The following is a 288358-nucleotide window of genomic DNA, read 5'->3' as shown; positions in this document are numbered from 1 at the left end:
AAAAAAAAAAATCCCGAGGTTTTTTCCCCCCAGGTTTTCCCTAAGAAAAAATTTTTTCCCCAAAGAATTCCCCTCAAAACCCATTTCCCCAAAATTTCCCCAGAGAGCACCAGATTTCCCCAAAATGGAGAAATTTCCCCCTAATCTAGCAACACTGAATAGAGGATTAGCATCATTTAGAATGAGAGTAGAAAATAAGATCCGAGAGATAAAGATATTTAAGATTATGTCGAATATACGTGAAATACACCGCTAGCTCAGTCATTTCCAGCCGAAGTTAGTGCTGCCTGTTTTCAAATTCCTCAAATATTGGAAGTTCGTGGTCTGAATGACAGATGAACATTACGCCTAACAATTATGTTGAATTAAAACTTGTTCAAAGCAACAGAAAACAATTCTAACAATGTTTCCGAGCTTTTAAAGCGAGATTAATTAACTGTCATGTAACATCAGCGTAACACGGAAGCTCAATTGAACAACCCTAGTTTCTGACTTGTCAGTTCAAGGTAAGAGAAGTTATCTTGAAGAAACAGTTACAGATTTTTGATTTGGTTTTTGAATTTTTTTCAGTCATTAATTTCGCCAACCAGGTCTCTCAAGGTATTTTTTCTCGTAAAGGAATTGCAGCTAAAGAAAAACGTAGTTTATTAAACCGCATTTTTTAATCCTCTGGCTTTGTATTTTCATTGTGAGTTGGTTTTAAAGACTATTTCTTAGCTTACTTTCTCTGTCATAATTCCTGCGTTTTAATTCCGGTAGCCAAAAAAATAATAGTGATTACAAAGTTAACAGACTTTCGCTTTTTTATTGTTTCCAAAAACAATGAAAAATAACGGTAACAAAGTTTTGTTAATAAATTTAGCAGATAAATTTCAAGGCTGAAGTTTGATTTGTGGGTTTTGGGAATCTAAAACTTTTTTTGTTCAAGTCAAATTATCGGTTTGAAAGCGTTTTTAAAAGTCTTCTCTTCATAACAACGTAAGAAAGTCTGTTTTGAAAGTTCAAGTTGTTTACATGAATGATCCCCTTTCGTACCACACATATTGAGGCAAATAAATAAGTATTGGAAGAAGAAAAGAACATTTTTAGTAAGATAATTTGCTTTTTGCGCAACTATTATACATCTGGAGGTGCGACATTGATGGCAAAACATCGATGTTTCAAAACATCGATGTTAGAAATTAAAACATCGATGCTATTGATACATCGACCAAAAAACATCGATATTTCCAAACATCGATGTGTAAAACATCGATCTTTTTATCAATGTTTAACATACATTTTTGAATATACTACTCTAATTTAAGCAATACAAAAGAATACGTACCTGACGAATATATTGAAAATACTGAACTTCAAATCATGAATATAAAAATAATTTCTCAACATCTTGGTATTATAATAGGACAAAAATCGGTAGTAAGACAAGCACCGGTTAATACAAACTAGTTACAGTAATAAGGAAATATTTTCAAACTGAATAAAACTGAAAGTAAATTTACATCAAAAAAGAATCTAGGGAAAAATGTATCATAGCACTTACCGTCAGTTGAATGATGAGAAAAAGTTGTGCTAATTATTTTAAAAATACGAAGTTAATTTTCACAATTATTTGTCAGAGCAAGAAATATATATATTACTGTTAGTTAATAATTAAACACAAATTGTAAGTAATAGAGGGACGACTTGTTGGGGGAAATCGATAAGTAACCACGAATATTGGTGTTGACAGTTTGGAGAAAAAGAAGTTTGTTTACCTTGTTTCTTCATAAGCGCATTTCCCTTTTCGCAGTCTATCCCACCAGTCAGAGAAACATCTCTTTCCGATGGAACAGAAGTTTCCATCATTATCAAATACTTTAAAGCAACTTTTACGAGCTCTGAATATTTAAAGTTATAATTTTCACCGTAGTAACATATAGGATTTTTCTTTAGTTTTAGAATTGGAGCCTTGAAATAGAGACTGCAAGTTCTGGCACCAGACTACCAGTGTCAGGTTCTTCCAATAACTTTGAACTCTTTCTCACTTTCTAGTTAACCTTCTACTATCTTGTAGTTATCTTCCCAAAAATCATCCTCTACACAGAAAAATTGATCTTATAAAATGAATTCAAAAAATGTTTTTTTTTTTTTTTTTGGCAATTCCATAAGTAAACTTAATTACCTAGCGAGAGAACTAGAGCAAATTTTATGATAATTTTCCATTAAAATGCAAAACCATCAACATCGAAAAAACATCGAAACCAAAACATCGATGTTTTAACAAAAACATCGATGTTTCCAAAACATCGACGTCGCACCCCTACATGGTACTATACACCTATTGTTTGTATACAGAAATTTTTAATTTGGAAGCCCAGTTTACACTTAGTTCATTTGAGATTTCATATAGTTTGTGTTGAATAAATAAACAAATATTTAAATTTTTTCCTGTTTAGATTTATTTTCAACTATTTTCCGTTTAAAATTCACATGAATGAAACCAATAGCATAAATTATATCGACCATTTTTACATGAATACAAAATTTTGACTAAATTCGTTAAGCGTAATCCATTAGTTGCCTGAGTAAAAAAACTTTATGCAACATGCCAATGTTCCCAAATGGGAACATGCCCGAAAAATAAGATAATTTTTTTTTTTTTTTTTTTTTTTCAAAATTTCTCCTTTCATTGTTTGTAGGAATGTCTTTCAATCTTATTTTTATGAAGTAAGTCCTTTTTTTATGTTTGGGTCATAGAGCAGCGTTTAAAGGGTTAACTTTCTGTGACTTTCCCAAAAGACCAAAAGATCCTTTGCTTTCTAGATTATCTTTTGATTGCCTGAAGTTTGTTTATTTTTCTAAGTCATAAAAAAAGTAGAACGTTTCTCTTTTACATTTCCTTTTCAATTGATCTTTAGACAGATCCGGCTGCTCATGAAAAGAATACATTAATCGAAGGTCGTAGATAGAAAGGGTTCAATTAGAGTGAAAATGTTACTTTCTGATAAGATGACTCCTGGATCTCAAACCTACAGTAGAACGTTCAAAAACCAAACGCCAAAAATTCTAAACGTCAAAAATCCGAAGCGTCAAAAACCTGAAAGCATTCCATGAAGTTTCAACAAATTTTTCTTTAGGTTCAGTAAACAATAAGAATTCATTTTTGTGATTTTTTTTTTCTTTTGAAGAATGTAATTGCATATTGCATTGTTATGTAGTGTATTTTATGTAATGTACACACATATCAAGGGCGGATCCAGAAATGTTTCAAGGAGGAAGCGATTGATTTTTTAACTTAATTTTTATTATGCATCTGTTTACATATGCTTGCAGGGGAAGAGGCTGCCCCAAAAATTTTTATCTAAAACAATTAAAATATAGAGATTTAGCCAAGAAGGTCTCCAAACCTATTCCTTCACTTTTCCGTTGAAAGAGGTATTCTGAAATTACGTTTTAAAATTTCAATTCCGTAATAACTCCGAGAAAATGTTTTGAAACTCCTTCCCCTTAACATCATCGACTCTCGTCCAAAATTGAGCTTTTTGAAACTTCAGTTTCTGAAAATGATCGGAGGCAACTCACTGTACCCTATCTTTCCCCTAACACTACCTGAGATGTCTGCAATCGCGTCTTTGAAACTTAAATTTTGCGAAATGCACGGGAGTTAGCCTTCAAACGCCTCCGCCTAACATTGCCAAAGGTCGTGCCTTTTTGAAACTTCAATTCCTAAACATTTCCGGGGAGGGAGATTTGAACTCTATTCCTTTCCTTAACGTCATCAAAAACGGCCCACACTTGCGTTTTAGAAACTCAATTCGGAAAATTTCCGGTGCCATTCATCATACATTATTTGTACCCAGTATACAGGCGAACCAAAAGACCCTTTAATTTTCTACAACGGGCAAAGCCGTGTGGGTGCCACTAGTCATGTAATTAAAGTTTTTTAATTCGTAGCTCACATTAACATCAACCACAGAAAAGCTCAAAACTTTTCTTTAAATCTCAATTTAGACAACATAAAAATTATTCCCCACTAAAAGTAAGTAACATTTTACTTGGAGTCTTTAATAGGGAGTCTTAAATACGTGACAAAAAGGATCTCCAATAATCATTAAAATATTATTGATTCTGATTCGCCATTTTTCACGTCGCTTTAAAAAGAAAAAGCGTGATGATATCGTATTCTAAGATTTCTATCGATGTAGAAATGTGACATCGATGACAGGCCATTATTAAAAATAAATAAATAAATAAATAAAATATTTAGAGATCAATAAATATTTATAATGAAAGTCTGGGCTCAATGTGCGAGGGAGCTAACGGGAGCGCAGCCCCCTCACTTTTTTCCAATTGCAAATGCATTTTCTCATAATCGGCAGAATTCAGTTTATTTACATTTAAATAAGTTCTAAAAACTGTAAGGGTTCCACACTTCTTTGGTTAAAATTTCGCCTTGATCAAAGCAAGACTTTTTATTCAATCTGTATAACTTTTGAAAAGTAATTTTTCCGTGTGAGTAGAAAAGAAACGCCGGAAGTGTATGATTTTCACAAAGACTAATATTAAATTAAAAGTTAAAAAATAAAAGAAAAAAAAATAATTTGAATTTTGACATCTTGAATTCAAATTATGTTTTTCGCAATCACGAGTGTGTGTATGTAGGCGTGTGTGTTTGTGTGTGGGGGGGGGCTGTTTGTGTGTACGGGGTATGTGTGTTTGTGTCTGTGTGCTGGCATAAGTGTGGGGGGGGTATGTGTATGTGTGTGGGGGGTATGTGTATGTGTGTGTAGGCATATGTGTTTGTGTCTGTGTGCAGGCAGGAATGTGTGGGTAGTTGTGTGTATGTGTGTGTATGTATGCGTGTGTGTTTGTGTGTGTGTGTGTGTTTGTGTGTGTATGTGTTTATGTGTGTAGGTGTATGTGTGTAGGTGTATGTGGTTGTGTGTGTGTATGTGTTTGTGTGTGTGTGTGTATGTGCGCGCGTGTGTGTGTAGTTGTGTATGCGCGCGCGTGTGTGTGTAGTTGTGTATGTGCGCGCGTGTGTGTGTAGATGCGTATGTATGCGCGTGTGTGTAGGACATGGATGCAACCTGGAGACGGCTTTCGCTATAGGAGCAGCAGCGTGAGGAGCCCGTCGACGGTGACAGTGCGGAGGGTGGCGGTGGGAAAAATGAAAGGAACGTCAAAAACAGTCAAATGAAAGCAATAAGCAATCGTGATTGCTCAAAAATGACCGAGGGTCACACTTCAGATTAAAATGTATCTCAAGGCAATGGACACATATAAAATTTGAATACGAACCTTTAATTTTTTTGTTGCTAACACGGGAAACACGAGAAAGGAAAGATCATCACAACTGCTTTTTGCTATAATCAAGAAGGAAAATTGAAAATCCTCATAAAAACTTTGCTTACGTACTAAAATCATTTACAAGTATTTTATTTGTTAACTAGTGGTACCCGCACGGCTTTGCCCGTAGTATAAAATTAAAAGGTCATTTGGTTCGCCTGTATATTTACAAATAATGGATGATGAATTTCTCGCCAATTTGCTGTGTTCATTTGCTCGCCCATGTTACGGTTTCCATGTTATGATAATTCCGTAATTTATTCGTCCACGTTATGATAGTTTTCTCGGGAAAATTTTCTTAAAATTGGAATAGAAAAAGAACAAAATCGAATTTTGAAAAAATCACTTCGAGGTGTACACACCCATGCTACCAACTGATTTTGTGACAAATTTCACGAAAATCGACAGAACGGTGTAGGCGCTATGAGCGTCACAGACATCCTGACAGAGAGAGATCCAGACAGAGATCCAGACTTTCAGCTTTATAATTAGTAAAGATAAACAGAAAATGGCAACAGTTAAAAATTTTAAATCCTTCATGTTTCAGTCTACAAAGACATCGTTACCGATCACGTGAATAAAAGATAATATTGCATTGAAAATCTGCTAAAAAATTATAATTCCGGTTCTTTATCATTTGAAGTTCTAAACAAATTTTACCATACGCAAAAGAATCCGCACTTTCTATTAGTACCAATATTTTTTTTCTTTGTGCGAGTTTGTTTTCACTACCAATGTTGCAAAAAATGTTAATTTTCACGGTTTTTTAAATAATATCGTTAATTAAAATCCTACAAAGATGAGACCTAGCTAAAACACTCTCATTAAAGTCGAAAACGTTTTTTTAAAAATCAAAATCGGTTCATCCGTTTAGAAGCTACGATGCTACAACAAATACATACATACACAGACACCAGGGCTGAGGAGTCGGAGGAGAATTGAACGACTCCTAGTCCAGGAGTTTTAGAGTTTCAACTAAGACTCCGACTCGGACTTTAACGCCGCAAGCGCTGGAGTTGCGGGCTTTGAGGGAAAATAACCGACTCCGATTCCTTTACTACGACACAATATATAGGGCAGTTTCCATGGGCACTTTCGACCCCGGAAAAAACCTGGTTTTTTTGCGGGGTATATGTGGAATTTTTCTCCTCCTGCTCCCTTCTGGAGTGAAAGCGGAGCTTTTACCCAGAATGCATTACGCGAAACAAGTTCGTCTACTAGCCGCTAAGGATGCTGGGTAAAAACCGCTTTCTCTGGTACAATGGGAAACCTCTTTTTACATGGAAACGGGGAATTTTTCAATCGATTTTTTGCAGAGCCGTAGCGGGGATTACATACTTTTCGACCCCGTAAATCTCCGCTCTGGCTCCGCAAAAAAAAAAAAAAAGGGCAACAGATCTTTTTTTTTTTTTCAATGTTTTTCTTCATGCTACAAATTTAAAAGAAAAATTAATTTGAATTTTGACATCTTGAATTCAAATTATGTTTTTCGCAATCACGAGTGTGTGTATGTAGGCGTGTGTGTTTTTGTGTACGGATTATGTGTATGTGTGTTTGTGTCTGTGTGCTGGCATAACTGTGTGGGTAGTTGTGTGTATGAATGTGTGTGTGGGGGGAGGTATGTGTATGTGTGTGTAGGCATATGTGTTTGTGTCTGTGTGCAGCCATGAATGTGTGGGTAGTTGTGTGTATGTGTATGTATGTTTTTGTGTGTGTTTGTGTGGGTGTTTGTATGTATGCGTGTGTGTATGTGTTTGTATGTGTGTATGTGTAGGTGTATGTGTGTAGGTGTATGTGTGTGTAGGTGTATGTGTGTGTGTGCGTGCGTGTGTGTAGTTGTGTATGTATGCGCGTGTGTGTAGGAGATGGATGCAACCTGGAGACGGCTTTCGCTAGAGGAGCAGCATCGTGAGGAGCCCGTCGACGGTGATGGGGCGGAGGGTGGCGGTGGGAAAAATCAAAGGAACGTCAAAAACAGTCAAATGAGAACAATACGCAATCGAGATTGCTCAAAAAAGATTGACAAATTCCCCGTTTCTACGTAAAAAGAGGTTTTCCATTGTACCAGAGAAAACGGTTTTTACCCAGCATCCTTAGCGGCTAGTAGACGAACTTGTTTCGCGTAATGCATTCTGGGTAAAAACTCCGCTTTCACTCCAGAAGGGAGCAGGAGGAGAAAAATTCCACATATACCCCACAAATAACCGGATTGCTGTGAAAAGCAGTTTTTTTCCGGTGTCGAAAGTGACCATGGAAACGGCCCTAATGACAGACAAGCCAAACTCATAACCCTCTTTTTTTTTTTGCATACGGGTTAAAAACAATCATTTTCTTTTGTGACACGCATCTTCTGTCTGAAAAGTCGACACCATCGCAGAGGATTGCATCACGCTGCATCCATAAATTGTGGCCTAACCGCCCGAGGCACAGTTGCGAATCTATCTCCATGTTCTTGCGTCAACGAAGACACCTTCGTCTCGGGTGACTTCCGCTCCGAGCGTTCGTTTTGCCCGTCAATCAAACAGATAAGATGGGAAAAGAGAAAAAACCTTTTTCGCGACGAAAAGGCGGATTGACAGCCAGTTAATAAGAGACGATTTGTGACCGACTGCCACCCTGTTCCACTTTCTGGCGCGATCTTTTGTTTATCTTCTCCACCAATCAGAAACATTTTCCACAGCTCAGAAAAGATAAAGATCTGGCACTGCTGATCTTACAGCGAAACGTTTCTGCTAATTACTTTTTTAAAAGCATGTATATATGCAGTATATATGTTACTATTGCTTTCTTTTTTATGTTCGACTAGTGCTACCCGCACGGCTTTGCCCGTAATAGAAAATGAAAAGGTCGTTTGGTTCGCCTGTATATTTGCAAATTTTTGATGATGAATTTCTCGCCAATTGGCTATGTTCATTTGCTCGCCTATTTTACGGTTCCACGTTATGATAATTTTGTAATTTAATCTTCTGGGTGGTCTGGGGGTGACACCAAAAGTGGAATTGCAAGTTTTTGAAAAAATATGAATATGAAGCTAAAATGCATTTTTGAAAATAAATTTTTCGGGGGGGGGGAACCCAAGAACCCCCCTTCTTTCCACCCCACATCATAGAGGGAATACTGTACACAGGATTAGCTTCATATTGTTAATACTTAAACCTAGTAGTGACTTCCTGTTATACCAAAAGACTGAACCCCAGTACACTTTCCCTGTGTTTCAGATACGTTTGAAATAATTAAGAAGTCATCAATTTCATAACAGCTCTTAACTTTTTAGACTTCTCGACGGCCTGCACATTTGCATCTAGGGCAAGTTGTATGAAAAGCGTTCATGGTCTTTATTTTTGTTTTGTGCACATTTAAAATTTCGTTATAACACAAATGTAGTTGTTCCTGAAAATTGTATGAAGTTCATGTTTTATGTTTACATAGAATATCAATACCTTTTTTAGTTTCTTTTTTTTTTATTTGTAACGGGGGTGGGATTCTCACCACAAATTACCGCCCCGGGTGTTACCCATGCTAGGTACGCCACTGATAAATATATCTACACACAATACAAAAGAAACACACACACAGACAGAAAGGGATTTATCCCAAAACAACACGCATGAGACCGAATTATTTGAAAATAAAGGACTTCGAGGCAAAGGGGTTGTTTCCTTTAGTCAAAAGGAGTACTTTTTTGTCGCTGAAATTAATAGAATAAGCACAAAAAAAAAAAAAAAAGAACATGGACCCAGAAAATACTTTCATTTTCCCAACAGTTATTTTTTAATGATTTTTTTTAAGTCCGATTTGCGAAACAAGGCGTGGTCTTGATGACATCAGAAATGATGCACTTTGCCGCATCTTTCTACCGCGATTCCACGTTATGATAATCAAGAAGCGAATTAAAATTGCGCTCTACGCTTGCGATCAACCATATCGTTGCCAACACACGTGAGTAAAGATGCGAATTAAATATTTTGTTTTTTGAATGGCAACACAGAATGGCATTTCATCATTTGTGATGTCATCGGACAGAAGCATAAACATTGAAACCGCGCCGATTTAAATATTTTTTTAAAAATATTTAACTTAAACAAATTATTTACAAAATGGTCAGATCCTATGTTTTTAAGCATGCTCTTTCAGAAAAAAATACTTTTAAAATTTTGGAAACGACCCCATTAGAGGAGATGTATCGCGTATGGTTTGCAGTACCACCCACCATCATGAATACAGAAAGAGTATTTTCAACTGCAGGAAAGTTGAGCACTAAAACAAGTTTTGGCTAAAAGACAATTAATTCAACCGAAGCATTATGTTTCTTACTATTATTGATTTTTTATTTTGACATTTGTTCCTTCGTGTTACATTTGTCCCAAATACGTTTTCAGAAATAATAGTGTTTGCACAAAATTATGAAATGAGGAAACGAAACAATGCGTTTTGTATCATTTTTTCAGAAATTTCCAATACCGGTATTCCGGAATCACGTTTTAAAAAATACCGAAAACCGGTATTGAATTTTTGGTTCAGTATTGCATTTCCTAATTGCAATGGGGTGGTTTCCTTCAGTCAAAAGTACTACTTTTAGTCATTGAAATGGATAGAATAAGCAAATAATAATAATAATAATAATAATAATAATAATAATAATAATAATAATAATAATAATAATAATAACAACATGGGCCCAGAAAATACTTTCATTTTCCCAACAGTTTTTTTAAATTAGTTTTTATTAGTCCAGTTTTTCAAACAAGGCATGGTCTTGACGTCACAAATGATGCACTTTGCCGCATTTTTCTACTACGTTTCCACGTTATGATAATCAAGCAGCGAATTAAATATTGCTATTAACCCTATCGTTGCCAGTACACGTGAGTAAAGATGCGAATTAAATATCTTGCACTGTGAATGGCAACAGTGAATGGCATTTCATCATTTGTGATGTCATCGGCAGAAGCCGTAAACAATGAAAACGCTCCGATTTAAGTTTTTTTTTAAACATTAAACTTAAGCAAATTATTTAAAATATGGTCAGATCCTATATTTTTAAGCATGCTCTTTCCAGAAAAAAAATACTTTTAAAATTTTGAAGTGGGTCCACTGGTATGAGTTCAAGGATCCGCAGTGGCTCGCGGATCCCGCTGCAAGAAACTTTGTTCTACAGGAAAATTCATTCTGCATGTTCTGCAACTACAGGAAAATTTATTTTACATGTTCTGCAACTACAGGAAAATTTATTCTGCATGTTCTGCAACTACAAGAGAATTTATTCTACATGTTCTGCAACTACAGGAAAATTTATTCTGCATGTTCTGCAACTACAGGAAAATTTATTCTACATGTTCTGCAACTACAGGAAAATTTATTCTGCATGTTCTGCAACTACAGGAAAATTTATTCTGCATGTTCTGCAACTACAGGAAAATTTATTCTGCATAAAAACAAAAACTTACAACGAAAAGTAATAAGTAACACAACAAAAACCTGACGTATATGCTAACAATTAGTTTCCACTCTGTTATTTAAGAAAATAAACAGAAACTGGGTCGAGCATTATGCAAATTCTTTAACATAAAAGCCCTTGTAATATTTTAACCATGAATGAAGTACAATTGTGTTGAAATCTATATACCCGCCATAGCTATCGATTGGACAAACAAAAGTTCTTTGTAAGGAGTTAGAACGATAACGATCTACATTTCTATTATGCTATTGAGTCCTTTAAATGACATTGCATTTTTTTTTTTCGTTTGACTAATATCTTTTCGTAGGTGAGAAATACCCAAGGTTAGAAGGAGGCAATTTGTTATTGACACCCACTATATATTTAACAGGTAGAGATAGAAAAATTGGATTGAAATTGTAGCACAACTTCGCGTAGAAGCAAGGGATCCATATTTAAGAATGATGGTCATATTTTAATTCAAATATATACAAATAAAAAGTTTTGCAGTTACCAAATTTTGTCCACTTTTTACTTCCTTTTACAAAAAAGGAAGTATTGTATTCGAGAAAAAAAAATTCACTCAAAAATCGACCTTAATTTCCATTTTGCTCACCCCCGAATGAATGTTGAGGTTTTTTTTTTTTTTTTTTTTTTTTTTTGCGACCCGACCACACGTGCATATATACCTAAGAACGTATAGACGCCCGAAATATCCATTTTGACGATCCACGAGTTAATTATAACGAGTTTTCTCGTGACATCCATACGTATGTATGTGTGTACGTATGTGCGTATGTATATCGCCTAACTCAAGAACGGTATGTCCTAGAAAGTTTCAATTTGGTACGTAAACTCTTAGTGGGGTCTAGTTGCGCATCTCCCTTTTTGGTTGCATTCAGATGCCGCAAAAGGGGGTCTTTTGCACCTTTTTGGGGGGAAATCATTGTTGATTTCGACGCAAACTCAAGTGGTGTTATAATTTGGCGGACACTTGGCGATATATCGCCAGTCTTTTGGTCGCCAAGTTTTGTCGCCAGCTTGGCGACAAATTTGGCGATTTTTTTTCTTTTTAAATTTGGTTTCAATTTGTCCATTGTTGGTGATGTTTAGAGAGTTAACTATTGAATCACTTTAAAATTGCAATAATGGAGAAATAACATTAAATTGATGTAAAAGAAGTCATCAGCTCGTTTTTGTAAGAAGTTGTCTCGGGAGCAGGAAGAAATTGGGCAAAATGTTCAAATTTGGCAAAATGAAAATATTTTAATTTCCTTTAGGTTTGATATATCCAGGGGCGGATACAGACTACAATTTTAGGGGGGGGGTCATGCTGAAGAAGGACCCCCTCCCCCTCCCCATTGAACGAACCTACGGATTTGGGTTCGCAAATTTTTTGAAACTGCTTGGGTGTCGATAAAAAGCACCAAATTGGCCAGGAATAAGGCACGTAATAGAGCATAAACGCTTTAAATGAATTTCATAAGCAAAAAAAAAAAAAAAAAAGTAGAATTTCAAAGATTTATTTTCAAAAATAATTCATGAATTGAAAAGATAACTGAAACCTTTGACATTTTATTCATAAAGTGTTTGAACACAATGTGGACTGATACTATTGTCGACGGTTTGGGGGGGGGGGGGTCATGATCCATATCCTCCCCATCTATTCGCTAATGGATACATCAAATTATTACTATCGTATGTATAATATTTGAATAATTCTAGAGCATAATAATTCCATTTCATTTTCATAATCTTTACTAATAATAAAGCTCAAAGTCTCTCTGTCTGGAGGATGTCTGGATCTCTGTGACGCGCATAGCGCCTAGACCGTTCGACCGATTTTCATGAAATTTGGCACAAAGTTAGTTTGTAGCATGGGGGTGTGCACCTCGAAGCGATTTTTCCAAAATTCGATCTTGCTCTTTTTCTATTTCAATTTTGAGAACATTTTCCGGAGCAAAATTATCATAAGATGGACAAGTGAATTACGAAATTACCATGACGTGGAATGGGAGAGCAAATAAACACAGCCAATTGGCGAGAAATTCGTCATCCATTATTTGTAAATATACAGGCGAACCGAATAACCTTTTAATTTTCAACTACAGGCAAAGCCGTGCGGGTACCACTCGTTATTAAATATTTCTCAATCCGTCAATTAATTCAAATGAAATGATGAACTTTAATCTATTAAATGTTCAAAGAAATCATAAATTAGACTTGGTACAACTAATTTTAAGCAACTTTTTACATTGAAATTTATGAGATTTAACGGAATGAATTAGCTGCTATAATTGCACTTTTAAAAATTTCACTAGAATTTAAAAAATATCATGATATCCACCATTGTCATTGATTACTTTTCATGTCACTATAAAAAAAATTCGAAATGAAAAAAAAAAAATCATTTTCACCTTTAATATATTTTTAAACTAAACCAATGTATGTGCAAAATTAAAAAATATTTTTAATTTTTTTAATAATTCTTTTGAAGGAATCAATATACTTATCATTGTTAAATTTTGCATCGCAAAACTAGAAGGTTAAGAGACTAAACAATTGAAGCTCGTATTATAGAAAAACAATGCCTATTCAAGCTCAAACAAGCTGAAGGAACAACGAACAAACAAATGAGAAAATCGAGAAAAAGAAAAACCGTAGATTTCAACACATAATTTCTCTTCGCCCAATAAAACCCATGAGACCATAATGAATGAAAATTCCTTTGTACCGAATATCCTTTATTATTCCTCTAATATTGTGGGTAGCAACTTTGAGTTTTCGCTTTTTAGACATGAAACGGCTTTTGTCTGAGCAAAAGATAATTAAAGCTGGCTTATTATGTCACCGAAACTTATTTTAATAATTTATGCAATGTCAGAGCTGACGCATTGTGAAAATGCAATTCTCGGAATCCTGTTACAAAAAAGTTGTCGAGTGGCTTTTTATGAGAACATTTGATACACATTGACAATAAAACTGACCAATTTGGAACGTAATGAAGGAACGTATTATCCCCACACTACGTCTTTATGTATATTCACAGAATTCTTTCGTCAAGTAAATCAGAAAAACAACACACAAATGAATATTCAAATGTGTAGTAAAACATAATTCAGAAACTGATGTTAGAATATGAGTATGGAAAAAAGTGCGTTTCTACGCTGTATTCTAATACGGTTGGCTCAATGTCTTCTTGAGTAGACACCGAAATTCCAATTAATTTATGGACATTTCATCATCACTATAATATATTCCGTTGTGAAATTAGTCTAGTAGATATTTTCAATAAACAGCCTTTTCAACTAACAAAACATCTTCAAAATGAGAATATGAACAATGTACAACTGCATATAGAACAAAATATATATATATATATATATATATATATATATATATATATATATATATATTGTGGATGCATCAAATATTCGGTTGGTATTCGACAGACAAACCTATAGTATTTGGTTCAACCGAATACTTTAATGTTCGGCAATCGAAAAGTAAACAAATTAAGGGTACACAAGGGTACAAAACCAGGTGCTCCATGACACCATTGCACCAATCTGTCGCCAGAACCGCTACCCATTGACGATGGAAAATTGCCACATGGAAAACGTATAAACTTGTACCCGCTAACGTTTAAAGGATGTTTAACGGCCAAGTCACACAACATTAACTATAATAATAAAGAAATCGCAGTAAGGAACCCTAGACTTGTCATGACTTTGTCTAGATTTCATTACTTTTTAGAGATAAACGAGCAGCTCCATCAAGACTTGGCTAGTTTTTTACAGAATGTTTTTGGTGGAATATTATTTACCGCTTATATAACGTAATGTATTTTTATTTCTTATCAATCTTAAATGATGGGAATTAGTAATCTGGAAATAGTGTGCTAGATGAAGTTTTGCGGTTTTATTCATGTATAGGTGTTTTTCCCTGGGGGAAAAAAAACGAAATTTTATACAAAAAACCCTTTACTTTAATGTAAAGTCTGCTTGAGTTGAGCCCTGAAAAAAAATTGTGAATGAAATCGAACCGCAGACGATTTGTAACTATGACAGCTAAAATTTCGCTCTCTAAATAAATATTGAAAACAATCGGAGCAACATCAACTTTGATCAAGTGAGGATAAGACATAGTGTAAAGAAATTATGTAGAGAGGCCCCGCTATATACTAAGAAATTGAAGCCGGAAGTTGCACCGCTGTATCCCAAGATCCTTAGCTTTTTGCTACGTATCTTCAGATACATCGTCCATCGTGATTCACAACATTCCATTACTAAATCTCAATTGGTTGTTAATTGAAACTTAAATATTGTAGCAAGTTTATGAAGCACGTTTTTGAAATAGCATTAAAACATGAATTAAAATGCAAACCAATCTGCCAGCTACTTTATACGGCCCCTTTGCGAGATTGGTATAAACTATTCTCGGGAAGCGATCATGTTATCATAACCCCGCTCATCATTGCACCACTCTATCCCATAATTCCGGCTTCCATTTCATCTCCTTTTTACCTCTCTATGTTTATTTCTTTACTCTATGGATAAGAAGAAATTCGTGATTGCTCAAAGCAAAAAAGTGATATTTTGACACTTCTATTACCAACTTTCAGGTTTATTGTCAGTAATAAAGAAACGTACACAGATACTTTTCCCCAACTTCAAAATGAATGGAAATGCTAACAGAGTAATTAATAAAACGTTATATTTTGAAGCTTCTATTGCCTAATTCGCAGTGTATGAAAAGAAACAAAACGCTGTGAGAACGAAAACAAACAATTAGAAAATTCGGTAACGATGCGTAAACTTAACGATCTGTTCTCAGATTGACCTCAGCTACAACGTCTGATGCTCCGATGCGCGCACTTCAAGGTTAATCGCTTATTATTCTGTCGAATTTAGGAGAGCATCATCGAGGAACCGTTTCCGCTCGCATTCTATTCTATTCTACACTTTTCTCTTGCATGACCTATTGAAGTCCACAACAGAACGAGAAGAAATCGAATTGTGAAATTTAGCAGATAGGACGAGATCCATCGTTCTTTATTGATGAGAGGAATTGTTCTTGTATTCACGTGCGTTGGTGGGAAATGATTTTTTGCCTAGATAGATAGATGATAAACATTTAAAATATTGTCATCGTTCAAACAACGTCTATAAAACTGAGACAGTAAAAACTAGATCACTAAATATGCTGCCACTAATAAGTAATTCTACCCAAGTGTGAATCACCGATTGGAATGAAACTTTGCACATTGATAGAACACTTAAAAATATTGAAACTGTTTTTTGATCAATCACGATTGCTTATTGTTCTCATTTGACTGTTTTTGATGCTACGCTGATTTTATTTTCCCGCCAGCACCCTCTGCAGCATCACCGTCGACCGGCCGCGTCACGATGCTGCTCCTCTTGCGAAAACAGTGTCCAGGTTGTGTCCATATCCTACACACACACGCATACATACACACACCTACACACGCACACACACACACCTACACATACTCCTACACACACATACACACACTCATGCCTGCACACAGACACAAACACACATGCCTACATACACACACACGATCGCCTACACACACACACACACGAACGCCTACACGCACACGCGCGTACACAACACTCTCTCACACACACATGCATACATACACTCACACACACACATGCGCCTACACAAACACACACGCACATACACACGCTCGTGATTGCGAAAAACATAATTCGAATTCAAGATGCCAAAAATTCAAATTAATATAATTTTTTTTCTAACTAGTCTTACCTTTATGTGTATTTTTTTTTAAATCGGAAACAGGCACATTTAAATGTGAAATTTACCCATAAATACATTGGATAGTTGGGATATTAGGAGGTACAATATATTCTTTTATTTTAAATTTTAACCACAAAAATTGAAATAATGATTAAAAACTCGGAAAAACTAAACAAACAAAAGTTGACGTGTTTCAGGATTTTTCTGAACATACTATTCATAGGGGTAAACCATCCCTCGTAATCTTACCCCGTCGCGCGGCTAGTTGCCTATAAGAAATTCCAGGTCAGATAAATCCCCTTATTGACCTCACCATCTTCGATTTCAATAAAATTTGCCATGAAGAGCACATATGACAAGATGAGTAATCCTGCCAATTTTTAGATTTCTGTTTAGAAAACTGTTCGAAACATAATCCTGTAAGAAAACTCAAAATGTGCGGGGAAAATGAAAAGAGTGTGTTTTTACAAATGACAGTAAATTTTCTGCTAATCATAGTAGAATAAAAATTTAAAAAATATTGTAAAGCTAAAAAATAGAGCTTTCTATTGATGTATAACATGACGTCCTTACTATATATTTAAGTTTCAGGGTCATTCACCGTGACGGGGTAATATTGCGGAGGATGGTTTACCCCTATTAATAGTATTTTCAGAAAAGTCCTGAAACATGTCAACTTTCGTTTGTTCGATTTTTTTTTCTAATTTTAAATCATCATTTGAATTTTTGTGATTAAAATTTAAAATAAAAGAATATATCGTTCCCTCTAATGTCCCAATTATCCAATATTTAGGGGTAAATTTCACTCCGTTAAAAGTGCCTGTTGCCGATGATTAAAAAAAAGGTTCAATATTTTTAAGTGTTTTATCAGTGTGCAAAGTTTTTTCCAATCGTTGAATCACACTTGGGTAAGGTTACTTGTAAGTCACTACACGCTGTCATGAAGACACGACACGATGGCACTAAGTCACTAAACATAAGGCGAGCAGATTTTGAAGTTTGAAATTTGGAGCATATATGTATAAATTTTTAAATACAGAGCATATTTTTTAATACAAATTATTTTATATTTACTCTTATTATTGAGCAGGTGCTATATAGATCAATATATGTATGTGAATAATGTTTGGTTTTTTTAAAACAATGATACATAGTTTTTTCTAATGTAAATAAAGAACGAATCAAAACAAAGTATTCAAATAAAATTTTGTAATCCTCGTAAACTATTTTAATGAGGTAGCCTGATATTTTTGTAAAGCATGAACCTTTGTTTGAGAATGTAACCCCTTTTTGATCTTATCAGTAATTTCAGTCAACATTTGTGAGGTGATTAACATACTCAACAGTGTCCATTTTAAGCTATGTCTTAAATCTAGTCAAAGTTGGTAGTATAGCTAAATACTTGTTTTGTAGCAGCATTGTTATTACTAGTCCGAACAATTACTGTTTTTATGGACAGTTCGGGACAAATGATGAAAATTCGGGAGCAAAAATTGAATTGTGACATTGGGACAATGTCTGAAAATATAGAACTGTTCTGGAAAATTCGGGGTGCATGGTCACCTTCTAAACGCTAAGTCATTGAGACACTAAACGCAAAGTACACGAGCCATTTTTCGGACTACTCTACTGCCGTGCTCGGCACAAAAATGTTTCAGTCCCTATTAATTCGCCTTGAACCGGAAGTAATTTATAGCATGACGTATTAACGTACTATATTACTATAAGATTTACATTTAACCATCAATAATTATCATTAAAAAAGTCGTTTATTAATTTATTCTTCATCACCATAAGGGAAATCAACTGTAACATATTCCTTTTTACCACCTGACCCTTCTATAACACACCAATATATTTGAAATTAACCTGCTTTGCAATGGAAACACACAACTAAAGCATTGCATTAATTCGCAACTTCAGAGTTCGAATACGCTACCTTGCGGTGATTAACAATACTAAAGAAAAAGGTAAAACATTCCATTCCACGTGTTTTCTTTGGGGTAAATTACAGGTTTCAGACAGTTAGTGATGTAATGTAATTTCAGAAGAATAGAAAAGAAAGCTTCCTACAAGCACAATGAAAAATTACTATCATTCACTAAGCGTCAAAGCAAGTTATAAGTTACTGCATTTGTTTGTTTTACCTTTCTCATCCGCCATTAGACAGTGGCTACAGCGCCCCCTATAGTTTATTGAAGTTGCGAATTAACCTGTGCAAGAATTATACACAATTCTATATTTAAACACAAAGTCAGGCACATTGAAAAAAAAAAAAACTCGTCAACAATTTTGACGAGTTTTAAAATGACGTTTTTAACGAAAGATCGCGTCAAGTTATATTTAATAACCCATAATTATCATTGAGATGTTTAGTAATTTATTCTTATCATCACACGGGAATTCAACTCTGACGCATTCCCTTTAAAGTCTAATCCTTCTATTCGCAACTCCAATAAACTCTAGGGGGCGCAGCAGCCACAGTCTAATGGCGGACGAAAAAGGTAAAACAAACAAATGCCGTAACTTATAACTTGCTTTGACGCTTTGTGAATGACAGTAATTTTTCATCGTGTTGTAGGAAGCTTTCTTTTCTATTCTTCTGAAATTACATTACACCAAAAACTGTCCGAAGCCTGTAATTTACCCTAAAGAAAACACGTGGAATGGAATGTTCTACCCTTTTCGGCAGTACTGTTAATCACCGCAAGGTAGCGTATTCGAACTCTGGAGTTGCGAATAACACATTTCACTTTTTGTTGGAATTAACCTAATTTACGATGGCAACACACAAATAAAGCATTGCCTTAATTATCCTGTGTAAGAACTATGTAAAATTCCAAGTGTAATCACAAGACCAATAACGTACATAGATAAGAAACTCGACAACAACTTTGACAAGTGTTTTACTAACGTTTTTGACGACAGATCACATCAGTTTATATTTAATCATTAATTAAGTTGTTATAAATTTATTCTCATCATCACACGGGAAATCAACTCTAACGCATTCCTTTTAATACCTAATCCTTCTATTTAGACTTTTATTAGACTATTTGTTGGAATTAACCTAATTTGCGATGGCAACATACAAATGAAGCATTGCCTTAATTAACCTGCGCAAGAACGATGTAAAATTCTAAATTTAAACTTATCGCCAATTCGCTACTCCAATAAACTAAAGGAGACGCTGCAGTCACTGTCTAATGGCGGATGAAAAAGGTAAAACAAACAAATGCCGTAACTTATAACTTGCTTTGACGCTTTGTGAATGACAGTAATTTTTCATCGTGTTGTAGGAAGCTTTCTTTTCTATTCTTCTGAAATTACAATACACCACAAACTGCCCGAAGCCTGTAATTTATCCCAAAGAAAACACGTGGAATGGAATGTTTTACCTTTTTCGGAAGTATTGTTAATCACCGCAAGGTAGCGTATTCGAGCTCTGGAGTTGCGAATAACACATTTTACTTTTTGTTGGAATTAATCTACTTTACGATGCAAACTCACAAATGAAGCATTGCCTTAATTATCCTGTGCAAGAATTGTGTAAAATTCCAAGTGCCACACACACACAAGACCAATAAATGTAATCACAAGACCAATAAGGTACATAAAAAAGAAACTCGTCAACAACTTTGACGAGTGTTTTACTAACGTTTTTGACTACAGATCGCATCAGTTTATATTTAATCATTAATTAAAAAGTTGTTTATTAGTTTATTCTCATCATCACACGGGAAATCAACTCTAACGCATCAAATCTTCTATTTAGACTTTTATTAGACTATTTGCTAGAATTAACCTAATTTGCGATGGCAACGTACAAACCTGCCTTAATTAACCTGCGCAAGAACTGTGTAAAATTCTAAATTTAAACTTATCGCCAATAAGACACCAGAGAAAAAAAACTCGTCAACTTCTTCATTAAAGAGCTCAAGCGGCGTTCGGGGCTAATTGACTTAAAAAGTTTTTTTTAGGGACTCTACTTTGATCGCAGCAGGAAACGAAAAATGCAGACGATACGGCTGCTTTCGTTCGCTCCATCATTGTTTTCTTCTTTTCTCACGTCGGATAATGACACTTCAACAGTCCGATTGTCCGCTCGCCATTTTATATCTGTCAGGAATTAAGTAGGTTTATGGAAACGCGTTCACTACCGGGTTAGTGGTGTCAGTGGCGTCGATTGCGAAGGCGCTGAGGGGGAAAAGTAATTGACCACTAAATGGAACTTGTGATGCGAATGTTTCCGACTCGGATGAAATATTGGCATTGCTCACACGTCGAAACTCAGTGATGCTGCCATCACCAGTGTGACAAATGTTTAGTTTAAAGACCAAGCCAATCGTGCAGGCGAATGGATAACTTTGTTGTGATGGTACCAGAAGGTGGACTGTAGTATTCGAGAATGGGATAATGAAGTCTTTAATCTTATATAATAAACTAGTGGTACCCGCACGGCTTTGCCCGTAATAGAAAAATTAAAAGGTCTTTTGGTTCGCCTGTATATTTACAAATAATGTATAGTGAATTTTCTCGCCAATTGGTTTGTACCCATGTTACGGTTCCACGTTACGATAATTTCGTATCTCGCCAATTGGCTTGTGCCCATGTTACGGTTCCACGTTGTGATAATTTCGTAATTTACTCGTCCATCTTATGATAGTTTTGTTCTTAAAATTGGAATAGAAAAAGAACCACATCGAATTTTCGAAAAATCGCTTCGAGTTGCACACCCTTATGCTACAAACTAACTTTGAGTCAAATTTCATGAAAATCGGCTGAGCGGTCTAGGCGCTATGTGCGTTACAGACATCCAGACATCCTCCGGACAGAGAGACTTTCAGCTTTATTATTAGTAAAGAAAAACTGAGCGTATGTATCTATGTAGTCATCTATGTCCGAGTTTCTTCTCCTGAACGACAGTGAACAGACCATCGAACCAGATATCGATGGATTCGGACTCTTCCCGTCTTTATGTTTGGCTATTTAACATCATCCTCCGATAATAATTAGCGGAGATATCAATTAAAATCTATATTAATTATGACACTTAAATTTCGACACACAAAATCCTTACGTTTCGAAGGCTTTCCTCCATTCAAATTATTATTCAGTGCTTCATCTCAACTTTCCGCAACAATGCTTTTATTAAAAGTTATAGCGCGTGAAGAAAATCATATTGAGACGAAAGATCTGTTCCCATTTTTTGTCTCGAATATGAGCACATAAAATTCTTGGTTTTGCTTTAAAGGCGTCTCCTTTAATCGGAAAATTTAAAATGTTTACTTTTTGGTTATTTTTCCGAAATCTGTCGCAAAATTTTAATGATTTTTTTTTTTTTGTTCAAGCCTGATTGTTGAACACGCGTCACTTGACATAACTTTTATTTTCGAGGTGGATCGTGCAAAGCCGGGCGGCACGTAGCAAGTGCACTTATAAAATTTTTACCAAATTTTTTGAGAACATGTTCCCAAAATCATCACAATAATCATTATGCAAAGATACTCTTCGCTGCAGTTTCTAAGAAACCCAAATCGTTCGACTTCTAGTTTTAGAAGCAAAAAATTGCTCTTTCTATGCGAAGGAATTGCTCTATCGTTTCGAACTCGGTACCATTTGAAAACGTATTAAAAAAAGAAAAAAAAATACCCCAGACAAAGTTTGCTCTTTCTGTTGAAAATTTAAGTCATTTAGAATAAGAGTTATGAGGCTTTTTAAGTCAGAAGAACTTGATTTTAACATAGGCACAGCTCTTCTTTTTTTTTCATTGTGTGACTTAGCTTTAATTGACATGAAAAATTAACCGGCGTAAAAAAGACTTTATTTAAAACATTTTCCCTGCTGAAGATACATTAAAGCCTTTATGACAATTAGAAGACTTGGAATATTTGTTTCTAGCTGATTTGAAAAGGTTCAACTCAAACCACCTCAGATTATTAAGGAATTCATACAACAATACTAATAAGAAAAATGCATTTGACTATACTAAATCTATGCGTATGTTATTTAATCCAACTAAAGTGGCATTGCGAGTTTCCACTTAGCTGGTTTAGGGGATGGTGTTTTTTTTTTTTGAGCAATCACGATTGCTTATTGCTTTCACTTGACTGTTTTTGGCGTCCTATCATTTTATTTTCCCACCGCCACCCTCCGCACCATCACCGTCGACCGGCTCCTCACGATGCTGCTCCTCTAGCGAAAGCCGTCTCCAGGTTGCATCCATGTCCTACACACACGCGCATACATACACAACTACACACACACACGCACACATTCACACACACAAACACACACACAAAAATACACACACATACACACAACTACCCACACACTAATGCCTGCGCACAGACACACACGCATATGCCTACACACAGATACACATCCCCCCCACACACACATTCATACACACAACTACCCACACACTTATGCCAGCACACAGACACAAACACACATGCCTACACACATATACACATACCCCCACACACAAACACACATACCCCCACACACAAACACAAACGCCTGCATACACATACTCGTGATTGCGAAAAACATAATTTGAATTCAAGATGTCAAAATTCAAATTTTTTTTTTTTTTTTTTTTTTTTTTTGAGCAATCACGATTGCTAACTGTTTTCATTTGGCCGTCCGTGAAGTTGTGGTTCCTTTTTCAACCCCACCGTCCTTTGCAGGCGCGACTCCTCACGGTTGTCGCTTCTCCTGGTCGGTGCCGTCCATGTCCTACACACATGTACGCACACACACATTCAAACAAACACATACATACACACACGCGCCTCTACACACACACACACATGCACGCCAACGTGCATACACACAGGTCTACGCACACACACAAGCCTATATATACAACTATACACACGTAACCGCCCAAGAGGAGGAGCAGGCTTGGGGAGACAGGAACAGTTTCTAGAAACAAGTGAGTGGGGTAGTAGCCAATGAGTAGGGTCCTGTCGCAACTCGTGATTGCGAAAAACATAATTTGAATTCAAAATTTCAGAAATTCAAATTAATTTTGATTTAAATCCTTTTTTTTTTTTTTACGCCTATGTGGAAATAACTCGTTTACTGATTGTCAGCCAGTAAAAGATAATTTGCAGGGAAGTTACATCACATTAATGACATTTATAGCAAACGCTATGTCACATGATAGCCAATTTACAAACGTTTTCCGTGGAATACTACAAAAACTTTACACCAAATAAAAATTAATTAGAAACCATAACAAAATAAAACCGTAAAGGTTTCTCGGGAAAACGCTTGAAAATTTCGATAAAACTTTTGTTTTATAACGCAGAACAGAAGAACAATAAATAAATAAATTCTCTCGGAAATAAATAAATGAAACACAGTGAAATACCGTTAGAACCAGGACCCGTCTATAGGTTCTGAGACACTCGGCACGAACTGTATTTGGTGCCCCAGGGCCTGGTTACAACGAATACCAATACAACGAAATATCCGTTTCAGCGAAATAAATTTCCAGTCCCGTTTTAAATTCCATTACATGACTGGAATTTCATTAAAACGAAATTCCCGCTACAATGAATAAAATGTGCGATTTTCGAGGCTTTCCTTGATTTTAAATCGTTTTTTAAAAAAACATTTCCAGCATTGAAAAGTTCAGTAACGTTTTGAAGCTATAAGTTAGAGAAAACATCTTTATCAAAGTCATAAATCAGATGAAAAATATCAAATGAGATTGCGTCGGCATTATTTTTATGGGAAAGATCTCCGAAGTATTTACATAGATGTAAATCAAGCTTCCGGCATTCAAGCTGTATTTTATTTTCTAGTTAAAGCATCGTGAGGAAAAATAAATCTTAAAGAAAAGCCTTTCGACTCAGACGAATAAATGCATAGATTCGCTTATTATTATTTTCATCACATTTGCCTGTTCATAAAAGCAAAGATTTACCAAACTGATGATCCGCTTAAATACTTAGCATTTTAAATCAGGGATTAATTTTCGTTTCAAAACTTAACCATTTTTCACCTAATGAGACAGAGAGAGAGATGGAGAGAAGGTCACAAATAAAGAAACGAATGAATCTTCGGTAAGAGTGTTAAAAATAGAAATATAAATTAGTGGCTTTATTCACTTTTCACCTTTATGGAAACTGAAAAGGATCGAATTTCAGTCAAGAAAAACAGAATAAGAACATCTTTCTTGCAGTTGGACATTTTCTTGTCTCACTAATATTTATTTGGAGGATTATTTTACACTAGTGTGGTACCCGCACGGCTTTGCCCGTAGTAGAACATTAAGAGGTCATTTAGTTCGCCTGTATATTTACAAATAATGGATGATGAATTTCTCGCCAATTTGCTATGTTAAATGGCTCGCCCATGTTACGGTTCCACGTTATGATAATTTCGTAATTTACTATTCCACGCTGTGATAATTTACTCGGTAAAATGTTTTTAAAATTCGAATATAAAAAGAACAAAATTGAATTTTCGAAAAATCTCTTCGAGGTGCACACCCCCATGCTACAAATTAATTTTGTACCAAATTTTATGAAGATCGGCCGAACGGTTTAAGCGCTATGCTCGTCACAGACATCCAGACAGACAGAGAGACTTTCAGCTTTATTATTCGTAAAGATTTTTAATGGATAATCAATTTGATTTTAATGAAACTGTGTTATTTAATTTAGTTGATGGGTCACTTTACATTTTAATGGAGTATTTAATGACATCTAATAGTTTGTTTCATTTATCTGGAGGATTATTTTACATTTCATTGGAAATATTATTACTTTTTACTGGCTTGATTTATATATATTTAATGGATTATTTTATATTTTAATGGAACTTCAAATCCATTTAATTTGATCTCTCTCTCTCTCTCTCTCTCTCTCTCTCTCTCTCTATCTGTCTGTTTCTCTTGAAGCATTTTACTTTTTAATGAAAATTTTAATGTTGTTAGATTTAGTTGGTAGATCATTTGACATTTCAACGGAACTTTTTTATGATATTACGCAAGACCCCTCGCGTAAGTCGAAATTTCGCGTTGTGAAAAAGTATATGTATACGATTTTTTTTCTAAGCATACCCAATTATTGTAGACATTTGGAAACACCCCTCAAACTGTTTTAACCCATTTCTCTACTGTATATTACCGTTCTTACGCATAAAGAACCCAATTTTTACTGTCATTTAAAAAAACCACACACACATGTTCCTAACGAATTTTGGGCCTAATTTCTCTTACCAATTGATGGGAGAAAAGAAGCCAAACTGGCTAAAAATATATAGCATGAAATAAAATTTAAACTAGTTAAATGCATCACAAAGATATCAGAAAAAATGGATGGGGGAAGGGGTGAAAGTATGAAAGAAAAATCAAAATAAAAATAAAAATTTGCACTCTCAAAATGATCGCTAGAAAAAGAAAAACTAATGCAGATCCTAGTTTTTTTCTTATTCTTTATAAATTAATTATGAACGTTCTAATCAATAAGTTCGAACAATGTTCATCTTATGCAATTAGAAAAATAATGGATAAAAAATGGGGGTAAATGCAAATCTTTGGATTGGCATGACAATTAAAAGCGTGCATAAACTTATTGGACCCAAATTTATAAATTTTTCTGAACATTTCGCTTAGAATTAGAATTTAAAAAAAAAGAAAAGCCAATTTTAAAAAATATTATTTTTCTGCACATCTACGGCCCAAACATAGTAGGGGAATGTGGGGAAAAGTGAAATGGTTAAGATGACTGAGTTTTTTTCAAAGGGAACCAATCGGAAATTTGTTTTGAAAATTAAAGTAAATGAAAAAAGAACATTTTGTTTTATAGTGAAACGTGCGTTTAAAAAATACTCATTATTTCTGGCAATAAATTTGAGTCTTTTTTTAAAAAAAAAAAAAGAAAAAAAAAGTGGACATTTTTCAGTTTTTTTTTCATGGGGCAAAGCGAAAAATGAAACATTTTTCTAATGAAATATTTCTATTCGATTATGAAACATATTTCTGATCAAAAGAATGAGTAAATAAAAGGTTAAATGAATAAATGAAAAGATAATGAAACAATGAGCAAATAATTAAATGAATAAATCAATTTAAAAAAGGGAAAATAAATGAGCAAGTTAAAGAATGAATGAATACGAAAGTAAGTGAATAGATAAATTCATAAGTGAATTAATAAATAAAGAAATGTAAATGAATTTATTAATAAACGAAAACGTAAGTGATTTATAGTAAATGATTGAGTGAGCAAATGAAACAAACTACAGTGAAGCACCGCTTATACGTTTCCCTTTTATACGTTTTTATCAATTATACGTTTTTAAAATTGGTCCCTGCAGAGTCTAATACACATTAACCTATACCTATTATACGTTTTTTTCATTTGTACGCTTTTTCGTACAGTCCCTTCAAAAACGTATAAACGGTGCTTCACTTTCACTTTGCCCCGTATGTACTTGACTAATTGTATAGTAACAAAAATAATTTTTGACTTACGACAAAATATAACAATATGAGTATCAATTTTTGAAAATTGCCTGTATTATCATATGCTCTAATCTTCGGCGGTATTTTTTTCCTAACTAGAATAGACTAGAATGGTGCTACATACTTAAAATAATGATAGGTGAACTGAAAGCAGAGTAAATATTTCACCATTCCACTTTGCCCCACTTTTTCACTTTACCCCTTATTCCCTTACATTTCTAACGATACAGGGAGGATAAACCGGAATGAACACGGAGGAGCATTTCATAAAATCATATTATGGTTAAAAATTGTAAATAAATATTGCATTGAACATCTGCACGTCTCACTTAAGGTTTGAAATATTAAGATTAGGAATTTTATAATTTTATAATTAAAAAATGTTATTGACCACAAAATATTGCAATACGAGTATCGAGTTTTGAAAATGGCTTGCTTCATCATGTACTACCTTGATCTTCAGATACAACAATTTTCTGAATGGGATTAACTACATGTTTAATAACATAGTTCAAATATTGCGAGATATGTGATATTTTACATTTTCACTTTGATGTACACAGTCCCTACGTGTTTTAAATATTGAAAGTAGGTTAATGTGGGGGTAAAGTGGAAAAGCGGGGCAAGTGGTGAAATTTTGACTCTATCTTCAACGCCACATTTCTGGCAATGTTTAAACCATACATTACATAGTACCACATGTAGTCTATTTCAGCCACCGAAAAGTAATTTCTGAAAATCAAAGCATATGATAATACAAGCAATGTAAGTCAAAAACTATTTCTTTTACTTTAAAATGATAAAGTTCTTGTTAATAGTTTGTATAATTAATTCCGTGCATGCAGTTAAAAATGAAATAGTTCGTTTCGTTTACGTATTCAATCATTTATTAAATTATTTACGTGTTCATTTGTTTTGTTAACTCATTTATTTTGTCTCATATATCAAGTAATGTATTCATTTGTTGCTTAATTATCTGTGCATATCATTCGTTTATTTACTTATCCATTTGACCAAAAATATTTTTAGTCATCATATAGAAACTACTTTTTTAGAAAAATATTTTATTTTTCAATTTGCCCCATGAAAAGAAAGTGAAAAATTTCCACTCTTTTTTTAAAGATACAAATTTACTAACAAAAAATAAAAATGATACTTCGACGCAAGTTTTTTTTTTATATAAAATGCATTGTTCTGTTTTTGTACCGTAATTTTCAAAATACATTTCCGATTTGTTCGTTTGGAAAAAAGTAAGTTTTCTTAAGTATTTTACTTTGCCCTACATTCTCCAAAATTATTAAAATATACCCTGATGACCATTCATTTTTGTCACACCTGTAATAGTAATAATGCGTTTGTCAAAAATGCATTTGGGTTTTCCACGGTGGAGGTCAAAACCCACGAAAAAAAATTGAAAGTACTTCCAAAAGTATTTTTCAATTAAAACAGCTATACAGTGAAGAAATTATTCTATTTTAGAGGGACTTATCTTTTAACATCCACAGGGAAAACCAAACTACGTTTTGATAGTTCATGCTACATGTTCGAAATGCTCAAATCCATTGATGATTTTTCCTCACTTAGATTTAAAAAAAAAGCTGCTTATTATTTTTTTTGTGTTTATAAAAGTATTTATCAGAAACAATTTAAAAAACAGAAATTTGATGTTTATCGAACTGCAGAAAAACTATATATTTTTGCAGAAAATTATTAATCCAGAACTATTACTACTATCTTCAATGTCAAATTTTCAAGCATTGCCATTCGAACAAAGAAAAACTTAAATAAAATTGCAAAACGGCAACAACACTTTAGAATAAATGCTGGTACAATTTGTTATGAAACAAAAAAATATTTTGTTGTAACGGTTTCTCATCAATTTTTCTGAGGTTATACTCTAGTAATCCATTACGCACAATTTACGTATGTGATCATATACATAGTATGTCATAATATGAAAATTTATAAAGCTTGAGGGTACGCGCTATACTGTCGTGCTAAGCGCAAAAGTTGTATCTGCATATGAATTCAAAATGAGAAATTGCCGTTTAAAGCTGTGTACCTCGATGTATTTGATACGAATGCAACTTTTTCAGATTTAAAAAAAAAAATAATAATCTTATTGATAAATGACCATAAACTGTTGTATTTAGGTGAAATATGTGAGAAAGAACCCCCTGGTGACCGTAACTCAGTTTTGACAAAAAGTGTAGTTACGACTTTTGTGCTTAGGACGGCAGTATATGTCTAAATAACAGAATTTTTTTAAAAAATACCAAGCAGGTTTCATAATGCACTCAAAAGGACAAAATAACTTTTCTGGGTCAGAAAGGACCATTTAAGAATTCCTGTAGTTTTCGAAAATTCCAAGAAAATGACACCACAAACGAAGAAAAGTGCGGCTCAAGTCATGAAGAGAATTTCTCTCTTATCATTATATAGCTTTCAATCATAACTTTGAGTGTTGAAACATGCAAAAAAATTCTGTTATTTTATTCTTTTTAGTCTGAATGTAGTTCAGAAATAGAATAATTTTACCCTCACGAAACTTCACTTTATTTTTTCATATAAATGCTCGGTTTGAAAGGGAAAAAAACCTATTTACGTGTCTAAAACTTTAAGCAGTTGGCACTAAAATTTAATCCTTGTTCCTCTCTGGGATTTGTGCTTGCTAATTTCATGCTTGCTTCAGAGAAGCCTTGATTCAAAATTTTCATTACGATTGATTTTAACGTTACTGTTGCAAGGCAACAATATTTGTAACAATGGGTTTTATACTTAAACACTAACAAAAATACCCGGCGTTGCCTGGGTCAGTAATAATTATTAGAAAAAATCGTTACTTGCTTTTGTTTTCTGTTTTAAGTAAAAGAATTTAAAACACATCTTTTTGACGTGATTAAAAATCGAGTTTCTTCCTTACCCATAAAACTAAAATAGCAATCAGTATAAAAACAAATTAGTATTGATTAAGAAACGAAAGCACTATATTTAAGCATATACAAATTTAAAAAACATGAAATTAATCTTCTCATGTTTAAAAAGATTAATCTGTTGATACTTTTTTTTTTTAACATGGAGTCGAAAACCTTCTCTGTATGGCTAATGAAGTACGAAGTGATTAAAAAAAAGTAGCTGCGCTCGTAATCCCCTTATACTTGCTTTAGTTATTTCGGGAAATTTCAATCATTGTGGCTCTTGGTGCGATTTTACCGAATTTGCGAAAGTCGTTTCGAGGTACCTTCGATGATGCTCCCCCATTCTTTCCTTACTTTGTAAAACGATATGATATTAATTTTCGTTACAGAGATATCGTCGCCAGATGCTGAGATATTTTTGGTCACCATAAAATGGCGCTAAACAGTTTCATCCCAAATGTTACCAAAATAAGTAATAAAATTTGGTGATTGTTTGAAATTGTGCAAAAAAGAAAATTAATGAAAGTTTTTGTGCTGTTTATGGATTTGCCTAATTTAGTTGCTGGATTATTTAACACAGTAAAAAAAGTCTTTTGAAAATTCTTTGATTGGCGATATTTTCTTTACATGGTGAAAGCTGAGAAACATTATGACGTAGTCTTCGGCTTCAAAAACAGCAACGTTGAAAAAACTGCCAAATGCATCAGCTACGGAAATCTTTCTGCAAAAATTTTGGCGATCTGCTGGTTGTTTGGATAATGAGTAAGTGTTCAATTAGCATAAATAATAATAAAAACCATTAATTACTTTAAAGTTCCGTTTAAATGGAAAATCATCAGCCAAATCATGTATTATTTGCCAATCTTGTGCAAAAATCTTACTTCAAGATTTGACTTGAGAAAAGCCTTGAACAATCACGAAAAGCAAAGAAAGTCAACAATACAACAATTGTCGCTATCGACAGGGAGTTGAGATGATACACTAAATACTGTATTGAGTTGAGGAAAGCCTTCTAACATGGATCTAAAAAGCTCATAACTCGTTTTTTATTCTACTTAGAAATTTCGAACAGGTGTCATCTTCAGCAGAAAAATCAGAGCTTTCGATGGACATATAATGTAAATATGTGCAAGTATTTTTTCATCCCAATGTTAGAGAATTTATACAAAAATTGTGTTTTATTGCCCCCCTAAGGGGGTTTTGCCCCCCATAACGGGACGAAAACTACCCTATGTGTTATTCTGATGCATAAGCTATATTATTGTAAAGTTTCATCAAAATCCGTTCAGTAGTTTTTGCGTGAAAGAGTAACAAACATCCATACATCCATCCATACATCCATACATCCATCCATACAGACAAACTTTCGCATATATAATATTAGTGAGATTTAGTAGGGAAATTACATGAAATTTGCTGTTTTCCATCCTAACTGAAATAATAATTTTGTTCTAGAATTTTAATTTTTCAGCGCTAAGTTGTACCTTAGTACCCTGCTAAGTTGTAAGACTAAGCAAATCATTTAGTGAAATCCCAAAGTCTCTAAGTGTTCTAGTTGCAGAGATATAAGCAAAACCAAGCCTCAGATTTCTCCGTGACACTTAGGCCAAGTACAGTGAAACCCGTGAAAACGATACTGTCTACAACGATAACCTGTCTATAACAATGTTTTTTTTTTTTTTTTTTTGGCCCCAGCAAAATGTCAGCATGAATAATCAAACTGTCAATAACGATAACCTCTCTACTACGATATTTTTTTAGGTCCCAACAGTATCGTAGTAGACAGGTTTTACTGTACAACAAAAGTGCTTAAAAAATGTTTGAGAGTATACGGCGTATATGGAGTACCCTATGGGAACACCACTGGTTGTATCCTTTTTAGACAAAATTAATTGCCTTTTATGAAAAAAAAGGAGAAAAAGAAAAAGAAACAAAAAAAAAATCCTTTCAAAATGTGAAACGAATAACTGAACTAGTAATAAAATTTTCATTGATAGGAAAAAGACAAATCATTCTCAGTACTCACCCGTTATAAAGAGGTTAGCTAATAGTATCCACAAGAGCATTTTAAACCGGGTTGAGTCACAACACCGCTGGCTAGCAAACTGATCTGCAAGAGCCACAAGAGCACTGCATCTTACTGACGGGGATCCGCAGTTAGTTTCGGAGAAAAAGTTTTCCCATGCGCGCGTGACGTCACAGGAATGGGGACCAATGAAATCGCTGCGGTTAAAAGGTTTTTCTTTCTACCCCGAAAGAAACCGAGCTATCATTCGGAATTAAAAATAGAAACAATAACTGGCAATTCTAGGAATGTTTACATTTTTTGACACTCGTAATAGTTGGAAAGCAGTTTCTCATCGTAGTCGGCAAAAGACCATAAACCTAATTTCTCTGTAGAGAAACATTGATCTTGATGCGAGAGTTTTTTTTCTTTCTCGCTTTTGTTCTTAATCACATTTGAAGAGACTTTAATACTTTTTTTTTAATTTAAGTAAGCTTTTCGATTTTAAGAATTAAAACAGAAGAAATAATAAAAATTTTAGTCATTAGTAAAAAAACTCCTCTTTGTCCTTTTTTCCTTTTTACTTCCTTTTGCAAAAAAGGAAGTATTGAAGTATTGTATTCACGAAAAAAATTTCACTCAAAAATCAACCTTAATTTCCATTTTGCTCACCCCCGAATGAATGTTGAGTTTTTTTCTTCGACCCGACCACACGCGGATAAGTGCCTAAGAACGTATAGACACGCGAAATAGCCATTTTGACGATTCTCAAGTTAATTACTACGAGTTTCCTCGTGACGTCTGTATGTACGTATGTATATGAGTATGTATGTCGCATAACTCAGGAACGGTATGTCCCAGAAAGTTGAAATTTGGTACGTAGACTCCTAGTGGGGTCTAGTTGTGCACCTCCCCTTTTGGTTGCATTTGGGTGTTTCTAAAGAGGTCTTTTGCTCCTTTGGGGGATAATCATTGTTAATTTCGATGTAAACTCAAGTGGTGTTATAATTTGTCAGACACTTGGCGATGTATCGCCAGTCTTTTGGTCGCCAAGTTTTCTTGCCAACTTGGCAACAAATTTGACGATTTTTTAAAAATATGTTTTAATTTGGCCACTGTTGGTATATTTAGAGAGTAAACTATTGAATCACATTAAAATTGCCAATAATGGGAAAATGAAATTAAATTGGAGTCAAAGGAAGTCATGTGATGCACACATCAGCTCGTTTTTTTTTTTTTCTTTTTAGCTTAAAATATCCTGCAAATATGTATAAATTTGTTTTCTGAAAACAATGCTAGATTCTTCGGCTGAATCGCTTTTTACTTTCTACTATTGCCTAATATGTAGGAAAAAAATCATATTCTTGAAAAAAAAAAATTCTATTTCCGATATTTTAAAAAATAAAACATTATACAAAGATGTGTAGGCAATTCCACGGGTAACTGACTGACATTTTTAGATCAAGACTGTATTTTGCAACATTCAACGCAAAAAATACACTGTGCAAACGGCCTTTTCTCCTGAATTACTGTATTTTTTAAGCTGAATTTAATGGTGCAGTTGAATTTATGAAATACATTTTGGATTATTCAAAAAAAAAAAAAAAAAAATCAAAAGCACGATAACTGAATGACACGGTGCTTTTTAAAAAGTCAGTCAGTTACCGTGTTTTTAACAAATTTTTAAAAATCAACCAAAACGAACTTCAAGAATTCAATTCTACCATTCAATTCAGCTTAAAAAGTACAGTAATCCAGGAGAAAAGATCTTTTGCACAAGGAATATTTTGCGTTGGATGTTGCAAAATCCGTACTGTTTTGCTCTAAAAATGTCAGTTACCCGCGGAAATTGCCCATGCACATCTATTTTCCGAAAAAGATTTTATTAACCTGTCGGCAAGTTCAAAACAACCAACTTCTATTTTCTTCTAGATCAGTGGTTTTCAACCTAAAGGGACGCGTCCCCGTAGAAGAATTTTAGAGGAGTTATGAAGATTTGAAAATATAAAACATCGAAGCAAATTCAACACATTTGCATACGGAAAATCTCGGTACGAAAATCTGTATCAACATTCTGCGAGGCAGATCAAATATCAAAATTTAGTCTGCAACATAAACCGAGACTATATTAATCGTAAAACTTAAATGGGCCAAGAAATGTTAAAAAATAAAATGCTTACGCAATAACATGCTACTCCCAGAAAATGCGGTACAATTCTTCACAAGCTGAAATTTAAAATACTTTTTCTTTAAAAAATTTAGGTTTTTTTTCTCACCCCGAATAAGAAACAGCCTGCAGATTTTCTCAAAAATCTGCAACGTACATGTACTTGACGACCGTATTAAGTACTAGTGGTACCCGCACGGCTTTGTCCGTAGTAGGAAATGAAAAGGTCATTTGGTTCGCCTGTATATTTAAAAATAATGGATGATGAATTTCTCGCCAATTTGCTATGTTAAATGGCTCGCCCGTGTTACGGTTCCACGTTATGATAATTTGGTAGTTTACTTGTCCACGTTATGATAATTTGCTGGGTAAAATGTTCTTAAAATTGGAATAGAAAAAGAACAAAATCGAATTTTTGAAAATTCGTTGCCATTCACAGTACAAAATATTTAATATCGTTGCCAATATACTCACGTGTATTGGCAACGATATGGTTGATTGCAAGCGTAGAGCGCAGTCTTTAATTCGCTTGTTGATTATCATAACGTGGAAACGCGATAGAACGATGTGACAAAGTGCGTCATTTGTGACGTCATCAAAACCACACCTTGTTTGAAAAATCGGACATTCAAAAAAATTAATTAAAAATAACTGTTGGGAAAATAAAAGTATTTTCCTGGGTCCATGTTTTTTTTTTTTTCTTCTTCTTTTCTTATTCTATTGATTTTAGTGACTAAAAGTAGTTCTTTGGGAATTCCCATTGAATTTCGAAAATCGGTTCTATTATCAGGACTCTTAATTTTCAGAGGTAACTTCGGAAGTTTAGAGTTTCGATGCCTGCTTCTACACTTAATGACCGTGCTAAGCACAAAAGTGTATCTGCAGTTGAACTCAAAACGAGGAATCGCACTTTAAAGTCTTGCGCCTCAAGTAAAACTTCAATAACGATTCAAGAGTCATTTTTCTTATTTTTTTAAAGATCGTTTGCTTGCAAAATGGTTCATTTAAGTTCATCAGTCTGATTTTCATTTGGTGCATTTTGCTTGGGAAATGATGCACTTGAAATTTTCAAAATTTGTAAACCGGCTTTCCCAATAAATCAATGAACTTCATCTGTGTTAAATGTGCAAAAAAATTTTTTCGTTCTAACCCATTGAACAAAAGCTAAATTGTATGTTCAGAATTTTTGCATTGTCATTGATTTTTTGGTACACATATCTTATTGCCGTTGTTATTGGTTTAGAGGTAAAAATGTTTTGGTCACTTATTTTTTGTTTATGAAATTGATAGTAAGCAAAATAAATAAATAAATAACATGGAGCCAGAAAAAACTTTTATTTTCCCAATAGTTATTTTTCATTTAATTTTTATCATGTCCAATTTTGGAAATAAGGCGTGGTCTTCATGACGTCACAAGTGATATACTCCACTTGTTACTCCACTGGCGCACTGAATGTTTACACATTGTTTAAAAAATAAGTTGCCATTAAACAGTAATATTAATAGCAATCATTTTTGAACACAGGCTTTTCTGAAGCAAACATGAAATTCACCAGTATTATTGCACTATATATTTTTTTAATCTTCATCTAATGCCAAAATATAGCCCTCCGCGCTGATAGCATCAGTTAATGGCATTTCTTCACTTGTGATGTCATGAACAGAAGCTTAAAAAGTGAAATTGAATCTGCGCACCGATTAAAATATTTTTTTTTTTTCAAATTACTTAAAAAGTGGTTAAAACCTATGTTTCAAGCACGTTCTTTCAGAAAAACACTTTTAAAATTTCGGAAACAACCGAATTATGAGTCCCTTTTTGCGAATAAATGCGTTTCTTGAAACCTTAATCACATGTATTATTTTTAAAATTATCTTTAAAATATTTGCTGTTTGAAACTAAAAAAAAAAAAAAAAAAAAGAATAATGAGCATTCTGTACTTTGTGTTATGGTTTTGTTTAAAATATAAAATTTTTCTTTTATTTATACACGTTGTAGGTTTGGTTAAAATTAGGTGAAATATTTTTCCCTAAAAAATGTTACAGTTTAAAATAGTTCAACCGTTGACTACTTCGGAAGGCTTCGTGTCTCCCTCATTTTGAAAAGTTCAAAATAAGGGAATATTTAATTTTATTTTGAAACTAGAAAATCGCCCGTCAAGGTATGACGGGAGAAAATTGCTTCAACATCAAAACGAAGCCATTGAATGCTTGATGATATGTTGATAGTTGAAATTTTAACCCTAACTCCAGTGGACTAACCCTAAACTTCAATAGATTGTTTTCATTGTTGACTACTTTTTTGTTTTTTCATTCACCTAAAATTAGTATTACCATTAAAACAGTTAAATTACCGGATCCAGTTCAGCCTTGTGAAAATAAATTTTTTCCCTGCATGTACATTACGAAAGCATATTATCAAATTATTCGCAACTCCTTCACTATCACATAAAGTATGCATTGATGACAACATATTTGAATAACGATATAAATGTTTCGTTCGTAACTTTGGATGCTTTTCTGAAAAAAAATATGAACGAAGCATGGTTACACTGGATTTTACGTTTTGTTTTTGCGCCAACTTCAAAAATTATGTTTAAAAGTATTATCGATGGTGTTTAAAGAATAAAATTATTTTTCACTTTTTAGAGCAATTTTGAAGTCGGTTCTATTTTTTTTTTCAAAATTTTTTTATTTCATTCTTTTTAGTGTAAATGTAGATATCCGCAACTCCAAGAAACTATAGGGGCACTGCAGTCACTGTCTAATGGCCGACTTAAAAACTAAAACAAACGCATGTGGTAACGAAGAAAATGCTAAAAGTGTTGTGATTTTTGTTCGTATGTATGATTTTTTCGCTTTATTCATTTGAAAAGATTTTTCAAAGTCTTTTGGTTATTCTGACCCATATAGAAAGAGATTAGAAACCAAAAAGTATTACGAAAGTAAACAATTAATGCAGAACACACAGTAAGTTGTTCTGAAGCAGCCATTTTCACGATGTTGAATTCGGAATTCATGAATTTTTGGTTCGCTTCGAACGGCATTTTCATTTTGTACCGTTTTTTCTATACATTAGTACATATTAAGTTCAGTTTCGTGACATTTCCGGCATTTGTTGACATTTTTGTCACATAGTGCACATACGTGGCAGACTGTCAAGAGTAACGTTTAACACTAGATAATTTATTTCTATGACTATATGATTGGATATCCAAAGAAATCATGCATTTAATTCATTCGTCATGGAAATGATTTACCTGATATGCGAAATCTTGTCAAGATACATTATTCTTTCACACAATTTTAAAACCATAACCCTATAAACAGATTTTTGGCGAACTTTTATTTTTTGTTCAAATTCTTAACGTTCTTTCTGGATTTTTCAATCTGTTCTGCGATAAATATTTCCAAGAAAATTTATTTGCATGCTGTCTATTTCAGTAGGATACTGTAGTAACAAAGGTTATTTAAATCATTTATGTGGAATTAGGTTAAGGAAAAGTGTACAGTCAATGTTGTTAAGTTCGTTTTTTTTTTTTTTCATCGAATTGAAAAACTGATATTTATTCAAATTCACTCAGAACAAAATAAATAAAATGTGTACTCACAGTTTATATATGGTGGTAATTTTCTTTTCCGTTGATTGACCATTATTTCTTTTTACTTATCGAATTCTGTAATCTTACTACCATTTTATTCCACTCATGATAAAAATTAAAAATGGTTTAACTAAAAACGCGAAATCTCGCCAAGGCTACTTTGCTCACACAATACTAAAACTATAACCCTAAACAAATTTGGCGAAACCTTTCAGCTGAGAATAAAAGGAATAAAGTAAATTCTTTCTCGGTTAAACATTTTTCATTTTGTTCTACGATAATAATTTCAAGAAAACATTTTGCATACTGTCCATTCCAACTAAATGCTGCTGTAAAATATGATTAGTTAAATTAATTTAAGATTAAAAAAAACTCATATTCTTACAAATTCATACAAAACAATAAAAATTTTTACCTGCTATAACGTTATCCAATTTTGTTAATCCAGAGTTTTCTTGTTTACGCTTCCACCATTTAATACTTTTTTGAATAAAATAAGGAAAACTAACATTTTTTTGAGAAGCTCGAGAGTACTACTAAGGGACGAATTAATTTCCGTAGCTGAAAGCAAACTAAGACACATCGATTGCGTTAATAAATACTCAGAACAAACTGCCTGTGTTTACGTCAACAGACACACGTGGAACGCAACGTGGCAATGTTTTAGTTTCAGCGGCAGTTTTGTAAATCACCGCAAGGTAGCGTATTCGAGCGCTGGAGTTCCGAATAGTACTGCAGTCTTATTTGAAAAATCCCTATTACAATAATAAATCAAAAACTCTTGAGCAGGTTCAATCCAAGTTTGTTTATTACTTATGTTACAAAACTGATAATCAAGATTTTTTAACTTAGTCTTACTCTCATTCATATAATATTTATAATGTTTCCACTCTTAAATCACGCCGTGAACTTTTGTGTCTTTTTTTTTTTTTCTATAAGGTTCTACATAATTTAATTGACTGCTCAGATATCGTCAATTCGATACAACTTGCTGTCCCAAGTAGGACCCTTAGGAGTCATTCTTTTTTTTTTTTTTAATTTTTTACCAGACGGAACTATGTTGATAATTTTTGTCTTCTTAAATTTTACAAACTTTTTAACATTTATTGTCATGATTTAGTTATTTTTAACCTCTTCAGACGGAATTATGAAATATTGGACCAAAAATGTTGATATTTGGTACGCAGTGTACTATGGTAATGGGTATCGTATAGACAAAATTTTGAGTTTGTAAGAGAAAAATTAAAAGAGTTATGGCACGTCCAATATTCCGGACTTATATTTTTGAAACCAATATTTCATATACAAAAAACGATAAAATACCGAACAAACTTTATTATAAAACTAGCCTGCGTGCCCGGCGTTGCACGGGCTACTTAAAAAATGAAAGAGCTGTTCAATTGATGTTTTTGTATTATTCTGACATCAGTTTCTAAAGCGCTAAGGAGTAAATAATTACGCGTAATGCAAGGTTTACAAAACACCAGTAGAGCATATTTTTGGCAAAAGCCTCTTTAACGTTAATCATATTTATCAATAATACAAGTTATGAGTATTTTCAATTAGCACAAAAGATGAAAATGTATGCATTCTCAACTATACTATGTGCTCACTTTAAACTGAATTAAATCTGATAGAATATATCTGAAATATTCATGTACAATTACAATCAGCTTTTTACATAAAATGCCCCCCCCCCCCATTTTTTGTTGATTACGTGAAACTTAAGCACCAAGACTTATTAAATACCAATAAGTATTAATTTAATATCAAGCCATCAGATTCCAATTAAGCTTTAGTTAAAATCGTTAAAACAATCTTTTTTGTTCAACTTTGTTTCACTTAAAGAAATCCAAACAATGTTAATTTAACGTGTTCTTTTAACGATACAAACTGTATTGCAAAAATCGAAACAGGAAGGAAAAAGAGATTTATTACAATTCGAAAACTCACCCATGTGACGGAAAAAAGTCCAACAAAATAAACATAATTAGTCGCACATCCTAAATGTACCCAAATATGAGGCCGGTGAATGATAAACTTACACTACAATCAATAAATATAGCTAAAGAAAAATTTTTCATATGCTGAAAAGAGTTAAGAACGTTGAATGTGAAAAAATAAGAAAGGACAGACGATAAATGTCCGAATAGAGCAACCAATTTTAAACTAATTAAAAATGAAATTCTGGATGGAAACGTTGTTTTAAGATTTGGACAGCAGCCAAAAAAATCTCTTGACACAATTATTAGAATTTTATTTGCTCACCCATATGCAAAATGGCAACAGGAAAGAAATAAAAATTCCTGAATAGCGTTATGTTAATTAACGTTTTAATTAATATCTCCGTTAATTAAAGTCGTGTAATTATGAGAATGGTCCTATTGTTTTCTTTGGAAAATTTCGAATTGATCGGTATCTCGTTTGACTCCCGATTCGCCGTGGTTCTCGAGAAGATCGATCTTCAGACAGACAGACAGACGGACGCGAACAGATTTTAATATTATAGTGGATGTTCTACAAACAATTATAAAACATAATATAAGCGCTTGAAACGATTAATTAAAGATTATATATTTTTTTTAAAAAATCAAGAAAAAAACCTCGCTTTTCAGATGAAAATCCATGGTTGGAAAAATGAGCCACTCTCTATCTCTCAATCCTTATATATCAGTGTTGTCAATCCCAAAACGAAAAATTATTTCACAGATTATAATAAGTAGAATGTAAAGAGTCAACTACAATAAAATAATAGTTTAAAAAACTAAAAAAACACGCTTTCGTAGCAAAATGAACTAAAAAATGAAAAATAATCTTTGGATAGTAGTTGACCAATCACGTAATTTTAATGTAATACAAAAAAGGGTGGGGTGCTGTCTATTTATATTTTTGCTTAGACAACAAATGGAAGAAATTCAAAACAACTGATAAGAAGCCCCCACGCTTTTTTGTATTACATCAAAATTAAGTGATTGGTCAACTACTATCATCCAAAGATTATTTTTCATTTTTTAGTTCATTTTGCTACGAAAGCGTGTTTTTTTAGTTTTTTAAACTATTATTTTATTTTTCTGTTTTTTAGTCTTATGTTGGAGAATTATCAGGCGAGGAAACTATTTATAAAACGAGTGCGAGGAAATATCTTAAAGTTAAGATAAGGGCACCCCGATGGGAAGCTACTGTGAGTCATCGATGTATGTTTGCGGAAATCATATTTATATTTGAAAATTTGAGATGCATTTAAATAAAAGTTTTGTTCAACAATGATCTGATCAGCAATGAATTTTTTAATTGAAGGCTCACCTAAATTTCGGCATGAAATTAGTTAAAAACAATTATATTTCATGTTCTAATTACCTTGGAGCATTGGAACAAATTTTGTCTGATGTAGAAAAATTAAAGGTTTTTGTAGATATTTTTAAATATATAACTTTTGCGAGCATTTTTTAATGTATTTTTTTTAATTTTCCTTTTTTACATTGTTGGATTTATGCCAAAATATTGATTAAAATTGGAGGAAACTAACAATTAAAAGAATTAATTAATTAATTTAATTATAGAATATTCCATTGTCATCGGGTCTGAGGTCGCGTGCCACCTTTCAAAAGAATCCGATCGCAGGAAGTGGGCGAAATTTGAGCTGCAAGATTCCGTTACAAGATACATACATACATACATACATAGAGGTGAAGCTAATAAAAGCGTGTTTAAAAAAAATCAAGTAATTAAATCAATTATTAAATGATTAGCAGCTGTTTAAAGTGTATGTCCGGTATACCGGACACCAGGTCTGAAGGGGTTAACTTGTCATTTTACAATTTTAAGTCTTTATATTTTAATATTTTAAATATATAGTTTGTTTTAATTGCTTTTTTTATATTATTGTTGCCACTGTAACTGGATTCTTTCTGTAGTGTGCAATGCTTTTAATGAATAAATAAATTATCATGCTACGGCGCGATTTTCATTGTTGGCGACATTAGGAGGGTTACTCGAACAGTAAATTTACTATTATAGTATACATGTTTTGAAAAAAAAAATAATAATTAATTAATTTGAATTTTGACTTCTAGAATTCAAATTATGTTTTTCGCAATCACGAGTGTGTGTGTGTTTATGTGTGTGTGGGGGGTATGTGTGTTTGTGTATGTGTGTAGGGGGTATGTGTATGTATGTAGGCGCGTGTGTTTATGTGTGTGTGGGGGATGTGTATTTGTGTGTAGGGGTATGTGTATGTGTGTAGGGGGTATGTGTATGTGTGTAGGCATGTGTGTTTATATCTGTGTGCAGGTATGAGTGTGTGGGTAGTTGTGTGTATGAGTGTTTGTGTGTGGGGGGATGTATATTTGTGTGTAGGCATATGTGTTTGTGTCTGTGTGCAGGCATGCAGGCATGAGTGTGTGGGTAGCTGTGTGTAGGTGTGTGTGTATGTGTAAAATGTATGTGGGTATGTGTAGGTGTCTGTATTGATGCGTGTGTGTGTATGTGTTTGAGTGTGTGTAGGCGTATGTGTTTGTGTGTGTACGTGCTTGTATGTATGCGTGTAAGTGTAGGATATGGACGCAACCTGGAGACGGTTTTCGCTAGAGGAGCAGCATCGTGAGGAGCCGATCGACGGTGGTGCTGCAGAGGGTGCTGGCGGGAAAATAAAATGATAGCACATCAAAACAGCCAAGTGAAAGCAATAAGTAATCGTGATTGCTCAAAAAAGAAAAAAAAAACATTTTTACTTCTCATCGGAAGAAGATCTCTGACAAATTGCACATGTTGCAATGTTTTTTACCAGCAATAGACTCGCCTCATAAGTGAAAATCATCTACTAAATGATATTCCATGACAGAAAAAACTTCAGTTCACGCTCGTGTAGTTTCAGCTTTCTAAGAATAAAATTAATGATTCGTACAAAAAGGCGCATAAGGAAAAAGAAGAGCTCTGAATAATTTAAGGCGAATTATTCGTCATTTTCATTACACTTCGTGATCCATTCCCACAGTTAATCTCACGAAAGTATGAATCGGTATTTTTATGTGCGCTTAAACTCTGCGAACTTCATTACACACAGATTAGAAATCGCGCATTTTCGACTGATTCTCTTCTCTGCATCTTATGTTTTTAAGTGGCCATTTAATGCTTTCTCACATAACTTGTATCACTCGAAAGCTATTTATGAAAGCAAGAAATTGGTTTGGATGGAGATGATTAAATGGTTTACTACAGAATGTCATTGCTCTTGCAAATGATCGTATTTCATTTTTTGCACTTGCACTCAAAGCTAGTGGTTGTTTTCGTTAAATTGTTTTATAAAATTAACTAGTGGTACCCGCACGGCTTTGCCCGCAATAGAAAAATTAAAAGGTCCTTAGGTTCGCCTGTATATTTACAAATAATGTATGGTGAATTTTCTCGCCAATTGGCTTGTACCCATGTTGGGGTTCTACGTTATGATAATTTCGCATCTCGCCAATTGGCTTATGCCCATGTTACGGTTCCACGTTATGATAATTTCGTAATTTACTCGTCCATCGATAGTTTTGGTCTTAAAATTGGAATAGAAAAAGAACCACATCGAATTTCCGAAAAATCGCTTCGAGGTGCACACCCCCATGCTACAAACTAACTTTCTGCCAAATTTCATGAAAATCGGCCCAACGGTCTAGGCGCTATGCGCGTCACAGACATCCAGACATCCAGACATCCAGACAGAGAGACTTTCAGCTTTATTATTAGTAACTAGTGATACCCGCACGGCTTCGCCCGCAATAGAAAAATCAAAAGGTCTTTTGGTTCGTCTGTATATTTACAAATAATGTATAGTGAATTTTCTCGCCAGTTGGCTTGTACCGACATTACGGTTCCACGCTATGATAATTTCGTATCTCGCCAGTTGGCTTGTGCCCATGTTACGGTTCCACGTTATGATAATTTCGTAATTTACTCGTCCATCTTATGATTTTTTTTTCTTAAAATTGGAATAGAAAAAGAACCACATCGAATTTTCGAAAAATCGCTTCGAGGTGCACACCCCCATGCTACATACTAACTTTGTGCCAAATTTCAAGAAAATCGGCCGAACGGTTTAAGCGCTATGCGCGTCACAGACATCCTACGGGCATCCTACAGACATCCAGACATCCAGACATCCTCCGGACAGAGAGACTTTCTGCTTTATTATTAGTAAAGAAAAGAAGATAAAGAAGATAAAGATAAAGAAGAAAAGAAAAGAAGAAAGATAAAGAAGTAAAGAAAAGAAAGATAATTTTCAGAACAAATTCTTTCCCATTTTATTAGAATTTCTGTGAAAAATGGGCTTAAAATTGGAATAGAAAAAGAACAAAATCGAATTTTCAAAAAATCGCTTCGAGGTGCACACCCCCATGCTATAAACTAACTTTGTGCTAAATTTCGTTAAAATCGGCCGAACGGTCTAGGCGCAATGCGCGTCACAGACATCCTACAGACGTCCAGACATCCTCCGGACAGAGAGACTTTCAGTTTTATTATTAGTAAAGAAGATAAAGATAAAGAAGAAAAGAAAAGAAGAAAGATAAAGAAGTAAAGAAAAGAAAGATAATTTTCAGAACAAATTCTTTCCCATTTTATTAAATTTCTGTGAAAAATGGGCCTAAAATTGGAATAGAAAAAGAACCACATCGAATTTTCGAAAAATCGCTTCGAGGTGCACACCCCCATGCTACATACTAACTTCGTGCCAAATTTCATGAAAATCGGCCGAACGGTTTAAGCGCTATGCGCGTCACAGACATCCTACAGATATCCTACAGACATCCAGACATACAGACATCCTCCGGACAGAGAGACTTTCTGCTTTATTATTAGTAAAGAAGAAGATAAAGAAAGATAAAGATTGCTGCAAATTATTGAGGTTTTAAAGACAATCCCCAAAGTCTTGAAATATCCTATCGATATCAGGATTTTAAAGAGATACCAAACCAGTACAAAATGTTGTTGTTGTGGTAGATTGTAATTATGTGTTAGCATGAGAAAAGTTTTGCAGTGAAGAACTTTCGACTTGCAAAGCAGGTAAGGCTTTGAAAACCTACCGGCTTGAGTCGGCACTTTCTGATTCAGAGTGCGAATTTCACTACTGAGTTCCAAAAGGAACATATTGTTACGCGTTCGAAGCAACTTCAAGCTTTCTTGAAATGGCGACACAGTTCTTGAGAAAACACTGATTTATTTACAACTATGTACAAGAAATATCCTTAGGAACTGCTAAATTAACCATAGCAATTTGGCAAAAAACTAAAAATTTGTAAACATCCTTGCTAAGTATATTTGTAATCTAATATCTTTGTATATATAACTTCTTTTAAAGTTATATAGTAACTTTTATGGATATTTTTCAAGAACAAAATGCAAAAAATGGTTTTTAATTAATTTAAAAGTTATGGTTTTTTCAGTGTTTCGAAAAACGTTTGGAAAAGGTTTTAAATGACTACTAATTAGGAAGTTGAGCCCCCCCCTTTTCCCCCCCAAAATATAACATTTTTAAAAATTGATCCGACAAAAAACATGATCCAGAATATTGTCGCGACCGACTGAAAAATGGCTTAAGATCGACCGGTCGATTGCGATCGACGGGGACCCTGAAGACAGCTTTGATTTTTTGATCCAGACCAGAAGTCGAGCCATCCTTGGTCCAGCGCGCGCCCCCAGAGGTATTGTTTCAGTCGGAGGACTTCGTGACTACGAGCATATTTAACGTCTCCCAGTCACCATTAATGAAGGCGGTGGATCTTCGACCGGCTGGGATCGAACCCGAGACCCTGCGGTCGCAAGTCCAAAGCCTTACCGATCAGACCACCACGGCCCCAAGTTACTGGACTGAGAAATGGTATTGGTTATTATAAAAAGTTCGCTTGACACTTAACGCGTGTTACTTGCAGCAAGAACTAATAAATTTTTGGGCGATGTACAACAGGGGTGTCCGCCTGAGGGGGGGGGGGTCATGGCACAAACTGCGCCATTGAAATTTTTAGGGAGGACTCTTGCTTTGGGGGAGGGGGTCTTCGTGATATTTAGGGGTGGGTCCTTGCTCTTAGGGGGGGGGGGACACCCCTGTGCACAATGTTCTAATATGAATTTTAAATAAGAAGTTCCGTCTAGAACTATAGGAGCCTACTTTCCCGTATATCGATACAGTACCCGCCACTAATAAAATCACTGGATTATAAAATCAGCCGCTTTTTAAAATCAAATATGGAAGAACGGAATCATTGCAATACCAAAACATGTTAAAATCATCTTTTAATAAAATCACTCTCGCCGTTTTATAAAATCAAACTTTTGGACATCATACGTAAAAATTATTAAATACACACCTAAGAAGTGAAGGAATCTGTCTCAGAAAACGAGAAAATCTCAAGTGTCAAATTTGCCTCTTCAATAGATGTCAGAAAAGAGCTTGGTAATGTACGATGAGCTTTAGAACAAAGAGGAAAATATTATGTTGAACGTTACAAAACACTTTGTTAACTCTCAAATGATATTGAATCTTTGCTCTCCCCAATTCTGTTAAGCAAACAACAATACGCCTATATTTTAAGATCCTTATGCAAATAATTTTTAAAAAATGTATCTCATGTTTAGTTAAAATGATAACAGTATTCTGAAATACTTAAAGCAGAAGTAAATGAAGTAATCCAATTCATTTTTAGAGTATTTAAACCCATTTTTTTGAATGCCGGTTAATAAAATCAGCCGTTTTATAAAATCAAATGTCCACAGAACGAATGTGATTTTAATAAGCGGCGGGCACTGTACTACTTTCTAGTACCTGATCAATATTCTCAAAAACAGCTAAAATTGCAAATTGTTTCAAACCTATTTTTTTTAAATATTTTAAGCTTATTTCTAGGAATAAAATATTCCTCACTCATCTTTAAAAAAAAAAAAAAAAAAAAAAAAACCGAACAAGTAAAATAGCAGCACTTTTTAAACAAAACAGCTAATACACTTTTTTCCATTAAAAAAAAAATCTTTAACAGCTTTCAAAACGAATTAATAATAATTAAAAATAATAAGCGCATTAAAATAAATACATCATATCAAAAAAAAAAATTGTTTCTTTTTCCCCTGTTGCCAAAAATAATTTTTTTAATGAAGTAATTAATGCACTTACCGAAATAAATAAAAACAATAAAATGTTAACTTAAAGAAATACTTTTCATTGTCAAAAATATATAAAAAAAAGTCGTTTGCGTCTTAAAAGTCGTCTTTATATAGAAACATAAATGACTTCGAGTTTATTTGCCGAAAACTGAATACATAAATTAAAACTTTAGCGTGAAAATAAAAAGTCATATTAACAATAAGTATTTCTTAGTTAAAACTATAGCTGCGGAGTCGGAGTCAATCTCATTTTTGGATAAAGGAGTCGGAGACGAATATCCAAGAATCGGAGTCAGTCATTTGTCCTCCGTGTATAAATTTTTGCCAAAGCTACTAAGTCAGAGTCGAAGTCGGGGAGTCGGAGTCCGATTAATTGTCGGGCACAGGAGTCGGATTCGGAGTCAGGTGCCCCTAAATTCTCGGAGTCGGAGTCTGGAGTTTGGCGTCAAGAGCTATTTCCAACAAAATTTGTTTGAAAAAAAATCCGCCTTCAAGTACGGAATCTACATTGACTTTCAGTTTCACCGTAGGCGCTATTGTTAAGGGATTTGAACTGTTCAAAACTGAACGGAAAAATTGTTCAAATCAAAAAGATATTTTATATACAAGTTTCTCATCAAAAGCTTTTTCCTACAAAGTTTGTTTGAAGCAAATTCGCCTCACAGTTCGGAATTGCCTTGAATTTCCCCGTAGGCGCTAATGTTAAGTTTTTTTGAACTGTTCAAAATTGAACAAAAAATAGTTCAAATCAAAAAGTAAAATATGGGAATGAGGTGTCCTCGCCAAGATCTTTCGAACAAAAAAAAAGTTTGTTCGAATCGGACTTTTCATTCAAAAGTTATTAGGGGGGGGGGGGGGGACAGACAGATCGACCGACATTTTTTCCCATCTCAATACCCTACTTTCCAATTTTTAATTTTTCGATATTTATTTGATTATTTTATTTATTTTTGAGTTTTTTTTTTTTTGTTTTTTGCGATATTTTTAAGATGCATTAAGCCTTCTTTCATTGCATTAAGCTTTTTTCTTCTTTTTCTGACTTTTACTGGGAAAGTAGGCTAAAAAAGTGTGTTAATTTTTGAAGCGTGATTTGAACATTTGGTGTTATTTATTTAACTTGCGAATATGTTTTCTTCAAAAACATAAGACCAGAACGCAGAAGTGCGCTTATACCAAGCAAATGCGACAACATATAAATGACAGATAAACTGCTCTTCCCCCAGCTGGAAGAAGGCATTTATTTGATTGATTCGCCCGCTACGCTATTTCGGGCAAAAATTCCTCGCCAGAGCATTTTCATAAGAACAAAAGAATGCTATAAGCGGTGGAAAAGTTGCGCGAAAACAAGCGAGCCATGAAACTTGTGTGATTTTATTTCAGTGCAGCTTCTTTTCTAGAGAGAAGTACGGGGTGAATTGTGTGAGTGACGTGCATTCAAGCCGAATTTCAAATATTTATCTCCATTGGTTCATTTTGATAATTTCACTAAATTGAACATCACTTGAATTTTTTATACAGCTCATTCAGTTTTACTTCCTTTTACAAAGTACAAGAAGTAATACAAAAAATTCAGTTTGCCATTCGTACAAATGAATAAGAAGCGATTTCAGCGTTTGGATCTGCAGCATGACTATCATGGATCTTTCATAAAGTAGAATTAGGTTCTTCACGCTCAAAGAATCGAACTTGTGGATGGCAAATGATTCTACTTGGAATCACGTTCAGAAAAGGTTAAAATTATGCGATACTAGCTGCGTCGTACGCATGGTCCACCTCGAAAATAAAATTTGCGTCAAGTGACTCATGTTCAACAATCAGGCATAAATAACAGAAAAAAACTAGAAACAGCTAACTAGTATGTTGTGGCCATCACGAAACTTTCTTCTATATCTTTCTTGTGAATTCTGATCAATCCCTATGCTTGAAAAGAATGCAATATTCCCAGCAAAAAAAAAAAAAACTTGACGACCGTCCGAATTCCTGAATTCCCGCAAAAGCAAAGCAAAGAACGACTTGAAAGTTATTTTAAAAGCCTTGCTTGAATTAATTAGATGTTTTATTTGTTAACAAACATAAAATGGCAACAGTTATTAATTTTAAATCATTGCGATAACATTTCCGATTATCTCCCGAAAACTAAAATCACGTGAAATAAGCAGACGAGAATATTGTAATTTATCTTTCTTATTGTTGCATTTATAAAGCTATTTTTATTAACACAAAAAAACTAGTATGTTGTGGCCATCACGAAACTTTCTTCTATATTTTTCCTTTTTCTGATCCCTCCCCATGCTTGACGAGGAAGCAATATTCCTAACAAAAACAAAATTACACATGCAAAAACTTGACGACCATCCCAATGTCTGAATTATTGTAAAAACAAAGCAAAGAGCGAAAATTGAAAGTTACTTTAAAAGCCTTGCTTGAATTAATTACAAATATTTTATTTATTAACAAACATAAGGTGGCAACAATTAAAAATTTTAAATCATTGAGATAATATTTCCGATCATTTCCATACAATTAAAATCACGAGAAATACGCAGACGACAATCTATTACGATTTATCTTTCTTATTGTTGCATTAATAAAAATATTTTTATTCGCAAAAAAAAAAAAAAATCAACACCTCTTGGAGCGATCGGCGTCAAAATTAAACCAGAGCCTGTTTACATATGGATTCACATATATTCCAAATTTCAACCAGAACGTAGCATTACTTCTTGAGATAGGGCACTCAAAATGGAAAAAAAGAACGGGTGATTGCGCTACCCCCTTTTTAGCTGTTGACACAAAAATAAAATCAGTTCTTATACCCACTAAGGGCTACTTGCCGATAAATTTTTCTTTCATTCCGTTCATTATTTCTTGAGATACAGCAGTCACAATTGACGACAAAAAACGTTCTATAGCTCAACCCCCGTTTGAGTTATTGACACCAAAATTGAATCAGCACCTGTTCCTGTTAATACCAACATACGGACCAAATTTTGTTTGATTCCGCCAGTTACTTCCTGAGGAATAGCAAGCACGCGTAACTCGAAAAACGTCCCATTGCTCCACCCCCCTTGGAGGAATTCGCGCCAAAAACTAATGGGCACAAGTTCACATAGGGGCACATATGTGTACAAAATTTCGTTCGATTTCATGCGGTAGTTTTTGTTGTAGAGCGGCCACAAAAAACTGGTCACACACAGACGTGACACACATACATACACACACACATACATACATACACACACACATACACACACACACACAGACAGACAGACATTTTCCAAAAATGGTCGAAATGGACTCAGCACACCTCAAAACGTACGAATCCGTCAAAATTCGAAATTCGAAAATTTGCACGAATCCAATACTTTCTTCTATATATTAGATATAGAAGAAAGTAAAAATCAGACCTCCATGGAGCGATTGGCGCCAGAATTGAAACAACGCCTATTTACAAATAGATTCACATTTATTCCAAATTTCATCCAGAACGTAGCATTACTTCTTGAGAAATGGCACTCACAATGAAAAAAAAAAGAACATTCGATTGCGCCACCCCTTTTCAGTTTTTGACACCAAAATAAAATCAGCTCTTATACCCACTAAGGTCTACTTGCCGATAAATTTTTCTTTCATTCCGTTCATTATTTCTTGAGATACAGCAGTCACAATTGACGACAAAAAACGTTCTATAGCTCAACCCCCGTTTGAGTTATTGCCACCAAAATTGAATCAGCACCTGTTCCTGTTAATGGCAACATATGGTCCAAATTTTGTTTGATTCCGCCAGTTACTTCCTGAGGAATAGCAAGCACGCGTAACTCAAAAAACGTCCCATTGCTCCACCCCCCTTGGAGGAATTCGCGCCAAAAACCAATGGGCACAAGTTCACATAGGGGCACATATGTGTACCAAATTTCGTTCGATTTCGTGCGGTAGTTTTTGCTGTAGAGCGGCCACAAAAAACTGGTCACACACAGACGTGACACACACACATACATACACACACACAGACGGACAGACATTTTCCAAAAATAGTCGAAATGGACTCAGCACACCTCAAAACGTTCGAATCCGTCAAAATTCGAAATTCGAAAATTTGCACGAATCCAATACTTTCTTCTATATATTAGATATAGAAGAAAGTAATGAAATGAAAATTAACTTGAATTCTGAAATTTTGAATCCAAATTATGTTTTTCGCAATCACGAGTTGCAACAGGACCCTGCTCATTGGGGGCTATTGTTTCTAGAAACGGCTCCTGTCCCCTCAAGCCTGCCCCTCCTCCTGGGCGGTTACGTGTGTATAGTTGTGTGTGTGTGTGCAGGGGTGTGTGTTTGCAGGTGCGTGTGCGTGCATGTGTAGACTTGTGTGTGTATGTGTGTAAAGGCTTGTGTATGATCGTGTGTGTGTGTGTAGGACATGGACGCCCCCGACCATGAAAAATGGATTCAAGGAGGCAGTGCTCGGAGCCGCGCCTGCAGAGGACGGTGGTGCTGCAGAGGCCCCTGCTGGTCCAAGCTGAAAAAGGCACGGACATCAAAGACGGTCAAGTGAGAACAATAAGCAATCGTGATTGCTCAAAAAGGAAGATTTCTTGTCGACGTGTAGAAAAGAGCAATTTTATGACTCAAAATTCTAATTGATTATATTAAAGTTTCAATAAATAAACAACAACCCTATGTGAATTTCTGATCATCAAAGGACTTCTCGACCAAATTTGGCAAAGATCCGATGTAAACTGTGGGTTTGTGTTTGTATAAGGAACACACACACACACACAGCCACATTTATGTTTCTACAGATTAATATACAAAGATCTTTTTCACTAATCATATTTTATAACAAAATCTTTCCTCTAGGGAGCGTAAAAACGACTGAACAGGTGGAAATGCCACACAGTGACGGTCGTCACGAATTTCGTGGTTTGCGTGAGTGCCAATTACGGGGAGGAGGTCAGTTCCAAGCAGCCAATCACGTAACGTACCTGACACGTTACACCTGCCATATGATGTGATTTTTAAATAGCATTATGAAATGAAATGAAATTGAAAGGATCAAGGGCCTCACGCCTGTAATGGAATTTAGATGAACAATACCGAGGGCGGCATTACCTGGGGTTAAAATTCCCTCTTGTTTCGGCCAACAAATCCCTTTAAAAAATTTTGAGCAAGAACGTAAAAAAAAAAATAAAATAAAATAATTTGAATTTTGACATCTTGAATTCAAATTATGTTTTTCGCAATCACGAGTGTGTGTATGTAAGCGTGCGTGTTTGTGTGTGGGGGGTATGTGTTTGTGTGTAGGGGTTATCAGTATGTGCGTGTAGGCATGTGTGTTTGTGTCTGTGTGCTGGCATAAGTGTGTGGGTAGTTGTGTGTATGAATGTGTGTGTGGTGGGGTATGTGTATGTGGGCATATGTGTTTGTGTCTGTGTGGGTAGTTGTGTGTATGTGTGTGTATGTTTTTGGGTGTGTATGTGTGGGTGTCTGTATGTATGCGTGTGTGTATGTGTGTGTGTATGTGTGCGTGTGTGTGTAGTTGTGTATGTATGCGCGTGTGTGTAGGACATGGATGCAACCTGGAGACGGCTTTCGCTCTAGGAGCAGCATCGTGAGGAGCCGGTCGACGGTGATGGTGCGGAGGGTGGCGGTGGGAAAATAAAATGATAGGACGCCAAAAACAGTCAAATGAAAGCAATAAGCAATCGCGATTGCTCAAAAAAATTTGAATTTTGACCTCTTGAATTCAAATTATGTTTTTCGCAATCACGAGTGTGCGTGTGTGTATGTACGCATGTGTGTTTATGAGTGTGTGGGGGGTATGTGTGTTTGTGCGTAGGGGGGCATGTGTTTGTGTGTAGGGGGTATGTGTATGTGTGTGTAGGCATACGTGTTTGTGTCTGTGTGTAGGCATGAGTGTGATGAGTGAGTGGGTAGTTGTGTATTGGTGTGTGTGTATGTGTAGGTGTCTGTATGTATACGTGTGTGTGTATGTATGTGTTTGAGTGTGTGTATGTGTTTGTGTATATGTATGTGTATGTGTGTAGGTGTATGTATTTGTGTGTGCGCGTGTGTGTGTGTAGTTGTGTATGTATGCGCGTGTGTGTAGCATATGGATGCAACATGGAGACGGTTTTCGCTATAGGAGCAGCATCGTGAGGAGCCGGTCGACGTTGATGCTGCAGAGGGTGCTGGCGGGAAAATGAAATGATAGCACATCAAAACAGTCAAGTGAAAGCAATAAGCAATAGTGATTGCTAAAAAAAAAAAAAACTAAACTTAAAAAAACAATTGTAGAAATTTATTTCTCCGGGGTTCCCATTGACCAGTTTCCTAATGCTAAAGGAATACACATATCCAACAAAAGCGATAGATTTCAATGCAAAGTATGGATTGACTTTTAGGGGATGTCTTTAGCGGCACGTGTACAAAGGAAATAAAATGAACCGGTTTAAAGCCGGGAGTAGGGATTCCAGATAACAGCTGTTTATATAGCAACCTACAGAAATTAAATAATACCACTTTAAAATAACTCACTTTCCTCCTCATAAGGAATAGCTTTAAAACTCTCCCTGCAAATGATTTTTCCCCTAAGCAAAGGTAATTTTCTTATCGTGATTTGAAAGTAGAGTAAAACCCCTCCTAACGGACACCCCTCTTATGCGGACAATTTTCAATTCCCCTATTCCAATGCAAATAACATTATTAAACCCCTTACTGCGGACACCCCTCTATTGTGGACAAAAAAAATTTGTCCCGTTAGTGTCCGTATTTACCTGTAAAGAGCCGAATTTTTACTCAATGTAAACGGGCTCTAACTGCAAAGCGATGTGAGGTTATGAATTGCAAAGCCATCTACATCCACTAAAAATGTTTTTTTAAAAAAATTAATTTGAATTTTGACATCTTGAATTCAAATTATGTTTTTCGCAATCACGTGTGTGTGTGTGTGTGTGTATGTGGGCGTGTGTGTGGAGGGGGGGGTATGTATGTTTGTGTGTAGGCATATGTGTTTGTGTCTGTGTGCAAGTATGAGCGTGTGGGTAGTGGTGTGTAGGTGTGTGTGTGTATGTGTATGTGTGTAGGTGTATGTATGTATGTATATATATATATATATACGAGTATATATATATATATATATATATATATATATATGTGTGTGTGTGTAGTTGTGTATGTATGCGCGTATGTGTGTGTAGTATATGGACGTAACCTGGAGACGGTTTTCGCTAGAGGAGCAGCATCGTAAGGATCCGGTCGACGGTGATGCTGCAGAGGGTGGCGATGGCGGTGGGAAAATAAAATCATAGCACATCAAAACAGTCAAGTGAAAGCAATAAGCAATCGAGATTACTCAAAAAAAAAAAAAAAAACAGTAAAATCTTTAACAGTGCCGGGGAATAAGCCGGGGCCTTTGTTCCAGGCAGCAAATTCTGAGGAGGCTGCAAATTTACCCATTTCTGACATTTTTTTTTTCCTGTTTAAACTATAGACATAGAAACTTAAAGGAAGATGGGTAAGGGCGGCAGTTTTAAGTCTTTGTCCAGGTGCGAAAAAAAGTAGATCCGGCCCTAGCCATCCATATGAATGTAAAGTACCCAGCACACTTCCTTCGTAAACGTTTTAAAATGATTGTCACCCATTTCAAAACGTTTAAATGTTGCGGGTGCTACCGGGGTATAGATTGTTTTTGCGGTGTTTTTTACTTCCTTTTACAAAAAAGGAAGTATTGTATTCCCGAAAAAAATTTCACCCAAAAATCGACCTTCATTTCCATTTTTCTCACCCCCGAATGAATGTTGAGGTTTTTTTTTTCGACCCGACCACTCGTGGATATATGCCTAGGAACGTAGAGACGCCCGAAATATCCATTTTGACGACTCCCGAGTTAATTACAACGAATTTTCTCGTGACGTCCGATATACGTATGTATGTGCGTATGTATCTCGCATACCTCAAAAACGGTATGTCCTAGAAAGTTGAAATTTGGTACGTAGACTCTTAGTAGGGTCTAGTTGCGCACCTTTCCTTTTGGTTGCATTCGGATGTTCCTAAGGGGTCTTTTGGCCCTTTTTGGGGGGAAATCATTGTTAATTTCGATGTAAACTCAAGTGGCGTTATAATTTGTCGGACACTTGGCGATATATCGCCAGTCTTTTGGTCGCCAAGTTTCGTCGCCAACTTGGCAACAAATTTGGCGATTTTTTTTAAATCTGATTTTAATTTGGCAACTGTTGGGGATATTTAGAGAGTAAACAATTGAATCACATTAAAATTGCCAATAATGGGGGAAATGACATTAAATTGGAGTAAAAGGAAGTCATGTGATGCACACATCAGCTCGTTTCTTCTGCTTTTCAGTAAAATGAAACTCTAAGATGCGATTTGAAAAAAAAAAAAATGGTCCGATTCGTGTTCTTCGTGCATTATGTGACCGGAACATTTCTACTGCTCTTTCTCAACCGCTATCTTCCCTTTATTCATCTCGTTCGCCGGCAATTACGAGAAGTGCTCTGCTGCCACTTCTCACAGATAAAAGCGGCATTAGAAAAGAACAAAATCTCGGCAAGGCCGGTCAACCATGACAGCCGCTGAAGGCGTCACCTGCGGATAGCAAAATTGAGCAGAGTTGTCAAATAGTTGCTTTTACCGAGCATTAACAGAGCTATTGGAAGCATTCTTATTTCTCTCGAGATTGCATTCACTCAGAATGGCAACATCGGCAAGGTCAGCAGATGATGCGTTGTCGGAGCATCTCTATGAAAAGCAAAACGTTTGCGTTTGTCCCGCTTTTGTTCGCACGTGATTATTCTTAACGGTGTTCGATGTTGAGAAACATTGCTTCGATGTCAGTTTCGAATGTCTTTTGTCACAGATGTAGTAGCATGGAAAAGCTAATTGATTGCTAACATATTCGGTTATTCGGAGAAATCATTCTTTTTTTTTTTTTTTTTTGATTGAACGGAGAGAGTTAAATAATCAACTAGTTGAATGAACATAAGAAAAACTCTTTTCATAAGGGATTTATTTTCGGGGGGGGGAGAAGGGACGATTTTCTTCTTCATTGGTTTAAAATTCGGATTTGTCCCCCTTTTATTAAATAAATAAAATATAATTCTTCAAAGAACGAAAAATATTACCCGCCGAACCGACCAAATTAGACGCCTACAGTGGCTACATCGGCCTCGCCGCCTCGATTCCCAATCCGCACAAAGGCAGCTAGCTATATTATATTACTTTTCTCCTCGATATCTTGAGAATAATAATATTCACATTCCACCCAAACGTTCTAACTTTTTTATTCACTTTCTTTTTGCGTTGCCATACAAAAAAAAAAAAAAAGAAAAACGATAATTGATCTAAGCAACGTTATTCCACCTTAAAAAAAGGTAATAATAATAAGCTTTGTAGATGATAATTAAGATTACTTGTTGACATATTCGCTGAAATCATACATCTTTTGAGTGATCGGGGAAGCATTTGCAAAAATTGTTTTCATTAGCCATTTTTTGGGGGAGGGGGGGATGTTACATTTACATACATTTCATGCATGTTTCACAATTTTCGGTCGTTTGCTTTGTAAAATTTCCTGTTTTTTTTACATCCATATAGAGCAGTATGCCCAGCTTTCATTTTTATAAAAGACACAATGTTGGTCATCAGAACTTTGTGAGGGGTGGGAATGTAAAGGGCAAAAAAAAAAAAATCCACAGGGGGACTGAATTAAAAAAAGTGGTGTTTAAAAAGTCCCCTGTCAAAAGTTTAATGGCCTAAAAATGTATAAAAGGAACTAAGTAATTCGTAAAATCCAGTCTACCAAAATCAAGAGGCTGCCTTTATGAACTAATTCATCAAAAGTGCATTATTTGCTATCACCTAATGTATTCAGAATTGTTAACTTCAATGAATGAAAAAAAAAAATGCTTTTTTTTTCTGTACTTAAAGAAAAAAAAAAGTGGCTACGGTTTTCGAAAGGTGGCTTGGCTACTAAGGAAATTGTTATTACCGTCTATTGGCGACTAAAAGATTTTGCCAGTTTTGCCCTGCATGGAAATGGCGCCGTAAAATTTATCGTTTTTTGAAAATCGTGCACAAATCTCGGGAGTTGTCTCGATTTGAATCAAAGTTGGTTTAGAATAACTCAAATTAGAGCTATTGAGCTACAAAACAGCTATTAATAGCAATCCTGGTTTTCAATATTTCAACTAAAGAGGGGCCATTTCATTAATTACTAAAGTCCTTAAAAAGTAATTGTGGGAACTTTCATTTATTGCACAAAAATTAGCACACGACGAATATTTTTGAGTTTTTAAATTCAAAATGACCATCTCACTAATTACCGTTGATTAGTTTCCTTTCCCGGAAATCCTCCCTTTAATGATTCTAAACTTGCAACTTCTTCCAAACAATGTTGCAACTTTCACCTAGTTACCGAAATAAATTAAAAAAAAAAAAAAAAACTCTTGACATGACTCCACAGAAATCCTTATTCGTTCCTTAATCCAGTTCATTACCCATAAGTAAGTTCATGAACCCCTTGATTCAAAACAGCTTCCAAACATCAAGTCTTCAAAATTCAGATCACAGTGAGCGAAAGGAAGATGACATTTTTCAATTAAAACAAACCGCAGCATAGGTAAAATGAAATAATGTTTATGAGGTTGACCAATTATAAAATTTGATTCAAAAGTAGGCCGAGCAGAAGCTGTGACAATGAGAAGGAATAATAGAGCAGTGAGGACAATGCGGCATATAAAACAGGATCGGAGGCATTTGAGATATAAAGTAGTACGGCCCAGTTCTATCCATAATAATAAATAATTGAGCTGAAAACAAATGAGGAAATACATTATACTTGAATTAATAACGTTATTTTCTAGAGGGAAAACGCGTCTAACTTGAAAATAATAATAATGATGATAAAAACATTTTACTATGTAGGAGTTATATAGAGTAGTAAATAGAGAGCTCAGTTAAGAGTAGAAATGAATAACGATAGCCAGAGAAAGCGAAAACAATGGAGTTAGTTGTTCAGGTAACTTTGGTTCACAAATTTTCTATTTTTAGCGTATCCATTTATATTTCAATTTTGTTATTGCATCTATTGGGATAAAACTGAGAAAACAATCCTAAAGCAGTGCAGAGTTGTTGGCCATTAAGAAATCATAATTATGAAAGTCATTTTAAAGCATTAATTATTAATCCGGTTCAAAGGATTAATAATTAATGTTTTTCAAAGGGATGTTGTTATTCGGGGTTTCTTTGAACGGTGTCAGAAGTGGAACGTAAAACAAATTATTTTATCAAAATGAGATTGCTACTCTGTGTGAACTAAGAAGAAAAGTATTCAAATGTTTAAAAATGGGGTTGTTTCCCTCAGTCAAAAGTACTACTTTTAGTCACTAAAATTGATAGAATGGGTAAAAATAATAACATGGACACAGAAAATACTTTCATTTTCCCAACAGTTATTTTTTAATTATTTTTTTTAAATGTCCGATTTTAAAAACAAGGCGTGGTCTTGATGACGTCACAAATGATGCTATTTGACGCATTTTCTACAGCGTTTCCACGTTATGATAATCAAGAAGCGAATTAGAGACTGCGCTCTATGCTTGCTATCAACCCTATCGTTGCCAATACACGTGAGTAAAGATGCGAATTCAATATTTTGCTCTGTGAATGGCAACATTGAATGGCATTTCATCATTTGTGATGTCATCGGACAGAAGCATAAGCAATGAAAGCGCAACGATAAAAGTAACTTTTTAAAAATGTTAAACTTAAACAAATTATTTAAAAAATGGTCAGATCCTATGTTTTTAAGCGTGCTCTTTCAGAAAAAAAATACTTTAAAAATTTTGGAAACGACCCCATTCTCAGAACTACCATCTGTTTCGATGGTTCCACTTCATCGCCCGCAGCTTTTCTATTTTCCCAACTAATATTTGACTAAGGTTTTATATTTGCCACCATAAAAGCATGACCAATTAACAGCGCTGATCATCCACCAATCAGTGACCCGCGACCTGGAAATGAATTCTAATGAGGAAGATTCAACAGGAACATCTCACTCCCCGAACTTGTTGCACAACAGAGAAGGAATTTCACGACCGAACTAATTAGATCCAGCCCCATCTTTGTTCTCGGGAAGTGCAGTTTTATTGCTCGGGTGCTAATGTTTCCTTTCTGTTCGTTTCTTCACTCAATTAAAACGCAACTTTTTTTTTTTATCCTCTGACCAAAAAATGCAGCAAAAACGATGAAAATAGGAGGCTTAAAAGTTACCAAAATTAACCTTTAATAGCCAATAATACGCAATTAACATGAAATTTGGGCTTAAATTTGAATTTAAAAAAAAATTAATTATCGAATTTTTTTCGAATTATAGCCTATGTTACTCAGTAAGAAAGCACCTTTCATAAAGTGAAAGAATTTTTCAAATAGGTGCAGTGATTCCGGTGATTACCTCGAACATATAAACACACAAAAATCCACCCTCTCTCTTTATAATATTAGTAAAGATTCTTATCATCACACGGGAAATCAACTCTAACATATTCCTTTTAACTCCTAATCCTTGTATAACACGTTAGTATAATTGAAGTTAACCAATTTTGAAAGGGCAACATTCTACTGAAGCATTGCCTTAATTAACATGTGCAAGAATTATACACAATGGGGTCGTTTCCAAAATTTTAAAGGTATTTTTTTCTGAAAGAGCATGTTTAAAAACATAGGATCTGACCATTTTTTAAATAATTTGTTTAATATTTTAAAAAAATTACTTAAATCGCTGCGCTTTCATTGTTGACGCTTCTGCCGAAGACATCACAAATGACGAAATGCCATTTACTGTTGCCATTCACAGAGCAAAATATTTAATTCACATCTTTACTCACGGGTATTGGCAACGATAAGAATGATAGCAAGCGTAGAGCGCAATTTTAATTCGCTGCTTGATTTTCATAACGTGAAGCCGCGATAGAAAGATGCTCCAAAATGCATCATTTTTGACGTCATCAAGACCACGCCTTGTTTGAAAAATCGGACGTTTAAAAAAAATAATTAGAAAATAACTGTGGAGAAAACGAAAGTATTTTCTGGGTCCATGTTATTTATTTATTTTATTTATTCATTTATTTATTTTTTGCTTATTCTATCAATTTCAGTGACTAAAAGTAGTATTTTTGACTGAAGGAAACAACCCCATTATAGTGCGATTAATTAGTGGTTTCAAATTGTCAGCAATTGGAAAAAATGATGGTATATGCGGTTTTGAACCACCAGAACCAGAACCACCTTCTGGTGGTTTTTCTTTCTTTTGAAAATCAGAACGACCCTTACATGCCTTACATGCATATACTACAGTATTAGAATTGGCAATGATGTAAAAACCAAGGTTGTGGAGTCGGAGTTCGATTGATTTTGGGGAAGAGGAGTCGGAGTCGCTCGAAATTATGCCGACTCCGACTCCAGGAATCTTTTTTTCTTTAATTTTCACTGACTCTCCTTGCATTTTTTTAAAAAAACTGACTACCTATTAATTTGTTTGCATGTATAAAGGTCTGCTAATAAGAAAATAACTCAGTGTGGCAACCAGATAGCTTGATTGCTTATCGAACTTTCTGAAAGAGCTACCTACGGCGTCTCCTAGTTCGCTTATTTTTGAACTTTATTGAACAGATTGCGACTGCCAGCAAATAATTTTGTTGCCTAACATTTTCTAAGTAATCACTTCCAAATAAAAATAATAATGTATTTTTTACTTCGATCAGTTATAAAATATTAAAAGGAATGTATATTCATACATTCCTTTAGCAAGGAAATAGTAAAAGGAATGTATCGCTTGAGCAAGTCGAGAAACTTCTGAGGGTGCTTGGTAAATTCAACTCAGTGTTGGCACGAAAGCGCAAACCCAAAAGATCCACCAAAAATATAAATGTTTTTTTTTTTTTAATCTAAAGACTTCTAAGAAAGCTTGGTGATCACTAAAACGTACAAAATAAAATCAGTACATGATTTATTGGTTAAAACACTCAATAATTGTAGTTCATCCTAAAATCTTTATATTAAAGTTATTTCTGTCAATAAAATTGAAATTAAAAATTGAGCCAAAATGTGTACGTATAGTATAGTAAATAATAGGTGTAGCAAAAGCTATTCGTACAAAGCTGTATACTGCCGTATTTTGTGTAAAATTTGCTCCAGATGTACATGTACCCGACCTTTCCCCGCATTAGTGCAATGTTTTCGTTGAAATTTTTAAGACGAAATTTAAGATTTCTATTGGGAAAATTTTCAGAATTGAAGTATTTCAATTTTTATGAACTCTGAAATTAAGTTGAGATGTCACCCAACAAATGTATGGCACACAGGAACCGCTCCCTCTAAAGAAAAGCTTTTTGACTTTACAATTTTTTTTCTCTCAAGTTACAGCTTTCAAAAATTGAAAGCACAGGATTTGAGCAGCATCTATTTGTTAAACAATAAAGGGAAGCAAATTAACTATTTTCCACTTTTTACTTCCTTTTCCAAAAAAGGAAGTATTGTATTCGCGAAAAAATTTTCCCTCAAAATTCGGCCTTAATTTCCATTTTGCTCACCCCCGAATGAATGTTGAGTTTTTTTTCCACCCAACCACACGTGGATATATGCCTAGGAACGTACAGACACCCGAAATATCCATTTTGACGACCCCCGAGTTAATTACAACGAATTTTCTCGTGACGTCCGTATGTACGTATGTATGTGTGTATGTATCTCGCATAACTCAAAAACGGTATGTCCTAGAAAGTTGAAATTTGGCACGTAGACTCCTAGTGGGGTCTAGTTGTGCACCTTCTCTTTTGATTGCATTCGGATGTTCCTAAGGGGGTCTTTTCCCCCTTTTTGTGGGGAAATCATTGTTAATTTCCATGTAAACTCAAGTGGTGTTATAATTTGTCGGACACTTGGCGATATATCGCCAGTCTTTTGGTCGCCAAGTTTTGTCGCCAACTTGGCGACAAATTTGGCGATTTTTTTTTTAAATTTGGTTTCACTTTGTCCACTGTTGGTGATATTTAGAGAGTAAACAATTGAATCACATTAAAATTGCCAAAAATGTGGAAATGACATCAAATTGGAGTAAAAGGAAGTCATGTGATGCACACATCAGCTCGTTTTAAAATGGGATTTTAAAGTAATCTTACTTTAGAAATCGCAACTATTGGATAATTGGATTTTCAAATTGAATTTCTAACGTTGTATGCGTCTTTGGTTTACAATGAAATACAACGCGAAAATTTCATAAAAAGGAATTAATATTTCAATCTCTGTTTACGGTTTTATCCCCTTCCCATGAAAGAGGGATTTGAATAAATAAATAAATGAAAAAGCCAGAGTCGGAGTTGGAGTCGGACGTTTCAAAATCCAGGAGTCGGAATCGGGCCATTTTTCTTCGGACTCCGCAGTCCTGGTAAAAACCCAAGGCTCTGGAAAGTGTTTCATAAGATAACTCTCAATACTGTTTGACCACGGATTGTATGTAATGTGGCAATCTGCCAAGTAAAGACGATTCCATCTGAATGAATCTAGCAGGGGAGAAGGGAAAATAACGATGGGATTTTGAAGCACGCGTTTCATAATGTCACTAGTGCCTTCTTCTTTTATTGCATTCTCAAAAATAAAATAAGGGAAAGCAAAAATAGTTACCATGGAAACAACAAAAAGAAAATTAAATATTTTCATTTCGTTCAGGAACGTAAAAGCAAAATGGTAAGCTCAAAACTTTGTTGTGAACAAATAAATCAATTCATTTTTGTAGTGAGAATATAGATCGAATATACTTTAGTTTTAAAAAATGTTGCAGCGAGCAAATTTTCATTTCTACAAAACTAAGGTCAAATTATTGAGAGGCAAAAGTGCACATCTGTAACAAACCAACTAACACCCCTATAAACTAATAGATACGTCCATTTCCGCCTCTAAACCGGATATTAGCCTTTCCATGTAATCGATGGTCAGACAATATGTGTTGCATTTTAATTTCTAAAAATGCATTTCGTCTTAGTTTACGTTTAAATACGTATATAGTTCTTCAAAAGCTTTTCTTTATTTGCTCTGTCGTTTTAAGCTTTTTAATCGTTGCCAAAAAAAAACAATATGAATTGTATTAATTATAAAGTTAATTGCTAGTAAAGTTTTAAAAGATTGAGACTGAACTTGTCAACTTTCAAACAAAAAAAGAATCAAAATCGAACTTTTAGTTTGCCGTGTGAAACTTCAAGTTTTGCCGAATGATAAAATAAGAACATTCTCATGTAGATATATGCGACTAATAAGAATGGACTTAAAGTATCATTTATTTATTTTTTAATTATTTTTTCTCAAATTGCACCAACTTTCCAAATAAAGACATATTTGGTGAGGCCATAGAAATCTCTCGTGACCTTCCATCGGGGCGCCACCGACCACCTTCCTTTTTAACCCCCGACGCACTAAGGAAGGGGGTCATAAGTTTGAGGTGTCTGTGTATCTCTGCGCATCTGTGTGTCTGTCTGTGGCACTCTAGCGTCTAAACGGATGGACCGATTTTGGAAAAAAAATAAAAAATGTTCAAAAGGAGAGTTGATCGAGAGTGTTCTTAGCCAGGTTTCTTTTCTTTTCTTTTTTTTGAGCAATCACGATTGCTTATTGCTTTCATTTGACTGTTTTGATGTGCTATCATTTTATTTTCCCACCGCCACCCTCCGCACCATCACCGTGGACCGGCCGCCTCACGATGCTGCTCCTATAGCGAAAGCCGTCTCCAGGTTGCGTCCATGTCCTACACACACGCGCATACATACACGCACGTACATACACACTCATACATACATACACCTACACGCGCAAACACATACACACACGCATACATACAGACACCTACACACATACATACACCTACACACATGCACAAACACATACATACACCTACACACATACACACACACGCATACATACAGACACCTACACATACACAAACAAGTACACACAACTACCCACACACTCATGCCTACACACACATACACATTCCCCCCCCCCCCACCACAAACACTCATACATACAACTGCCCACACACTCATACCTGCACACAGGCACAAACACACACGCCTTCGTACACACACACTCGTGATTGCGAAAAACATAATTTGAATTTCAGATGTCAAAATTCAAATTAATTATTTTTCGATTTTTGCAGTAAAAACATAGTTGAAAGTTTTAAAATTTAATACCAAAATAAAGAGAATTTTTTTCCGCGTCTGATAGAATGTGTTTTGAATTTGTGTTTCACAGAATTCGAATTATAACGTTTTTTCAAAGCAGATTTTAATAACGGCTAAGCCTTTGTTCATGAGATTGATAACCAAATTCCTTGTTGGCAGACAAGGAAATAAAACGCAATGATTAAAAAATTTTATGTGTTGCCAGTTTCTGTTTAATAGCTAATAAAATACTTGACATTGATTTTTAATAGTATAAAGCTTTTAAAAGGATTTTCAATTTTCCCTCTTGATTCTACAGTTGCGACTCAGTCGGGGTTTTTAAAAATTTTTAATTTTATCGTTGCTTGTTACTTCGGGGGTTAAAAACTGACATGTATGAAAGATGTAGTGCATCACAGCTTGTAAACTGACACATATACTGCCGTAGGTAAACGGCAGTATCTGCAGAACTGAGTTTTCGAGATATTTGAAGAAACGTGTGTTGCATTCAATACTAACAATAGGGAAATATTGGAATAAGACTTTTTTTTCGCGCCTTCAGCGGAAACCGAATAAGCAAGCATCAGTGGAGGCTCGTGGGAGGGGCCGTAGGGGGTCCGGGACCCCTCACTTTTTTTCAGACAATAATTTATAACTTTTTATTTATTTTCCCTTTTTTTTTTTTTTTTTTTGTGCTTACGTGCTTCATATAAAAAATGAATTGTACCGTATTTCCCAAGTATAATCCGCGGTTTATCCGTTAGAAAACTAAAATTAATGAGGTGCGGTGAAAAGCCGGTGAAAGTGCCCCCCTTAACTGCAAGGAAAACGTACTGCAGCGCCGGAAAGCGTAATGGGTATAAACGTGAGATTAGTAATTTTTGTGATGCATTTTTTAGCTTTTCCCTATCTGATTAATTAAATTTTATTTTTGAAAGTCAGGGAGTTGGGGGGGGGGGGAGGGAGTGCACCAATCTGCCGGCAAATCAAGGACATAAACATGAGATTAATATCTTTCGTGATTTATTTAGTAGTTTAAGTATTTTGTAGTTTGTCCTATGTTTAAAATGAATTTAAATATAGTTATAAAACACAAATAATTATTTTAAGGAAATTCAAATAAATTTTAGAAAATGTAATTATATTTTTTATTTTTCATAACCCGGGGGGGGGGATGCGAGTGCACCCATGATCTGGCCCCCTCACTTTTTCAAGGCACGAGCCGCCACTGAGCAAGCATGTACAATTATGCTAACGTACAATAGATGACAAAAATGTAACAAAAAAAAAAAAAAAAAAATTTGAATTTTGACATCTTGAATTCAAATTATGTTTTTCGCAATCACGAGTGTGTGTATGTAGGCGTGTGTGTTTGTGTAGGGGGGGTATGTGTATGTGTGTGTAGGCATGTGTGTTTGTGTCTGTGTGCTGGCATAAGTGTGTGGGTAGTTGTGTATATGAATGTGTGGGGGGGGGGGGGTATGTGCATGTGTGTGTAGGCATATGGGTTTGTGTCTGTATGCAGGCATGAATGTGTTGGTGTATGTGTGTATGTGTTTGTGTATGTGTGTGTATGTGTTTGTGTGTGTGTTTGTGTGTGCGTGCGTGTGTGTAGTTGTGTATGAATGCGCGTGTGTGTAGGACATGGACGCAACCTGGAGACCGCTTTCGCTATAGGAGCAGCATCGTGAGGACCCGGTCGACGGTGATGCTGCAGAGGGTGGCGGTGGGAAAATAAAATTAAAGGACATCAAAACAGTCAACAAGCAATTGTGATTGCTCAAAAAATTTGCAGTTACTGCCCTTTACCTACCCACGGCAGTGTATACAAGATGTAATGTCAGATTGCAGAAATTTCAAATCAGTTCCTTCCATAATTCGGACGAAACTGCTAATAATTTCCTTCCATGAAATATTTTGAAATTTAAAGAAACGACGTTCCAAAAAACAGAAGAGAGAATTCACCCTGAAAATGTTTTGTTGCTGCTGATGACACCTTTTTGATCCAGTGAAAATTATAGGCGAAGACTCTGGGTTAGTGGGTAGCGGAAGCTTTGAATTCAAACTGTTGTATTTTCTTCACGCCACAGTTGTTCTTTTGTGTATCATTGCCTATTGTGGAGACGCCCACGAGAGTTTTTATTTAGCTTCTCCGGAGGACATCAACTCCTCCCTCCAAGTGATATTCAAAATGGGTCGGTGTCTTCTTTTTGAAGAGTATCCCTCGGATCAGAACTTGGATGTTTGGGTTTGCAGAAATCTTTATTTATGAAAAGCGCTGTTTGTTTGTCTCTGTGTTTGTGCATTTGTTTGTGTGTTTGCTCCATATAAATCCCCAATTTACTTCGGATTTCCGCCGAATTTGGCACGAAGGTATTGTTTTCCTCAAGAATTTGCATAGGAGAATAGCATATTTGCATTCTATATTAGCTACCAGTTCGTTTGGCATTCTTGGCTTCCTTAAGAGGTTTTCCACATCCAGCTCAGCCACTTCCTATGCCGGGCCGATGAGTGCTAATAAGCACGAAACTGCAGTCCTCGGCTGGAATGACTGAGCTGACGGTGTATTTCATGTACTGTCTGTCAATGTCTGTGAAGTCTGTCTGACAATTAGAACTTTCTAGTAATTGTTTTTAAATAAACGAAGTTGAAAAGCCCCGCGTCTGGCTATCCGTCGATGGTGGCGTCTCATAAAAGACAAGATAAGTCCTTGAAGAATGCACTAGGTCTGCAAATGGTGGGAAGCCAGGCATGCAGTGAGGAAGGATTTTGGAGTCATATCTCTCTCAGAGCTCTTGTTTCTAAACTACATAACTACATTACCAATGTCAGTATTAGTAGTTTATGTACTTTCACAGACTGTTAGGATCCCCCATTCGTTCTAGAAGGTAAATTCTGGCAGGGCTAGTATGAGGAGACACACTTGATTTTCGTTACCCTTCCATAAGCATATACAATTCATCAGACAATTTCGACCATTCAATAACATGCTATGTCCGAGCTACTGACAGTAGGAGAGTAGGGAAGGATGCAGAAATTTTTGTACGGGGGTCAGATTTTAATGGTCAGCGTTACACCTAATATGTAAAATGGTATCAGTTAAGAAGGGGTGCCCATTCCCCCCTCTCCCCAAATGAGATCGAAACCCTGTTAATCCTTTCCCCCTACATTTTTCAATGCCACAGCTTGCGCCATAGATTATATTCCCTTAAATTTTCATCAAAGCTAATATTTCTTTAGGTAGACAAGGCTAATCACGCTACCCTAAGCTCTGAATACATGAGATTACAGCTATTAAATAGTTAAAAAAAGCTCAGACAACGCACACAGGACATGTGGTTTGAGTTGGAAAAAAGTGCTTTGAAAAAAACTTTAAGCTCATTGGAAATGATTACAGTCGACTCCCGCTACAACGCGATTCAACTTACGCGAAATGGCTATAACGCGAATTTTTCAGGAGTAACGAATTTTTGAGCTAATGCAATTTTTTTGCCAACAACACGAATTATTTTGGAAAGAAGAATCAGCATCGTTATTGGCCACTAAATATTGATTTAGGTGAATGTTATTAAATCCCTTTTCGCATCACTGACAGCCAAAGTTCCCACACCAAACTAGTCTAGTGCATCAAATAGCCACTCTCAGCATCTTTCATTTATTTATTCTTTTTTCATTCTAAATATAAAAGTTGATGAAATATAATGGCACCTTAGAGTCACCTTGATCTAAAACGTTTGTGAAGATGGGAAGAAAAGGTTTCTGATAAAAAAAATTTAAAAAAGGCTAAGGTTCTCGGTGTGCTTGAACAACTACAAAACGTCGACAATTAGCGCGACAATAAGTATGAGTAAATCTTCCACACGTACAGTTAAAAGTCAAAACAAAAAGATATCCGTAAAAGTTCAGAACTTAGTTTCAATATTGAAGCTTGCAGAGCCGTCTAGCAAAGTAAATATTATAAAAATGGAAGCTGCTCTTGTATTGTGGATTAACCCATTCCTTGCCCCGGCCGATACAGGATCGGCCGCGCAGTTTGTGTTAATACTGCCCCGGCCGATTCAGGCTCGTCGCAAGAAAATGGTTCCTAACTGCCCTCGACGATCCTGTGTCGTCACGGCGATTCTAGCAGTTTTTGCTTCGGCCGAATATGTGTCGGCGATCCTTCCAGGGGCAGAACCCTGTTATTGCGCTTCTCTGTTGTGTTCTGGAGCTTTTAGAGGAGCGGTAATCAAGCTCTATTCTGAGACAAAAGGGATGTAACTTAGAGTATTTCACGGAACTTGTTGTAATTTATTTTATTTTACTAAGATATTAACTTTTCAAGTACTCTTGGATGGGACACGTACAATACTTCAAATAATCAGGCACTTTATTTTTATCTTTTCGTGGAAGCTTTGTTTCTTAGCATTCTGGCATTTGAACTCCTGATGAACAAGTGTGAAAATATTTCCTTACATATTTATCAATATTTCTATGCCTGAATAAAGCAAATAAACAAAAATATGTTTTTCTTGTTATCAAAAATCCACCTTCTTACGCAAGTATCCTTCACTAAATTGTTCATAATCCTCAAATTTTATAATTTATTTTTCGCAATATTATTTTTTTAAATTATCTTATATATCTTAATTTTGTACGAGTATGTTTTTTTTTTATTATAATGTGTTTACTACGCGTTTTATTTTTTTGTATACTATTATTATTATTTATTACTTATTTATTTTTAAACCATGATATTTTGAAACGCAAATTATATCTTTTTATATACGCGGCACCATTTGATGGATTTTTAGTGATACGGTTTTGAATATTTTTTATTTCACGAAAAAAAAATGACGACCGCATTGACTATACGTAAAAGTTGTCTATGTAAAACATAAAATAGATACGACAGTACGAATAAAATGATAATATCTTGAGTTCTTTTGTTATACGCTTTACTCATAATAAACGAAACATTCCTTATCTCCCATTCTTTTTCAGATTTTATTTATTGTCTTAAAATAGCTCCAATGTTTTAATTGTACCTTCTTTTATGAGATTTAAAAAATATAAATTAAATATTTGGTTTCTTTTCAATAATCAAATTGCCATAATTAGTAAATAATCATATGAAACTAACTAAAATTTATCCAAGTATGTTTAAAAAAAAGATTTAAAATCCGACTCGATTTCAAGCAAGATCTCCTTTTTTTTTCCTTCTGAAGACATGTTTCGTCATTTAAGCATAAAAGCTTGCTTTGAAATTCCTTTCTGAGCTAAACTGTTTTGTTGTAAGAAAATAATGTGGAAGGGTTGACCACAAAACACTAAAACCTTCTGACCATTCTTTGAATGGAACTAACTTGATCGGATGTTTGCAAAGAGGGTCCTTGGAGAATAAAGACCTCCCAGTCGGTCTAGTTATTCCTCTCTCAGCTGGGGGCTTTTAGTTGCATGCACAAAAGTATCCTTTAGGGAAATAGGGGATTAGCCGCAAGTTTTGATCTTTTGTAATCATTTATCTTTAAAATACTTCCCACGCTTGAGCAACTGATATCTAGGCATTCAGAAGGGATTTAAAAGTCACCTGAATTACGATAAAAGTCGACCATAGTCCTGCCATCAAAGGGATGTCTCTGTGTTTATTGGTCGTTTTGAAGTGTCACAATATATCAAAAGGCACCGAAGAATACTTTTTATCCTCTTAGAATATCATTCCCACACTTAAAGCGTTTTTGTTCGCTTGCTCACACAATTCGCTCACACAATTCGCTTGCTCACACGTTGGATCGATCAGTCAATTGTTTAAAGAATGTTTTGTTGAGGCCTTTTGAAAGATAGATCATCTTACATTTAACAGTAAAAGGGAAAAAAAGATATACTGAGATAAAAGCAAAAAGAAAAATAAATCAATAAAATAATTAGTGTTATGAAAATAATTGCTTTTCGTCCAATCCTCTATTGTTTCCTATTTTCCTGTTATGTACTGCGTAAATGTATGAATATTTCAGCACATATTAGCAACCTTGTATTTTATTGCACTATTTAATTCAGTGCTTAACAACAAGTAAAGCGAAGCGATTTTCGAATGCAAGCTGAACAGCAAAAACAACATTAAAATACCGATAGCAAAATGGGGAGAAAAGTGTTATTACAACGTAGCAAAAATCAACTCCGTTTCGTTATCTGCGGCATGCGCGTTAAGGGTTTTCGGGCTGGTCATTGAATGGGTTAATAAAGAGATCAAGAATAGGAGATGTTGCCACAGGTTGAAACGTCATAAAAGAAAAGGCGAAGCAACCGTATTTAAAAATGTATTAGATAAAAAAAAAAATCTGATCATGGAGCATAAATCATTACTATATTCATTCTTTAACTCTTAAATATTGTTACTGTATCTACTGTACAGTTCTATTACAGTGCATCATTTTAATTTAACTACATGCTGTACGCACCGTGTTGTTTTATTTTATGTCTTTCATTCCCATTGGTCATTCATTTTGTGCATCTAAAAGTATCTCATGTTGAATAACAGTTTATTTTTTAAATACAGTAAAAGTTCAGTTCTTTATTCAAGAAACTGCAGTGTATGGTTAAGGAATGCTTTAGAGCAGTTTGAGGGGTGTTTATAAGTGTCTAAAAGTATTTGGTACGCTTTAAAAAATTTGTATTCACATATTTTTCCACAACGCGAAATTTCGAATAACGAGGAGCCTTGGAACGCATCCCTCGCGTAAGTCTGGACTCGACTGTATTCTTTTGAAAATTAGCAAAAAATTAAAAATAGCAATGGCCCAGTAAACGAACCCAGTCAATCCTTTGAATTATGACGCGCTGAGAAGAAATACCAAACAGAACCAAGCAAAAAAAAAAAAAAGATTCACATTGATTCCAAGTGCTATATTTTCGGATCTAAAAATTTGAAGTTCAATAATAATCATAATATAAATCTTGTCACAGGGGGGCAGCTGACCCTTTGACCCTCCCCTGAATCCGCCCTTGGAGGAGAGTGCCATGTGTTCTAAATTTAAATAGTGTCCACAGTTCGCTGTTTGTTAGCCCAGGAAACACCATAAACAGTTACTGAGCATCAATATCTCAAAGCTCTTCAATGCATGGACGCCAATGCATGACAACATCCTCAGGAGATTCTCTTTGTGTCCGAGTTCCCGACGATACTCTAGCCCTTCGAGTAGAACAGCCCGTTTGAAGCATATTCTTCAACAAATCAGAAGACTTTCAATCGGCACGGCAGTTTGGGAGCTCGAATCGACAGGGAAATACGGGAATGAGCCCATAAAGCCACTTTGAGCAAAACGTAGAGCTAAGAGAAACAACGAAACATCTTGGTTACATGTCATTTTATTATTACCTTCCCAACAACATTTTACAATCCATCACAGAATTCCAACCACTAAATAACATGCTAATTCCGCTACTAATAGTGCGATCCATTCCTAGTGGAATTGATGTAAACAGCTCGCATTCTGTTCGGACAGGAACGCCAAGAACAGATCGAAGCTGTTGAGCATCAGCATCTGCAAGCTCTTCAGCTCATAGAACTTCACCTCTGCACCCCTATGTTGCAACAGCTCCGAGGGGGCCCAGGGGCGCGCACAGGGGGAGAGGAGAAGAAGGGACACCTATTGCCTGAAGGGGGCCCGAGATTTCTCAAGTGAGGGGTGAATTACACGTAGGGATGTAGGGGTAAAAAATATGGAGGGTGCCCGTAAAAGTCATTTGTGATGGGCCCCGAAATTTCTGTGCATGCTCCTGAGAGGGCCTCCTTATCCTCCAGTTTCTCGACTATACGTTTGCCGTTCGAGTTGAAGTGCACTTTGCAGTATTTTTCAACCCTTCAGAAGACTTCAATCAGCAGTTTGGTGTTCGAACCGATAGCGGGATATACGCCCATAAAGACATTTTTATCCATAACCCCATGAAATATTTTGTGCAAAGAGTATACAACTAAGAGAAACAACAAGACGAATCGATTGTATGTTCTTTTAATTCGGCCTCTTTCCAACATGCATACAACATCGATTACAATCATTTACATCAGTTTCATCGACTGCTTCAGTTACAATCCATCCATTTGAACAATCCGTCGGTCACTCCACACCACGCTGTCCACGATAACTGACCGTGTCATTCGGTGCCATCTGTTCCAGGTGGAAATGCTGTCCAACGCTCGCATTCTGTTTGCGCAGGAATTCCAGGAACAGGGCGGTCATTTTCCAAGCTCGTCAGCTTGCGAGATCGAGATTTTCGCTCACGTGATCGGTTGTGACGTAGAAATGTCGCAAAGTAGTATTCTAATCTACTCGAACTTAGTTTGCGGCTAGGTTCAAGTAGATTAGAATACTACTTTGCGACATTTCTACGTCACAACCGATCTCGCGAGCGAAAATCTCGATCTCGCAAGCTGATGAGCTTGGAATGACCGCCCAGGTCGAAGTGTTGAGCATCAGTACCTGCAAGCTCTTCAGCACATGGAACTTCACCTCCGCACTCCTGTGTTCTAGCAGTTCCACGAGGGTCTCCTCCCCCCCCCCCCCAGTTTTTCGACGATCCGCTTGCCGTTCGAGTTGAAGTGCACTTTGCAGCATTTTTCAACCATTCAGAAGACCTCAATCAGCAGTTTGGTGTTCAAACCGATAGCAGGACCCCATGCCCATAAAGGCATTTTTATCTATAACCACATGAAACATTTTGTGCAAAGAGTAGAACTAAGAAAACAACAAGACGTCTTGATTATATGCTTTTTAATTCGACCTCTTTCCAAAATGCATACAACATCAATTACAATCATTTACATCAGTTTCATCGACTGCTTCAGTTACAATCCATTCATTTGAACAATCCGTCGGTCACTCCACACCACGCTGTCCACGATAACTGACCGTGTCATTCGGTGCCATATCTGCTCCAGGTGGAAATGCTGTCCAACGCTCGCATTCTGTTCGCGCAGAAATTCCAGGAACAGGTCGAAGCTGTTGAGCATCAGTACCTGAAAGCTCTTCAGCGCATGAAACTTCACCTCCGCACTCCTATGTTCTAGCAGCTCTAAGGGGGCCTCCTTGCCCCCCCAGTTTTTCGACGATCCGCTTGCCGTTCGAGTTGAAGTGCACTTTGCAGCATTTTTCAACCATTCAGAAGACTTCAATCAGCAGTTTGGTGTTTGAACCGATAGCAGGACCCCATGCCCATAAAGACATTTTTATCTTTATGGGCATGCCCCATGAAACATTTTGTGCAAAGAGTACAACTAAGAGAAACAACAAAACGTCTTGATTGTATGTTCATTTAATTCGGTCTCTTTCCAACATGCATACAACATCAATTACAATCATTTACATCAGTTCCATCGATTGCATCAGTTACAATCCATCCATTTGAACAATCCGTCAACCACTCCATACCATGCTGTCATCGATAACTGACCGTGTCATTTCGGTGCCATCTGTTCCAGTTGGAAATGCTGTCCAACGCTCGCATTCTGTTCGCGCAGGAATTCCAGGAACAGGTCGAAGCTGTTGAGCATCAGTACCTGCAAGCTCTTCAGCGCGTGGAACTTCACTTCAGCACTCCTGTGTTCCAAGAGCTCCAAGAGGGCCTCCTTGCCCCCCAGTTTCTCGACGATACGCTTGCCGTTCGGGTAGTTGGTCATGTACATGCCCAGGTCGTGGGCGGCGATGCAGAGGGCAGTGCTGTCCTTGGAGGTCTTCAGGATGGTCACCAAGATCTTGAGAAGCTCGCATCGCTTCTCGTTGAACTTCTCTGCGTTTTCCAACCAAAACTGGTGGCTGTTGTGCACCACGCTCCACTCCAGCCTTCCCCCTTTCAGCTCTAAAAGATATGAGTCGAACGTGCTCATTTCTTTCATGAAATTCTCGATTATTTCATCGACGAACTGAAACAGTAATTGGATATAGTTTAATCACACAGTTCTTCATCCTTTTATTTTCTTTTTTTTTTTTTAAAGAAAGGAAGATTTTAAGACTTCGTATTTTAATAATGGGGAAACGAGGATAAATAATTTATGTGTCGAAACATGTTTTACTATGCTCCTTTGGCAGCTATGGTTTCTTGGCAAGCAGAACATTTTGGCGACTAAAACATAAAAGCTAGGTGCCTGTGACGCCTAACTTTCATATCTTAATTTCGAACCCCTAAGAACTTCTTCTGATGCCGTTTTTGAGCAGCCACGTGGACAAAATCCCATCCGACTCGCAAATCTGATGTCAAATCCGTCGAAATCGGTATCAAAGTTCACTCGAGACGAACGAAAATCGGACTTTTTTTTTTTCATTAAATATGCCATCCCTTTAGACATATTCAACAATGTCAAATTAAGCCAATTATGGGATGACGTATGCGAAAATTTACAAACCCTCACATGGGTAAACATTCAATACGAAAATCGGTCTGAAAACCAGAGATTTACCTCGAAATCGCTCCTGAATTCGGGATCCGTGAAGAGCGTCCGCCTGTCACTTAGGATCTGCAGGATGCTCGAGATCTTGTTCTGCTGCATGATCATGGCGTTGTGCTTCCTCATGGCCACTTCGCGCGGTTTCTCCAACAGGTTGCGGAACAGGGCCATCACGATGCGCGGAAGCTTGGCGATCTCTGCCGGCGCAGCCTCCAACAGGTGCAGCAGTGCGGGGATGGCGCCAAACCTAATTCGATCAGATAATGGAAGATTTAGCTACATTAGATGGTAAAACGATGGATATTTAACAAATAGGCCATTGAGGCAATAGCCTTGCAGAGACATTTTTGAATTATACAAAACGGGACATTAAGTTTCTCTATGCAAATGGTAAACATAGTTACCATTTTCATAGATGCGTAAACACGATGGTAAACAGGAAGGTTCATCTGTGGTAAACAGAAAGACTCAAACTAGACTTCACGATCTTTTAGCGCGAGCTTGATTATTCACATGATCGTACGAGCAATACAACTTGCATATAGCCTCAGTAATAGAAACGCGGTTATCATATTTAGTTTGAACCTCCCTGTAAAAAAATTTAGCGGGTTTCATTTCATGCCGGCATTGATGGAAACAAAAAAGCTCGTTTACTGATCAAGCAAAGGGACATACTGTCCAACCACGGATTGCATGGAATTTTCAAACGTCCAGATAAGACGAATCTATGTGAATAAGGGGGAAAAGTAAAAATTTGATGCGCGTATTCCGCTCATTTGAATGAGACTCTGCTTCTGCAAAAGCTGACATCGGTAAAAAAAATAATAGATTCGTCTATTTCCGGCTGTAAAACGGATGTTTGTCTTTCCATACAATCCGTGGCCAGACAGTAGTAAGTACTTCCTTGACCTGGACACACGAAACAGAATTTTGTCATCCTTTTCTAATGAAGGCAAAGTCTGCGAGACGATCGGGGATGTTTGTTGAAATTTTCGTCAAAAATATATAAAGCGGCTGTTTCTAACTTTAGACTAAAATTTAGGCTTGACTGTCTGGCCGAACAGCTTGCGAATTAGGATTTTAACCACAACAAATGCTCTATTTTTAGTGCTGGAAAAGTGAATAAATCTCATCCACCAGTAGGACTAGACCTTTGACAACAACTTGATGTTTTTTGTGCTTTACGTTGGCGAGCCAAAGACATAGATCACAAATATCCTAATCACATGGTTTTCTTTCCATACATGTCAGCTTTTAAGATTTTGAAATTTTATTTTGTGTTTTTGAAAGTGTTTTTATGATGTCTTTACGTATGTGATTTTAATTATGTTTATTTTTGAAGTTTAGTAGCGGATATTGCTTGGTGTGCCGTCTGATGTGTTTGGATTAAGTTTCAATTTACCATATGAAATAACAACAATCGGAAATGATTGGGACCGAATGCCTGCGGATAATCAAAACATTTGGATGATCGAAAGTGCTTAAATTCTGATATTATGTATAATTACAGATATTCTGCTTCTTATGGAGTTTAATTAAAAGTACTATCGCAAAATAAAAGAATACCCTAGAAATGAGCATTAAATTATAGTTTTAAATACTATTTAATATCTGAACTGTTTGAAGCCAAGTTGGGTTTGTTGCAATTTAGATTGTTCTTCGTGTTATAGTTCTGTCACGGAGTTTCTTTAACCGAATATTTTTTTTTATGTTTTAGTGAGCTTAGCTTGTTGTAGTGTTGCTAAATTTAGCATTTATTCTTTTACTTTTTATTCAAAGTTATCTTAGTTTTCGAAGTTTTTTGTAAGTTGTTTTTTTTTTCTGTTTTGTGGGCATTTTAACATTTGGAGAATTGAAGAGATATTGTAATAATAATATATATAAATTGAAGAGATATCGTCAAGTTCAGATCATTTTTGGCGCCAAACTTGGCGAGAAAGGGCCAAATTTCGTCAAGCTTGGTGACTTTTAGCGACCGTATGGATCACCGTAGATCTTTTTTAAAACTTTCATGTGTTTTACAATCCGAAAGTGTAAATCGATCGTTTCATAAGTTTAAAAGTCAGTTTTCAATAAGCTAAGAGAACCTGTTCATTAGCTTTCTTTTACAGTTTGCAAAGCTTATAGGGCTGTGTTTTTCTGTCATAGCGTTTGATCGTGTCTTGAATATACGTATTTATCGTTGGAATTTGCTGGATTGAAGGACGTTTCAGCAATTGTAAATAAAGTTACAGTTTAAGAAGAACGTTCATCTGTTACTAAGAGTCCCACCTGAAATTAAGGCAAACGGTAACAACAGTTCATTTAGCAGTAAGTTACCGCCCGCTAAGCCAAGGCTAAGGCCAGAACTACATGCAATATACCAGACAGCCCAGTTATCACATCCAGAGTGAATAACCGAGCTGGAGGCAGATGTCATTCCATTGAAGCTGACAGAGCCAGCCGACTGGTAGATAAAGTGAATTTATTTCACCAGCGAGTGTCCGTTATGCCTGACGCATATAAACAACCTTTACTCTGCTAGAGACCATGTAAAAATTTGGAGACTGCTTATTGGCTACCGTGTGAAAACATTATCCGTCTTCTGTATAGCTTGTTTGGCACGCTCTAATTATTGTTTCATTTCGAAACAAAACATGTCTTCTAGGCATTATGAAAAGAGAGGGCGATAATTTAAAACATTCAAACGTGAATTTATGGTCATTACGTTGGATGGGGAAAAAACATGGCTGACACATTTGCGTCGACACTCCAGTCAGGAGTCCCAATACCATTATAAGGTTTCTAACTGAGTAAAGGTTGTTTATATGCGTTCCTGACTGAGGAACGAAACTGCAGTCTGAGGATGGGCTAACCGGGCTGTCTGGTATATTGCGCTTTGTTTCGACTTCACTAATAAGAAAGCTGAATGTCTGGATCTCTGTCCGGATCACTGTCTGGATATCTGTGACGCGCATAGCGCCTAGACCGTTCGGCCGATTTTTATGAAATTCGGCACAGAATTAGTGTGTAGTATGGGGAGTGTGCACCTCGAAGCGATTTTTCGAAAATTCGATTTCGTTCTTTTTCTATTCCACTTTTAAGAGCATTTTTACCAAGCAAATTATCAAAACGTGGACGAGCAAATTATCATAACGTGGGCGGGCAAATTACCATAACGTGGACGTGCAAATTATCAAAACGTGGACGGGTAAATTACCATAACGTGGACGAGCAAACTGCCGTAACATGGGCGAGCAAATGAACATGGCAAATTGGCGAGAAATTCATCCTCCATTTTTTTTGTAAATATACACGCGAACCAAATGACCTTTCAATTTTCTACTACGGGCAAAGCCGTACGGGTACCGCTGGTAATGAAATAAAAACCAAAATCAATGCATCTTGGCGTTCCGTACCGACAAACTCACCTGCTCAACTTCTCCGTGACGGAGGGACTGAAGGAGGCGAGCCACAGGTTGAAGCAGAACATGTACTGCGCCTGGGGCCGGATCCCGCTCGACAGCAGCTGGACGATTCGGAAGACGCCGTTCATGGCCATGAACTGGCGCCGGTACTCGTCGACCCGGAGCATCCGGCTCAGGCAGCGGGACACCGAGTTCAGGTACCGGTTGTCGTGGCGCAGCCCGTCCTTGATCCAGCTCATGTAGAACTCCCGGTCCGGCCGCTCGGGCCGACCCTTGCCGCCCGTGATCAGCTTGGCGACGATCCTATGCGGGGGGGAAACCGAGATTAGTGGCCTTGTGGCGACTAAAAACATTAGTTTCATTCGACCCCGGTTGACACTTTCCGCAACCCCACCTTAGGGTGGTTCAAAAAAACTTTTTTCAGCTAGAGTCCAGGACACCCCCTATTTTTTTTAGGCTTACTCATACACTGTAACAAATTTCGGAAACGTTTCTGGATATATCGGAAACGTTTCCGAAATAGTAGGAATCCTTCATCCAATAGCGAACTCCTCATTATTCAGAAAGCTTTTTGTTATTTCAAGAAATCCAGACGCGGAAGTGATGACGCAACGCTTCGAAACATATTTCATCCTTCCAACACGGGCGCCAATGAGTCGGAAATAACGAGAACTTATTTTTTTCTTATCTATGGTTGCTGCAGTCAGCAACTCTTTAGCATTGGATTGCTTGTTATTTCATGTCTGGAGAGTAGTAAAATGTGTCGAAATTAATTTTACGCCTTTGCATTTTGGACTGCCCTTGATTTTTTAGACGATGTACGCAGCTATTAAGTTAGTTAACAACCATTTTCTTTCCAGTGCGACTATAATTAGATATATATTGTGTGTTCAAGCGTGAATAGTTTCAACACCCGTGTTTATACTTAATGAAACGAACCCTTTGGATTACTTATTCAGTTGTAATGGAGGTACTTAGATTTTCTTCCGCTCATGTTCACTTGTAAGTATTAATGAATATTTTAAAACATGTTGTTATATACATTTATATTTTTGTTGATTTGCATTTGATGAGGCTCCAATTGTAACTGTTTTTTGGTTTATCGAATTAATTTAAAGTTATCCTACATACCTATGTGCGCGGTGTATTATTTGTTGTAACCAACTGAAACTGATTAATTGCGCAAAAGAAATAAGATTTATATTTGAGAAGCAATCACAGAAAAGTTATTTCGAAATACTTGGATGTACATACATTTTGGTTCAAAAAGAAAAAAAAATCAATTGTTTAATTCATTAAAAATATGGTAATGCAAATGTTTTCTAGTATTGTAATATGCTTGACAAAAAATGTGCCAGTATTATTTATCTTTTATTATTGTAATTTATTCATTCATTTAAAAAATATTTATACCATTAGAAAATGACCCAGTTATCTATTAGTAAGCAACATAGTTATGCAATTAATTCACGTGCTTATTCATTTTGTTAAATGTGGTTGACAATAAAAAATACCTTGACATTAGTTGTTCGGTAAATAACATTTCCTTCGTGGATATTCTAGTTTAATGTAGGACAGTCAGGAGGAATGAGTCAGTGGCAAAAATGGAACAGCTGCATTTATTCCGAAATAAAAATTAATATTATTTCATGTCATTGTTTTAAAAGTGATCATTTTTTAAATACTATGTTATTAATATACAATGTTCATATGGGGAGAAGACGAGGGGCGTTCACCACGCAGACTGTGCCATCATTGACATTTTCAAGGGGTTGCTTTTTTTAAGGGGGGTGCCTTTATAGAATTTTATGGGTGCACCATCACTCTTATGGTGGGGGGGGGGGGGATTCTCATATGTATGAAATGGAATAATCATGTAATAGAGTTCAATGTTTTAATAAATAAAATATATAATGCATTTTGCGCACACTGTAAAAATAAAATCAGTAACCTATTTTGATTAAGTAATTATATTTGTGATGAACTGGAAAAGGGCAAGAACAGAAGAATCAACCCGAATGGTTCCAGCAGGAGGGCTTGGTGTCATATTTAAATTCACCAATTTCTCTGTTGGTACTTTTCGGTACACTTTGTTCGCCAAAGAAATTGATTTGAGGTGAACGAATTCCGGAACGCGAAGAGTAGGTAAGTTCTGTCAAATTTTATTCGAAAATAAAAGCTATCTAGTTTGATACGAGATATGTTTTAAAGTTCTGCGTTAAAAATACAATATGTTGATAATTTTGTCTTGAAAATATTGAGAGAAAAACTGAAGTTTAAGATTGTTTAACAAACAATCTCTCTTTTGAGAAAGTACCCCCCTCCCCTCTGCTGACGATTTTGTGATTAAGAATGAAACTACTATATTATTTCATAAATTTTCAAAAATTTATAACTGCGCATATGTTATGCTGTTAACCATGCTATTTGTCATTAGAAATTCAGAAGAAAAAAAATCCACGAATGATTCTACAATTGCTTGTTTCATTGCTCTTATATATGAAAGAATTGAAACTGATATAGTATGCAATAGTACAGTAAAAATGATATTTTAGAAAAAATCACGGAAAAAGCATTCCGGAATTCTCGGAAACGTTTTTGAAAATTGTTTGGAGAATTCCGAAATACTCGGAAACGTTTTCGAAACTTTCATGAACCACAGCTGCACAGAATACTCAGAAACATTTCTGGAAATTACGGAGAGAGGATTCCGAAATACTCAGAAACGTTTCTGAAAATTACAGAAAGAGTATTCCAAAATACTCAGAAACATTTCTGGAAATTACAGAAAGAGGATTCCGAAATACTCAGACACGTTTCTGGACATTATAGAAAGAGAATTCCGAAATACTAAGAAACGTTTTTGAAAATTTCATGAACCGCAGCTGCACGATATACTCAGAAACGTTTCCGGATTTTTTTTACAGTGTAGTATTATGCTGCAAAAGTTTTAGCTTCTTACTCAAATTTTAAGACGGTACTCAATGCCTCCTTAATTTAGCGCTAGCCGTATCATAGAAAATGCCACAAATTTAGAAACATTTAATTTCCCAAGCTGTTTTTTTTTTTGTAAATAATTATTTTATTGCATTATATCTGCATATTACTAGTGTGTATTATAATATGTAGCTTTGTTGTTTCAGTTTAATGTATTTTTTTAACCCTACCCCATACTTATGAAGTTTAGGGGGGGGGGAGGTTTCAACTGAAAGAGGAAGCTGAAATTCTTCCAGTATACTGCTATCCATAAGTCTAAAAATATTGAAGGGTGTCCCGTTATCTAGGAGAAACTTTTTTTTTACATGTATTTTTGAACCACCCTACCCTACCTGTGTTATCATTAGTCCCCTCTGTTGTTCTCTTGTCCCAGTAGTGCAGAGAAATCAAAAAGCGCCGAAGGCGTCTAAAATTTAGTTTGATTAGGTACACTTCTTCGTTGCGGCAATCACTGGTCTCCATTAAACGCAAGAACGTCTTGAAGTAAACGGGTAAAAGTGTAGCCTTTGAGATGCATCCACTGGATGCGTTTGTAAGAGTTCACTATTGAAAACTTTCCAGTGTTAATCCTCCGGTGTCCGGTCATCCCACTTTCACATTCCCTCTGATATTACCAAAGACAGCCTAAAATAATTTTTAGGACTTGTAACTTTTGGTGTCTTTTTTTTTTCTTCAAAGCAATAAACTGAACATTAGGAATTTTTTTTTTCTCTTGTTTTAAACGAATCACACATTTCATGATGTCTTTCAGTTTTTTTAATAACAGAATTCTTTTTTAAATACCAAGCACTTTTCATAATGCACTCAAAAGGACAAAACAACTTTTCTGGGTCAGAAAGGACAATTCAAGAATTCCTGTAGTTTTCGAAAATTCCAAGAGAATGACACCACAAACGAAGAAAAGTGCGGCTCAAGTCACGAAGAGAATTTATTATCATTATCTAGCTTTCAATCATAACTTTGAGTGCTGAAATATGCATATTTTTCTTATTGGGAAAGTTTGGTTTGAAATGACTAGAACCACACTTTCTTCGTTTGTGGTGTCATTTCCTTGGAATTTTCGAAATCTACAGGACTTTTTAAAATGTCCTTTCTGACCCAGAAAAGTTATTTTGTCTTTTTCAGTGCATTATGAAAAGTGCTTGGTATTTTTTTAAAAATTCTGTAATTTTATTCTTTTTAGTGTAAATGTATTACAGAAATAGAATGATGAACTTCACGAAACTTCACCTAATATTTTCATATAAATGCTTGGTGCTAAAAGGGAAAAAACCTGTATACGTGTCAAAAACTTTAAGCAGTTGGCACTAAAATTTTATCCTTGTTTCTCTCTAGGATTTATGCTTGCTAATTTCATGCTTGCTTCCGAGAAGCTTTGATTCAAAATTTTCATTATGGTTGCTTTTTACATTGCTGATACAAGGCAACAAAATTTGTAACGATGGGTTTCATATATAAACATTTAATAGGGAAATTACATGAAATTTGTTGTTTTCCATCCTAACTGAAATAATAGTTTTATTTTACAATTTTAATTTTTCAGCGCTAAGTTGTACCTTAAGATTAAGCAAATAATTTAGTGAAATCCCGAAGTCTCTAAGTGGTCTAGTTGCAGAGATATAAGCAAAACCAGGCCTCAGATTTCTCCGTGACAATCAGGCCAAGTTATAATAAAAATGCTTAAAAATTAAGACTTGTAGGAAGATGGACAAGGGTGACAGCTAGCTTCAAGTCTTTGCCTCGCCTCGAGAAAAATTGAAGCTTCGATGAGGAGGGGGGCAATTAAAAATCACCATCTTACTGCGCTTTTGCTTCCCTCTCCCTAACGTGAAGATACCAATATACAGTCGAGTCCCGACTTACGCGTGGGATGCGTTCCAAGACTCCTCGCGTAAGTCGAAATTTCGCTTTGTGGAAAAATATATGCATACAAATTTTTTAAAGCGTACCAAATTCTTTTAGACACTTATAAACACCCCTCAAACTGCTCTAAAGCATTCCTCAACTGTACACTATATTTTTTTCCACATAGAACTGATCATTTACTGTATTTAAAATATAAAAGTTGTTTTATTCAACACGAATTACTTTAAGATGAACAAAATGAATGATCAATGGGAGGGAAAGACACTCGGAGGTAAAACCAAAATGATGCACTGTAACAGTACTGTACAGTAGATACAGTAACACTATTTAGGAGTTAAAAAATGAAGATAGTGATGATTTATGATGCTCCATGATCAGATCGTTATTCTTATCTAATACATTTTTAAATACGGTTGTTTCGCCTTTTCTTTTATAACGTTTCAATATGTGACAACATCTCCTCTTCCTGATCTCTTTATTAATACACATTGTAATGACATTCATGAAACGAATATTTAGTAGCCAATAACGAAGCTGATACTTCCTTCCGAAAAAATTCGTGTTGTGGGCGAAAAATTCGCGTTTACTCTAATATTCGTTACTCGTGGAAAAATTCGTGTTGTAGCCACTTCGCGTAAGTCGAGTCGCGTTGTAGCGGGAGTCGACTGTAGTTGTTTCTGCTCGCCACTGGCGACCAGAAAAATGTGCCAATCTTGATGTTTACCTGCCGGCCATGTTGCTGACGAAAGGGTCGGTGCAGGACAACAGGTCCGAGAACGGCCTCCAGGGGTGGGTCTCTTCGGGTTTAAAGTTGTCCACCCTCGATAGGTCCTCCTTCAGCATGTCGTCTATCAGCACCAAGAACTTTTGGATCTCTTCGACCAGACACACGCGGCGAACCACCACCACGAAAGATTGGAAGCCCTGTTCCTGTTGAAATAGCAATGTGGAATATTTATACAGTAGGCGCCGCTTAATGTGATCACGGTTAATGTTATCATTCGCTTAATGTTATCAGAATCACGAAGTCCCGGAACACTTGTATGCTAACAAACGTTAAAAAAATCGGATATTGTAATCAGTCTCTTCGTTTATTGTTATCACTTTTTCATAAACTTTCAATTTTTCCCCCGTTATTGTTCCTCAATTAACAGAAATACATAGGCAAACCCTGACGACACTAACTTTCTGTGTAGAATTTTGTAGTTTTCAATAGCAGCTCAAAATTTTTCTAGGAATGAAACGACAGAAAGTTCGCCCCCAGTGACCACCGACTCCCCCTAAGAAAACTTTCTTTTGCACCTAAAAAAATTCAGTCGCTGGACATATCATTGATGTAGGACCTCCATGGCATTGTTTTGTAAACTATTAAAGTATTGTGTCGAGATTGAAAACAAAGTGAAGTTAAATTAAAATTTAAACAACAAGCAAAACAATACTGGAAAAGATAGAAAAGCTGAATGTGCTTTGAAACTGGTTTACGAACGTCAGGGAAAACGGTCATATTTTACTTCACCTATTACAATGTGATTAAAAATTGCATAATTTAGCTTTAACTTTTTATAATTCAGATATTTCCATCCTGTTAATTTAATAATTTATAATTTGAAAGTGCGTTTAGTTGAATCACTGTGATTTTAATTTGAGTTTGCCAAAATAAATGCACTTTAATTGGAAAAAAATCATTATTTTGTGTCTCCCGGATTCTTTTCGGTTATTGTTATCAGTCGGTTATTGTTATCAAATTATATTTGTCCCAAAGTGATCACATTAAGCGGCGCCTACTATAATAATAATAATAAAGTACCACTGAGCATTGTTGGCGCTCGGTGGAGGAGTCAAAAAACATCGAATTCGTAGGAAGTGGGAAGGGCAGTAGACGAAATAAGCAAATCAAAACTTGCACAGTGTGCTTCTTATCAGGAAGTTTGGTTGAAATTGTTCAATACTTATTAATATGGTGATAAACTATGAACGGAGGGGGGGGGGGGCATCCAATAATTGTTCATTAATGCTATATTGCAGTGAACAGGTAAACGGTAGTATTTGCAGAAATGATTTTTCCAGATAGTTGAAGAAACGCGTTTTGGATTCAATACAAACACTAGAGAAAAATTGGAATTAGACTCTTTTTTTTCGCACTTTTTTTTCAGCCGAAACCAAATAAGCAAGCTTGCACAATAAAGCTAACGTACAATAAATGACAAAAATGCAACAAAATAAAAAATAAAAAATTTTGAGCTGCCTTTTACTTGCATACAGCAATATATGATACCCCCCCCCCTCCCATACATAGTTACATTTTTAATCTTAATTATATCTGAGAACGTATTTTGAATAAGTATAAATAATACGGGAAGGCTCTTCGCTGTAAATCACTTCTAATACCTTATTACTAGGCTTGCCGGACGTCCCGTTTTGACCGGGACAGTTTTCAGACAAAATCGCGGTGTCCCGGTCGGTTTTCTTCATGTCCCGGAAAAAAATAAATTTGATTACAGGTGACCAGAAAAGCTCTAAAAATTATTTACTGTGAAGGATTATTTAAAATAATAACTGTCATTTCTGTGCCTCAGAGCCAGACTGACGTAAGCCTAAAAGCGACTTTCTGTTTATTACTTCATTGTATGTAGAATCCGAGTCCACATCCGGCCATGCAAACGTAATTCAAAACAAAAAAAAAAAATTAATTTGAATTTTGACATCTTGAATTCAAATTATATTTTTCGCAATCACGAGTGTGTGTATGTAGGCGTGTGTGTTTGTGTGTGGGGGTATGTGTGTTTGTGTGTAGGGGTATGTGTATGTGTGTAGGCATATGTGTTTGTGGGGGGTATGTGTATGTGTGTGTAGGCATATGTGTTTGTGTCTGTGTGCAGGCATGAATGTGTGGGTAGTAGTGTGTATGTGTGTGTGTATGTTTTTGTGTGTGTATGTGTGGGTGTCTGCATGTATGCGTGTGTGTATGTGTTTGTGTATGTGTGTAGGTGTATGTGAGTGTATGTGTTTGTGTGTGTGTGTGTAGTTGTGTATGTAATTCGCGTGTGTGTAGGACATGGATGCAACCTGGAGACGGCTTTCGCTATAGGAGCAGCATCGTGAGGAGCCCGTCGACGGTGATGGTGCGGAGGGTGGCGGTGGGAAAAATCAAAGGAACGTCAAAAACAGTCAAGTGAGAACAATAAGCAATCGTGATTGCTCAAAAAAAAAAAAACCCTCTAATTATTTGCCGGTGTTAAAAGAGCGCGTGTCCTATCCTTTGCATGTGCCAGACAAATGTTTTTCCTACCTCCTGTCAAGTAGCGATTATGTGACTTACGTTAGTCCGGCTCTGAGGTACAGATTTGTAACATTGACTTGCAAAATTAATTTTGGATCAGCTTGTGAGGATTTTTACAACAAGATTAAAAACAAACGAGCTGATGTGTGCATCACATGACTGCCTTTTACTCCAATTTAATGTCATTTCCCCATTACTGGCAATTTTAATGTGATTCAATAGTTTACTCCCTAAATATCACCAACAGTGGCCAAATCGAAACCAGATTATTATTATTTTTTTTTTTAATCGTCAAATTTGTCGCCAAGTTGGCAACAAAAGTTGGCGACCAAAAGACTGGCGATATATTGCCAAATGTCCTCTAAATTTTAACACCACTTGAGTTTACATCAAAATTAACAATGATTTCCCCCCAAAAAGGGGCCAAAGACCCCCTTAGGAACATCCGAATGCAACCAAAAGAGAAGGTGCACAACTAGGCCCCACAAGGAGTCTACGTACCAAATTTCAACTTTCTAGGACATTCCGTTCTTGAGTTATACGACACACATACACACGTACATACAGACGTCACGAGAAAACTCGTTGTAATTAACTCGGGGATCGTCAAAATGGATATTTCGGGTGTCTGTACGTTCCTTAGCACGTATCCACGTGTGGTCGGGTTGAAAAAAAAATCTCAACTTTCATTTTGGGGTGAGCAAAATGGAAATTAAGGCCGATTTTTGGGTGAAAATTTTTTCGCGAATACAATATACTTCCTTTTTTGTAAAAGGAAGTATTTCTATTTATTTCTATTTAAGAGTCACAACTGACTTCAACTGTATTTATGTCGAGGTCTGCATACTAGTGCCTTGCCTCCATTATTTTATATACCGATAGATGGCAGCACCATCACCGGATCGAACAGTTATTGAGAATTTAGAACTAGTCCAAGAGCTAATAGCTACCTGGTACTAGCACCCCCAGAGGTATCGTTTCACTTGGAGGACATTGAGACCACGAGCATATTTAACGTCGCCCAGTCCCCTTTAATGACGACGGTGGGTCTTCGACCAGCGGGGATCGAACCCGAGCCCCTCCGGCCCCGAGTCCAATGCCCTACCGATCAGGCTACCACGGCCATCTAAAAGGAAGTAAAATCGAATTCTTTCCAAAGATGAAAATAAAAACCGAACCTTAAAATAATCGATGAGCAGGTCCCGCTCCTCACGTGACCTTGTGTGCTGGAACCCCGTTATAAAGGAGTAGTCCTTCTGCGTGATGAGGCCCGCCTTGTAGTAGGGCAACCAGTTGACATGACTCTTGGCTCGAATCTCCTCCACCTTCTGCTCGATGTAGCCTGTTACATCGATGATGGTCTCCTCGAGTTTGGCGGAAGGTCCCGGCTGCTCCTTGCCTTCAGTTTCTGGTGGATTAGAATCTTTAGACTCACATTTCGTGGAACATTTTTTTTGCTTGTCAAAAAACGTGATTTTTTTATTTACTGGCTAGTGGTACCCGCACGGCTTTGCCCGTAGTAGAAAATGGAAAGGTCATTTGGTTCGCCTGTATATTTACAAAAAATGGATGATGAATTTCTCGCCAATTTACTATGGTCTCTCCAATTTGCTATGCTTGCTCATGTTACGGTTCCACGTCATGATAACTTGGTAATTTACTCGCCCACGTTGTGATGATTTGCTCGGTGAAAAAGTCTTAGAATTGGAATAGAAAAACAACAAAATTGAATTTTCGAAAAATCGCTTCGAGGTGCACACCCCCATGCTATACACTAATTCTGTGCCAAATTTCATGAAAATTGGCAAAACGGTCTAGGCGCTACGCACGTCACAGAGATCCAGATATCTAGACAGACTTTCAGCTTTTATTATTAGTAAGGAAGATGTGAAACGGGTCAGGCAAGAAGTAACAGAATCTGGTGCTCCTCACCACACGGTGGTGCAAAAATGGAAAAAATCTAAATATGTAGCAAGTAAAAGAAACTAAAGCATGTGTCTGGACGCAGAGATTATGTGCCCTTGGGTCCCCGTTATCGAAATAGGAGGTCCTAAAGTGTACCGAAACTTTGAGAAAAGTCGCCAACTTTAGCGAGTTCCGGTGAGCAATCGGACACATCTTTCACACGCTTTTGAGATAGATGTCTTGTCCACTGAGAAGAGATAAAATGGAGAGAGTAACTTTTATTCGTGAAGCAAAGACCCCAAGTCACGTGATAGATTTTAAAGCAAAGCGTTGGACGAAATCAGGTTTCTTTCGCTAGTTTCACGCAAAACGTGTCACTCGTTCGTCGTTGTTGAGTCACGTGATTTGAGGTCTTCGCCCCAGCTTTTGCTTAGCCAATGAATGGACTTGCTCCATCCATTTACTAATTCCTGCTCTGAAGTCTTGCCACATGCCGTGCAGACGTTTGAAATCGCGGGGCACTTTCTATTTCTCGCCAACTTTTTGAATTTGGCGGGTTTTTTTTTTTTTTAAAGTTTCGACTGACTTTAAGATACTTGTATCTCGATAACGGGAGGCACGGGGGCAAATAATTTCTGCCACCTACTCGAACTTTTGTCATTACAGTAAAACCTGTCAACAACGATACTGTTGTGACCTAAAAAAATATTGTTATAGGTAGGCTTGCCAGATTTCTGAAATGTTAAAACGGGACATAAGAAGGTGAGACCCTCTTCCAGAGTGGGGACCCCCCCCCCCCCAAGTGTGGGGACACCCCAGTGTCGCAGGTATTCAGAAGGGTACTCTTTCTCGTTTGGTTTTTAGATTACTATTTTAGTGGGTAGTTACTTCTCCATGATATGAATAAATGGTTACTAACTACGAACCAAAACCAGAGGTGAACCAAAACCCATGAAACGAGCAAATAAATTTAAACATTTTATTTCTTACTTAGGTAAGTAGAAACTATTTGAATGAGGAATACGAATTTGAAATATATTTTCATGTAATTTCTATTGGCCAGACCTTTTTGCGTTTTAATCTTGCTGTAAAAACCGTCACAAGCTAATCCAATATTAATTTTTATGTTAATGTTACAAATGACAAATTAACTATCCTAAATAATCTTTCAGTTTCTTATTTTCAGACTTTTTTGGTCACATTTTATCGAATTTATCATTTTCCGGGACATGAAGTAAACCGTCCGGAGACCGGAGTTTTGTGTGAAATCCGGGACTGTCCCGGTCAAATCGGGACGTCTGGCAAGTCTAGTTATAGGTTGCAAGCCCGTGTCCAGGTTTTCATTAAGGGAGGGGTTTTAAAGCTTATTCGTCCTTACCCAAGGGGTGGGGAGGGGGGGAATCCCTCACAAACTTTAGTTTTACCTTGAATTGCCAATCCCAAAATGACATTTCTACACCTGCAAAGTCTGTTGTAACCCCTCCCCACGTTCTTGCTGCACAAGTGACTGCAGTATACCTTCATTTTACAGTTACTTTTTAATCGAATCTTGCTTGTTTCTTTAAAAAAAACCTTTTGCTTCTTTTTAATCAACTCTATTTACTGTGTGGTATATTGCAATGAGTATTAATAAATGTCTACAGATTCTTAATAAACTAAACAAAAAAGAGTTTATTGCAGATGCAAATTATATTTCCAAACTGAATCATCAATGGATTTTCATAGCTGCAACATATATGCCAAATTCATCATAACCTCCTTTAGAACTGTTAACGCAGTTAAGACTTTGTATTGACAAATCATTGAGCGGTTCTTCCACCACAGTTTCTTAAAAATATTATTCCAGTTGGTAAAGCTCTGACAGTCGTAAATTGCAGAAAAATTTCAGCAAGTACTTTAAAGAAGCGCTGCACATGAACTTTCACGTAAAAATTTATAAAAGTCAAACATACATTTTCTTCATTTGACTTATTATTTTTCTCCAATGGGAGGGGTTTAACCCCTAAAACCCTCCCCTTGGACACGGCTCTGGGTTATCGTTACAGACAGTTTGATTATTCGTGCTGAAATTTTGCTGGGACCGAGGAAAATATCATTATACACAGGTTTATTGTTATAGACAGTACCGTTATACACAGGTTTCACTATTCGTGTGGTTCCCAGGTCAACATCGTTAGATCTCGGAGGTATAGTAGGGGCGCTCCGAACTTCAATTGTTGGGAGGGGGAAACTCTCAATTTACCGGATGAAACTTCGGCTATTGCCGAATGAAGAGATAATCTAATGAGAAGGGACATGGGATTAGAAAAGAAGTAAAAGAAAAGGAAAATTAATTTGAATTTTGTCATCTTGAATTCAAATTATGTTTTTCGCAATCACGAGTGTGTGTGTGTGTGTACGCAGGCGTGTGTGTTTGTGTGTGGGGGTATGTGTGTTTGTGTGTAAGGGATGTGTATGTGTGTGTAGGCATGTGTGTTTGTGTCTGTGTTCAGGCATGAATGTGTGGGTAGTTGTATGTATGTGTGTGTGTGTATGTGTAGGAGTCTGTATTTTTGCGTGCGTGTATGTGTTTGTGCATGTGTGTGTAGATATATATGTGTGTATGTGTTTGTGTGTGGGGGGTATGTGTGTTTGTGTGTAAGGGATGTGTATGTGTGTGTAGGCATGTGTGTTTGTGTCTGTGTTCAGGCATGAATGTGTGGGTAGTTGTATGTATGTGTGTGTGTATGTGTAGGTGTCTGTATTTATGCGTGTGTGTATGTGTTTGTGCATGTGTGTGTAGATATATGTGTGTATGTGTTTGTGTGTGTGCATGTGTGTGTGTGTAGTTGTGTGTATGCGCGTGTGTGTAGGATATGGATGAAACCTGGAGACGGTTTTCGCTGGAGGAGCAGCATCGTGAGGATCCGGTCGACGGTGATGCTGCAGAGGGTGCTGGCGGGAAAATAAAATCATAGGAATTCAAAACCGTCAAATGAAAGCAATAAGCAATCGTGATTGCTCAATAACTACATAATTGCAATAATGGCTCTGAATTTGCCGAGCACGGAGCCTAAACAATCGCCAAGAGGTGGAGTGAGGAGGAGAAAAGTACGCGCAAGATCCCGTGGATCCGAAAGTCCCGTGGTCTGTCGCCAGCAGTTACCTCGGGTGTAGGTTGCTGAAGACTCTCCCTTCCTTTCAGTAGCATGCTGAAATTGGCCCACTTGTTTCAGCATGCCGTGGCGTAAAAACCCGATTAAAACCAATTGAAAATTGGTCTGTGTTCTATTGTCGTTGAGGTGTCAAGTGCCTGAATGACACTGACGAGCTGTTATGCATAAAAAGTCATTTAATGTCTTTAAAAAATCTATTTACAGTCGACTCCCGCTACAACGCGATTCGACTTACGCGAAATGGCTATAACGCGAATTTTTCACGAGTAACGAATTTCAGGAATTTTTTCGGAAGGAAGTATAAGCTTCGTTATTGGTTGCTAAATATTGATTTTGTGAATGTTATTACATCCCTTTAAGCATCACTAGCAGCCAAAGTTCCCACACCAAACTAGTCTAGTGCATCAAAAAACCACTCAGCATCTTTCTTTTTTTTTTCTTTTTTTTTCATTCTAAATATAAAAATTGATGAAATATAATAATAAAAATTGATGAAATATATTTTTTAAAGGCACCTTAGTGTCACCTTTATCTAAAGTTTGTGAAGATGAGAAGAAAAAGAAAGTTTCTGACAAAAAAAATTTAAAAAAGGCTAAGATTTTCGATACGCTTGAACAACTCTAAACCTTCGACGGTAGCGCGACAATAAATTATGAGTAAATCTTCCGTACGTACAATTAAAAGTCAAAACAAAAGGATATCCGCAAAAGTTCAGAACTTTCAATATTGAAGCTTGAAGAACAGTCTAGCAAAGTAAATATTATGAAAATGGAAACTGCTCTTGTATTGTGGATTAATAAAGAGATCAGGAAGAGGAGATGTTGCCACAAATTGAAACGTTATAAAAGAAAAGGCGAAACAACCGTATTTAAAAAAGTATTAAAAAATAACGATTTGATCCTGGAGCATAAATTATCACTATCTTCATTTTTTAACTCTTAAATATTGTTACCGAATCTACTGTAAAGTACTATTATAGTGCATCAATTTAATTTTACAACATGCTGTGCGTACCGTGTTGTTTTAATTTTTGTCTTTCATTCCCATTGGTCATTCATTTTGTGCATCTTAAAGTATTTCATATTGAATAACAGTTTTTTATTTTTTTTAAATATAGTAAAAGTTTAGCTCTTTATGCAAGAAACTGTAGTATATGGTTGAGGAATGTTTAGAGCAGTTTGAGGGGTGTTTATAAGTGTATAAAAGTATTTCGTATGCTTTAAAAAATTTGTATGCATATAAGTTTTCCACAACGCGAAATTTCGACTTACGCGAGGAGTCTTGGAACGCATCCATCGCGTAAGTCGGGACACGACTGTATTTTTTTGAAAAATGGAAATTTTTCGTTTTCATTACTGCTTTTATTGGAACAAGGTAGCAAGAAAAAAACAATAGAGTCAATTACTAGATTTTCTTTGTAACGAGGCGACATTGGCTACGAACTTACTAAAAATACTTTCAATATCTAGAGCAAGATGACCCTTCATCAAACTTGTCATAGAATAGCATAATAGAATTACCTCCGTAGAACTAAAATAGAATCAAAGCAAAACACTGCGCCGAGCAAGATAATTCGGATTTACAGCTATTATCGAATTGGAGAGTCGAGTCATCAGAGGCACACCACAATCGAAGTCATGACCTTGTACACAAAATGCGACAGCGATCTTAATCGGAACCGAAACTGTGTGCGCGAGGAAGATTCCTTTTCACAACAAGAGGATGTGCAGCTTCAGAACATTGTTGTAAAAGAGCGCTCCATTTGTCACGGATGGCAGTTAGCGTTGCAGTTAAAGTGACTTCAGAGCTTATGGCTGTAATTTTCTCGAAAAATGGGAATAATTATTTGCGCTGTGTGCAAGTCTTCATCTCCTGACCTAAAAAAGAGAAAGAGGTTTTTACCTTCGCGCTGCGGCGCAGCGATAAATACTTCGTGGAGCACGTTGGGGAGGGGGGGGGGGGGGTTCAGGAACACACCGAACTTAAATTGTTGGGAGGGGTGAAATTCTCAATTTGCCGAATGAAACACCGATTTTTATCGAAAGATAAAGTGCGAGCATGAACGAGGTATCTTTATCTAATTTCTATTGAAGAAACATTAGACATAAAAAAAAGAAAAAAAGAAAAAAATTTAATTAAAATAAAGTCTCCGAATTTGCCGAATAAGGACAATTTTCAGAGATCTTCAAGACCTCCAATGGGGTTGTTTCCTTCAGTCAAAAGCATTACTTTTTGTCACTGAAATTGATAGAATAAGCAAAAAAAAAAAAATAATAATAATAATAACATGGACCCAGAAAATACTTTCATTTTCCCAACAGTTATTTTTTAGTTATTTTTTTTTAAATATCCGATTTTTCAAACAAGGCGTGGTCTTGATGACGTCACACATGATGCACTTTGGCGCATCTTTCTATCGCGTTTCCACGTTATGATAATCAAGAAGTGAATTTAAATTGCGCTCTAAGCTTGCTATCAACCATATCGTTGCCAATACACGCGAGTAAAGATGCGAATCAAATATTATGTTCTGTGAAAATGGCATTTTATCATTTGTGATGTCATCGGTAGAAGCATAAACAATGAAAGCGAACCGATTTAAGTATTCTTTTAAAAATATTAAACTTAAACAAAATGTTTAAAAAATGGTTAGGTCCTATATTTTAAAGCATGCTCTTTCAGAAAAATGTAATTAAAATTTGGGAAACGATCCCATTGGGGAGTCCCTGGGATTATTTTAAAAGTTCAGTGCTGTCGCCAAATTTTATGCAGGGGTACCAAACTAGGCGTGGTCGGTCATGGCACATACTGAGGCATTGAAATTTTTAGGTTAAGTATTTATTTGGGGTACTTTCGTCTCTTGGGGGTGGGGGGCTCACCCTTGTTTAAGGCAATACTTGTTTCTCTTTTGCTATATCGACTTGGTTTTTAGCGACGTTTGACAAGCAGTCAAGTGCTTTGGATACTTTTCTGTCAAAGGTTCATGGGCAAGTCAAATGGCGGGAAATTCATCATACATTATTTGTAAATATACAAGCTAACCAAATGACCAACTAATTTTCTACTACGGGCAAAGCCGTGAGGGTTCTATTAGTATACAAATAAAATACCTTTTTTATAGTCAACGCCAAATTTTTCGTCGAATTTTCCATTTTCTGGTTTGATTTCTGTCTCGTTTTCAGATACAGTAGCGCTACTTTCGGCTTCGTGATTTTCTAGGTTCAGATCTTTGGTTGAGACTTTTCTGCTGCTGGCTTTACTCTTATGATTTGTGTCGAAATTATTTCTATTAGTGTCGGCGTTCAGCGTTTTGCTTCGACTTTTCGAACTGGTTTTCTTTTCGTTATTTTCGCGCTCTTTCTTTTCACTTTTACCGCGCCTTTTCTTTGGCATATTTTCCTACGGATATTTGGTCACATCAACAAAATTGAATATTTTCTAACTGCAGTTCAATTCAAGAAAAATATTATTTTATCGTTGTAAAATCTTGAAATTTTGATAATGAGTAAAAAAAAAATTGGAAAGCGTATCACTCAAAATAGTGTGTATAGTTTTGCTTGAATAAAATGCACGATCGAGTTGCCATCCTTTTCGTAATAAAAGTATCAAATTGATATCAAAGTTGAAGTTATTTTGTCGAAGTTCTTATAGGCTCTGCTGGAACAATACTGACTTTCGGGTGCTATGAATAAGAAGTCCTTGGGGATATTTCGATAATGGGGTGGTTTCCTTCAGTCAAAAGTACTACTTTTAGTCATTGAAATAGATAGAATGAGCAAAAAAAAATACATGGACACAGAAAAATACTTTCATTTTCCCAACAGTTTTTTTAAATTAATTTTTTTAAATGTCCAATTTTTCAAGCAAGGCGTGGTCTTTATGACGTCACAAATGATGCATTTTGGCGCATCTTTCTACCACGGTCCACGTTATGATAAACAAGCAGCGAATTAAAATTGCGCTCTACGCTTGCTATCAACCCTATCGTTGCCAATACACGTGAGTAAAGATGCGAATTAAATATTTTGTTCTGTGAATGGCAACATTGAATGGCATTTCATCATTTGTGATGTCACACGACGGAAGTGTAAACAATGAAAGCTCACCGATTTAAGTAATTTTTTAAAAATATTAAACTTAAATAAATTATGTAAAAAATGGTCAGATCCTATGTTTTTAAGCATGCTCTTTCAGAAAAAATACTTTTAAAATTTTGGAAACGACTCCATTGGGAGTCTTACGCGGTCGTCTCATTTTTGGCATAATAGTTTTGTTTTGGTAACCCTGCTGATTTATAGTAACCTTATGTGAATAGATGTTTCCGATCTCTTTGTTTAGATTTGCAAAGAAAAATACCTCTCGCGCAGGCGCTAGAGCCAAAAATTGACGCCAATGAAGAAAGATTGCCAGATTCCCAATTATCAAAATGTCCCCAAGTCCTTCCACTCCAATTCATGTAGCCATTTTTTGTATAGTATTTTATTTGGGTTGGAATATATCGCTGCCTCCCCCCTCAAAGAATTTCAATGGCTGCCTGCGCTATGGAGCTCCCTACTCCCCCGCAGGCACCCCTGATGGAACTGTCCAGTGACTTTCTATTACCATGCAACAGCATGGGCGGAGTAGTGCATGGGGAAAGGGAGGCAATGTCTCCCCCCCCCCCTAGTTTTGGGAGGACAGACAGACACACATTTTCAAGTTCCGAAACTCCAACTTTCCCATGCTTAATTCTTCAATATTTATTCAATTATTTCACTTATTTTTGATTTGTTTTTGCTTTCAGCGATATTTCTGGGGTGCATAAAGCCTTCTCTCATACTTATTACTGTCTTCTACATCAAACATATAGTGCTGGTATCTTGAATAATTTCGAATTTTGACTGATTTTATTTCTCTTTGATTTTTACGAAAAAGTAGGTTGAAAATGAATATTTTTCAATGTAGCCCCAATGGTGTTGTTTCCTTCAGTCAAAAGTACTACCTTTAGTCACTGAAATTGATAGAATAAGCAAAAAAAAAAAGAAAAAAACATGGACCCCGAAAATAGTTTCATTTTCCCAACAGTTATTTTTCAATTAATTTTGTAAAATGTCCAATTTTTCAAACAAGGCGTGGTCTTTATGACGTCACAAATGATGTCCTTTGGAGCATTTTTCACTGCGTTTCCACGTTATGATAATCAAGCGGCGAATTAAAAATTGCCACTCTACGCTTGCTATAAACCATATCGTTGCCAGTACACGTGAGTAAAGATGCGAATTAAATATTGTGCTTTTCTGAATGGCATTTCATCATTTGTGATATCATCGGCGGAAGCGTTAAACAATGAAAGCGCACCGGTTAAAGTCATTTTTTAAAAAATATCAAACTTAGTCAAATTATTTAAAAAATGGTCACATCCTATGTTTTTAAACATGCTCTTTCAGAAAAAAATTCTATTAAAATTTTGGAAACGATCCCATTCACCTCACTCATCTCAATCTGACTTTGCTGGTAGAAAATATTTGTGAACTAGAAAACCGCCCGTCAATTTATGACGGCTGAGAATTGCTTCTACATTTGAACGAAGCAATTGCTTGTATGGTGACATTTTGATAGTTGAAATTTTAACCCTAACACCAGTGGATTAACCCTAAATTCCAGTAGATAGCGTCAATCATGGCCCCACTGAATACTTAATACTAACTGCTGTAACTTAATATAACCACTGAATACCCACTGGTAAGCGCCAGCGCTGCTTATTGCCTGCTTGGTGATATTTTGGTAGTTGAAATTTTAACCTTCACTCTAGTTGATTAATTCTAAATTCTAGTGGGTAGCATTCATTTTTGACCACTTTTTCGATTCTTCATTCCCGTAAAATTACTGTCTTACCAGTAAACGAGTTATACTACCGGATCCAGCTCAGCCTTGCGAAAATAATGCATGTCCCTGCATGTCAAACGTTACCAAAAATATTATCAAATTATCATGCCGTGGCGTGAGCTTCATTGTTGGTGACTTAAGAAGCCCTACTCGATCATTCGCTATTATATATACTAGAAAGTCGCCCGTCAAGGTATGACGGGTGAAAATTGTTTCTACATTTGAACGAAGCAATTGCTTGTATGGTGACATTTTGATAGTTGAAATTTTAACCCTAACACCAGTGGATTAACCCTAAATTCCAGTAGATAGCGTCAATCATGGCCCCACTGCATACTTCATACTAACTGCTGTAACTTAATATAACCACTGAATACCCACTGGTAAGCGCCAGCGCATTCAGTGGGGCCATGCGTCAATTCGCATCTAAAGAGCTCGAATACGCTACCTTGCTGTGATTTACAATACTACCGAAAAAGGTAAACCATTCCATTCCACGTGTTTTCTTTATGGTAAATTACAGGCTTCAAACAGTTTGTGGTGTAATGTAATTTCAGAAGAATAGAAAAGAAAGTTTCCTGCAAACATTATGATAAATTACTTTCATTCACTAATCTTCAAGCAAGTTATAAGTTACGGCATTTGTTTGTTTTACCTTTTTCATCCGTCATTAGACAGCGGCTGCAGCGCCCCCTATACTGCCGTGTGCAGGTAAACGGCAGTATCTTCAAAAATGTGTTTTTGAGATATTTGAAGAAACGCGTTTTTGATTTCCCACACACATCAATATAATATTGAAATTTGATTCTAGGTGATTCTGTACGTTTATATCGAAATATTTTTTGGGTAGTCTGTCTAATTTTGATATAAAAAAACAGATCAAAGCAGATACTGCCATTTGCCTGTTCTTTCCACAAGTAATTTTCATACACTTTTGACTGGCAATTAGCAGTAACTGCACAACTTACTCATTGAATGACCAATAATTACAGATTCAACATATAATAATACGGAGTAGATACGTCATTACGAAGTATATTTACTGCAAAGTGAATAATATATTTTATTTTAAAACATAAATAAATACCGTGTATATATACACTTGACATAAATTTCATATAAATGAATTAAATGCAACTTTTAAAAAAATGATTTTTTTTACACAAATGTAAATAAATGCCATTATATATATATATATATATATATATATATATATATATATATATATATGTTGATTATAAATTTGTTATTAAAAAATTACTTAAAAAATAACTTAAATATATGTATCAAACGAAATGACCTACACCCACTTGATATAAATTTAATGCAATAACATTTACTTACCTACCCAGATACAGATATACTTGCTGATTTAAATAGTTATTTGCAACAAACAAATTCAGTTTTGTAGTTCATATTTTTTGACTTTAATAAAACATTGAATAGTAAAAAACTTCAGTAGTTTTTCTTTCTTTTTTGTATTTCTTTCTCTTTTTTTCCCGCATCTCGAACAATGCGTTGAGTCTAAATTCTACGACGCATTTTTGTAGGCTATCTAAGACAAGGGGCAGCATAATTTGCTGTCTCCGCTGGAAGAAGAACTTCAGCATTCTGCATGGAATTTCGAGTAGAAGATGGATTGAACGAGTGCTCTTGCTCCGATTCATCTGACAACGAATAGTCGACAAGGCATATGTTTTGATTGCTTAACAGCATTATCGAAAGCTCATTTATGTTTCTGTGTTTTCACTTGGCAACTGGAAGATTCTTTGGGCATTTTTAAAAATTACGACAAATCGCTTAATATTCCGCACTTTGCAATAAAGCAATAAATCTCTATGAAAATTTAGGCAAAAGAAATGCTTCGTGCTTTAACAATGGCTCTCATCGAATAACTAAAGTGCAACAGTAGCATTAAAAATTGTGAAAAAAAATCGTCTGCGATAAAATCGTTCTGTTGTTACGCTTTTATTTATCGTCTGCCAAATATGAATTGCTTGTGTTTACTCGTTTGTTATCTTTTATAACTGTATATTAGCAAGAGCTGATTTTGTTTTATTGTTTTTAGAGCTCGAATATAAAGAATCAAGGTACACTTTTTAAAAAATGTCTGAGGCCTGTAAAATTACAAACAAATAATTATTTTAAGTCTCTCTTGTGCTGAAGGAGGCCCTAAATTTAATTTAGGCAAGGCGGCAATTCCGAATTTTGCCGAATGATAAAATACGACCCGGCACGCATACCTACATCTAATGAGAAGCGACTAGGAGTCATTTTAAAAAATGCAATATTGTCTCTAAATTTGCCAAATAAAGGAAATTTTTGAGAGGATTCAATGATCTCCCATCGGCACGCTATTGCTTGTGCTTAGTTGAGCTTTAAAAAAAAAAAAAAAATGCGACCACGTTTTTTGCGTCTACGTGTAATTTTTGGCAGCGATTCATTTATGTTCCATTCTTTGGACGATGGTTATGGGCAGGTATAGAGCAGTAAATACATACTGCTGATTACCGGCACAACGTAGCAATAATATCAGTTATACTTCAAATCACCACTGATATTTAAAAAAATGATTTTATTTAGCGGCAACCAAATTAACATGTTTGCACCATAAAACTGAAGTAATATAGATTTCAAAAAATCGAAAAAAAAAGGATGAAAACGGAAATTTTTGCTGTTACTGCCGTTTACCCTCTCACGGCAGAGCGGTTTGGGAAAAAAATTTCAAAGATGCAAAAAAAAAAATTTAAAAAAATTTGCAGTTATTGCCGTTTGCCTGCCCACGGGAGAAAGTTTCCGTTCTACCGTGGACAGGTAAAGAGCAGTAAGTACATACTGCCGACATCCCGCACAATGTTGCGAAAAAAGCAGTTACAGCTAATTACCACTGATTAAAAAAATGCTTTTTTTTCTGTGGCAACCAAATAAACATGTTTGTACCATAAAACTACAGTAATATAGATTCCAAAAATGCAAAAAAATGAAAATCGAAAAATCTGCAGTTACTGCCGTTTACCTGCACACGGCAGTATAGGTTTACTGGAGTTGCGAATTATTTTGGTTCCTTCGGTTTCTTAAAATGACAGACTTACCAGTAAAACTGTTAAGTCGCCGGATCGAGTTCAGCCTTGTCACAATAAAGCCTTTCCCTGTATGTGAAACGTTACCAAAACATACTATCAAATTATCATGCCGTGGCGCGAGTTTCATTGTTGAAACACGCGGGTTACGTTATCATCGGCTATTATTTATGTGAGGATAAGGATAATTGTTCCTTGATAACTTGTTATTTGGTAATTTGCATTTTGAAAACATGAGTAAAGCCAAAAACTATTGCGCTTGCGCTTAGTTTTTGACGTCACGATTTCAGCGACAGTTGAAAGTTTTTTTTTTTTTTTTGACTGGAAAATTTCCTAGTCCGTGATTTTGCGGTGGATGCTCCTCTTATTCGTTGTGGTAGCCAGATATTAAGTTCAGAATTTTTTTAAATACAATCACGATCGTATTTGCTGGCAATGACATTTAAATCGAGTTGATGCCCTTAAATCCTCCTTTATAGGGTCACACATGAAAGAGAAATCATCAATGCATTAAATGGCGATGCTACAACGGGGAAAGTTTTCTCAGTTGATCCCAAAGGTTCTGAGAAAGTTTTTTTTTTTTAATCAGCTGTTCTAAACGGCGAAGATTGAAGTTAGTTGATCTTTGCTTGAGAATCATGAACTGTCTTTCTGAGCCAAAAAGGAGCAATGGAGTAGAGAGAAGTTTTGTCGTCGGGGGAGGGGGGTGGGAGGGGTCGATTTCACTGATAAGCACATAACATGACCTGAATGTAGTGGAGCCATGCACATACATGTAACACACATTTTCATAGCGTTAAAGTTTTTATAAATAGACGATATTGTTAGGATTTATCATAAAGTAAAGAAATTACATAGAGAGGCCCCGCTATTAACAACTCCAATAAACTATAGGGGGCGCTGCAGCCACCGTCTAATGGCGGATGAAAAAGGTAAAACAAACACATGCCGTAACTTATAACTTGCTTTGATGCTTAGTGAATGGCAGTAATTTTTCATCGTGTTTGTGGGAAGTTTTCTTTTCTATTCTTCTGAAATAACATTACACCATAAACTGTCTGAAGCCTGTAATTTACCCCAAAGAAAACACGTGGAATGGAATGATTTACCTTTTTCTTTAGTATTATTAATCACCGCAAGGTAGCGTATTTGAGCTCTGGAGTTGCTAATACTAAGAAATTGAAGCCGGAAGTTGCACCGCTGTATCCCAAGATCCTTAGCTTCTTGAGATACATCTTGATTCAAAACACTCCATTACTGAATCTCAATTGGTAGTTAATTTAAATTTAGATGTTGTTGTACGTTTATGAAGCACGTTTTTGAAATTGCATTGAAACACGAATTAAAATGCAAACCAATCTGCCAGCTACTTCATTTGGTTCCTTCTTGACATTGGTGAAAACCATTCTCTCGAAGCAACCATGTTATAATAACCCCGCCCATCATTGCACCGCTGTATCCCATAATTCCGGCTTCCATTTCATCTCCTTTTTACCATAGGCGGGGCCTCTCTATGTAAATTTCTTTACTCTGTGGCTTTTATTCTACTTGCTCTGTTTGTCCAACTCCCCCTAAATACTAAATGTCCATCGCATTTGCCTCAAAAAGTGTACTTCCGTCAACGCCCGCATTGACTTCCGGTACAGAGGACAGAGCTAGTCCAACAAAAGCGTTGCAATGGCAATTGATCCAATTAATTCAAATCAAATTGTTAATTGGTTAATTTAAAGATTTAAATTTACAAATTAACCAATTGTACTCTTCGCTATCGATTTCTAATACCTTCCGATCATAGACTAATAATAAGAGTAGACCGAGCTATGGCAACCCTTTTGCTGCTCATAAACCAAACCATGTGACTGGTGGATATCCTAGCAACAGCGGGCGTTAATCGTAGCAGACGATTAACGCCAGCGCGAAATAAAATAAATAGAATTGATGGAACACGGAAGAATGATCTTTTATGGAGTCCGATTTGTAAATTTGTTATTCTAAGTTGTAAATATTTTGTTAATATAGTGAGTTTTTCGTTTAGATAGTATTGTGCATTTTCTTTAGTCAATTTCAATAACTCTCTAAGCAATAAAAGATCAAGCGACCAAGAAGAATCAGCAAACAGTAAGATTTTTACCTACAGTTTCAATTTAAGATACCGATTAGTACATTTTTGCGTTAACGCAAAACGTTTACGCCATTTCGTTCACGCCAACGCTGACACAGCTCCAAATGAAATAAAAGTTACCGAAAACTGATCAAAAACTATTACTAATGTCAAAATAATGCATAACTAAAAGAAAAACAGTTCAATCTCTGCACCTGGAAGTTTTTTTTAATGAAAACACGTTGTCTTAAAATACATGTCGAGTGCCAAACTATAGATAATGCTGCCATCTAGCAACCATGCTGCCAAAGTCTTCGCCAAGCCCTTCCACTAGTCACATGATACATCTATGAACCAATTTTCTTCATCAGCAAGAATGAGAAAGCTCGGTCTACTCTTATTATTAGTCTATGCTTCCGATAGATGGTAGTGGTTTCTGTACCAAAATTTACTATCCTCGCCTCCTCGAGTTTTGATCCATTTTTGCTCTATGTTAAAAACAAGAAAGCGACAGGCATTTCGTATTAAGGGGGCGTTGGTTGATCTAAGGCATATGTACTCTATGGTCTTGGGCTGCGACGGTAACAGTTGGTGGGGTAAGCTTTTTATTCGTCGCCAAAATCGAAAGTGATTAACAGCAACTATAAAGTTAAGCGTTCTTAAAAGCCTTTTTGCATTGCACACTTTTTCTTTTTTAAATGTTTTTATGCATTATCACTATTATTATTTTTATTTATTTATCATTTTTTTGTAGTAATGCTACACTTATTATTTCATGAATATTAATTTCATTATTGGTAGCTTTACACATGTAAATTGTTTTCCTGCTTAGCTAGCCATTAACATGGAGTTTTTTGAACTGGATGAAAAGTTAGCGTGATATTGAAATCTGGCTCCATCTATTTTTTTTTTCTTTTTTAAATATTTTAAAACCCCTGACGCAAAAAGGAAGGGGGTTATACGCTTGACGTATGTGTCTGTGCGTCGGTCTGTGGCATCGTAGCTCCTAAACGGATGAACCGAATTTGATTGATTGATTGATTGATTGATTGATTTTTATTTTTTTTCACATAGGCTTAGCTAGGTCTCATCTTTGAAGGACGTTAATCACCGGAGATATTGATTAAAAACCCAATTAGCATTCCTTCCCTTATTTTTGTAGTGAATACTTACTCGTACATTTAAATTATTTTGATGACAATTGAAAGAACGAATTTTTCTGCGTATGATAGACTTTTTTTGGAACTTCCAAGCTACATAAAACTAGATATACAGCCTTTTAAAGTAAATTTTAAAGAAATGTCAAAGCTTTGCTTTCGATTGTTTACTATTTCATTGTTGGCATTGGGAGACAATCACAGAAAGTTCAATGATTTAAAAGTTTTATCCGTTTCCAGTACTTTTTTTTTTTTTAGCAAATAAAAATCTTGTAATTGATATTACTATATTAATACCAAGACTTTTAAAAGATTTTCAATTTTGCTCTGCAATTTGGCTCTTTGGATTCTGCTTTGGCGGCTAGCATTAGCAACACTTAGTATTTGTGATTATAATTTCCTCTACTGCAGCGTTGCTCAAAACATCCCCCTCCCTTTTTACTTCCTTTTAGAAAAAAGGAAGTATTGTATTCGCGAAAAAATTTTCACTCAAAAATCGACCTTAAACTCCATTTTACTCACCCCCGAATGAATGTTGAGGTTTTTTTTTTTTTTTTTTCCGACTCGACCACACGTGGATAAAGGCCTAAGAACGTATAGACAAGCGAAATATCAACACGATTCCCGCGTTAATTACAACGACTTTTCTCGTGACGTCTGTATGTACGTATGTGTGTATGTATCTCGCATAACTCAAGAACGGTATGTCCTAGAACGTTGAATACGTAAACTCCTGGTGAGGTCTAGTTGTGCACCTCCCCTTTTGGTTGCATTCGAGAGTTTCTAAAGGGTCTTTTGTCCCTTTTGCGGGGGGGGGGGAATAATTGTTAATTTCGATGTAAACTCGAGTGGTGTTATAATTTGGCGGACACTTGGCGATATATCGCCAGTGTTTTTTTCGCCAAGTTTTGTCGCCAACTTGGCGACAAAGTTGACGATTTTTTTTTAAAACCTGATTTCAATTTAGCCACTGTTGGTGATATTTAGACAGTAAACTATTGAATCACATTAAAATTGCCAATGATGGGGAAATGACATTAAATTGGAGTAAAAGGAAGTCATGTGATGCACACATCAGCTTCTTTAAAAGTAAAATCTGCTTAAGTTTAGTCTTAAATGAACGCAAAGGATTTGTATCCTCCATCGTCGTCACGGCAATCTCAAATTCAGGGCAACATCAACGTGGGTCAAGTGAGAATATAATGAGCAATTTGTGATTGCTCAAAACAAGAAAGAAAGAAAATTAGCAAGATTAATCCAGTATTAGGTGAAACCCTTGGACGGGGACACATCCGAGCTTACGTTTTTGGGAGGAGTGAAAATTTCAATTTGCCGAATGAAACTCCGAATTTTACCGAATGTGAACGCACACTCATAGATACGACATCTAATGAGAAGAGACAAAGCATCCTCGTGGATTTTTTTTTTTTTTTAATGTGATTTTTCAATGCTTCCTCCAAATTTGCCGAATAGTATCGTTTCCGAAATTTTAAATGTATTTTTTTTCTGAAAGAGCATGCTTAAAAACATTGGGTTTCACCATTTTTTAAATGATTTGAGTAAGTTTAATATTTTTAAAAAAATATTTTAATCGGTGCGGTTTTATTGCTTACGCTTCTGCCGATGACATCACAAATGATGAAATGCCATTCATTGATGCCATTCATAGAGCGAAATATTTTATTTGCTTCTTTACTCACCTGTACTGGCAACGACTAACGACAACCTGTTCTGGTCGATAGCAAGCGTAGAGCGCAATATTTAATTTGTTTCTGAATTATCCTAACGTGTAAACGCGGTAGATAGATGCGTCAAAGTACATCATTTGTGACGTCATAAAGACCACGCCTTATTTTCAAAATCGGACATTAAAAAAAATTAATTAAAAATTAAGCATTGGCAAAATAAAAGTTTTTTTCTCGCTCCATGTTTTTTCTTTTTTCTTTTTTTTTTTTTGCTTATTCCATCAGTTTCAGTAACTAAAAGTAGTACTTTTGACTGAAGGAAACACTCTCATTTTCAGATAAAATTAGCCAAATAAGGAATTTTTCGAATGGCTACAAAGACCTATGGGGTCTTGGGGTTGGGTTTTCTTAAAAAATTAAATATTAGAATTTGAATTTGTTGGCTCATTGTTTTGAAAACATGCGCGATTTTTGTTTCAATTTCTCTGTTTAGTAAATTAAGAAGCCTGTTAAGATAAATATCATGTTAAATGAAATAATATTAAATTTAGTAACATGCATACTGCATACATGATTCACGTATTTACAATTTTTTAGTAATTTTGCTTGATAATTTATGAGTTTCATTTTTGTAGCAACTTCACTGTCGCATACTTTTCCATATTTTTGATTTGCTTGATCGGCATTCCGAAAATTATTACTATTTTCAAAACTATGATTGTAAATCATTGAAAGCTTGGGACAACACCTTGGGAATTGGGTTTTCAAGAACTCGTGCTGCCATCTATCAGATAATTAAATAGTAAAACATTTTTTCATGTATAATATGCGAGTAACTGGGAAAACAGTAAAAACTCTTTTAAAATGTCTAACAGATTTAAAATCAGAATTTCGTCAACAAAATTGAACAACTAAGAAAATTCAAACGTGATTCATATTTCGTACTTTTGTGTCGTTGGAATGTCTTTTTCTAGTTCCACTATATAATTCGAAGAATCGCTCAAAATTTAGGAGTTTCTTAAATTTTCAAATCAGCATTCAAAATTTTATTCATAATTATTGATCCAATATTTTTTTTATTTTTGGGATCAACAATTTTTTGGTAGGAAAAAAATGTACAATTCTTCATCAAGTGAAACCAGAGTTTTAAATCACACGTAAAATAATGACAATTTTCTTAAATTTTACTTAAAATAATTACTGAAAGAAAAACTAGAATGTGCCTTGCTTAAATTAATTGCAAACACTTTGTCCGAAAACAGGGTAGGAGATGGCAACAGATCACAATTTTAAATCATTGCGGCAGTCACGCGTCACGCATAACGAAGAAAATATTTGGCCCCCTGGAAGAATTACTGCCAAAACCTAATAGGCACCAATTCACACTGGGGTACACGTCAAGGGTGGATCCAGAAATTTTTCAAGAAGGGGGTGATGGTTTTTTACTCTTTACACTTTAGAGCTTCAATTTCTTAAAACTTTCGGAGGAGTGAACTAAACCCTATCGCTTACCCTTGTGTTATCAAAGGTGTCCTGCGGTTGAGTTTCTTTCGAAAAATATCCAGGGTTAGCCTTTGGACCTATCCCGTATATCATCTAAGGTCGTCTAAAATTGAGACTTCATTTTCGAAAATAATCCTGTTGAAAAAAAGTTCCAGTCCCTGCCCCCAGAGTAATAAGAGACTATGTACGATTGCATTTTCAAGACTTCAATTCCGGAAGAATTCCGGAGAAGAACTTCCTTTCTTCTAAAACCATTGAAGATAATTTAAAATTGCGTTTTTGGAACTTTAGTATCGAAAATATAACTGAAGAAAGTTCCCGTATCTCGGCTCAACAAGGGGGACCAAGTTCCCAAGCCTTAGCATAGTAAAGAAGGTGGTTTACTATCCGCTATAAAAATGAAAATGTACCGCTTACCTGAAAAATTGCATAACACAAAAATCAGCTAAAAGTTCTAAAGCACCCTAACAGATGGCGATACCGTAGATGAGGGTTTTTTTATTATTTCCATTTTTCCCCACGGAGCACAAAGTGCCCGGATATATTCCGAATATTCTCTTACTTCGAATGGAAACGATTTGGATGGTGAAAAGAAGCAGAGGATAAACATCAGTGTCAACATGAGATTGCAGGAAGAGAAGGTTTTTAAAGCATCATGTGGTTGTAGTCATGGATAGTGGAAAATTAACACTTTCTTTCATCTGGCTATTCAGTTTCGGTGTTTTCATCCTATCTGAACATTTCACTTTCGGTAAAGGTAAGTCTATTTTTCCTGTATTCGATATCTAATCAATACCATTCTCCATGCTATTTAAAAAATACAGTATTGTTCCATGATGGATTTATGTTTAAAGAACTATAATTCCATTTATATTTGATTTTGATTTTTTTTTTTCTATTTTGTTTTTCAAAGCAGACGATAATTTATTAAGAATAGAATTATTTTGGAACGTTCGTCTGCTGTCGTAAGACCAGACGATAATTTACAAAGCAATAAGAAAATATTTGAGAACGATCGTCTGCTACTGAAATAAAAAAAAAGCACCAAACTGTTAGCGTGACTATTTTGATCTTTTATCACAAATGTATTTTTATATTAGAAACGTTAGAACGTGCGATTATTTCTGATTGCTTCAAAAGATAATGTGTTCGATTTTTTACCCCATAAACAAGTCCAATCTCCAATGACTGTTTTCTTTTCTATTCAATGAAAGTTTTTCTAATTTAGTATGTAATATTAAAATTTGGGAGCTCAGTGTGATTACAATAGAGAAATACCGAAAGCATCTTGCATTGGGATCTATAGTTTTTAGAAACAGAAACAGTATATGTTTACTAGAAGTTCCGTCTTTGTTTTCGGGCAATAGGCAATCAGTAGTACTTTGTTTCTTCTTGTAAGAACTGGATAAATCTTTTATTCATCGAATTTTTTTAAAAAATGCTAAAATTATTTTCAGTTTTGTTTTCACCTATTTGCATAAATAAATCAGGCTCGCCATAAACCACGCGACCACCTGAATCACATTATTAATCCAAGTGCTCAAATTTGTATGTAAGAAAAATTTTAATGTACAAACATTTTATTATAAATTGCAAATTTTTGCACTTGTGCATTTAGTGCACCTCTGCCGCAGTGTACTCGAATAGTATTCTTTCTTTCTTTTTTTTTCGAATAAATTATATTAATTTTATTTTTAAAGTTTGTACGAAAATTCTTTTTAATTTTAATAGCACACCTTATATACTTGCCTACGTTAAATATTTTCGGGGGGGGGGGGGGTGTCATGGCGTAGAATGCGCCACTGAAATTTTAAGAAAGGTTGGTTTTTTATGTGGTATTTTTCTTTTTTGGGGTGATGCTCAGAAACGTTTGACGAGATAACGCTCGGGGGGGGGGGGGGGGGGGAATATTTTAAAATGTTCTTTTCGAAAAGTGGGAAAGGTTTCCCTGATGAAACTCTTGTTCTAAGAAGGTTTTTGTAAGTCGGCAAAGTTTGAAGCTTACTGTAGTAGAGGATGAACAGTTTTGGAAAAAGAAAATATTTATGGAAGATATAAAGTTTTTAAACCTTCGAAAATAGGACTTGTACTACAAGTATTTTTCTTGACTAATGTTTTTAGCCGCATGGTATTTTTTAAGTTACTGTGTTGTTGCTGCATACAAATTGTTAAATTTGGTTTTTTCTTCCCTTTGACTTAAGTTTCATTTATTTAATTACTTTAGTAGAGAAATAGGGAATTTCAGTGCAAAATTTCTCTCGCAATATCAAACGCAGCGTAAACGTAACAGTAGCATTTTGTTATTTTGATTAATAATGCTTTTTATAACTGTTCCACAATATAATGACCAAAAATTGTAACATTACATAATGTATATAATTTTCCTTTCTCATTCTCAACTATTATGTTTAAATTTTCTATTTTACAAAGCGGAACAATTAGCTGAAATATTTTTCAAAAACGAAATTGTTTTGTCCTTTTTCTTTTTTTCTTTCTTTAGGCGTTGATGCTCACTTGGAAGAATTAACATCAAAATCCCATTCAACAGTAATGAGTTGCCTAATAATACTTCCAAGTACTTATTGACTATTTCGATAAAATTAAATGTTTCTGATAAAGCTGTTATTTTTCCATCTAATCAGCCGATTAAGAAATAAACCTTTCTTTCCCTCTTAATCTCATTTGATTAGATTACGAATGACAGTTAGTGTTCATTTGTCGGTACTGCTACTTGAAAAATGCTTTTGTTTGAGACCGAAGCAATTGCAAAATGAATTATTTTTCATAGCTAATGTTACTTTTGTTTTAGTAGTCAGCTGGAGTTTTAGACGTCCTGTTTTCATTTTTCAGAAAACTGGGGAATGGGCCCTATCCCATAGTGTCCTGTATTTTGAATTATTCCTATATTTCAAACTTCTCTTATTTGTATCTTTTGCAGATTTCGGAATTTTTCTCTTTTTGCTTTTGTTTCTTTTTTATGTTTATAACGCGTAGACTTGTTGAAATGCGCTATCCTTTTGCTTTTTCAACAGAAATTAAATTTTTGCTTTCAAAGCATTTAGCAATCGTCGTCAAAGTGCGGACCAATATATATATTTTTAATATTAAATGTTTCATGTTTGTTCATTTTCACAAAAAAAAAAAAAAAACTAATATTTCTTAGGAAATAGGAACAAATGCAAATTCAATGTTCAAACGAAACATGAAATTTGTATCTGTTATAATAATTTTAGAGTTTGATGAGATTCCGAAGATATACGGGTAAAATTTTATAACAAGTCTGGATATCTCCCGGGATCTCTATGAATGTCTGTTACGCGCAGAACGCCCAGTCCGTTCGGCCAATTTTCATAAAATTCGGGCCAACTAGCAGGGTTGGAAAAAAAAAAAAAAACTTTTTTTTTTTTTTTTTTTTTTTTTTAAACGAGCTGATGTGTGCATCACATGACTTCCTTTTACTCCAATTTAATGTCATTTCCCCATTACTGGCAATTTTAATGTGATTCAAGAGTTTACTCTCTAGACATCACCAACAGTGGCCAAATTGAAATCAGATTAAAAAAAAAAAAAAACGCCAAATTTGTCGCCAAGTTGGCGACAAAACTTGGCGAAAAAAACAGTGGCGATACATCGTCAAGTGTCCGCCAAATTATAACACCACTCAAGTGAACACCGACATTAACAGTGATCCCCCCCCCCCCAAAAAAGGGCAAAAGATCCCTTTAGAAAACACCCAAATGCAATCAAAAAGGGAGGTGCACAACTAGACCTCACTAGGAATCTACGTACCAAATTGCAACTTTCTAGGACAAACCGTTCTTGAGTTATGCGAGATACATACACACATACGCACATACATACGTACATAAAGACGTCACGAGAAATCTCGTTGTAATTAACTCGGCAATCGTGAAAATGGATATTTCGCGTGTCTATACGTTCTTATCCAACTTGTGGTCAAGTCGAAAAAATTCCCCAATTTCATTCGGAGGTGAGTAAAATGGAAATTAAGGTCGATTTTTGAGTGAAATTTTTTTCGCGAACACAATACTTCCTTTTTTGTAAAAGAAAGTAAAAAAGAAACAAAAAGAAAGAAACCTCGGTTTAAACCAGGTTTTTCTGGTTTAAACCGGGTTTATTTTTAATGAATTAATTGTTAATGAATGTTTAATATTCACATTTGAACCTAATTACTTGATGATTAATTAAATAATCAAAAGTAAAATCTCGTAATTTCATTTCCTCATTAATGAGCATTCTATAGGGGAATATTGTTTGAAAATCTATAACTACTAAAAAAAAGTACCATTAATTTAATAAATAGACCTTTGCACAAATGAATGATCAAAGAAATTATTTACTGTAAGAGTTAAGACATAATTATAAATAGCCTATAATAAAATCTTGTAAATCAATTTCCTCATAATTATAGCTTTCTACGATAAATCTTTATCTTTATTATATTACTAATAATAAAGCTGAAAGTCTCTCTGTCCGGAGGATGTCTGTAGAATGTCTGGATGTCTGGATCTTTGTGACGCGCATAGCGCCTAGACCGTTCGGCCGATTTTCATGAAATTTGGCACATAGTTAGTTTGTAGAATGCGGGTGTGCACCTCGAAGCGATTTTTCGAAAATTCGATGTGGTTCTTTTTTTTATTCCAATTTTAAGAACAAAAATATCATAAGATGGACGAGTAAATTACAAAATCATCATAACGTGGAACCGTAACATGGGCACAAGCGAATTGGCGAGATACGAAATTATCATAACGTGGAACCGTAACATGGGTACAAGCCAACTGGCGAGAAAATTCACCATACATTATTTGTAAATATGCTGGCGAACCAAAATACCTTTTAATTTTCTATTACGGGCAAAGCCGGGCGGGTACCACTAGTACATAAATAAAAGTGAAATTAAAATCAAGTATTCTGAGCATAGGAAGTATTTTGCAGTAGTACCTACAAATGAATCACAATTCTGATGTATATTTCAATTTTAAAAATCAAAATGACCAACAGATATTTTTGTTTATATATTTAAAAAAAATACAGATCATCTAATAATTTACGTAATGTATCTTTGCGAAGACTTTTACAAATAGGACGAATAGGCTTTAAGAAAACCATTATGTTTTTTATTGTAGACATTATTTTTACGTGGATTAAAAAAATCATAACTGAAAATATGCTACTTTATTTTAATGTACATGCAAGGTCCAAAATTGTCAAATGTCCCGTCTTGAGGGGAAAAATAAATGATCGTTTTAACCAATGTCACAGAGTTACGTGTCAACAAGAGATTTAGTGATCGTCTGCGTGCAAAAACCTACTATAATTTAAATGGAGACAGATAAAAAGAATTGGGGCCATTTTCCCGAAAATGGTACAAATCATGTTTGAGACGTCGGCTCCCCCCCCCCCCCCCTCATTTTAATGAACTACCCCATTCGCCCCCACTCTAACCTTATTCCACATTCGAACCAGAGAAAAAAAGAGCCCAAGCAAAGACACGGTTGATCAGTTGAAAAGTAGCAGATTTTTTTCATCAATGAGAGAGGGTAAAACAGGCTGATAAGGGGCTGTGCACATATAACGTTATCAATTTTTCACATATTTTTGACCCCCCCCCCCCTCCCCTACGATATCAAAACGTTATCATTACACGACCCCCCCCCCTCACTCTATGATATCGTTATCAGGTACAAAAAAAATTAAGTTTTTAATTCTATATCCCACCCATTAATTTATAAAATTATTTGTGTACAGTCAATATCAATACCATAATTATCAGTAATGTTTTTATAAAATCGAGGTATAATTAACAAAGGTATTAAAAATAGAATAATTTTAATATTACGACTAATATGTGATAAATTAAAAAATGTATTTGTTATAATTATTTTATCACGTATAAATTGACATTTAAAAAAGGAAATTTAAGAATTTACAATAATTAAGATAAGGAAAAATGAACAAAAATTAAGTGGAATACAGTGATGAATAATGAAATAATGTCACAATTCTTCCCATGTTGGTTCCATTAGTTCTATTATAGGTATCTCGTCTGAAATGTTTGGAAGATCACTTTTCAAATCTGCACTGCAATCACACTCATCTTTATCAATCCACTGTAGATCATCATCATCCCTAAAACAAGCCAAAAGTTCTGTCCGCCTGCGAGCAGCAATACGCTTTGGTTTCATTTTCTCAATGATCATGGCTTTTCCGCATACTTTTGAATGATCTTTTAAAGCCTTTAAGGTGCAATGATATATATCACACTTCACACAAATGCGTTTTTTCAAGATTTCGTCGTTTATTGATGGCAAGAACAAATCATATGCAATTTCACTAACATTTGAAGATGTCTGCTTCAGCTTGGCAGCATCCTGCATCAATTGCGCGGCACACAAAGGAAGATATGCTCCTCCCTTTTGAATGGTCAATCCCTCACTGACTGGAACAGGAACTGGCAAGAAATGGTTCTTTAAGATTGAACCAATATTTGATCGTTTTGGTGTACAGCACGATCGATCGTCACATTTTACTATTTGACACAAATATGTGGAACATCTCATATGTGTTCTTTTCCAACTCTGACAAACTTCTGAACTTATACGTTCACTTCCAGGTGCCTGATACTTTGCTACTACAGGGTAGTCATCAATTACTGTTGAATTCCATACTTCAGAGAGCACATTTGCAGCTGCTTCGAAGTTTTTCTTCTCTTTCTCGACATCAACAGTCTTACCACTCGAATCCAAGTGATTTCCGAAGTGATCATGTGGCAAAACTAAACCTGAGAGTTGGCGGCTAAGGGGTGCCATTCGCCTCTCTACTGCATTGTAGGCCGAACGACCAGGGGCATTTGTGGCTAGGAATACGGCATCCAAATCAAACTTTTTAAAAGTCTCAATTGCGGCAAGCTGTACTTTTTCATACCGAGGATTTTCGTCGGGGCCACCATCACTTGTGATGATTAATACTGGTTTTACAGTAGAATCTTCCCTTCGAACTAATTTTGAAAATTCTGGCAGAGTCATCACATTGTCTAAGTCAAATGCATGAGTTTCAGCAGTTGAAGAATCGTGTTTAGCAGAGCGAATCGCTATATAAGTTGGACCGGAATATGATACTCTTGTCGGATCGCATGGTTTACCATCTTTAATTACTAGTCCGGCATAAACACTTGGTATTAGTTTGTGTCTAGCTGCTTTCACAAAATCATGGTCTGGAAGTCGAACACGATAGTCTAAGTGCATTATCAATGGGCTTTGATTTTTAGCAGCTGTAATGCCAATTGGTACCCTACATTTATCATCAACTGACAGAAAGACAACATCTTGACTGGTTAACGTTGCGGATAATTCTTTCAGGTGATTGATTGTCAGGTGATTCTCGGAATAACCGTGGGGGAGGAGGATTTGGCTCTGGAGTGCAGGTGTGATATTTCTGGTGTTATTTCAATCAATCGTTACTGTATGTGTTTTGTGCCTTAAATTAGAAATAAACTCGCGAATATTGCACGAAAAATACGAAAATTGCAATATTATACGAAAATTTAAAAAAGTGATAACGTTATCAAACTTAAAACCCCCCCCTCCCCCTCTCGATATCATACGATATCATTTGGCTTTACCCCCTCCCCCCCCCTAAAATGATAACGTTATATGTGCACAGCCCCTAACACGTTCTTCCCAATAGTATGTTTTCAAATTGCCTCCTCCCTCCTATTGTAGTTCTACAAACCCTCAAAAGGGCTCCCTGTTTTCATTTCGCTCCTGCCCAACATCCATCCTCGCCTAAGCAGGGCAATTTTAAAAGCTCTCCGCTACGAAAACTCTCTCGCACAATAGATCGCAAATAGAAAAAGGAAACCCGAATAAAGATCCAGAATTACAAGCAGGATCGGTTGCATATGCTGTTCCGGGGAGGAGAGGAACATGAATGTATTACATTACCGGCTTGGTGAACGAATGTTCTTTTTACTTTCTTCAAAATCTAAAATGGTATGAAAAAAAAATTGAATTTTTAAAAAATTTCGAATTTTGACGGATTTACTCGTTTTGAGGTGTGCTTGGTCTATTTTCGCCATTTTTCGAAAATCTCTCTTTCTCTCTCTTTTAAATTTTTTTAAGCAATTACGAATTGTTAATTGTTTTCACTTGACCTTTGAATGGCGTTCATCCTTTGATTTTTGGACCGGGGCCTCTGCTGCACCACCGTCGACCGGCCGCTGCACATGCTGCTCTGTTCACCGGAATCCGCTCCTCCTGGGCGGTTGCGCCCGTATCCTACACATACACACGTGATTTCCAAAAACAAATTTGAATTCAAAATAGAAATTATTATTATTTTATTTATTCATTTATTTATTTAATTAAATTTATTTTATTATTTATTTATTTATTTATTCATTTTTTTGTGGCTGCTTTAGACCCTAGAGCAAAAACTACTGCATGAAATCGAACAAAATTGAAACGAAAGATTTTCAAATATTCGTATACATTTACAATAATTTACATTTACAAATGCACTGATGGCGAAACCTACAAGACACGCCATCAAAGTCTACTCGAAAACTACTTTTCATAATTGTTATTATCATTATTATTGTTGGAACAATCCTGTTTTGCCTTTGCAGAGTATACTTTGTAAATCACTTTTTTACTCTATCTCAATACGTATTCGAGATAGATCTTCTAACTCCGCAATTTTCCGCCAGGTGGCGCTGTGAGCTGTCCCATTCGATAGTGCATATCCGATTTACTATATACAGTAAAATCCCTCTAATGCGGACACTAACGGGACAAATTTTTTGACCGCAATAGAGAGGTGTCCGCAGGACAGGGGTTTAATAATGTTATTTGCATTGGAACTGGGGAATTAAAAATTGTCCGCCTTTAAGGGGTGTCCGTTAGGAGGGGTTTTTCTGTATCTAGAAACCACGTTTATTAAGATTGCTGCAGCCGTTCCGAAATTAAGAGGGCGACAAGGAACTTTAGTGGGCACACTGTATTGTAGCTTAAAATGATAATTCGCACTTCTGGATCTTGAATACGCCTTCTTGCGGTGAATGGGGTCGTTTTCAAGATTTTAAAAGTATTTTTTTCTGAAAGAACACGCTTAAAAACATGGGATCCAACTATTTTTTAAATAATTTCTTTAAGTTTAATATTTTTAAAAAATTACTTAAATCGATGCGCTTTCATTGTTTACATTTCTTGCCGATGACATCACAAGTGACGAAATGCCATTCTGTGTTGCCATTCACAGAGCACAATATTTAATTCGCATCTTTACTCACGTGTATTGGCAACGATAGGGTTGATAGCAAGCGTAGAGCGCAATGTTTAAGGGCCGTGGTAGCCTGATCGGTAAGGCATTGGACTCGGGACCGGAGGGCCTCGGGTTCGATCCTCGCTGGTCGAAGACCCACCGTCGTCATTAATGGGGACTGGGCGACGTTAAATATGCTCGTGGTCTCAATGTCCTCCAAGTGAAACGATACCTCTGGGGGTGCTAGTACTAGGTAGCTATTAGCTCCTGGGCTAGTTCAAAATTCTCACTAACTGTTCGATCCGGTGATGGTGCTGCCATCTATCGGTATATAAAATAATAGAGGCAAGGCACATAGTATGCAGTCCTCGACATAAATACAGTTGAAGTCAGTTGTGACTCTTGAATTGAATAGAATAGAATGTTTAATTCGCTTCTTGATTATCATAACGTGGAATCGCGGTAGAAAGATTGGCAAAGTGCATCATTTGTGACGTTATACAACCGACTCCCGCTACAACGCGATCCGACTTACGCGAAATGGCTATAACGCGATTTTTTCCTCTGTAAAGAATTTTATTCCTGACGCGAATTCTTCACCCGCAACATGAAAAATCATGGAATCATGGTATTTTCGTGAATGGACCTTCATCCCTTTGGAATCGCTGAAAGCGGAAGTTCCCACACCGTACTAGTCTAACCATCGCTTATACAAATAACTACTCCCCATTTTCCATTTATTTTTTTCATTCTATATGGGAAAGTTGATGAAATATAATGACACCTAAGAGCGCTGTTTCATTTAAAGTTTGTGAAGATAGAAGGAAAAAGAGAAAGTTTCAACAACTATAGTGCATTTGTTTTTCTTACTACATAATATACGTACCGTAGTGGTTTATTTTACGTCTTTCTTTCCCATTGTTCATTGATTTTGTGCATCGTAGCAGTTTTTTATGTTAAATAAAACGTTTTTTTTTTTAAAAATACAATAAATAAAAATTCAAATTTTTTTTTTGTTTAAGAAACAGTAATGTATAGTTAATAAATGGTTTTTAACAGTTTGAGGTGGTGTTTACAAGTGTCTTTAATCGTATGGGTATGTTTATAAAAGTTTTTACACATACTCTTTTCCACAACGCGAAATTTCAACTTACGCGAATGGTCTTGGAACGGGCTCATCCCTCGCGTAAGTCGGGACTCGACTGTATTTATTTTATTTTATTTTATTTTTTTGCTTATTCTATCAATTTCAGTACTACTTTTGACTGACGGAAACAACCCCATTAAGAAATTAGCCAAAGTGGTAAAACATTCCATTTTTCCTTTGAAGTAGATCGTTTGCAACGTTGATGTAATTTCAAAAGAATAAAAGTGATAAATTCAATAAACACGAAGAAAAATTACTGTCATTCCCTAACTAAAACGCTGGAATCGCATGTACGGTTTTTTCAAGGTTATCTGCAAATAATCGGTATTTCTCATATTCGACAGTAATGAAATTCGGAGCAGCGTTATGAGGATTTTTGATGCTATTTTTAGCCTCTCGTTGAACTCGGGGAAAACAAATTTAGTGGAAAAGTATGTTGGATCACTTCTCTCTCTCTCTGATCCGTACGTAGGGAACAAAACTGTACGGATCACGTTCTCGATGAAAGAAGATGTGGGCTTTAAATGAATCACAATATGATGTCACGTTGACTGTTATGAAAAGTATGTTAAGGGGGTCCGAGACACATTTTGAAATTTTTTTATGATATATTTCAGAGTTTTGAATTTTTTTACACTGATTCACCATTTAATTAATAAGCAAAATCACAACATAAATATAAAAAAAAAATTTATTTAAATTTAATTTTTTTTTAAATGGGGTTGTTTTAAATTGCTATAACTCAAAATATTGCTGGTCGATTTTCAATTTTGTTTTCAAAAAAGTATGCACAAATATCTAAGCTTTAATTTTTGTTCGGCGATTTTAAAAATATTGATTCAATAAGAAAATAAAAATATTTGAAGAAAAATTTCGAAAAATTAAAAGATACTTTTAAAAAAAAAATCATATTTTTTTAGTAAACGTTTTTTTTTTTCAAAATCGCCGATTAAAAATTAAAGTAAACTGTTTGAAAAAGACATGCTCCAAATTTCATTATTTTATCTTCATTGGTTCCTGACTTATAAGAGTTTGAATGCAAGAAATCGGGAAAAATTGCATCATGGAGAAAAACGCGTTTCAAGTTTTAAAGTTCAATACACATTAGTTAGGTGCGGTCAACAAAAAGAATTATATCTTTTGTTCTAATAAAGATAGAAACACGATTCAAACGTCCTTTTAAGTAGAAAAAACGGAGTAGTTTTTTAAATGATAAAAAATTTTTTCAAAATTTGACGATTTTTGTGTTTCGGACCCCCTTAAATTTTTAATAGCATTAGCATTTTATTGTAGCATTTATTAAAAATTCGAGAGATCAGAGTTCGCCATAATCTTACTACTATTATATATGCGAAAGTTTGTCTGTATGGATGTATGGATGTATGGATGTTTGTTACTCTTTCACGCAAAAACTACTGAACGGATTTTGATGAAACTTTACAATAATATAGCTTATGCATCAGAATAACACATAGGGTAGTTTTCGTTCCGTTATGGGGGGCAAAACCCCCTTAGGGGGGCAATAAAACACAATTTTTGTATAAATTCTCTAATATTGAGATGAAAAAATACTTGCACATATTAACATTATATCTCCATCGAAAGCTCTGATTTTTCTGATGAAGATGGCACCTGTTCCAAATTTCATGTAAACAACCATGTTCACCATGTAAACAAAATATCGCAAATCAAAGAATTTTCAAAAGACTTTTTTTACTGTGTTAAATAATCCAGCAACTAAATTAGGCAAATCCATAAACAGCACAAAAACTTCCATTAATTTTCCTTTTTGCACAATTTCAAACAATCACCAGATTTTACTACTTATTTTGGAAACATTTCGGATGAAACTGTTTAAGCGCCATTTTATGGTGACCAAAAATATCTCAGCATCTGGCGACGATATCCCTGTAACGAAAATTAATATCATATTGTTTTACAAAGTAAGGAAAGGAGGGGGGAGCATCATCGAAGGTACCCCAAAACGACTTTCGCAAATTCGGTAAAATCGCACCAAGAGCCACAATAATTGAAATTTCCCGAAATAACTAAAGCAAGTATAAGGGGATTACGAGCGCAGCTACTTTTTTATAACTACTTCGTACTTCATTAGCCATACAGAGAAGGTTTTAGACTCCATGTTAAAAAAAAAAGTATCACCAGATTAATCTTTTTAAACATGAGAAGATTAATTTCATGTTTTGGAAATTTGTATATGCTTAAATATAGTGCTTTCGTTTCTAAATCAATACTATTTTGTTCTTTATACTTATTGCTATTTTACTTTTATGGGTAAGGAAGAAACTCGATTTTTAATCCCGTCAAAAAGATGTGTTTTAAATTCTTTCACTTAAAACAGAAAACAAAAGCAAGTAACGATTTTTTCTCATAATTATTACTGACCCAGGCAACGCCGGGTATTTTTGCTAGTAGTCTATAACTATTCATACACTATCATATATTTGGATCGGCAATACAGTAGACCTTCGTTTTACGCGGGTTTATTTTACGCGGTTTAAGATTTGGCACCTTTATTTTACTTTACGCGGATGGGTTTCGGTTTTACGTGGATGCGGCAATGCGAAAAGGTAAAATTTTCTCCTCTTTAAAAATCAAAACATGGGTGCAAGACCTTCCGTCTCAGGACGGATTTCCGTCTTGACAAAATTTCCGAGACGGAGGTCGGGACGGAAAGAAATTCAATGACTTTCTTTTAATTTTTAATGAAAAAAGAAAAATTGAGTGTTTGAAAAATATGCTTTAATATTACTGGACCATTCCATAACCACGAATTTACATCGACATTCTCTCGGTTTTCCGCCATGTGCTTGTTTTGTTTGCAACGTGCTTTTGGAGGAGTGGCTTTTCGGCTCGCGCCGTTTGACTTTTTTTAGGTATAGCTTTGTTATTTCCAACTCACTGCATTGCAAACCGACGAGTTGCTCGCTATTCTCCCTGATTTTTCGAAGCAATCGGCTCTAATTGAAAATTTAGCCTTTTCTCATGCTATTTTCGATCATCCTTTCGTTTTTTTTTCATTTGTGTTTTTTTTTTGCAAACTTTACACGCATAAATGAAAATTATGTACGCTCTTAAAATGTCTTAAAAGTTGAATCTGCATCACCGATTGAAAGTGATTGCTGACAAGATGAAATATTTTCGCCACAGTAAAGGGCGTCCACATACCAGGTAAAACAGAAACTATCAAGGATTTTGAAGATTTTAATGAAAATGGGAATTTTGGAAATAATCGGGGGGGGGGGGGAATTCAAGCTGGTTGGAAACACCGATGGGCAAACCGTTCCTGCATTTTTGACAGACTTGAGGAATCACTAAATTCTAATGTCATTGAATCGAACACTCGCTAGAATGGAAATACGGGTGGGGGAAGGGGGGGAGAGAGAAAGGAAAGAAGAAAAATAATAGCAGCACGAGTTTGCGAAAAAACGCTGCTCTTGCAAAGAGGGTAATCTGTCCGCAAATTTACCCACGATACTGAGGTCTTAAAACGTTGATATCCTGAACAATCTAAGGCGGGGGGGGGGGGGGGGGGGGGGGGGGGGGGGGGTTACTCACGGGTTACAGTATAAAATATCGAAAAACTGAATTGAAAATATTTTTGAAGCTAGGAGTGGTTCGATATTTCTCCACTGCAAAAACTCTTAAAAATTTAAAAGTCAAAAAGTTTTAGGCTGTCTCTGATGATGTAAAAGTGGGTTTTAAAAAAGAATCGAAGATTGGAGTTTTAAAAATACTAATTTAGGCAATCTTTGCTGAATTTATGAGAGATGGTTTTGGTGTTTTAACATGAAAATGTTTTGTAGCTGATGTATTAAAAACTATTTGAGGCTATACTTAAATGACTTAAGTTAAAGGGCATTTGCGACCCTCTCCGAATTTGCGAGTTTGTAATTGAAGTCTTAAATCTTTTAGGCTGTCTTTGGCAATGTTAAGAGGGAGGCCTCTCTTTAGGCGAAATTCCGAAACTGGAGTCTTAAAAGCGCAACTTTGGACCGTCTTGGGGTTCGGGGTTCTCCTTTCCCAAAAAATATTCAAAGCTGAAGTATTCAGAACTCGGCTTTAGGTAATCTTTGGAAGACTTAAGAAGAGGGAATTCGAAGGCTTTCTCTCAATACGTTTTAGAATTTAAATTCTAAAATCTTCGGTGATGAAAAGGGGAAACCGCAAATTTAAGTAAAATTTAGTGAACTTAGAGGAAAGAGTTCGGGGGGGGTCTCTCCCCCCCGAAGTATTGAAATGCTATTTTGGCTATTTTTGAGTGAGTTAAGAGTTAGAGAATTCAGGGGTCTTTCTCGAAACATTTTCGAAATTGAAGTCTTAAAACTTTGGGTTGTCTTTGGCGATGTGTGGAAGGGAGTTGCTCTCTCAATAGAAAAATAAATCTTGAACAAAAATTTACACTGCGTTTATTAAACACAATGAGAGGGGGGGGGGTTATTCCGCACCCCCAGCCTGAAATATTTTAGTTTCTAAAATTTTAAGAGCTTTGGTTTGGGCTATCTTTGGATGACTTAAGGGGGAAGGGTGTGGGAAGATTTTTTCAAAAAGTTTCCAAAATACAAGTATTAAAATTTTTAGGCGGTCATAAATCATGTTTATAGGTAAGAGGGGTCCTATTCCTACAAAACAATTTAGAAACTGAAGGCTTTAAAATTGAAATTTAGGACATTTGTGGTGAACTCAGAGGAAGGGGTTCGGGAGTTCTCTTCCGAAAATTCTTTGATGCTGAAATATTTAAAGCGCCACTTTAGGCTATATTTGAGTGCCTTAAGAGGGATGTGATTCGGGAACCCTGCCTGGAGTTAGGATTCAGTTCCCCTATTTCTTTTTTTAATTAATGAATGTTGGAAAGGGTACCTTGTTTAAAAAATACATCTACTTCACTGAAGCGATTTTTTATTGCTAATTTCACCACCTGTTATCCTATTAAAGAATTCTTTTTCAAATGAAGACTGTGGGGGAATGATGACAGTTCATTATCATTAGTCGGTCTTACCCTTCCCCCACCTTTCCTTCTTTGCTAGTTTGTTGGCGCTACCTTGGGTAGACTTTCGAATCAGAACTGATTTATGATGCAAAAGTGAAAATCTTATGTCCTAAGCAATTTTATTGTTACAACAAAAATGTTTAGGATCGGCAAAAAACTAATGGTGGGGTGCTGCAAACGCTTTTATCCCTTACATTATCCAACATCGTCTAAAATTGCGTTTTTGAAACTTCAATTTCGAAATATTGCCGAAGGAGGGGTTGCTGAACTCCATCCCTTCAATAGTGCATTCAAAAAGAGTATAAACGTTATGAAATTTAAATTACAATTTTGTTTTTAAATCTTCGATTTCTGGAAAGCCCATAGCGTCACCCCCCCCCCCTCTTTTTTTAATATTTTTTGAAGGTTGCCCAATATTGTGATTTTGGGACTATCAGTTTGAAATAATTGATGTAAGAGTCCCTGAACCCCTCCTTTCCCTGAACTTTACCAAAATGGCCTACCACAGCGTTTTTTGGACTTCAATTTGAAAAAATTTCTGGGGGAGAGCCCCCAGACCTCCCCCCCCCCTTTATTGCCGGATTTTAGATTTTTTAGAATTATGATGTCAAAACACTTAAATATTACAATTTTAAGGCTTAAAATTTAAATCAAACAGATTCCAAAACTGGCATTGTTAATATCTGCAACATTTATACATACAAATTTTTTCTTAAGCCCGCATGCGGGCGGGGGGGGGGGAGGCTAAAAATATTTTCCGTCTTGAACACATCACCAAACTTGCACCCATGAATCAAAACTCCTAAAGATTTCAGATTACACGTAATAAACTACATTTTGGCCTGCTAATAATCGAGCTAGGCCACTGGAGACATTTTATGCGATTGGTTCCAGAGCTCTTTCCAGAAGTAAAGTTATCAAACTCACACAGTTCACAACTCTCTGGAAGAAGAGCTTTTAGGAGTGACAAAGGAGGCCAAAACCAACGAGGATACCGAAGTCGGTGACGCACAACCAAAAACGTTAACATTGAAAAGTTTTAGCCATTCCTTGACAATAGAAATAATCTTTCTGATTTGTTAGTGAAGGAAGATTCAATCATGGAAATGATCATGGATGCATTAATGCTCTGCACTGAACTACAGAGAAAAATTCTTGGCTGCCAAAAAACTATCATAACCAGTTCTTTTTCATAAACACTAAATTAATTTGTGTTTCCTTTATACATGTTGTGCATAGAAATCAATGTAAGTACGCATTTAACTTATTATACAATTCGTCATCACTAGAATTAAGTTTTTTTTTTTTTAAATCTACGGAATTTAAGCTTTATTTTAACACGAATTTTTGCTTTAGCCCTGGCTGATGGGCTGTAATTTATTGAATATACTAATATTAAGTCTTAATTTACGTGGTTTTGATTTACGCGGCATTTCCGAGTAACGTAACCCCCGCGTAAAACGAGGGTCTACTGTAGGGTTAAATCCAAGGACTCAGCTGCGGGGAGAAAGGGGGGACTTAGGACTTAACTTTTTCATCGTTTTAAGTTACGTTTCTGAACGATCTTCATGTTTAATATAGTACTGCCTATTATTACGGCAGTAAAATACTAAACTGTCTATTATGAGTTAATAATAAGTACGGGCACAATATTATAACCTCGAAATTTCCAAATTTTGTATCTATTTTGTTGAAATAAAGTTGAATATAGTTCAAAATGGAAGTCCTGAATTTAGTTTATCTCATAATGTAAACAAAATCGTTAATGCAATGCAAAAAAAAAAGCGTACATTTAATGTTTTATCATTTGTTGGAAAGATTTTTAACATTGTCGTTATTCTAACGTTTTAATATTGATCTAGTTTTTTAGGAACTGTTGAATTGGTTCTAATGAGGGGAGGGGAGTTTTAGGGACTGCTGCATTTAATGGTGATTTTTAAGGACTGTTGTGTTATTCTAATGGGAAGTTTTAGTTACTGCTGCGCTTTTGCAGGACACCTTTTGGTCCGTAAGATCATGCCTTCGCATCGAAACATGAGTTTTCAAACACGTTTCTGCAATTCTTATTGTTTTTTGTGCATTTTAATGTTGTTAACAATGCCAATAACCATGTTATTTAAGCATTTTTCTCTCTAATTCGGACACATTGTCTAATTTGTTTCAAACCTTTTATGACCCAATGATTTCTTAAAGTCCCTTTCAAAAATCACTAAATGATAAGCTATCATGCAGAAAATAGAACTAAAATGACAGTTTAAAGAAGAAAAAAGAGATCATTTATTTTATTTTTTAAACAAATTATTATGTGATTTATTTATCTTGCATAGAGCAATAATGAACGTTTCAAACCTTTTCTTAAGCACTTTTATTAAAATTGGCCTTATTGTCACGGAGAAATCTGAGGCCTGGTTTTGCTTACATCTCTGTAACTAGAGCACTTAAAGACTTCGGGATTTCACTAAATGAATTGCTTAATCTGAAGGTACAACTTAGCGCTGAAAAATTAAAATTCTAAAATAAAATAATTATTTCAGTTAGGATGGAAAACAGCAAATTTCATGTCATTTCCCTATTAAATGTTTAAATATAAAACCCATTGTCACAAATTTTGTTGGCTTGCAACAGTAATTTTAAAAGCAATAATAATGAAAAAGCTTTTCTGAAGCAAGCATGAAATTAGCCTTGAGCACTAATCCTGGGCAAAATGCATAAATCCTAGAGAGGAATAAATATTAAATTTTAGTGCTAACTGCTTAGAGTTTTAGATACGTATATAGGTTTTTTTCCCCTTTTAGTACCGAGCATTTGTATGTAAAAATAAGGTGAAGTTTCGTGAGGGTAAAATTATGCTATTTATGAAATACATTCACACTAAAAATAATAAAATAACAGAATTTTTTGAAAAATATTAAGCACTTTTCATAATGCACACAAAAGGACAAAATAACTTTTCTGGGTCAGAAAGGACAATTTAAGAACTCCTGTAGTTTTCGAAAATTGCAAGAAAATGACACCACAAACGAAGAAAAGTGCGGTTCTACTCATTTCAAACCAAACTTTCTCCCAATAAGAACTAGTATGTTGTGGCCATCACGAAACTTTCTTCTATATTTTTCTTTTTTTTTTCTGATCCCTCCCCATGCTTGACGAGGAAGCAATATTCCCAACAAAAACAAAATGACACATGCAAAAACTTGACGACTATCCCAATGTCTGAATTATTGCAAAAGCAAAGCAAAGAGCGAAAATTGAAAGTTATTTTAAAAGCCTTGCTTGAATGAATTACAAATATTTTATTTGTTAACAAACATAAGATGGCAACAGTTAAAAAATTTTAAATCATTGAGATAATATTTCCGATCATTTCCATACAATTAAAATCACGAGAAATACGCAGACGACAATCTATTACGATTTATCTTTCTTATTGTTGCATTAATAAAAATATTTTTATTCGCAAAAAAAAAAAAAAAAAATCAACACCTCTTGGAGCGATCGGCGTCAAAATAGAACCAAAGCCTGTTTACATATGGATTCACATATATTCCAAATTTCAACCAGAACGTAGCATTACTTCTTGAGATAGGGCACTCACAATGGAAAAAAAGAACGGGTGATTGCGCTACCTCCTTTTTAGCTGTTGACACAAAAATAAAATCAGTTCTTATACCCACTAAGGGCTACTTGCCGATAAATTTTTCTTTCATTCCGTTCATTATTTCTTGAGATACAGCAGTCACAATTGACGACAAAAAACGTTCTATAGCTCAACCCCCGTTTGAGTTATTGACACCAAAATTGAATCAGCACCTGTTCCTGTTAATACCAACATATGGACCAAATTTTGTTTGATTCCGCCAGTAACTTCCTGAGGAATAGCAAGCACGCGTAACTCGAAAAACGTCCCATTGCTCCACCCCCCTTGGAGGAATTCGCGCCAAAAACTAATGGGCACAAGTTCACATAGGGGCACATATGTGTACTAAATTTCGTTCGATTTCATGCGGTAGTTTTTGTTGTAGAGCGGCCACAAAAAACTGGTCACACACAGACGTGACACACATACATACACACACACACACACACACACACACATACATACACACACACAGACAGACATTTTCCAAAAATGGTCGAAATGGACTCAGCACACCTCAAAACGTTCGAATCCGTCAAAATTCGAAATTCGAAAATTTGCACGAATCCAATACTTTCTTCTATATATTAGATATAGAAGAAAGTAAAAATATGCATCTTTCAAGACTCAAAGTTATGATTGAAAGCTAGATAATGATAAGAAATTCTCTTCATGACTTGAGCCGCACTTTTCTTCGTTTGTGGTGTCATTTTCTTGCAATTTTCGAAAACTACAGGAACTCTTCAACTGTCCTTTCTGACCCAGATAGGTTATTTTGTCCCTTTGAGTGCATTATGAAAAGTGCTTGGTATTTAAAAAAAAAAAAAAAAATCTGTTATTTCTATGTTTAAAGGAATTTGACTAATAAAAGGGTTAAGAAATCATTCGTGATATCTAGCTTTTATTTTTACTTTCTTCTATATCTAATATATAGAAGAAAGTATTGGATTCGTGCAAATTTTCGAATTTCGAATTTTGACGGATTCGAACGTTTTGAGGTGTGCTGAGTCCATTTCGACTATTTTTGGAAAATGTCTGTCTGTCTGTGTGTGTGTATGTGTGTGTGTCACGTCTGTGTGTGACCAGTTTTTTGTGGCCGCTCTACAGCACAAACTACCGCATGAAATCGAACGAAATTTGGTACACATATGTGCCGCTATGTGAACTTGTGCCCATTGGTTTTTGGCGCGAATCCCTCCAAGGTGGGTGGAGCAATGGGACGTTTTTTGAGTTACGCGTGCTTGCTATTCCTCAGGAAGTAACTGGCGGAATCAAACAAAATTTCGTCCATATGTTGCCATTAACAGGAACAGGTGCTGATTCAATTTTGGTGTCAATAACTCAAACGGGGGTTGAGCTATAGAACGTTTTTTGTCGTCAATTGTGACTGCTGTATCTCAAGAAATAATGAACGGAATAAAAGAAAAATTTATCGGCAAGTAGCCGTTAGTGGGTATAAGAGCTGATTTTATTTTGGTGTCAACAGCTAAAAGGGGGGTAGCGCAATCACCCGTTCTTTTTTTCCATTGTGAGTGCCCTATCTCAAGAAGTAATGCTGCGTTCTGGTTGAAATTTGGAATATATATGAATCCATATGTGAACAGGCTTTGGTTCAATTTGGACGCCAATCGCTCCAAGAGGTGTTGATTTATTTTTTTTTTCGAATAAAAAGTTTTATTAATACAACAATAAGAAAGATAAATCGTAATAGATTGTCGTCGCGTATTTCTCGTGATTTTAATTGTATGGAAATGATCGGAAATATTATCTCAATGATTTAAAAATTTTGACTGTTGCCATCTTATGTTTGTTAATAAATAAAATATTTGTAATTAATTTAAGCAAGGCTTTTAAAATAACTTTCATTTTTCGCTTTTTGCTTTGCTTTTGCAATAATTCAGACATTGGGATGGTCGTCAAGTTTTTTCATGTGAAATTTTGTTTTTGTTGGGAATATTGCTTCCTCATCAAGCATGGGGAGGGATCAGGAAAAAAAAGAAAAATATAGAAGAAAGTTTCGTAATGGCCACAACATACTAGTTCATATCTGGCCTTGTTGAAAAGGGCTCCCGTCAATCCGCATGGGGTACGGGGTCGTTCGTCTAGTTGCCCTTTCGCGTGCAGCTGACATCAAGTTCATGGACATAACGGTTCCGCGAAGGGGAGGGCAGACAGTTGCCCAGAGAAGTGATATAAAGCAAGGGGTGGGGAGGGGGGGGGGGGTCAAAAATCGATCGATCTGCACCGCTTCGCACGAGTTTTCTTTATTCCTTTTCCGGAGCTTTAAGGTTGAGTGGTTTGAATAAAATTTGACGATAGGGGCGATTTTGATGTGTTCCCTCCTCCCCCGTTTCGAAGCTGTTTAGTTTGTTTCTTTTGTATGTGCATTGGGGGGCGGGGGGAGGTTGTAGAGCTCCCCACGTCGTTATTTTCCTCCTGCTTAAAGAACTGTCAAGGTCAAAATCAGGATTCGCCGATATATATCAATCGATATATATATCATGATATATATCAGATATTTGTTTTCAAAATATCGTGATATTTTGATATTTTCGATATTTATTTTTTCAACTACGGTATTTCCAATATAAAAATTGTATTAATCATAATTATTGTCCTTTATTATTGAAAATAACCAAAAACTAATGTACTATATTTTTATGATGCATTAATACATCATTAATATAACAAATTAATATAATATTCCTTTTTTTTATTTTATATTCACAAAATTATTAGTAATGTACCAATTTTAATTCATATTAAAAGTGCTTAGTTAAATATTAAACACTGATCAGAAAAAAGAAAATGTCTTTTGACTGTGCACCGACTAACGCATATTTTATATTTCTGAATCATGTAACTGTGTAACACTAGCTAACAGAACAAAAATGGGCAACACAGATAATACTAAATTAAACCCATTAAAATTGATTAAAATGTCAAATGAAATGTTAGATATAAATAATAAAAGAAACCTCAATTTTAAGTCCAAATATTAAAATAACAATATAAGAAAAAGGGTGGGATTTGAGGGTGCATTTACTATATTGAAAACTCTAATTTGTGCCGATTGAAAATATCGGATAGATATCAAAATATCTGATATATATCAAAATATCGGATATTTTCCAAAATATTATGATATTTTTGAACCCTACCAGGGTTTGCCGATATATATCATGGTATATATCACGATATATATCCGATTTTTTTTTTTTTTTTTTTTTTTTGTTGATAATATCACGCTATTTTGATATTTTTGATATTTTTTTTTTTTTCAACCGCGGTATTTCCAGTATAAAAATTATATTAATCATAGTATTATTGTTCATTTTTTTTTTGAAAATAACCAAAAAATTATGTACTAAGTTTTTAAGATGTGATAATACATCATTAATATAACAAAGTAAAATAGTATTTCTTTTTTATTTTATATTGATAAAATTATTATTAATGTAACAATTTTAATTCCGATTAAAAGTGCTTAATTTAATATTAAACGTTGGTCAGAAAAACAAGAAAATGTCCTATGACTGCGTACCAACTAATACATATTTTTTATTTCTCAATCATATTATAAGTGTGTAAAAAACTAGCTAACAGAAGAAAAATGAATAAAACAGCTAATGCTAAATTAAGTCGATTAAAATTGATTAAAATGTCAAATGAAATGTTAGATATAAATAAAAGAAACCTTAATTTTAAGTCCACATATTGTAATAACAATATAAGAAAATAAAGAGTGTTTTGAAGATGCATTTACTATTTTGCAGACTTGAGTTTGGGCTGATTGAAAATATCGGATATGTATCAAAATATGCGATACTTATCGAAATATCGGATATTTTCGATATTTTCGAAAATATCATATTTTCGAATCCTGTCGTACCCAAGTGTAAAATTTGTCACAGAAGGCATTCCCGTCAAAGTAAAGGCACAATTTCTTTAAAAATGTCAAATTTGATATTAAATAACTCTTCATGTAACAAGGTCATGAAAAAGTCTTTGAAAAGTCATGGAATTAATAGAGGAAGAGATGATCGAGTCTTCTTAAATTATTACGATGAAGATCTATTGAAGAATAAGTAACATATTTTCTCTTGAATTCAGTTTCCATTTTAGGTTATGTGATTGATTGACTCAGCAGAAGGACAGCACACTTCGCCAGTCCTTGAGGGTAATAGGGCCATGAATGGAATCTGCTTATTGAATTCCGCATCTTCGTGAAAGCAGTTCTTAGGAAACGGGAAGAGCTGAGCTGTTTACAAACTGAGATTATTTTTCATTAGAGACGTATCGAGTAGCACTTTGGCCGAGTTGCCGAGTACGAGTACTCGGCATTTCACTACTGGGCCGAGTACCGAGTTACCGAGTACTTGGCCGAGTTACCAAGTACCAATTATAATTTAAGAAGCACCACCGACACACATGTAATGAATTTTGAACTTATTGGAATAGTAGTATAGAATTCCTTGGTCCATATAATAGTTTTCAAAACTAAATTCCTGCTGAAATTTAATTACGCAATATATAAACAATTTTGTTTGTCAAAAATTTTACAAAAAAAAAAAAAAAATTTAAAATTAAAATTAAATACATAAAAGATATGATTAATCAAGTTGGAATTAAAACAAATTACAGTAAAATCCCTCTAATACGGACACTAACAGAACAATTTTTTTTTTTTGTCCGCAATAGAGAGGTGTCCGCAGAACAGGGGTTTAATAATGTTATTTGCATTGGAACTGGGGAATTAAAAATTGTCCGCATAAGAGGGGTGTCCGTTAGGAGGGGTTTCACTGCATACCAATCAATTACAGTTCTAGTCCGCCAAACATAAATAATTTTTTAAAAGCAGATAAAACAAATGTACAGGAACACTGCGGACAGGTGTTTCTCTCCCCCCCCCCCGATACAAGGAACGTCTTTTTCAGTGCATAATATGTGAACTGAAGAATGTAAAGACATTCGACAAAAAAACTTTTGTCGGATGCTTTTAAATTTACGAGCTCCCATTTTGTGCATTTAAAAGGGAATTCCTTGTAACCCCAAAGCAAGTGCCTGCAGTGTTCCTACACTGGTGCTTTTAACGTTGTTTTTTTCCTTCTATTTTTTAAGCAAAGGTATTTTTATATTTTTTATAACTAATTATAATCTATTTTTGATATACAAATTCCATATTTTCTATACTTACCTTTTTTTGCATAATTTTTAATAAATAAGTTTTATTAACTTTGGGGACACTAAAATAAAGATTTATTCCATTGAATCATTACAAACTTCCTTATTCTCAAAATTTAAATTTGACTTATAAATTTTAATTGTAAATGATTGCAGAATATAATGCTTGCTCTTTTTTTTTTTTTTTTTTTAATAAATTTTAGATCTGTCTTGGACAATATTCAATTTTTTGCAACTACTCGGTATTGGCCGATTATCGGATCAGAATTTGGACGAGTACCGAGTAGTTACCGAGTACTCGGTACGTCTCTATTTTTCATCATACTTAGGTTAGGAGCTGTAATACCTCGTGTCAGTGGCGGCTCGTGGGAGGGAACAGAGGGGGCCCGGGCCCCCTCACTTTTTTCAGAAGACAATAATTTGAAACTTTTTATTTATTTTCCCCTTTTTTTGTACGTACGTGATTAAAATTAAAAAAAAAAATCAGATTGTACCGTATTTTCCTGCATGTAATCGACAGATTATCTGTTAAAAGTATAAAATTAATGAGGTGCGGATTATCTGTGCGTGTGTATTTGTGTCAACCCCCCTCAACACCAACCTCAATATTTACAGCAGGATTCGCAGAGACCTTTACCCTACCTGTATGCTCTTAATTTTACATAGCTTGAATGCAGGGTTGGGTTTTGGACTGTCCAAAACTGGTTTAGGACAGGACAGGTGGTTTTTACCGTCCAAAACTGTCTAAAACTGTCCAAAAGTGTCCGAAACTGTCTTAAACTGCCCAAAACTAAAGGGGTGTAATATAATCAATTTGTTTTGATGCAATATTCGCAATACATAGATATAGATATTAATGAAGTTTAATTAATGAGTATTCAATAATATTTTTCTCCAAATGTTCATTTAAAAAATATTTTACTAAAAGAAATGCCAGTAACTAGTACATAAAAACTTCCTTATGTAACAGTTAGTAGAGTTATGAAAAGAAATACACAACACTACCAAGACAACTAATTTCAGTTCCATTTATTTATAACTCAAAGGAATGCCATTAAATGTGCAATAAATATTAAGGTGAAAAAAAAAGTTTAATTTTTTTAATGGTTTTGCAAATAATTTTTATGTAATGTTTTAATAAAAATTACTTTTTTAATCATAGATTAAAGAACAAGAAATTGATGATTAAACACTTAATTATAAAACTCTTGTGCTATTCTTTTTTTACTTCATATTTTTAATATAATACATTCTGTAACTACAAAAATTTGTAATTTATTGCATTTAAGTCAATTATTGAACTATATTTTGAACACTTTCTTTTGCACATATGCATAAATGTGGAAAAATTTGGTTAATGAAGAAAAAAACGCCTGCATACAAATTGAAATTTTTATTGAAGAATTTAATTTCTACATAACTAGATTTAAATCAGCTGCATAAATAAGTTATATATTTATACTTGAATATCCACATTGAATAAATGTATTAAATAGTCCAAAAAATAGTTTTGACACATTTTGTTCTGTTTTGGATATTTTCTCACAAAATATAGTTTCTCAAAAAATAGTTTTGGACACTTTCGGAATCGAGGGTTTTGAACAGGATGGTTAAAATTTTGCCAATCCGGTTTTCATTTGCACACATGCATAAACATGGGGAAATTTGGTTACTATTATCAAAAAAATAATAAATAAAAAATAACATAGACTCATTCATACAAATTGAAATTGTAATCAAGAATTCAACTTCTATGTAACTAGATTAAAATCAGCTGCACAAATAAGTTGAATGTTCTTATTGAATAAACGTTCAATCTAAAGCATTAATACATTTTATTCTGTTTTTAATGTTTTTCCACAAAATACAATTTTGCTAAAAACATAGTTTTGGACACTTTTAGGCAGTTTTGGACACAAGGGTTTTGGACAGGACGGTAAAAACCAGGGTTTTTACCGTGGTTTTTACCGTAGTCCAAAACCTTGCCAACCCTGCTTGAATGTTCTTACGTGATTCAGGATATGTAAAATAAACATACAGAAAGGAAGAAAGGAAGAAGCCTTCATTTGCACAAGATTATACCGTTCGCTCCCTTCTTGACTCGTTGTCTTCAAGTAATTAGCGTACTATAGCGACAATTTAGAGAAGCAATCATTATTTTTTAGATTATTTTTATATTTGTTTTGAATATACCTTAAAAGTTATTACTTCTTCACGATTTTAATTTAGTTGCTAAAATGAATTTAATTTTATTAATTTAACAAAAAATAATCAAAAAAGTTTAAATTAAAAAAAAATTTTTTTTCAAAAACCAAGGGGGGGGGGAGTGTACCCATGATCTGGCCCCCTCACTTTTTCAAGGCATGAGCCGCCACTGCCTTGTGTGTATGCGGATAGTTCTGTGTTTATCTCACTTATAATGTAATATAGTTTCAACGGTTAATTGTTACTAGCTGTGTCGCCCGGCTTTGCACGGTCCACCTCGAAAATTAAAGTTATGTCAAGTGACGCGTGTTCAACAATCAGGCTTAAACAAAAAAAAAAAAAAAAAAAAAATCAGCAAAATTTTGCGGCAGATTTCGGAAAAATAACCAAAAAGTAAACATTTTAAATTCCCCGATTAGAGGAGAAGCCTTTAAAACAAAAGTCAGAATTTTATTCGCTCATATTCGAGACAAAAAATGGCAACAGATCTTTCATTTCAGTGATTTTCTTCACGCTATAAATTTTAATAAAAACATTGTTGTGGAAAGTTGAGATGAAGCACTGAATTTGAATGGAGTCAAGCCTTCAAAAAAATAGGGATTTTATGTCGAAATCTAAGAGTCACAATTAATACTTTTTAATTGATATCTCCGCTCATTATTATCGGAGGATTATGTTAAATAACCAAACATAAAGACGGAAAGATTACGAATCCATCGATACCTGGTTCGATGGGCAGTGCACTGTCGTTCGGGAGAAGAAACTTGGATTATAGATACACAGGTACATACCCTCAGTTTTTAATTATATAAGATACCTTGAAACCTTTTTTAAAATTTATGGCAGTAAATTACTTTGGACTTAGAAATTGAAAAGTAGAAAATTATCATTTCTTTTTTTAGATGGGGCAAAAAGAAAAAATATATATATTTTTCGAACGAAGTATTTTCTATTCGATGGTAAAAAATATTTTTGATCAAATGAATGATTAAATAAAAGGATAAATGAAGAACTGAAAAAATAATAAAACAATAAACGAAAAAATTAATTTTTGAGAAAAAATAAATGAGTGAATAGTAAGAAACTAAGTGAATGAATAAATAAATACGTGAATTATTAAATGAAGAAATAGAAATAGAGAGATTAATTAATAAATGAAAATGTAGGTGATTTTTAAAAAAGACTGAATAAGTAAATGAAATGAATTATTTTTCTTTGCCTCATCCACTCCCTGCATGCACTTGACGAATTTTGCGAAACATTGAAAATATAATTGAGCTTAATATTAACTAAATAAATACTTCGCCGAACATTTGTAGGACTCAAGTAATGTATTAAATGTGAATATCAAGGGCTTTATCATTTTATAATAACAAAATATTTTTTTAAATAGAACAAAATATTGCAACATGTGCACCAATGTCTAAAAATTGCTTGTATAATCAAACGCTTTGAACATCGGATGTTTCTTTTTGTGACTGGAAAAGACTATATTTGTCATTACATAGTTAAAATATTACCTGATAGGTGGTGCTAAAATTAGAGTAAATATATTTCACCTTTTCACTTTGAGTTGCTATTTCACTTCTCGCTCCACGTTCCCCTACATTTTGCTTTTACTTCGTACCTTTGTACGCAGTAACAAGAAGAATTGTATTTATTGTAATCAAGAAACTTTTTTTACTTAAATTTCCTTTTTACTCACCTATATGAATGTCGGTTATTCTTTTCAGTACGTCGTACGTATATATATTCTAAAAACAACAATTTCAAAAATGACGAAAAAGTCTTCAAATTTGAACAAATCTCAGAGTCAAAATGGCTCCGACTATGTGGTATTCAAATTTGAAGCATTCAAATACTAAAATCAACTTGTCCTCATTTTTGAGGCATTTGTGCTCCTTTTTGAATATGTGATAATTTCAAAATTGAGTATTAACCGAAGTTATGTACTCATTTTCGAGTATGAAATATTCAGCACCCTATTTGAAAACATGGGTACTTATATTCGAAACAAAAGGTTTCAAAAAAATTTGAAAGCATGAATGTATTCATTTTTGAAAATTTCATTTTTCTCAGTGTACGAACCACTTTTATTTAGGGGTCAGGAGTGAGATACTGACTCCTTCTGGCTTTGGAAATGAATGCAAGCTTGCTTATTTGGTTTCTGCTGAAAATAAAACCTGCCCCAAAAAAAGAAGGGGAAGAAAACGTCAAATGCCAGATACTGCCCCAGGTAGAAGTATTTTTCAGTAATGGAATCATCCTCTTAGAATTCTAAATGGTTACACCAGTGGCGTCGATACGGGAGGAGGGGACGGTCAGGCCCGAGTGTTACCCATCTGTGGGTGACACCCAAAGTGAAAATGCAAGTTTTTGAAAATATGAAGCTAAAAGGCATTTTTAAGTCTACAAATTTGAAAAATTTCCGGGGAGTGGAAACCCACGGACTTCCACTTTTATTTGCTTTTTGTACATTAGCCCAATCAAAATATCGTATCTGAAAATTGCATAAATTTCATGTTTTCATATGTTTTTTTCTTTTATTTTTTTTTTTTTGGGGGGGGGGGGTGACACCACAAATTATCGCCCCTGGTGTCACATATGCTCATGGAAGTAGGATATCCTTCTCCTACTTCCATGCATATGCTAGGTACGCCACTGGTTACACTTCGAAGCATTATTCTATTTTTTTTAATATTGCGAGCTATAAAACTCTAAGAGTTAGGACGAAGCACTTGGCGACTGACATTTTTATTAGTCCACTCAAGTTTTTTGGTGAGAAATTTTTGCCTTAGTACTCATTTGTGTAAGAGGCAGTAAAAAATACTGTCGCACACGAACCCTCCCCTGTCATTCACTTAGTAAAAGGTTCTTGTGTTGTTATGTGACGACAATCTTCGAGACGGCTTCAAATTTCACTTCTCTCGTTTTTTACGAACCAATTAATATGTGCGCATGGATTTCCTATTTTCGACTTCCTAAAATAGGATTATGTAAGCTTGAGAAACGACCTAGGGGTATTAAGATTTTGATGTTAACTATGAATAGGAGGCTTTTATCTTTTTGGAAGTTCGGAGAGCATGTGATATGAGCTATCGGATTTCTGTGCTAGTTAAATGAATATTAGTAGATCCAGATTTTACGAGTTATTTTTTGGTTATCAGAAAGGGTTTCGTTAAAAAAAAAAAAGTTGAAAAAAAAAGTCGATTTTCTGTGGCTGGTATATATAATTTCTAAGCAATAGTTTTTCCAACAGAAAATTAATTGTAAACTGTATGTTATATTTAGACCATCTTTTTTTCTTTTTTTTTTTTTTTTTTGAGCAATCACGATTGCTTATTGTTCCCAATAGACTGTTTTTGGCGTCCTTTGATTTTATTCCCCCCCCCCCCCCCGCCTTCCTCTGCAGCACCACTGTCGACCGGCTCCTCACGATGCTGCTCCTATAGCGAAAACCGTCTCCAGGTTGCGTCAATATCCTACACACACACGCATACACACACACACCTACACACACTCATGCCTGCATACAGACACAAACACATATGCCTACATACGTAGACACACACGAACGCCTACACACACACGCGCGTACACACACAGCACTGCATACACAATACGCACACACATGCATACATACACACACACACACGTGCGCCCACACACATGCGCCTGCACAAACACACACACGCTCGTGATTGCGAAAAACATAATTTGAACTCAAGATGCCAAAAATTCAAATTAATATAATTTTTTTTAAAATTCGCTTTTATTATACTTACTCCGTTGTTAGTTAGTGAAAAAATCTTAAATCACTAACAAAAATAAAATAAATAACAGTAGTTATAAATTTAACTGTCTGTAAAGTTAAAAAAATAAATTTCAGGACTGAATTTGAGCATGCATAGATGAGTGGATTTTGAGCTTTTTAAACTTTTCAAATATAAGACCGAGTTTGATTCAAGTCATTATTTTGGAAACCTTTTTGAAACTTGGAAAAAAAAAAGTTATACACCTGTTACATTTGTTCTTTTGTGTCTTGCTTTTGAAAACTCAATATATAAAATCTACTGTATAAAAAAAAATAATCGAAGAATACGTGTTTGGAATTGTTTAGAATTAAATTTGTACGATAATTATTGCCTGCTCTTATATGACAATTCCTAAGCTGAAATATTAAATTAATGCCTCTTTTTTATCCTAGTACCCTGCATAAAAGTTTTTATGAAATGAATAAAAACATGAAAAAAGGCTTAGTTTATTAGAACAATATCGCAAAATAAAAGTTTAAAAATAAAGAAAAATGAGAATACACAATTAAATACATCTTGAAAAACGAAAAAAAAAAAAAAAAAATAAGAAGAAAAAAAAAAAGTAGGGTTTTGAGACGGGGAAAATGTGCTTTTCTCTTCCTCTTTCACTCTCTCCACATGAAAGAGACATTAAATGTTTCAGGGCCGTATACAAGAGGGGGGGGGGGTTCTTAAGGTTCAACCCCCCTCCCCCCCCTAAAAAAAGTTTATATTTAAAAATTTCCAAAAATATTGTTCCAAAACTCAAATGTCTTTCATATGTATATTAATTGCATAAAACACTTTCATAATAGATAACCCGACAACTTGAACATTAGCACAAATGGCGCAAAGCTTCGCATGAAAGTTTTTAAACCCTCCCCGAAATTATTTTCTGGTTACGGCCATGAAATGTTTTAAAAGACATGTTTGATATAATACAGTGCCGGCAAAAAAAAAAAAAATCTTTACATTTGGTTGGCAATCAAAAACTTTACGTACAAATTTCTTGTCATGATTTTACTTATGGCATGCTCCCTAGTGATTTGGCCAAATACCGAATATTCAGCCATATTGGGGCTATTCGGTTTTTATTCGGTCAAATCACTAGGGAACATGCCAAGTTAGATCATGACAAGAAGTTTGTATGAAAAGTTTTTTAATTGCCAACCAAATATAAAGATTTTTTTTGCCGGCACTATATGTAACCGAATCACCTTATGTAATTCGTTTTTTTCGGAGTGGTGGGAGCTAGTCAGGCTATTGTTACAGCCTTTACTCCCACCAACTCAATCAGGGATCTTTAAATAGACAAAGTGAAATATATTTGTTTGTAATTCCTTTTTTTATTTTTATTTTATATGTGAAATGCGTATTTCTAAAAAATAGTGCCCTGATTGACATAAATTGAATTGAATTGAGAGAATATGCATCTGATTGACATTACAAAATCGATGTTAGTAGTTTTACGTTAAGTTAGTTAAGCTGATTCTATTAGCCCCAGATTTGTCTCCTTTTCTACCTCTGACTTTTCTGAAGTTTCATACGTGCTTCATTGACGTTACGACAACGAACCTTGAATCTTTATTTTCAATGTTTTTTAAGCATTTGTTTTATAAAACTAATAATATTCACTTTAAAAAAAAAAAAACCATGACTCAAGAACTTTTATTACTTCAGGGAAAAAAAATCTCCTTGAAAAGGGGACGTGCTTCGCGAATTTCATATTCGAAAGGAAACTATTGGCTAAGAAAACGTAGGCACTTTCTTGCTGTTTCTCAACTTACCGTAGTGAATGACAATTGGGTTCAATATATTGCGGCTTGAATCCATAATGAATATATTAAATGACATGAAAGACGTTTCTTGCTGTCCAACTCTTCTGGCAGCTATGAGAGATTTACTGACACTTTATCATTATCTTGAAATATTAGTAGTACTTGGGACAACTTTTACATATTTTTTAGCATGTCTCACATTATTGGAGTACTTTACACAATTACAAAATGTGATTAATTAAAAATGGAATTTAAAACGCAGAATATAAGTAAGGAAATAAAATACAGTATACTCCCTATTATCCGTGCTAATCACCGGGCGGCGTATCACGGATAATCGAAAAACACGGATAATCCGCAAAATCATTTAAGGAATATGCAGGCTAACTATTTAAGGGGAAATTAGAAAAAACTAAATAATATATATATATATACTAACACAGACCAGGAACTTTTCTTCGAAATTTATTGCTTAAAAAATCGGTGATACATTTTTGTTTTCCTTGTTTGTTTAAATTGTTGCGTATGTCCGTACGAATTTTTCTTACTGCAATTATTTCTCCGTAATCGTAATCTCTTTCACTCATGTAATCCAATAAATGTTCTACAGATTGTAGAGCAGTAGAATGTGAAATTGTATTATTTTCATGTTCTTCATCTTCATTTTCGGTATCATCACTTGCGTTTGATTCAGTAACAAGTTCAACAATATTTTCGTCAGTTAGACATTGAAATCCTGATTCACATTCGTCGCTTTTAAACCACTCTTCGACATTTTCAGCGTCAACTGATTCGAAACCTTCGATTTCTTTAACTTCCTCAATGATGTTATCGATATTATCTTCGGCAATCGAAGATGATTCTTCATCCAATGACTCTTGTGGCAAGATTTTTCTCCAAGACCGTGCAAGGGTAACTGATTTTACCTTTGATCATGCAGCTGCTATACCATGCACTCTGCACTGCATCCAATATATGGGTAGGACACGTGTCTGATTTGACCTCTGTGCACGGATAGTAGGGTACGCTTCGTATTACATTCATTTTAGCTCCTAAAAGAAGCTTTAAAAAAGTGTGATTCCGAAATGATGCACGGATAATCCGCAAACCGAATAATCCGCACACAGATAAACGGGAGTATACTGTATACTTATGTCAGCATTGGGTTAAAATATGCAACCAATAAGATGTGTGTGAGAAAAAAATATGCGTGGAAAAATTTAAGTGATAGAATAAAAATGAAAGCTTTTTCTGGCGGATGAGAAAACAAATCTCACCGAAGAGATTATGTGGATGAAATTTTATCATCAGTGTTTCATTCTGCTAAGCTCTTCGCACATAGATATATTTTTTTAAATGCAGGATGATTATTTTCATTTTATTATTTTTTATTGTTGTATGTAGTGTGGTCTTGATAATTTTGCGTTTATTCCAGGAATTTTCATTCCTAGTTTCTAAACTTTATCAAGTTTTACATAATTCTAAGTTGTTTTGTCTGCTTAGCTAAAAGTCAATATAACGTTCTATGGGCTTTGCCAGAAATCCATGAGATGTAGCGAAGCTGGCATCCTTTTTGGCGACTCATTTTTACTTCCATTTACGAAAAAGAAAGTATTGTATTCGCGGAAAAAATTTCACTCACAAATCAGCCTAAATTTCCATTTTTCTCACCCCCCCCCCCGAATGAATGTTGAGTTTTTTTTTTTCGACCCGATCGCACGTGGATGTACAGGCCTAGGAACCGCCTAGGAACGTACAGATACCCGAAATATTCATTTTGACGCGATCCCCGAGTTAATTACAACGAATTTTCTGGTGACGTCCGTATGTACGTATATGTGTATGTGTGTGTATCTCGCAGAACTCAAAAACGGTATGTCCTAGAAAGCTGAAATTTGGTAAGTAGACTCCTAGTGGGGTCTAGTCGTGCACCTTCTCTTTTGGTTGCATTCGGATGTTCCTAAGGGGGTCTTTTGCCCCTTTTTGAGGGGAAATCGTTGTTAATTTCGATGTAAACTCAAGTGGTGTTATAATTTGTCGGACACTTGGCGATATATCGGCAGTCTTTTGGTCGCCAACTTGGCGATAAATTTGGCGTTTTTTTTTCTTTTTAATCTGGTTTCAATTTGTCCACTGTTGGTGATATTTAGAGAGTAAACAATTGAATCACATTAAAATTACCAATAATAGGGACATACATTAAATTGGAGTAAAAGGAAGTCATGTGATGCACACATCAGCTCGTTAGCTCAAAATTTGGCAAGAATCGAATGTCTCACGTCACCAAGCTCATGGCAATATTTGACGACTTTCGAACGAAAAATGTAGGCTTAATTGAGTTTAATCGGGACACCAACTGTAATACACATGAAGCAAGTGAAGGTTGCGTGCTAAGACCGTCCGAGGTTTTTGATTCTCAGACCTTGTTGACGATAATCCAGTACTGTGCCACTATGCCAAACGCACCTCAAAGCTTGGCGGCAAAGGCGTATTAAATGCTCTGAGCAGTAAAAATTGAATTTTGTATTCGAGAGAATGAAATATAAAACTGCATTAGAGAAAATTAAGTGTAGTGTGTGAATGCATTATTTTACTTAGAATAAACATCAGAGGACAGGCCGACAAAAATATATTATTGCACTAACTCGCCTTTCATTTATGCAGTATGTGCTTCCAAATAGCCTTCCGGATTAAGTGAAGTCCGTTTTTCGAGGGCCCGGATTACTGAGGGCTTACTCTATTCTTCCGAAGTTCATTCGAATACGCATCTGAAAGGATAGTAAACGGATTTCTTTGGCGTGTTTGTCGCTATCGCAAACCATAAAATATTTTTCTTACTCAAAACGTTCTGAATGGGGTCGTTTCCGAAATTTTAAAAGTATTTTTTCTCCGAAAGAGCATGCTTAAAAACATAGGATCTGACCATTTTTTTAAATAATTTGACTAAGTTCAATGTTTCTGAAAAATTACTTTAATCGGTGCGCTTTCATTGTTTACTCTTCTGCCGATGACATCACAAATGATGAAATGCCATTCACTGTTGCCATTCAAAAGAACACAATATTTAATTCGCATCTTTACTCACGTGTATTGGCAACGATAGGGTTGATAGCAAGCGTAGAGCGCAATGTTTAATTCGCATGTTGATTATCATAACGTGGAAACGCGGAAGAAAGATGCGGCAAAGAGCATCATTTGTGACGTCATAAAGACCACGCCTTGTTTGAAAAATCGGACATTTTAAGAAATTAATTAAAAAATAACTGTGGGGAAAACGAAAGTATTTTCTGTGTCTGGGGTTTTTTTTCAGCAATCACGATTGTTTATTGCTTTCATCTGACTGTTTTTGGCGTCCTATCCTTTTATTTTCCCGCCAGCACCCTCTGCAGCATCACCGTCGACCGGCTCCTCACCATGCTGCTCCTATAACGAAAATCGTCTCCAGGTTGCATTCATATGCTACACACACGCGCATACATACACAACTACACACACACACACACACATAACAACCCACACATTCATGCCTGCACACAAACACTCATACACACAAGTCTACACACACATACACATATCCCTACACACAAACACACACGCCTACATACACGCACGCACTCGTGATTGCGAAAAACATAATTTGAATTCAAGATGACAAAATTCAAATTAATATATATATATATATATATATATATATATATATATATATATATATATATATATATATATATATATATATATATATATATATATATATATATATATATATATATATGCTTATTCTATCAATTTCAGTGACTAAAAGTAGTACTTTTGACTGAAAGAAACAACCCCATTATTTTCATAACACGCACTTACATTTGAAAAACACCATAAATAAAATAACAGAAAATAAAACAAATCGAATATTTAACAGCCGATGACCGAGCGCCAAATTATCTCGAATCCTCAGTGCTAAAAAAAGATCGAAGATAAATCGAAAGGTCATTTCACACCTGCTGGATAGGTGATGTCATTATAGGGAAGGGCGAAAGAAGATCTGAAAGCGAGAAGAGGTTGGATATGCGACATCATAAAAAAGGAAGCGGTATATCTCCGTTCCGGTACATTCCGTGAGGATGCACTAGAATGGCTTCTTCCCTCCAAACGGTGTCATTATCGGGAGAAATCTTCGATGTCGTCAGCAATAAAATTCGGATTGAGGGATTCTCCGCAAATGGCGACAGGACCCTAAAAGTTTAGTTTATTTGCTTTGGTTGCAACACGAACGTAACTTTTGTTTTTATTGGAGAAATATATTTATTTAAATATACAGGTATCCCTCGTATAACACGGTTAATTCGTTCCGTGTAATATCGAAACCGTGTTGTTGGAGATTTTTTTTATAAATATTTTTTGTATTTATTTTTTAACCTAATTAATCATGTACATATCATAAATCATGTCAATGTGTACCATGTTATATCGAAACCATGTTCCGTGTTATATCGAAACCGTGTTATACGAGACCTTGAAATAATGTAAACCAGTGAATGTGTACCGTGTTATATCGAAACCAAGTCAGTAAGGTGCAAATTTTATTATTGCTGAAATTTCGGCTCAATAGAATATTCAAACGAAAACTGACTACCAGAGCATACAAAGACCCAGTGATTTAAAAATAAGAGTTGTTATAAACAATAAAACTTAATTATTTTACATAGCTCAAATTAAAACTGTTATGCACAACAAGAAGAAACTTGATCAACTCTCTTTACTAAGAACAAAACGCATTCTATAAGAAAAAAAAATATGAGCTTTACTATAGCAATCAAGTTCGTCTGAGCAACAACAACAATACAAAATATACAATAAAATGTAATCGCCAAGTTTTGTCGCCAACTTGGCAACAAATTTGGAATTTTTTTTTTTTTTTTAATTTGGTTTCACTTTGTCTACTGTTGGTGATATTTAGAGAGTTAACGATTGAATCACATTAAAATTGCCAAAAATGTGGTAATGACATTAAATTGGAGTAAAAAGAAGTCATGTGATGCACACATCAGCTCGTTTATTTATCGTTAGCCAAATTTAACTTATGTTTAACCTAATGTTCTTACAATGCATTAGAAACAAAATAATATACATATATTTGTTTTAGAGCACTGATGAGAAAAATCAAGTATGTATTTTAAAAGTTAGTGTTATACGGGGAAACCAAACTTTTGCTCCGACGACAAACAATTTTTCGTAAAAGTTTCATAAAAACATAGTAAAAACTTATTACATTTATTATCATAAATTTTTTTAACGGTGTGTTGAAGAAAAATAAAATTCCTTCTTTTAAAATTCGTGTTACATCAAAACCATGTAGTATTTAAAATCAAGTAATACGTGTAATATCGAAACCGAGTTGTATAAGTACCGTATTATACGAGGGACGCCTGTATACACAGGCCCGTCATTTAGGGTGGGTTCACCGTTCCGAAGAGAGGACCTCCGGCTTTGAAACACGAGTTCTTACACACCAGTGGGCATGATTTCTGCTGTTTTCCGAAGAAATTTGCATTGAGTATACACTCCCCTGAAAAATTCGGAAATTCTGGGCCTGTATTGTATGTTGCACATTACAGAAAAATCAATTCACATTAGCAGAACTAGAATTAAAATTAGAACAGAAATATGAATCAAAATGGCAGTTAGGACATGATAATACAGGGTCCAGCACACACACCGTATTTAGAGAGGGCGCTGTGTGAGTTGTGGTGGTGATACTGTAATGCCCCCCCCCCCCCTTTATGAAAATTCTGGATTAGTGTGACTGGATTTTTACATCCTGGTTCTACAGCTTCAGGTAGAGCGCATGGTAACAATATTCTTTACTTGAATTTTCCCTTTTTTGTATCACTGATTAATCTCTACATAGTTTAAAATGAAGTCTCCAAAAAGCGTCTATGTGTTTAAACTCGCAAAACTCGATAACTATCCGGCTGATTTCGCTGAAATTTTCATGGTTCCTTAAGTTCCTGAAAAGGTTTGCAGACCAGTTCGAAAAAAAATCGATTAATAGTTCTTTTTTTATTCCAATTTAGGCCCAATTGTCACATAAATTCCTGAATACGGGGGTGAAAAATTACTTGCACATATTGATATTATGTATCGTTGGAAACAGCAGAATTTTCTGCTTTCTACAAAATTAGTTTCTATGCTCTAGTTTAATCACGGTGCGAGTTATTTACGTTTTTCTCTCGAATTTGTTTAGGCTTAGCTGAAATTTAGGCACTACTTTCATCATTTAATCTACCAATAAAAAGTAAAGAAATTGTCCATCAGTTTTCTTTTTGATACCATTGGAAAAAGCGACATTTTTTACTCCAGATCTATCTCGAACTATGGTCGAAAAACTAAACTTCTATCTCCAAAGGAAAACAAGTTACAAGCGTTCTTAAATCAAGTTCGAAAAATGTCATCTTCATTCAAGTTGTTAATCGTTTTATTTTCGCGTTTCCGCGGTTACGCTTTTTGAATCCATTGTTTCTTTCCTTATTTTGCATTTAATTTCTTAAACTCATTTTATTTTCGTGTTTCCATGGTTACGCTTTTAAAATCCATCTTTCGCATTTTAATTTCTTAAAAGTATTTTAATATTTGTCATTGTTTGGAAGGGACATTTTGCATGGTGTTTTTTTTTTTTTCTTCTTTTATTTAAGCCTGATTGTTGAATATATGTCACTTGACACAATTTTTATTCTCAAACTAGACCGGGCAAAACCAGGCAACGCAGCTTGCAAAAAGATAAATTAGTGAAGATTTTGGCAGTGGAATTTGACTCTCCTAACAAAAATCGTAATCATCACGTCACGATTATTGACTATCCCTTTCTCAACAAAGTTTAAATGTCTGTTGTCACGGAGCAATTATTATCATTATGTGATTATCTGAAATGTTGGGAGAAAGCGTAGATTATAGTGGCTGCTCAGGCTATTGTTTTAACGCATAACCAGCATTTTCGCCTTTGCTTTTTGATAAATTGCTATTTTATCATTTTTAGAATTAGTTATCAATTATCTAGTCAAAAGATAAAATGTATATCGAGATAAATACAGTCGATTCAATGTTTCATAAATCCGTTCCCTTCCAAACTCAAGACTACTGAAATTGCATTTGGTAATAAGGAGTAATGTGCAGGATCTAATGTTACTAATACAAATTTGCAAAGGATTCCTTTTTACGTTAAAATAAGCATCAACTTTGAAATTGTCATGTCAATGGCAAACCTCTTTTCTTTTTTACTTCCTTTTACAAACGAGCTGATGTGTGCATCACATGACTTCCTTTTACTCCAATTTAATGTCATTTGCATATTTTTGGCAATTTTAATGTGATTCAATTGTTTACTCTCTAAATATCACCAACAATGGCCAAAATGAAACCAAATTTAAAAAAAAAAAAATCGCCAAATTTGTCGCCAAGTTGGCAACAAAACTTGGCGACCAAAATATTGACGATATATTGCCAAGTGTCGGACAAATTATAACACCACTTGAGTTTTCATCGAAATTAACAATGATTTCCCCCCAAAAAGGGGCAAAAGACCCCCTTAGGAACATCCGAATGCAACCAAAAGAGAAGGTGCACAACTAGATTCCACTAGGAGTCTACGTGCCAAATTTCAACTTTCTAGGACATACCGTTCTTGAGTTATGCGAGATACATACACATACGCACATACATACGTACATACGGACGTCACGAGAAAATTCGTTGTAATTAACTCGGGGGTAGTCAAAATGGATATTTCGGGTGTCTGTACGTTCCTATGCATATATCCACGTGTGGTCGAGTTAAAAAAAAAACTCAACATTCATTCGGGGGAGAGCAAAATGGAAATTAAGGCCGAATTTTGAGTGAAAATTTTTTTGCGAATACAATACTTCCTTTTTTGGAAAAGGAAGTAAAAAGAAAGTATTGCCTAGGAACGTACAGACACCCGAAATATCCATTTTGACGATCCCCGAGTTAATTACAACGCGTTTTCTCGTGACGTCTGTTTGTACGTATGTATGTGCGTATGTTTATATGTGTGTCGCATAACTCAAGAATGGAATGTCCTAGAAAGTTGAAATTTGATACTTAAGACTCCTAGTCGGGTCTAGTTGTGCACCTCCCTTTTTGGTTGCATTCGGCTGCTCCAAAGGGGGTCTTTTGCCCCTTTTTGGGGGAAATCATCGTTAATTTCGATGTAAAATCAAGTGGTAATTTGGAGGCGATATATTGCCAGTCTTTTGGTAGCCAAGTTTTGTCGCTAACTTGGCGACAAATTTGGCGATTTTTTGTTTTTTTAAATCTGGTTTTAATTTGGCCACTGTTGGTGATATTTAGAGAGTAAACTATTGAATCACATTAAAAAGGCCAATAATGGGGAAATGACATTAAATTGGAGTAAAAGGAAGTCATGTGATGCACACATCAGCTCGTTTTTAATCAGCATTCAAATTGAACATGCATATTGTATATAAACTGTCGTATTACTGTAGTAATTTTTCAGTTACTTGGTAAATTTATTTGCTTCAAGCTTCAATAAAAGCCTTTAAAAATATTAAAAGCTTCCTGTAATTACTAAAAAAAGTTACATTAATTAATCTTCTATCTTTGGAAGTGTAGCGCAATTTTTATTGTTTTGCTTTAAATCTTACGAATTTAGAATTGCATTTGTCGAATATTTGAGTAGCTCATAATAATAATAGTAACAACTATTTTGACAAATCACTCTTCATTAAACGCTCGAATCTTTTGGCCAGATAAGAGTTTTTTAAAGACATTTTACACAGTCCCCCCCCCCCCCCCCTGTAACGGCAGTGCTGTGATGGGGGGGGGGGGGGCACTATTCCTCCAAATATTTGTTTTATTACATGCAAAAATAGTATGGTACAAATTCGTTGTAAATGGTTTTAAATACCTTTTAAAAAGTATTGATGTCGGTTTTTCGAGCTAAAGTAGCATTAGGTAATCAAAGCCGAGTCTTTTTGGTCTAACGAAAATTTGTCAACCATGACACCTACCCTTTAAAAAGGTGCTTTCTCCTAAATATATATCAGGGACAGGGTGGTGACAGATCAGGGAAAAGTCAGAGAATTTTAATCAGTGAAATATCAGGGAATTGCCAAAAAATAACAAAAATTCGGGGGAAACTGATTAAATAAAGAAAAAAAAAATCTTTTGCTTTTCGAAATTAAGTACCCTAATTCCCTACGCATTTTTCGCCAATTATCTGTTTTTTAAAAAAAAAGATAAAAATAATGAGTTGCGATTATACACTGACGCATATTTGTGCATCTTTTTTTTCTCAACGTCAATAACTTATTAACCACACGATGAGCTTCCTAATAAGATTGCTTCTGTGTCTGTAAAGTTGTTTATTTTATGTAGCTCGAATTTTCCTTTCACGCGTTCAATGCTACGTAAAATAAACAACCGCGTGTAATACACACTTTTGCAATTTTTTTGTGGGGGAGTTGGTGGAAAAGTGTATAGCACTGTTTTCCCTTGCATTATTTTCATTGCAATATTAACTCAACTAAACACCAATAACTTTCCCTTTTCAGTGAGCCCCCCCCCCCCAAATGCACTTTCAAAATGTCTCAAAAAGGAACTACAGTCGGGGCAAAGCTAATTTAGCAGCGTTGTGAAGTCTACGAAGAGCCTAATCACACCATACGTATGCGGGCAGGTTGGGTTTGGTTCAACTATAATAGAGGAAAACTCATCGATAAAAGTTTGGATATTGAAGCAACCGTCAATGTGGTCGTTTCAAAAATTTTAAAAGTATTTTTTTCTGAAAGAGCATGCTTAAAAACATAGGATCTGACAATTTTTTAAATAATTTGTTTACGTTTAATATTTTTAAAAAAATTACTTAAATCGGAGCGCTTTTATTGTTTACGGCTTCTGCCGATGACATCACAAATGATGAAATGCCATTCACAGTGCAAAATATTTAATTCGCATCTTTACTCAGGTGTATTGGCAACGATAGGGTTGATAGCAAGCGTAGAGCGCAATATTTAATTCGCTTCTTGATTATCATAACTTGGAAACGTGGTAGAAAGATGCGGCAAAGAGCATCATTTGTGACGTCATCAAGACCATGCCTTGTTTGAGAAATCGGACATTTAAAAAAATTAATTTAAAAAAAACTGTTGGGAAAATGAAAGTATTTTCTGGGTCCATGTTATTTTTTTGCTCATTTTATCCATTTCAATGACTAAAAGTAGTACTTTTGATTGAAGGAAACCACCCCATTAATCTTTTTTCTTTTCTTTTTTTGAGCAATCACGATTGCTAATTGTTCTCACTTGACTGTTTTGATGTCCTATCATTTTATTTTCCCACCGCCACCCTCCGCACCATCACCGTCGACCGGCTCCTCACGATGCTGCTCCTCTAAAACCGTCTCCAGGTTTCGTCAATATCCTACACTTACATGCATAACTACACGCACCTACACACATATACATATATACACCTACACACACATACATACACCTACACACATACACAAACACATACACACCTACACACTCACATACACACAACCACCCACACACTTATTCCTGCACACAGACACAAATGCTTATGCCTACACACACATACACATACCCCCCACACACACCTACACACACTCATGCCTGCACACAGACACAAACACACATGCCTACACACACACACGCTTACATATACGCACACACTCGTGATTGCGAAAAACATAATTTGAATTCAAGAGGACAAAATTCAAATTATTATTATTTTTTTAATGTTATCTTCTGTTTTGGAAGGGGAGCCCTTGGCCCCTTCTGTATGCGCCCGGGCTAAACTCTCCCAAAAGATCCACAAACATTGTCAAGGTCATAGCTCAACTAACCAGTCCGCACTATTTAATAGTGACCTCAAACTTGTTTCATGTTTTTGCTTTCGCTTCCAATCAAAACATAGACTTATCGATCTTCCCAACATTTAATTTCTTCCGCACTTAGCGGGCGGTTCATTAAACACATCCGAAAACTCTGCATCTCGCCAAACAATTTCTCAGCCGTCTGTCTCGAATGGCTGTTGGCCTAGTTTAGAAGTTAAATCTAATCGATCGCCCTAGGAAATCTCTCTCATTTGATTCATATCCTTCTAAATGTGCTAAGTTTGATGCGCTTCTATCAAGTTTTTGGGTATTGCTTAGTGTACGCTTGATCTACGAGTAGATGGCTTAACTTTAAGTTCTTTTATAAATCTACTGGTATAAAGAGTCGTCAAGTAAAAGGTGGAGTGGCATTGCTAAATTTACTGCCAGTTCTTCTCATCTTTATTTCAACTGGTACATTTTGCTTGCAGACGATCACGAAATATTTTCTTTCAATACTTATTTATTTTTACTACATATACAATACAGTGGCTCCCAAAAGTGTTCGTACACCTACGACTTTCAATGAAATAAACCCCTATGCATTGGTTGGAATTAATGTTTCAGAATTGGTATTTGATTATAAGATATATGATCTATTTTTAACAAAACTACACGAAAATTTTTAATAAAACATTAAAACTTAATTTTTTAAAAATCAAAAACCGAAAAGTGCAAGAAATTTCATCTCACAAAAATCTTTGTACACTTTGAAAAAATGTCAAAAAATTAGTAAATAATCTAACTTTTTACAAAATTATTATTTAGTAGAATATCATGCAGTATCAACAACAGCTTTTAAACATCTGGGAATAGATTTCATTGTTTTTTCTTTCTTTTTTTATGCAATTTCTGAGTAAGTGTTCAGCCGCACTTCGAGTCTTAGTGTTTCTAGTTCGCTTTTCGTTTCAATGGTGTATTTTCGTAATCTAGCCACCAGATATCTCCAAATATGTTCCATTAAGTTTAAATCTGGCAATTGAGGAGTTATTTCTAAGTTTAAGGACAATTTTCAGCACTCAAATGCGTATTTTTCACAATTTTTTTTAACTGTAAGCCTCCGATCACGCTTTGTTAACTTCGCCAGTTGACCTTTTCTTACCTTGTTTTCGATCCGATTTTTGTCTTAAAAGCATTTTATCAAGCACTACACTATAGAATGGTATAAATTAACTAATTTAGAAACATTTCAAACCAATTTATGGCTACTGTGAACGAAAAAAAAAAAAAAATTTCGAATCGTGTTTGTTGTTTTCTACGCATACCAGCCATTTAAAAATAATAAGCAGAATATTTGGGAATGAATAAACAAAAAATTGAAAGCAGATGACTTTACAGTGTCTTTACAATGCAAAAATAATAATGATAAAAAAAAAACACATATGATAATTTTAATCATGAATTTATTCGAAAATATTTCAGTGTACGGTGACTTTCGTGGCGTATTTTTTCTCTGTCTCTTCGTTTTTCTCGACGAATTTCAAAAATAAAATCTGGAAATATTTTAAATAAAACTGCTGGGTTTTATTCAGAATGGACTTCATGTCAAAAAATTGGACTTCATATTCGAATTCAGTTTTGCGTTATTTTGGTTTTACTACAAAATCTCAAGGTGTACGAACACTTTTGGGAGCCACTGTATGCTATTTTTATTTAAACTAAGAGTGAGCTGGCAGACGATTCTTATGTTTTAATTCTTTTTACACAAGAATCGTCTGGGGCCTCCGTGAATCTGTGGTAGAAGCTTCTCTTCATGTGCCTGAGATAGTGGATTTGACTCCACCGGTGCCAATATATTATTTCCTGTCTATAAGCTGTAAATATTTCTTGTGTTGTCTTATCTTTATCTTTTCTTTATCTTTATTAATAATAAAGCTGAAAGTCTCTCTGTCTGTCAGGATCTCTGTGACGTCTAGACCGTTCGGCCGATTTTCATGAAATTTGGCACTAAGTTAGTTTGTAGCATGGGGGTGTTGCACCTCGAAGCGATTTTTCGAAAATTCGGTGTGGTTCTTTTTCTATTCCAATTTAAGAATAAAATTATCATAAGATGGACGAGTAAATTACGAAATTATCATAACGTGGAACCTTATCATGGGCACAAGCCAATAGGCGAGAAAATTCACCATACATTTTTTGTAAATTTTCAGGCGAACCAAAAGACCTTTTAATTTTTCTATTACGGGAAAAGCCGTGCGGGTACCACTAGTCTGTAAATAAATCAAGAAGTTCAATATCTCCGAGGCAATGGCACCCAATCTTTCCGTAGTGTTTCTTAACTACGGAGACGATAACAACAAGAATAGTCTTTTTGCTGACGGGGATAAAAGAATTACTGTTTGAACGAATGATGCGTGGTAGGATCAGTGAGGAATTAGCGTATGGGTCATCCAGAAGCAAAGGAGTATCAGTTGCAAAAATGAGAATTTTGGAATAACTAGCAGAAAATGTTATTATAAACACAATTCCGTTTTGTAGCATTGTCGTATTAACTGCAGCTCTGAGAGCTTGACGCTGTTGGAGTCCAGCGCTGTTCAGAAAAACTTTTGCATCAAAATTCCTACACAGTGCATCCTCCGTTTCATTCAAAATCTTTCTTTTGTTAATAACATCTCATGCTTCTCGTTGCAACATACATGTATATATAAAAACGTTTTTTCACTCTTTTTTTTTCCTTGCAGAATTGTACAAAGAGGTGATCTGTTATAACGATGTTCTTCGCCTCAGCTGTGGAAGTTCTAATTTCATAGCCATCCACGAAGCCTTCTACACCACAGAATCTCAGGAGAATCAAACCTGCCAACTACCTGCGCCCGAAAATGAATACATTGAGGACGAATCTATGGAAGTGGGGAGCAGCAATTCCTCCCCATGCCACGAGGACATTCGGATCTCTCTAAATAAAGCGTGAGTACCGTATTCCGTATCCAGAAATGTACAGTCGAACCCAGGGGCGGATCCAGAATTTTTTGAAAGGGGGGTCAAGTTTCAATGGTCAGCATGTTATACCGTATAAAAAACCAGTTAAACAGGGATGCCAATCCCCCCAAGGGTAATGGCTTATTCCTTCATAATTTATGACCCCCCCCCCCACCACCAAAAATTTAGATCAAAACCCTTTCAAATTACCCCCTGCCCCTAAATTTTTCAAAGGCGTAACCTGTGTCATGTATCATATTCCCCCAATTTCACGAAAAATCATATTTCTTGGCAGACAGGCTGGTCACGTTACCGTATTAAATAGTTGGATACATTTACATAAATATTTTATAGCACACAAGACGTTGTGGTTTGAAGTGGAAGAGTGCTCTGAAAAAACTTTAAGCTCATTAGAGGTGATTGTTCTTTTGAAAATGAACAAAAAACTCATAATAGCAGTAGCCCTGTAAACAAAATCAATCATATATCCTTTGGATTATGACGTACTGAGAAGAAAAACTTTACAGAATGAAGCAAAAAAGGGAAAACATTATAATTCCAGATACTATTTTTTCGGATCTAAAAATTTGAAGTTCTGAATAATAATCATTAAAAAAATCTTGTCACAAGGGGGTCAGCTGACCTTTTGACCCTCCCCTGAATCCGCCTCTGGTCGAACCTCTATATATCGAACTTCCACATATCGAAATTTTCTATATACCGAAATCCCAGCAAATTTCTATGTTCATTATATATAGAAAGATTGTTTCTATATATCGAAAAAATCTCTATATATCGAAAGTTTTTTCGAGACATTCGTGGATTTTTTTTCCACTTTAGACTGTTTGTCTCATGAGAAATGAAGGTTAGAGGAGAAAATTATGTTCAATAAAGGTTGCTACGGAACTCATAAAAAATCTGGGGTTAAAGAGTGTGTAGTTAAGTCGTTGTTCTGTTCTGAAGTTCTTCAACTCCCTCAAGTTTTTTTCAAATCTTAGTTGTAACCAGTAACACTGTAAAATCAGTTACAAGTTATCTCTTTTGTCTGTTGATTATCATTCCTAGTCTTCTTAGCTTCAGTAAAAATCATTCAAGTTAAGTAGATTGATTCTTTACTTTTCTCTCGATCACATTCTCAAAACGAAAATCCCCTAACTTTTCGATCAAGTTGAATATCCGAAGAATATGAAGATGTATGTGAAATACACCGCCAGCTCAGTCATTTCCAGCCGAGGACTGCAGTTTCGTGCTTATTAGCACTCATCAGCCCGGCATAGGAAAGTGATTGAGCTGGAGATGGAAAACCTCTTAAGGAAGCCAAGAGTGCGAAACTGAATATACTTTGCCTCGCGTTCAATCTTCGAGTTGAACTGAACCATTGCTTCGGTCACTCGTCTGGTCTGCTAGTTCTATATTAGCTACCAGTTTGTTTGGCACTCTTGGCTTCCTTAAGAGGTTTACCATCTCCAGCTCAGTCACTTTCCTATGCCGGGCTGATGAGTGCTAATAAGCACGAAACTGCAGTTCTCGGCTGGAAATGACTGAGCTGGCGGTGTATTTCACGTATTTCTGCTTTAGCCCTGGCTAATGGGCGGTAATTTAATGAAGTGTATGTTGACGTAAAAATGTAATTTCTGTTAATTTTTAAATCAATAACTTTCATTTAATCCGATGCTCTTATAAATTATAAATTGGGTTTCATACACGAAAATGAGCTTTTATTTTAATGTTTTAGGATACTTTTATGATAAAATAAAATCGTTTCCATATATCGAAATTTCTATATATCGAATTTTTTTCCAGCAATTTGCTACTTCGATATAGAGGTCCGACTGTATTTGTAGCACAACCAGTGCCGGACCGACGATTTTTCTGAGCCTGGGCAAAAACCTGAAACTGCCTCCTTTACACATCTCCCTTCAAATTTTCAACCCCCGACACACAAAGGAAGGGGGTTATAAGTTTGACGTGTCTGTGCATCTGTGTGTCTGTCTGTGGCACTCTAGCGCCTAACGGATGGACCGAGTTTGAAGAAAAAAAAAATTGTTCGGAAGGAGAGTTGATCGAGAGTGTTCTTAGCTAGGTTACATCTTTGGATGACATTAATTAACGAAGATATTAATTAAAAACCTCTAAAAACGTTTTTCGCAATTTTTGCAGTGAAAACAGTTTTTTTTTTTTTTTTAAATTTAATGCCAAAATAAAGAGAATATTTTTCCGCGTCTGACAGAATGTGTTTGGAACCTCCATGTTTCATAGAATTCGAATTATAACGTTTTTTTTAAAACAAATTTTAATAACGGCTAACGCGATAGATAACCTAATTCATTGTTGGCCAACAAGGAAATAAAACGCAATGATTTAAAATTTTTATCTGTTACCAGTTTCTATTTAACAACAAATAAAATACATGAGTTTAGATGACACTGATTTTGAATAACATAAAGCTTTTATAATTGTTTTCAATTTTCCCTCTTGATTCTACTGTTGCGACTCAGTCGGTTTTTTTTTTTTTTTTTTAATTTTTCATTTTATCGTTGCTTGTTATGTCTGGTTTCTGATAAACAACAGGACCCTTCTGTTGTTTCCAAAAAGAAAAATAATGTACTAGGTACATTGACTGTTACCCTGCAGAATTTGCTGTTTGAACTTCGAAATTAATTGAAAATTGCATTTTCAACTGATTTCCGTTCCATTTTTTCATTTTCTACTTCTTATACCAGTTTATTTCTGTCGTTCTGCTAGTAGGCGTGGCTTGGCGGATTGAATGACTGTCCATGGCCGCCCACTTAATACTTACGGGCCATGGCAATCGCTGAAACCCATGGCAACAAAGAGGGCGATGCAGGGCACCCCTGTTTCCAAAACTTTGCCATTGATTGGTGGATGCAGGGGTTCCCCGTGGTGCCTCTTGCGGTCAAAATGGGCGACGTCCAATCAAAAATGTAAACAAACTTTGAAACAGTGATTATGATTGGTGGATGCATGAGCTGCAATGAAACGCTGACAATGTTTGGTGGATGCATGAACTGCATCGGTTTAACACAGAAAAAATTGTCAAGGCCCGTTAAGCGCCAGCGCCATCTAGTGGGGCCATGGACTGTCCAATGAGCGTGCCTCTATCCTCTCACGTACTCCGTTTTCGGAATTTCACATGCTACAGCTCTACAGCTGAAGTTGCATCTCAAATCTTTAAGTTTTTCCACTCTTGGTTAATTAATTCACTCTTATCCTAATTTTGCCTCTTAATAATTGTTTTCTAAATTATTAAATGTTTCATGCATTAGATGATGTGGGCCTAACCGACGATCTGAAGTCAGCTAAACAGGAAAAGCCTTTTAAGCATACTTCCTGCCTGGCTAGTCCAACTTTTGAGTAACATTGACACTGATCGGAAAAGCTTAACTGCTCTGGTATCATTGATTCCTCGCAATGAAGTCTACGAAGATAAAATGCAAAAATATGGTGAATTTCCACACATGTTAGCACAAAGAACACAAAACCACTAGTGTTAATCCTTGTAGAGAGCTATTAAACTGCTTGATATTCACAACTCCAATAAACTATAGGGGGCGCTGTAGCCACTGTCTAATGGCGGATGAAAAAGGTAAAACAAACAAATGCCGTAACTTATAACTTGCTTTGACGCTTAGTGAATAACAGTCATTTTTCATCGTGCTTGTGGGAAGCTTTCTTTTCTATTCTGCTGAAATTACATTACACCACAAACTGTCTGAAGCCTGTAATTTACCCCGAAGAAAACACGTGAGATAGAATGTTTTACCTTTTTCTTTAGTATTGCTAATCACAGCAAGGTAGCGTATTCGAGCTCTGGAGTTGCGAATACATTACCGAGTGCTTGAGACTGCTCTCTAAGGGATACGGTCAAAATATTTAAAAAAAAATTGCTCCTAAAAAGATTTTCAGAGAATGTTGTATCTTTTTCTCAATTTGGGCTAAAGTAGGACCCTAGGTCCAAAGTAGCCCGCATTTACAGTAATTCTTCTAAATGAAAAAAAAATTTAAATCACACACTCGCAGACGATAGTTTTCTGACAATATTACTAAGCTGCTGTAAGTTCAAAATTAAAATAATAAGCAATCTTTTTTTGATACTTTACATTTGTGGTTACATTTAACTTGAATTTCTTTTTCTTTTTGTGTAGCTAAAATCTGTGAATATAAAAAAACTAAGGGATTTATTTTTTGTGTGTATTATTATTATTGAAAGAGTACACAGATGTCGTAAGTTCAGGAAGCACTGCTGTAAAGAGAGGTAGCATTGGAAAAAAATAGGAATTGTTCTTATGCTTTTATACCTCTTCCTCTTCGAGTATCTCTTTCATCACCCAATGAAAAATACTAAAATAATCGCTCTCACACGTTGCAACCTGGAGACAACTCTTTGGACAAGAGCCAAACAACCTGAGCTATCCTTTACCGACTTTTCTAATTTTGGCGAGTTGCGAAAAGACAAAGAGAAAGCAAAATGTGTGAAGTTAAATATAGAGTCGCTTAAACTCAGTTCAGTCAGTGGTGCTTGAACTCTTTCAGAATCTAGTCCGTTTGAAGTGAGTACGGATGCAGATTCTTCCGAAATTTTATGACAGTTGTGGAGTGTTTTACTATCATTGTCAGGGCAATAACCAGACTTTTGTTTCGGAGTGGGTTTTACCAAACACATTTTTTGAAACATTTATATGGTCTATTAAATTTGATTTCATGTGTATTCTATTGATTTTTGTTACAATACATTATCTAAATGGAAGGAGGGGATGTTCTTCAAAACGCCATACTGTTACATAATAAATGAATTTCTCAATAACTACCATAAACACACAATGAGTTTGTACAATACTAGTTTCGTTTCACAAATAAAATTGAAATAATAATAATAACAATATTATTTTTGTCACAAAAAAAAAATAAATAAATAGTAGAAAGCATTTCTTTGGATGAAAAATTTCGGAGGGGGTTTGAACCCTATAAACCACCCCCTTGCATACGGCCCTGATCATTGTCAATATGTTAACGAAACAAATTATTTATAGCAATCTGATAATGATAATAATAATAGAAAGGACTCAAATAGGTTAACTATCTTTATTTGATGTGACATGACACAGAGTTCATATACAAGGATGTAAAAAAAGCCTTCGAATAAGTAGAAAATAAAATTAAAATAATAATAATAATTATTATATATATATATATATATATATATATATATATATATATATATATATATATATATATATATATATATATATATATATATATATATATATATATATATATATATATATATATATATAATTACTGACACAAAAAAAGCGTAGTATTAGATTTTTTTTTTTTTTTGTGTTCATGCGAGTAATTTAAACATTAAATGCATTTCATCATTTAACTTAGGCAACTTTAAATGTGGAAAATATAATAGATTTTCCATTATATAAATTATGAAAATTACTTATAACTATCTAAAAATGTGAAAGATTTGTATGGGTACTCCTGCATTATGAAAATTATTACCTCTCCTGACTATTACTTGTTTCTTTTCATTCTGTTTAGTTAAAAGTGTTAGTTTCCCGGCAAAAAACTTGCAACTGTGTTTCACACTGAGAGCGATAACTGCGGCACTTTTCTCGCCGCATTCCTGACACTTCATTGGTTGACAACACGCATTCCTGACACATCATTGGTTGACAACACGCATTCCTGACGCATCATAAATCCGTTAACATGCCCTACCGCTTACTGATTGAATTTCATTTTTTCTATAGTTAAAAATGTTTCACAGGGAGATTATGATTGGCTTAGGGCGCAGAAAAACTGACACGATTGGTGCAGAGAGACAACATAAAATACATTCTGACGTGTCGGCCAGTGAAAATGTAATTTTCAGCTTGTTGTGAACCACAAGTGAACTCGTTGAGAAACGAGAGTGACTTGCAAAAATTGAAACTATAAGCTTTACCAATTTGACAGTCAAATGTCAACGTAAAGAATAGCGACTCATCCAGACATTTGATTATTTTGAATCACCACCATCGTAAAAACTTGTGTGGGTCTTAATACTTGTGTTACTGTATTTAAATAGAATTATTTTTACGAAAGAATTATTGCGTGAAACAAAAAAATATTATTATAATTTATTACAAATATTGCGCTAAATATTTATTTCTTCGTCATCCCAAATTATATCTTAATGCAATTTATTTTGACATGAATTGATTAATTTCATAAACTTTATTTTCCATCGTTTAATGAATGATGCAGGCCAGTCAGTTTGAATTTTTCCAGGAGAGGGGAGGAGGACAAAGGTTATATACTCAATGTAAGTTAGGCCAAAAAATCGCAACTCCCACTTACATGTAAATACATTAAATTGTCAACCATCCCCCCCCCCCTCTAATATGATGGTGCCGCTCGCATTTAATTCTTCCTCTATTGAATTTCTCGTTGATTAGTTTCGCAAAACACTTTGAAAATGCACTATGTGTTCCATCGTGTTATGATAATTCCCTCGTCGCCTTCGCAAACTAAAAAAATAATAATAATAATAAAAATCATTCAACTTTTAAATCAATCGCTCCATGCATTGCGGGTATTTCCTTCTAATGCATCTACCTACATCTAGACCATTTTATTCTCCCAACGTGAACCTGCAAAAACAAGCCTTCCTTTTTTGACTAAATTCTGATCCGACAGCGGTATTCCAAACGCCGCCATTATCTAATTATGAATGGCAGCGAACAACAGATAATTGCCTCCTCTTCATGAATACGAAAATGGCGGCCGCCATGGAAGAAGAGATTAATCAAGTTGGCGGTGGCAGTTAATGTTTTTAGCTTATTAGGAAGATGTTAAGGCTATTGTTTAGCTTCGTTACTCTGATACTCGACCATAAAATGCGTTTTATGACTCCTTAATCAAAGATTAAAGCATGATTAAATCAAATACGCGACACCTGATTTTGAGAAGTTTTTATTTTGCTTACTCCGACTGAATTGGGTGGGTGGGAGAAGCTTTCTAATTAATGCCAAAATCAAAATTGAATGACAGCAATTATAAAGCAGACTAACCCGGCTTTGCAAGGTCTACCTCGAAAATAAAAGCTATGCAGGGTTGCCAACTGCTCCGCAAAAAAGACGAAACTCCTCGACTCCGCAAAGAAGTTGTTTTGCTCCGCATTCTAGGCCGAAAGCTTTCAAATTTATATTTTGCTATTATCATGTCAAACATGTAAATATGGGAACAGGAGAGCCCATTCCCCCCCAAGTTCAACGGCGCAATTCCCCCCCCCCAAAAAAAATCTCAACACTCTTTCCCTTCTTTATTTTTAGCTCATTTTTTAAAAAAATTATTTGCTTTTTTAAAATCTTATAGTTATTTATTTTTTTTATTTCATTTACTTTTTTTAAATATTTTTTTTATTTACTTATTTGTTTATTTGTTTATTATTATTATTGCTATTATCATCATTATTTTATTGGAAAAGTTCAGTGCTACGCCAATGACAAACACACAAACAAACTAAATAAATAAATAAATGAAATTAAATATAAACAGAATAAAGTAAAATAAATAATTTAAATTAAAAATAAATCAATGAAAAAATTTAAAAAGTACCCCCCCCCCCCCATTTTGATGGTGCCATAATCCCCTCCCCCTGTGGGCACCCCTATATGGGAAAGTAAAAATGCTTACCCAAAGATAGAAATAGTGTCTGAAGCTCTTTTACTAATTTTAAAAACAATTATTTTTATACTAGTATTTAAAATAATTATTAAAACAATTTTAGACAAGTGGTTTTAGTTATTTTTATTGATATATATTAATGTTATTGATTTACCGTAGTGTCCAAACCCTTTCCAATCCTGCGTTTATTATATTCGCTCTAATTCGGGTGGGTAGAGCAAGATTTTTAATCGTTGCCAAAAACGAAAATGAATAATAGTTAATTCAATTAACTATTATTATTTACTATTATTAACTATTATTAACAATTAACTTAATTTTTAAGTTTACTCTGTTAATAAATAGCTGCCGCATCAATATTCATTTACGTCCAAAACGAAATAATCTGCAGTTTTCTCTTGCTGGAAAGAGAATGTGCGTTAAAAAAAGTCAGCTTGACCACGGAGAGATGGCGTATGACCTTGAAGCAGAACCATCATTTGAGGCAGCGAGAAGCAAAGGGATGTAAGTGGAAAAATTAAAAATTGGGAGATAACCAGTACATAAATGGTAGGAGAAGATCTGTCTCTCTCTTGGGGCAAGACAGTGCACTAGTAGCCCTGGTAGGTTCTGTTATGCACAGGCCTGGAATTGCATACAAGCTAAGCAAGCTATAGCTTAGGGCCCCCGCTTAGCTACGGGCTCCCAACTCCCGGAAATAAGTATGATTCGCTCCAAAAAAAGAAAAGTACTTGAAAAAATAAATTTCGTTTTCTAGGGCTTGAAAACCTTGAAAATTTGGAAAAGTGTGGTTGGTTGGTTGGTTGGTTGATTTGATTTTTATGGCGCAAGAACCCTTGAGGGCTATACTGCGCCAAACGATATAGGAAAAGTGTGGCTACAAATCTCAAATGGAAGGGGGTAGAGAGAAGGAATGCCAATATATGTCAAATATCCCCCCCCCTTTCTCTTTTTTTGTTCAATATATTTTTACTTATTGTTGCGGTTTTTACTTGGTAAAAAAGTTGCATGGTTTCCTAAATCTTGGCGAATTCACTGCATTTTGTTTTTTCATGCAGGCTTCCGAATTTCTGACCATCACATTAGTTTTCATTGAGCAGCGAGATCTATAAGAGCTCCATCATTTACATAAAATTATCTTTTCAATTTCTTGGACAGATGATTTTTTTTTTCTAGAAACATTTTTTAATGTTAAAATTATTTCTAGAAATTCCTTTTTTTGAGCAATCACGATTGCTTATTGCTCTCACTTGACTGTTTTGATGTGCTATGATTTTATTTTCCCACCGCCACCCTCCGCACCATCACCGTCGACCGGGTCCTCACGATGCTGCTCCTCTAGCGAAAACCGTCTCCAGGTTGCATCCATGTCCTACACACACGCGCATACATACACAACTACACACACACACATACACATTCACACACAAACACACACATACACATTCACACACAAACACACGCATACATACAGACACCCACACATTCATGCCTACACACAGACACAAACACATATTCCTACACACACGCACATACATACACAGCTACACACACACACACATACACACACATACACATTCACACACAAACTCACACATACACATTCACACACAAACACACGCATACATACAGACACCTACACATTCATGCCTACACACAGACACAAACACATATGCCTACACACATACACATACCCCGCCCCCACGCACACACATTCATACACACAATTACCCACACACTTATGCCAGCACACAGACACAAACACACATGCCCACACACACATACACATATCCCCTACACGCAAACACACATACCCCAAACACAAACACACACGCCTACATACACACACTCCTGATTGCGAAAAACATAATTTGAATTCAAGATGACAAAATTCAAATTAATTTTTCTTCTTTTTTTTTCAGTGCAGAGTAGTTAAAATTTCTCACCACCACTACTTTTTTTTCACTAAAAACGAACTATTGAAAAACAATCATTTTCAGAAAACAACACACAGTTGCAGTGTGTTAATCTTTATGCTCATTTCAGTTGGCTATTCTTCTTGCGGATATCATGTCATTAATTGCGTCACTTCCTGCGCTATTCCCGGTCTTTCCGTTTCAGAGCGGATGAAAACGGACTCTATAAAAGGAATTCATTCTGATTCGTTGTGCGCGATTTGCTAAACAAAAGAAGTTATACATATTTCTCGATGCATCCTGTTAGTTGTCAGCATGTAATCTGTAATAACAATGAATTCGAGTTTTTCACGAGAAATGATTGTTTTATTTATTTACTAGTGATACCCGCACTGCTTTGCCCATAGTAGAAAATTAAAAGGTCGTTTGGTTCGCTTGTATGTTAACAAATAATGGATGATGAATTTCTCGCCAATTTGCTCGCTCGTGTTACTGTTTTACTGTTCCACGTTATGATAATTTGGTGATTTACTCGTCCACGTTGTGATCATTTGCTCGGTAAAATGTTCTTAAAATTGGAATAGAAAAACAGCAAACTCGAATTTTCGAAAAATCGTTTCGAGGTGCACACCTCCCATGCTACGAACTATTTTTGTGCCAAATTTCATGAAAATCGGCCGTACGGTCTCGGCGCTGTGCGCGTCACAGAGATCCAGACATTCAGACAGAGATCCCAATATCCAGACAGACTTTCAGATTAGTTAGAAGATTTGGATAATTAAACAGTTAACGCCACGGCCTCCACATTTATTAAAGGGCTCCTTAATGCCGTCGACTTTCCTTCCAGTATTTTTTACTTTCTTCTATATCTAATATATAGAAGAAAGTATTGGATTCGTGCAAATTTTCGAATTTCGAATTTTGACGGATTCGAACGTTTTGAGGTGTGCTGAGTTCATTTCGACTATTTTTGGAAAATGTCTGTCTGTCTGTGTGTGTGTGTGTATGTGTGTGTGTATGTATGTATGTGTGTGTGTATGTATGTGTGTCACGTCTGTGTGTGACCAGTTTTTTGTGGCCGCTCTACAGCAAAAACTACCGCATGAAATCGAACGAAATTTGGTACACATATGTGCCGCTATGTGAACTTGTGCCCATTAGTTTTTGGCGCGAATTCCTCCAAGGGGGGTGGAGCAATGGGAGGTTTTTTGAGTTACGCGTGCTTGCTATTCCTCAGGAAGTAACTGGCGGAATCAAACAAAATTTGGTCCATATGTTGCCATTAACAGGAGCAGGTGCTGATTCAATTTTGGTGTCAATAACTCAAACGGGGGTTGAGCTGTAGAACGTTTTTTGTCGTCAATTGTGACTGCTGTATCTCAAGAAATAACGAACGGAATCAAACAAAAATTTTTTGACAAGTAGCCCTTAGTGGGTATAAGAGCTGATTTTATTTTGGTGTTAACAGCTAAAAAGGGGGTAGCGCAATCGCCCGTTCTTTTTTTCCATTGTGAGTGCCCTATCTCAAGAAGTAATGCTACGTTCTGGTTGAAATCTGGAATATATGTGAATCCATACGTGAACAGGCTTTGGTTCAATTTTGACGCCAATCGCTCCAAGAGGTGTTGATTTTTTTGCGAATAAAAATAGCTTTATTAATGCAACAATAAGAAAGATAAATCGTAATAGATTGTCGTCTGCGTATTTCTCGTGATTTTAATTGTATGGAAATGATCGGAAATATTATCTCAATGATTTAAAATTTTTAACTGTTGCCATCTTATGTTTGTTAATAAATAAAATATTTGTAATTAATTCAAGTAAGGCTTTTAAAGTAACTTTCAATTTTCGCTCTTTGTTTTGTTTTTACAATAATTGAGACATTGGGATGGTCGTCAAGTTTTTGCATGTGTAATTTTGTTTTTGTTGGGAATATTGCTTCCTCGTCAAGCATGGGGAGGGATCAGAAAAAGGAAAAATATAGAAGAAAGTTTCGTGATGGCCACAACATACTAGTTAAGGTTAGAAGTATACTGCACCGTGGATATAAGGTGTATCGAAAAAAAAAAGGTTTTTTTTGAAATTCAAAGTATCAAGTTGATAAAAAGTTGCTCCTACAGACCCACATGTACCACAAAAAATTTATTAAAATCAAAAATATTTATAAGTTGGGGATAACTTAACCGATCAGCGTCGTTATGCTGTGATCAGCGTTTGCGTAGCATTCATAAATGCTGCCAGGTTAAGTATGCCCCAACTATATGTAGGGAAGCTGCTGTACCCACGGACAAAATTTACTTTTCAATTTTTGCTGGTCTCTGGGAATGGATAATCGATTGAAAAAATTTTCTGGCAGAATCTACAACTTATCATCTAATTTGGCAATTTTCGTAGGGTAAAAATCTCAAAACTTTCAACTTCAAAATTTTTTTCTTAAAAACCATCTTTTTTGTCCGTGGGTACAACACCCCGTTCACCCCGCGGACATGCGCCTTTGTACCCATGGACATACAAAAAAATAATATATAAATAGATCTGAGGAACTCAATTATACTCAATACATTTTCATTAGCCATTTTATACTTTCAAACATCCATTGAAAATAACATTAAATAAAAGATCCAACAGAAATTAAACTTTAGAAATTAATCGAAGGTTTTTTTCCTTTTTTAAAAAAATTTTCCTTAATTTTTAACATTAGTGAACTCTTTAAAAAAGTTATTACTCATAAGAGAGTTAATAATGTTATGAATAATTAATATGTTTCTGAACAAAAAAATGTAACAAGATTCATAATATTATGGCTCTCTATGTACCTACATAAAAACCTCAATTTATATGCAAATTGAAACCTTTAACCAAAATATTAACCCATCACAAAAAAAAAAAAAAAAAAAAAAAAAAAAAAAAAACCATCAGTTTAGATTAAACCAACAAAAATCTACAAAAGTCGACTTCAAATGAAAGCAGGTAGGATTGACGGTCTGTAGATCCTACAACAGGTGGGGGTTACTTCAACACTATATCTTCGCGCTCTACTTCAAATTCATCATCACTGTTGAAAGCAAATTTCGGACGTTGATGACAAGACACCATTTTGAGGTACTTCACATTGTACGTAAGAAGACTCACGTGTGACCCAAGGAGACTAAAAATTGCGGTATGTGGGTACATATGGTTAAGTGTCCTTGGGTACAAATTTACGCCATTTTGGTTTTGCAAGCCAATCACATCGACAGTACCACAGTTTTACAACATTAGAAATCAGAAACAAAACTTTCAAAATATAAGGAATCATGATACCTACAACAAAAATGAAATACAATCCACGACGAACGAAAAAAAAGAGATTGCTCGTTATTTTTTTTACTTAAATCCTACTAAAACCGAAAAAATGTGATAGAATCTTAAATGTTCGTTTGATGGCGTTGAAACTTCCTGGGGTACTGAAGAGGGCTGTGACACACACGTTGAACCCCAATTAGGATCTCTCTCGACGATACCCGAATTTCCCGACCATAGGTACAACCGTCCGTGGGTACAGCAGCTTCCCCTATGCTTCGTTTGAAAATTAAACAAATTTTTAATTTTACAAAATTGATGTGGGCAACATTTGACGAGCAAATAAACACTTTATTTTGACCAGTTTCGCGAAAATTGGAAAATGAGCCAATTAAGATAAATAAATTCCTTTCTGCTGAACAGTTTAGTAAGAAATAACAACGTCAAAAAAGCACAAATTGCAGATTACTGCAGACACGTGTTTCGGCGTTACAGGGAACGCCCTTTTCAATGCAAAAAGTATTGAGCTTATGAATGAAAAGACATCCGGCAAAAGCCATAAGCCAAAGCTTTTTTGACGTTGTTATTTCTTACTTTAATGAAGTAAAAACAAAAGTAAACGATTCTCATTTTTATAACAGTCAATGATCGAGTAACCCGCATGTTTCAACAATGAAACTCGCGCCACGGCATGATCATTTGATAATATGTTTTGGTAATGTTTGACATGCAGGGAAAGGCTTTATAGTGACAAGGCTGAACTCGATCCGGTAGCTTAACTGTTTTACTGGCAAGACTGTAACATTTCAAGGAAATGAAGAAACGAAAAATGGGTCAACAACGATAGCTATCCACTGGAGTGTAGGGTTAATCCACTGGAGTTAGAGTTACAATTTTAACTATCAAAATATCCCCAAACAGGCAATGGCTTCGTTCAAATGTAGGAGCAATTTTCATCCGTAATACCTTGACGGGCGATTTTTTAGTTTAATCTGATTCTTAAAAGACTATAAATCTTTGCGAACCAAATAAGATTGCGCAGCAATCTTCGGAGGGTTGATGAAAGTGGCCGAGCAGGAAACAGAGCCAAAGAAAATAGATAATATCGTTAGCAGAACACCCTTGTGTTTAAAAATTAAACGAATTTTAAATTTCGGTAATATTCGTTTAGGCAACTTTTGACGAGTAAAAAAGCTCTTTGTTTTGACTAATTTGGTGATAATATATAAAAACGAGCCTATTATTCCTCATTATGATTATTCCCCCAAACATTGTTACGAGTTCAATGCAACTTTAAACTTTCTTTAAATGACGACACAGTTCTTGAGAAAACACAGGAGATTTATCTACAACTATGCACAAGAAATATCGTTAGCAACTGCTACATTAACCATAGCAATTAGGCAAATACCAATTCACACCGTAAACTCAACGGTCACTCACACACGTATTTACATCAAAATACTCAAAAACACAGCGCAAAGGCTAATGCACTTTGCGAGCGCAACGGCTGAAATGAGACACCACAGTTACAAAGCACACACACAAATTTATCTCTCCTTTCATTCACATGACGCCTGGCTATTTATAAATCTGGAGAAGTTTCGACAAAATTCTACAACGTTCTACCAATTTCTCATATTTTCTTTTTATTCATTCACGAATCTTATCAATCAGAAATACACTTCAGTCGAATTTTAGGGGGTCTTAGGTACATTACAAGGAACTATTTACAGGTTACGTTACTAGATGAAAAATAACGGAATAAACGCCAAATTTAGCCAGATTACAATTTAATCACAAAAATAATTACTATTTACAAAATTTGTAACAGTATGGCATGCTCTGATTTAGATCACATTGAGCAAAGGACAATGTGATGAGAAAAAATAATAAATTTAAATCAAATCTGCAGAGTTTTTTTGCCTAGATTAGGTGTTTGCGTCAATATGTACCATTTATCAGGATTTTCACCCTTATCCGGACTTAGCAGGCTTTCAAAGTTCATAAAAGAGTAGAAATTCTCTTCCACTGAAATTTATCCTTTCCCCTTAATGCAAAAAAATTTGCCAAAGCATACCTTTGAAAACGAATGTGGTTTAAATGGGCAATCAAGTCAAGCCATTAAAATTAAAAAAAAAAAATAATAATTTGAATTTTGACATCTTGAATTCAAATTATGTTTTTCGCAATCACGAGTGTGTGTATGTAGGCGTGTGTGTTTGTGTGCGGGGGGTATGTGTTTTTGTGTATAGGGGTATGTGTGTTTGTGTCTGTGTGCTGGCATAAGTGTGTGGGTAGTTGTGTGTATGAATGTGTGTGTGGGGGGGGGGTATGTGTATGTGTGTGTAGGCATATGTGTTTGAGTCAGTGTGCAGGCATGAATGTGTGGGTGGTTGTGTGTATGTGTTTGTGTGTGCGTGCGTGTGTGTGTAGTTGTGTATGTATGCGCGTGTGTGTAGGACGTGGATGCAACCTGGAGACGGCTTTCGCTATAGGAGCAGCATCTGGAGGACCCGGTCGACGGTGACGGTGCGGAGGGTGGCGGTGAGAAAATAAAATGATAGGACATCAAAACAGTCAAATGAAAGCAAATAAGCAATCGTGATTGCTCAATAAGTATGAATGAAGTCTAAAGCTAATTAATATCGAAACACATCAAAACAAAATGGGTTAGGCACACGCCTCAACGAATACGATCTTCTCAGTTCCAAAGCAAACATACAACTGACTTCAAAGGGGAGTGGCTTAAAAATGACGTAATACAAAACATAAAAGGAAAGCGAATCAAATCATTCAATAAAAAGAAACTATAAAACCGCTTCAGCTTACGAAAAGACTTATGTGATACGATGCATTAAAAATTTGGGTTAAGCTTTTTTAAATAGTTCATTAATAATTTTGTTGAACGTATTTTCATCAAGTTCTTTTTTCTTCGGGTGGGAGCGAGATTTTAATATTGTTCCAATAAAAATTGGTAAAAACTATTTTAGTAGAATTCGATGGAACGTCGAGTATAGTCTGGCTCTGATAAATGCCTAAACAAATCTATTTGTTACAATAGGCGTGAGGAAAGCCGGATTGATTTCGATCACGATTTTTGTCGTTATGCCAATTTTAGAATTTCTACTCTTTAAGTTCAAGCACAAAGGACCTCTTCCAAGGACAAGCATCATGCCACACTTATATGGTCCTCCATCAATTGATTTTTATTTGAAAACTAGAAAATCTCCCGTCAAAGTATGACGGGTGAAAATGGCTTCTACATTTGACTTCTACATTTTTTGATGGTTTACATTTTAACCCTGAACTCCAGTGAGTAATGGAGTTCATTGTTGACCACTTTTTCGTTTCTTCATTCTCCTTAAATTACAGTTTACCAGTAAAACAGTTAAAGTACCGGATTCTGTTCAGCCTTGTCAAGATAAAGCCTTTCTCTGCATGTCAAACATTACCAAAAAATATTATCAAATTATCGTGTAGAGACGTACCGAGTACTTGCACACACTCCACCACTTAGCTGTAAGCCTTCCGTTCCACCGTCCGGGGGGTCCGCGTAGCGGGCCCTCTGCACGGCTGGGTGCGACGGTCGATAGTCGCCTGGGCCACGGACGGTCTTGGTGCTTATTGCGCCGGGGAAGGTCCCCATGCTGGGCGTCAGCCCAGCTGGGAGTTTACCCCTTAATGTGTGAACCTTGCTCGCCGTGAGATACGGGATATCTCCCCGTACCTCTTTGGCGTGCTATGGCTCCACGTACCGAGTACTCGGCAACTACTCGGTACTCGGCCTACTTGGCCAATTTGCCGAGTACTCGGTACTCGGCCAAATTTTGATCAGGTACTCGGCCAATACCGAGTTGAAAAAAATTGAATAAAGTTTGAATAAAGTTGTAAAAAATTGAATATTGTTCAAAGCAGATTTTGCAATTAATAAAAAAGTGCAACCATATAATATACTGCAATCATTTACAATTCAAATTTACAACTCGAATTCAAATTTTTAGAATAATGAAGTTTGTTATGCTTCAATGGAGTAAATCTTATATTTTAATGCCTCAAAGTTAATGAAACTTGTTTAATAAAAATGGGGCAAAAACGGTAAGTACAGGAAATATGAAATTTTTATATTATCAAATGGATTTTTGCCACTAACAAAATTATTTATAAGAAGGATAAATTACCTATTCGTGAAAAATAAAACAACGACAAAAGCACAAATGTGCAGGAACACTGCAGGCACGTGTTTTGGCATTACAAGGAATGCTTTTTTCAATGCACAAAATGTGAGCTTATGGATTTAAAGACATCCGACAAAAGTCGAATTTTTTTACATTCATTAGCTCACATTTTATGCACTGAAAAAGATGTTCCTTGTGATGCAGAAACACGTGTCTGCAGTGCTCCTGCACATTTGTGCTTTTAACGTTGTTTCATTTGCTTTTAAAATTTATCTACGTTTGGTGGACTAGATGTATAGATTGATATAATTTGTTTTAGTTCCAACTTGACTAATCCTACTTTTAATGTATTTGCTTATTTTTAATTTAAAAAATAACTTATTTGTAAAATTATTGACACAAACAAAATCTTTTAAATAATGCATAATTAAAAAGCTGGAATTTTGTTTTAAAAACTATTATTTGGACATGGAGGTAATGAGTTAAAAATTCGTCACGTGTGTGTCGGTGGTTCTTCTTAAAACATAATTGGTACTAGGTAACTCGATACTCGGCCGAGTAGTGAAAGGCCGAGTACTCGGTACGTCTCTATTATCATGCTGTGGCGCGAGTTTCATTGTTAGTGACGTCTGGAGCGTTGCTCAATCAGTGAATTAGCTATTATGTATATGAGGATGTGATTATAGATAAATATTTGAAGTTTTTAATAATGGGAAGTTTTTCTGTTTATTATTAAACACGGATCAATACTAGAGACGTACCGAGTAGCACTTTGGCCGAGTAGCCGAGTACCGAGTACTCGGCCTTTCACTACTCGGCCGAGTACCGAGTTACCGAGTACTCGGCCTTTCACTACTCGGCCGAGTTACCAAGTACAAATTATGTTTTAAAAAGAACCACCGGCAGACATGTGATGAATTTTGAACTTATTGGAATAGTTGTATAGACCTCCTTGTCCATACAATAGTTTTTAAAACTAAATTCCTGCTGAAATTTAACTACGCATTATATAAACAATTTTGTTTGTGTCAAAAATTTTACAAAAACATTTTTTTTTTAAATTAAAAATAAATAAACTAAAGGTATGATTAATCGAGTTGGTATTAAAACAAATTACAGTAAAATCCCTTTAATGTGGACACTAACAGGACAATTTTTTTTTTGTTCGCAATAGAGAGGTGTCCGCAGGACAGGGGTTTAATAATGTTATTTGCATTGGAACTGGGGAATTAAAAATTGTCGGCATAGAGGGGTGTCCGTTAGGAGGGTTTCACTGCATACCAATTAATTATAGTTCTAGTCTGCCAAACATAAATAATTTTTACAAGCAGATAAAACAAATGTGCAGGAACACTACAGACCATGTGTTTCTGCCCCCCCCCCTCCGTTACAAGGAACGTCTATTTCAATGCATACATGTGAGCTAAAGAATGTAAAGACATTTGACAAAAAACATCCGACTTTTGTCGGAAAAAGGAATTTCTTGTAACGCCAAAACACGTGTCTGCACTGTGCTTTTAACATTGTTTTATTTCCTTTTATTTTTTCAGCAAAGGTATTTTTATATTTTTTTATAACTAATTTTTGTTTGTAGCAAAAATCCATTTTTAATATTAAAATTCCATATTTTCTATACTTACCTCTTTTGCATAATTTTTAATAAATAAGTTTTATTAACTTCGCGGACATTAAAATAAAGATTTTTTCCATTGAAGCATTACAAACTTCATTATTCTCAAAATTTAAATTTGACTTATCAGGGTTCGTACGCTCCGGGAATTCCGGGAAAACCGGGAATTGTCAGGGAAAATGACACTGTCAAAAATGTCAGGGAAAAGTCAGGGAGTTTTCAAATTTTGTCCTCCAAAAATTTTTTTTCCATTTTTTTTCCCAAGGAATTAAGTACTATGAGATCTAGTCTTCGTTTTCATTGTGATTTCACGAAAAAAATTGTAAATTTTTATCTAAACCGACGCTGGCACTTAAAAACTGCAATCGAAAAATGAACGTTTTTTTTCACAACGAAAAATGCGCCAAAAGAGCGAAGATTTTCTTACATGGAGTCAGTGAGGGGAACGCATTTCTTTCTACTGCCTTAAGTTTTAGATGGGTTGCCACAACATTCTGTTCGGTTCAGGGTTCGTACGCTCCGGGAAAACTTGGAATTATCAGGGAAAATGACTTAGTCAAAAATGTCAAGGAATTTTCCAAATGTGTCCCCAAAATTTTTCTTTTCCCAATTTTTTCCTGGGAATTTCGTTTTATAAGATCTAATCTTCATTTTTATCGATGTATTTAAAAAAAATTGTAACAATTTTAAAGCAATGAAAAAAGTGGCGACCCAAAAAATCTTCAGCAGCCGCCATTTTTGGCTCTCAGTAGTTCCCAAGGGGAAAAAAATCAGGTGAACAGCAATTATGCACAAACTCAACAGGAGAGAAGACAATTTACTGCTTCGGAAGCACAACCTGTAGATGGGAGGGTCGATCGGGGAAAATGTTTTTTTGTTGATCGGAAAATCATTTCAGCTACGTGTTAAACGTAGTCGCCATCTTTGGTCATTCACAAGATGGAAGTAGATACGATCCAAAAATGCCTAAGTTTCTAAAAACAAAGCAGAATTGGATGTTTTCTTTAATTGAAAACTGATGAAAACAACAAAAAATGGTCTGCAAATTGTTTTTGTATTATTATTTGAAATAATTTTCTTGAGAAATGAAAAATTTTGTTCTTAAAACTTAATCTTATCCTCACTGCCTCAGACGCAAATGTGATAAAAACTTTTCATTGAATTGTAGTATCATGAAGATTTATTATTTTTTAACTGTCTTCATGCAACAAATTAAAAAAAAAGTTATTTCTTATTTTTGGGCATAGCCGCCATATTTGGTCATTCCCAAGATGGAAGTACACAAGCCTTTTTCAAGTGCCTAAGTTCCCGAAAACGGCATTGGATGTTAATTGCAATGCAAACTATTGAAAACAACACAAATTGTGCCCTTTTTTCCGGATAATTTGTAATTATTTTCTGGAAAAATGCAAAATTTAATCTTCATAACATTTTTTTTTGTTTTAATTGATTTAGACTCTTATGTGCTAAATACTGACTATTTTGCTTTTATTGTAGTTTTTTAAGGATTATTAATTATTTATTACTACTTTATACTACAAATCCAAAAATCTACTTATTATTTTAAATTTTTCACTTTGTCGCCATATTTGATCATTTGCACAATGGAAGTAGACTTAAACTTCCAGAAACAGAAATGGACGTTTATATCAATGTGTAATATTGAAAAAAACATTAAATGTGCAAAAAGTTATGAATTTTTGAAAATTAACTATTACTTTCTGGAAAAGAAAGTTTGAAATTTTAATGTAAGCGTCCTTTAATATGTGAAAAAAAAAAAAAAAGATTATTGGCATTGGCCTATGATTGGCAGATGTTGATTTTTGTTACTATGCATTACATGGTATGCCGATTGATGCAACAAGATAATCATATTTATACTGAAATTTAGCATTGCATTTTGCTCAATATGTTTCGTGTAACCTACTTATAAGAAAATAAAAAGTATTGTAAACCAAAAGCGGATGCTAAAACGTTGCTGCAGGACTACAGCAAAATGCTATAATATTACGCTTGACATCAAAGAAACGCTAAAATAAGTTGAAAGTACTCTGTTTTCAACAAATAGTAAACAAATTAAAACAATTTTGAACAAAATGTTTAAAAAAACTTAAAATTTTGACAGAGAAAAGAAACGGAAAAAAAACAAAGTTTTTTTTTTTTTAAATCTAAGGGGAGAAGTTTCAGTTCTGCATCGCTACTTTAAACAATTTTAATTATTCTGAAAATATTACTATTTAAACTTAAATTTTGAATGAAGCGAGTAACCTGGAATTTTCTAAAAAACAACCTGGAAAACCTGGAAAAGTCAGGGAATTTTTTTTAACCAAAAGTGTATGAACCCTGTAACTTATAAATTTTAATTGTAAATGATTGCAGAATATAATGCTTGCTCTTTTTTTAAATTTTAGTATCTGTCTTGGATAATATTCAATTTTTTGCAACTACTCGGTATTGGCCGAGTATCTGATCAGAATTTGGCCGAGTACCGAGTACTCGGCGAATTGGCCGAGTAGGCCGAGTACCGAGTAGTTACCGAGTACTCGGTACGTCTCTAATCAATACCACGTTTTGTATAATATTTTTTTTTTAATTGAAGGTGCTCCGGATCAAGTAGTTGTATTTTCAATGGAACCTTACAGGAGTCGAACATACAGTGTCGTGTTCGAGGAGGACAGTTCGTCGTCAGATATGATTGCGTACCAGGTGAGAAACTAAATATATTTTTTTTCTTATATCTTACGTGATTCCTATAAATGTGTTGTAACAAACACCTATCTTTTGATGTTAGTGTTTCTTAGTTTTATCACTGAGCAATAACAAAAAAGCAAAATTATTTTTAAAAAAAGTACAAATATTTGGGGCTCATAATTTTTCCTCGGAGCAGGCCTGACGATAGGACATGTTAGCCTTTTCGGAAACTAGGGGCCCGGCGACAGTGACGCAAAAGAAAGAAAGAACGAGCTAATGTGTGCGTCACATGACTTCCTTTTACACCAATTTAATGTTACGTCCCCATTGTTGCAATTTTAGTGTGATTCAATAGTTTACTCTCTAACTATCACCAACAGTGGCCAAATTAAAACCAGATAAAAAAAAATTAAATAAATAAAAAGCGCCAAGTTGGCGACAAAACTTGGCGACCAAAAGACTGGCGATATATCGTCAAGTGTTCGCCAAATTATAACACCACTTGGAGTTTACATCGAAATTAACAATGATTTCCCCCCAAAATGGGACAAAAGACCCCTTTAGAAACACCCGAAGGAAGGCAACAAGCAGGGGAGGTGCACAACTAGACCCCACTAGGAGTCTACGTACCAAATTTCAACTTTATAGGACTTACCGTTCTTGAGTTATGCGACATACATACGCATATGCAGACGTCACGAGAAAACTCGTTGTAATTAACTCGGGAAACGTCGAAATGGATATTTCGGGCAGCTAAACATTCTTAGGCACTTATCCACGTGTGGTCGAATCGAAAGAAAAAAACTCAACATTAATTCGGAGTGAGCAAAATGGAAATTAAGGTCGGTTTTTGACTGAAAATTTTTTCGTGAATACAATACTTCCTTTTTTTTGTAAAAGGAAGTAAAAAGGGAGGGGGGGGGGGACTCCGTATAAACGAAAACGTTAAGATAAAATAAAATTTACTCTTTTGGTTTTTACTGTTGTGGCACTTTTAATAGAGCCAATTATTTTTTAGCCAGCAGTTGCGGGTTTTTTGTCTTTTTTTTTTATTTCTGTTTTCCTCTTTTTGTTTGTGGGGGGGGGGGGGGGTCCGGTAACACAACTGACAGGGGAATTATTAAAATCATCAGGTAATCTCTTTCCCACTGTAGAAAAACGCTTATCTCCCCAAAAGCGTTTTATAACAGAAAGCGTCTAAAAGTTAGTTGCATTTGCTAGACTGATTTGTGGTACTACTTCATAAGAAACAATGGATGATCTAGGGTGGGTCTTTAAATGCAGCCCCAGATTTAAAACCCTAAAGCGGCAATCATGTTCTGTTAAATGAATTAAATAGGAGGTTAGTGAGCATGAAAGAAAAAGCCTACCACTCAAAATGAGGACGTTGACGTCTTTTCTAAAGATTCATAAATTTTATCAGTTTTCATTAACAATCAGGGTTCGTACGCTCCTTCAAAACTCCTCCAATACTCCTTCATTTATGAAATTTTTTTGAAGGGCCCTTCAAACTCCTTCATTTTGGTTTTAACTACTTCAAAACTCCTTCTTTTTTAGTTCAAGACTACATAATCTGCCTCTATAACAGAAACTTAAAATACTTCGATTGACAACTAACTTCGTCACAAAGGCGATTTTAATGTAGTCATTTCGTGCATTTTATTTTTTTCGATACAAATTGATCATAGTTAAGTCATAAAAGTTGAAGGTGAGAATTTTATTAGAAGACTAAGACATTTCATAAGTGAAGTAAAACATACTTAAATGGTGCTTGGCTATTTTTTCAAGTTTTATGATAGTTGTTTTTTCCTCCACCACACTCTCAGCAGCAAAAGCCAAGTTGTCTAATTATAATTTAAATCTCTAAAACTACATAAGTAAATGTACTACATTAAGTGATTGCATTAAAAAACCCAATTGTTTAGTTAATTGTAGTTATGATAGGGTCATCCACAAGTGATGTCATGCTTTGAGGAGGAGACGGACTCATGATATTGTGACAAGGGGAAGATAGAAGGTGACAAAAAGTGACATCACACAGTTGTTGTAGCAATATGTTTGTAAAAAATATGACGTGACGAGAGGAGGAGTTTGGGGTGAAGTGTGACACTTTGTAATAAAGGGTGCAGATGGTCAAATATATTGAAAAAAAAATGTGTGACATCATTTAATGACACTCCATTAGTACTCCTTCAAAATCTCATTTTATTCCTTCAAAACTCCTTCATTTTATTTCTGAAATTGAGTATGAACCCTGACAATTCTCGGGGCGTCCATCGACGAGTGAATCATGAATGATTTTAATTTTTATCGGGGTTTAATTCTTTTTATTTTCTTTTAAAGTTCCAGCAGTTATCCGTTGAACGATTTCCCATTTTATTCCTATTCTTTATTTTCAATTATTTTAACTAATTAATTATTTAAATATTTTGTAAAAATTAGTATCTATATAAATGGCTACTTCTGTATGTGTGTATTTCCGGGGTGAGTTTTAAAACTACTGGACCGATATTAACAATTTTTTCACCATAGATAGCTACACTATCAGGAAGCAACATAGGCTATAATTTATTTCTAAAAAACTCAGTTTGAAAAAGTTATGATGGAAAACAGTAAATTTCATGTTTTTTCCCCATTAAATGATCAAATATTAAACCCATTGCTACAAAAAATTTGTTGCCTAACAACAGCAATATTAAAAGTAATCATAATGAAAATTTTTAATCAAGGCTTCTCCGGAGCAAACATGAATTTAAAGTCGTTTAAACATTTGGAAACGCTACTTTTTGCACACTTAGGGAAACATAGTAGAGAACTTCTTCTTTTTTGTGTATGGGTGTGTTTTAATTTTTTAATAAATAAAGCGCACGATTTTTTTTGTGATCTTTGTTTTTTGTTAGTTCATATTTTGGAAATTCTTCAAATTTTTATATGCTTAAATATTGTGCTTTCGTTTTTAAACTGAATATTATTCGCAACTCCAGAGCTCGAATACGCTCCCTTGCTGGGATTAACAATACTACCGAAAAAAGTAAAACATTCCACTCCACGTGTTTTCTTTGGGGTAAATTACAGGCTTCAGACAGTTTGTGGTGTAATGTAATTTCAGAAGAATAGAAAAGAAAGCTTACCACAATTACTATGAAAAATTACTGTCATTCATTAAGCTTCAAAGCAAGTTATAAGTTACGGCATTTGTTTGTTTTACCTTTTTCATCCGCCATTAAACAGTCGCTGCAGCGCCCCCTATAGTTTATTGGAGTCGCGAATTTCGTTCTTTGTACTTATTGCTATTTTACTTTTATGGGTAAGGAAGGAGTTCAATTTTTAACCACGTCAAAGCGGTGTGTTTCGAGTTCTTTCAGTTAAAATGGAAAATGAATGAAAGTAGATATTGTTTCTCACAATTATTACTGACCCAGGCAACGCCCGGTATTTTTGCTAGTTTTAGATAAAAGTTCGTAGTTGGAAAATGAAACTCTTTTTTTTTTTTTTTTGTATTTTTCTTTTGAAAGTTCTTAAATTTTCCTAATGCATCATACTCTCGGAAATGCCGTTCTGTTATTATGCATAGAAGTGAAGGTTTTATTTACTGAAACTCTTTTTAAATTACAAAGAGTTAAATGTATATAATGGTGTCACTGTAAACCGATTCCTCCAAACATAAAAGCGATTGTGTAACCGGGATATTTTTGGTTACCAAGTCTATTCTGTATAATGGTTCCTTTGTCAATAGAAGACTATGCTAATCAATAGGGTATTTTTTGTTACAAAAGGTATGACTTTTAAATGGCCCCATTGTCAACGAAGTCTATATGATCCCTCAAGTTTTGCATTTGTAGAATGGGTTATTAAAACTCTCTTCAAAGAAACCATTGAAAAGTTAGAGATGCCTTGATGCCTACGCTAATGCAAATGTTTGTTGTTTTATTTTGTAACTTAAATCATTAACTGTTTTTTCTTTTTTTTTTTCATCAAAATCTAATGACGAAATTGAAAAGAAGCATCTTCACAACAGCACACGCACTTTACACTTCAACAGCTCATGAAAAACGGGTGATGAGAAAAAAGTTTCAGGGGAGAGACTTGACTAACTTTACATGCCGCTGGAATGAAACTTTTCCGAAGAGTTTTAGCGGACAAATCTTGGAATTTCGGAATTTTCTAAAGTTTTTTTTTTTTTTTGAATAATTATTTTGAATGGTTGCATTTATACACCCAAACCTTTTTTTGTGCGGTCTTTTTGTGCGCGATTTTTTTTACATGGTGTATGAAAATTATTTTTAAAACGAGTGGAAATCTTCATCTTTACTAATAATAAAGCTGAAAGTCTGTCTGGATATCTGGATCTCTGTGACGTGCATAGCGCCTAGACCGTTCGGCCGATTTTCATGAAATTGGGCAAAGTTAGTTTATGGGGGTGTACACCTGGAAGCGATTTTTAGAAAATTCGATTTTGTTCTTTTTCTATTTAAATTTTAAGAAAATTTTACCGAGCAAATTTTCACAACGTGTAAGACTAAATTACCAAATTATCATAACGTGAAACCGTAACATGGGTGAGCAAATGAACACAGCAAATTGGTGAGAAATTCGTCATCCATTATTTGTAAATATACAGGCGAACCAAACGACCGTTTAATTTTCTACAACGGGCAAAGCCGTGCGGGTACCACTAGTTATTTATAAAACGAGTGCGAGGTAGTATCTTCAAGTGACGACAGGGACATCCCGATGGGAAGTCACTGTGACCTGCCAAAAATTTCCTTCAGCAGGAAATTTTTCGAGAGTTGACAAAATTATCATCCCTTGGTTTATTTTGATTTCGTTTAAATACGACATTTTGGGTTATTTTCTACGTGAGTCTTTATTTTATGCGGTCCCTAACCACCTCATAAAAAAGAAAAATGAACTGCGTTGCGAAAACAACTTTTTATAGCTACTCGTGAAGTTTCAAACAATTTTTTTTAAAGAGTTTTTTTTTTCTTTTTTTAATGCGGTCCCTATTCTCCGTATAAAAACAGGTTTGAGTGTATATGTAAAATCACGCAATTTAACTTCTCATAAGAAATAATCAAAGCTGCTGTAGTAGGCCCCGAAAACTCGGCATTATAACCCAGTGGAATCCAGAAAACTCGGGCACATTCTGGCAGGGTGAAAAACCCGATCCGAAAACCCTGCTGCGTATATTACAGATAACGCCGCGTTTTCACAGTTTTCAACTTTTCGGTCCATATTAGACCGAGTTTTGGGGGCTCTACTGTGTTCTAAACACAGCAAACAGGTTGACCCAGTTGACTCTACAAAGAGAAGCTCAAACTTGAAGTGGCCGAAAAAAAAAAAAAATGAAAATGAAAATTAACTTGAATTCTGAAATTTTGAATTCAAATTATGTTTTTCGCAATCACGAGTTATAACAGGACCCTGCTCATTGGGGGCTATTGTTTCTAGAAACGGCTCCTGTCCCCCCAAGCCTGCCCCTCCTCCTGGGCGGTTACGTGTGTGTAGTTGTGTGTGTGTGTGTGTGTGTAGGCGCGCGTGCGTGCACGCGTAGGCTTGTGTGTATGTGTGTAGACGTGTGTGTATGCACGTAGGCGTGTGTGTGTATGTGTAAAGGCTTGTGTATGAGTTTGTGTGTGTGTGAGCGTGCGTGTCTATAGGACATGGAGACCAGAAACCAGGAGAAACTGATTCCAGGAGGCAGTGCTCGGAGCCGCGCCTGCTGAGGACGGCGGGTGGTTGTGCTGCAGAGGCCCCTGGTCCAAGTTGAAAAAGGTTAGGACATCAAAAACGATCAAATGAAAACAATAAGCAATCGTGATTGCTCAAAAAAAATTTAATAATAATGATAAAATTCTTTTCTACCGTCTCGAATCAAAAGAACTATGAAGGGTACTTTACTATGAAATAAATGCTGGGACCGTAATTGCGAAATGACCGTAAATGTTAGATCTGAACCTTCCTATATTAGGAATGAATTATGGTTTTAACAAATAGTTTTAAAGAAAGTATGCCATAATTTAAATAAAATGTGCCTAAAACGACCACACTTTGAGCTAGAATAAATTGAGGGCATGGGGAACAACCTTTTAGACTGATTTGATTATGCTGACTGATTTGATTTGCTGTGCATGATGACCACACTTACAGGTATAACAAATTGGGGAGGAGGAGGGGAGTCTATATTTTATATACGTGCATGTTGCTCTTTTCATGATTTTTTCCCCCCAGATCAATTCAACCCCTATTAGGGTGGAGGACGATGATTTTCTTCGAACGAAATATAAACCCTTCATTGGCAGGGTTGGCAAAAACCCGGGGTTTTTTTAAAAGTCCATGGACCCAGGGTTTTTTGGGTTTTTTTAAATGAAATAAAAAAAAAACAACTAAAACTGAGTGTTTTAAAAGAAATGTGGGGTTTTTTTTTTTTTAAATCTTTCTTTAGGGAAAGTGAGGGGTACTTGTAGCATATTGTAGCGTAAATGTATGGACAAAGCGCAAAAGTGTCTTGGGGTTAAAAAAGCTGGAAAGCTAGTTAAAATTCAGCGTTTTCTGAAGAAAAGTATAAAAGACGACGAAACCCAAGAATGGTGAAGTTTCAGATTTTTCAGTTTCCATGATTACCAACAATTTAGTACTGGCCCCACAATGTAGTCCCGTAAAAATTTTTAGGTCCAGAGAATTTCTCTTTAAAATCTTGATTTGTAGGTGTTCTAAAGTGAGAATATCTTGGGTAGACATGTTGAATCCTGCGCGAAATAATTTTATAGGCCATTAAAGAATGCGGCCATTTTGGTTCACTTGCTCATTGCGTTTTTCGCAACCAGCGTACCTGCAAAATTACTTTTAGTTTTGAACTGCTATTTTTGGAGTTTAGGAAGTCAATTAGTGTATTAATTATGTCATAAAAGCTGCTCTGGCTGTTTCCACTATTTTACGTGGAGATGTCTCCGACATTTCTTGTTGAATATTCTAGTTAATAAAAAGTGTACAAAAATTAATAAATGATCCGGAATGCTCATTTTAAACTCGTGTTTATCACATACATATTTCTTTAACAACACAATAAACGAAAAATACAAGATTAGTTACTTTAAAAAAAAGTTTCGATCTGTTTTTGCATTGCATGTTATTGTACTACGACGTCTGTATCATTTGATGCCGCAAGCACTCTTTTTGAACCATTTTTATCAGCCCAGTCTATGTGAGGAACAATTCGTAGATCCGCTTCTTCTAATGAGTTGTTCTAAAGTTCTTCAATGATCTGTTTCAAATCTCCTATAAAAAGTATCGCAGATTGCTTCTTCATTAATTGTTAACCGCTAGTAATCGCTGAAAATGTAGCATTTTTGGACATTTCTTCTATTTCCTTGCGTACTAGTTACTGAAAATTTTCCTTATTTGATACTGGAGACCAGTTTTTTTTCTACCTGCATAGGTACTAGTGTTTTTTGTCAGTTACAGCAAGGTTTATTGTGCCCTTAGTTGATTCTCTTCTCATCCTTTCAGATTATTTTACAGAATGCTGCAAATAACTATCGAAAACCACATGAAGTTCTTGAAAAGAGCATACAGAAATGAATCTGTGCAGAACATTGCTGATAACTTCTCCAAAAGTTTTCTTTATTTAGCGACATGAAATAGATAACGAAGGTAGTTTTCATCGGGGACACTTTGCTAAATAGAAAATGTTCTGGCAACAGATATTTCTGAAATTGTGCAACGATAATATCTAGCGTGATAGATGAATCACCATCATGTAATGTGTTCGTTGGAAACAAGTTAAGAGCTAAAATATTTTTTACGCATTGTCCCCTTTCTTTCGCTATTTCCATGTCTCTGCACCCTTGTTAAAGTTGATTCCTTCCCATTAGCTTAGAAGTGAAGAACTGTGTGCATCAAAGCATGGTAGGTTGACTCCCAAAAGTAAATCAGACAATTTTTGAAACAAATGTATCCTGTTTAAACTGGCGGTATTGTTCTGATCAAGTATTAATGATACTGAGAAGACGAATCTTGACACTACCATTCACAAGTTGTTTAGTGAGAAAGCTGTGAAGTTGAACTGTTTCAGAAATCTCATAGGGATTTATACGTTGATACATAAACTCACTAAGTCTTTTGACATTTTCATTAAAATACTAACTATGATTGTCTATAAAGATAATGATGCGGGACACTCTCACAGTGATCCATTAAATGAGAATTAGTAAGATCACGAAACACATTGCATATCATTAAAATTTCATGATACTCTGAATGCCACTCCGCAACATACTTTTCTCTTCTGCTCTGCAATTCCTTCAGCACTTTTCTGTGACCGTTGAATCGTTTGTTCCAACGTCATATCTGGCTTCACAGCATTGAATTTCATATTCTTTTTTTTTAACAACAAATTTATCTTAAATGAATTTTTCCTATAGGTAGGGACACTCATTTTCTAATCACCCTCACCCTCTCTATATACCATGTTGCATATAGTAGATAATTGATGCAGGCAAATTCACGAAAGACTGGAAACAGTAACTTAACAGTTTGAACGTATAATATGTAATTTTCTTCGCTAGTAGCAATAATCAAGTGTTTTACAAGTGATACCAGAGAACGAAAAACTTCCCAATTCCTGCACCGTTCTGATTTGTCACTACATCTCTTAACAAAAACTTCAATTCTGTTTTCAAACTTTCAATATTTGTGCGTAGCGATTGAATAATTATTTGACTTTTTTCCTCATCCTTCGAGTCAAGAGCATCCTGAACCATCTTTACTCACATCGCAGAACTTCTCTCGTTGTCAAAAATCAACATCATATAAGGATTTTCTCAAGATGCATTCTGCAGTCTTCACAGCTTCTTGTGAGCGAATAGCTGCAGCAAGTAAAATGACTAGAAAAAAGCAACAAAGGTTCATCATCGCTTTCAGAAGCACAGAAAAGAATACTTTCATTATATGTTGTTACGAAAAATAGTTTTATTTCATTAATATAAACCAATGCATTTTCATTTACATTGAGTATTGAGCATCAATTATTTTATTTCTGAAAGAATAAATCCATGCCCAGCAATCAAAAGAGGCTTTAATATTCCATTTACCTGTTTAAACAGTTCAAATTTTGAGGATAGATGTTGCGCAGACTGTGTATTGGGTTCTCACTCATACTTTCGAATATAAGAATTTATACAGTTTAGATGTGCATATAAATTCGCAGTAGAAACATTCATATCGTGTTTAAGATCTGTTACTCTGTCAAAAACTTCGTCTTGATTTGGACCTCCTTTAGTACTTTCTGATTTTTATAAAACTTTGTTTTCACTTTTCAAATAGCTTGTCTGTGTGTTTTTTTCCACCATTTTTTTAGCGGTTTTCCTCGCGTTTATTTCTTGTAGCACTGGTTGCTGCAATGACACAATATATTTTCTTGCAGTGTTTTTCAATATTGCGTCTATGTATTTCAGCAGCTTCACGAACTCGATTTTGTCCAGAGAACATAATTTTTCTTTTGATTCTTTTTGACATATAATACATTTTCGTTTGTCAAAACTGTCTTCAGATGTCTTCAATTGCACACCAAAACTTTCTGAACTCAGTTTAGAACTATTAGGCATTGCTTAAATAGTTATTGTCACAGAAAAACATAAAACAAAAAGTTTTTGTAACTGTGGAATATTGTTACTCGAAAACAATTACTTTGATAGCAGACGATAAAAAACCTGGAACAGTGGTGCAGTGAAGGGGGGAGAGGAGGAAGAAAACACACCTATAGAGCCATTGGTTTTAAAGGAATGCAAATTCTAATACAGTAGCTTATGCATATGAAAGGGCTGTTTTGATTTTAAAAAAAAATCCCTTCATAAGGTATTTTTGATCAAAAATCTCCCTCCAAAAGGTATTTTTGGCTGCGATAGTGACCTTATATATAAAAATATTGATTTACACAAGATTTTACATTTTAATATCGTTTGGTTTCATTAAGAGTAACTATTTTTTTTGGACTCTTTTTAGTAACCAGAATGTTAAACAAAAAACGTCAGAGATATATAACGTAAAAATTGCAGAAACAGTCAGAGCGGCTTTTATGTGACGTAGCTATTACATTAATTTACCTTCTAATCCCCAAAAATATCAGTTCAAAACTAAAATTTATAGGCACGCACGTTGCGAAAAACGTAATGAGCGAGTGAACCAAAATGGCCGCTATCTTTGATGCCCTGTGAAATTATTTTGCGCAGGATTCAACATGTCTACCCAAGATATTCTCACATTAGAACACCTACAGATCATGATTCTAAAGAGAAATTCTCTGGACCTAAAAATTTTTACGGGCATACATTGTGGGGCCTGGAATAATTAAGGCAAAGTTACTTCTCAAGTCTATTGTTCGTTTTTAATTACTTTTTTTTGTGTATTTTACTTTGTTATATCTCATTTTGCTATGCAAAACTACTGTAGAACCTCAAGTAGTTAAAATCTCTTTTTACTGAATTACAGTTTAATCAAGACATTGAATTTTATGTTGCCTGTTTTTCTATTTCTGTGTACAGAGTAAGAAATATTAAACTTTTTCGTAAGATAATGAAAATATTGTAAATCCTATTCTGTTTTCTATCAGACCGTTTGAAAAACCTGTTAATTTCTAAAAAATATGCCTTGTGTTGATTCGAAATTCGTGACGTGTTGATTTGCAGAAAATAATAAACATGAAAGCCTTTTAGCTAGAGTAGTTTCCTCTGCACAATCTACAAATATTGAGAAAATCAGACGTGCCAGGACTTACTCAAGATAATTTGAGTTATTTATTGATCAATTAAAGAAAAAAATTAAATATATTTATTAAAATCTTTGAAAAATTTTTTAAATGCCGTTAAGAGTTAAGAAATGCTATTAAAGTTCAAAATTCATTTTTTATGTCCATTGTCTGTGGTGAAGAACAAATAAAAAAGAAGCTTAAATTGTTAAAGTATTTAAATTAATTAATTTTGTTAATAACTTCTCAGAAAATTTAAAAAACCCAAAAGTGGGCTAAATAATAGGTTGTTTTAAATGGGTTTTTTTTTCAAAAAAACCCATTGGGTCCAACCCAATTGGGTCCAATCCGGCCAACCCTGTTCATTCGTCAACACACTACCGATCTCGAAATATTACCAAAATTCCATTTCTCAAACCGTCAGGCGAGAGGCGATATACAGGTAGTTCTCCTGTAAAGAAAAAAAGCATCGAAGATGAAAAAAAAAAAAAAAAGAACTTTCTTGTGTTCTTTTCTAATTAATGGAATCCCATTTGTTGCTCTTTGTTTGACCACGCTTCCGCCGATCGATCGGTATCACCGTTTCGCGTGACTCTTGGATACTATTTCGAGACCGTCGGCGTACGTCATCATTTTAAGGAAGGGCTTGTCGGAAACAGGAGCCCGAATCTTTGAAAATGGAAGTGTGATCCACGATCGTTCGCTCATTAATTATAATCTAATCGTGATTCACGCTGCTGCTGTAATTTAACCATCCGTGCTGATTTGCGAGTGGACGAAAATAATGTAAATCAACTACGTGCAGCGAATGGGTTTTTGATAATTTGTGTTATTTTTCAGTGTTTTCGGGGCAACCATAGATACGTAAATTAAGTTTTGTCATTAAAATTCACACAATAATTTTTCAGCCACACCAGCAGATTTTAAATTGTGCTATTTTTAACCCCCGACACACAAAGGAAGGGGGTTATAAGTTTAACGTGTCTGTGTATCTGTCTGTCTGTGGCACTCTCGCGCCTAAATGGATGAACCGATTTAAAAAAAAAAAAAAGAAAAAAAAATATTTGAATTTTGACATCTTGAATTCAAACTATGTTTTCGCAATCACGAGTGTATGTATGTAGGCGTGCGTGTTTGTGTGTGGGGGGTCTGTGTGTGTAGGCATGTGTGTTTGTGTCCGTGTGCAGGCATAAATGTGTGGGTAGTTGTGTATATGAATGTGTGTGGGGGGGGGGTATGTGTATGTGGGCATATCTGTTTGTGTCTGTGTGCAGGCATGAATGTGTGGGTAGTTGTGTGTATGTGTTTGTGTGTGTATGTGTAGGTGTCTGTATGTATGCGTGTGTGTATGTGTTTTTGTGTATGTGTGTGTATGTGTGTAGTTGTGTATCTATGCGCGTGTGTGTAGGACATGGATGCAACCTGGAGCCGGCTTTCGCTATAGGAGCAGCATCGTGAGGAGCCGGTCGACGGTGATGGTGCGGAGGGTGGTGGTGGGAAAATAAAATGATAGCACGCCAAAAGCAGTCAAATGAAAGCAATAAGCATAAAATTGTTCAAAGGGGGGTTGATCGAGAGTGTTCTTAGCTGGGTTGCATCTTTGGATGACATTAATTAACGAAGATATTAATTAAAAACCTCTTAAAGGTTTTTGAGAATTTTGCAGTGAATACATAGTTAAAATTTTTAAAATTTAATACCAAAATAAAGAGAATTTTTTTCCGCGTGTGATAAAATGTGTTTGAAACTTCCATGTTTCATATAATTCGAATTATAACGTTTTTTAAAGCAGATTTTAGTAACGGCTAAGCCTTTATTCACGCGATTTATAACCGAATTCATTGTTTGAAATAAAACGCAATGATTCAAAATTTTTATCTGTTGCCAGTTTTTATTTAATAAAATACTTGACATTGACAAAATTGAAAATCCTTTTAAAAGCCTTATATTTTTAATAATATAAGGCTTTTAAAAGGATTTTCAATTTTTTCTATTCGGAACTCCAGCGCTCGAATACGCTACCTTGCGGTGATTTACAAAACTGCAAATGAAACTTAAACATTGCCACGTTGCGTTCCACGTTTGTCAGTTGACGTAAACACAGGCAGTTTGTTCTGAGTATTTATTAACGCAATCGATGTGTCTTAGTTTGCTTTCAGCTACAGAAATTAATTCGTCCCTTAGTAGTATTCTCGAGCTTCTCAAAATAATGTTAGTTTTCATTATTTCCTTAATAATTGGTGAAAGCGAAAATTCTGGATTAACAAACTTGGATAACGTTATACAAGGTAAAAAATTTTATTGTTTTGTATGAATTTGTAAGAATATGGGATTTTTTTTAAATCTTAAATTAATTAAACTTACCATATTTTACAGCAGCATTTAGTTGGAATGGACAGTATGCAAAATATTTTCTTGAATATATTATCGTAGAACAAAATGAATAACCGAGAAAGAATTTACTTTATTCCTTTTATTCTCAGCTGAAAGGTTTCGCCAAATTTGTTTAGGGTTATAGTTTTTGTATAGTGCGAGCAAAGTAGCCTTGGCGAGATTTCGCGTTTTTAGTTAAACCATTTTTAATTTTTATCATGAGTGGAATAAAATGGTAGTAAGATTACAGAATTCGATAAGTGAAAGGAAATAATGGTCAATCAACTGAAAAGAAAACTACCACCATATATCCGTGAGAATTTTGTTGATGATTTGCATAACATGACACAATTAAATCGTAACTCAGAAATTAGAAAAATTGAAACAGAAAATTTTTAAATGAACCGATTCGGGAATTCGAGAGAAATAACTCAGCTACAAATGGAAAAAAAAAATAAGCGCTAGCCAAGCAAGGCAAAAAAGTATCATCTTCTTTCGATAACAATTTGTAATGTCATATTGAATTTTCTAGCATTAATTGTTATTCTTGTCAGGCCACAATTATTATTTAGTTTTATCAAGAATTGATAAATATCGAATTCAACATCGTGGAAATGGCTGCTTAGAACTACGAACTACGTAGTTTGCATTAATCTTTGACGTTTAGTAATGCTTCTTGAATTCTCATTTCTTTCTACGTGGGCCAGAATATCCACAAGACTTTGAAAATTAATTTATAAAGAATAAAGCGAAAAAATCATACGTACGAACAAAAATCACAACACTTTTAGCATTTTCTTCGTTACCATGTGCGTTTGTTTTAGTTTTCAATTCCGCCATTAGACAGTGACTTCAGTGCCCCTATAGTTCGTTGGAGTTGCGAATTGATTCTACAATTGCGACACAGTCGGAAATTTTTAATTTTATCGTTGCTTGTGAGTTATTTCGCTTATGTTAATAATACAGGGTGTTTCAAAAAGTATGGTGGGGTTTCATAAGGCTACCGGTTTAAGAATATAGGACCTACAGTTGTCTGCTTTACGTCTCTGCGTCTGCGTGTTATCATATTATGTGTTTCACTTGCTATTTATTATTCAGTTAGTCAAAATAGCAATCAAGGGAGAAATGATTAAGCACTTAATTATTGACCCTCAGGGTCACCAGACCTAACACCACATGCTTTTTTCCTGTGGGAATGTGTGAAGGATATTGTGTTTACACCCGTCTTACCTGCTACTCTTGACGAACTGAAAATTGAATGACTGCAGCAATTGCTTCTGTGACTGCTTACATGCTGCAACGTGTGCAGTCGAGATATCGTTCCGTTGTCAGGAGATAGCTCATTAGAACATCTTTCGAATGATTTTAATATGTAAATAAAAAAAAAAGAAAAATTAATTTGAATTTTGACATCTTGAATTCAAATTGATTTTTCGCAATCACGAGTGTGTGTATGTAGGCGTGTGTGTTTATGTGTGTGGGGTGGGGGTATGTGTATGTGGGCATGTGTGTTTGTGTCTGTGTGCAGGCATAAGTGTGTGGGTAGTTGTGTGTATGAATGTGTGTGTGGGGGGGGGGGTATGTGTATATGTGTGTAGGCATATGTGTTTGTGTCTGTGTGCAGGCATGAATGTGTGGGTAGTTGTGTGTAGGTGTGTGTGTATGTGTTTGTGTGTAATTGTGTATGTATGCACCTGTGTGTAGGACATGGATGCAACCTGGAGACGGCTTTTGCTATAGGAGCAGCATCGTTAGGAGCCGGTCGACGGTGATGGTGCGGAGGGTGCTGGTTTAAAAATAAAATGATAGCACAACAAAACAGTCAAATAAAAGCAATAAGCAATAGTGATTGCTCAAAAAAAAAAAAAAAAAAGTTTGGTTGTACCATTTTTGCTCTTAGAACACGTTTGAAACTCACCATTCTTTTGAATCACCTGTACATTATATGGTCTAAATTATGATTCACAATATGTATTAAAACCGGAGGCGAGGGGGGGGGGGGCGGAGTGATTCCAAATCTCACCAATCGCAGCGCCCCCTGCAACTGATGATAATATTATTCAAGTTTTTAAAATAATCGAGAACGATAATTCATACTTTCTCATTTGGAATCGGCGAAATACGCTTTGTATGTGATTAAGAACCTGCGATTGGGAAACGAATTTCAATGTTTATTTTAATGTATGTCATCAATGATATTCGCGCGATGACTGAAATTATCGCGCGAAGAACTTAATATCTAGATTTCTAAAAGTGTCTCATTTGATCTTGCAGGTTTTTTTTCCTTCGCTCGCATTAACATTAATGATTTCTGGAGATGGCAAGTTAGAAACTGGTACTTTAAAACACATCAAATCGATGCATGCGAGTTACATTAGTTTTATGATCTGTTCTGTACCACTCAGAAAGAAATTTTCTTCTTAAAAAAAAATGTGTTATTATGCAATTAATGGGTACTCGTGGATTAAAAGTTGATTTTTTTTTAATATAAATTTGTGCAAAGAGTGAAGTTTACTTTCCTGACGTTTTACAATGGGGTTGTTTCATTGAGTAAAAAGTAATACTTTTAGTCACTGAAATTGATAGAATGAGCAAAAAAAAAAAAAAAAATTAACTTGAATGTTGACATTTTGAATTCAAATTATGTTTTTCACAATCACGAGTGTGTGTATGTAGGCGTGTGTGTTTGTGTGTGGGGGTATGTGTGTTTGTGTGCAGGGGTTATCAGTATGTGCATGTAGGCATATGTGTTTGTGTCTGTGTGCAGGCATGAATGTGTGTGGGTAGTTGTGTGTATGTGTAGGTGTCTGTATGAATGCGTGTATGTGTAGGTGTCTGTATGTATGCGTGTGCGTATGAGTGTGTGTACGTGTGTGTGTAGTTGTGTATGTATGCGCGTGTGTGTAGGACGTGGATGCAACCTGGAGACGGCTTTCGCTAGAGGAGCAGCATCGTGAGGAGCCGGTCGACGGTGATGGTGCGGAGGGTGGCGGTGGGGAAAATAAAATGATAGCACGCCAAAAACAGTCAAATGAAAGCAATAAGCAATCGTGATTGCTCAAAAAAAAAGAAAAGAAAAAAAAAGATCCAGAAAATACTTTCATTTTCCCTACAGTCATTTTTTCATTAATTTTTTAAAATGTCCGATTTTTCAAACAAGGCGTGGTCTTGATGACGTCACAAATGATGCACTTTGGCGCATCTTTCTATCGCGTTTCCACGTTATGATAATCAAGAAGCGAATTAAACATTGCGCTCTACGCTTGCTATCAACCCTATCGTTGCCAGTACACGTGAGTAAAGATGAGAATTAAATATTTTGGACCGTGAATGGCAACACTGAATGGCATTTCATCATTTGTGATGTCATCGGCAGAAACGTAAACAATGAAAGCGCACCAATTAAAGTATTTTTTTTTTAATATTAAACAAACACACTATTTAAAAAATGGTCAGATCCTATGTTTTTAAGCATGCTCTTTCAAAGGAAAATACTTTTAAAATTTTGGAAACGACACCATTATTTACTTGCTTCGAAATGTGTAGAAATCCCTCCAATCCAAACTTGTCGCTACAAATGGGTCGAAAATTTTGTCTCTAATGGAATAGTTTATTTCAGAAAGGGCGTACGTCCAATGGTTTTCCGTATGACTTATGCGCTTTCTGAAATAATCGATTCCAACATTTGAGTATAAAAGATTGAAACTGATGATTTTATTTAAACCCTAGTGGTACCCGCACGGCTTTGCCCGTAGTAGAAAATTAAAAGGTCATTTGGTTCGTCTGTTTATTTACGAATAATGGATGATGAATTTGCTCGCCTATGTTACGGTTTCACGTTATTATAATTTCGTAATTTACTCGTCCATCTTATGATAGTTTTGTTTAAAGACGAAACAAATTTTATTTTCGTCCAGATAAATTACAACAGGGCAGTTCTGTACACAAAAGATCAGTGCAGTGGAAGATCTTTATCTTTGGTGGAAAGAACAAATTAGGCAATATATGAAGTTTAAAAAGTTTTCGTTCAAAAGATCGGGCCGCTAATCGGTCGGAGTTGGCTTCGCTCACTGATCGGCTGGATTACAGTAACGTGGTGGCTTGGCGACCTTGGCTATAAATAATAGAGTTGCGTGATCATTTGTTTACATTTTAAAGCTACTGTTACAGTAATTTATTGTATTTTTTGTTTAGTTGGCGAAATATTTCAAATTGCAAAGAATTGTTTTCCGTTTTTAGTCATTTTAGTTGAAGAATGTGTTTATTTTACATCGGGAGGGGGGGGGATAGGTGATTTTCGCTTATTCAGAGAACTGTTTTGCATTTACCAATTTTTGAAACGATATCCTGTCGATTGTTTTATTCTTTTTCATATGGGGGATGTTGCAGCGGGATTTCCCGTTTGTTCTAGATGTGTAGTTAGTTTTTTACACTTAAGATCTGAGGACGCTTTTTATCCTTTGAGTATGGCTGAAGGAGCAAACCATTAAGTACGAAAGAAAAAATAGTTAATAAAACACCTGCTCAGTGGGCATTAGATAAATCAAGTTGTAATAAATACACGCATTCTGACACTATAGCAGCTTAAAACATTTTTTGTACTTATTTTTTTCAACAGAATGGTTCACACACTTGATAGTTTATTGAAATTTCTTAACTTTTTAATTTACAAAGTTTGAACAGAACAACGTCTGTCGGGTCCTCTAGTAATATTATAAAACTATCTTTTTAGCTAATGAGTCTTGAATTCATTTTAGAAAGCCAAATGATCTTTCTGATGTACTGGTGGCTGAGCCCTTACAAAATGTGGCGGGGCCTAACAGTGAGCAAACGCTGGAATTTTGAAACTAAATCGTTTCTGATTTAAGGAGGTCCTCTGCGGCGGGGGTTTTTTCGGTCGGGTATTGAGCGAGTGACCCTTTTACCCCGCGCCTAGTGCCTATTCTACTGTCTCACGAGAAAAGCTCCCACCATCAAGTCTGAGCCTGTTACTGCGATAGAAACAGACTTCGTTCATTTCCTGCAAGGGTTGGCAGGAAGGCTTTTTCGCGCTGTTTCGCCTTTGTGCAGTCGTACGGGTTTTTCCAACATTAAGCTTCCCTTGGAAAAATGAGACCTGCCTCGTTGCTATAGCAGTAGACAGGCACAGACATTTCGGCGGTTTGTTTTTCTCGTAATGGTCGGACAGTATCAGGTTACCTTTCTCGTCCCACATCTTTATCTTTATCTTTACTAATAATAAAGCTGAAAGTCTCTGTGTCCGGAGGATGTCTGGATGTGTGTAGGATGTTTGTGAAGCGCATAGCGCCTAGACCGTTCGGCCGATTTTCAGGAAATTTGGCACAAAGTTAGCATGTAGCATGGGGTATGCACCTCGAAGCGATTTTTCGAAAATTCGATGTGGTTCTTTTTCTATTCCAATTTTAAGAACATTTTTCACAGAAATTTAGTAAAATGGGAAAGAATCTTTATCTTTATCTTCTTTACTAATAATAAAGCTGAAAGTCTCTCTGTCCGGAGGATGTCTGGATGTCTGTAGGATGTCTGTGACGCGCATAGCGCCTGGACCGTTCGGCCGATTTTCATGACATTTGGCGCAAAGTTAGTATGTAGCATGAGGGTGTGCACCTCGAAGCGATTTTTCGAAAATTCGATGTGGTTCTTTTTCTATTCCATATTTAAGAACAAAAATTTTAGATGGATGAGTAAATTGCGAAATTATCATAACGTGGAACCGTAACATGGGCACAAGCCAATTGGCGCGATACGAAATTATCATAACGTGGAACCGTAACATGGGTACAAGCCAATTGGCGAGAAGATTCACCATACATTATTTGTAAATATACAGGCGAACCAAAAGATCTTTTAATTTTTCTATTACGGGCAAAGCCGTGCGGGTACCACTAGTGATATAATAAAACTATCTTTTCAGCCAATGAATCTTGAATACATTAGAAAGCCAACTGATCTGTCTGATATACTAGTGGTCGAGCCCTTACAAAGTGCGGCGGGGCTTAACAGTGAGCAAACGCTGGAATTTTGAAACTAAATTGTTTCTGATTTAAGAAGGTCCGCTGTGTGTGTCGGGTTTTTTTTCGGTCGGTACTGAGCGAGTGACCCTTTTACCCCGCGCCTAGTGCCTATTCTACTGTCTCACGAGAAAAGCTCCCACCATCAAGTCTGAGCCTGTCTACTGCCATAGAAACAGACTTCATTCTTTTCCTGCAAAGGGTTGGCAGGAAGGCTTTTTGGCGGTGTTTCGCCACTCGTCTGTTCGCCTTTGTGCAGTCGTACGGGTTTTTCCAACATTAAGCTTCCCTTGGAAAAATGAGACCTGCCTCATTGCTATAGCAGCTGACAGGCACAGACATTTCGGCGGTGGCTTGTCTCGTAATGGTCGGACCATAGACTAATAATAAGAGTAGACCGAGCTTTCCCAGACTTGCTGATGAAAAAATTGATTCATGGATATATCATGTGACTGGTGGGAGGCTTGGCGAAAACATTGGCAGCATGGTTGCTAAATGGCAACATTATCTTTAGTTCGGCAAGACGTAATGTATTTTCATTATAATTTTTTTTCCAGGTACAGAGATTGAACTGTTTTTCTTTTAGTTATGCATTATTTTGACATTAGTAATAGCTTTTGGTCAGTTTTCGGTAACTTTTATTTCATTTGGAGCTGTCAGCGTTGGCGTGAACGAAATGGCGTAAACGTTTTGCGTTAACGCAAAAATGTACTAATCGGTATCTTAAATTGAAATTGTAGGTAAAAATCTTACCGTTTGCCGATTCTTTTTGGGCGCTTACATATTTAATTGCTTAGAGAGTTATTGAAATTGACTAAAGAAAATGCACAGTACTATCTAAACGAAAGACTCACTATATTAACAAAATATTTACAACTTAAAATAACAAATTTACAAATCGGACTCCATAAAAGATCATTCTCCCGTGTTCCGTCAATTCTATTTATTTTATTTCTCGCGGGCGTTGATCGTCTGCTACGATCAACGCCCGCTGTTGCTAGGATATCCTCCAGTCACATGGTTTGGTTTATGAGCAGCAAAAGAGTTGCCATAGCTCAGTCTACTCTTATTATTAGCCTATGGGTCAGACAGTATCGGGTTACCTTTCTCGTTCCACATTCTAAATATATGCACTCCACACACCAATCCAACCAATCTTTTTCATCATTCTTCTCTTCGACAGACAAAAACCTCAACAAATTCTGCAACTCAAAGGTGCAAGCCCGCGAGGGGTACATCTCCTCCCCCGGCTTCCCGAAGTACTACCCCAAGTTGGACAACTGCAGCTGGAACTTGGAGGGCTCCGCGGGCCAGACGATCCTGCTCAAGATCCTGCACCTGCACACGACCCAGGCCACCGAGGTCTACCCGACGGTCGCGGACCCGGACGCCTACGCCCCGGGCATCCTGGGGCTGCTCAGGTCCGGGGAGGAGACGTCTCGCTGCGACGTCGACGCCCTCGTCGTCCTGGAGGGAGACGTCAAGCGAGCCGTCGTCTGCGGGGAGGAGCTGCAGACGCTGAAGACGCTCGTGGCGGAGGCGGACGCTGGACTGACGCTCAAGTTCCAGACGGCGGGGTTTCTGCCCGCGAGCGGATTTCTGGCCTATTTCAAAGGTACGGAGCCATCTATAGATACCAGGCGATCAGAAAATTATATACAGTGATCTCTCACTTATACGCGACCAAACGGGACAACGAAATTTTCGCGCACAAGTAAAATTCGCGTATAAGTGAAAAACCCAAAAATTAGCTTAAATTCAATAAGTTAACATCAGTTATAGTAATACTAATAGTATACTACTAATACTAATGAATAAATTCGCACATAACTTCCATTTATACGTTGTGATTTAATAAAAAAAGCCAAATTTGAAGTTGTACGTTTCGTCATTTTTTATGCACTGTACAGTACGTAAGCGAATTCCCCAAAACCTAAAAAAATTTCGCGTGATCAGTGCTATAGTCTACGAGGATGCAAAAGATTTTCGATAGGCTATGTCAACGCGTACCGCTTGAGCATGATTTTTAGTGACGTCAACCTTTTTGTATGTAACCTGTTCTCCCCTCTCGAAGTCAATCACAAGACTAATTCCACCTCCTATTGCACACTTGTGCAAAAAAAAAAAAAAAAAAAAAAAAAAAAACACGTTCTTTGAAGAATCCGAACAATGGAATAACGTCGAGTGAATGTATTTCAAGAGAAAGAACAAGAAGGGTACAAATTCTCCGATAAGCAAAGCGTGAATTAGGCGATTTAACTAAAATTGAAAAAAATTTATCGCGCATAAGTGAAAAGTGCATTTTAGGTTTCGCGTATAAATGAACAAGAGTTAACATTGTTTTCCTATATCGCTGGCCGGGTCCGTGAGAAAAACGAGCATAAGTGAAAAATGCGTATAACAATAGGTCGCGTATAAGCGAGAGATCACTGTATTTAAAAAAAAAAAAAAAAAAAAAAAAGATGCATGTACTGTCTGTCCTTCAGGAGAAAAGCTCCCGCCGTCAAATCTGAGCCCTTCTACTGCCATAGAAACGGACTTCTTTCATTTTCTGCATGGGTTGGCAGGAAGGCTTTTTGGCGCTGTTTCGCCATTCGTGTGCTCGCCTTTGTACAGTCGTACGGGTTTTTCCAACATTAAGCTTCCCTTGGAAAAATGAGACGCGCCCCGTTGCTATAGCAGTAGACAGGCGCAGACATTTCGGCGGTGGCTTTTCTCGTGATGGTCGGACAGTACCTGGCGATCAGAAAATTATACATTTGAAGAAAAAAAAGATGCATGTAGATAGGTAAATATAGACACACATGCTTGAAACGAGATGCATTTTTATTATGACCACGGGAGAAAGGAAAAATATGTTAGACATTGGCGTTGAGTGTTATCTTAAAGCATCCCTATTGATGTCGGTCGATCGCGGTAGACTTTTGACTTCAGGTATCCCCAAAGCCAATATCTGGGGCCTGGGAGGTCAAGCATGACGAAAGTGGCGGCTCAGCCCGCGATCATCACTAAAAGACATCCGCAAGAGATCTTTCATGCATCTTGCAGTATGGCGTGGAGTTCCATCCTGTATAAAAATCCTGCACACTTTTTTTTTTCGTGGTTACAATAAAACCCTAAATCATTTAAAAAATGCATGTCAATTTTTACCTATCTACACATTCATTATTCCGTGTATATTTTAATTTTTCAAATGCATACTCATTTTCTGATCACCTGGTATAAGGTTTATATAGATAGATCTATTAGATAAGCGTGGTGGGGGACGGGGTACATTTTACCAAATGTTTTCCTTTTTTTTAAATCAATATTTATACAGATATCTCAAGTAATGTTATAAATGCGAAAGAGAACTTGTTTGTTACGCTTTGACATCTTAGCAGCTGATCAGGTCATGAAATTTTGCATGCACTTTGTAAGTGGTACAGAAAAGGACATAGGGTACCTTTCACCAAGGGCGGATGGATACAGCTTTTGGTTTGGGAGGGCGTCATTTCCGGAAGTTAGAGGGGATCATAAGTGTCGTTTTTGTGCAGAAGTTGGAGTCTGGGACGATTTTTTCGGAAAATAAGTCTCTAAAACACGGCTTGCGGCTATCTTTGGTCACGTAAGAAGGAGTAAATGACCACATGACACCCCTCCCCCCTTACTGAATCCGTGCCTACACTTCATCCAGAAAATGCTTGCAATAAATCGGCTTTTTGGTCAGTGTATACGAGTTCCAAGAGAATAACATCTTAAGTAATGTTTCACATGACGAATATTTATCAGTAATTCTGGAGCTTTTTATTCATACAATACTTTTGTACAAAACGAATAATACATTTACACTTCTTTAAACACAGGCAGTAAAACAAATTTGACAAAAACGTTAAATAAATAGAAGCTATAAACATGTGTCGCACAATTGAGATGGTCCGATGCAATCAGCGTGGCAGAATGCCCCGCATTTCAGACACATAACCATAGCTTTAAGGTTACAGTCACAGTAATTTCCATTATTGCTTGAAGAACCATTTCCACCACCACTATCGCCTCCTGAGTGTAAAATTACGCCTTCGATTCCCGAAGATGCACCGTTGATCACAGGACTTGATTGTAACAATGACCTTGAGGGAGTGACACCTGCCGGAGTGCCAACAATGTTCGAGAATCCATTTATAGATGGAAAAATGATTCCACCAGAAGCAATAGGGATCTGTCTTCTTGCTGGTACGACTGATACTGCTTGGCTAGATTGCTCCCGATTGCTAATAGTGCCTGTACCAAAAACAGTCGGGAAGTGTGATATTGCTGGTACGACTGACACTGCGTGACTAGGTAGACTGCCACCAGTTTCACCCTTACAGCCTTCCGGTAAAGACAGGTGATTTGTAATTTGTATGCTGCTTGGATGTTCCGAAAGTTTCGTTTGAGTTGTCACACCGGATTCGAAGTTGAGGTTCGACGATGAACGATGAGTCACGGATGATGCACATGTCAGAGATGAAACAGCCGAAGTTGATGCAGACCTAGTTACAGCAATGATGTTTGGAACAGCATTAATGCAGAGCAGCAGCGGTGATGACACGTTTTTATTGCAATCCAATGTCCAGTCACTGGAGTTTGCTACAGAACGATGTTCAGAATTCGAACTTTCATCCGAGGAACTATCTTTATCATTAACGGATTGAGGGGTCATTGGTAAGCTATCAGATGAGCAAGAAGCAGATGCATTATCGGAGCTTTGAGGAGAAGGGATAAGAACAAACTCTATTGTATCAGTGTCCGACGTGGTATCACTTTCTGATGAATCGAAATAAGCAATGGGGGTAACTTTTGGACTTCTACAGTAAGACTGGAGACTTGCTGGCCTCTTCAGAGGACTAACTTCACCTGTTGACTTGGCATGTATAAGAAGAAAATTTGAAGGGATGCTCATGGGTCGAGGCAGCTCTGTTGGTTTGTCAGTAGCAGAAAACGATTCAACTGCAGAACACGTTGAAGATTGTATGCCACAAATTGGTTGAAATATACCATCCTTGCTCTGGTTATGCTCTCCTTTGCTCTCTTTTAAATTGTCCAGTTCCTCACAAACCATATCTTTCACTTCCGTTTCAGAAGATCCAAAACTGTCGCCAGAAATACTTGAATGTTCAGCAACAGAAGTCCTGTTGTCGTCTTCTAATTCAGCTAGTTTCAATTCTTTTCCTGGCAAACTTTCTGTTAATATTACAGATGGCATCACGATTCAGTTTCTTCTTCACTGGGGAGCAAACTTAACTTTCTGTCTTCATCAACAATTTGGAGTTCTGGGAGTGAAAGATTAAGTTTAGTATATCGTCGATAAATGAAAGAAATTTATCACAGACATATTATTGTTTTGAGAAGGGATGTTGAAATGTGCTTGGATAATTAACAAGACGAAAAAACACAGCACAAAGTTGAATCCGGACGCTTTGCTACACGGTAAATGTGGTAGAACCTTGACTTCCGTAAATAAATATTTTTCTTTCCGTGATTAAGCTTTGGCAGTGAATGTATGTACGTGTGCGTTACCGTGAAAGACCAAAACCTGGTAAATGTCATTCAACATTAACATAGCAAAAATAACGGCGAAGACCGAATATTTTCTGTTAATCACTGATAAATGTTGACATTTTCGAATTTCATTCTTTCACAATAACATACTAACACATATGTATGCATACCAAGGGTGGATTTGGCTTCTAGTTTTAATCGAAATGGGAGTCAAAGTGCAATTTTCGGGTACAAACAGAGGCTCTACGGTATATTTTTTCGAAATACGTAGGTCAGTCAGAAAGTTACTAAAAGTAAGTCTAGTCAGAAAGTTGCACTTCATCGTAACTCTGTTCCGTCTAAGACAATTTTGATGAAATTCCGTGGCAATACTTCAGACATGTACCTTTATCGTGTGACGTAGCGGCTTCCCCAAGACAAGTTCAATTTTTCTGATTATCAGTCGCAAACATGTCTCGACAGCTGCAAGTAGCGTCCAAATTGGAAATGCGTGAAGTGATTCAACTTTGTGGGCGAAAAGGAGCAACTGCACTGAAATTTATGGGCAGTAGCATGAAGTGTATATGGTGAAAATGCAATGTCACGTTAAGCTATCGTGAAATGGTGCAACATGTTTGAGAATGGACGTACAGATATTGACGACGCTGAGCGCGAGGGAAGACCAAGTTTAGGTGGGAAGTGTGGAATCACCTTCCCAAGTCAACCTAACCTTTCACCTCCTGACTTCGATGTTTTTGGTCCAATAAAACAGGAACTTTCAAAGCGACGATGCCATTCGAGTGACGAAGTGAAAGCTGCAACCCAACAATGGTTATCGGACATTGGACGGGATTTCTTTGCAGAAGGCATCGAAAAACTTGCACCACGCCTCGACAAATGCTTAAATAACGGAGGTGGTTACGTTAAAAAGTAGATTTTGAATGAAACTTTAAGATAACAATAAAGTTATTGTAAAATTTTTTGTTTTCTTGAGCAGTGCAACTAACTTTCTGACTAACCCTCGTATATTTCCTTCAAACCCAGATTTCGGAATAATTCGATCGCTTCAAGGGGAGGAAGGGTTCATCACCCCCACTGCTCTGAATCCGCGCCTAACACACAGACCTTTGTTCCAAAGCATCATGTCACGAGCCACGTCGTGCAGTTATTTTTAGTTTTCTTTATCAATAAGTTGCATATTTGTTTACCTAACAATTATTTTATGTTTCACAGTATTAATTCTGCACAAAGCATTTTTTTTTCGGCCCCCGGATAACATATCCATTTTATTTTTATTTTTCTAAACGGAGAGCCCGTAACCAGAAAAAATAAATCGAGGGAAGGTCAGGTTATATTGGTCGGGTAGGAGTTAGGTTTAATAGTTGTTTCTTAATGGTCTAAAATGGGAAAACTCTGCGCTTCGGTGGAAATGGGGAGAGTATGTGTATTGCCGAATACCCACTCCCGGATATCAGGGCCGGATTTAGACTTAAATGGACCCAAAGCTACCTTAGGCATGGGGCCCCTTTCGTAGTCCGAACAACTTTTATGTGGGTGGCAAGCAGGGCTGCGGAGTCGGAAGGAAAATTTCCGACTCCGACTCTTGGATTTTGAAACGTCCGACTCTGACCTTATTTATGAATTTACAATCAAATCTCAATAACTCGAAGGTTATAACACAAACATTCTTTTATCTTCGAAGTTTTCATCAGGTTCCAAACTTTTGATGCTGATGTAGAAACTTCCCATAACTGGAACGTTTTACCCGGTCCCTTGGGACGTCGAGCTATCGAGAGTTGACTGTATTTTATTTTATTTTTTCAATTTCCCCCCTCACGGAAGTGGGGGAAAACCTCTCAAAGACTGAAGTATTAATTTCTTTTTCCTGAAATTTTCGCGTTGTATTTTATGTAAAAATAAGATGCATACAACGTTAGAATTGGAAAATCAAGTTTTCCGATTGTTACGATTTTAAAAGTAAGATTACTTTAAATTCCCATTTTTTAAAAAAAATTGTAAAGAATTAATTTTCTTCCCTTTGATGTTTAACAAATAGATGTTGATCAAATCGTGTGCTTTCCATTTTTGAAAGCTGTAACTTGAAACTTGAGAGAGAGAAAAGGCTTTTTTTTTGCTAAGTCTAAAAACCTTTCTTGAGAGAGGGCGGTCCGCTCCGGGTGACACCCCCAGTTAATTTCGGAGTTTATTGAAATTATTTTCGTGAATCGTCTTGTTTGATAGAAACATTGAACTTAAAACCCGAAATGTACATTCATCTCTTAAAAATTAGTTTAGAACTATTTTTCGTTTGGAGCTGTAACTGCACTGCACCTTTTGATAACTCGCTAGAGAATTTTCTTTGATTGGGGCTTAACTTTTTATGAAGAAATAAAAAAGAAAGAAGCAGAGAAAGAAATACGTGGTAGATTAAAAAAAAAAAATTGTAAATGGGATTTTTTTATTTTCTATCCCCACTCGTTCCTTTGGGGGCGGGGGGGGGTGCAGGGGTGCTCACAGGGGGTTATGGCGCAAGTTGTGTCATCAAAAAATTTTGGGGGGATTTTTTAAACTTATTTATTTAAATTAATTTTTAAATGTATCTATTTTAATGTATTTATTTTAATTTATTTATTGACATATTATTATTTAATTTATTTTAGTTTAAATTATTTGTTTTATTTATTCTGTTTATATTTCATTTAATTTATTTATCTAGTTTATCACAGAGCTTTAAAATAATAATAATAATAGTTATAAATAAATATATAAACAAATAAAAAATATATTTAAAAAAGTAAAAAAAGAGAACTAAAAATAAAAATAAAAAGTTCAAAAAAAGTAAATAAAAAAAAGAGAGTTAAAAAAATAAATAACAAAGAGAAAGAGTTGAGGATTTTTTTTTGGGGGGGAGGGGGTGGATTTGCGCCATTGAATTTGGTGGGGTTGGGCACCCCTGGGAGAGTGAGTGAGAGAGAGAGAGATAATTGCAATAAATAAAGAATTTGACTGCTTGGTCTTTTAGTTGAACTTTCAGGTCTAACTAAAACTTGCAAATTTGTTTTAAACAACGAAATACAAAGCGCCCCCGCTGTAAATTTTTCAGATTTGTGCCATGAAAGCACTGTTAACTTTTAAAAGGAGATGAATTTCTGGAAAGTTGAAATTATTTCAATAAATTGCTTACCTTCAACAACAATCTATTTTACTGTTATGATGTCTGGAGCATCTTCCATATCATTTATATTTAAAGTAAAACTGACGCACTTATTTCTTATCATATGCGATGTAGAAACCACATGCAAACTAAAAGAACATGCATTGAGCTGTAAATGCTACCCGCGAAAGACGAGCTCAAGGTTAGGAGAGCAGAAAACACCCCTTTAACTTGTACCCCTTTTTTCCGAGAATCATGAGGTTTTTAAACAATAAGAAAAAAAGGTGAAGGCCTAGTGCACTGACCACTCCGTTTCTGCCCATTCTTTGCTCTTTATTGTGAGGATTTCCTGGAAAATGTAGATCGCATTTTTCGAGAACAGGTCTGAGGTCAGCAATGAACTGCAAAAAGCTGATCGTGGGAGGGATTTTTCCGGGGGAGTACGCCTATGGGCAGTTCTCAAAAGGTGGGAGCAAACACAGACCTCAACTTTGAAGCTTCAACACCAAATAACTTTCATTTTAATTAACTCAAAAATTTTTGAGTTTAATTATTTCCATACGTTTCAAAAAAAAAAATTAAAGGTATGAATCTTACACTGAATAATTTTTAGTTAATATTTTACATAAATAACAAAAGTAAAGACAGATTATTTACTTTGTAAACGATTTTTGAAAAAAGTAAGTTTGAAATTTGATGTATGTCCAAAAGTTACGATCTTTACAATGCTATATTTGAGAACTAAGTATATGATGTTTTCGTTTTAAAGATATTTATCGATCCTGAGAATCAATTTTTAATTGTTTAAAAGTGTTTTCATAAGCTTTTATGCAGTATCTTAGAAGAAAAATAACTTTTCTTAAACATACATGTGAGATGTCCAAATCGCGTTACGATCTTGACGCCGATAATTCTGTCCGTTTATTCATAATTTTTGATCATCCACTGTCTTCTATCCTCAATAAAAAAGGTTATTATAATGTTATCTTCTTTAATTCATTGGTATTTTGCATGATTAATACGTTACACATTGAATCCGTTACCTACAGGACAACAATGTCCAAAATCTGTTACCTACAGACTGCTGATTTAATTTGCTAATTAACAATTTTTACAAATACCTGCTGTCTTTTCATGTTCATATATTGTGTTCTAGGTATGCATACTATAGAATAAAAGCAAAATTGATGTCAAATTTGAAAATTTTTGAAATTGCTCAAAGTTAACTTTTTTGTTCCCACCTTTTGAGAACTGCCCCTATGTAGATGGCAACTGCAGACTAGGGTGGTTCAAAAAAACTTTTTTTCAGCTAGAGTCCAGGACACATCCTATTTTCTTTACACTTGCTAATAGTATTATGCTGTAAAAGTTTAAGCTTCTTACTCAAATTTTAACCCCTTCAGACCTGGTGTCCGGTATACCGGACAACCACTTTAAACAGCTGCTAATCATTTAATAATTGATTTAATTTTTTTTTTTTTTTTTTTTTGTAGTTTGACTCTTTACATTCTACTTATTATATCTGTGAAATAATTTTTCGTTTTCTCATTTTTCTAACCATGGATTTTCATCTGAAAAGCGAGGTTCTTTTCCTGATTTTTAAAAAATATATAACTTTAATTAATCGCTTATATTATGTTTTATAATTGTTTGTAAAACATTTTATAATGAAGTTCGGTATTTTATCGTTTTTGTGTATGAAATATTGATTTCAAAAATATAAGTCCGGAATATTGGACGTGCCAGAACTCTTTTAATTTTTCTCCTACAAACTCAAAATTTTTGTCTATGAGATACTCTTCACCATAGTACACTGTGTACCAAATATCAACATTTTTGGTCCATTATTTCATAATTCCGACTGAAGGGGTTAAGACGGTGCTCAATGACCCCTTCATTTAAGATTAGCCGTATCATAAAAAATGCCACAAATTGAGAAATATTTCATTTCCTCACCTGTTTTTTAGTAAATAATTATTTTATTACAATGTATATGCATATTTCTATTGTATATTATAATATGTAGCATTGTTTTTTCAGTTCGATATATTTTTTTAACCCCCCTCCCCACACTATTGAAGTTTGGAAGAGGTGGTTGAGCACCCTCTTTCACTTGAAATGGGAAGCTAAAATTCTTTCAGTACATTGCTATCCACAAGTCTAAAAATATTGAGGAGTGTCCCGTTATCTAGGAGAAACTTTTTTTACATGTATTTTTGAACCACCCTACTGCAGACTCCGCCTTCCAATTCAAGTTTCCATTCTTATAAAATAGCCTGAGAAAAGTCCATTTACTTAAATTTTTTAGTTTTTATTTTCGAAAAAAATCATTTTTCAATCGACCGTTAGTTTTCAACTCTGAAAAGTGAGAGTAGCCCCCTGTATTAGAAGCCGCCTATGAGCGGGGCCGCCGCGAAAGCAGACGAAGAGCAACTGAAGTTGGGAAAACTGACCAAGAAACTTTTTCAGATTTTTTTTTTTGTTTTTTTTTTTTTGTCATACTTTCTGTTGTTTTTGTAGATTTTTCGTTTGAAATTTTATTTTTAGGATGTGACATATTTAATTTAAAATCTTGTTTCCATTTAAGGGGGTCCGGGACATAAAAATCGTCAAATTTTGCAATTTTTTGTTTATCATGTGAAAAATTACTCCGCTTTTTTTCTGCTTAAAAGGACGTTTGAATCTTGTTTCTATCTTAAATAGAACGAAAGATATAATTATTTTTGTTGCATGCACCTAACTAATGTGTACTTAAGTTTAAAACTTTGAACGCGTTTTTCTCCATGATGCAATTTTTCCCGATTTCTTGCATTCAAACTCTTATAAGTCAGGAACCGATAAAGATAAAGTAATGAAACCTGGATCATATCTTTTTCAAACAGTTTACTTTAATTTTTATTCGGTGAATTTGAAAATAAGTTTACTGCAAAAATTATGATTTTTTTTAAAAAAAAGTATCTTTGAATTTTTCGAAATTTTTCTTCAAATATTTTTTATTTTTTATTGAATCAATATTTTTAAAATCGCCGAATACAAAATTAAAGCTTAGATATTTGTGCGTAATTTATTTAAAAACTAATTGAAAATTGATCAAGAATATTTTGAGTTATAGCAATTTAAAGCAACCCCATTTTTAAAAAAAAAAACTAATAAAATTTAAATAAATTTTTTTTTTCATATTTATGTTAAGATTTTGCTTATTAAATAAAGAATGAATCAGTGCTAAAAATTTCAAAACTCTAAAGTACATAATAAAAAAAATTTCAAAATGTGTCCCGGACCCCCCTTAAAAAAGAAACAAAAAATCCGTAATCAACAAACAAGATCAAGGAAAGCCGACATTTTTTCAGTGCTGCCATCTGTTTTCAGTCATACTCATATTTTGCTGAGAAAAATGTGATTCTTATGTTGTGATTCAAAAACGTTGAATTTACCTTTTAACTAACAAGATATTTACGGCTGTCGCTTGTGGGGAAACCGCCAATTCCCGAAAAATTGCACGATTCGTACCTTAAAATAAATTACTTGAAAAAATAAATTTAATTTTCAAGTACTTAAAATCCTTGAAAAGTTGGGAAAATGAAGCAACACAACTTAACTTTTAAAACTTCTAACAAATAGGAGAAGTAGGGGGGGGGGCATAAACCAAAAAGCAGCCAAATTCAGCTCCTCGCTGCACCTTGCATCAAAAATGAAAATCACGGTTCTCAGTTTTCTGTAACATATTGATTGCTTGATATAAATGTTCGTGACTCCCGAGCATATCTTGCAATTTATTTGGTTTCGTATTTTAGAAATTCTTAAATTATTGCTAGCGTTTTTTAATATCTTCTGCATGTTGTCGATCTGTTTAGCACGAGAATAAAGTATTATACTGTATTCCTTTTCGTTTTCTGCAGTGGGGGAATGTGGGGCAAAGTGAAGTAGCTATGATGACGGAACTTTTTCAAAATAAGTTGAAAATTTGTTTTGAAAATTACAGTACAGAAAGAAAGAGCTCTGTATTCTACAATAAAACTTCCATTGAAACATTATTTTTTTTTTTTCGGCAGCCTTTAAAAAAAAAAAAATAGTGGAAAATGATTTTGATCTGGCAAAAGGGAAAAATAAAATATTTTCCTAAATGAAATAGTGTCTGTTCGATTATTAAAAGTATTTTTGGTCAAAATGTTGAACTAGTATATGAAATGTTGAATAAATAAAAAGCCAATGAAACAATAAGCTAAAAATTAATTAAATGAATAAATTAATATATGAATAAAAATAAATGAGTGATTAAAAAAAATAGTGAATGAGTGAATAAATAAGTCAATTATTAAATGGAGGAATGTAAATGAATGAATTAATAAATGAATACGCAAGTGATTTAGTAAATAAGAGTGAGTAAACGAAATAAGCTATTTCACTTTGCCCCGCATGTACTTGACTAACTGTACAAAATATTTAAAAAAAATAAAAAATAAATAAATAAATAAAAATAAACTTAATATTAACTAAAGTGCACCGAATATTAGAAGGCCCCAATTAATATTTAAAATGTTAATAACAAGAACTTTATCATTTTTATATTATCAAAAATAATTTTTAAATTATAACAAAAATTACAATAAGAGTATCAATTTTTGAAAATTGCCAGTTTTCTCATATGCTTTAATCTTCGGCCGTATTTTTTACTAGTGGTACCCGCACGGCTTTGCCCGTAGTAGAAAATTAAAAGGTCATTTGGTTCGCCTGTATATTCAGTGTTGCCAGATGGTCAAATCCAGAATTCCCCAATTCCCTTCCAACTTTTCCCCAAAAAGCGATGTTTTCTATCAAAATTCCCCAAATTCAAAAATTATTTTTCCACCAATACTTTCATAAAATGAATCGACTTCCTCTGATATTTTTGTCTCTTGAAAATTTTTTTTTCCCCAAATAGCTACATTTTCCTATAAAATTCCCCAATTTTTTTTGTCTTCTTTATCTTTCTTTATCTTTACTAACAATAAAGCTGAAAGTCTCTCTGTCTGGATATCTCTCTCTGTCTATCAGGATCTCTGACGCGCATAGCGCCTAGACCGTTTGGCCGATTTTCATGAAATTTGGCAAAGAATTAGTTGTAGCATGGGGGTGTGCACCTTTAAGCGATTTTTCAAAAATTCGATTTTGTTCTTTTTCTATTCCAATTTTAAAAACATTTTCCCGAGCTAACTTATCATAAGATGGACGACTAAATTACCAAGTTATCATAACGTGAAACCGTAACGTGGACAAGCCAATTGGTGAGAAATTCATCACGCATTATTTGTAAATATACAAGGGAACCAAAAGACCTTTTAATTTTCTACTACGGGCAAAGCCGTGTGGGTGCCACTAGTCATAAATACAAGCGCCTGACCGAGAGATAAGAAAAAGCCAAATATTTTTTTCTACTCACATTTACTACTCTGCTTCTGTATGTACATTTAAACTATGATTTTTGTATATATTTATCCAAGAACATTCTTCATCACACTTATTTTTATCTGTTTCACGTATAACCAGTTACTCACGCAGAACATTAATGCGAATTCCGTAGCATAATATTGCACATCATGCGAAATGCGAATTCATAAAGTTGAGCAAAGCTAAACCAACGCTGTTTGATACAAACAATGTAACTACCAGATGTCAAGACGCGAATTTAAATACGAAAAAAAAAAAAAAAATTCCCCAGGTTTTCCCCAATAAAAAAAATTTTCCCCAAAGAATTCCCCTCAAAACCCATTTCCCCAGAGAGCATCAGATTTCTCCAAAATGGGGAAATTTTCCCCCATAATGGATGATGAATTTCTCACCAATTTGTTATGCTCGCCCTTGTTACGGTTCCACGTTATGATAATTTCGTAATTTACTCTTCCACGTTGTGATAATTTGCTCGGGAAATTTTTCTTAAAATTGGAATAGAAAAAGAACAAAATCGAATTTTCGGAATATCGCTTCGAGGTGAACACACCCATGCTATAAACTAATTCTGTGCCAAACTTCATGAAAATCGGTCGAACGGTCTAGGCTCTGTGCGCGTCACAGAGATCCTGACAGACAGAGATCCGGAAAGAGAGACTTTCAGCTATATTATTAGTAAAGATATGTGCTACTACATTGTTAAAATTTTACCAGATAGGTGGCGCTAAAAGCAGAATAAATATTTCACCGTTTCACCTTGCCCCACATCCCCCCCCAATAAAAAAACAATTAAAATAGGTATTTCTTACAAAGTTTGAACAATACTGTAAAATTGTAGGATTTGAAATGTGAGTGATTGGAAAGTGCAAATGAAGTGTTTTGAATAATTTCAATTGTTCTCGAGACTATGAAAATAATTAAATAAGTCTTTGAAACTCCTTGAAAAGTTCTTCCATTCTTTTAAAGCTTTTTTTACTATTGATCATTTTCTATTTAAATTCAGTGCCGTATTTATCGGTAGGTTGGAGGGATGATCAAAAAGCTAGCTATATTCAAAGCCGATGTGAGCAAGTAACAATGCGTTATCTTTTCTACGACCCCCCCCCCCCCCCTTCCTCTCCGTAGATTAATGGTAACGAGTTGTCGAACCAAGAAGAATTTTTATTTCGGTTGCAAAGACTTTTTGTTTGCCCCCCCCCCCTTGTATTTTTGTAGTTCAAAGTACCTCTTATAAAGCCTCAAAATGTAGAATTGTATAACTATTTTTCAAAATTTTCCCCGGGGGCCCCCTAAAAAAAAATTAAACAATCTATACCCCACCAAAAGGGCATGTATTAAACAGCTATTTATCTATAAAGTCGTGCTATGTTGAATGTTATTATCTTTTAAAATCTCTCTTTAGTTTGCAGAAACGACAAATGAATTTTTAAATTTTACTCTGGATTAGTTTTAAGTCATAAAAGTTTATACTCCTCTAGTAGCGGTAGTAAATGATTCCATATTGTTAAATTTATGTTTGATCTTTTTCCTTTAATGAATTAAAAGCTCTTCGTTTTCATTAAGCGGCTATACATAAAGAAATCACACTTTTTTCAACATATTAGTATTTGATCCCTTCTGCAATATGTCACTAAGTGTCACATTCCACCTTACCCCCCCCCCCCCTTGTCACATGTCAAGCTGCATTGCATAAACATATCGTAATCAAAAGTGTTTTTAGTTCAACCAAAATGTGTGTTGTCACACTTCTTGTAACCTCCTACCTCCCCTTGTCACAATTTCTCGAACCCACCTCCCTCCTCTTTACTTGACATCATTTGTAGACGACCCCGAATGCTCAAAACAATTTATTTTTTACAACTTTCATGTATTTACTGAATACATTGGCAAAATTTGAACCGTGGTACCCGGTACAGGGTACGGCAATAATTAATCAATTGGTGAAATTGTCCAATTTCTTTTGTAAGGAAAACAAGATATAATCCACTTGAGCATTGTTAGCTCTCGTCCTAGGACGAGTTTACCTCAAAACCGGTTGAAAAAAATAAAAGCGAAAGCTACTATAAATTATAGAATGGGGTCGTTTCAAAAATTTGTAAAGTATTTTTTATGAAAGAGCATGCTTAAAAACATAGGATTTGACCATTTTTTAAATAATTTGACAAAGTTTAACATTTTTACTTTCTTCTATATCTAATACATAGAAGAAAGTATTGGATTCGTGCAAATTTTCGAATTTCGAATTTTGACGGATTCGAACGTTTTTAGGTGTGCTGAGTCCATTTCGACTATTTTTGGAAAATGTCTGTCTGTCTGTGTGTGTGTATGTATGTGTGTGTGTGTGTGTGTCACGTCTGTGTGTGACCAGTTTTTTGTGGCCGCTCTACAGCAAAAACTACCGCATGAAATCGAACGAAATTTGGTACACATATGTGCCCCTATGTGAACTTGTGCCCATTGGTTTTTGGCGCGAATTCCTCCAAGGGGGGTGGAGCAATGGGACGTTTTTTGAGTTACGCGTGCTTGCTATTCCTCAGGAAGTAACTGGCGGAATCAGACAAAATTTGGTCCATATGTTGCCATTAACAGGAACAGGTGCTGATTCAATTTTGGTGTCAATAACTCAAACGGGGGTTGAGCTATAGAACGTTTTTTGTCGTCAATTGTGACTGCTGTATCTCAAGAAATAATGAACAGAATGAATAAAAATTTATCGGCAAGTAGTCCGTAGTGGGTATAAGAGCTGATTTTATTTTGGTGTCAACAACTAAAAAGGGGGGTAGCGCAATCGCCCGTTCTTTTTTTCCATTGTGAGTGCCCTATCTCAAGAAGTAATGCTACGTTCTGGTTGAAATTTGGAATATATGTGAATCCATATGTAAACAGGCTTTGATTCAATTTTGACGCCAATCGCTCAAGAGGTGTTGATTTTTTTTTTTTTTTTTTTTTGAATAAAAATAGCTTTATTAATGCAACAGTAAGAAAGATAAATCGTAATAGATTGTCGTCTGCGTATTTCTCGTAATTTTAATTGAATGGAAAAGATCGGAAATATTATCTCAATGATTTAAAATTTTTAACTGTTGCCATCTTATGTTTGTTAACAAATAAAATATTTGTAATTAATTCAAGCAAGGCTTTTAAAATAACTTTCAATTTTCGCTCTTTGCTTTGCTTTTGCAATAATTCAGACATTGGGATGGTAGTCAAGTTTTTGCATGTGTAATTTTGTTTTTGTTGGGAATATTGCTTCCTCGTCAAGCATGGGGAGGGATCAGAAAAAAAAAAAAAAGAAAAATATAGAAGAAAGTTTCGTAATGGCCACAACATACTAGTTTAAAAATTACTTTGATTGGTGCGCTTTCATTGTTTACGCTTCTGCTGATGACATCACAAATGATGAAATGCCATTCATTGTTGCCATTCGTAGACTGTAATATTTAATTTGCTTCTTCACTCAAGTGTACTGGCAACGATATGGTGGACAGCAAGCGTAGAGCGCAATATTTAATTCGCTTCTTGATTATCATAACGTGGAATCGCGGCAGACAGATGCGCGAAAAGTGCATCATTTGTGACGTCATCAAGACCACGCCTTGTTTGAAAAATCGGACATTTAAAAAAATTAATTAAAAAATAACTGTTGGGAAAATAAAAGTATTTTCTGGGTTCATGTTTTTTTTTTTTTTTTTTTCTATCAATTTCAGTGACTAAAAAAAGTACTTATGACCGAAGGAAACAGCCGTTCACGTTTACTGCCCTCCCATTACCTACGCAATCGATGTTTTTGGCTCTTCCTCCGGGCGCCAATAATAGTTCAATGTTATAAAAATTAATATTGATTTATGCCTTTTTCGAATTTTAGTGCAAGGGTGTCCGACCATAAAAGCGTCTGACGGAAGCCACCTGGTGGAACGAAATGGTAGTGCAGCCATTTACGCTTGCGATCATCATCAGGTGTTCAATGATTCGCTGGAAAGTGTCCGGTTCCTAAGTTGTGTTCGAGACCATCACTGGAACGACACGTTGCCACCTTGCATTGGTGAGATTCTGTTTTTTTTTTTTTTTTTTTTTTTTTTTTTTTTTTTTTTTTTATCCTTTAAAAATTTACACCTTACATTTATCAGAAAATATCCACTTTTCGGAAATTCCTACCTTAAACTGCAAGTTGCCGTCCCAAGCCCCGGCTAAGGGAGAATCTTTACGAGTTGAGCTATACCATGCTTGCATGTTCTCGCTGATGCGCAAAATTAGTTTCAACTACCCTTGTGAAGGTAATCTTAGCTTCAATGATATGACATTTGCCTCCAACTCCGTTAGGGTTATTCCAGACTGTTGAGCCCAAAAACAAGGGTGAAACTGCAATCTCTCGATGTCTTAATTGGTCTGTATATATGTGCTTGTTTTTTCTTCTTTTGGCTACTTTTGAACCGAGTTTTAAGTGTGAAATCCCTTTACAACGAACTTCGAGGGGCCGCAAATTTTGTTCGTTGTAACGAGAATTTTGCTGTAATGGAAGTCAAGCAATATACGGGGTAGTAATAATTAAAACGGTATGAATGAATGAATTATGTTTTGTGTTTAATCTTGCTAACTTTGGCGTTTCCTCCACTCATTTTCATTCGAAATAAGTTTCACTTTTCAGTCAGTTTTCTTGCTGTCAGTTAGTGCAGTAGACCCTCTTTTTACGCGGGTTTATTTCATGCGGTTTCGATTGTACGCGGTTTAAGATTTGACTTTATTTTACTCGGATTAGTTTCGGTTTTACGCGGATGCGACTATGCGAACAGATAAAATTTTTCCCTCTTTCAAAATCCAAACTCCTAAAGATTGCAGATTATGCGTAATCAACTGCATTTTGGCGTGCTAATAATCGAGCTTGAGCCTCTGGGGACATTTCATACGATTGATTCCAGGGCTTTTTCCAGAAGTAAAGTTATTAAATTCACACAATTCAAAACTCACTGGAAGGCGTGACAAAGGAATCCAAAACCAACGAGGATACCGATGGCAGTTACACCAGGGTTGGCAAAAACCCGGGTTTTTTTTAAAAAAAAAGCCCATGGACCCAGGGTTTTTTGGGTTTTTTTAAATAAAACCCAAAAAAAACCCAACTAAAGTTGGGTTTTTTTTGTCTTTTTTTAGGGAAAATGTGGCGTACTTGCAGAATATTGTAGCGTAAGTATATGGACAAAGTGCAAAAACTGTCTTCGGGTAATAAAAGCTGGAAAACTAGTTAAAATCCAGCGTTTTCTGGAGAAAAATATAAAAGACGAAAAAACCCAAGAATGGTGAAGTTTCAGATTTTTTAATTTTCATTATTACCAACAGTTAAGGTAAAGTTACTTCTCGAGTGATAAAATCTATTGTACGTTTTTAATTACTACATTTTTTTTTTGCATTTTACTTAATTGTATTTTATTTTGTTATGTAAAACTACTGTAAGAACCTCAAGTAGTTTAAATCCCTTTTTACTGAATTCCAGCTTAATCAAGATATTTGTTTGAACTTTATGTTGCATGTTTTTCTATTTCTGTGTACAGAGTAAGAAATATTAAACTTTTTCGTAAAATAATGAAAATACTGTACCTCTTCTGTTTTCTGTCGACTGTTTGAAAAATCTGTTTATTTCTAAAAAATATACCTTGTGTTTATTCGAGATTTGTGACGTGTTGGTTAGCAGAAAATATTCACATGAAAGCCTTTTAACTTAGTTTCCTCTGTACAATCTACAAATATTGAGAAAATCAGACTGACAGGACTTGGTCAATATAATTTGAGTTATTTATTGACCAGTTAAAGAAAAAAGTTAAATACATTTATTTAAAATCTGAAGTATTTTTTTAATGCCGTTAAGAGTTCAGAAATACTATTCAAGTTCAAAATTCATTTTTTATGTTCATTGTCTGTGGTGAAGAACAAATAAAAAAGAAGTTTAAATTGTAAAAGTATTTAAATCAATTAATTTTTTAAAAAACTTCTCAGAAAATTTAAAAAAAACCCAAAAGTGGGTTAAATAATGGGTCAAAAAAACCCATTGGGTCCAACACAATTGGGTCCAATTCGGCCAACCCTGAGTGGCACACAACCAAGAACATTCACGTCGAAAATTCTGAGCCATTCCTAGACAATAGAAATGATTTTTCTGATTTGTGAGTGAAGGAAGATTCTATGATGGAAATGACGCAAGTGATCATGGATGCGTTAATACTCTGCGAAGAATTACAGAGAAAACTTTTTAATGACTGCCAAAAGACTACTAGCCAGCTCCTCTTTATAAACAGAACACGAAATTAGTTTATGTTTTCTTTATACATGTTGTGCATAAAAGTCGATATAACTAGACATTAAACTTATTATACTATTAGTCATCACTAGAATGAAGTATTTTGTTATCTAAGGAACCAAACCCCTATTTTAGCACTAGCATTAGGTCTCAATTTGCGCAGTTTCGATTTACGCGGCATTTAGTGGAACGTAACCCCCGCGTAAAACGAGGTACTGTTTGTAGTTTTGTTGGCTTAGCGAGAAAATGGCAAGATATCGCAAAGCTGGCTTCATTTTTGGCACTCACTAATCTTGGCGAGAAATTGCCAAGAGCCGCCATGTTTTGTGATATTTGTTGACTTTTCAAAATTTATTAACTGTAGATTTTTCTATATTTCCCAATGTTTTCCATAAATAGATTTGCCCAGGGCTTAATTTGCATGGTAGCTTCATGGGAGCTCAGTTCCTGCCTTTCTTGTCAATTTTATGTAAATCTTTACATATTAAAGGAAATTCAAGTGATTACTAATGGAAATAGATTCTGAAAACAATAGGGCACTTCTGTTTCACCAAAATTTTAACTCGCCCATATCTTAAAGGAGTCGGTTGTCAGCACAGACCGAATAATAAAAGTAGAACGAACACTGGCAAACCTTTCAATGCTCACAAACCAAATCATGTCACTTGTTACTACCGTAGCCATAGCTGATTCGTATGGCGGGGGGGGGGGGGGGGGTAATGGGGACAACTACCCCTCACTCCCAAAGGTAAATGGGCCTTGCCCCCTCAGTTTTCAGAGTTAAAAATTAATAATTGATTAAAAAATGATTTTTTATAGGGTGGATTCATTCTTAACATGAAAGTAAAACTTACAATTTCCAAATAAATGACTTTAATCATCTTATTTCGTACTAGTGGTACCCGCACGGCTTGCTTGTAGTAGAAAATTAAAAGGTCTTTTGGTTTGCCTGCATATTTACAAATAATGTATGGTGATTTTCTCGTCAATTGGCTTGCCCATGTTACGGTTCCATGTTATGATAACTTGGTAATTTACTCGTCCATCTTATGATAATTTTGCTCGGGAAAATGTTCTTAAAATTGGAATAGAAATAGAACAAACTCGAATTTTCGAAACATCGCTTTAAGGTGCACACCCCCATACTACAGACTAATTCTATGCCAAATTTCGTGAAAATCGGCCGAACGGTTTAGGCGCTGTGCGCGTCACAGAGATACATCCCGACAGATATCCAGACAAACTTGGGGCTTTATTATTAGTAAAGATAAAAGTTGAATGATTAGAAAAATGCCTGAGATTGGATAATTACAATCGCAATTAAAATATTTTTTATATAAAGTTATTCTTAGTGAAATTGCTAAAAAAAGAAGAAGTTTTTAGAGTTTTCAAATGATGGTACACTAAATGTAACCTGAAGAATTTTAATATGCGAGTCACAGAGATTCTGAGAGATATCCACACAGAGAGACTATCAGCTTTATTATTAGTAAAGAAGAATGGAACTTTGAAATGTGTGTGTGTGGGGCGGAATAAGTCTACGGTGGTCATAAATCCCGATTTTTGATGCAATATTCCCCCCCCCCCTTTTTTTTTAGAAATTATTTCATCAGCAATATTAAAAGTCAGCAATTTATAGCCCAATTTTTTAAAAAAAAGAATCCACGCCCCCTAACCTCCACACTTCTTTTGACTCCCTCCCCCCACACACACACTTTTTTAGTGCACCAGCCGTCTATGGCCGCAGCAGACGACATCTTCCACATTTTTGATTTCGAAAGAATCATATTTGCCAATCTTTGATCAAGTCGAATTTCTAATTCAAAACAAGTACAATTTGATATACATACTGACTGAAGGCTCCTCTTCATTTGTGCTATGGTGTTTTTATAATCTGCGTGAGTTGTAATCTAACCAGCATGTGAAACTTGTCAGATTGAAATATTTTTAGTCAAATAAAACTCTACTTGCTTTTGCTTCCTTGCGTAATGGAATCGTAAGTATCGTAAATAGTAATATTTCGATAATTGGGAATTTGGCGATTTTTCTTCATTGACGTCAATTTTTGGCTCCAGCGCCTGCACGCGAGTTATTTTTCGTTGCAAATCTATGCAAAGAGAACGAAAACATCTATTCGCATAGGGTTACTACCAAAATAAAATAACGCCAAAAATGAAACGACCTCGCCAGATTCTCAATTATCGAAATATCCCCACAGTAATAAATACGGCGTTTCCTCAAACGGTTTGGAGTTACCATGAAAGACCGAAATTGGAGACTGTCGACATTCACCGGTGTTCAACAGGAAATTTTCGGCCTTTCACCGATGTCTTTTGCGTGTGAATGTTGTTATGGGGATATTTCGATAATTGGGAATCTGGCGATCTTTCTTCATTGGCGTCAATTTTTGGCTCCAGCGCCTGCGCGAGAGGTATTTTTCTTTGCAAATCAAAACAACGAGATCGGAAACATCTATTCACATAGGGTTACTATAAAACAGCAGGGTTACCAAAATAAAATTATTTAAGCCAAAAATAAGACGACTGCGCCAGATTCCCAATTATCGAAATATCCCCGTTGTTATTTTTTAGCTTTTGTCAACGGTTATCAGATTTCACACTTTCACAGAAACAGAGTTAATGTTAAATTTCTAAAAAATGCCTTTCATCTTCAGCAATTTCTTTTTTCGTTTAACGTCATTTAGTACTTCCTTCAAGCCTACTTGACGACCTTAAAGGTACTGGATATCGTGTGTGGAGCAGCTTTAATATAACAATCGGGTTGGCGACATTTCCGCTAGGTGGCATTTTGTGACGCCAAGTCGTGTTAACGCGTTTAAATTTTACGGCAATCCTTGTAAGCTCTTAAGGCAAAACAATACACAATTGGTGACTTATCACCTAAAAAAATGTTGCAAAAAAAAAGGCTCCGACCCGTGGATTATACTAAAGCTGTTCCTATTTTTATTTTTCGCTCCACATGCATTAATGGGCGAAGTTACGTAAATTTGGTCTTGGCGAGTTTGCCCCAGACTTTCAATAAAGTTTCATGGATATAAAAGTTCCTTCAAAGAAGGGAACATTTCGATAATTGGGAAAGTGGCACGGTCGTCAAATTTTTAGCGTGAATAATTTTATTTTGGCAACCCTATGAAAATAGATTTTTCCGTACTCATTGTTTAGGTGTGCAAATCAAAAGCATTCTTTGCACAGGCATTGGTTCCAAAAATTAAGACTCCTGTGGATCAATATCGTCAATTTCCCAACTATCAAAGTTTTCCCCAAAGAAACAAATTAGGACATCAACCATTAGCAGTTTTAATAAAATGTAAGGCAGAGCGATGATAACGTGGTCGTGGCGAGTTTTTAAAATCTAGTCTTCGCAGCCAATCGAAAAGTTCCGTTAAAATGTAAAGATTTCTTTATATAAAAATTAAGGTACAGAAAAACACTAGACGTTAAATCCCGGTTATCACAAATTTGCCATTTCAACTGCGCTTGCGCGCGGACTTAGCTTTTTGGGCTTTCTGTTTTAAGATTTCGTGTTGCTTGTTATTTAGGTTGAGCCAGAGTCCCACCAAATTAATGAATGCGATTAGAATATTTTCACAGCGACTTCGTGATATATTATATGAAACTACGGATATAAATAACTGATAATCTTAAGAGAAAAATGATACTTCAATATTTATTAGTTTGGAAATATTTATTTAACATAAATGTAAAACACTTTGTGTACTTGAAAAATGATTGGAATATTAGTACAGAAATCCGTATTTTGCGGATATTTTACGTTAGGCGTAAACAATTAGTATTATACATTTTTATTTAGGTTGAGGGTTCGGCTTTGTATTAGAAGTGATGCTGCAATTCTAGTAAGCTCTTCAGACATTAAAAATTTGGTCCTGAAAAAGGACAGACAAATCAGACATCAAATCCATTAATAATTAAGACGCAAAATTCAATCTTTACCGAGGCCTAAAAACTAAATCAGAGAAAACTTTGTGATTTCTAATTTTTATCTGTTGCTATCTCATATTTATTACCAAATTTAAAATGTTTGTAATTAATTTTAGCAAGATTTTTGAAATCAGCTAAGTCCGCGCGCAAGCGCAGTTGAAATGGCAAATTTGTGTTAACCGGGATTTAACGTCGAGTCAGAAAAACCATTTAAACTTTCATTAAAGTTTGAAATTATCCATCAACTCTATTACTTATCGCCAAGTGAACAGGTTACTGTAACGCTGTTAAATGCAAAATAATCTTGCCAATCTTGCCAAACGATAATATTACCCCATTAAGCTTTAATACTAAGTATTATATCTCAATGTTTTACCCTATACTCAGCCCATGAATGTAAGCGCTTTGAAGAACCTAGGAATCCTACATTCTTTTTGTTAGAACTGTAACCTTGCCTTCTTATCTTCGTCGTTATTTTCCAAATAATTCCGACTGTGGAAATGCATCACCATATTTGGCGATGTCTCTCAGTTGCTAAGCTATCGAAACTTAAAAAAGTTCTTGAGAAAACTGTAAACATACATAATAAAACACCGGTGCAAGTTTAGTACTCTAAGTTGCCGCCCTTAAGCCCAGAACTAACCTGCATATGCCGACAGCCAAAATGTTTCCGTATGTTACCCAAACTACTTGTGTCAAATAAATTTCTGGAAAAATAACTAAAATTAAAAATTTTAAAAACCCCCGACTGGGTCGCAATTGTAGAATCAAGAGGGAAAATTGAAAATCCTTTTAAAAGCCGTATACTATTGAATTCAATTACAAGTATTTAATTTATTAACAAATAGAAACTGGCAACAGATAAAAATTTTAAATCATTGCTTTAATTTCCTTATCGGCCAACAACTTAGAGTAAAGAAATTACATATGCAAATTTCTTTACTCTATGGCCAACAATGAATTCGGTTACTAATCGCTGAATGAAAAATCGCAAAGGCTTAGCCGTATTTAAAATGCTTTAAAAAAGCGTTATAATTTGAATTCTATATAACATGAAAGTTACAAACACATTCTATTAGATGCAGCAAAAAAAATACTCTATTTTGGTTTTAAATTAAAAAATTTTTAAACATGTTTTTGCTGCAAAAATCGCGAAAACCTTTTAAAGGTTTTTAATTAATATCTTCCTTAATGTATGTCATCCGAAGACACAACCTAGCTAAGAACACTCCCGATCAACTCTCCTTTCGAACAAATTTCTTTTATTCAAAATCGGTCCATCCGTTTAGGCGCTAGAGTGACACACAGACACGTCAAACTTATAACCCCCTCCCTTTGTGTGTCGGGGGTTAACAAGCGATGACAAAATTAAAAATTTAACCCCCCCCCCTCAAGACTGAGTCGCAACTGTTGAATCAAGAGGGAAAATTGAAAATTCTTTCAAAAGCCTTGTACTTTTAAAAATCAATGACAAGTATTTTATTTGCTATTAAATAGAAACTGGCAACAGGTAAAAATTTTAAATCATTGCTTTAATTTCCTTGTCGGCCAACAACTTAAGAGTAAAGAAATTACATATGCAAATTTCTTTACTCTATGGCCAACAATGAATTCGGTTACTAATCGCTGAATAAAGGCTTAGCCGTATTTAAAATGCTTTAAAAAACCGTTATAATTCAAATTCTATATAACATGAAAGTTACAAACACACTGGCAACAGGTAAAAGTTTTGAATCATTGCGTTTTATTTCCTTGTCGGCCAGGATGCGGAAAAAAATTCTCTTTATTTTGGTATTAAATTAAAAAAAAATTAACGGTTTTCATTTCAAAAATCGCAAAAAACTTTTTAGAGGTTTTTAATAAATATCTTCGTTTATTAATATCATCCAAAGATGCAACCTAGCTAAGAACACTCTCGATCAACTTTCCTTTCGAACAAAAAAAAAAGTTTTTCAAAATCCGTCCGTCCGTCCGTTTAGGCGCTAGAGTGCCACAAACAGACACACAAATACACAGACACGTCAAACTTATAACCCCCCTTCCTTTGTGTGTCAGGGGTTAAAAAATAAATATGTCCAGTTGAGCAGTTTAAAATCCATATGCAGCGCCATATCGTGTACCGACTATACCTTATAACGGTTAAGAGAAAGGAACTGGGTAATGCTTGAAATCACAAGAAGATTATTATTTGCACGTTATAAGGCACACCTAACAAACCTGGGGAATAATTAAGGTGTTAACGATAAAATTCCTTCATGCAAATAAAAATTAAACTATGCTCAAATTCCTTCGCTGACTGAACAAAATCTAAAACTTTCAAAAATGTTTCGCATATACGTTGACTTGTATACTTAGGTGTTTAAGCAGCGCGCACACACTAGTTTTCATGCTTTACAATTTTACAAACGTTCGACCACGACTTTAATAAAACATAATAATCATAATGAGTTGAATGTAAATGATGAACCTACAAATTCACGGGTAGTTTTTTAAGAATAGTTACAGCAAACTAGTATTATCTTTTGAACCAATACAAAGTAAAATTCAGAATAAGAAATAAATAGACTGAAATAAAGCATGTTCTGATAAAATGATCATAAAAACAGAATGGAATTGCAAGAGTTGCTTAAAAGGGTATCATAGTTAATGCAATTAAATCATTCTTTTAATTGGAATATGAATTTCGTAGTTTTTGTACTTTTCGTACAACTTAATATTATTCTGTTGGGAGGGGTACCTCACTACATATTCTATGGAAAAACAGCAAAAATCAACCCTAGACATACAAATACATTGACTTCTCAAAGCCAAGAGGGTGTATATCTCACTGCGTGCTCTATTGGAAGACAACAATAATCACCCCTACACATATATAAATACATTGACTACGCTATGCCGGGGGGGGGGGGGACATATTGCCCACGTATGACCCTCCTAAGTAAACGACCTGCTCTGGTCTTAACTATAAATATTTTATTTTTGAAAGCTTTTGACAGAACACGTTTTTTGAATCAACTTGAATGCAATGTTAGTTTCATTTTTGATTCACAAATAAGATTCAATGAATGACTTACCCTTGCAAAGTTTTGTAACTTGACAGGTTATTCCAAGTTGAAAGGTTGGAATGTTCTAAGAAAGTTTTCAACTAGTTGCTCACATCCATTTGCATATCATAATTTTATTTTTGAAAAGGGTAAAGACTTAAGCGCAATAACAAAAGTGAAGTACAGACGTTCACGTCAGGTTGAACATTGATTGCAAATCTGTTATGTAGCCAGAAGTATACCAAAAATAAAGCACAGAAGTTCACATCGGACTGAGTACTGATTGCAAGTTGGTTCTAAATCCGATCTGCTATGTAGTCAAATTTATAAGAACACTAAAGTACAGACGTTCACGTCGAACTGAATACTTATTGCAAGTTGGTTCTAATCTTTTATGTAGCCAGAAGTGCACCAAAAATAAAGTACAGACATTTACGCCGGACTGCGTACTGATTACAAGTTGGTTCTATTCTGTTCTAGTAGCTGACCATTGTAACACATCCACTGTTCTTAGTTCCGTTCTTTAATCCCCCCCCCCGCTTTTTTTTTTACTTAAAAAAAAAAGTCTGGAGATTTCAATTCTGATTTTTTTCCCATGAAATTTCGTGAATCTATTCTGGCATTTATATAAATTCACTTCAAATTTCTCTTTCCCCTATAAACGCTTGGGATCAGAATGGATCATCCTGCCTCAATAAAGCAACTCAAGCAGACAGACAGTTGAACCTACCGTACTTCGGTGAAAATAAAACCCGGTCTTATATTAACCTTTGTTGCAAAGATACGTCAAAGCTTAGTTCCAGGGGATGTCTTTTATTTATTTTTTGTTTCTTTGCACTATAATTGATATTTGATCTTTGGTCAGAAAACATATTTAATTATGTTCGATACATTTATTCCAGTTCAAAAAAAAAAAAAACATTCAAAATCGACCAAGTCTTCTTTTTGTGGAATTCAGATTGATAAACTACAGGGTTCTAGGGTTCGTTGATTTAAATCAGCTTGATTTAAATCGTGATTAAAATCATGATTTAAATCAAGTGATTTTTTTAACCAAAATCAATAATTAAAATCAGTTGATTTTACTTTTATAAATTAATTTTGCATTTTTAGAATGTATTGCTCCAAATTTAACAACACTGCATTATACTATCTTAACTTCAACAAGCAAAACTACATAGATCCCTCTTTCTGTGTGTGTAACAGATTTTCACTCTATATCGCTTTTACTCCAAAATTACAGATTAGAACAAAATAAAAATTGAGTTTTTCTTATGACTAATACAGTACAACCTCGATATCTCAAATCTCTTAAGACAGAAAAAAAGTTCGAGATATCGAGTTTTTGAGTTACCAAGGTTTTGAAAAAATTACACTAGAAATTCTCACAATTACATACACATACGCTATATACATTTATATATGTAATATGAGACCACTTTGAATTACGATCAATAAAGTAGTCTTCAATATTTTACTAGATTTGAAATTTTATAATTGTCGAAAGTGCACAGGAAGAGATTTTGAAATGAACTACAACTTCAACTTGGTTTTTCAGCTAAAAATTCAAAAATCCTTATCTTTAACTAGTAGCTCCCCACATTCAAAAAAGTTTTCAGTAGCCATTTTGTAGGAGTTAAAAAACCAGAATAATGAAAATGAGGAACGCATTTTCCGTTTTCACTTGAAATCTGACTGGTGAAAGATCAACCCCCTTTCCTCAAAGTGGACAACATGTTCAAGAGAAATGCACAAAGATTCTAAACTCTGAGGAAAATACAGCACCCCTTTCATACCAACACTTCCCTATTATCTTACTACAAAAATTGCCTAAGAAAAACGACAACTGAAACTCGACATATCAAGGGTTTCGAAAAATAAATTTCGAGATAACTATGGAAAATACATTGGGGTTTTATATAAAATGCAGGGGAAAAATGTTTTTTCGTGACATCAAGGATTTCGAGATAAGGAGGTTCGAGATATCAAGGTTCGACTGTATAGTTCAGAAAAGTAATTGTTCAACATATTATTTTACATTAAAAACGTACATGATAATGAAAACCTTATCTTTAAGCAAAGCATAAAACAAAATCACATCTTATCTAAGCATTATAACGTATTTATCAATCTTAAAATATTATTGAATAGTTAGAGAACTTATCAGAATTTTAAAAGTAAGTTGAATGGATTCATCTATTGTATGAAATATATTATGTTTATAAATGTAAAGTTACAGGGTTCGTACGGGTCATGGAAATCCTGGAAAGTCATGGAAAAAAAATAAGCAAATTTCAGACCTGAAAAAGTCATGGAAACTTGAAATTTTCAGTCTAAGTCATGGAAATTTATTTTTAGTCATGGAAAAATGTTCTGGGAAAAAGTAACAGTAGCTAAAAAGAGTATTAGAAATCTTGAGTGATTTAGTATTGCACCATGAAAGCTACTTAAACTGAAAAATTGAACGATCTCAAAAAACATTGCATCCATTTCGTTTCCATCAATCCTAAATATTTATTTTAAAATTTATCAGAGTTTATCTCAATTTGTTGAAGGTTTTGGACAATCTTATTCATGCGATAGAATACAGAAATAGGGGAATTCTAATGCTCAAGAACAGTAGTGCCCTATATACAGCCCGCAAAACTAATCCATGCGACCCACTGGTACGTTCAGTGCCATTATTCAAACATGTTCTGGAATTTTTAAACCTATTAATTTACATGCATTTGAAAATGTACAAATAAGTAAACAAGTACATTTAAATCAAAAGATTTATTTACTATGAAATGTTTTTATTTTTATTTTTTTAAATAAATATCTGGTTTAGAAACATAAATTTACTAAAGAATGAGGTTTTATTTTAAAGAACCAAAAAATTGTCAAGTTTACACTAAACGGCAGCTTTTGAAGCAAACTTATTGAAACTTAGTAATGATTCATTCAACCGTTTCCCCAATCATTATCATTCTGCCTGTTTATAAAAAAAAAAAGTCGACATTTAAGCATCATTCACTGTAGCTTTACTTAACTTAAAGTTATATGATGAAACAGGTAAGAATTATTCAGTTTTTTGGTGTACACTGATATTTTTTCAATCAGGTAGTGGCATTCACATAGAAGTTTTGCTAATGCTCATTTCCAAAAGAAAAAAAAAGACAAGTTTGATATTAAATAGAACTATTCTCTTCATGTAACAAGGTCATGAAAAAGTCCTGGAAAAGTCATGGAATTTTTTCATCCAAATAAAGTATGAACCCTGAGTTATTAATATCCAAAAATTTTTGAATGTTTTTAAAAAATCAAAAAAAAAAATCTGATTTAAATTTAAAAAAATCCGACTTTTTTTTTAAACAAAAAAAAATCACGAACTCTGATAAACTACCGGTGGAGAGAGCCCCAGTACCTCTATCTTCGCCCGAATATTGCACTTTCGACCCCTCTTCCAATTTCTGTCTCCATATTTCAATATGACCCTGTCCAAAACAAAAAGCTAGATCTCTAGATTTGTCATAAGAACCTGCGTTCGTTTCGTTTCGAATGTACATTTTGCTGCGTTTGCACTTGGTCGTTCAGGAAAAGCACCCGTGATATTGTCGATAAACAGAAAGATACCCCTTTGTCCCTAGGGTCATACACAGAATCTGATTACCCAAGTGGCATGCGGGGCACAGGCCCCTCCTCTTAGATTTCAGGGGGCCCAAAATCCCCTTAATTTATAATGCTGATTAAAAATAAATAATGATTTCACTCAGAATCTCAAGTATAATGATATTGATATTTTAGCAAATGCCGAGAAAAGGAAAAAATCTCTTATTTGTTGATAAAAATTCCCCTTAAAAATTTGATCTCTTTGCAAATCCCAAAACCGCTCTAAGTTTAGTCTGTATTTACTATTAAAAGTTATATCATTGATAATTTTGATAATTACGGTGTACTGCAACGGGCAAAGTTTAACCACATCTTCTACTTTTTAAATGTAAATACTATATTGTGATATGAGGTACACCAAATTTAGCATGGTTGTGTTAATATGCAAGTATCAAAATATTTTATAGCTTCATTGTATAGAATAAGCGCGAACGGGGGGGGGGGGGCACAAAATGAATTAATTCGTATTTTCGAGGAGACGCAGTATTATTGAATTTCATGCTTTTAAAATGTCAGTACTATTAATAGATAGCTCCATTCGTTTTATTGTATTAACAAGAGTGCTTTGTAAACAAATGAAATCTCGCCAACTGTGGAAGAAGCACAAATACACTTTATGACAATACTAGCAAAAATACCCGGCGTTGCCTGGGTCAGTAATAATTGTGAGAAACAATCGCTACTTTCTTTCATTTTCTGTTTTAACTGAAAGAACTCAAAACACACCGCTTTGACGTGATTCAAAATCGGGCTTCTTCCTTACCCATAAAATTAAAATAGCAGTAAGTGTAAAGAACGAGTATTCATTTAGAAACGAAAGCACGAATTGAAGCATATAAAAATTCGAAGAATTTGCAAAATATGAACTAACAAAAACAAAGATCACTAAAAAAAAAAAAAAAACCCCCGTGCGCTTATTAAACAGTGCACACACACACAAAAAGAAAAAAAAAAACCTCTATGTTTCCCTAAATGTGCAAAAAGTAGAGTTTCCAAATGTTGAAATGACTTTAAACTCATGTTAACTCCGTAGAACCCTTGATTCAAAATTTTCTTCTTTATTCAATTTAATATTGCTGTTGTAAGTCAAAGAATTTTCGTAACAATGGGTTTTATATTTAATCATTTAATGGAGAAATGACATGACATTTACTGTTTTCCATCATAACGTTTTTAAACTAAGTTTTTTAGGAATAAATTATAGCCTAAGTTGCTCCCTGATAATGTAGCTATCTATGGTGAAAAAATGGTTAAAATCGGTCTAGTAGTTTTGAAGATTACCCCGTACATACATACACACAGAAGTAGCCATTTATGTATAAAGATTCCGGCATGAAATACATTCTTCACATTTCGCATTTAAAAACAGCAAATTAATGATTCTGTACAACATACCTTTTGTATTTCTCACAGTAGACTGAAATATAAGGAAAGTGTTCTTGTCTTTCAGCTCTAGAAGAAGCGACCACGGTTTTAGTTCCACACAGAATAATAGAACTCGAAGAAGCAGCTGAAAACAACATAACGGCTGCGTTTGAAACCGTAGAGACCACCACAATGTCCAACGTCGTTGTATCTGCCCAGGCTTCTGTCATCGAAGGTATATTGCGGAACATTTAGTCACATTATATCTAAAATTAGCATTATATCTAAAATTTAATTAATAGTTAATCATATGCTAAAATCTTTTAATTCCAGACGTAGTGATACCAGCCGTTCTGATTGTTGCTTTGATCGTGGGGAATGGAGTCATATTGTCTGTCATCTGTTATTTGAGAAGGTAAGCTTTTGTCCAATGAATAGGAAATTGAAAAATTAGGTGATTTTTTTAAAAGTAGATTAGAGCAAGCTGTTTTTACTTCTTTGAAATGTTGCTTTTGTCGCGGTCTATTTATTTATTGTGAAAAATATCGTCTGAGAGTTGAAATATATTTACTTAAATAGATAAATAGAACTGTTCTATCGCTTAGGCTTTTTTATTTATCGTTTGTCAAATTTTGCTAATGTTAAATCATTTACTCAAAAAATAAATAAATAAATAAATAAAAATTAATTTGAATTTTGACATCTGGAATTCAAATTATGATTTTCGCAATCACGAGTGTGTGTGTGTATGTAGGCGTGTGTGGGGGGGGGGGTTGTGTGTAGGGGGTATGTATGTGTATGTGTGTAGACATGTGTGTTTGTGTCTGCGTGCAGGTATGAGTGTGTGGGTAGTTGTGTGTATGAGTGTTTGTGTGTGGGCGGGAGGAATGTGTATGTGTGTGTAGGCATATGTGTTTGTGTCTTTGTGTAGGCATGAGTATGTGGGTAGTTGTGTGTAGGTGTCTGTATGTGTGTGGATGTGTTTGAGTGTGGTATGTAATTGTGTAGGTGTATGTATGTGTGTGTGTACGTGCGTGTATGTATGCGTATAAGTGTAGGATATGGCCGCAATCTGGAGACTTTGCTCGCTAGGGGAGCAGCATCGTGAGGCGGCCGGTCGACGGTGGTGCTGCAGAGGGTGCTGGAGGGAAAATAAAATGATAGCACATCAAAACAGTCAAATGAAAGCAATAAGCAATCGTGATTGCTCAAAATGATTGAATTATTATATCGTTTACACTTCTAATTTATCGTCTGCACAATTTTGTTCATGTTTAATCTTATGTCATTTTATGACAAAAAGTATTTTTACTTAAATAATTGGCAACTCCAGAACTCGAATACGCTACCTTGCGGAGATTTACACTACCAAAGAAAAAGGTAAAACATTCCATTCCACGTGTTTTCTTTGGGGTAAATTACTGGCTTCAGACAGTGTGTACTGTAATGTAATTTCAGAAGAATAGAAAAGAAAGCTTCCCACAAACACGATGAAAAATTACTGTCATTCACTGAGCGTCAAAGCAAGTTATACGTTACGGCATTCGTTTGTTTTACCTTTTTCATCCGTCATTAGACAGTGGCTGCAGCGCCCCCTAAAGTTTATTGGAGTTGCGAATTGTGAATCTAATGTTGTTTTGCAACAAAAATAGTTTTGTCTTTTTGAATTTAAGGACATGGGTACGGAATCTGAACGCTATCTACTGGAATTTAGTGGAATTAGTATCCCATAGCTGAGCATAACTTAATTTTTTTGAAAGCTTAAAGTTATATGAATGAAATTATTGACCAAACAACTAACTTTAATGTTTAAAAAAAGCATTGAAGGGGAGAGAGGGGAGGTGGTATCGGTTGTCTTAAATTTCTCATCGCTAGATTGCATTGATGCAGAATGCTAGAAAAAATGTAAATAAAGTGCACCCCACGCTTTTAGATTTTTATTTAAAAAACTAATGCAAATGTTATATAAATTTGTTTGAAACCAGCTTTTTCTTTTCGTGAGTTCCTCCAGTAGCGTCACTACGGGGGCGATCCTCCCCGTGACACCTTCTGGGGGGTGACATCAAAAATGGATTTAAAAGTTTATGGAAAACAAATACAGTGGACACCGGTAAATGAATCAGCCACTTTATGCAATCAAAATTGCGTAGAACAAATGTAATCTATATATATAAAAATGGAGTTTGGTAAATTTGTTCCCTAAGATCTCAGAAACTACCCGGCAGATTCGGCTGAAACTTTCACCGTTTGTTCAGTTTGGTACTGGGAAGGTTTATAGACCAGTTCGAAAAAAATCCAATTGATAGTTCCCTTTTTATTCCAATTTTAGTCCCAATTTTCGCATAAATGCCCCAATATGGGGGCGGAAAAAAACCTGCACATATAAACATTATATGTCCATCGAAAGCGCCAATTTTTCTGCTGAAGATAGCATCTGTTCGAAGTTTCTAAGTTGTATGAAAAACGAGTTATGAGCTTTTTTTGTTCCATGTTCGAAGGCTTTCCTCAACCCAATTCATTATTTAGTGCATCATCTCAACTCCCAGTTCATAGTTAGCATTGTTGAATGTTTTTGTGTTTCGTCTGACTGTTTGAGGCTTTTCTCAAGTCAAATCTTAAAGTAACGTTTTTTCCCCCAAGATTGGCTAATAATAACTAGATTTGGTTGAATATTTTCCATTTAAAAGGAACTTTAGTGTAATTAATGAGTTTTTTATAATTATTTGTGCTGATTGGATTTTTTAATCATTATCCAATTTAACAACAGAAACCTCGCCAAAATTTATGCAGAAAGATTTCAGTAGCGGATGCATTTGGCAGTTTTTTTTCAACTGTCGCGCTTTTTGAAGTCAAAGACTACGTAGTAATGTTTGTCAGCTTTCAATCAAAGAATCTTTAAAAACTTTTTTTACTGTAAAATAAGCCAGCAACTAAATTAGGCAAATCCATAAACAGCACAAAAACTTCCATTAATGTGACTTTGTGCACAAATTCAAACCATCGCCAAATTTTACTACTTATTTTGGAAACATTTCGGATGAAATTGTTTAGCGCCATTTTATGGTGACCAAAAGTATCTTAGCATATGGCGACAATATCTCTTTAACAAAAAGTAGTGACATACCGTTTTACAAAGTAAGGAGGGGGAGCATTATCCAAGGTATCCCAAAACGATTCCCGCAAATTCGGTAACATTTTAAATCGCACCAAGAACTCACAATAATTAAAAGTTTCCAAAATAACTAAAGCAAGTTTAAGGGGATCACGTGCGCGCGGCTACATTTTTTTAAACCGTTCGTTCTTCAATAGACATACAGAGAAGGTAAGACTCCATGTAAAAAAAAAAAAGTATAAACTGATAAATCTTTTTAAACATGTGAAGTTTAGTTTCATGTTTCGGAAATTCTTCAAATTTGCATACGCTTAAATTTTGTGTTTTCATTTCTAAATGAATACTATTTTGCTCTTTTTACTTTCTGCTACTTTAGTTTTACGAGTAAGGAAGAAAATCCTACGTTTTAAATCACGTCAAAAAGGTGTGTTTTAAGTTCTTTCACTTAAGACAGAAAACAAATACAAGTAACGACTGTTTCTCAAATTTATTGCTAACCCAGGCAACGCCGGGTATTTTTGCTAGTCTCTTATATAATTAAAAACTGAGCGTATCTATGTATGTCCAAGCTTCTTCTCCCGAACGACAGTGAACTGACCATCGAACCAGGTATCGATGGATTCGTAATCTTCCCGTCTTCATGTTTGGCTATTTAACATAATCCTCCAATAATAATTAGCGGAGATATCAATTAAAAACTATTAATTATGACACTTAGATTTCGACATAAATTCCCTATTTTTCGAAGGCTTTCCTCCATTCAAATTATTATTCAGTGCTTCATCTCAACTTTCCGCAACAATGCTTTTATTAAAATGTATTCGCAACTCCAACGAACTGTAGGGGGCACTGAAGTCACTGTCTAATGGCGGAATTGAAAACTAAAACAAACGCACATGGTAACGAAGAAAATGCTAAAAGTGTTGTGATTTTTGTTCGTACGTATGATTTTTTCGCTTTATTCTTTTTAAATTAATTTTCAAAGTCTTGTGGATATTCTGGCCCACGTAGAAAGAAATGAGAATTCAAGAAGCATTACTAAACGTCAAAGATTAATGCAAACTACGTAGTTCGTAGTTCTAAGCAGCTATTTCCACGATGTTGAATTCGATATTTATCAATTCTTGATAAAACTAAATAATAATTGTGGCCTGACAAGAATAACAATTAATGCTAGAAAATTCAATATGACATTACAAATTGTTATCGAAAGAAGATGATACTTCTTTGCCTTGCTTGGCTAGCACTTATTGTTTTGCATTTGTTGGCTGAGTTATTTCTCTCGAATTCCCGAATCGGTTCATTTAAAAATTTTCTGTTTCGATTTTTCTAATTTCTGAGTTACGATTTAATTGTGTCATGTTATGCAAATCATCAACAAAATTCTCACGGATATATGGTGGTAGTTTTCTTTTCAGTTGATTGACCATTATTTCTTTTCACTTATCGAATTCGCAACTCCAACGAACTATAGGGGGCACTGCAGTCACTGTTTAATGGCGGAATTGAAAACTAAAACAAACACATGTGGTAGCGAAGAAAATGCTAAAAGTGTTGTGATTTTTGTTCGTATGTATGATTTTTTCGCTTTATTCGTTTGAAAAGATTTTTCAAAGTCTTGTGGATATTCTGACCCATATAGAAAGAGATTAGAAACCAAAAAGTATTACGAAAGTAAACAATTAATGTAGAACACACAGTAAGTTGTTCTGAAGCAGCCATTTTCACGATGTTGAATTCGGAATTCATAAATTTTTGGTTCGCTTCGAACGGCATTTTCATTTTGTACCGTTTTTTCTATACATTAGTACATATTAAGTTCAGTTTCGTGACATTTCCAGCAGTTGTTGACATTTTTGTCACATAGTGCACATACGTGGCGGACTGTCAAGAGTAACGTTTAACACTAGATAATTTATTTCTATGACTATATGATTGGATATCCAAAGAAATCATGCATTTAATTCATTCGTCATGGAAATAATTTACCTGATATGCGAAATCTTGTCAAGATACATTATTCTTTCACATAATTTTAAAACCATAACACTATAAACAGATTTTTGGCGAACTTTTATTTTTTATTGTTCAAATTCTTAACGTTCTTTCTGGATTTTTCAATCTGTTCTGCGATAAATATTTTCAAGAAAATTTATTTGCATACTGTCTATTTCAGTAGGATACTGTAGTAACAAAGGTTATTTAAATCATTTATGTAGAATTAGGTTAAGTAAAAGTGTCCAGTCAATGTTGTTAAGTTCGTTTTTTTTTCATCGAATTGAAAAACTGATATTTATTCAAATTCACTCAGAACAAAATAAATAAAATGTGTACTCACAGTTTATATATGGTGGTAGTTTTCTTTTCAGTTGATTGACCATTATTTCTTTTTACTTATCGAATTCTGTAATCTTACTATCATTTTATTCCACTCATGATAAAAATTAAAAATGGTTTAACTAAAAACGCGAAAACTCGCCAAGGCTACTTTGCTTGCACAATACTAAAACTACTATAACCCTAAACAAATTTGGCGAAACCTTTCAGCTGAGAATAAAAGGAATAAAGTAAATTCTTTCTCGGTTATTCATTTTGTTCTACGATAATATATTCAAGAAAATATTTTGCATACTGTCCATTCCAACTAAATGCTGCTGTAAAATATGATTAGTTAAATTAATTTAAGATTAAAAAAAACTCATATTCTTACAAATTCATACAAAACAATAAAAAATTTTACCTGGTATAACGTTATCCAATTTTGTTAATCCAGAGTTTTCTTGTTTACGCTTCCACCATTTAATACTTTTTTGAAAGAAATAAGAAAAACTAACATTATTTTGAGAAGCGCGAGAATACTACTAAGGGACGAATTAATTTCTGTAGCTGAAAGCAAACTAAGACACATCGATTGCGTTAATAAATACTCAGAACAAACTGCCTGTGTTTACGTCAACAGACACACGTGATGCGCAACGTGGCAATGTTTTAGGTGCAGACGCAGTTTTATAAATCACCGCAAGGTAGCGTATTCGAGCGCTAGAGTTCCGAATTCTGTAATCTTACAACCATTTTATTCCACTCATGATAAAAATTAAAAATGGTTTAACTAAAAACGCGAAATCTCGCCAAGGCTACTTTGCTCGCACAATACCAAAATTATAACCCTAAACAAATTTGGCGAAACCTTTCAGCTGAGAATAAAAGGAATAAAGTAAATTCTTTCTAGGTTAAACATTTTTCATTTTGTTCTACGATAATAAATCCAAGAAAATATTTTGCATACTGTCCATTCCAACTAAATGCTGCTGTAAAATATGATTTGTTAAATTAATTTAAGATTAAAAAAAACTCATATTCTTACAAATTCATACAAAACAATAAAAAATTTTACCTGGTATAACGTTATCGAATTTTGTTAATCCAGAGTTTTCTTGTTTACGCGTCCACCATTTAATACTTTTTTGAAAGAAATAAGGAAAACTAACATTATTTTGAGAAGCTCGAGAATACTCTTAGGGGACGAATTAATTTCTGTAGCTGAAAGCAAACTAAGACACATCGATTGCGTTAATAAATACTCAGAACAAACTGCCTGTGTTTACGTCAACAGACACACATGGAACTAAAACGTGGCAATGTTTTAGTTCCATTGGCAGTTTTGTAAATCACCGCAAGGTAGCGTATTCGAGCGCTGGAGTTCCGAATAGCGTGAAGAAAATCATAGAGATGAAAGATCTGTTGCCATTTTTTTTTCTCGAATATGCACAGGCAAAATTCTTGTTTTTGTTTTGAGGCTTTTCCTGTAATCAGGGGATTTAAAATGTTTCCTTTTTGGGGTTTTTCCGCAATCTGCCGCAAAATTTCACTGACTTTTTTTTTTTGGTTCAAGCCTGAGTGTTGAACTCGCGTCACTTGACATAACTTTTATTTTCGAGGTGGACCGTGCAAAGCCGGGCGACGCAGCTAGTTCATATATTAAGCGCGACCACTGTACTTAAAGTCTGAACATTTCTCCCAATATATCTTAAATCATATTTGATTTATAAAATTTCAACGGTACATGCCAAAAAATAAAATTAAGTTATATCTGAAATTTGGATAAATTTTATATTTGTATACATTGGGAGCCTTTGTGACCCCCGCGCCAGGTAAGCCACCGCTTCTCCAAATATTTTTTTACTTTCAACCCGACCACACGTGGATATATGCCTAGGGAACGTACAGACACCCGAAATATCCGTTTTGACGATCCCCGAGTTAATGACAATGAGTTTTCTCGTGACGTCTGTAGGTACATATGTGCGTATGTATGTCGCATAACTCAAGAACGGTATGTTCTAGAAAGTTGAAATTTGGTGCGTAGAGTGCTAGTGGGGTCTAGTTGTGCACCTCCCCTTTTGGTTGCATTCGGGTGTTTCTAAAGGGGTCTTTTGCCCCTTTTTTTGGGGGGGGGAATCATTGTTAATTTCGGTGTAAACTCAAGTGGTGTTATAATTTGGCGGCGATATATCGCCAGTCTTTTGGTCGCCAACTTGGCGACTAATTTGGCGATTTTTTTTTTTTTTTTAATTTGGCCCTATGCTGTTAACTACTAGTACTGCAACTCCATTTACAAAACTTACGTTTTTTTTATAGGAAGCAACGAAAGAAGATCGACGATGATGAAAATAATGGCGAAGAAACGAGCCAGCCAAAGTCACAGCCTCTAGTCTCCGAAGAAGTTAAAGACGCTTAGAGCTTTTTTTCTTAGCTAGTGTCCATGCCAACTTGTATGTTGAAATGTCCTCAGAAATACTGTGTTGATTTTTTAAAGTAAAACGTTTGTTAAAATATCCTCAGAAATTTACGAATTTTTCAAACGTAAAATTGTATTTCAAAATGTCCTCAGTATTATGTTCAATTTTTGAAAGTAAACCTTATGTTAAAGTGTTCTCTGAATATGTTGATTTTTTAAAATAAACCGTATGTTGAAATGTCTTCAAAAATATGTTGATTTTTGAAAACAAACTAAGTTTAAAAGTCCTCAGAAATATATTGATTTTCTAAAGTAAATCTCATATTCAAATGTCCTCAGAAATATACTAATTTTTCAAATGTAAAATTGTATTTCAAAATGTCCTCAGTATTATGTTCAATTTTTGAAAGTAAACCTTATGTTGAAGTGTTCTCTGAATATTTTGATTTTTTAAAGTAAACCGTATGTTGAAATGTCTTCAGAAATATGTTGATTTTTGAAAACAAACTAAGTTTAAAAGTCCTTAGAAATGTATTGATTTTCTAAATTAAACCTCATGTTCAAATGTACTCAGAAATATACTAATTTTTTAAATAAAACCTTATGCTTAAATGTCTTTAGAAATACACTGCTTTTCTTAAGTAAACCTTAATTGAAAATGTTATCAGAAAACGTTTGATTTTCTAAAGCAAACTTTATATTTAAACGTCCTCAAAGACATAGCGATTTTTTAAAATGAACTCGTATGTTACATCCCCCAAAATTTATTGATTTGTCTTAAAGTAAACTTTATATTTGAATCTCCTCGGAAATAAATTGATCTTTTCAGTAAATCTTCTGAGGTGAAAGCACAAGAAAGAACAAATGCATTGATGTCTATGCAAAGCTCTACATGTGTTAGAATTCATGAGTAGACCATGAAAAATGTTTCTGATTGTCACTGTTCATGTTTTTGTGATACTATAATTATATTTAATGTTGGCGTTCTTGGCATTATAAAACTTATATTTCTATACCAAATACTTTCAACCATTTTGGATTTGTAATTTTATCTAATACAGAATGTTGGGTTTCGAAGATGAATAGAGCGTGCTACTGGAAAAAGATGTCGTAAAAATTTATGTTGGCTATTTTCCCAATACGATATACGGCTCTAGTTGTCTATTTACTTAATAGATGGCGACACTGAATCAATTGCCCATTATACGTAATGAACGAAGCGCCATCTATTGAGTATCTGGATTACTTGAGCGGTAGTTCACCTTTTGGGAGAATAACGTATGCTGCGCTGTCCGACAAAATGTTTTGTTTTTATAAAGTTTTAATTTCACTCTATCTACATGGCGATTTCGTATGTGAGTATTAAAATAAAATTGGATGAAAATAGTCCGTTTAATATTGGCCTCTTAATCTAGGGATCATGGGTTCGAACCCCAAGTTGGGCAACAAATATCAAACGGACTATTCATCCGATTCTTTTTTAATTCACAAACAAAATTGCTATGTACTCAAGCGACTAGAAACATTATAATCACGATATTTAATAGACACCACTACTACACTTTTATATCCTTATAGTTTGACACATAAACACTTACATCGGTAGTTCGTAGCGCCCTCTATTAATCTATGAAGCCCAACACAGAATTATCAGAGTAATTTTTTAAACCTTTCGTCAGAGAAAATAATCATAATTTATATCAAAGAATATAATTTTGCTTATAGTTGTATTTTCAGAGTATCATCGTTTTCATTGTACAATTCATCATGTTGGATTCCACTCTGAAGATGCGAAATTTTTCTTCTGATTAATGACTGAAAGCTGAAAAAAATCGTCTGCTTGAAAAATGCTTCGCATAGCTAAAGCTTTTTCCTTTTATGATTTAAATTTGAGTCTCATAGTAATCGATAATCTTGACAATCGTCCAAAAAATAAATCAATAAATAAAATCTGGAGTAAAAATCAGGACAATTCTCGAGCCAGACCAACTTCTTCCCCTGTCGTTATCGTCCAGTCACGTGACATCCCATTCACCAATACGACATCAAATTGGTCTCGTGACCGAGTCGAAAGCGACAGCGGAAGTTTATCCGAGGCTTACGAAAATCGTGCTGAATGTTTTAAAGAGGGGACGGAATTCTAGCCAACTTGCGAATAAAATAATAATAATACTAAGAGAGAAAAAAAACCCTTCAAAGTTTAAGAAAATAATCAGCAACAGTAGAACCTCAATTATCCGAAACTCTTTTAACCAAAACCTTGTTTAGTCGATGTCGGTTTCCTTGAATTTTAAGTAAACAACATCACTTCCAAGTTCACTGGGAGCAACAATTCCTGCAGCATACGCTAATCCATACATTTCTATCATTGGTTTTTTTCCCCAGTTAATTTTACAAACAGTGTGAATAGTTCTTATTAAATTCTTAAAATGCTGTTGCTCTAAAAGTTAAGCATTATTATGAAGTAATTATTTTTGAACTATGTTTAGAATTTCAGAAGAAAAAATATATAAACTTCACCATTAATTAATAACGCAGAAAAAATGAAAGTTAACTATATTAGGTCTTATTAAATTTACACTGCTTAATTTTTTTGAACATTAATCGAACAAATTTATTGGAATAATTAAAAACATCACATTTAGTTGTTAGTTTGTGAATATGAGCATTTTAAATTCATAATTGAAGTCTTAGTGGCCTCTCAAGGACCTTTTTTTTTTTCATTATTATTATTATTTATTTTTATGAATATACTCTCTTTTATCCGTAACTTCCGATTTACCGAAGAGGGTACGGTTCCGATCACTTCGGTTATTCGAGGATCTACTGCAGCTGAAAATATTGCTTTGTATCCAACAACTAATAAAGTAATTTATAGGTCAAAATTAAGTTATTTTTCCCCATATGATTTTTGAGCTTGTTCACAAAATTTAGAAGACTCAAAAGAATTGATACATTTTTTATGTCAAATTTTATTTAAAATTATATAAATTTTGTATAATAATGCATTTTTTCAATACGAAGCACATTTAGATTTTTTTTTTTTTTGGATTAATTAGTGTATTATGTAATTGATATGCAACCTGAAGCTAATCCAGCACAATTAATTATAAACTTTGTCGGTACTAATTACACAAAGACTTACTTCACCACACGATTTTCATGCTCATGGATCAAAGAAAACCCTTAGTAGTTTGTGAAACAGTCCAGAAACCGATTGTACCATAATTTGAAACATTTCTGCTGCACATTTTTAGGCGAGAGTGTTGAATAGGAATGCATTTGCGATATAATGGATCAATTGCTATTGGCGACGATTTAGAACTGCATAGCAGCCCTCGTATTTGGCGCCATGTTCAGTCAAAATTTACATAGAAACTAATTATTTTGCTATACCATACATTATTTTATCATTTTAATGGACTTGTGCTATCAATAAAAATTCCAAAAGTAAAACAATCCACCAAGTAAATCAAACAATATTAGAAATTCTATTAAACTAGAAACTGATCCGTTAGATAAAAAAATACTCAAGCGATTTACTATTTTATGTTTCATAAAACAGTCTGCTAACTTATTTAATTCTGCCATTAACACACATTTAATTTTGTGAAAAGCAGTCCTCAAATAAATATATTACGCGGTTTAGAAATTTTAAAAGTGATATTTCGGCATTCTTACAATAGGTGATCTACCGCTCTAATTGTCTAGTTTCTCATACCACTGAAATCATTGGGCTTTATATGTTAAGTGGTGCCATCTATTGAATAACTGAAGTACTTGAGCGGTAACTCTCCTATTGCGAGAGGGTCGCTATTTAGCCATTTACGCCAAGGTATCAAGTAAACAAATCTCCAAGCCCCATGTATTCCTATTCGCCTCTTATCGTTGTCGGTTCCAGATTTTTTTTTTTTTTTTTTTTTTTTTTTTTTTTTTTTTTTTTTTTTTTTTTTTTTTTTTTTTTTTTGTGATCAAAATCTTCCAGTTTTGTAAAAATAGCTGCACAGCAGCAATAAAAATTGCTTTTTTTGTTATGTAGTCGTATAATTAAATTAGTACCCGATATTTTGAGCTATGTAAAATAAATTTTATTATTGTTACAATACTATGTATTGAGAATATTTTTAGTATAAGCAATATGTCTTGCTGTAAAATATGTATTAATAAAATTACTGCCAAATTAGAGTGAGCTTGGTTATTAATTTTTGACTTCAGAATATTGTTAGGACCAGGGGTAGTTGGTAAGTAAACACAGGGCTCCCAACATATTTTAGCTTTAGAAAAGGGTAAAAGAGGACCATTTAGGATTAAAAAGAGACCTTGGGAGGACCATTAATTTAAACCCAAGGAAGCACCAAAAGGCAAATCAGCTGAATCCGTGAAGATAATATGTTAATTAACCATAATACTGATTTTTAATGATACAATTCCTTTATCACCTTCTGCACAACTGATCTTTTTATCCATTGAATAATAATTATTATTTACACAAACATTTGGATGGGAGGTGGGGATTAAGGCAGCCTCCTTACCAGGAAACATCACGAGTTCAGTAATCATGAAAAAAGTTTAAAATGGTCGCATTCGAAAAAGTATCTTTAGAAAAAAAATTTGACCCAAATATTGTGTGCCCTCGTCCTTTTGTTTTTGAGATATGGGGGGTCAAAGACTGTCGAAATCTTACGAAAATTCGCCAAATTTAAAGACTTGGCAAGAAATGGAAAAATACCACGTGATTTCATCGCCTGCGTGTAGCAAGACTCTCATTTCCATTTCTGGTCATCTGCAAAGCGCGTAAAACGATGTTTCGAATTAACCCTTTACTTGTGTGGGTAAAATTAAAAAGTAACTATGAAGCCTGTGAAATGGAAACTAGAGAGCTTTATCCAGAGGAGCTACAACTTTATAACGAAATTGAACGTAGGATTTAACTTCGTAATCGTGATAATAATGCATTTCAGAATTTAAGTGCATTTCAAGTGTGTTTTACTTATCTAATTTAAGTTTGTACTCTTGTAATGAAATGTGTTGTAAGTAATTAATAATTATGTACGAGAATTAATATGAATAAGTAAAAAAAACATGCTTATTAAAGCTTATATATTGAAAATAAAATGGATAGTTTTTGATGTTGAAAGAACATGATAATGGATTGTAGTATCCCAGCTCTTATTTATTTTTTCAAAAGTTATTATCATTCATGAAGTTTTATTGTCTGACCACTGCTAGCGAAAATGTTTAGATTAAAATCGAAAAAAATAATAATTAAAAAAAAAAGAAAACAACGGATAGTAAATGTCAAAAATTTGCACAGCAAAACTAACGATGTCGGAAATTACTTCATAACAGATTCTCATCAAAAATTTTATAGTCGACGTTCATTACTACAACCCCTGTAGTTCGAAAAAGTCTGTCACTGCAACTGAAAGTCGCTATAACGTAAATGCACATCATATTGCATGTTATTTAGTTATTTTTAAAAATACTGAAGTCACTTTTACCAATTATGTTTCACGTTTAAAGGGAATTCAAATTCGAGCAAAATAAAAATTAATACAGTTTTTTTTTTTTTATTATTTGACTTGTTAGAGGGTTTACACATAACTTGAAAACGATACACATAACGAAAAACACACTGAAAATAACTGACAAAAATCGTTTTTTTTTTTTTTAAATTTGAGAACATGGTTTGAAATCTTTAAAAATGTCGTTTTCTTCGTATTTAGATACTGTTGAAGACTTCAGATTTACGACTTTTCAAAAAAAAAAAAAGACTTTAAAGTGTGTTTACCGTTTCTCTACGGTTATCATATTTTTTTCAAAACAGTTTCATCATCGAATAAACTCTTTCAGTGGAAATATTTCACCCGCAGAAGCATAAAAGTTTTAAACATCAGTTTTTTAACAGACAGTCTTAAGAATAACAAAAAATTCCATTGTTTTTACAATAAAATAAAACAAATATTTCGGGCTGTGGCGTTTTCCCCTATACAGTTGCACGTTAATATCCCGGAACACAAGCCCCTAAAAATTTCAATGCCGCAGTCTGTGCCACGACACCCCGCGCCATGGTAGTCAAAAGAATTAATGCGATATTTCTCACGCGCTTTGGTGGTGACCAAATATGGAAGTGAAATGTCTTGTCAGATGCAGATGTTGAATTCGCGCCGTACCTTCCATTTCTGAACAAAACTCGCTAAATTTGGCGACTTTACTAAAAATTTCGGCAATTTTTAAGACCTCATATTTCGATAACGTGCTCACGAGGGCACGTAGTTTCAGTGCCCATAAACATGTTTTCCAATGCTCTTTCGAATGCCACCAATTTGGAATTTTTTTGAATTTCCTTGATCGTGATGTTTCCTGGTTAGAACTAAATAGGGGTAATGATACATTTTGAATTGAACCAGGGATGCTGGTAGTCTCACTGAAGGATATATGAAGCTATGCTTTATCTTCCTTTAGTTTAAAAATTATTTTTGTGTTTTTCTGTCTTGTAATGCTTCTTAATAGCATCATATTCCTTCCCAACCGATATGAATCTATCACACACTAAACAGATCTACTGTATTGAAAGTTTTCCTAAAAATGTCTAAATTGCTCAATCACAAAGAGAAGCAGATCACATGAGTCTTAGTTTTACAATTTTCATATTCAAGTACATTTTCAAGAATCATAAAGCTATAAAGCTTGCATTAAAAAAAATACTCCAGGATTGCAGGGCTATGAGTGCTTCGAACTTTTATGGGGGCTTTAACAGGCATCATGACAATGAAATGATATACACAAATTCAACTTCATAAAATTACATAATTCAAATACAAACGTTACTTTAAAATGATATATGCTCAATTGTTTAAATTTAATATCCTCCCCCCCCCACACAAAAAAACGGTAATAACCGAAAATAAGCTAATAATAATCAAAATTAAGTTTGGAAAACTAAATAAACTTGAATTAAACAACACAAAAAATATTATTTTTTCAGTTATTTAAATAAAAATTAAATCGAGTTAATCTGACACGTAGTATGTCAAAATAACTTCTAATTGCCATAAGTATAAAGATATTTATAAGATGCAAAACGATTGAAAGCTCAGAGAAGCAAATTTTATCGAACCAAGTTCAATGTTGGCATGTTTCTCATTAAATAAATTTATTTATTTTCCATTAAATGAAACATAAAACATGCTAATCTAGGGTGGCATATGGGAAAATAACAATTGGGCAAAATATTTTAATATTTACATGATTCAAAAAGACTGAAATTTCAAACATTAAAAACAATTTTCCGCGAAGTCCGAATAAGCTCAGTGTTGTTATGGTTTTCAAAATATTTCCTTCTTTACATGGGCGGATTTATGGGGGGGGGGGCGAGGGGGTCAATGCCCCCCCCAGTCTTGGGAGGACTTTATACATGGTAACAACACACCTTCAAAAATGTAAAAAGAAAAAATCATGATTTTTTTCTTTTTTTGAAAAGTTCACGAGTAAAAATGAAGAGAATAGCGACTTTCCTTTTCTGATGGGGGGGGGGGGCACCGTACACTGTATTACAGCGAGTAAAGCTGTCACCGGGTTGTTGAAACGTGTTGAAAACAACTACTTTGAATTGAAAACCATTAGAGCAAGTATATGAGTGAAAATATGAGTAATCAGCGTTTATACTTAAAATAATCAACGACTGTTTTAACAAATTGGAAACTAAAACAAAGATTTAAAAAAGAACCAGATTTACCTATAAACTAAACAAGCTAAAGTTGAAGGCACCTGCTTTGTTGAAGGCCCCCAACTCCGGAAAATTTCATGATTTGTTCTTAAAGAAAAGAAGAAAAGTACTTGAAAAAATAAATTCTATTTTAAAGTGCTTGAAAATCTTCAAAATTGTGGATACAAACCATAAAAATTTATAACAAATGATGAGGGGTAGGGGGAGAAATGCCGAAATGTGTTAAATTTAGCTCCTTGCCACATCTTGCATCAAAAATATAAAAATCATGGTTCTTGCGTTTATGTAGCATATTACTTGAGATAAATTTTTGTGGCTCGCATTTTTCATATATTGCTGTTTATTTAATCTCGAATGCAGTAATTTTGGAAATTATTTTGCATTACTTGCGTTTATCTTACTTCTTCTGCACATTGTTAATCTGTTCAGTCCAGAAGGAAAAAACACTACTTTTATTTTTTTTCGTTTTTTGTACTTCTTGTAATTGAAAATAAAAAGTTGTTGTAATGAGAAATCGATAGTTTTTCTTTTTTTTTTACTTATAATGTTGTTGTTGTTCCTGATACCCCTTAGAGCACCCATGGTAATGAATAACGAAGGCGTTAATCCACTTTTGAGGCTAATATGAGCGGCTTTCGTTTGACTGAGCTCCATTTTAGGTGGAAGTCCGACGTTTGCTCAGACACGTAAGACAGATAGCACAATTCAGATTTATTACAATACAAGGAAATCAGAAGAACACCCAGGGCAGTAGGCGGGAATCAAACCCACGCCTCTCTGCATGCAAGCAGTTGCTGAGCAACACCACTCGGCCACCGAGGCCCCAAACTTAAAATACTTGCTTCTTACAAAGTGAGAACAATACTGTAAAACAGTACAATCAAGTACTAAATTTCAGAGACTGGAAAGGCCAATTTAAGTGCCTTAAATAATTTTAACTGTTTTCAAGTCCATGAAACGGATTAGATGAGTCTCTGAAATTCCTAAGCAAAGTGTGCTTCAACTTTATTTCTTATCAAGTGTATAAATTATGAATTGTCCAAATGGGCCTATTTTCTAAATCCATACACCATTTCTTTTAAAACATTTTTTTTTTACTATTGATAATTTTGCATTTAATTCCTTGTTGTATTTGTCGGTGGGTTGGAGGCGTGATCAAAAACTGATTGAATTGAACCGACAGCCAAAGTAAGCGAATAACAATACATAATCTTCCATACTTTCTCGCTTTTTCTCTCTGAGAACTGCTGTAATTGATTTGTCAACCCAAAAACAATTTTTACTGTGTATTATCTTAATTTGCAAAAGAGTATTTTGCTATTTGTCTCCAAGATTTTAGTAGTTCCAATTACCTCTTCTAAGGCTTCAAAATGCAGAGTTTTATATCTATTTTACAAAGAATCCTCCGGGGGAGATACCCCCGGACCCCCTAAAATTACAGATATTCTATTCCCTACTTAAAAGAGACTCCATTTTCCACCTTAGGCCTTATGTATAATGCATGGGGGGGGGGGGGAGGCTTTAAAGAATGGCCTTTTTTTTGCCACCGATAGAAAAGTTGACCAGACTACCAAAGAGACCCAAAACCTGAAATAGCTTAGGGGCACGCTAAGTCTAAATCCAGTCAATTGTAATCAATACAACTAATAATGCTAAAAAAAAAAAAAAAAAAAAAAAATGCTGCCCCCCCCCCCAGGAACTCGGTTCTAAATCCACCTATGCTTCTTTAATTATTGAAATTAAACGAAAAATAAGCTTAACTAAGGTAACATATGTCAAAATAACTTTTAATTGTGGAAAACATAAAAATACTTACAAGATGCAAAAGGATTGAAATTTCAAACGCGAGATGCATTTTTTCGCGAAGTCGGAGTAAGTTCAATATGTTGCCATGGTTTCCAAAATATTTCTCTCGTCAATTATTGAAATTAAACGAAAAAAATAAAATAATAATATGTAATACAAAAAAGCGTGAGGTGCTGTCTATTTACATTTTCGCTTGGACATTAAATGGAAGAAATTCAAGACAACTGATAAGAAGCCCCCCCCACGCTTTTTTATATTCCATTAAAATTAAGTGATTGGTCAACTACTATCATCCCAAGATTATTTTTCACTTTTTAGTTCATTTTGCTACGAAAGCGTGTTTTTTTAGTTTTTTAAACTATTATTTTATTTTTCTGTTTTTTAGTCTTTTGTTGGAGAATTATCAGGCAAAGTTTTTTTTTTTTTTTTTTTTGTGCGGTATATGAAAATTTGAATCACATTGGGACTTAATTGACGAAATTATTTATGAAACGAGTGCGAGGTAATATCTCAAAGTTAAGACAAGGGCACCCCGATGGGAAGCTTCTGTGAGTCATCGATGTATGTTTGCGGAAATCATATTTACATTACTTTGAAAATTTGAGATGCATTTGAATAAAAGTTTTGTTCAACAATGGTCTCATCAGCAATGAATTTCCAATTGAAGGCTCACCTCAATTTTGGCATGAAATTAGTTAAAAACAGTTATATTTCATGTTCTAATTACCTTGGAACATTGGAACAAATTTTGTCTGATGCAGAAAAATGAAAGGTTTTTGTAGATATTTTTAAATAATTTTTGCGAGTATTTTTTAATGTATTTTTTGAAAATTTTCCTTTTTCACATTGTTGGATTTATGCCAAAATATTGATTAAAATTGGAGGAAACTCCCAATTAAAAGAGTTAATTAATTAATTTGATTATAGAATATTGCATTGTCATCGGGTCTGAGATCGCGTGCCAAATTTCAAAAGAATCCGATCGCACGAAGTGGGCGAAATTTGAGCTGCAAGATTCCATTACAAGATACATATATACATACATACATACAGGTGAAGCTAATAAAAGCGTGTTAAAAATGAGTTAAACTAAGGTAGCATATGTCAAAATAACTTTGATTGTGAGAAACATCAAAATATTCACAAGTTGCAAAAGGATTGAAATTTCAAACGCGAGATACAATTTTCCGCGAAGTCCGATAAAGTCAATGTTGTTATGGTTTCCAAAATATTTTCTTCGTTAATTATAGAAATTAAACGAAAAATAAGCTTAACTAAGGTAACATATGTCAAAATAACTTCCAATTGTGGTAAACACAAAAATACTTACAAGATGCAAAAGGATTGAAATTTCAAACGCGAGATGCATTTTTCCGCGACGTCAAAGTTCAATGTTGCCATGGTTTCCAAAATATTTCTCACGTCAATTATTGAAATTAAATAAAAAATGAGTTAAACTAAGGTAGCATATGTTAAATAACTTCCAATTATGGAAAACATCAACATATTTACAAGATGCAAAAGGATTGAAATTTCAAACGCGAGAAGCATTTTTCCGCGAAGTCCGAGTAAGTTCAATATTGCCATGGTTTCCAAAATAATTCCTTCGTTAATTATTGAAATTAAACTAAAAATTAAGCTAAGCTAAGGTAACCACATGTCAAAATTACTTTGGATTGTAAAAAGCATCAAAATATTAACAAGACGCAAAAGGATTGAAACCTCAAACACGAAAGCAATTTTTCGCGATAAATCATATTAAATATATATGTTCAGAAAATTGCACTAATGAAATATTTTTCAAAGAATTACAAGCACAATCCAATGATTTTTGAAAGAATTCAAGCATTAAAGAAACTTTTCATACTTTCTCATGCACTTGAAAATGCCCCCCCCCCCCCCCCCAAGAGCTTTTAAAGGTTTTTTATGAGCGTACGAACCTTGTTTAACACGCGCTGCGGCGGCGTGTTTGAGTGTACAGTAACTTTTAACGAAATGAAAAAATTTAAAATCTGACATTTAAGTAAAAACAATATAAAAGCGGACTAATCAGACCAAAATGTTAAAAAACGGACTTTCGCGGGAAAAGCGGACCATTTGAGAGCCCTGTAAACATACTAAAAGTCCCCGACCCTGGGGGGTGAGGTAAGGGGGGAAGAAAATTTCGGGTTTCTCGAGAAAATGTCGGAAACGGTGGAAAAAATGCGTTTAAAATAAAAATTCAAGCTGAATAAACTTCCTACGAAACTGTTTCTACGCATATTTGTCAAATTTCCAATAGTTTTCCGGGTATATGCTATGAAATTTCTCTTTTTGACAAGCATTTGCTGCTAGTGGCTCCCAGGATCAGTTTTCATGAAAATTGTCAATGACAAAGTTGTAGAGCTTTAAATTTCCTTCAATTTGATATGCTACTTTGCCATATTTTATTCAACTAATTAAAAGTTACAGAATTTCAAACACGCACTTTCATGGCAAAAAATGGATCACTTGCCATTCACAAATTTCAAACTGATTCGAAAGAATCGTGCACTTTCTCTTTCCTCAATGAATTCGATAATCCTGATGGACAATAAAGATGTTTTTGTAGGTTACTACAACACAAATGATGTTTGAGGGGGGGGGGGGGGGGGGGGGGGGGGGGGGGGGGGTGAGGGGTCATGAAATTGTGACAAGGGGGAAGGAATGAGTACGAAGCATTTTTTAATACGAATATGTTTATGAAAAATAGCTTGCAAAACGAACTTGGTGCCAAAGGAGGAGGAGGTCAGAAATGTTGAAAAAAGGTGTAACATCAATTATGCACAGCTGGCATGAAATCGTTGATGAGCTCATGGTTTTTGATATTCAACCAAATAAGACTCAATTCAGGAGTATATGTGCATGGTTATTGAAGGTAGTAATTAAATTAAGATAGGAGAAAAGAAGGAATTAGAAATGGAAGGAGGAAAATTTTGAGGTTCTGCATTTTTTTTTCAACTGCATACCTGCCAACCTCCGAGAAAAAAATACGGAAGATTTTTTTTTTATCCACAAGATTTTAACGCAAAATAAAATCAAACAGGACCCCTATCCTCTTTTCATTTAACAATATATTAGTTATGAATTTCAAATCAATTGAACTTACTTTCGTTTAGTAAATATTACTTTTATTGCTTTCTATAAAAGTTTAGAAATAACATTTGGTACTCATTTTAAAAACAGAACAAAGCACAAACAGCTCGAACTGAGAGAACGAGAAGATAATCGGCGCCGAAATTGTGTCCCTAGTTGCCAGGCGCGACGCTTGCTTTGATTGGATCCCGATGAAGTCATGCGCTGTATCATTCCGTAACTTCATAATCTTGCCTCACTTCTTCACGTGCCATTCTCCTACGGCAAACTTTCCTTGGCTACTTGGCCTAAAACGTTCCACAAAAGAATCGTTAGTGCCAAAATTGGCGAGATACAATTTTTTTTCCTACAAAACGTGAAAAATCCGGAAGATTTTGCTCATAACCGGAAAAACGGAAAAGGACACAAAAATCCGTAAAACTTCCGGGAAATCCGGAAGGCTTGGCAGGTATGCAACTGTCTCCTTCATTATTTAGTTTTATTTCATCCCTTTTTAGCCAATATTTCTTTAACATACATACCTTGAATTGGTCTCACTAGTTTCAAGGTTAATCTTGAAAAATTAATTTTTACCTGTACTTCTGGGCTAAGAGGTCTGACAAGTGTTTCAAACTTTGTTTTTTCTAACTCCTCCCCCCCTTTTCTAATGATTTCTTAATACAGTTTACACTGAATTTTTCAAGTTTTGAATTTTAGTACTATGAAATTTTGAAGCAGCAAATGTCAACTCAATTGATAAATCAGATATTTTATTGCATACAACAAATTTAACAACGTATAAAACTGTACAAGAAATGTCTAACATGAATACATTAAATCATTATTTTTTACAATTCTGAAATAATTTTAGCAAAAATATTCTTCAATTTATCAACTATCGAAGCAATGCTAAAACAATATTTTGCAGGCACATCACATGGGTTCATATAAAATTCTAGAAAAGTCATGAATTCAAAAAAGTATGCAAGAAATAGCGTACAGAAGCGCAAAAGATGAAGTTTCACCTACTTAATACTAAACAATTAAAATAACAATACAAAGTAAATGCATGATTGAAAAAATATCTTTATTCAACTTTTGACTATTGTTAAAAATTGCCTATTACTTTCATTGGATTCGTACATATGTTGGCTTTTAATTATTTTTAAATAAGTTTCAACAATGCTATAAAACTTAAGTAATAAAAGTAATTACTCAATTATTAAATATTTGCCCAATGAATTAAATTAAAGCAAACACAAAACGTGTGCATTAAAAAAAGTTATTAACTAAAAAAATAGATAGTCAATAATAAAATTGCTTAATACTGTAACTGTGCAACATGGGAACGGAATTTGTATATCTAATGCAATAGAAAAAATATAATTGCTTTCGAAGCTCAAGAGTTAAAAACTAACATAAAAGATGCAATCCAACTCTTTCTAAGTTGATAAAAATAATTAAAATAAATGATATTAATAATGAAAGTTATTTGGTTACATGTGCAACATTATCAAATTATTATTTAAAAGTTCTCTTACAACAATTGCTTGATACAGTGAAATGTGCAACACAAAAAATAAGAGCATTCAGTATGAGAAAAAAAATGTTTTCATCTTTATATATATAAAGCAAAAATTATAACTGTAAGTTAATTATATGTCTGAACATATAACCCATTGAAAAAAAAAAAAAAAAACCATGCATACAGTATGAATTGACAACCGCCTCCTTTTGAAGTCAGTTAATAAAGTTTTAAAAAATGCTTATTTTGTTTCTTTTGATTTTTCAGCTATTTTATGAGTACAGAGATATAATAAAGTGAAAAATAAAATCCAGTAGCTGGTAAAATGAACTAAAGTTTTGGAAAACTAAAAGCAACTACTACATTAAATTAAAACAAAAATTTGAAATAAAAATTTAATACACATATTTTGGAGCTGCAATGAGACAGTGAGATTTGAAATAAATTTACCATAATACATTGTAATAGACCAAGTTACTGGTTAATGCACAGTAACTTGGTTATCGTATTAATCGCTTACAATTAACCAAGTTGTCCATTACAGAACACGCATGAAAAAATGAACGTAATCGTATGTGCTCCTTTTAATATAAATGCAAAAACTACAATGAGTATTTCATAATAAAATGCCTGCATTTCAAGAGCATTACCATCATAAATCTTACTAAAATGTAATCTTATCTTTAAAATGAACAATATATATATATGAATGTATGGATAAATTATACGATTCTGGAATGACCAGCAAACATTTGCTTCATAAATAAAAAATATAAGAATGTTGTTGCTAATAAGAGTGAGAGTTTTATCAATTCATGTCATGATCAATAAATGAATGCGCAAAACAGCTGAAAGCTTAAGCACTTAACACTCTTTCGCATAAAGATGAATCAAACATTTGACATGCGTAGAAAGAAAGTTTAAATGGAATTCATTAAAAATTTAAATAATTAATATAAAAAACAGAACAGTCATTAAAGCTTCTGATTCCAAATTTACAACTAAGGTTTAAAAATGTTTGGAACTGATTTTAATTGTATATCTTAAGTTTTACACAGATGCAGATTAAATACGCATGCAGCAAGTTTTTGAAATATGTTAAGTTCTCGTTAGTTCATTTTATGATTAAATCATTGTTGGTGTGATACAATTTAAACAAATATAACATTTGTACCATTTCGGTTAATGCTTTTTTTTTTCTTTAAAATATCATCTTTAAAGTTTAAAATTCACTAGAATGAAATGTGCAATTACCAATCACTAATTTTCTTATTTCACGGGGAACATAGTGAATTGATCAAGTGAACACACTTAGACTCCCCCCCCCCCAAAAAAAAAACTTATAACAAACTCAAAATTATGTGAAGTACAAAACAAATTTCTAAAAATTAACGAAAAGGAAATAACCAGCATTATATCACAAAAAACATAAATGAAATGCATAAATTATTAACAATATTGTGCAATAATTTTCAAAAAGTTGATTTTTTTAATTTATAGTATCGATTTCTTTCGCTGAAAATTGGGAAAAAATATAGTTATTCATTTTTCATAAAAGCATATACATTTGGCATATAAACGCTCACATTATGCTATATTGTAAGCAACGACTTTCCAATTCAACCAACTTGATGCATTGCAGTGAAGAAATGAAACAAATGCATGCACAGGTTTTTGCATATTTAGTTCAAAAAGTGCTCAAAATAAGTATCAACGAATAAACCAAAATCACATAATGAATAGTAATTCATGTAATTATTTACAATAGAAGTGCTAAAGACATGTTCCAAAAAGGCCATTCCACAGAAAAGCGTCCCTTATGTGATTATATTTCAATAAGAATAATTTAAAAGGGTTATTGAACAAAATTTTATTATCACATAAGTTTGATTCCTTAAGCATAAAGTTTAGCTTATAACCTTTTACAGTTAATACTTTTTAAAAAATATAAGAGCTGTTAGGGGTCATTCATTAATTACGTAAGGATGATTTTGATAATTTTTAACCCCCTCTCCCCCCATGTAAGAGGACACATAAGATTTTTCAAAGCCCTCCCCCCTATTCTTACGAAAGATTCCATTTCATTTTTCAAAATAATAAAATAACAAATGTCACATCACTAGAATCGGTGTTAAATTCACTATTATTAAATTGAACCTTTTTGTGTGAAGAAATATTACTAAGATGTTGAAAACTAGACTGATCGCTTTTTCGACATTTGTTTTGTATATGATGCGATACTAATTAAAAATAAAACATGACAGCTCATCTTAATATAATTTTTACCTGCCAGATGCAAATGAAATAGATCCATACCAAACCACTTGACTGCGCAATTTCTAATGTAAAATCTTGTCTTGGAAAATATTACGTAAGAATGGGTCAGAGCCCCCCCCCCCCTTGAAGTAAGAGCATGTAGAGATTTTCACAACATCCCTCCCCCACCCCCTTGGATGTCTTACGTAATGAATGAATGGCCCCTTACACGTGGGACAAATGGCGGCATTTTTGAGGAATGACCCAAAAGGACTTACACAGAATAAGAAAAAACCCGTTATATATCAAGAAATGTATGAGCGCTTAAGTTACATATCACAGAAAGCTGCAGAAACTCAGAAACATGGAAAGCACTTATGCAATTTGGAAGAATAATTTTCATATCATTTCAAAAAGTAAGTATAATAAATGCAGTTGCTGACTAACTACATTAATTAATATTAATTTATAAATCATCAGCAGTAACCAAATACAGTCGGAACCTGATTTAACCAATTTATCCGGACTGAAGCTTTTATACGTTAAATCGGGGTTATTCGTAATATCGGGGTGTGGAAATTTTTTTTAAAAATTGCCCTTACCTTATCTAAAACCCCTAATAAGCAACTGCGCAAAAATATAAATAATTAGAAAGTGTACACTTTTTATTCAGCATTCCGGAACTTATTACACATTAGTTAATTTGAAATTTTGAGGTACTGAATAATAGATGTTTGACAATTTCCTTAATACTTGACTTAAAATAGTTTTCTTTCAACTTTATGGAAAGAAGAAAATACTGTGTCATTTACAGCCTGCTGTATGAGATATGTTTTTAGTTTCCAGGGCACGTAAAGCATTTGAAAAAGTAATGATTTTAACAGGAGTTTCATCATCACTTTCTGCGTCAGAATCACTATTCGTTGGTTGCCCCCTCGCTGGTCAAAAATTGCTGATTCCTAGAAAAGTTTTTCTGCTTCGGACAACATGGATATAAAAATTTGGAAAACAATCCTATATTTTCTAATTGAAATTAACAAAAAAAAATTTTTTCGGCTGTTAAAATAAATCGTTATTTCGGGGTTTATTATTCGGTAAATAGGTTTTTTTTTTTTGCCTTCATTTTAGACAGGGAAAAGAAAAATTTGCTAAATAGCGAAATTCGTTAAATCGGGGTCCGACTGTACTATTCATACTATTACCTAATCAGTTCAGAAATTATTAAACAATTTTGATGATTTAAAAGATTTTTCTTTTTTTTTTTTGTCAGCCATGAAAATAAACTAGAAAAAATAGACAATGCTATTATAAAAATAGATATGCTATTATAAAAATTAGCAGTAAAATTTTTTAAAGAACTTCTTTACCTTGATCACTCGTAAAAATATGCATAATACATCGATTAACAATTACAACAGATTTATTTTGCAACAAAATATACCACAGCATATTTATTAAATCAGCATAAGTTTTTTTTTTTGCATTGTATAATACAAAAACAGGAACAAGGTAACACTTTTATCAGAAACGAGAGTGAAATTTATACAAGTCAATGATGTACTGACAAATTAAAGAACTAAAAATTATCTATTTTAATTTTGTTCGCATATACATAAATGTGATGATTGAAGGTAGGTTCTAATTACAAATAGTGGTGAATTTAACGTCATTGTTATTTTCATTTGGCAGCACCAAGAACATATTACTAAAAAACATGCATAAGTATCAAAAATATTTACATTAATAACTTTGGCTCAGTAGGTAACTTTATCTTTGCTTAAGAGGGGATTCTAGTCTTATTTTATTATGCACGCAAAATCGCCTCAAAATCCAGTCTCTAGACTAGAATAACCCCTTAAAATATAAAAGCATTATCATGTTCTTTAAAGGGTGGTCGAGCACTTACGTGCAGGCATTCTGTGCGTCCCTTAAAACACTTTTCAATTATAAACCACAAAATTTGAACTGGAAAGCTTAGTTACTTATAGTTACAGTTTTACTATTTTTGCACTGAATTTTAATCTTAAAAATTACTTTTCATGATAGTGTAAGTGATCTTTAAAGATGAATTTCCTTTGCGATAAAGCTTGCCCATGTAAAATCTTTCAAACTCATGATCATCTTGCAATAAGAAGTTATTTTCAAAATACTGTCGCACCCCCCTCCCTTAATCGAATATCTTCGGTTCCAAAATATATTATTTGATTAAGGGGGAAATTTTCTTTTCCATTATACATTGACAACATTTTTCCTAAAACGTAATAATAATAATTATGTTAAATAATTAGTATATGTATTCTAAGTACGTAGGAAAATTATAAAAAGTAACTTACAACTTGAGTTATGAAATCTTTGTTTTAACACCTATTTTCAGTAAATTATTTTTTGAAAAATTCTGCAATAGCAGATGTCTTGCTCAAGGTCTTTTTTGAACACTTTTCCAATTCCTTTTTTCCTTTCTCGTTTACAGTGTTTTACATTTCATATTTATCAGTTTTTTTGTCTGAAATGTGTATATTTCTTTGCGTTATTTAATTTAATTATCGACTGCGCTATTGATTGTTTTTTTTTTTTTTTTTGTAATGGCAACAACAAACGAAATCAGATAGACTAGAGGAAATGTTTTGTTGGAATATGAATGTTTTTCTCGCCTTGCCCGTTGACAGCGAAAAGTATTGTTTTATATTCTTATGTTGACAATTGTTCTTACCAAACTTATTTCTAATTTATTCAAAAATTTTCTCTACAAAAATTTTCACAAAAGTGATAGACATAGGATGTCTACTTAAGTAAAGATATATTATCATTATTTTCTCATATTGTGTAATCTTTAGATTTTGCTTGTATTATATACATAATTATATGTTTTTTTTTCTTTCTTTTTTAAGGGGAATTGGCGGAATTTTTATAGGGGGTGTTGGACCTTTCAATAAAATTCCTTCAATTCTAACAAATACTCCCCCCCCCGCAATCCATAATTTTGTAGAAGAGTCAAAGTTTGTGCATAGCATAAAATCGGCTTGACAAATACAAAATTTGCATGACACGTTTGTTAGATAGGATTTAAAAAAGAATTCAAAGGATCAGTGTATTTGTCTTTGCATAGTAACTTCTATTTTATAGGACACTTACTAAAATAAGTGTCCTTAAATTTTGTCACCTGGATGCAGGGTACTTGTTGCACCTATTAGGAATGGACTTGTGGAGCACCTGGTACCTCTTGCATATACAGTAACCCCTCGTTATATCGTGCTTGTCGGGAGACAACAAAAAAGTGCGATATATCCGAAAACGCAACATAAATGTGGTTATAAAAAGTTTAACGTATTAACATAAAATTTAATGACATGTGCCCCGACAAAAACTTTAGTATCAAACTAGGACGATTCTTTTTTGCAAAATCAAAAAGAAATTAGTCTACCAATTTTTCTTTAAACAAAAAAAAATTTTTTTTTATTGGTTTATGGTGGAATATGAATCGAGAGTTGCAGCTGAAGCTGTATTGAACTAAGTACATGGAAATCATGCAAGATTTTTTTTCTTTTTGTTAAAAAAAAGAAAATATATTTGAGAATTATTTTTTCAAAAAATTACGGTGAGTTTAAATAAAAAGCAACATTTTTAAATTAAACATATAATTTTTTGGGAGACAAAGAAAAAGCACAATATATCCGAATCAGCAATATAAGGAGGCGCGATGTAACGAGGGGTTACTGTATATATATATATATTAAGAAATTAACACGAAAATTCCTTTTAATTATATTTGAAAAAATTGACAAAAGTTTTCAAGTTTAAACACCAAACTACATTTATTAAAGTTAACCTAATATTTGTTATTCTATTTTCAAAAAAATTGCATAAGTAATCTGCGTTAGCAAATACGCCAAAAAATATTTTTTAATCACCAGCACCCAATAAAAACAAAAATATGAATTTATGGGGGACAACAGGATTATAATTGATTACAGGATAATGTAATCAATTATGATTACGAGTATGAAAAATAGGAGATTTCAATTGCAATTATGATCCTCAGCCAGGTGAGTTTTGATTACAGAAGGCAAAAATTGTAATTGATTACGAATATGACATCAGGTTACAGAAAAATGTAACCGATTGAGGTTGATTACTTTTATCGAATCGAGATTACTCCAAGTGTGAAGACAGATCACATTAACTGATTTAAACATTTTCAATTGTGCATGATTCATTTTCATATTATACGAATAAGAACTATCTTCATCAATTTTCACTAGCTTGATAGGCTACTTAGCATGGGGTTGCTGGTTAGAATAGAAGTCAAGTAGACCATGACGACCAAAGAAGACATGACGTTGAAATTATGGGAATTGGAATTCGCAACTTCAATAAACTATAGGGGGTGCTGCAGCCACTGTCTAATGGCGGATGAAAAAGGTAAAACAAACAGATGCCATAACTTATAACTTGCTTAGAAGCTTAGTGAAGGACAGTAAAATTTCACTGTGTTTGTGGGAAACTTTCTTTTCTATTCCTCTGAAATTACATTACACCACAAACTCTCTGGAGCCTGTAATTTTCTCCTAAGAAAAGACGTGGAACGGAATGTTTTACCTTTTTCTTTAGTGTTGTTAATCACCACAAGGTAGCATATTGGAGCTCCGGAGTTGAGAATTTCAACCTATGAAATCATGGGAATTATAATTAATTTTTTATAATTAGATTCACATTAGTAAAAGAAAGGGGGGGGGGGGGTGCAATCTTAAAACGCTTTCATGAGGTTAAAAGTGAAACAAAAAAACAAAATCAATAATAAATTTGGAATAAAATTCTGATTTGTGGAAATATTACATAAAAAAGTAATTTTAACCACACAGTATCCGTACATTATATAAAAATATATAAGATATGAAGATGGAAAATAAAATATATTGAAAACTATTCAATATGAGGAAAAAAAAAATCTGTGAAGCACCAATGTTCTTAACTTAAAAATACATAGATGAAAATAACAATGATAACAAGCAAGAAATGTATATGGAATCTGCAATAAGCAGCTAAATGAAAAGCACACAAAATCCACATAAAAAGAATCACATACATACAAAATCATCCTCCATGGGTGCCACAATTAATTGCAAGACCGACAATTTTTATCGCTTAAAAAACTGCTCCAAACTTTGTTGATTTCTTTGTTTTGAAAATAATAACATACAATTCCATTTTCATTTTTTAAAATTAGGTACATGTGAATGGGTGATGGTAATTACTTAACAATGCTCTTAACATTATATTTCGCAACTGCTAACACATATGCAAATGTGCAGGCACATGCATATGTACATGCACAAACATTTTACTATTTATGCATCACAAGACAAGCATTTTGTAAAAAAAGTATATTATATTAAAAAGTGTATTTCATAAAATGAAAATAGTGGTTCATTCACACAATTAAATACTTGAATGATAAATGATCAAAAAAAGCTTTGTGCTAAAATGTGACTGAAATGAAAAACCAACATAAATAAAGCACAAATTATCAAGAGAATACAGCATATAGCTATTTTAAGGCTACAAAGGAGCCCCTTCCTCAGTGCAAAAATGCTCAACAATGCTTAAGTTGTGGGAGAACAGGACTTCAGCCATGTGGACACCATTATATGTTACCGTTGAAAAGTGAAATCGGTTATTTCACAGAATAGCTATAGCTGGGGCAAACCTAAGTTGCCAGTGCAATAATGCTGTGATTAGGATCTGTGTAGCCACGGCCGGATTTAGAAGAGGGCAGGCGGGGCTACTGCTCTGGGGCCTCCACAACAAAAGGGCCCCCACAGTAAAATTTTTATAGAATATCCAACTTTCACGGGTCGAAAATATCGGATATATACATATATATATCAAAATATTCGGATATATATCAAAGTATCGGATATTTTCAAAAATATAACGATCTTTTCGAACCCCGATTAGGGCCTCCACTCCTTCATTGCCCCGGGGCCTCCACACTTCCAAATCCGGCCCTGTGTGTAGCCTTTATGATGCTGCCAGGTTAGGTGTGCCCCAAATATAGGTCTTTCATGAAATAATTAGACAAGTCTGTTAAAGTGTATAAAATTATTGAATTTCACGATTCAAATAAGGTTTTCTATAGAATAATAATTACTAACTATTTAAGGACAAAAAAGGGCACTCGAATGTTCTTTGTACCAGTTCTAGCCATTCTTAAATCAGTTTTGATTTGATTCTAGCTGCTTTGCAATGTGAGTTTACATTTCATTCCATTACTTTTAGAAGCCAGGGGTGCCACCCAGGGGAAGGGGTCATGGCACAGACTGTGGCATTGAAATTTTTAGGGGAGGTTTTTTATGGGGCATTTTCTCTTTTTTTTTGGGGGGGGGGGGCTCTTGCTCTTGGGGTGTCTTTGCAATATTGGGGGGGGGGGGGGATTGTGCCCTTGCTCATAAGAGAGGACCCCTGCAGAAGTAGAATTTAGAGTGTTTTTGTTGCTTTTTTCAGAAATATTACACTATATCCAGGGTTTGAAAATATCATGATATTTTCAAAAATATCGAAAATATCCGTTTTTTGATACATAAAGGATATTTTGGTATACATTCGATATTTTCAATACTAAAGTCTTCAAAATAGTAAATGCATCCTCAAATCACTTTATTTTCTTATATTATTATTATAATATGTAGACTTAAAGTTAAGGTATCTTTCATTATTTACACCTAATACTTCATTTAACATTTTAATCAATTTTAATGGAGTTAATTTAGCATTAGCTGTTTTACTCGTTTTTCTTCTGTTAGCTACTTTTATACAGTTTTATTACACTGAAATAAAAAAATATGCATTAATTGGTGCACAGTCATAAGACATTTTCTTTTTTTCCAACCAACATTTAGTATTTAACTAGGCACTTTTAATATGAATTAAAATTGTTACATTACTAATATTTTTACGAATATAAAATAAAAAGAAATATTACATTAATGATGTATTAATACATCATAAAAATATAGTACATATATTTTTGTTTATTTTTAATAATAAACAATATTACCATGATTAATAATTTTTATACTGAAAATACCGCAGTTGAAAAAATAAATATCGGATATATATTGACTGATATATATTGGCGAACCCTAATTAGATCACTTGCTTTTTTGTTTATCAATTAATCGTCCATACCAGGGATAAAATGTATTTTTGAAAGATTTTAGCTATGTAAGATCAACTAGCTAATAATTAAAATAACTTTATATAATAACTTTGAAAGTGTTTATTTTTCACTTTCAATGATATGGTCTATTGCTAGCGATCTCATCGAATAACTAGTTACTTCATAACATCACTAGGTAAAGCATGAAATCTTTTGTCCATTATATACTTTAACTAACTTGTCTAGCTATTTCATGAAATACCTAGTTATTCTGTTAAATTGCATTATACCCTTTAATGGCAACATTTATAGCAAATGGGTCAGATGAGAAGTTAACCAATAGAAAAGCAGGACAAGAGACAAAAAACTGGTAGACTTGTAAAATGTTGACTGGTTGGTGCTCGTCTCTTGTCCAGTGTTTTTATTGGTTAACCTCTAATGTGACCCATTTGGTAAATACTGGGACAGTGAAACCTGTGTAAGTTGACCACTTGCAGTGCAGTACTTTAGTGGTCAACTTAGACAGGTGGTCAACTTACAAAGGGTTTGTTGTATGATTCTCAGCCAAATTTGTTGCATATTGGTGGTCAACATAGACAGGGAATCAACTTACAAGGGTGGTCAACTTTACAGGTTTTACTGTATCCAAGTGGCTGACGTTCTGTTGTCTCGCAATGTTCTTGTTATATGTTGAGCATTTTTACACTTATGAAGGGGCCTCAAAATATCCTCGTTATATTATATTTTCTTGATAACACTACCCAATACCAAAAATGCATCCAGCTAACAATAGTTATTTCTGAAGTATCTTTTCTCACTAAACATTAAAATAACCATGCAAAGTTGAGATTAGCTCTTGTTTTCAAGATACAGGGGCAACTGGGGGGGACTCGCCATACTTTAAACTTTGGGGCAGTGATGGCCTGATCGGTAAGGTATCGGACTTGTGACCAGAGGGTCCCTGGTTTGATCCTAGCCGGTCGAAGACCCACCGTCTTCACTAAGGGTGACTGGGGGATGTTAAATATGCTCGTGGTCACAATGTTCTCCAAGTGAAACGATACCTCTGGGGGTGCTAGGCCAGAAAGTTATTTGGCTTTTGGTCAGGTTCTAACTTATCGAACTGTTCATAGATGGTGCTGCCATCTATTGTGTTGTCAGAGCCAAATCGGACTTCTACCTACAAATAGGCACTCGATTAAAACGGAAGCTGTACCTTTCTGCCTTAAAATCCAGTAGCACTGCTACTCTGGCTCCAGAGTTCCATAAGTAACAACAACAACAAACTTTGACCCACGGTTGGGATAGAAAATTCTCGCTGCGTAAGACACAAATGAACTGCAAGAAATTTAAATTCTGCGGAGTGAAATGCCCCCCCCCCCCCATTTCTGCTCTCTTCTATGTTCATTCCGCTGCGAATAATAGAACTTTGTGAAATCTATGCACAAAGAGGGTTTTCTTTCAAAGACCTCACAGTTAAATTCTCAAAATTGCTTGAAGCTAAGGTTAACGAGAATATATTTAATGTCCCTTCAAATACACACAATTATGAAGATCACTGTTTTGGTTAAAATTTTGGAGGGGAAGAAAAAAACACCCTAGAAGCCTATAAGGGTGAGTTACAATTATTTTTAAGCGACAGAGAAGACGAAAACTAAAAACAGTAGGTCAAATAATTCTACGGAAATTCTGTGACCATTTATGCCCCCCCCCCCAAAGGATGTTACTAAACTCAATTCCTCCAAAAAGCGTAGAGCTGTGAGTGATGAGAGCAGGAATAGGTTTCACCAAGATATCCCTGCAATGGACCATAGATGTCGGGTCACTGAGCTGAGTTAATGCTCACCAAATGCTGCTGAACTATTACAAGAGACATACAAGAAGAAATTGAAATTGAAGTGTTTACAGAATAGGCTAAAAGCAATCGCAGCTTTCTGAAAAATATATATTGTTTAACGAAACAGGACCTATTTAATGATTTATTGCACATGATTTTTTCCCCCTTTTAAATGTACCTTCAAATCAATGGGTAGTTATTATGCATCTTTCTCCAGTGGACTTTTGTGTGTCTAAGAAACAAGAGCTAATAAAAAAAAAATCATTTACATATTCGTTTTTTTTTTTGGCCCAAAATTAGTAGGAAATGAACCAGGATGCAGACAAAATTTTGCTTTTCTTTGTCTAGTGTAATTTATATTTTATTTACAATTGGTTTTCACTTCAATCAATTAAATCAGTCGCTCTAATTTTCAAAACGATGCAAAGTAAAAGAAGGAAAATTCACTGCGACTTCCGATAGGATTCTTCGACATTTTGTCTCATCTCGTTGAAGGCTTTCGTTTTGACAAAATCGACTTTTTTATACACAGTGGATGCTGACATCCTCTCTGGAGATTTCGGACTGGGTGAAGGCTCAGAGTCTAAATCTAGATCTAAATATTGTATTTCATCTTTTTTTGCAGGGTTGAAGAGATATCTTGCCTATAAAGAAGAACAAAAACATTAACATAAATAGGGTACATGTTCAGATGAACATTAATCAAATAAGAGCAAGTATTGGAGGAACACTATGCAAGCAATCAGTGCTGTAACTGAAAAAAAAAAAAAAAAAAGAAAAAAGAAAAAACAAATACTGCAGGGAGGGGAAGGGGGAGGGCACTTCTTTTTATAGGGTAAATGTCACGGTTGACGGACTTTTGCTGCAAAAAAAAAAAAAAAAAAAAAAAAATCAGTTAAGATTATTTAACCAGCTTTAATTTAAAAAACAGATCTTTTCTTTAAAAAAGGGTATGACCAGACTCCAAATATTTAAGCAAAAATTTGTAGTTGCTTTTCCTGACATTCATGTTTCTAGAGGTATTTTTGTCAGCAACTGATTATATTTACGCTTATAATACTAAAACTTATTTTCCAAAAATATAATTTTTTCAGTTGAAAATTTCCAATTTTGTTTCAGTAAATATGATGTGAAATGCATTCTCTTTGCATCCTTAGAATTAAAAAAAAATTTTTTTTCAAAGAAGTTAACACTAAAGTGTGGTATGAGTATATTTTGATATCATTTCAACTTAATTTTTTGAATATTTTAATACTTGATCAGAAACAAATAGCTGAAAATATTAAATACTTACATTCTCTTTTTATATAATTCCATTAAAATATAATTTAAACTTGATTACATGTCACACATTTGTGCAAATTCGAAGAAATAAAAGCAAGACATTTTACAGAATTTTTAAGAAATACAAAATGTGACCTCACCTCCTCTAAAAAAAAAAAAAAAAAACCTAGTATCCTAATTGAAAAACACAAATAAAAAAAATTCCGAAACTGCACAAAAAAGATATCAAAAGGAATATTCAGGTTCCAAAATCAAAATTACCTAAATTGGTGATACTTTAATTCGGAACTCCAGCACTCGAATACGCTACCTTGCGGTGATTTACAAAACTGCAAATGAAACTAAAACTTTGACACGTTGCGTTCCACGTGTGTCTGTTGACGTAAACACAGGCAGTTTGTTCTGAGTATTTATTAACGCAATCGATGTGTCTTAGTTTGCTTTCAGCTACAGAAATTAATTCGTCCCTTAGTAGTATTCTCGAGCTTCTCAAAATAATGTTAGTTTTCATTATTTCCTTAATAATTGGTGAAAGCGAAAATTCTGGATTAACAAACTTGGATAACGTTATACAAGGTAAAAATTTTTATTGTTTTGTATGAATTTGTAAGAATATGGGGGTTTTTTTAATCTTAAATTAATTAAACTTACCATATTTTACAGCAGCATTTTGTTGGAATGGACAGTATGCAAAATATTTTCTTGAATATATTATCGTAGAACAAAATGAATAACCGAGAAAGAATTTACTTTATTCCTTTTATTCTCAGCTGAAAGGTTTCGCCAAATTTGTTTAGGGTTATAGTTCTATAGTATAGTGCGAGCAAAGTAGCCTTGGCGAGATTTCGCGTTTTTAGTTAAACCATTTTTAATTTTTATCATGAGTGGAATAAAATGGTAGTAAGATTACAGAATTCGATAAGTGAAAAGAAATAATGGTTAATCAACTGAAAAGAAAACTACCACCATATATCCGTGAGAATTTTTTTGATGATTTGCATAACATGACACAATTAAATCGTAACTCAGAATTTAGAAAAATCGAAACAGAAAATTTTTAAATGAACCGATTCGGGAATTCGAGAGAAATAACTCAGCCAACAAATGCAAAACAATAAGTGCTAGCCAAGCAAGGCAAAGAAGTATCATCTTCTTTCGATAACAATTTGTAATGTCATATTGAATTTTCTAGCATTAATTGTTATTCTTGTCAGGCCACAATTATAAATTTAGTTTTATCAAGAATTGATAAATATCGAATTCAACATCGTGGAAATAGCTGCTTAGAACTACGAACTACGTAGTTTGCATTAATCTTTGACGTTTAGTAATGCTTCTTGAATTCTCATTTCTTTCTACGTGGGCCAGAATATCCACAAGACTTTGAAAATTAATTTAAAAAGAATAAAGCGAAAAAATCATACGTACGAACAAAAATCACAACACTTTTAGCATTTTCTTCATTACCATGTGCGTTTGTTTTGGTTTTTAAGTCCGCCATTAGACAGTGACTTCAGTGCCCCCTATAGTTCGTTGGAGTTGCGAATTTGCTTGATATCACTAATTTACATAACTCTTGAGTGACATCATGAAGTAATGGAAATTCATTGTTTTGAATTTCAGTTTATTTAATTTAAAAAAAATATATATATAAGTATAGAAATCACATTTCTCTCCTTAAACAACCACAGAATGAGAGTATAGGGCAAGAATTCATACCTGATCATCATTAGAAGAATTCCTCCGACTCCCACTCGAGTTGGATCGTTCATCGTCAGAGGTTGCAGACATATCAGGCTGATGACGAAATCTGTTTGGTATCGGGGGCATCGCATCCAAACTGGACGTTGGAGTTGGACTAGGTGCTGCCCTGAATTGCAGACAAATGGCAAATTCAGTTTCGATTGAAAAAAAAAATTTCCTTGCCAATTTTTTTTTCTGCTTATAGAATTCACATTTTAAAATCAAATAAGTTCGACCAAATCTGTAATAAAAAATTCATTCTGCAGTAGAACCTCCTTAATCTGGCCCTCGTTGATTCAGATCCTCGGGTGATCTGGTCAAATTTGTTGCCAGTTTTAACATTTTATGTTTACACAGATAATTTTAAATCATGATAGCAAAAACGCAACTATACAAGTACACTAAACATTGACTTTTTATTTCAGCCTATAAATGATAATGCGTTTGAGTGATCATGTTTTATTCAAACACCGAAAATGATTAAATTAAAAGACATTGGACTAATTCTTTGTTAAGAAATTATGGGAAAAATTACTTATATATTTTTTATGTCTTGTAAACAATTTATATAATTTTGTTATGAAACACATTTTTATCTCTCTTTTTTTTTGTCATAATGAAGGGCAATATGCTTATTTAAGGATTTGGTTTGCATACTATACCCCCTTATACACCCATATTAATAATAGTGATGTGCCGGATCGTTAAAAACATAAATCCGCGGATACGGATCATTAATGTCAAGATCCGCGGATACGGATACGGATCTCAAAATATTTTTACCCAATTCAACTATCCATGTGTAAAATTTGTTACAGAAGGTACTCCCGTCAGAATAATGGCACTGTTTCTTCAAAAAATGTCATCTACGGTGAAAATATAGTTAAGACTGTGATTTCCTATGTACAGAAATCTCCGTAAAAATTGAGGGAGAGCTGGAAGGAATGGATCAGCGCTGCATTAATGCTTAAATAGAATGCGAAAAATTGTTTCTAGCTTGCTCGATACAGGAGCAAGAGTGGTAAAGCTGCTACTAGATAGGCTAGAAATAATTTTTCGCATTTTATTTCAGCATAAATGCAGTGCTGACCCAAACCCCTCAACTTACTCTGACCGACGATATAACAGAGCCAGGAGTACCTTTACAAACAGTAAATAGAGTATTTAGTCTCACTTTTTTTTGAAGGATGCCAAGAAAAACCACAATGAAGAATAACAGAAACCCCAAATCAGAAACAAAAACTAATATTAAATTAAACATTATAAAAAAGAACTTCATATGAAGATGAATTTTGTGGGTCAGAACACACATTGTTAAAAAATATGAACTGACAGCAGACTGAAATTTTAAATCATTGAGTTTTTTCTCCTCACACTGTAAAAACGATTCAGAAACGTTCCTGGAAAATAATAGGCAGCTGATGTGCCCAATTTATGCCAGTAACATATCTCGCAAAAACCAGGAACGTTTTCCGATAAAACTCAGTAACTTTCCTGAAAAATCCAGAAATCTTCCCATTTAAAGCCAGTCGTGTCTCTGGAACTTCAGAGTAATCTTAGGTTAGTGATAATATTGGCACCTTCCTGATTAATCAAAACAGTTGCAAAAGCAGTATTGCAAAAATGGCCAAAGCTAAGCCAGAATTGCAAGTATTAAGCATCTCGCTTGATTGCAATTCTTGCAAAGCTACGTAGTCCATACTTAATTGCTCCCTTTTGGAGTTTAATCAGCATGGACGAGCAGTAGTCGAATGGAAGCCGATACACCTTATAAATACTCTTAGTTAATCTTTAAACTGGGAGCTAAAAATATTAATAAACAGGGAGAAGTCTGTATTTGGACAACTTGTAGCAATTCAGGAAACTTTTTGACAATGATACTTGATATTTCTAGGAAGTAGATAAAAACCGTTGAAATCCCTAAACGTTACACGGAAACACTCAGGAGCGTTTCGGAATTTTTTTAAAGTGTATCTTCCGACTATGAAATCGCTACCAATCGCGCGTATAAAGGCTTAGAATTGCATTTAAAATTTACTTAACAAGATTGTAGTAGGTCCTACTGTATAACTTGGAAGTTCCAAACTAATATCACACGCAGAAAACTTCGTTCTTTCAATTAGGGCCAATGTTTTTAACGTACAGGTAAGATTTTACTACCCTGATTGTGAAAAACGTTAAATCGGTTTTTAATTAATATCTCCGGTAGTTAAAGTTCTACAAAATCGAGGTCAAGCTAAGAACACTTTCGATAAAGTCAGTTTTTGAAGGAAAAAAGAACTATCCAAATCGGTTCACCTGTTACGATGCCACAAATTGACACACAGATACACACTTTTAAAACCAAAGATACCTTATAATTTATATAGGGAATAAAACCTAGTTTAAATGGAATTTAAAGCTTTTATTCAAATATTTAAGCATTTTTAGAATAGAAAAGATCCGTTAAGATACGGATCTTTATTTTCCCTCGAATATCCGCGGATACGGATATCCGTAACATCACTAATTAATAAGGACACCCATATGCAAAATTTTGAAGGGGGTTCAGATATTTTCCCCATGGTTTAGCAGGATGCTTTCCCCATAGAAATCGATTTCAGTACAGATTAGTTATTAAAATTGGATATTTTTAATAACTTATTCATTAATGGCTGGAGAAGAAATGTTTTTACATTTTTGTGAAAAAAAAAGTACTAAAAGCAAGGAAGTTCTGATCTCTAAAGGGGGGCTCGAGCCCCCACTTGCCCCCCCCATATGGGCGCCCTTGCGTACTACCCACATTTTGGATTGCCTTTGGTCCCAATAAAGCCGGACAAACGAGGTCCTACCTTAAAAATTCTCAAGTGCAAGTTCCCAGGTCATTTCAACCAGGTGTGCCCCCTAAGAGCAAGGGTGCACCCCCCTTAAATATTGTGACCCCCCCCCCCAGGGTTCGAAAATATCCGATATTTTTATATATATATCGGATATTTTGATATATATCCGGTATTTTCAGTCAGTGCAAACTTAAGTCATTAAATATTAACTGATTTCTCAAATCACTGTTGTTAATGTTCTTATGTTATTATAATGCATCATCTTTAAAAGAAATGTTTCTTTCAATATATTTGTTCATAAATATGCATTCTATATACAAATTTATGTACTTAAAATGACATTTAAATATAAATGACATTTACAATCATTTATAAAATGTGATAGTTTAACCTATCTATCTTACATATAATAAAATAAGATGTTTGTGTGTGTGTGTGTGTGTGGCGTGCATCCCGAGAAAACGGTAAGGCCTAGAAAGATGAAATTTGGTATACAGGTTCAGTTTTTGCTGAAGATGTGCACCTCGGGCTTCGATTTTTGATACTTTAATTAGAAAAAAAGTTATTTAATGTTTTATGTGTTATTTTGCACTTTTTAGTACTTTTTACCTCACAGTCCACGAACCAATAGCACCACACAAATATTTTTTGCACTATAGTGTAGGAAATTTAATTTTAAATATGATGAATGAAAACAATTTGAAGATAGAGCAATCTTTGTATTTTTTACGAATTTTTGAAAAAACCTTTAAATTGCATTTTTTCCCCGGTTTTACTTTTTTCTAATATCATCCTGCGAGAAGTATCAAAGCCCCATTTCTAAAATTTAAGTTGGTAATAGTAAAAACATTTTGCCCTCTTCAGAAGAAAAAAGTTCTTAAAAATACGCAATAGTTTTTTTTTTTAAACAATTTTTTTAATGCTGAACACATTATGTCTCTCCACGCATCGGTCGAAGAAAAGCGTTCTTCAATCTTTTATGCCTCTGACGTCACTACTTGGATTTCGATTCGATATGAGGCATCGAATCTTTATCGCTGAATTGTAATTGGAGGAACGAATTTTCTTTGCATTATGTCAAGCTGTGCGTTTAAATTCTTGTGTTTTTTTATTAGCGATGTTCTGAAATTGGCCATGCTGTGACTTTGTCATTGCTAAAGCTTTGATCATAAATATCTTGGATTATTAATATTAAAAACTGAATGCATTTTTTGTTTCATTAATTATTTTTATTTGGTTTCAGTTGATACACTGTTGTGTAATACAATTCAGCTCTTTTTCTTTTAGCGGTTTGGTACATTAATTTGTTCTATAATGTGAATAAAAGTTTTTAGTTCTGTTCTTTTTTCTATTCTTGCTGTTTAAATTTAAGTTTATTTGAACTAAAAGTATTTAGTTCTGTTCTTTTTCCTATTATTACTGGTTGCGTAAAGGATTATTCTCATTTGTTATTTGTATAACTTTGTTCTTCTCAATGACTTTAGCTATTTGGTTCTTCAATTTGTTGTAAAATATAGTTAAAATTGATTAGTTCTGATCTTTTAAATATTGTTGCAGCCTAACTATATGCTAATTTCTGGATTTAGTTATTAATTGTTTGCTTAATTCTGGAACTTCTTCAGTGGTTTGTAGTTTAATTTAAAGATTTTAGTTTTGTTCATTTTGCAATTATTATTGGTAAGTAAAGAATTAATCTTCTTTATTGCTGTATATTTAATTTGGTAAGATTTTGTGTTTGAATACGTATTGTTATGTCTTCTAATTTAAAGTTATAGTTTAAAAGATTTGTTGATAAGTATTCTAAATCAACAGAAAAGGAGTTCTCTCCATCGATTTCTTAACATTGTAGTGGCGCTTTTAATTGTACTTTAAGTACTTCAAAGCGTATTTATCCCAAAATGGCTCCTCCTCGAAAGAAACAATGCCTCAGGAACCGTAACCGGTCAAAACGGCAGCAAAGGCAACATGCTCGGCAAACAGAAACTGATGAAGATACACAGCGAAGACGGAAACAGAATCGACTTTCGATGTCTGCAGTAAGAGAAACAGAAACTGATGAAGATGCATTGCATAGACGGGAACCCCAAAGCAGAATACTACTAAATTTGCGACGTACGTCGCAGAACAGATGCCTGAGCTGCAGAACAATTCTGTTCAAATGTGAGAGGAAAACTCAGACAAATTTTCTGCAGAAATTCTACAGATTTCAGAGAAATTTTATCAGAAACTGCAGATTTTCTGCAGATATCTTTCAACTCAACATAAAATTCTGCAGAGCTCTTAAAATTAGAAGAAAATCAAAAATTCTCGAAAATACGATAATTCGGCGGAGAGCTCGCGAAAAGTGTTGAATTCAAAAAGTCATCTGCCGGAACTTTAGATTTACTTTGAACTCAAAGAAATCTGCAGAATTTCTGCAAAGTTCTATCTTGAGTTGGACGATATTTGTGGAAAATTGGCAGTTTCTGGAGATTTTCGGTAGAAATTTCACATTCTAAATCTGAAATGATTCTGATTTTTCTAGCCTTTTTGTGTTTCCCCTTCTCCTTATTTTTCCCACTCGACCTTCATCCATTGCAATTTCCTCCATAAGCGTATGTTTTGGATACATGTCAACATTGAAACACGTCCATCGCCGAAAATTGCGTGTCTTATTTGAGATTTCAATCCTTTTGCATTCTGAAAATATTGGAATTGTTTAGAAAGTTTTGAAGCGTTTTATTATTTGCTACCTTAACTCGACTCATTTTATTTATTATTTTTGTAATTTACTTATTTATTAACATTATTTTAATTTCTCCTTCATGCCATGTAAAATTAACCAAAAAGAAACGTGATTTGACGCCTAGGTTCGGATTTTTATAAAATTTTGTATCTTTGCTCTTTCTATGCATTTAAAAAATAATATAAAATATTTTTGTAGACTCAATTGGTTTAGGTTCCACATAAATGTATAGCTATAGTAAAGTTTTAAAAACTGAAAAAAAAAACCCCTCCTGTATGAAACGATTTTGATTTAGGGCTCCCGATTTGTGGAAAAAGTCACCTTGGTTGCTTGTGTATACAATGCTTGAAGTACTTGCAGAACAATTTTGGTTAAATGATTTTACGTTGCAGAACATCGTCAAGTATTCTGCTTTAGGGGACGGGAGCAGAACAGGCTTTTAATGGCTGCAGCAAGAGAAACAGAAACTGGTGAAGATGCATTGCATAGACGGGACCAGAACAGACTTTCAATGGCTGCAGTAAGAGAAACAGAAACTGAAGAAGGCGCATTGCATAGACGAGAGCAGAACAGACTTTCAATGGCTGCAGCAAGAGAAACAGAAACTGGTGAAGACGCATTGCATAGACGGGACCAGAACAGACTTTCAATGGCTGCAGCAAGAGAAACAGAAACTGGTGAAGATGCATTGCATAGACGGGACCAGAACAGACTTTCAATGGCTGCAGCAAGAGAAACAGAAACTGGTGAAGATGCATTGCATAGACGGGACCAGAACAGGCTTTCAATGGCTGCAGCAAGAGAAACAGAAACTGGTGAAGATGCATTGCATAGACGGGACCAGAACAGGCTTTCAATGGCTGCAGCAAGAGAAACAGAAACTGGTGAAGATGCATTGCATAGACGGGACCAGAACAGGCTTTCAATGGCTGCAGCAAGAGAAACAGAAACTGGTGAAGATGCATTGCATAGACGGGACCAGAACAGGCTTTTAATGGCTGCAGCAAGAGAAACAGAAACTGGTGAAAATGCATTGCATAGAAGGGACCAGAACAGGCTTTCAATGGCTGCAGTAAGAGAAACAGAAACTGGTGAAGATGCATTGCATAGACGGGACCAGAACAGACTTTCAATGGCTGCAGTAAGAGAAACAGAAACTGAAGAAGGCGCATTGCATAGACGAGAGCAGAACAGACTTTCAATGGCTGCAGCAAGAGAAACAGAAACTGGTGAAGACGCATTGCATAGACGGGACCAGAACAGACTTTCAATGGCTGCAGCAAGAGAAACAGAAACTGGTGAAGATGCATTGCATAGACGGGACCAGAACAGACTTTCAATGGCTGCAGCAAGAGAAACAGAAACTGGTGAAGATGCATTGCATAGACGGGACCAGAACAGACTTTCAATGGCTGCAGCAAGAGAAACAGAAACTGGTGAAGATGCATTGCATAGACGGGACCAGAACAGGCTTTCAATGGCTGCAGCAAGAGAAACAGAAACTGGTGAAGATGCATTGCATAGACGGGACCAGAACAGGCTTTTAATGGCTGCAGCAAGAGAAACAGAAACTGGTGAAAATGCATTGCATAGAAGGGACCAGAACAGGCTTTCAATGGCTGCAGTAAGAGAAACAGAAACTGGTGAAGATGCATTGCATAGACGGGACCAGAACAGACTTTCAATGGCTGCAGTAAGAGAAACAGAAACTGGAGAAGGCGCATTGCATAGACGAGAGCAGAACAGACTTTCAATGGCTGCAGCAAGAGAAACAGAAACTGGTGAAGACGCATTGCATAGACGGGACCAGAACAGACTTTCAATGGCTGCAGCAAGAGAAACAGAAACTGGTGAAGATGCATTGCATAGACGGGACCAGAACAGACTTTCAATGGCTGCAGCAAGAGAAACAGAAACTGGTGAAGATGCATTGCATAGACGGGACCAGAACAGACTTTCAATGGCTGCAGCAAGAGAAACAGAAACTGAAGAAGGTGCATTGCATAGATGAGAGCAGAACAGACTTTTAATGGCTGCAGCAAGAGAAACGGAAACAGATAATGATACACTACAAAGACTCGAACAGGCAAGGATTGCAGTTAGTAGATGGACAGCAAGAAAGAGACATGCCCATCATTTATGGAACTTCAACAGGGTGTCAATGCCCCCCCCTCACACACACACCATGACTTTGAAAAAAACAATGCTTTCAAGTAAAAGTGGAAGTGTTTTTTGTTATTTTTCGACAAAGTTTGCATGAAGAGCAAGCCCCGTTTGTGTCTCCCCTCCCCCTCCTTTAAAAATATTCCAAACGGCGGAACTGGAGATAGATCTAGAAAATATTTTATTTAAATTAATAGTGATATAGATTGATTGATACCGCCACGAAACTTATTTAAGCAGCCGCCGAAGGCAGCAACACTGGCGTAAAAAGGCAGATGATAATATTGATATATAGAGAAAAACATTGATTAATACCGTTGCTAAATTGTCTAAGCAGCCGCCGAAGGCGGCAACCCTGGCGTAAAAAGGCGGACCGGCTGGTCGCCGAAGGCGGCTAGTAAGAAATAAAATATAACATAACTGATACATTTCAATTAATTTTATTACTTAAACATTAGCAGCTTTACTCATTTTTCTTTGGTTAACTACTTTTACAAATTATATATATTTCAGAAATAAAATTATGCATTAGTCAGTACACATCTGTTAGACATTTTCCCTTTTTCTGACCAACTTTTAACTCTCAGCAAGGCATTTTTAATTAAAGTTGTTACATTACTAATAAGTTAGTGAATGAATATAAAATAAAGAAGGAATATTATATTATTACAGTATATGAATGATACATTAATATGCTATTTAAATAAAACACATTACTTTTGATTATTTTTATTAATAAATGAATAATATTAATATGATTAACACATATAATTTTTATATTGCAAATTTTGCCATTCTAAAAAAAAAATATATCGAAAATATCAAAATAACGTGATATTTTCAAAATAAATATCGGATATATATCATGATCTATATCATGATATATAGCAACCGATATATATCGGCGAACCCTCCCCTTGCCAAAAAAATGAGAAAAATACCTCTCAAAACAACATTCTTAGAAGTTTCAATAGAGCAGTCTGCGCCATGACCCCCCCCCCCCCCAGGGCACCTCTATTTTAACGCAAGTTCTGGAGGGTTGAGGAACATTTGAATTTGTCGAAAATCTAAAAGGAAAGCATAGTGAATAAGAGTTAAAATAGTTAAAAGCAAAACAGAGTCTCAAGTGGAGGTTAAAACTGGAAGAAACAAAAATTTAAATCTAGGCATGATATTGACACCTGGTATGAATTTCTAGAGTAAAAATGAACAACCTAGGAGCCTGACCTGGATCCATAAATTTTGAGCAGAGCTCCTAATTGTCTACTGAATTTCTGTGCCACAAAGGACCACAGGCCCCTTAGTTTCCCATGGGTCAAACCACATTGCAGGGTCTGCAGGCATGTAGATCTGGGTCTGCTGGGTGCCATTTTTAATGAATTGAAATTTAAATGTATCCAAATCTAAGAAAATATTTATCAAATAGAAATACTACACACTGTTATTGGCTTATTTAAAATGATCTGCAAAATATACAAAAGAAAATGATTTTTCAAAGACATAATTGATTGCATTTTAAAATTTTATTCTTTGGGTCAATCACAGATTTTAACCCCCAAGAGTCTGGAAAGAAAAGCATTAATGTGGTCCAAAACTTGAAGTTTCAAATTTTGTGTCTGGGGTTGGAAATCTAAAAGTCAAATAATAATTTCGGGTCTCAAAATACTACTAATGATCGCTTATTTTTGACACTGTGTAAAAACTATTGAAAACTAAAGATTTTTTGGGGATAGTTGAGAAATAAGTAAACTTAACATACAAATTAAAATTTAAAAATAAAAAAAAATCTGACATACAGGTGCAGGAGCATTTTAACATTACAAACCTTGTTTTTCTGAAGTTTCTTTCACTGTCTTTCGTGCGTGATCGACAGCCAGGAGGTGGTTGAAGTGTCAGGAAGCTAACAGCCGCTTTAAAAAAAAAAAAAAAAAAAAAAGGAAAAGTGAAAGCCTTGTCAAACCATTTTACATTGCAGGTAAAAAATACATATATATGACTTTCTCAGACTCAAGAAAAAACTACTGTTCGGATTTCTTAGCTGAATATTGTCGTCTTGTGAAACTAATACATAATAATCAGAAAAATAAGTATTTGATATTTTGACTGAAAAAAAAAAGAGATACCATTATTTGAACTTGAAAACAGAACATGGAAAAAAAAAAAAAAAAAAAAAAAACTTGTACATGAACTTTTAAACATAATTTTAAGTTTGAGACTTGCTAAAGAAAATAGAACTCTGTAATGATAGACATTTAGTGTGTAAGTAAAAAATAATTTAACATTTAATACCCCAAAAAGGATCAGCTTTTAACACGTTATCTGCTTTATTGAAGAATATTTTAAAAAAAAAATAATAAAAAAAAGAGGGGTATAAGTTATGGGGAGGTTATGATTAGCATAGGTAAATGAGGCACAGGTTATATATTGTCATTTAGATGACGAAAATGGAATTGGAAAAAAATTTGAACAAAAGAATTCGCAACTCCAGAGCTCGAATACGTTACCTTGAGGTGATTAACACTACTCTCGAAAAAGGTAAAACATTCCCATTCCACGTGTTTTCTTTGGGGTTTACAGGTTTCAGACAGTTTGTGGTGTAATGTAATTTCAGAAGAATAGAAAAGAAAGCTTCCCACAAACACGATGAAAAATTACTGCCATTCACTAAGCGTCAAAGCAAGTTACGGCATTTGTTTGTTTTACCTTTTTCATCCGCCATTAGACAGGCTGCATTAGTGGCTGCAGCGCCCCCTTATAGTTTATCGGAGTTGCGAATATTTTTTAGGATTTTTTATCAATAAGATTACTTGGAAAAAGAAGGAAAGTGTAAGAAATTTTATAATATTAATGTATAAAATACTTTCGAAAACTAAAAAAATCTTACGTCTATTTTCTTTGCTCAAAACACGCTTGGGCTTCAGGTCCCTATGAACAGCAGGCGGCACATCATTCTGAAAATTAAGCAGAGTAGGACTAGGAGGAATATTGGCGTAGGCCCCCATTGCCGAGGGGCTCGGCGGCGTGATGGCATCCGAACTGGCACAAGCACTTTTCGCAGAGTCGGCACCGAAATAGTTATCCGACGTCATCAAACTGGGTCGATACTCGTAGTTGAAAATCAGATCTTTGTTGTTGAACAGTCCTGGTGGTGCGTTGGTGTAGGCATGTCGCCTTGGCTTCTGCGAAGTTCCAGTTGCCTGAACCAGCGGAACGGTGGCATTGATGTTGTCTTCGCTTCGAAATTTAGGAAAGTCGTACGTGTCGTCTAGAATCAACTCTTTTCCCGCCGAAGAAGACAGCGGTACACTCGAGTTAGTCGATAAATCCTCCCCGACGTCATTCCTCGAGAAGGAATTCGTCTGTTGCTGCGAAGTCTGTTTGTAAGCTTTACTCGACGGAGGAGTGTCGTACGTTGCGTTATCTTCATTCAACAACTTATGAGGAAGTTCAAAGTTCTCATACCTGTGCCTTTCTCTCAGTTTCGAAGGTTTAGGTGGCCTAGGCGGAACATTAATATCATTCACATAGTCTGGTTTACTGTCTTGGGCTTGTGCTCCAGGAGAAGGTTTCACAGCTATGTTCTCGAAATGGCTCGCTAAACTTTGAACACTTCTTTGAGACGGTTTAATTTCTTTGATTGACCCATGAAAAGAAGGAACTGTGTCATATTCCACTTCAGACTTTAAACTGGCTTTTCTTCGTGGAATCGTGCTGGAAACTGGCGGAACCAAGTCGGCCAGGTCGACATTCCGATCGAGACTTACCAAAGAATTAAACATATCATTCCCTTGTATACTACCAAAATCTGACTTTGAGCTTGCTGGCACATTATACATCGGTTCGCTGTTCAATTCTAACCGACCCAGAGGCTTCGGATGGTCGTAAAACTCGTCGGATAGAGACTGTTCCAAGTTCCAGTCATTTTTGTCTGGCGGAGGGGGAGGAGGCTCACTGGGTAGGTCACTAAACCCATTCCCTGTAAGGTTTCCATTTAATACAGGTTTACCAGTGTGGCACTCACTAATAGGAATATATGGGTTGGAGGAACTTCTTTCATCTGCTGAACTCCCTTTTGATAGATTGTTTGAACTATGTGAACCATCTTGAGGAACCAGAAAATCTAAAGCAAATATTACAGCAATTACGGAATGCCAACATAGTACTCAAAATAGAAGCATTTTAATGACTCTGATAAATGAATTGACAGGGTTCATACGCATATTCAAAATCAAAACTAAGCACTTTTTAAGCATGTTTTCAAAAAACTCAGCACCCAATAATGAAAAAAACCATAACAAGTTCTAAGTAGTAGTTTTGCACAAAATCCACTTAAACTAATGATAGTTTACATATAATTAACTTAAAGCACTAAAAATTTGCAGCCTAAAAAGAGGAAAGGATGAAATAATAAAAATTTCAAAATATATACTTTTCAATAAATGAAAAATTATCATATAAGTTTTTGTGCTCCCATCTGATTAAAGTGAAAAACCAATGTAAATAAAGCACAAATTGTGAAGAAAATACAGCATATAGCTATTTCAAGGCTACATGAAGAGGCTGATGAAGAGGATCCATTGTAGCCTTAAAATAGCTATACTCTGTATTTTCTTCACAATTTGTGCTTTATTTATGTTGGATTTTCACTTTAATCATATATACTTTACAATTTAGGGTTTTCAAAATAATTAAAAGCAATCCAGAAGCGCTTTCCTCTGAACAATTTGTAACTGATTTCAAGGTGCAAGTAAATTGAAGAGATATCTTACCAAATACACATTTTGAGTATAATACAGTGATTAGTGAGGACTGAAATCTTATTAACTAACACAATTAAATAGTGCAACAAACGATAGAGAAGGGATAACTGCTTAAAAAAACTTCCAAGCATTAAAACAAGCAACATTTTTTAACAAGGAGATTTTTTTAAGAATTAAAAAAAAAAAATGAGAGAGGGAAACTAAGGCAGAAGGTTTAACAAAAAATGGGAATATCCCATGAAAATCAAGAAAGTTAGTAACTCTGGGTTTTGTTTTGGATTTCAGATTCCTCCTTCCCTTCAATCAATAAAATTTGCCAGAACATTTAATTTTTAGTCACATTGGGCAAGTAGTTTGTTGTCCAGAAATACGTAGGTTGATCCAAAAAAAAAAAAAGTTTACAAGCAGAAGAATTTGAAACCTAAACATTGTGAAGCGAATATTTCCACCCAGGGTGGTTGACAGATAGCGCTAGTTGTTCTACAGCAGTTCGACGAGTAAGTGTCAGTACGCAGGGACGTAAAAGCGACAGTATCGGCAAGACGTCTAGAAAAATGATCTCCCAAAGAGGTGCGAGCCGTAATTCAATTCTTTTGGGCCAAGAATGTGGCTGTATCTGAAATTCATGGACAAATCGTTGAGGTATTAGGGGACAAAGCAATGAGTAGACAACAAGACGCGAATTGGTGTCATTCTCATCAAGCGGAAGGGAGCAAGTGGAAAACTGCTATATGGAAGTTCAAGTGGGAGCTCTGGAATCAGCCCCCCTTGGCTCCCAGTGACTGTGTCTTTTTTCCGGACTTGAAGCAAAACTTATCCGGAACACGGCTCACCACTGGCGATGCAGTGTAAACAGCTGCCGAGAAATGATTCAAGGAGCAGGGCCCTGATTACTACCAAGCCGGGATAAACGAACGTTTGAATGTTCTGACAAATGCCTAAACAGGTTTGGCGATTATGTTTAAAAGTGAAGGCCAGATGTGTTTCTTGATTCCCATTTGTATCTTGTTTCTGTTGTTAATAAATACATTTTCATTTGCCTTGTAAACTTTTCTTTTGATCACCCCTTGTATATAGTACTAGTGGCACCCGCACGGCTTCGCCCGTAATAGAAAAATTAAAGGTCTTTTGGTTCGCCTGTATATTTACAAATAATGTACGGTGAATTTTCTCGCCAATTGGCTTGTACCGACGTTACAGTTCCACGTTACGATAATTTCGTATCTCGCCAATTGGCTTGTGCCCATGTTACGGTTCCACGTCATGATAATTTCGTAATTTATGATAGTTTTTTTCTTAAAATTGGAATAAAAAAAGAACCACATCGAATTTTCGAAAAATCGCTTCGAGGTGCACACCCCCATGCTACATACTAACTTTGTGCCAAATTTCATGAAAATCGGCAGAACGGTTTAGGCGCTATGCGCGTCACAGACATCCTACAGACATCCAGACATCCTCCGGACAGAGAGACTTTCTGCTTTATTATTAGTAAAGATTTTGCATATCTGTAGATAAGAATGAAGTCCAGTGGCTCATTGGTAGTTCTTCTCGCTCCCACACAGCATGCCTGGGTTCTATTCCCAGCTCGGGCATGGTCGATTCAGCCGTTCATCCCTTCAGTGGGTCGATAAAATGATTACCCAGCGTGCTTACGAACCAAACACTGGGGGTTCCACGTTAGGCTGCCCACTTAACCGAAGCATCTGCCTTGCACCCTAGAAACCCCTTGTTAGGAAAACGGAGTTGGGCACAGTAGGCTTTGGCCCTCACGAGCTGTCATACCACAGGGTTTGGTTTGGTAAATAAGAATAAAGATTAAGCAGTTTTAAGCACCTGAAGTAAAATTAAGCATTCCTAAAGGTCTTCGAAAATGCATGTCAAAAATTTTTTTTAATTACTCACAATTAAATTTAAATTTTGAAATTCCATCACTAAATCTTACACAAAGTACAAAATTTCAGAAAATTTCATTAGCAACTTTGCTAACACCTCTGGATCACTACTGCTATTAAATAACTAATTCAAGCTAATGTTAGATTCTTAAATCCTTTCATTAATTTTGTAGTGCATTCAGTGAGAAGTGATAGCAGATGTAAACAAAGGAATGTGACACTAGGAAATACTGTTGCCTGCTTGGCGCGGGGATGACTGAAAACAGCACCAATCAGTAATGTGAAAGGTTCCTGAACAGAATGGGGTTGTTTCCTTCAGTCTAAAGTAATACTTTTAGTCAGTAAAATTGATAGAATAAGCAAAAAATAAAAAATAAAATAAAAAATAAAAAATAAAAATAAATAAAAATAAATAAATAACATGGACTCAGAAAATACTTTTATTTTCCCCAACAGTTATTTTTTAATTATTTTTTTTAAATGTCTGATTTTTCTCAACAAGGCGTGGTCTTGATGACATCACAAATGATGCACTATGGCGCATCTTTCCGCCATGTTTCCATGTTATGATAACCAAGAAGCGAATTAAAATTGCGCTCTACGTGAGTAAAGATGCCAATTAAATATTTTGCTCTATGAATGGTGACAGGAAATGGAATTTCATCGTTTGTGATGTCATCGGCAGAAGCTTAAACAATGAAAATGCACCGATTTAAGTATTTTTTTTTTTTAATATTAAACTGAAACAAATTATTTAAAAAATGGTCAGATCCTATGTTTTTAAGCATGCTCTTTCAGAAAAAAATATTTTTAAAATTTTGGAAACGACCCCATTGCTAATCCAAAGAGCAATTCATGAAAAGTGGCAAGTGTTGGCACCAACAACCAATCCTCTTTGTTTACTTCCACTACCACTCTTTCCTGAATGCAATATAGCCATTTCCATACAAAATCACAAGCAGCGTTGCACTGTTTCTGCTACTGGGCACATACATAAACCAATTGAAATGTATTAGAGAAAAAAAAGCATTATTTGTAACTGAAATATCAAAAAAACATAATTACCTTCTTCAACATGAATTTTCAAGCCACAAACAGAACAAATGCATTCAACCCACTTATTCATTTCAGCCTCTGTATCTGCAACAAGATAATACGTTCGTTTGGGAGTTCTTATGTCAAACATAAACTGATGACTGGTTTTCTTACTCTCAAACGTCAATCCAGCGTCAACCTTAAGGAAAATAAAATTTAAAATACTTGAATTTACAAATAAAACAGCAAAAAAGCTAATCTACCACTCAGGTGATTTAGTTATTCAATATATGGCGCCACTTACATAAGTTTATATTGATTTCAGTGGCGCCACCTGTTGGGTAACTAGACAACTAAAGTAGCAGATCGTATTATGGAGAATAATTTAAAAAACACAATTTGTTCAACTTTTTGAGCCAGGAATGATGCAGCATTTGCACCAACAACAAAGGGCAAATTTGTACATAAGGACAACAACAAATCCTGTCAAAAAAAGTTGGCGTCATCCTAACCAACACTTCAAATATTCTTATCATATGATTCTTCAGAAGTTATTATGTGCCAACTTATCAACAACATCATCAAGGCTTATTTGAGGATGGGATGAAACAAAGCTTATAGTAAAAATAAAAATTGTCATTAATTTCTTGGTAGTCCTTCATAATAAAATTATAAAAAATAATCAAATAACATTATCACAAAAGCTAAATGCAAAACAAACCAAAGTACCTGTTCACATTCGTCTAAATCAATTCTGCCTTTCAGTTTCTTGCAATAGTTGTCAGTAAAGTATTCCAGCATAAACTGCCCGGGTAAGTCTCCTGAATGTCGTAGAACAAACCATCTTTGCCGCCATTTCTGAAATAAAGAAAGTAAATTCAAGCAAATTTAATAATACCATAAAATTTTGACAATTGAAAGCTCTGTAGAATTCATGTTGTATAGTTAAATAAATGTATCATTAAATAGAAAATGAAGTTAATTTATCGTAACCATTCTCGATTTCAGAGATTTTGCCATTGAAGACAATGATGAGGATAAAACGACAAATGACCTAATTGTTTCTTGATAGAACAATGATTTTCAAACATATAAACATTTATTAAATATGTTAAAATGGAGAGATCTATGTAAATGTTCCTGCTAAAGCGTGAAAGCTGTCAATGTGCATAATTAATCAGCATATTGACTGGTTTTCTCCATTAACAAGCACAACGATCCCCCTCCCTTGTCACAAAGTGCGACATTTCACCTTACATTCCCCCACCCCCTTTGTCACACGCCCACGTTATTTTTCAGAAACATATTCTGACAAAAAAGTGTGATGTCACTTGCTGTAAACCCTTCCTTGACACAAACTGTCACAAAGTGCGACATTTCACCTTACATTCTCCCCACCCCCTTTGTCACACGTCCACGCTATTTTTCAGAAACATGTTCTAACAAAAAAAGTGTGATGTCACTTACTGTAAACCCTTCCTTGACACAAACTGTCACAATTTCCTAAACCTTTCTCACCCCTCAAAGTGCGACATCATTTGAGGCAGTGAGAAGCAAAGGGATGCAATCGGACATTTTCAAGTTTTGAGTTAAACGCATATAAAGATAACTTCCCACGTTGTTCACCGATTTTTTTTTCAAAATCATGCTGTACAGAAGCACCTACCAGGGCTACCAGTACCATCTCTTGTCCCAAGACAGAGGAGAGGTTCACCTACCGTTTGTACTGGTTATCTCCAAATTTGTAATTTTGCCACTTGCATCCCTTTGCTTCTCACTGTCTCATTTGTGGACAGCCCAGGGGAATAATATGAAACACGATAAAGTAATACCGGAAACGATGTAAAGTAGGGGGGGGGGGACTATTTTTATCGTTTGCGCTTTTCCCCTCCATCTAATGAAGCAAAATATAAAATATGTTTAGACTCTTTGATGCAAAAACTTGATTTGTAGCTTTATAGGTTTTCTTTTTATTCGTTTTGCTTAAGTTTCTGAAACAAATATTTGCACATTAACATAGAACATAAAAAGAAATAAATTTCCTCCTTAGATCCAAAATAGTTAATATTTAAAAAATATTATTATTTCCTACTTTTTCTTTTTTTTCCAACGTTCGTATTTCTTTTCGAAACTTGAATGCTTTACTCATTTAAAAAATGCTGAGTAAATTATTATGAATTATTTTGATTAAGTATTGTTTGCTGTCATTTTTATTGTTTCTTGTTAGCGCTTAATTCGCAGTTCTAAAGCTTGAATACGCTACATTGCGGTGGTTTAAAGAAATTGGAAAGAAGAAATTAATTAAAAAAAATACAAATGAGAAACCCCACAAACAGGAAGAAAAATTACTGTCATTGAATAAGCTTTTATTTGCTTTATCTCTTTCAGCAGCCATTAGCCAGAGATTGCAGCGCTGCCTACAGTTCATTTGAACTGAGAAAAACAAATAAATTCATTGATTAATACATAAATTAAAAGCAATAAATTGCGAATTTTTGATGCATAAGTGGCAAAATAATCAACGCGTACAAATTGCACTTACGGACAATTCTACAGCTTTCTAACACAAAAGAATCATACCAAAAGGAATACATTATGACTATGTCTAAGTTTCGCAGTAGTTTTAAAAAAATATGGAGCTATAATGGGGTTTTTTCCTCCAGTCAAAGGTACTACTTTTAGTCAATAAATTTGATAGAATAAGTAAAAAAGTTGAAACGTCCGATTTTTCAAACAAGGCGTGGTCTTTACAACGTCACAAATGATGCTATTTGGCGAATCTTTCTACTGCGTTTCCACGTTATGATAATCAAGAAGCGAATTAACCATTACGCGTTACGCTTGCTATCAACCCTATCGTTGCCAATACACGTGAGTAAAGATGCGAATTAAATATTTTGCTCTGTCAATGGCAACACAGAATGGCATTTCATCATTTGTGATGTCATCGGCAGAAGCGTTAAACAATGAAAGCGCAGCAATTAAAGTATATATTTAAAAATATTAAACTTAGGATCTGACCATTTTAAAAATAATTTGACTATGTTTTTAAGCATACCCCTTCAGAAAAAAAAAAACTTTTAAATTTTTGGTAACGAAACCATTAATAAATTTGGTTATGCGACGAAAGTACGAAAAAGAGACGCGAACGCATCATTTTTGGCAGGAAGTGGGAAACGGGGTGTCCAGCAAGGAAGCGCGAAAGGAAGTAAAACGAACACAAACATTCAGATAACACCAGCAGAAGAAGATAAACATATGGCTGCAATAACAAAAGAACGTGACATCGGTCGCCATGTTAAATATATTTGTTTCAACCGAACCTATTCCAAACCAAAAGAGCAAAGTTTAATCATTGAAACAAGAGATGGCAATATATTAATATATTGGAAAGGGTTCAAAGGTGGGCTAGGACTTTCTCATTTAGGCTACAATTCCAGGTTTAGAATGCTAAAAATGTACAGTCTTGAGCAAAGAACAGACCGAGCGGACATGATTCAGTTGTTTAAATTTATTAAAATGAAAGATGTTACAGGGCTAAAGTTTAGCACTGAAAACAGGACAAGGGGTCATTGTTTTAAGCTTAACCTGGATATTAGGAAAAATTATTACTTTAGCAGGGTAGTGGAACCTTGGAACAGCTTACCGGAAGAGGTGGTAATGAGCAAGGGAGTAGATAGTTTTCAGAGGGCCATTGATCTTCACTGGGGATTGTAAATTGACTAGGACAAGCCTAGCTGGGCCCAGAGCCTGTTGCTGGTCGTCACTTTTGTATTTGTAACCCTCGAAATTTTGTATAACATACCTATATTTTGTGTACACAAGCATTACATTTCGTAATGCTTGATGGGGGGGACACCCCCCGGGAGGTGTCCCCCCCTTCAAGTGCGATCGCGTACCCACACCAAACGCTACAAAGTACCCCCTCTCCAAATGAGATAAAAAAAACCTGTCGGATACCGCCCCCCCCCCCCGAAATATCGTTAAATTTAACGAACGAGCAAAAAATGCGTTCCAAAGTACAACCATTTTCTTTGCAATAGATTTTGTTACACATAAACTCAGGGCCCGATCAAGCCAAATTGGTGCCCAGGTCCTGAGTAGAATTTGGTGCCCCTCCCCCATGAGAAAATCCGCACAATTTTAAAGTCAATGTTTCATACTAGAAACTACATTTTGAAGGAACATTACTACATTCAAAAAAGGAAACCTGGGACTAATCACAGTTAAAAATGCCTCTTAAGGCGAAAAAGAGTTAAAAAAAACAATTTAAAACTGCAAAAAAGAAAAAGAAAAAAAAATCTTACTAATTCTGACATTAAGGTTTAAAAAGGCTTCTTTTTGGCTTTAACAGAGGCGAATGTGTCGATCAAATAATCGAAATCTATGTTTGATGTCAAAGAATTTTCAATGGTCAATAAGGAAAACACCTGTAAATTATCCTGAGAAATGCAGTTTCTCAAATGATTTTTGATTCTTTTCAAAATGGAAAAGGAACGTTCACTGGAACAGCTGCTGATAGGCAAGGTAAGAAGCTGCAGGGGTGAATCCACATTCGGAAATGTATGTGTAATGTTTAGTGATCTTATCCTTTAAAACAGCGGTTCCCAACCTTTTTACTTGTGCGGCCCACCAGTTTTGCAGAAAACACCATTGAGGCCCACTAACTACTATATATTACTTGCACAGCCGAAATTTACTTTCTGGGGGCAGGGGTATCCGCTCTTCTGCTCATATAACTGTCCTTAAGTGTAAAAGTCATCAAAGTTAAAGCTGCATGGGATTTTCTGTTTTTTCTCTACTAGGGATTTGATATCTGGATTAAAAATGGATAGGTTTAGTCTCAAATAACTCGCAACATTCGATGCATTTCTGCACAGCCTTTTTTTTTAATGTAATGAAAAGCCTCATTCTAATAGGTAGGCTGTCGGAAAACCCCCGAAGTGTCTTAATTCACTGGTTAGTCATGCCGGTTCAACAAAAGAGGAACATTTTTAACTTGAAGCTTGAAGCTAATGTTAGTTTTTTTCGCCAATTATCTTTAAAGAGTTTCTGGTTCATTAGATTTCATTCTCAATAATAGGAAAAAATTCTTAAGAAATATTTTAAAATCTTAACTTTAAAGTTTTTTACTGTCTAAAAGCAAAGGAAAACTTTTGAGTGACGGTACATCTAATAAGTGAATTTTTGCAAAAAAAAAAAAAAAAAAAAAAAAAAAAAAAAAAAAACGGAAATCCACTAATCTTGGGGGACCCCAAGATTTATCTTGATGTTTCAGATTCTTGACCAGTGTCCACGGCCCAGTAACACTCTGTTCGCGGCCTACTTGTGGGCCGCGGCCCATGGGTTGAGAACCGCTGCTTTAAAACATTCTCCAGGAGAAGGGTTACGTTTGCGAAAATTTGAAAAATGTGTTAATTTTTCTGGAAAATGTTCATCTATGTCATTCGAGTAATTTTTTTGAAATTCCAGAGCTAAGGAACAACGACTTCTTTACGCGAATTTTTTTTAACTTCATGAGTTTTTGAGATGATTTTTGAAAAAATTTGAGCCCCTTCTTCCTTAAAGTTGAGAAAAAGTAAAATAAGCTTTTTTTTTTAAAAAAAAAAAAAAAAAGGAAGTAAGTGAATTTAGACTAGGCCATTTTGGTGTCCCCAAATTTGTGGTGCCCAGGTCCGCGGACCCGCCGGATCGTGCGTTAATCAGGCCCTGCATAAACTGCCGTGGGCAAGTGAAGAGCAGTAACAGCGAATCTTTGCTAACCTTTTTTTTTTTTGTACAAGCTTAGTTATGTAGTTTCCACGCTGAAAAAAACGCGCGAAAAAAAAATCTTTTTCCAACTAGAGGTGCGACATCGATGGCGAAACATCGATGTGAGATTTTAAAACATCAATCTTTTTATGAATATTAGCATACATTTTTGAATATACTACACTACAGACCATATATGATTATCTCTAACAATACTATATTACTGAATTTTTTGAGCAATTCTATAAGTAAACTCAATTACCTAGCGAAAATATTGGAGCAAATTTTATTATAATTTTCAATTGAAAATACAAAAACATCAACATCGAAAAAACATCGAAACCAAAACATCGATGTTCCAAAAACATCGATGGTAAAACATCGATGTGTTAACAAAAACATCGACATCGAACCCCTATAATTTCAACGTTTCCCAACCGTGAGAACAGAATCCAAAACGTGTTCCGTCAAATACTTCGAAAACTCAAAACACTAACTTCCTGAAGTCACCAAGTAGCGCATAATTTTCATTCCTTGAAGAAGCGCCATTGAAAATGAGGAAAAATCATAACTAGCAGCAGACAATTTAATGATAAATGACTTGATTCTATTCATTTAATAATGATTCAACAAACAGGAAACGATTTCGATTTCGCAAGGCAGAGAAATCGGCCAGACGACTCAGAAGGAAAAGTCCTCGCAGTTGCCCACAATGACCGCGCTTGGAATTCGCAAATGAAAATAACAAAAAAATTCTATAACAAAGTCATATGACGGTGAAAGTCTGATAAGCCGACAAATCTTACTATAATATTATATATGCGAAAGTTTGTCTGTATGGATGTATGGATGGATGTATGGATGTTTGTTACTCTTTCACGCAAAAACTACTGAACGGATTTTGATGAAACTTTACAATAACATAGCTTATGCATCAGAATAACACATAGGGTAGTTTTCGTCCCGTTATGGGGGGCAAAACCCCCTTAGGGGGGCAATAAAACACAATTTTTGTATAAATTCTCTAATATTGGGATGAAAAAATACTTGCACATATTTACATTATATGTCCATCGAAAGCTCTGATTTTTCTGCTGAAGATGGCATTTGTTCGAAATTTCTAAGTAGAATAAAAAACGAGTTATGAGCTTTTTAGATCCATGTTCGAAGGCTTTCCTCAACTCAATACAGTATTTAGTGTATCATCTCAACTCCCCGTCGATAGCGACAATTGTTGTATTGTTGACTTTCTTTGCTTTTCGTGATTGTTCAAGGCTTTTTTCAAGTCAAATCTTGAAGTAAGATTTTTGCACAAGATTGGCAAATAATACATGATTTGACTGATGATTTTCCATTTAAACGGAACTTTAATGTAATTAATGGTTTTTATTATTATTTATGCTAATTGAACACTTACTCATTATCCAAACAACCAGCAGATCGCCAAAATTTTTGCAGAAAGATTTCCGTAGCTGATGCATTTGGCAGTTTTTTCAACGTTGCTGTTTTTGAAGCCGAAGACTACGTCATAATGTTTCTCAGCTTTCACCATGTAAACAAAATATCGCCAATCAAAGAATTTTCAAAAGACTTTTTTTACTGCGTTAAATAATCCAGCAACTAAATTAGGCAAATCCATAAACAGCACAAAAACTTCCATTAATTTTCCTTTTTGCAGAATTTCAAACAATCACCAAATTTTATTACTTATTTTGGTAACATTTCGGATGAAACTGTTTAGCGCCATTTTATGGTGACCAAAAATATCTCAGCATCTTGCGACGATATCTCTGTAACGAAAATTAATATCATATCGTTTTACAAAGTAAGGAAAGAATGGGGGAGCATCATCGAAGGTACCTCGAAACGACTTTCGCAAATTCGGTAAAATCGCACCAAGAGCCACAATGATTAAAATTTCCCGAAATAACTAAAGCAAATATAAGGGGATTACGAGCGCAGCTACTTTTTTTTAATCACTTCGTACTTAATTAGCCATACAGAGAAGGTTTTAGACTCCATGTTAAAAAAAAAGTATCAACAGATTAATCTTTTTAAACATGAGAAGATTAATTTCATGTTTTTTAAATTTGTATATGCTTAAATATAGTGCTTTCGTTTCTAAATCAATACTACTTTGTTCTTTATACTTACTGCTATTTTAGTTTTATGGGTAAGGAAGAAACTCGATTTTTAATCACGTCAAAAAGATGTGTTTTAAATTTTTTTACTTAAAACAAAAAACAAAAGCAAGTAACGATTTTTTCTAATAATTATTACTGACCCAGGCAACGCCGGGTATTTTTGCCAGTTTTAAATAATTTAAGTATAATGCAGTGAATCGAACGCAATGGAACAGAACAACAGTTATCACTGAAAATTTCGAATATCTTATTGATACAAGGATATGTCGCCGTAAATGTAAGGAAAAAAAAACACACACACACACACACACAACCGCATTTTCGTTTTTAAAATTACGCTTTAAAATCTTGACTTTCTCTAAAAGTACCAAAGTCTAAATTTCATGGAGTACAATGCATTTTTTAAACTAAATTTTGCTTTAAAGAATGACGAATATAGACAAATTGTATCTATAGTAGAGATGAGTTCGGGCTCATTTTTGAGAGCCCGGGCCCGCCCGAGCCCGAAAATTTGTAACCGAGCCCGCCTGAGTCCGAATGATATTGTCTCGGACCAAAATCGGAGCCCGCCCGAGTTCGAAGGAAACTTTCTTGTATCAAAAACTAAGCCTTCTACAGTCTGACATGATCTCTCTGTTAATGAAAAATGCTACGTCAAATGTTCTTCATTAACAGAGGTTTCTAAATTTTCTTAAAATGCTCCACTTCAAATGCATTACTGTATGACCTATTGCAATACTAATTGCCAAAAAAACATTATAAATAAGCGTTAATTTTTTTTTTTTGGGGGGGGGGGAAATTTGACATTGATTGAACTGATTTAAATGTTCCTTTCATTTTCTCACAGTGGGAAAATGTTTATTTGCTTTGAATTTGTATGGAGATTGGCAATTGAATATGTGTACTTCAGCCCGAGACCGAAACCTATTTTCGGTTTTAGAGCCCGAGCCCGCTTCGGGCCCGGGCTGTCGGGCTCGGGCTGAGCCCGTCTCATCTCTAATCTATAGCTGAGGCAAATATAATATGGTAGCATTGTAAAGGCAAAGAGGGGGGGGGGTCATGACCCCCACTCCCTAAACGTCGTTAATATCCTTCGTTCACACTGTGTTCAAACACTTTATGAATAAAAGGTAAACGATTTTACAGAAATCGTTTCAAGTAAAAAATTATTTTTAAAAGTAAGCACATATTTGATATGCTACTTCTTTTCCTTGCTTATGAAATTAATCAAAAAATTATGCCCTATTGGGTGCCTTATGGACAATTTAGAGCTTTTTATTAACACCCAAGCAGTTTCAGAAATTTTTCGTACCCATAACCTTAGTGGGGTCATTCATAGGGGAAAGGTCATCCTTTAGCATGACCTCCCTGAAATACTACTCTGTATCCGCCCCTGGCCGGGGTTATCTGCCAGGTTAGGTTTGCCTCAACTAAATCTTCATTAGGTTTTTCACTACAAGCATTATCTCTTCCTCACAATCTAGTATGGCAACAGGAGCTATGAAAGATATTTCCCTGACTTTTAAATTTACCAAATTCCCTGACTTGCGTTTCTTCTCTTTGTCCTCCCCCCCCCCCTGTTCCAATGACAAGAAATAAAATATTTTAAATCAACGACATCAAAACACAAAGTTTTCAAAATTATTGCAAGAACCCCCTTTTCAATGCAAAGATCCGTTAGCTTCAAGCAGTGCTGTAGTTGGAAAAAAAATGTATGCAAACTCGCCGGGGAGGGGGGGGGGGGCAGAGAGACGCACTACAGAAAACCAATTTACATAACATTTGCATTATTTTTGGGTCATTTGACGGTATTTTGGACAATTATGTAGAGTCCGCAACATTACTTTTTTTGAAACAACTTTTTAATTTAATGTTTGATTTGCACATTATTTTATTTCGAGTTTGTCCTACCAACACTGAAACTAAACTTAAAATTATTTGCAAGTCAAGCAATAAATTAAATAGTTATGGCAAAAAGTGTCATGTTACGGACTTGACATTTGTCCGAAATACTGTGAAATGGATCTTTTGCAATAAAAAAATATGTTTCGAAGAACGACGTTCTCCCCTCCCCCTTCCCCCCACCAAACACAACACTACTGGCTTCAAGCGGGAGAGATGTAGAAACAAATTACTTTTTGCCGCATTTTTATTTTTCTACAAAAACAAGTACAATCAACTCCCAATCAACCGAAAGCGGATTATCTGCGAGTCAATCAACAATCAAGAACGCTATTTTCGCAGCAAAAATGAAATACCAATGGCTGTTCTTTGAGAAAAATTGTGAATTTAAAGTCAGTTGTTTTTGTCTAATTTATTTATTTGCTTGTTTGTTTATTTATTGCGCTTTCTTCATCCCATCGTACATACACTTTTTTTTCTTGATGTCAAGTTCTGTTGTGCGAAAATAGAAAACCTTTTTACTGCATTGTTTATATTGTTACGCGTTCGTAGCAACTTCAAACTTTCTTTGAATGACGACACAGTTCTTGAGAAAAGCCCACTAGATCTAATTACAGCTATGTACAGGAAATGTAGTTACAACTGCTAAATCAATCATCAGCAATTAAGCAAATATCAATTAACACCGTAAACTCAACGATGGCACACGTATTTACATCCAAATACGCAAAAACACAGCGCAAATGCCTCACAATAAACAGAGCAACGGCTCAGACGAATCTCAGACAATTTAAAAACCAAAACTAACTCTCCCATTCAAATGCCACTTACGCCTTTTATACTGCTTTGGAAAGTTCGACGAAATTCTACAACTTTCTCGTGTTTTCTTTTTATTCCATTCACAAATCTTATCATTCAGAAATGGGGGGACCGTATACTTCAGTCGAATGCTAGGGGGTTGCATGTACATTTACAAGTTACGTCACAAAGACAATTTTAGATGAAGGATAATGGAATAAACGCCAAATTTAGCCAGATTACAACTAATTAATCACATAAATAATTACTATTTACAGAATTTGTAACAATATTTTCACTGTTTGTAGAAAGTATTATGCATCAATAAATTTGTCAAAAAATTTTTTGAGGAAGAACAATTTTTACCTCATTAGTCCTTCATTTTAGCCTTTTTGCGGTTTATCCGCGATTTTTATTATCCGCGGCATTCGTGCCAACCAATGGGGCCAAAATTTTAAAAGTATTTTTTTCTGAAAGAGCATGCTTAAAAACATAGGATCTGACCATTTTTTGATGAATTTGTTTACGTTTAATATTTAAAAAAAAATACTTAAATCGGTGCGCTTACATTGTTTATACTTCTGCCAATGACATCACAAATGAAGAAATGCCATTCAATGTTGCCATTCACAGTGCAAAATATTTAATTTGCATCTTTACTCACGTGTATTGGCAACGATAGGGTTGATAGCAAGCCGTAGAGCGCAATATTTAATTCGTTGCTTGATTATCATAACGTGGAAACGTAGTAGAAAAATGCGGC

General features: G+C 34.9%; 5 protein-coding genes across 5 annotated transcripts in view; 1 reads left to right on the top strand and 4 right to left on the bottom strand.

The window, feature by feature from the left end:
* Positions 1–32095, bottom strand: part of LOC129227128 (uncharacterized) — a 116017-nt gene extending 83922 nt beyond the window's left edge. Inside the window, exon 1 of the mRNA XM_054861716.1 lies at positions 31986–32095. Within this exon, the coding sequence (XP_054717691.1) occupies positions 31986–32025 (40 nt within the window). The 5' untranslated portion in view covers positions 32026–32095. The remainder of the gene's footprint in view (positions 1–31985) is intronic.
* A 41299-nt stretch (positions 32096–73394) lies between these two features.
* Positions 73395–74661, bottom strand: LOC129227112 (V-type proton ATPase subunit H-like). Its single transcript, XM_054861715.1, has 2 exons — positions 74520–74661; positions 73395–73985 (listed from the first exon to the last, which is right to left on the bottom strand). Exons 1-2 carry the CDS (start codon positions 74631–74633, stop codon positions 73521–73523), a joined length of 579 nt encoding a protein of 192 aa, XP_054717690.1. The 5' UTR covers positions 74634–74661; the 3' UTR covers positions 73395–73520.
* A 2104-nt stretch (positions 74662–76765) lies between these two features.
* LOC129220349 (V-type proton ATPase subunit H-like) lies at positions 76766–91180 on the bottom strand. Its single transcript, XM_054854758.1, has 5 exons — positions 91108–91180; positions 87236–87465; positions 83502–83707; positions 77918–78217; positions 76766–76778 (listed from the first exon to the last, which is right to left on the bottom strand). The coding sequence occupies exons 1-5, from the start codon at positions 91178–91180 to the stop codon at positions 76766–76768; spliced, it is 822 nt and encodes a 273-aa protein (XP_054710733.1).
* A 15912-nt stretch (positions 91181–107092) lies between these two features.
* On the top strand, positions 107093–233316 carry LOC129227095 (uncharacterized). Its single transcript, XM_054861714.1, has 8 exons — positions 107093–107265; positions 152155–152380; positions 173699–173805; positions 194123–194554; positions 210885–211061; positions 225410–225559; positions 225658–225739; positions 233075–233316. Exons 1-8 carry the CDS (start codon positions 107178–107180, stop codon positions 233172–233174), a joined length of 1362 nt encoding a protein of 453 aa, XP_054717689.1. The 5' UTR covers positions 107093–107177; the 3' UTR covers positions 233175–233316.
* A 25703-nt stretch (positions 233317–259019) lies between these two features.
* Positions 259020–288358, bottom strand: part of LOC129227079 (GRB2-associated-binding protein 1-like) — a 52300-nt gene continuing 22961 nt past the window's right edge. Inside the window, exons 2-7 of the mRNA XM_054861713.1 lie at positions 277730–277858; positions 277031–277199; positions 272195–273430; positions 271136–271220; positions 261580–261730; positions 259020–259220 (exon numbers count right to left, since the gene is read on the bottom strand). Of these exons, the coding sequence (XP_054717688.1) occupies positions 259020–259220; positions 261580–261730; positions 271136–271220; positions 272195–273430; positions 277031–277199; positions 277730–277858 (1971 nt within the window). The remainder of the gene's footprint in view (positions 259221–261579; positions 261731–271135; positions 271221–272194; positions 273431–277030; positions 277200–277729; positions 277859–288358) is intronic.

The sequence above is a fragment of the Uloborus diversus genome, chromosome 1 (genome assembly GCF_026930045.1).
Source record: "Uloborus diversus isolate 005 chromosome 1, Udiv.v.3.1, whole genome shotgun sequence".
Lineage (NCBI taxonomy): Eukaryota > Metazoa > Arthropoda > Arachnida > Araneae > Uloboridae > Uloborus > Uloborus diversus.
This window is presented reverse-complemented; position numbering and strand designations above follow the sequence as displayed.

Bases quoted from the DNA above. Each gene is read 5' to 3' on its own strand.
- LOC129227112 (XM_054861715.1), bottom strand. From the start codon at position 74,633: ATGAGGAAGCACAACGCCATGATCATGCAGCAGAACAAGATCTCGAGC. The intron at 73,986-74,519 runs GTAAATCTCTGG...TTACTGTTTCAG, and splicing joins AATTCAGGAGCGATTTCGAG to TTCGTCGATGAAATAATCGA.
- LOC129227095 (XM_054861714.1), top strand. From the start codon at position 107,178: ATGGATAGTGGAAAATTAACACTTTCTTTCATCTGGCTATTCAGTTTC. The intron at 107,266-152,154 runs GTAAGTCTATTT...TTTTCCTTGCAG, and splicing joins ACATTTCACTTTCGGTAAAG to AATTGTACAAAGAGGTGATC. The intron at 211,062-225,409 runs GTGAGATTCTGT...CTTGTCTTTCAG, and splicing joins CACGTTGCCACCTTGCATTG to CTCTAGAAGAAGCGACCACG.
- LOC129220349 (XM_054854758.1), bottom strand. From the start codon at position 91,180: ATGCTGAAACAAGTGGGCCAATTTCAGCATGCTACTGAAAGGAAGGGA. The intron at 83,708-87,235 runs GTTCGGTTTTTA...CTATTTCAACAG, and splicing joins TGCTCATCGATTATTTTAAG to GAACAGGGCTTCCAATCTTT. The intron at 78,218-83,501 runs GTAAACATCAAG...CCCCCCGCATAG, and splicing joins GTCAGCAACATGGCCGGCAG to GATCGTCGCCAAGCTGATCA.